This window comes from Aphelocoma coerulescens, chromosome 4A, assembly GCF_041296385.1.
Source record: "Aphelocoma coerulescens isolate FSJ_1873_10779 chromosome 4A, UR_Acoe_1.0, whole genome shotgun sequence".
In the NCBI taxonomy this organism is placed as follows: Eukaryota; Metazoa; Chordata; class Aves; order Passeriformes; family Corvidae; genus Aphelocoma; species Aphelocoma coerulescens.
This window is the reverse complement of record NC_091018.1, coordinates 20885734-21155628: the sequence shown is the minus strand read 5'-3', so window position 1 is coordinate 21155628 and position 269895 is coordinate 20885734. Positions and strand designations below refer to the sequence as shown.

General features: G+C 56.1%; 11 protein-coding genes across 26 annotated transcripts; 6 read left to right on the top strand and 5 right to left on the bottom strand.

The window, feature by feature from the left end:
• Positions 1 to 14155: 14155 nt before the first annotated feature.
• On the top strand, positions 14156 to 26238 carry SPRY3 (sprouty RTK signaling antagonist 3). 2 transcript variants are annotated; one of them, XM_069015752.1, is made up of 2 exons: positions 14156 to 14240; positions 19727 to 26238. In XM_069015752.1, exon 2 carries the CDS (start codon positions 19774 to 19776, stop codon positions 20689 to 20691), a length of 918 nt encoding a protein of 305 aa, XP_068871853.1. In that variant the 5' UTR covers positions 14156 to 14240; positions 19727 to 19773; the 3' UTR covers positions 20692 to 26238. The 2 variants fall into 2 exon arrangements, with proteins under 2 accessions (XP_068871853.1, XP_068871854.1); XM_069015753.1 differs by lacking the exon at positions 14156 to 14240 and adding an exon at positions 16058 to 16134.
• A 54019-nt stretch (positions 26239 to 80257) lies between these two features.
• Positions 80258 to 81820, top strand: LOC138110259 (brain-specific homeobox/POU domain protein 3). Its single transcript, XM_069014967.1, has 2 exons — positions 80258 to 80377; positions 80915 to 81820. The coding sequence occupies exons 1-2, from the start codon at positions 80258 to 80260 to the stop codon at positions 81818 to 81820; spliced, it is 1026 nt and encodes a 341-aa protein (XP_068871068.1).
• Positions 81821 to 143124: 61304 nt separating this feature from the next.
• LOC138110620 (endothelin receptor type B-like) lies at positions 143125 to 153665 on the top strand. Of its 2 annotated transcripts, none has more exons than XM_069015749.1 (8): positions 143125 to 143265; positions 147090 to 147593; positions 148375 to 148487; positions 148970 to 149174; positions 150243 to 150392; positions 151056 to 151189; positions 151780 to 151888; positions 152504 to 153665. In XM_069015749.1, exons 1-8 carry the CDS (start codon positions 143251 to 143253, stop codon positions 152651 to 152653), a joined length of 1380 nt encoding a protein of 459 aa, XP_068871850.1. In that variant the 5' UTR covers positions 143125 to 143250; the 3' UTR covers positions 152654 to 153665. The 2 variants fall into 2 exon arrangements, with proteins under 2 accessions (XP_068871850.1, XP_068871851.1); XM_069015750.1 differs by having other exon boundaries at positions 143125 to 143336.
• Positions 153666 to 153806: 141 nt separating this feature from the next.
• On the bottom strand, positions 153807 to 157350 carry LOC138110621 (DNA-directed RNA polymerases I and III subunit RPAC2-like). The gene is made up of 5 exons (XM_069015751.1): positions 157270 to 157350; positions 156132 to 156229; positions 155086 to 155162; positions 154682 to 154764; positions 153807 to 153991 (listed from the first exon to the last, which is right to left on the bottom strand). Exons 1-5 carry the CDS (start codon positions 157303 to 157305, stop codon positions 153944 to 153946), a joined length of 342 nt encoding a protein of 113 aa, XP_068871852.1. The 5' UTR covers positions 157306 to 157350; the 3' UTR covers positions 153807 to 153943.
• Positions 157351 to 157371: 21 nt separating this feature from the next.
• Positions 157372 to 170617, top strand: VAMP7 (vesicle associated membrane protein 7). Of its 3 annotated transcripts, none has more exons than XM_069015746.1 (9): positions 157372 to 157421; positions 159311 to 159414; positions 162328 to 162483; positions 163519 to 163576; positions 164110 to 164247; positions 166006 to 166096; positions 166376 to 166443; positions 167929 to 168021; positions 168899 to 170617. In XM_069015746.1, exons 3-9 carry the CDS (start codon positions 162338 to 162340, stop codon positions 168965 to 168967), a joined length of 663 nt encoding a protein of 220 aa, XP_068871847.1. In that variant the 5' UTR covers positions 157372 to 157421; positions 159311 to 159414; positions 162328 to 162337; the 3' UTR covers positions 168968 to 170617. The 3 variants fall into 3 exon arrangements, with proteins under 3 accessions (XP_068871847.1, XP_068871849.1, XP_068871848.1); XM_069015748.1 differs by having other exon boundaries at positions 162325 to 162483; XM_069015747.1 differs by lacking the exon at positions 157372 to 157421 and adding an exon at positions 158244 to 159063.
• Positions 170618 to 171992: 1375 nt separating this feature from the next.
• On the bottom strand, positions 171993 to 192270 carry LOC138110618 (SLAIN motif-containing protein-like). 2 transcript variants are annotated; one of them, XM_069015743.1, is made up of 9 exons: positions 192131 to 192270; positions 188712 to 189415; positions 180449 to 180582; positions 178214 to 178363; positions 175806 to 175946; positions 174947 to 175264; positions 174025 to 174162; positions 173622 to 173931; positions 171993 to 173014 (listed from the first exon to the last, which is right to left on the bottom strand). In XM_069015743.1, the coding sequence occupies exons 2-9, from the start codon at positions 189392 to 189394 to the stop codon at positions 172948 to 172950; spliced, it is 1941 nt and encodes a 646-aa protein (XP_068871844.1). In that variant the 5' UTR covers positions 189395 to 189415; positions 192131 to 192270; the 3' UTR covers positions 171993 to 172947. The 2 variants fall into 2 exon arrangements, with proteins under 2 accessions (XP_068871844.1, XP_068871845.1); XM_069015744.1 differs by lacking the exon at positions 178214 to 178363.
• Positions 192271 to 193006: 736 nt separating this feature from the next.
• Positions 193007 to 222733, bottom strand: ZNF185 (zinc finger protein 185 with LIM domain). Of its 7 annotated transcripts, none has more exons than XM_069015736.1 (29): positions 222666 to 222733; positions 216200 to 216273; positions 215753 to 215888; positions 215046 to 215105; positions 214145 to 214183; positions 213860 to 213934; positions 212852 to 212920; positions 212280 to 212360; positions 210854 to 210937; positions 209985 to 210023; positions 209360 to 209443; positions 208711 to 208791; positions 208351 to 208419; positions 207751 to 207834; positions 207506 to 207550; positions 207094 to 207183; positions 205897 to 205980; positions 205419 to 205502; positions 205083 to 205190; positions 204482 to 204562; positions 203490 to 203642; positions 202321 to 202431; positions 201987 to 202082; positions 200897 to 200974; positions 199531 to 199599; positions 197959 to 198039; positions 197039 to 197141; positions 196392 to 196490; positions 193007 to 195593 (listed from the first exon to the last, which is right to left on the bottom strand). In XM_069015736.1, exons 2-28 carry the CDS (start codon positions 216222 to 216224, stop codon positions 196392 to 196394), a joined length of 2208 nt encoding a protein of 735 aa, XP_068871837.1. In that variant the 5' UTR covers positions 216225 to 216273; positions 222666 to 222733; the 3' UTR covers positions 193007 to 195593. The 7 variants fall into 7 exon arrangements, with proteins under 7 accessions (XP_068871837.1, XP_068871838.1, XP_068871839.1 ...); XM_069015737.1 differs by having other exon boundaries at positions 202321 to 202428; XM_069015738.1 differs by having other exon boundaries at positions 203490 to 203639.
• A 6807-nt stretch (positions 222734 to 229540) lies between these two features.
• NSDHL (NAD(P) dependent steroid dehydrogenase-like) lies at positions 229541 to 240340 on the bottom strand. 4 transcript variants are annotated; one of them, XM_069015735.1, is made up of 9 exons: positions 240254 to 240340; positions 239624 to 239674; positions 239482 to 239544; positions 237283 to 237450; positions 235518 to 235664; positions 234382 to 234510; positions 232920 to 233062; positions 231749 to 231851; positions 229541 to 231174 (listed from the first exon to the last, which is right to left on the bottom strand). In XM_069015735.1, exons 2-9 carry the CDS (start codon positions 239642 to 239644, stop codon positions 230839 to 230841), a joined length of 1110 nt encoding a protein of 369 aa, XP_068871836.1. In that variant the 5' UTR covers positions 239645 to 239674; positions 240254 to 240340; the 3' UTR covers positions 229541 to 230838. The 4 variants fall into 4 exon arrangements, with proteins under 4 accessions (XP_068871836.1, XP_068871833.1, XP_068871834.1 ...); XM_069015732.1 differs by lacking the exon at positions 239482 to 239544; XM_069015733.1 differs by lacking the exons at positions 239482 to 239544; positions 240254 to 240340 and adding an exon at positions 240204 to 240226.
• Positions 240341 to 240568: 228 nt separating this feature from the next.
• LOC138110258 (centrin-2-like) lies at positions 240569 to 243461 on the top strand. The gene is made up of 5 exons (XM_069014966.1): positions 240569 to 240643; positions 240835 to 240993; positions 241949 to 242077; positions 242722 to 242859; positions 243259 to 243461. The coding sequence occupies exons 1-5, from the start codon at positions 240569 to 240571 to the stop codon at positions 243346 to 243348; spliced, it is 591 nt and encodes a 196-aa protein (XP_068871067.1). The 3' UTR covers positions 243349 to 243461.
• Positions 243462 to 244694: 1233 nt separating this feature from the next.
• Positions 244695 to 249114, bottom strand: LOC138110257 (putative glutamine amidotransferase-like class 1 domain-containing protein 3B, mitochondrial). 2 transcript variants are annotated; one of them, XM_069014964.1, is made up of 4 exons: positions 248975 to 249114; positions 247253 to 247424; positions 246428 to 246629; positions 244695 to 245451 (listed from the first exon to the last, which is right to left on the bottom strand). In XM_069014964.1, the coding sequence occupies exons 1-4, from the start codon at positions 249080 to 249082 to the stop codon at positions 245259 to 245261; spliced, it is 675 nt and encodes a 224-aa protein (XP_068871065.1). In that variant the 5' UTR covers positions 249083 to 249114; the 3' UTR covers positions 244695 to 245258. The 2 variants fall into 2 exon arrangements, with proteins under 2 accessions (XP_068871065.1, XP_068871066.1); XM_069014965.1 differs by having other exon boundaries at positions 247253 to 247420; positions 248975 to 248989.
• Positions 249115 to 252158: 3044 nt separating this feature from the next.
• LOC138110700 (uncharacterized) lies at positions 252159 to 261685 on the top strand. The gene is made up of 9 exons (XM_069015886.1): positions 252159 to 252239; positions 253131 to 253244; positions 254304 to 255989; positions 256577 to 256676; positions 257301 to 257449; positions 257617 to 257729; positions 258247 to 258336; positions 259382 to 259504; positions 260014 to 261685. Exons 1-9 carry the CDS (start codon positions 252179 to 252181, stop codon positions 260206 to 260208), a joined length of 2631 nt encoding a protein of 876 aa, XP_068871987.1. The 5' UTR covers positions 252159 to 252178; the 3' UTR covers positions 260209 to 261685.
• Positions 261686 to 269895: the final 8210 nt, after the last annotated feature.

The window sequence follows — 269895 nt, the reverse complement described above, 5'->3', positions numbered from 1 at the left end:
CAGACCGAAACAAGAGCGGGACGGGGCCGCGTCGGAGCGGGGCCGCCCCGGGAGGAGCAGGACGGAGCGCAGCAGGCGGCACAGAGATGGGGGAAAGGGCGGATAAAGCGCCGCGCAGCACCAGGGAGACGCGCGGGTGCCGGAGCGTGCGGACGGCGCCAGCGGTGACGGGCTCGGGGCATAGAGCGGTGCCTGCAGAGCTGCTGTCCCCTGGCGGACAGGCGGGGAGATGGACAGCGGGAGGGGAGCGGCGCTGCCCCGTTCCTGTCCCTGTCCCCGTCCCTGTCCCTGTCCCATCCCTGTCCCATCCCTGTCCCTGTCCCATCCCTGTCCCCGTCCCTCTCCCCGTCCCCGTCCCTGTCCAATCCCTGTCCCTGTCCCCATCCCTGTCCCATCCCAGTCCCCGTCCCTGTCTCTGTCTCCGTCCCCGTCCCTGTCCCCGTCCCTGTCCCTGTCACCACCTTGCTCCATCCCCGTTCCTGTTCCCGTCCCCGTCTCTGCCCTTGTCCCTGTCCCTGCCTTGCCCCCGCCCCGTCCCCGTCCCTGCCCCTTTCCCTGCTCCCATCCCTGTCCTGTCCCTGTCCCTGTCCCTGCCTACCCCTTCCCCGTCACTGTTCTCCGTTCTCCTGTCCCTGTCCCCGTCCTGCCCCGCTGCAGGTGCTGCGGTGCCGGGGGTACACACGCCACCTTTTGGGTTACAAACCGCTGATTTTCATCCAAACGCACCGGAACATCGGCGTGTGCGCCGGGCTGGCAGCGGGTCCCCGCTGGAGGGCTGCCTCGGCCCGGCGGTGGCGACCGCTGCCCCTCGCCCCCCTTCCACCACCCCCGGCCCTGTGCTCCCGCCGCCTCCCTGGAGAGCGTGCCCAGCCCCGGAGATGCCCCGGAGCATCCCGGGGAGCACCCGCCGAGACCCTCGGGGCGGTGGCTCCGGTCCCTGGTGCTCCAGGTTGTTCTGCAGCACGAAGCACCCGCAGGGATTGATTTGGTGGATCAGAAAGAGCTCCAGAGCCGAAAGTGGGAGCGGCAGGTGGCACTGGGGACACGGCGCTGGCGGCAGGGGGGAGAATAGATGACAGGTGGTGACACTGGAGCCCTTGGAGGGTTACCTGGGGATCAGGATCAACCTGTCAGGCACAGAGAATTCCAGAATGGTTTGGGTTGGAGGAGACCCTAAAGCTCATCCCGTTCCAACTCCCTACCATGGGCAGGGACACCTTCTACTATCCCAGGTTGCTCCAAGCCTCGTCCAACCTGGCACAGAACATTTCTAGGGACACCTTCCTCTGTGCTTAAACGTGATGGTGCCTCCCTGGGGTGGGAATGGGGCAGGATGAGACCTCAGCGGTGCCTCCCTGGGGTGGGAATGGGGCAGGATGAGATCCCAGCGGTGCCTCCCGGTACCTGTGCAGACAAACTGCCCCAGGGAAGCACTGGGAGCTACTCCCCAGGGCTGCGCCGGAATTTCCATGCCTGGTTTTCCAAAATCCAGGTGTTCTGAGTCTTTCCAGCTTCCCTGCCGTGGCACTCCCGGGTGTGTGGGCAGAGGAGCCGCTCGCTGTCATTGTCCTCGCAGCGAGGGGACGCGCTGGTGCCACCGCGGATTCCTGATTTCCGAGTGTTTTTCAGGAAAGGGGTGGGGGCGGCGCCTGGAACAGGCAGAGGAGCTGTCGGGGATCTGCTGCTTCCCAAAACCTCGGTGCAGCTCCCGCGGGAGATAAACAAGTTAGTCACTGGGTGAGCTCACGGCAGAGGCATCCCGGCCTCCATGAGAACTTGTCGCGGGCCCTTCCCGGGGTGCGATCGCGCCCCGGTACCGGCTCCCGGGAGGAGGCAGCGGATGCGATGAGCAGCTTCGTGCTCGGCCCTTCCTGGCAGGAAGCCCGGGTCCCTGTCCCTCCGTGCCCGGGCACAGCCCCTCAGACCAGCAGGGACTCACCGGGTGCCCGCGGGATCCAGACGCGTTCCCGACGGGAGCGACGGATGCGAGCAGACGGGATCAAGCAGTGCCTCAGCTGAAGGGCTGGGGGCCCTGGGGGGTCTGGGGAGGGGGGATCCCCCTCCCGTGGTGTCCCACTGGCTGCGTTTGGGATGGGCAGTGCAGCAGCGTTGGGGTGCCCCGTGGGTTGTGCTCATGGGGCTGTTTCTCTTCGGGGTGTGGAGCACGGTGGTCTCTGGAGCTCACTGGGATTTGTGGTCCCTCCTGTGCCCCACAGGGCCCCGTGGGACAGGGACAGGCAGTGCCAGGACCCTCCTGGAGGAGGCTGACGTGCCCCCCAGGAACGTGGTGCTCTGGGGATGCACCTGCTGCTTGGCCTCAGCACGTAGGAACGCATGTGCTGGGAAAGAGAGTGCCTGGGAACTTTCTGGGGATTTCCCAGGGAGAGCTGGGATCTGGGAATTTTCTGCCCTCCCCTTTCTCCCCTCCTTCCTCACTCACACACTGCTCCCGGGGTCACAAACGGCTTTAAAAAAAGCAACAGCCCACACAATGCTCTTCCCTTCTCCAGCGGGCGCTGGTGACGAGATCCCGCATCCGGTGCAGGGGATACGGAATTAGCCCTGTGCCTGGGAAAGGCCCTGCCAGGCCCTGCCAGTGGGTCCCACACCGTGGGGCTCCCGTGGCCACGCGCGGAGGAAAGGGACTCTGGATCCCGCAGGTGCATCCTCTGCTGGGCCTGCTCAGCTGAGTCGTGCCAGAAATCCATCCCCCTTCCCTGCCCCAGGGCTTCTTGGAGGTGGCCTTGGTGGTGCTGATGTCAAGCAGAGCTTTGGGTGACGTGCAGGGCACATGGAGGTTTCTCTCTGCACGTGGGGGACGTTTCTGGACAAGGTTAGGACAGGGAGTTCACATTTTCCATGAAATCTTGCGGCAATTTCCACGAGAACAGCAGGAACCAAGGGTGGCTGAGCCAAGGGGATGTTCCTGGAAATGGCTCATGGGACAAAAGTTCTGAAAAATGTCTCTGTGGGTGTCAGAACTGTTTAATGAATGAGCCACCTCAACCCTACTCAACGTGAATGATCCAACAAAACGCATCCCAACCATTCCAGCGGAATCCAACACGAATGAGTCAACCCCACACCAATGAGCCAACCCCACACCAATGAGCCAACCCCACACCAATGACCCACCTCAACCCAATGCGGATGACCCAGCATGACCCAACACAACATGGATGATCCAATGTAATCCAATGTGAAAACCCCACCTCAATCCAACCCAACAGGAGTGACCCAACCCAACTGACCCAACACAACCCAACATGAACGATCCACCCAACACAATCCAATGCAAATGATCAATGTAACCCAGCACGAATGACCCACCTTGACCTAACCCAACCCAACACGGTGGTGCATGGACTGGAGCTCCAGCTGGCTGCTCCTGACCCACCCTTGCTGTTGGAATGACATAGGAAGAGGAAAACAACCTCTCCCACCAGGGCTTCCCCTGCAAACAGGCTGTGAGTTCCTGGTGAGCCATGGCTGTGTGTCAGGGACCTGGGAATCCAGGGAGAATTTCTGGTGGCCCAAGGACTCTCGGAGCCAAGGGGCTTGTGCTGGTCCCTTGGACGCAGGGGTGGGCTGCACGTGGGGCCACTTGTGGCATCACTGCCTTTGCTGCTCCAGCATTGCTTTTCCCCCAGGCCAAGCTCCCACTCCCAGGAATGCATCATGTCCCCGTGGAAACACAAATGATTATTTATTTAACTTGTTTCAGTCTTTATAAATTTAATTGAATTCCCCATCTCTCTCTCTCTCTTTTTCTTTTTTTTTGGTTATTCGAAGGAAGGAAGGAAGCCCAAACTCGGATGTTTGTTTGTTCTGTCCTGGCTGATGTTCCCTTGGTCGCACTCCAGTGGCTGATAAACTGGCAGAGAAGTGGAGCGTGGAGCACGGCAGAGCCTGGGAAAGGCCAGGACCCCACTTCCCCCAGCCTTACGTCACGGTTTCTCTCCGATTATCTTGGCCTGGGGGCCGCCTCTGCCAGCTGCCTCTGCTCCCTCTGCTCCCGCCTTTGTCACCAGCTCACGGGACTGTGCTTGGTGGGACATCCACAAGGACAACATCTCCTTGCCACTCAGATTCCCTCTCCCTGCCCTGGTGTCACCTCCAAACTCCTGGCCCAGGGTTCACCCTGCCCATGGGACCATGGAGAGGGAGAACCTGCATGGATCCGAGCTCAGGTGTGGGCTGTTCCTCTCATGGAACCTCACCTTCTCCATCCAGGCAGGTTCCGCCTGTGATGGTCCCAGCCAGTGACATCTGAGGCTGTCACAGACCTCAGGCAGGGGAGGAGGGGGTGCTCACTGCTCTGAGCAATGCTGGGAGCTTATCCCATGGCTCCTGCCACAAGCCATTAGCTTGGAAAGTCTCTCTGTCCTCCAAGCTGGAATATGTCCCAGGAGAGAGAAATATTTATGGGGTGTGGAATATGTGCCACGGGTGGGGGAGCTGGGGGCTTTGTGATCCCACTCCCTGTCAGGGGACTGGGATGTGGTTCACGGCAAGGGTCGGTGGGGGCAGGATCAGCTCGGGAAGCTTCTGAAGCTCCTCTGGGAAGAGCATCTCCCTTGGGATACTGGGGTGACTCCGGGGAGGTGACACCCCCTGATTCCCTAGCATCCCTGAGCTGGGAGAAACATTTGAGTGGGCTCAGGAGAAGAGTCCCTGGGAGATCTGGAGGGTAAATGAGGATGCAGGAGGTAGCAGAGGGGAGGCATGGTGGGAAATGCTGCAGCAAGGAGGCAATGGGGCCGTCTGTCCATTGGAATGGAGCCTTTCACTCTCCGTGGTCTTCGCAGCAGTGAGGGGCCCTGGGGACCCGCTTCGGGTGTCCCCTCTTTAGGGGAGGACAGGAGGAATGTGGGTGTCCCCCTCACCCCTCAGGTGGTGGTCCTTGTGCAGGAGGCTCCAACTTCTCCCAGCCAAGACGAACGTAAGCGGCTCCCAAACCTCCTCCCTGGGGTCACCCAGCAACGCTTCTATCTGCCGCTCCTCTGCTCCTCTGCTCCAGGCCAGTTTGTTCCAGGGATCCCAGCAAATTCCCTCATCACTTCCAGCATCTCAGTGCTTTGGGAAAGGGAACTGCCTCAATGATGCAGAGCACAACCATGGGCGTCTGGGTCTGGTGAGGAGAGCGCAGGTGGCCGAGGAGGAAGGTGTCTCTGTGGCCATCCTTGGCACGAGGTCACTGTCCCTTGCCATGGTCCCAGAAACTGCTTGGGAGGCTCCTGGCTCTGGGTCCCTTCTCCCACCCCTGTGTGCTTGACAGCCCTGTGGAGGAGGGTGGTGGGCACGGGTGGGCACTGGTGGGCACTGGTGGCTTTCCTGAGGGTGAGCAGGGATGCTCTGGGGGGTCCCAGAGCTCAGTGCAGGGCCAGGTGCTCCCCAGCCCCTGCCCTGGCTCGCTGCCCACTGGCCCGGGACCCATTCCAGAGGATAAAATACGGCCCTGGTGCTGCTAATTGGAGCTCTTTCCCTACACTTCCTCCTCTCCCTCTCCCGCCCCCGGCTCCGCAGGGTCAATAAGTGATCCGCATTAGGCAGTCTCCGCGGGTTCCGTGCGGCTCCGGCAGCAGCCGGGGCTCTCCGAGGCGGGAGGAGAAGGGGGCTGCATCCTCAGGGGGAATCCTCCAGACCCCCCAAGGTGGGGGACAAATCCTTCAAAGTCTCCTCCATCCAAATCTTCTCCCACCACATGGTTCTGCTGCCTTTCCCCACGTCCCTGGGGTCCCCCTGCACCTTCTCCATCTCCTGCCCCGCCCCAGCCCCTCTCTCTCGGGCTGGCCACCGGCAGACAGCCGCTATCGATTTTCCTGGGTCAGCAAAACCCGGCCGTGGGGGGAGCCGGGCAGTGGTGACACGGGGATGGCACTCCAAGGGTCCTGAGGGAGCTGTCAGGAGAGCTGTCCCCATCCCCCAGGTCCCCACCAGCACTGTGTCCCGTTCCCTGCGGGACATGGGTGGCTCTTCCTCCCCTGCACCCCGAGCAGCCCCGGTTCGTGGGAGCCAGCGGTGGGGAAACGCAGCTCCTGCACAGGATCACTCTGGGAGCTGGGGAGTAGGAAACCCTCAGCCTTGCTCTGAGCATGAAGAGTGCTTTGCTCCCAGGAGGGTCAGGACGCGCTTTCCCCAAGGAGCGTGTGATTTTCTCAAGCCTTTTCCCAGCTGAAATCCCACCGTCCCCCCAAATTTCCTGGGACACCAGCAGTGGGGGAGGAGCTACATCCAACACTGAGGCTGGATCCTCACCCTCTTTCCAGCCTCCTGGAATGATCCCTGGTGAAGCTGCTTTAGCTCGTGGTGTCTTGGAAAGCAGTGGCCAATCTGCTCCTCTGGCCATGCCCTGGAGATCTTGCACATTTCTCACAGCATTTCCCGAATTACCACGGAATGAGGATGAGCCATGGCACCTGTCAGTGGGAAACTGAGTCAGGAACCATGAACCAACTTCATTTCCTGATTTCCATGGATGTGTGCTTGGTGATGTCCCTCAGAAAGGGAGGAGGTGAGCAGGACAGGCAAAGCCAAACCCCTTCCTTTGGGCCTCGTTTCCCGGGTATTTGTTGTGGAGCAGCCCGGCCTCTCCCAGGCTCTCACTCCCTCCATGTGTGAACAATCACAAACTGCCCAGAGGACACGTGGTCCCTCCTTGTGAGGTGTCCAGCTTCAGGGCTGTGGTCTCTGAGCCAGGCACACCCCGCTGCCCCCCACCCCGGGGCAGGGGACAGGGACGTGTCCCCCTTTGTGGCAGTTGCTGTGTTTCGGAGCAAGGACGGCTCTGCCTGCAGCAAGAGCAGTGTGACAGGAGGGCTCCATCCCTCCTGGAGCATCCCTGGGCTCACCCCCACCCCAGGGACCCCCTTCACCCCGGGGTCACCGCTCTGGCTGCCCCTTTCCCCATCCACCCCGTGTTTCCCACGGCCTGAGCTGAGCCGGGCCCTGCCCCAGCCTTTCCACAGCCCCTGGATCCTGATGCCTGCTCTGGAAGACGCTTTTCCTGGGAAGCATGAGCTGGGTGTGTGAGACCCTGGCACACGGGATCACCATGGTTTGACCCCCTCCTCTCCTCAGATCCATCTGGGAATCCTCTGCCCCTCTGGAAAGAGGAGCAGATTCCCCCCTCTGCCCTGGCCAGAGACCTTCAGCCTCCAGGGCATTGCCAGCACCTCAGGGAGCTTCTTCCATGCTTTGGGCATCTTCACGCCATGTGCAATGGGTGGAAGTTCCTGGGGGATTTGGGGGCTCCCAGGCACGCTCGGAGAGCTGGGAGATGTTGGGGAACAGTGAGGGATGGGGTGCCAGGGGGTCCTGGCTGCGGGGCAGAACCTCTGTGTCAGCAGAGGACGGTGAGGAGGTGAGAGAAGGCCAGAAAAGTTTTTGCCTGGCCCGAAAGCCTGAGGCAGGAGGGTCCGAGATAACCACGGTTATTTAATTTATTTTTTCTAAATAAAAAAAAGGAAGGAAGTTAATAAATAATGTAAAGTGGAGAATGCATTAATGAAAGGGAGAGCGAGGCAGAGAGAGGGAGAGAGAGGAAGGGACAGGGCAGAGTGAGAGCGCAGGGAGTGGGGGGAGATATTCCTGCCGGTATCGATTGGATATGATTACATTAGAGCTATCAAATATTCATACTACATTCCACAAGAGGTCATTGTGTGTGTTTTTCCAATTTAGCTCTGCCTTGGTGCAGGGAGCAGGCTCCGGGTGGGAAGAGGCTGAGCATGGCTCCAGCCCCCGGGTCTGGGCTGCCACTCCCATGGCCACAGGGATGTCACCCCCTGGAATGTGGCCAGCTCTGGGCGGGATAGGGGGCTGGGGTGGGTGGGGAGGGGTGCTGAGCTGGCTGCTGGCCCTGAGGGTCCTTCACAAAGCCCCTGAGGCTGTGGATGGTGTGTGGCTACAGAAGCGGGGGACACGCGTGTCCCAGCTCTGGCACCTTGCTCCTCCTTGGCAATCCCTCCTGCTCGCTCCCCAGCCACGCCAGGGCCCGTGGTCACCATTTACTGGCTGCTCCAGGCTGCTGCTTGTCCTTAATGGAGCATTTGTGCCAGCCGGGAAGGTCAGCCCAGGCCACGGAGCCAGGCGGGAGGGATGCGCTGCCGTGTGGATGAGGGCAGGGATGTGTGGCAGGTCTCCCGCTGGGGTGCCCATCTGCCAAGGCACCCCGGCTCCTCTCTTCCTGCCTCCATGCCTCCCTCCAGGCCGCCTGTGCTGCCGGGATCCTCCCCGAGGAGACAGCCACGAGGGACAAGGGCCCTCAGCATGAGTGCTCCCGAGTCGGGGCTTCAAGGACACGGCTCCGCGGTGTCTCGGGTGCAGACCTGGGCTGTCACCCTGAGCAGGCGGCTGGGGGCTGCTGCCCGATTTCACTTCCACACGAGGCACTTCCCTCTCTCGTGCCTCAGTTTCCCCGTTTGCCCACGCTCCCGCAGCATCACCGGGGCACCGCTGCCGTCCCCGCAGCCCCCGGCCCCGCCGGCCCCGCCGCGCCCCCCTGGCCTCCGCCCGCCGCGGCCCCGGGCGCTGGGAGCCAGCGCTGCCTTCTCTCCTTACATTAATAAAAATTTTACAGCACGGTGGCAGGAAATGCATTTTCAGTTCATCTGCTGCAGCTATTAGATTACCAGGAAATGGCTGGCTGGCCGGCGGCCAGGGCTCCGCAGGGCCGCGGCGCGGGGAGAAGGCGAGCGGAGCACTGGGATGAGCCGATGACACCTGTCCCCATCCCCCTGGATGTCCCCGTGGTGTGCCAGGCTGTGCCACCAGCCCTGCCTGGGTCCTGGGTGCGAGGCTCCCTGGGGATTGTCCGAGCTGGCGGGGATGGATCCGGTCCCTGCTGCTTTGGGATGAGCAGGGGAGGTGTCTCCTGATGAACCTCTGCTCCAGCCTGAGACCCGCGGAGCCCAGCTGGCCACAGCCTTTGCTGAGGCTGTGCTGGGTTGCAGGGAGAAGTGGAAGATTTGGGACTGGGACCAGGGAGAAATGGGAGACTTGAGGCTGGGACCAAGTAGAGATGGGAGATTTGGGGCTTGGATCAGGGAGAGGGTGAGATTTGGGGCTGGGACCAGGGAGGGGTGAGAGATTTGGGGCTGGGACCAGGGAGAGGTGGGAGATTTGAGGCTGTGACGGGGAGGATGCATTCACTGAGTGCAGCAGGTCTCTGCAGTGGCCGGCTATTCCAAGCTGTGGGAATTTTAAATCACCAGGCTGGGCTGGAGTCAGGCAGAGCCTGGGAAAGAGTTAAATGTGTGTTGTCTGTAGCAGAGCCGGAGGAGGGGGCAGGTGCTGGCTATAAATACCTGTACCTGCCTCGGAGGTGGCGGTGCTAATGAAGGGAGGGAATTGTGAGCAGCCCCTCGGGGAGGGGGCCAGCAGCAGCAGCAGCGGCTGCAGTGGCTCCGTGGGCCCTGGGGAGGGAGGGACAGACGGGGTAGGGTTTTAGGGACCTGGTTTTTAGGCTAGGCAGGGTTTTCAGGAGAGCCCTCTTAGAGGTGACTGTGGCCAAGTGCTGGAGCTGCTCTCTACAGGTGGGACAATTTCATGCTGGGACCCCCTGAGCGCAGCCCATTCCATTCAATCCTGGAATGATCCTGGGACCATCTCCACGTGAGCATCAGGCACCAAAGCGAAGCATCTTCCTGTGGTGGGGGTGATACCCTGGGGCAGCAGGTGGTCCCTCCCTGGAGCATCCTGGGCTCCAGAGGGATGCTCCAGAGGGATGCTCCAGAGGGATGCTCCAGAGGGATGCTCCTTGCCAGTTCCTGGCAGCATCTCGGGGGGCTCAAGCCCTCTCTGCCTGCCCGGCCTCCCAGAGCCCCTGAGCTGGCTGCAGGACGCTGCTTTAGGGAAGGAGGTGACCCCAGCCCTCGCCTCCCCAGCCCTGCCACGGTGACACCTCCATCCCCACTCTGGTACCGACGACTGGACCGGAGCAAAGAGGACACCTGGGAAATGAGCGGTGGAGAACAGGGAAGGCAAGGAGAGGAACGGAGAAAGGAACGGAGCAAAGTGTGGGGAGAAAGGAAGGTCTGAGCCTCACCGGGATTTGTTAAAGTTTGAAAGAACAGAAACCCTGGTTTGCGTGGAGGGGACCAGCTATTTTTAGCCGTGGGTAGGATGTCAGCTCTGAAAATAGCCTGCTACCAGATCCTAATGAAATCCTCTCTTTGGCTGTCACCCGGAGCGAGTTTGGAGGGGGAGGATCGCTGTCACACCCGCAGCCGAGGAGCTCCTGACATTCACAATGACTCGCCTGGTTTTTTCTTATTTATTTATTAATTTTTTTTTTTCCTTCCCCCTCCGGTTTCTCCTATTCTTTGCCGGCTCTGCCTTACGCCGAGTAGAGGAGTCACCAGCCAAAAAAGTGACTGCGGGGGCGGTGCTGCTTAGCTACGGCCAAATCCCAGCAGCATGTGACCAGCTTGGCAATTTAATACGGAGCCCTGCTCCCCGGCACACGCGCGCTCGAGTTAAAGTGACATTGAAACGGGGACTCCAAGTGCTGAAGGCACAGAATTTGGGGGGAGCTGCCTCCCCCCGGCGCCTCCCCTCCATCCCTGGGGAGCGGGGCTTGCTCCGTGGGGTGTGGGAGCGGGAAGGGTGGTGCCCAGGGGAAGGAGGATGCTCGGGACCGGTGTTGGGGCTTGGGGGGGAGCAAGGGTTGGGAGAGCTGCAGGGTGGGCGGGGCGGCTGCTCTGGGGGGAGCTGAGCAGCCTGGAGCAGCAGCAGGAGGGATCGCGGTGCACCCCGGTGTGCCCGGGATACCCTGGTGTACACGGGATACCTGGGACATGTGGGATACCCGGGACATTTGGGAGATGTAGGGCATGTGGTACATGAGGGATAGCTGGTGCACATGGGATACCTCACACATTTGGGACATTTGGGACATGTAGGGTGCCTGGTGTATATGGGATACCTGGGGCACATGGGATATCTGGTACCTGGAGTATGTGGGATACCTGGTACACATGGAACACCTGGTACGTGTGGGATCCCTGGTGGAGATGGCACATGTGGGACATTTGGGACTTTTAGGGTGCCTGGTACATGCGGGATACGTGGTGCACATGGGGTATCTGGTACGTGTGGGATCCCTGGTGTGTGTGGGATCCCTGGTACACGTGGTACCTGTAGTGCAGTTCAGTCTGGGATCACCGGAAAGCCTGAAGAAGAAGACTTGGAGCAGTGGGTGGTGACTGCTCCCAGCAATGACCCGGGACCGCCTGAGGAGCATCACAGGGAGCACAGGGCAGAGAATCCGGGGAGAGAGAGGGCCCTGAGGGCTTGGGGACAGAAAAGACACTATGGGAGCATCATGTCCCCATCAAGGCAGGGGTGAAGAGGCCACAAAGGCACAGCTTGGGTGAGAAATGTGTCTTGCAGAGGCAGGGTGTGACTTGGCAAAGGAACCAGTGCTCCAAGGGCTTTCTGGGGACATTCAGGGTCTGGAGGGTGCAGGCCCTTTGTCCCTTGATTCCCCAGTGGGAGTGTAGCAGTGGGTTTTGGGTGGGATCCAGCTCCAGAGCCGTACCACAGGCACAGCAGTGCCCAGATGCTTCCCAGGGAGCTGGAAGATGGAGTTAACAATCCCAGCAAGGCAATGCTTGTATCACCCATCCCTTTACATCTCAGTGTCTCCTCACCCACCCTGCTCAGGTTCCTCAGGAGCTCGGGGTCGGGGTCTCACCTTTGGATCCAACACTGCTTGAGCTGCATCTGCTTCCTCTGCTGGGAGGGGATGTGGCTCTGGGCAGGGCCTCGTCAGGACAAACCTGTTCTGTGGAAGAAGAGCTGCTGTGGAAGTGCGGGGAGCCCACAGACCATGGAATCACAGAACGATTTGGGTTGGCAGGCACATTAAAGATCCTCTAGTTCTGATCCCCTGCAGGGACACCTCCCGCTGTCCCAGGCTGCTCCAAGCCCCATCCAAGCTGTATCTCTTGGACACTGCCAGGGATCCAGGGGCAGCCACAGCTGCTCTGGGCACCCTGTGCCAGGGCCTGCCCACCCTCATGGTGACGATGCACAGGCACAGCCAGCACTGGGCGCTCGCTGTACACGGCGGGACCGGGAAATCACGCCATGGGAAATCATTTCCCTGTCCTACGGTCCCCCTCGGGCTGGGCTGAGGTGCCGGATCCCTGCTCACTGGAGAGCCCCTGGAGATGCTGCTCCTGCTCGGCGCGGGGCCGGAACCATCTGCATCAATGAGTCAGCAGGACCCACTTAACACTTCCCCAGCAGAATCTGCTCCTCTCTCCCGACAGAATGGGCAGCTCTGGCAGGCTCTGGCAGCGTGTTACAATCTCAGCTCATTAAGGGACGCATCCTGAGCGCTTTATTGATGTTTTATGCTGCCTGGCTCCATCTTCAGAGGGAAACTCTCATTGCAGTCAATGACTACACCTCCGGCTGCTGCAGGCTGAGCTCGCAGCTCCGGCTCCGGCTCCCGGAGGGGCAGGCTCAGCTCCCACGGCTGCACTGCAAACCGTGGGGGTTGACCCCAAAGCGGGCAAAGAACAGCTCAGGGCCAGCATCCCTGTTTTCTTCCCAGGGACAAGGGAACACTCAAAAGGAAAACACAAGGAAGGAGTTGTTTTTTTCCGCGCTTATCCCTCTTTCTGTGAGAAGGAGGTGCATGACAGGGAAGGGAAATGATGTTTCCTCTCCCCCAGCGCTGCCGTCTGTTCAGCCGAAGCCCAGCCGGGTGGGTGTACCTGGCCTCCTCCTCTCCCAGCGTGCTGGGAGCCACATGTCCCCACCTCGGGAGAATCACAGTCCTGTAATAAGTTCCCCAGTGCTGGCTGTTGCTTCTGAAAAGCTCGTGGCACTGTCTGGCTTCAAGTGGCTTTTACATAATACAGACTGTCAGGCTAGATGAGCATCACGGTCCCTTCTGGCCCTAAAATCTGTGAATCTCCAAATTAGAGGGCACCAGCACCTCCTTGTTTCTGGCTGATTGAATCAGGGGAATCGCGTGTTCTCTTTCTCCTCTCTCTTTTTTTTCTCCCTCCCCTGCATCATCTTTAACTGGAGGTGAATTACCCTCCCCCTGCGCCCAGGCTTGGCAAACAGCAGCAGGAGAGACCAGGAAGCTTCAGCCTTGCTCTGGGATGTCCTGCTCTCCTGCCCACTCCCGGGCTGATTCCCAGGGGTGAATTGGCTGTGGGCTCAGGCAGGGCTGGAGCTGGTCAGGCTCAGCGGTGGCTGGAAGATCTGTGAGGAAAATGGTGCTGAGCTCTCCTGATTGTTTTAAAATCCCAACTAAGTTCTCCGGGCTTCAGACCGAGCTCCTTCAGATTTGTGACCAAGGTGTGGATGTAGAGAAACACTTTTTGGGAAGGGAAATGAAAGTGAGTGACTCCCCATGCTTTTGGGGATGTTGGGGACGTGCAGGGAGAATGGGAAGAGCAGAGCGGGGAGGAATTGCTGATGATCTGTGGGGATTGGTGGGGATGGGACTTCTCCAAATGCAGGGGTCTGCAACAGGAGCTGGGGCCCTGCTGAGCAGGCTCAGCTGGAGCTGGGAACCCCGGGATGTCCATCCTGATGTCGGTGTCTCGGTGCTCTCAGCTGCCCAGGGAGGATGGGCACTGACAGCCTCAGACATAAATGGGACACCCAGGAGCTGCTTCTGCCCATCCCTTTGGGCAGGACCCCAGCGGCGTTCAAGGGCTGCAAGGTGGTGGATTTCCACTGGGATGAGGGGTGGGACCAATCCCAAAGGAGAGCTGAGGAGCTGGGGCGGGGTGCAGAGCGTGGGGCACAGCGGGCACAGCGTGGGCTGTGGGAGGGCTGTTCAGTCCCTGCTCCCACACACCCCACGAGGGGAGAGATGGCCAGAAACCTACAGAAGTCTCACACCTTCCTCTGCCACAGCTCCTCAGGAGGAACCACATCCCTCTCCCAGCAGCCAAAACCCCTCTGAAGCAGGGGGGCTCCATCCCAGGCCCTTCCCTTGGGGGAGGCTCTAAACTTTCCTGCTTTGCAAACGCACGCGGGTTCCCAGCCCTCCTCTCCAGCGGTGCCGTGGTCAATAACTCACCGGGAGGCTGCTATTCTCCCTGTGCTTCCCACCCTCCCACTCCTCCCGGGAGCTCTGCATTCATGCCTTTTTGGCCCTCCCTCGGCAGCGAGTGAGGAATAAAGCGGCGCCGGCTGAGCACGACGCAGGCTGCACTGGGATGCTGTGAGCCAGCGAGGGAAGCCTGAATCACCGGCACCTCAAGGTGGGAGTGAGAGATTTGGGCTGGGAGAAAGGGAGGACATCACACGTGCTCCCAGTAGTCAGGTGCTCCCAGCCAGCTGGCTGGGAATTGGGCAGCTCGGATCCTTTCTGTGCCTTTAAAGATGGAACTGAGAGCAATGGGGAGAAGAGGAGGGGGCGGTGGGAGCGCACAGGGATTCAGCCTGAAGGCTCTGAGCTGGAGCCGGGGCTAAGGGATGCTGTCAGGGACTCGTTCTTCTTGGAGAAACTCCTGGGGGAGCATCCCTGGTGGGATCCCATGGAGATGGGATCAGCCTAGAAATGCCTAAAAATCAGGCTGGAAAGGCTCAGCTGGGCACCATGTGGGACAGTGGACTCACTGGCCCCAGCTGGGGGGATTCCAGTGCTTCTGCTGGCATCAGCTGGGAGGGAGCCCCTGAGGTCTGTGGGATCATCCTGGTTTGTCCCATCTGTTACAGCCACAAGCGGCAGAGCTGGAATCATCCCTCTGATTCCAGGTCCTTCTCTTCCCCTCTGTCCCCATCCTGCTCTCAGACACTCAGACCCTGTGTTTGCCATCCAGCCTGGGGTCCTGCCTGCCCCAAGGGGGTCCTGTGCTGCTGGGGACCTGGCTGAGGGGCCTGAGGGTTCGGTGGTTTCATCTTCACCTGTCTGAGACAGGTTCTGAGCCCTCCCTGAGCTGGGGATATCTCTTTGCTCATCTGGTGAGCACTCCCAGGAAGGATGGGTGACCACCCTGGAAGAGGAATGGAGGGAGGGTGGGGGCTCTGGTGGGGTCTGCAGGTGACGTCCAGTGTCATCAGGGTGGCCTTGTGTCTTTGGGACTGTCAGACCAGGTCCACTTTACTTATAAACAGGGCTGAGGGGTGTCACAAGGATCCCTGGTGCTCCTGAGCCACGGTCAGGGAAAGTAGCAAGGAGGGAGCACGCAGCCACTCAGGAAAACCTCTGGGATGGAAGATCCAGGTCCTGCTTGGACCGTAAGCCCAAGCTTTTTGTTTCTGGGAGAGTGGGACGTGTGTGGGCTGATTCTGTGGGTCTCAGTGTGGAAAAGCTGCTTTCCAGCCTCTCTGCCCTGAGTGTCTCTTACAGGAGCTAATTCAGGTGCGGGCTCGGACTTCAGGGAAGTATCGGAGGTGGATGGCACCTGGGCTGTCCCTGGTGTCCCCTGGGAAGAGGTGAGCTGGCAGAAGGTTGGACTCGATGACCTCAGAGGTCTTTTCCCACCTTTTCCGTGATTCCCTGAGGTGACTGTGCCCGTTTCACGGTGATTTATGGATCAAACCCAAGGTGGCGGATCCCGAGCCGTTCCCGGCCCTTTGCGGCCCAACCCGACACGACCTGCCCACGGTGTCACACTGCCGCCAGCCCATCCCGTGTCTCTGCTGTGTCCCCAAGGGGGGCTGTCCCGGTGGCGCAGGGGAACCCCGGCCCGGGGCGCGGGAGGGCCATCCCGGAGGGCGCAGGGAGGGACACGGAGCCCGGGGCAGACGGAAGCGTTTAAATAGCGGCTGAGCATCCCGCGGCGGGGCTGGGCGGCAGCGGCGCCTGGGGAGCGCTGCGGGGCTCTGCGGGGCCGCTAATGGGCCGAGTCCATTTCAGCGGGATGACGCCACTTGGGTAAAGCGTTAAGAGCTCCGGGAAGGCAGCGCAGAGCGAGGGGGAGCGCGATGCTCCTGGGCAGCGCCAGGTCCCTCCCTCCTCCCTCCATCCCTCCTCCTCCTCCCTCCTCCCAGCCTCCCGTTCCCACCGAGCGCGGGGCCCCCCCCGCCGCTCCCGCTGCCCGCGGCGCGGGGCTCGGCTGCGGGGCCGGGGCTGCCCCGCTGCCCGCCCCGGGGCTGCCCCCGCCGCGCTCGGGCTCCGCGGGCGGATGGACCGGCGGCGGCGGCTGCGGGGTGAGTCCGCCCGGCGCGGACACGCGTGGGCTGCGGGACGGCGGCGGAACGCGGCGGGGGGGGACGCGAGTGGGCCGGGCGGGCGGGGGTCCCGGGCACGCGTGAGCAGCGGGGATGGGGGTCCTGGGCACGCGTGGGCTGTTCCTGAAGGGACGCGGGTCCCTGGATGCGCACGGGCTGTGCAAGGAAGCTGCGGCTCCGCGCGGTGGGGGTTGGGGTCCTGCACACGCGTGGGGTGCGCGTGGTGGGGCCGGGGCCGCGTGTGGGTCCGAGTCACGCGTGGGCTGTCCCGCACACGGGCGGGCCGCGGCGGGGCCCGGGGGTCCCGGGGACGCGGGGGCTGCGTGTGCGTGGAGGGGCTGCGGGACCGCGCCGGGTGCGAGCCCCGCGTGGGCTACGCGCTGAGTGGGGCCGGGGGCTCAGCCTCCCCCCGGCATCTCGCTCCACCCCGCAGCACCCAGACACGGTGAGGGGGTCCCTTTTCTCCCACCTGGCGCCCTGAGCCGCTTGCCCCCGGCTCGCAGCCACCTCCAGCCTGTAAATCATTTGCTTTTACGATCCCTCCTCTGGCCCATTATCGCACGAACTTTATATGTTTGGGGCTGGTGGTGGCCATAAAGCTGGCCCGGTTTCCGGGGCTGGCATGCCCGCCTGGCAGGCAGGGTATGAAGAGGAGGAGGCTGGGGGGACGCCCCAGGGCCGGGCAGGTAGGCAGGGAGGGGTGCAGCAGAGCCCCGGGGATGCTCAGCTCGGTGGGCTGGGATAAGGACCGACTGCAGCCCTGGAATCGAGCAGGGAGGGCTGGGAGGGAGCAGGGGGTACTGGGCTGTCCCAGGGTGGGGAGGAGGAAGAAGTGGGGTTCCAGCTCCGGTCATTCAGCCCCTCTGGAGGACCCACAGATGTTCTGCCCAGCTCCCCTTGGTTCCCACAGGGACATTTGCCTGTCCCCAGCCAGAGAGTCCAGGTCCTTGCCTGATCCCTGCACCCGGAATCACAGCTCTGGGGGCATTCGGGCCCCAGCCCAGTGCTGGGGATGCTCCCAACATCTGTCCTTCCCAAGATGCTGTGTCTGAGCCCTGCCCCCAGATCTGGAGTGTGCGGCACAGCCGATGGCCAGCTCCTCTCTGTCCATGTCCCCGGGGCTCGGTTCCTCCTCACGGTGTCCCTCCTGCCCCAGCCGGGCTCAGGGGTCTCCTTGTGCCTCCTGAGCTCCCGGTGTTCAGAGGATTGGGGTTCCCTGTACTGGGCCAGCCCTTTGTCTTCCCTTTATCTCCCAGCCCCATCCAGGGCAGTGGGACCCTCTGCAGGGTCTCTCCCTTTGGGGGTCCCCATGGGACCCTCACGGGGTTGGTCTCACTGGCCAAGTCCGAATGCCGAAGTACTGAGCCCAGGTGAGTGGGGATGGACACCCAGGTGTGAGCAACTGCTCCGGGCTGAAACCTGCATCGTCCCCTGAATGATCCCGTCCCGACAGGATCTGGGTCATGAGGGCTGTGGGAATGCATCGAGGCTGCTCCCTGCTCCCCTCTGCACAGCCCCAGCTGCAGGCTGGGATGGGTCATCCCTCTTCAGGGAGCGCTGGGGCTTCAGGTCCCCAGGCTGTGCTTTAGCAAGACCCTCCCAGGTGAGGAGCTTGGTGGCAGTAGGTGACAGCCGGGAGAGCTTTGCCTCTGGCCTGTACCCATCCCGGCAGGGTGCCCACAAACCTTCCCTGGGTCAGCCGTGCCCTCCGAATTCACCTTGGTATTGCTGTGACAGAAGAGGGTACCCAAATCACTTGTGGGTGTCCTGGGTGAGCGACTCCTCGCTGCCTGCATCCCCCCACATGGGGAATTGCACAGAGGGGGGAAAAACCCAAATCTGAGAGGATCAGTTGCCTTTTCTTTCCGGAGAGGGGGATGGGAGAGACGAAATCTTGCTTGAACAGTCAAAGTAAGTTGCCTTTGCTTTTGCCTGCTCCTCAAGGTCAGCCTAGCTAATGAAAATCAATCTTCCCTCTGCCTCTCTCTGCTGCATGAGCAGATTCTACCTGTGGCCCCTTCACCTACTTGAAAGTGGCGGCCGCCCCGTCCTGCTGAGCGTGGGCAACGCCGTAGGGAGCTTCCTCCTGGAGCAGCGTTTTCCTGCGGGCCCTGGCACCGCGACAATGTCCGTGTCACTGAGGGATCACTGCTGTGATCTGCCAGCAAAGAACGCCTCTGTCCCGGGGAAGCTGGCTGTGCACGGGAAGCACGTATCCCATATGGAAATCTGGGCTGGAAGTGCTGGGGGGAAGCTCGTGGCTGGGCTCTGGCGCACAGCGAGCGATGTCCGTCCTCTGGGCGCTCCTGGGCAGCTCCGTGTGCAGGTGGCGGAGCGGGAGCTGTGTGTCTCCCTCACTCCCAAGGCCAGGAGCTGTCCCGTGGCTCCCGAGCCCGCTGCTCCCTCTCCTCTCCCAGCCCCACCGAGGGGTCTCCCCGACGGGGTCTGGCAGAGCAGGGTTTGGAGATGGTGCCATGGGGTGAAGCCTGCCAGGACGAGGAGCGATGGGACATGGGGTCCTCCCTGCCCCATCCCACGGCCCTTGGTGGTGCTGATGTTCCTGGGCACGATGGGGCTCTGCTGCCAGCACGGCCACCCGGGAAGTGCCGTGTCCTGGAAACAACAGCAAAGGGCACGGCAGGGTGGTGTGAGGGGCACGATGGGGCTTGCCTGTGCCAAAGCTGCCTTCCCTCTTGTCTGTGCCAGGTTTGAAGGGAAACCTGCCCTTCTCAATGCTACTGATGGGGTAAATTGGCTCCTGGGCTGTGGATGGGGTAAAGGGATGCTGCAGTCCACCAGGACTCGGAGTCTGTGGGATAGTCCTGTCCTTGGCCAGACGTGGGGCTCATTACTTGCAATTTCATCCCTGGAAGTGTTTAAAAAAAAAGTTGATGTGGCACTCGAGGACATGGTTTAGTGGTGAACGTGGTGGTGGTGCTGGGTTGATGGTTGGAGCTGCTGATGTCAGAGGGCTCTTCCAACCTTAATGATTCCATGACTCTGATTTGTCACTGCTGCTGCCTAAAGTTAGCTGTGCTCAGGTTCCCCATCCCAGTGCTCCCAGTGCTCAGGGTGTGCTGGGAACACCCAAAGCAGAGAGAGCCCCTGCTCTGAGGGAGACGCCGTTCCCAGCGCTGCCATGCCTCTGGATAAGTCACCGCTTCCCATTTCCCCTCCTCTGGAGAGGGCCAGCACGTGTTCCTGGGGAAGGAGAAGGAGGTGCTGGTGAGGGGTGGGAAATCCTCTGGAAGGACACAAGAGGCTCTGAAGCACGGGGAGAGGCTGTGCCCGCCGGGGTCGAGGGGCAGATCCGACAGCCCTTCCCTTGGGATGCGTCCAGCCTAAGTATTCCCAGGCACAGAAACACTCCGGGTCTGATTGCTGGAAATCTTTTCATTTGGAGTTCTCCAGCCAGCCTTTGTGTCCTGCTTTGGTCCAGTGGAAGGTCCAGGAGGCTGGAATGAGATGAGCTTTAAGGTCCCTTCCATCCCAAACCAGTCTGTGATTCAGTGATTGGGATGGATGGATCCCATAACAGGAATATTTTCTCTCTTCCTGCCCCATCCTTTAGGATTTTTAGATGTGCCCTGATGCCGCAGGGTCTCCCAGCTCCTGGAAATGCAGCTCTCTTCCAGCGTGGCTGAACTCAGCTGTGACGAGACCATGGACCCACCCGCCGAGGACTTCCAGCAGGTCCTGTCCATCGACCAAATCCGCTCCATCCGTGCCAGCAACAACTACGTGGAGAGACCGGCGGCGTGCTTCCAGCAAGCCCGCTCCAACCCCTCGCTGTCCCAGCCCCCGCACAAGCAGGAGTGGTCCCAGGACCGCCTGGCGTCTTCCACCTTCCAGGACCTGCACCGCAGCCACAGCCAGCAGCACCAGATGCCACCTCTGCAGCCGCACCTGAGCCACTCCAGCACGGCCAGCTCGGTGTCGCAGGGCACCACGGCCTCCGAGCAGCGCCTGCTGAGCAGCCTGACGCCGTCGCACTCCGGGCACTCGCTGGTCCGGACGCAGCCCCGTTCCGGCGAGCTGAAGGCGGAGGAGTCGCCGCGGAAGGCGGGCGCGGAGCCGGCCCCGGCGCACGGGCACCTGCTGCTGTGCGAGGCGTGCGGGCGCTGCCGCTGCGCCCGGTGCACGGCGGCCCGCAGCCTCCCCTCCTGCTGGCTCTGCAACCAGCGCTGCCTCTGCTCCGCCGAGAGCCTCCTCGACTACGGGACCTGCCTCTGCTGCGTCAAGGGGCTCTTCTACCACTGCTCCACCGACGACGAGGACACCTGCGCCGACGACCCCTGCTCCTGCGGGCCGGGCTCCTGCTGCGCCCGCTGGGCTGCCATGAGCGTCCTGTCCCTCCTCATGCCCTGCCTCTGCTGCTACTTTCCCACCCTGGGGTGCCTCAAACTTTGCCAGCGGGGTTATGACGGCCTGAAACGCCCCGGCTGCCGCTGCCAGAGCCACACCAACACGGTCTGCAGAAAGATCTCCTCCTCCAGCGGCACGCCCTTCCCCAAAACGCTGGACAAGCCGGTATGACCCTCCCGAGGAGGAGAAGCGGGCTTTGCTCCTCTTCCTCCCCCTCCTCCTCCTCTTCTCTCCTTCGTGCCCCTCCTCCCTCGGCTTCCTCCGCTCCGCAGTGCCCCCCCTCCCCCCACCATCACCTTCCGGGATTGGGACGGGTGACCCGGGGGTCCCCCAGGCTTTGGGACACCCTGGCTGGGTGGCCGGGGGAGCTGGCACCGAGCTGGGGGGTGGCAGTGGTTTTGCACATGCGGGAGAGGGCCAGGAGAGGCAGAGCGAGCCGAGGGTGCCCTCCCTGGCTGTGTCCCCCAGGGAAAGGTCACCCGGAGGGTCCCTGGGGCTCTGCCCCCACGGCAAGGGTGACCTGAGGCTCCTCAGGACTCTGCTCTCCGCAGTTTTAGGAGCTGCCCCACAGCGTGGTCCTAATCCATGGGGGAGGAGACAGGTCAGTGCCTCCCTGCCCGAGAGCCCCTCGAGAGCCAGACCTCCTCCTCCTGCTCTTTCTCCCTCTGCAGCACTTTCCGTGGGTGGCCTTTCTCCTCTCAGGTGGCCATAGGCAGGGGCTGGGGTGCCCAGGGCTCTCACCAGTGGCAGTGGCTTCTCTCCAGGCTTGGAAGCCACTGGGAGAAGCGAGCGAGCTCCAAAATGAGGTGGCACCGTGTTTTTCTGTCTCAAAGAGGAAGAGAAGGTGTGGGAAGCTTTAGAAACCTTCTGGCAGGGGAAGGAGCTATCGGAGGCAGCCCAGCCCACTCGCTCCTGCCCGACTGCAGCAAGGGAAAGGTCCCCTCTGGGATTTGGCTGAGAACAAGGAGCTGCTTGGAAATTGCCATTCATTTCTCCCGGCCTTGGAGGGCTGCCTGAGGTGGGAGCTGCCACCCGGCTCCATCCCACCCCCCACCAGATGCCACAGGCACCGGCTCCATGCTCGAACCCCGATCTGGTACCTTCCACCAGCACTGAATTCACTTTAAAACAATATGGCAAAGCCAACTGTGAGCAGCCACTGCTCCGGGGACTCCCCAGCGGGGCCTTCTGTCACCCTGCGTGGAGCTGGAGGACACGGGGAGCAGGAGGGGGTGTCGAAGTTGGGGACCCCGACCTTGTCTCCCCGCCAGGTTTCCTTTGAGTCTTCGCCTCGCTGAGGGGGTTGTGCCCCCCATGGACAACCGGGAACGGGGCTGGAGCAAGCCCTGGGGCTGGGCCATCTGCAGAGCAGACGGACACTGGAATCCGGGTCAGGGCTCCGCGTTTCCTTGCTGGGATGAAATAACCCCGACTGGTTGCTGTGGCTGGGGGACTCCTGGTGGTCCTGGGCTCAGCCCCATCTCTGTGTAGTGCCAGCTGCTGGTTGTGACCCTGCTGGCATCATTTGGGGGGGTTTGACGCCGGGATGGTGTCCTGGAGCTCGGCTCTGCCTGCCTGTGCCCACTGCCAGGTGTGTGAGCACAGAGAGGAGGGAATGGTGCCCCTGGAGAAATATATGCAACACATCCCTTGGCTTCTCCAAGCCCCAGCTCCTGGGGCCCGGCCGTCGCCTCCTCCCAGCCGCCTCTTCCCGTAGAGTTCTGTGGATCTATTTTTGTATATATAAATATAACGTTAGGATGGGTAGGTCTATTACTAATAATATTCATGATACTGCTGTGAATGGTGCCAGGTACAAGGCTTGGCTTCCTGGTGCACTTGCACACGCTGGAAAAGATGATTTCCCAGTCAGTTCATTGCTAATCCCAGACCCTGGGTTCCCGGGGAAGGGGGGGAAAGGGAGGAGTAGGGAATGTCTGGGGGTCTGCTCTGCAGGGAGGGAGGATTCAGTGCTGGCTGAGGGGCGAGGCAGAAGTGGAATCTCACTGTGGGACTCCTCTTTCCATCCATTCGCTTTCTAAAAATCGTGGTGGATCCAAGCTCCCTCTGTTGCGGGGAAAAGCCATTCCAGGGAGTGATTCATCCCGCTTGGAACCATTATTCACTAATTCCTGTGCTGGCAGTGCCCGGCTCCCTTGACTCAAATGGCACCCAAACATTGAACTCGAGGCTCCCAGGGGAAGGGGGATGAGTCCCATCCCTGGTGGGAGGTTTGTGCTGGAGAGTGTTATGGACAGGAGTGAAATCTTCCCCCTGACGTCGCCCAGAGCCCAGGGGGGATGTGGGAAGATCCGTGGGTACCTCAGGATGATGCTCCGGGGTACAGAGGGACCTCCTGGCATCAGGGAGGGACAGAGCCCTGTCTGTGCATTGTACATCCCTGGGGCCAGCCTGGACTCTGGAATCATTTGGATTTTGAGGCCACAACCTCCTCAGAGGATGCCCTGTAGGTGTGTGAGCCCCTCTGAGACCATTCCTGTGGCAGCAAATACAAAATACATTGCAAATATATTTATCCTCATGCCAATAATTGTTTGGCTCCCTACTTCCAGGTGGTGTTGTGGGGAGACACTTCCTACAGGAGTCTCCTTCCTTTGGAAGGCTCAGTTCACTCTTCTATTGGTGCTGATTAAACTCCTTCTTCATGAAAACCAGAGAGCATTTTTTAGGGAGAAAAGGTCCCTTTTTCCCTGTGGGTTGGAGGAACTGTCTCCCTTGAATGAGAATGTGAAACAGTTCATTGAAACTTTTTAAAGAAAACTAATGAACAGAATTTTCCAACTTGCTCTACTTTGATTTTTTTTTCTTCCTCCTTTTTAAACGGATCCCACTTGTAAATTTAGTTACCACCTCTGTATCTTTGCAATTCATTGCTTCCTCTCCTGATGGTGGAATGACTCAACATGTGAAACTTCATCATTTTCACGGCCTCCCAAGTCATGCGAGCGCGGGGTGACCTCCCCCAGGTGCTGGAGCTGGGGGATGAGGGGAAGGCTGCCCAGAGCCAGCTCTGCTTGGCACGGCCACGGCAGCGCAGTTCCCTTCAGCAGCTGGGGGGAGGCCAGGACTGCCAGGAGCTCCCACCTAATGGGCTTTTTCTGGGTCAGTGCAGCAGCTCCCTTCCTACCGGAGCCCGGTGAGGGCTGAGGAGCACGGCCAGGGCTCAGGAATGGCTCCTCTCCGTGGAATGGCAAACCTGGGAGATCCATTTGATGGAATACTGGACATGTAGAAGGGGAGGGGTTTGAAAGCTGCAGAGTTGTGGCACTTGGGGGCATGGTTCAGCGGTGGCTCGGCAGTGCTGGGTTAATGTTTGGACTCAGAGGTCTTAGAGGGCTTTTCCAGCAGGAATGATTCCATGATTGTAGGAAGTGGAGAGGAGGAGAGCCCCGGCTGGGCGCTGAGGGCTGCTGGACCGGAGCAGGGCTTTGTGTTCACTGAGGGCGGACACGAAAGCCACGCGCAGGGCCGGCGGGGGCTGGAGGAGTTCAGCCTGCTGGGCTCTGCCCCGCTCCTGGGGGCAGGTGTTCACCTGGAATTCCTGCTGCCCGCCCCCTCTGGGGCTCCTCAGCACATTTCCCTTCCTCGCTCTCGGCACTCAGGAGAGCTTGGGAAGCACCAAAAGCTCTCCAAGGAGAAGCACCCGAAGCTCTGGTTCACCGGGCTCGGCCGTGGTGGGGAAGGCTGTGGGCAGCCTCAGATTCTTTCCCTGAGCTTTTCCCAGCATCCTCCGACCAGATCCATCCTGCTCCATCCCCACCTCCGGCAGTTTGCCTGTGGAGAGGGCCCCAGTTCTGGTTGGGGTTGGGAGCCCCTTTCCTGCCCCACCCTCCGTGAGTCAGATCCATCTGCTCGGGGTGTTTGTTTGCAGCTGCCTGTCCCAGCAGTTGGGTTTCTCTCTGTCCTGACGTGTCTTTTTTGGTTTCCTTTTGGGAGCGTCACATGGAGCCCTCTGCTCTCCCACAGGGACAGATCCCTGGGTTGTTGTCTTTCCTCTGCCAGGGAACTCGCAGGGCTGGGGGCAGACTGAGGCAGGGAAAGAGGTTCAGGTGCCAAAGGAGCAGGATGCAGGAGCTGCTGAGCAGGACCTGAGCTCCCCCTGCTCTGCTCCCCATCCAGAGCCTCCTTTTCCCACCCGGGAGTGCAAAGCTCCATCCAGGCAAGACCCTCTGATGTTTTTTGCTTCCTCCAAGGCTTCCCTTGGTCCCACTCCCCCTTTTTCCCCACTGGCAAATCAGTCCCAGAGGGGAAGGGTCGTAGGGACCAGGCTGGGTCCTCCCATCCCACCCCCACCCCTCCTGCTGGAAGGGCTGAAGAGGTCCTTGGGCTGCTCTGCACTCATCCTTGAGAAACATCAGTGCCTCAGAGAACAGGGGGGAGCTCTTTGTGACTCAGATTCCACTAAAATCCCACTGAGTTCTCTCCTGACCATGCCCAGGGGTGAACCCAAAGACTGGAGGGAAAATGCCATTGTCCCGAAGCCTGGAATCAGAGATGGGGCACAGCTCTGAAGTGTGGCACAGAGGGGTGAGCCGGGGCTGAGGGGAACTGCTGTGGGATTGGCAGGGGAAGGAGCTCACAGTGCCCCAAACCCCTGTGCCCAGCACCGCTGCTGCCGCTCTGTCTCCGGGTGTTCCGAGGAAGCTGGGAGGAGTTCAGAGCTGGGAGTGGAATGTCTGCGATAGGAATGTGATAAGGGCTGACCCCCACCCCAAAGCTCAGGCTTGGTCTTCAACAGGATCCAGCTCAGGCTTGGCTCCTCCGAGGAGCCCGTGGAGCCCATGGGATGCTCACTGATCCAGGGGGCCCAAACCTGAGCTGGGACTTCTTGGGGCTCAGTTTGCTGTGGGGTATTTCTCTGTGAGCACCAGGATCTCCTGCAAACCCTCTTGGAGCCACGCTGGGAGCTGGGATCTGTTCTCCTGCCTGGGGTGACATTGCAGAAGTGTCCCCTGAGGGCACAACCCCGCTGTTCCCTGGAGGGGCACGGCAGGCAGGAGGGGTTTTGGATGGGTGGGCAGTGGGAATGTGTGAGGGAGGCGGCGCTGGGCCCCTCTCCTGCTGCCCCCGAGGGGTTTTGTCACGAGCAGGACCAATCCCACCCCGCAGAGCTGGGTCTGGGCGAGGAGGTCCCACACCCTCTGTCCCAAGGTCACCCCAAGCCCCAGGCCTGTCCAGCCCCCACCTTGTCCCTTTGCCCCGTTCCATCGGGATGCTCTCCTGGCAGCGGCCCCCCATCCTCCTCCTCCCCTGGTGTCCTCAGCACAAAGCTCTCCTGGGAAGATCCCCCTGGGCTCCACAGGACAGCCCCAGGATCCCGAGGCTCTCATCCCGAGTTCCTGGGTACAAAACCCTTCTGTACAGCGTGTAAAGATCCCTCCCCAGCTCTCTCCGTTCCAGTCCCTTTCTATAAGGTATATGTTTATAACCTGATGGCTGTTTTTTTTGACAATACTCTTGTACCTTTAAAGGGAAAAAAAAATTAAAAAACCAAAGTATTTATTTGAAAAGTTTATTTTAAAGATAAGAAAAAAAAAACCTATTTATTTTACTGCACCCTCTTCTGTTTGGTTTTCCTCTCTTGCAAAGCTGATAACTGTTACAGAACCACTGCTGAGGTGAAAGAAGTGATTCTATGGGTGGCTTCACAAGCCCACTTAGAGCAACTATTCAATAAAAATATATATTAATTTTGAACGTGGTCTGGTTCTTGTCTCCTGGGGAAAGGCTGGCTCCGGTGGCAAAGGGTAGGAGCAAAAGGTGGGGGGACCTGGGTAAGAAATTCCTGAGTCCTTGGGGGCTTTCAGTCACCCCACAGAGATTCCGACATGCTCCCAAAGCCTCTCCTGCTGCCGGAAGAGAGGGGGTGATGCCACAGGGCCAGGGATGTCTTCTACAGGAGGAGCTGCAGCTGAGACCCAGCTCCCTCCCCACCCTGCTGCTGGCACTTTTGGAGGTGGGTTTGACCCAAACCAGGAGGACTTTGGGCCACACCCCAGCAGCTCCTGGGCCTGGCTGTGCCTCTGCTCCCTGTGCAGATCACAGAGCTGCGGATCCCAAAGCCCTGCCCGTACGGAGTCCAGACATCCTCATCCTGAGGGGCTCCCTGCTCACCGAAAGCTCTTCTCTCACACGGCTGGTGGAGCTTTATTCCAGCGCCTCCAGGGCACCAGGGCCTTGCCCACCGATTTGGTGGCTGATCACTCCCATGGCTGGTGGCCCCCCCTTATTCCTCTTTAATTTGTTGGCTTCAGCGTCTGCCCCTCAGCTTGGGCTGAACCTGTTTCCTCTCTCTGCAAGAGTCCTTCCTTTCCTGGGATGGTTTCCCCAGGCCACACTTGTGCTGAAGGGCCTTCCCAAGCCCTGTGCTGAATTGAAACCACGCACTGTCCACGTCTCCCACCATAAACCCTTTTCCCAGGCTGCTTCCCTGTTTTTCCCTGTCTCTGGTATTGGAGCGTGCTTTCCAAAATCGGTTCCAATGCCTCATCCCCAGCATCCAGGATGTGCCTGAGGGCTCTGGAGCACAGATGTGAGTCCAATCCCTGCTGTGACTCACTCTTCCCCTGCTTTTCAAACAAAAGATGGCTCCGGGCCATTTGTCACCCATTGGCTCCTTTCAGTGCCAAAGTCCCTCTTTTTGGACAGAGCCAAGCACTTTCATTCCCAGATGTGCAGCTTTCTGTTAACTGTGTTAGTGCCCTGTTGGTGCCCCTGGTGCCACCTTCCCAAGCCTTCCCTCTCCTCGTGCCAAACAAACCTCCTGGCATCTCTGGGTCTCTCTCCTGTGCTCCCGTGGAGGAAGGCTCAGGAGCTGAGCTGCAGCGTGGGACAGAGGTAGGTGAGCTACAGACCACGATAACCTGGAAAAGATGTCAGTTGCTCCCGTGAACATTTTCCTTCTGTGTAAAGAAAGTCCCGATGGTCCCAGGAACGACAGAAAAACTGCAAAAAATGTTTTTTTCCCCAAGATTAGCATGAGTCTTTGAACTGCACAGTCATTTTCTGTTCTGCGTCTGTGTGAGGACAAGGAGAGGCTCCCCAGGCTTGAGCATCCCATGGCACCTGCCCCAGGTGAGCCGGGGCTCGGAGCCACCCGGAGGGTTTAGCCTGGAATAAAGCCCCGGCTGTTCTTGGCTGACACAGGGGTTGTTCAGGGCTGAAATGTCCTGTCCTGTCCTGTCCCAGCACCAGCACAGCCCGAGCGAGCTCAGCTCCACGAAACCCTCCTTAGACACGGACGGTGTTTTCCAGAAGTGCATTCCCACCTTTTTGGTGTTGAAATCTTCCCTTGCCCAGAGCAAGAGAAGCCAGGCCAAGCTCTGGTCCCCCTGAGGACGCCCAGGTGTGATCCAGCCCCGTGCCTGGCGGAGCATCCCTCGCATCCCGGAAAGGAGCCTGGCGGGCTCAGGAGAGCCAGGGAAGGTGTTTGCAGTCGAGAGCTTGGCTGTCTAGACAGGAGAGAGAGAGAGGAGCCCTCAGAAGGAGTCATTCATCTCTCCCTAAGATGGCTAAATAGGTCAGATGACTCATGCCCCGAAAGTGCCGATTTCTCCGCGCTGACTACAAAGCGGGAGGGAGCTCCCGCCGTCCCCCCGCGCCGCAGACACCGGAGGGGAGCGGCTCCGAGCCCGGCTGCCGTGGCCGGTACCTGGGGCAGCAGGGAGTTCAGCCTCCCCCGGGCATCCTCGGTGCCGCTTCCTCAGTGGCGGGGATGAGGAGACGGAGGGTTCACTGCACGCGGGGGGGTTTGACTCGTGCTGGAGGTGGTGCCCGTAGGAACCTGGGTGTGCAGAGCCGGGTGGGAGCGGGCAGGGGGTCCCATCCAGTCCCTGCTGTCGCCCTCGGCTGTAGGGACCGTGGGACAGGAGCACAGGTTGGAGGGATTTGCAGAATGGCTTCTCCACCATCAGAAGCCCTTCCTTGCCTGGCCGTGGTCGTGCTCCGTGTAGGGCTGAGGGCACCTCGCTGCTCTCACACCTCTGGCCTCACAAAGCTCCAGGCAGAGACAAGAGACCATTCTTACGTTGCCCCGCCGCTGTTCAGAGCTGCTCAGTGAGGTTTAGGAATCCCTGGAGGCATCGCAAGGTTGAGAGGGCAGCTCTGAGGGCAGCCAGGAGCCTTTGGAATATACCAGACAAGAAATGACCGCCTCATAAGGGTGACCTGTGCTGTGATTGCAGCCCTGGGCATGTGGGGGATTTGCTCCCTGCAGGAAAGAGGGTCTCCAGCACCCCGACGTGTACAAAAAGGACAATTTGCACCCCCCAAAAACCCCAAAATGTCTGTGGGTCTCAGCACTGCCTGGGTAACACAGAGCCACACTCTGGCCCTGCAAAACATCACGAGATTGGCTTAAAAATCAAGATGCAGCTCACAGCAGATTCTTGTTTTTTGCTGCTGCTTTTGGAGGCTGACTGAGTCATGCTCACAAGCCTCCTTTGCCAGACACCAGGGCTGGCAGCTCGCTGGATCCTCCCGTGGGCCCGGAGCGGAGCCGGGGTGGCAGCCGGGGCTGGGGCCAGCCTGGGCACCCCTGGCACAACCAGGGTGTGCACGAAATGGCCAAGGACCTGAAACTGGGGGTGCTGCCCGAAACCCAGCAGGGGTGGGAGGTCCATCTTCTGATTTTAGCTCGGTCACTGAGAGGCTCCTTCCTCTGGCCACCTCACTCTGGCCTTGGCGGCTGCCGATGCCCCAAACCACGGGGCTGAGGGTCATCCTGGGCTCCAGCCACGTCCCAGCCCCTGGAGCAGCAGCTGCAGAACGTTGCACAGCTCTGCACTGGTGTCTGAGGCGGGGATGTTTTCCCCTGGCTGGAGACCCCCTCACTGGGGTGTTCCCTAGGCTCCTTCCTCTCCGGGTTCCGCTCCTGGGATGCGCCTGAGGTTGAGGATGTTTCTTCAAGGCACGTCTAGAACAAAACTGTTTTCCTGATGTGGAGCTCCAAATCCTCCTGGGGAGGTCCTAAAGGATTTATTTCCTGTATCCACTTCCCCTGTGCCTTGCTGCTCTCCGTGAGGACATTTGCATGGAACAGTAGGATCTCAGTCTTTTGATGTGCAATTATCATCTGCAGAAATGACTAATCAATTAAGGACAGTCACTCCCAGGCTTTCTATTTATTTCTTTCTCATTGAAACCAGAGCAAATGTGCCCTTTTTTTTTCACGGGGAAATTATGTTTTTTTCTAGACGTGGCTGCTGAAAACTTCCCAGCGGATCTGAAAATGACATCATGCCCTTCTTGGTCCCCACTGTTGTCACCGTCAGCGCTGAGCTGGCCCTGCTGCTGACAGCGAGCCCCTGTCACCAGCCCTGCCAGCTCAGCGGTGCCAGCAGGAGCGGGGACATGCCAGGAATGGCTCGGATCACACTTGGAGAGCAGCTCGGGCAGGTAAAAACGGCCCAAAGTGAAAGTGAGAGTGAAGACACTTCACCTTAGAGTGAGCCCCGAGGGGACAGAGGGACTCTTTATAAGGACATGCAACAGCAGGACAAAGGGAATGGGTTTAAGCTGCCAGAGGGCAGGGATGGCACGAGATGATCTTCAAGCTCCTTTCCAAATGGCCATTCCAAATGGCAAATGGACTTCAGAGCAGCGAGCCAAGGCACAGGGAGGTTCAGGTCCTTGTCACCTGCACATAATGACAGCCACATGCACTCGGGAAGGGGCTGTGCAGGAGACCTTCACAGGCGAGGGGCTGGGCACCACCTGTGCTTGTCACCATCGTGTCACCCCGCGGAGCAGAAGGAACCTCCCACCCAAACCCCTCTCTGCTCTGCCGGCTCACACCACTGCTCCCAGAGCCCCCGGCTGACCCTGAGCAGGGGCACGGAGCTGGGGGTGACCCGGAGGCTGAGCTGGAGCTGGAAGAGAAGCGGAGCTGTTTTGTAACAGCCTCCCCTGGGGACGGATCACACCACACCGGAGAGTGGCTCCGGAGACGCGCGGCAGGCACGGAGGTGACCAAATGAATTGACACCAGGCAACTCTCAGTGGAGCTCCGGAGACAAAGTAATTGAAAATAAATGAAGGAACATGACACCTGGCTGGCAGATCAGTTATCTATAGCGTCCCTTTCCTGAAATAACTGCCTCCCGAACGCCGTCCGCCCAGGCAAAACCAAGGAGATGCTCACGTAAAATAGGCCACTCCAGCAGGGACCTGCAGGCCCCTTTATTTTTAATGGAAGCTGCCAGAAGGGTTAATTGGCTGGTGCGTGGCAGCGCCCTCCGTCTGGGGATGGCTCGCCCTTGCCACCGCCACCAGGAGCACAGAGCATGAGGTGCCCCATCACTCCTGTCCTTGGGCAATGCGTGGGTCACGGACCAGTGCAAGAGGGCGTTTTCCTGGTTCTCCAGCCCCAGACACCCTGGGGACAGCCAGGCTGTGCTGCTCTCACCCCACAGGTTTTCAGTTGTTAGGATTAGGGGTGAGTCATCAGCACAACTACGCTCAGAAATGCCCCAAAATTCCTCTAAGAGGGTCCTGCAGAAGCCACTGACCCCAAACTGCAAGGGTTGTTCAAAAGTGCTCTTGTTCCTGATGGGACTGAGCTCCTGCAGAGCCTGGTCTGGGCAGGCCCTGCCCCTGTGGAGAGGTGGAAGCAAAGGTGAGGAGAAAGGAGCTTGTGGGAGGACTGGTGTGCACAGCCCTGCCAGCACAGCCCTGGGGCCAAACCCCTCAACAGCAGCCAAAGCTGCAGCAAATCCCAAATCACCCACCGGCCTTCCCACTGCCGAGCCAGGACCACACCTTCCCCCTGCAGACACCTGGGCAAGGGGACATCCTGGAATCACAGAATCATTGGATATCCTGAGTTGGAAGGGCCCATAGGGATCATCGATGGAACTCCTGGCCCTGCACAGACCCCAACAACCCCACCCAGTCCCTGAGAGCGTTGTCCAAACGCTCCTGGAGCTCTGGCAGCCTTGGGGCCGGGACCATTTCCTGGGTGAGGAGATTGGATGGGATTTGGCTGATGAGCTCAGAGCCCAGGGGCCCGGGCAAGCACAGGGATGGTGTGGCATGGCCACACTCTGTCCTGCACCCTCTGGCGGGCTGGGCTTGTGCTGGGGAGTGGATTTTTCCTGGCTGTGGATATTGGCACGAGGCAAGGCCTCTGCCCACAGGAAACAGCGTCTTCCCAAGGGAAGGGGTCACTGCCCATGGGAACCGTGTCCTCCCAAGGGCAGAGGTGTCCAGGTGACTTGCAGACAGGGACATTGGCACCATCGGCCTGGCCCTGCCACCCCGGCCCTGCCATTGCTCTGCCAGGACCATGGGGACGGGACCCACAGAAGAGATCCTGCGGACACCCAGTCCCTGCCCATTGCCAGGGGAATGGTTTGGCTGGGACCTTGCTGCTGGTTCTCCTCCCGGGCAGAGCAAAGCTGGGTTAAATCTCCCTTTGGGAGCAGCCCCATCAAAGCCCTTGTGTCCCAAGGAGACACCACCTGCTTTTCCCTTTCCCTCCGTTCTCCTTGTTCTGAAGATGAAAGCAGCTGGGCTTGAGAGCAGGTGCTGTACCTTTCGAACAGAGAAGAGGAGACAATAAATGACATGGGGATGGCCTAGGCCTGAAAGAAGAGCGGCCTTCAAACTGAGGGGCCTGGAGACGTCCCAGCTCCCACAGCCCTGGCACCGGGCTGAAGGTGGGCTGAAGGGTCCCCACCATTCCCTGCCACCTGGGCCAGGGCAGGGCTGCACCTCACTGGGGACCCCTTCCTCGGAATAAAACCTGGCCACGCAAGGGATTGGGCTTTGGGGGAAACCAGGTGCCCTGAGCACTCCTGCCAGGGCTCTTCTGGGGTTTTTGGTGGGTCCCTCCATTGCAGCCAGACTTCGCAGCCCCAAACATCCCTGCTGTCTGAAAGGGGCAGGCAGGAGCAATTCCTTTCTTACAGCAAGGTGTGCTCCTGAGTTTTCTCATTTACCTCATCAGTCACCCTGATTATTGGTGGTCCTGGCACTCGCTGTCATTAAATGAGGCAGAGGAGGGGACGGGCAGCCAGGAGTGTCCCAGCTGGGCCACGTCCATGAAAAGAAAGACAGAAAGAAAGTGAGAAAGAAAAGCTCTCCCTCCCCCTCCAGCAAAGCCCGTAATGAAAACATGGCCAGTGCTGGCTCTGCCCTCTGCCCTTTTCGGGGCGGGTTGCGAGGTCACAGGGACGTGGTTCCCCGGTATTGATCAGGACTCTTTGGGGCTGGCATATGGCACCAGGTTTCAAAGGCCGAGCAGCTCGAAAAGAATTAAGTGGGGGCAAAGAGTGGAACGTCCCAGATTGAACTCCTGACACGCGGGGGTCAAAGAGCGCCGGAGATAAAGCGGGGCTGGAATGGTCTGGGCAACGGCAAAAATAAATACACTGGCATTAAAAATCAACACCCCCCAGGCTGGGGATGAAATCCCACCGTGTTCCCAAGGGAGAGGAGTGGGCTGGATGGAGTTGGATGTGCTGGAGAATAACCAACAGGGAGAATGTCCTGTTTGTCCCAGGGGTGAGGGCAGGAGAGTGGCTCCATGGGCTCCACCAGCTGGAATTTTGTGGGGTTTCACCTTCCTCTTGGATGTCCTTCAGCTCCTCAAGGACAGAGGGGCCACCTTTGGAAAGGGGGAGAGAGAGGTGGAGAGTGAACCTCTGGCTGCATCCTTTCTCCTGCAGGAAAGTGGCTGGGAGACGAAGGAAGCAGCGTCAGCAGTCCGTGCTCCAGAGTGGGATGAGGTGGGAGAGGTGGAAGAGTCCAAGACTGAAATCTGAGCTTGTGTCAGAGGCCTTTTCCCTGAGCTGCTGTGTCCAAAGGGTCAGTCCTGTGGTCAAGGCACACGTGACAAGGCACCGAGGGAAGGCAACCAGGTTCTGCCCCTCCCATCAGCAGGTCCTTCTTGTGTCCAGGGGCTCCAGGTGGGAAATGTGGTGCACAGGGGTAAGAAAATCAACAGCTTCAGCCATAAAGCTCGTGGGACACCATGTCTGGGTCACGCCCTGGGGAGGGCCGTGGCTTTGGTACCACACTGAGCATCTCTCCCCAGAATCAGCCGTTTTTTCCAACTTTTCTCCTCACCTCACAACGCACTGCAAAGGGCAGCTCCTGAGCTGCGTTCCACACAGGAAGCTCCAGCACACTCCTGAGGGGCTGTGTGTCCCGCTCCTTATCCATCAGGGCGTTTCCTGGCTCCCATGCCCTGCCCTCCCCTGACTTTGGTCTTGTTTCTGCTGTGGGTCCTCAGCTCCAGGCCATGCTAGAGTTCCTGATGGAGCCCAGTTCCTTGGTGTCAGTGGAACGGGAGACTCTCAGGGATGCAGGGAAGGACACGGGAACCTGTGGAGCCTTTCCCTGCTGGATGGAGGTTGGTTTATAGCCGGCATTTGTCCTCCACACCAGACCCACCGCGGCCTTCCCCGGAGCCCTCAGCCCATCTGGGAGCTCTGGGGAGGGACACTGGGGACATCCAGTGTGTTTTGGGAAGCCAACCTCCCACAGCCTGGCTGGGCTGGGGGGGCTGCAGACACCTCAGGAATTGTCCCCCTCAGCGTGGGGATGCTTCAAGTCCAAGGCACAGGTAGATGAACTTAAGCCTGGTTTTCCAGCTCCCTCATCCTCTCCTCTCTGATCCCAGGGTCCTGCTGAGGGAAAGGCACACGGCCTGGGGGGAAAAGGCAGAAAAAAGAAGAAGCTTTCAGTTCATGGCCTTTCCTGCAGTTGTTTGGGTTCTTCCCAGCGCTGGGATGCTCTGTGGGAACCCACAGGCTGCATCCTCATCCCTCTCCTGTCTGGGCCTCTGCTCCAGCTTTACTGAACCCCCCAAATCTCTGCTGTTCGGTGCTGAGAGTCTTTGAACAGACCAAGGACCTTGTTTTCCTGTCTGATTTTTGTTGTCTCTTCCTCTCTTGTTCTCCCAGAGCCTTTCATGCCCAGCCAAGGTGCTCTATCTGCCTCCCCAGCTCTGCCTGCGGGGCCTCGCTCAGCTCTGCTGTGTCTCCTCTGTCTGGTTCCTGATCAAACAAACTGCTCAGCGGGGCTGGGTGAGCGTCCAAACACGGATCAGGCATCCAGAGCACTGCCACCAGAACACTTCCACCACAGCACCTGGCCACGGATGCCTCCAACAGCAATTTCCCAAAATTTGCCCTCAGAGCATTTCTAGTGTGTAAGAGAACAAGGATCTCCCTTCTGAGCACCTTGCCAAATGTTTAATTAAAAATTATATATATTTTTTTCTGAATTTTTTGAAGAAAATTTTGATGGGGTTGAGAGGTAGCTCAGTAGCCAAGGAGAACAGCTGGATACTTGGAGAAATGGGAAAATTTCTGGCTGTGAAGGCCAGTTGCACATCCAGAAGGTTGTGCTACGTCTGCCCTCTCCCTGACCGCTCAGGCGTGGCAGACAGGAGAGGCAGGGTGGCATTTGGTGCCCTCAGATGTTTCTCCTCCATCTGTGTAGGTGGAATCCTCTGAGTGACACATTATCCCTTCCACTCCGCACTTCCCCCTGGATTTCTCCTTCCCATGACTGCTCGAAAATGTGTTCTAGAGCTGCTGTACGATGAGCAGTCAGTGCTTAAAAACGCTGCCTGCTTTCCCCCCCGTTTCTCGTGGTGAATTCAGTAGCAGATGGCAGCCTCAGAGCCCTGAGAATGAAGCGCTCCAGAACTGACAGCACAACACGAAATCTTCCTCCCTCTTCCAGCGCCGCGGCTCTGATGGCGCAGAGTGAATAATTTAGCATCCATCTCTCATTCAGCAAATGCTGCCGGTGAGCTCTGCGAGGATGATTTTTATTAACTGGCCGGCTGGATGCAATTTTCCAGCAAAGCCTGTGTGCAAACAAATTGGAGCTGAGTGCTGGGTGAGCGCCAGTGCTTCTGGCTGTCTCCTGCTCCGGGGAGATGAGATGCCCACATCCTGTTACACCATCTCCGCTGCTCCTCCACTCTTTCCCAAGCCCACAAAGGAACTTTGCTGCTGGACAATCCTGGGTTCCTATCAGCCTGGCTGTTTGCAGCAAGACACATGTTCGTGATGGGTTCTCTTTTTTTTCTGTTGTTCCCTGGGAACACTTGAGCAGAATCCGGCTGCCCAGCCTGGTCTGGAAAAGCCATCGCGGATGTCGCTGATGGGGCTCGTGGGATCTGACCAAGAAAAACAGTTCTGAGCCCTTTTGTTCCTGCACCATTTGTCCCTTTCCGCCTCATTCCAGCATCAGGGTGACCGTGTCAGGAGGTGAGAGTGGCATCTGGGCTCACTGCGCCCCATGGCTCTCACCTGCCATCGGCAGGAGGGTTGGGGCCAGCCTGGAGCTGCAGCAGCAGCAGCCAAAGCCTGGCGGATCATGGAATCCCAGCGTGGTTTGGGTTGGGAGGGACCTTAAAGCCCACCTCGCTCTGTCCCCATGGACAGGGACACCTTCCACTACCCCAGGGTGCTCCAAGCCCCGTCCAGCCTGGCCTGGGACACTGCCAGGGACGGCAGTGCTGATTTGCAGATGAATTCCTGGTTCAGCTCTGCCTCTTCCCCACCAGTTGTTGTTTACAACGCTCTGCAGACCCCGAGGGGTGACACTGTGGAGGTGCCAGCTCCTCCAGCCGCTGTCCCTGCTGCACACAGGTGTGGCCCCAGCCCCCAGAGCCTGGCAGGGTGGCAGTGGCACCTCGAGATGCCTGTTGGGAAGCGTGATGGACACGAATCCTGCAGTGGGCAGGTAGGAGAGCTCTGTTGGACAGGTGCCTGGAACATTAGGCTATTATTGGAAACACCAGGCTTTTATGGTAAGTAATTGTGATGTTATTGGGCGTTTTCCCTAAATAATCCACCACACTCCCATCTGCCGGCAGCTGATGCTGAGGGGAGGGGGGGGTGAGTGCAAAAAACTGGGAAGGTGGAGTGGTTTTGCCCCAGTGGGATGTGAGTCGGGGCGGCCGCGGCCCTGAGGGTCTCTGTGGCTCTGTTCCCGAGCAGCGGCTCTGTGACCCTCTGCCCTGGAGCCCGGCCAGCCCCGAGAGCTCTTTCCCAGCTCTCTCCCAGTTCCTGTGTGCTCGAGGTGTTCTTCTGCTCTTCCTGCCCTGGGCTGGAGCAGGGAGGTGCTTGGGGAGGTGCAGGAGATGGTGGTGCTCCGGCGATGTGTGGTGGGCAGGAGCTTCCAGCAGGGCTGGGAAACTCCCGGGGGCTCAGCCAGGTCTGAGCCCGTCCGTGTGTCCGGCTGCACGGCCCCACACAGCCCCGGCTGGCGCAGACCTGGAGGTCACTGCTGCTCGGCCGTTCCTGCAGCTCTGTGAGTCCGGGCATTTATTGGGATGCAAGGCCCTGCTGGCTGGAACTTTGGAATTCCTGCTTCACCCTTCTCCACTCCCCCATGCCATGGGATATTCACCTTCTGCGGCGAAATACAGTGCACCAGGAATGCAAGCACGAGTCCTGGTTCCTATAGGAGGTTCTTTTCCATAGAAACCTGGAATTGCTGAGGTTGGAAAAGCCCTCTCAGGTCACAGAGTCAAACCATTCCCTCAGCACGCCAAGGCCACAGCGAACCATGTCCCCAGGCATCACATCCATGCGGCTTTAAATCCCTCCAGTGACAAATCCCTCCCTGCCCTGGGTTGCCACTTCCGTGCTGGGGGTATGTCAGAAGTGACTTTTTGGGCCACTTTTTCCCAAGTCCCAGCCAGAGGAAGCCTTTTTGGGAGCTTGGGAGGTGTGTATGGGCATCTGAGGGGCTTTGGCACCACGCTGTGGAGGCATCTGGGTCAGTCAGGGCTTGGAGCAGCATCAGTGCTGTGCCATGGTGAGATTCGTCCTCTCCTGAGCACCCGGGAAAGGATGAGAGCATCCCCAGAGCTGGAATCAGCAAGGACAGCTCTGGCAACTAGGCCACCCTGGCCTGAAATAGCCCATGGGGCAGGATTAGCATCGTTTTCCCCGAGGAGAATCCCGAAAGGCAAGAGATCTCCCTGGCAAATTCGGTCTTCTTTTTTCTCATACTCAGCCTAAAGGAGTCTCGCTGCTCTTCCCCACCCCCTTTCTGACTCCCTCGTTCACAAACCCCCGTCACTGTCACTCCGCAGGATCCTGGCTGGCCCTGGAATTACTCACCAGGAATGAGCCATTTCCATGTGCACATCGTCACCGTGCAGTGTCTGTGAGAGCTGGGCTGCCAACATCTGACAGCTATAAATAGCCCAGGGCTCGGAGGAGGCAGGAAAACACCTTTGAACTCCCCTGAAATCTGGTGGAACTGCAAAGGTCCCTGCAAAGGGACAGACCATAAATATTGGCCTAAAACTACATTTCATAGAATGGTGGAGCCCTAGAGCGGTTTGGGTTGGGAGGGAGCTTAAAGATCTTCTAATTTGTGCCCCCTGCCCTGGACAGGGACACCTTCCACTGTCCCAGGCTGCTCCAAGCCTGGCCTTGGTCATTCCCAGGGATCCAGGGGCAGCCACAGCTGCCCTGGGCACCCTGTGCCAGCGTTTTACCACTCTCATCATAAAAACCTTCTCTTTTTTGCCTGATTTAAACAGATCCAGCCGGGCTTGGAGCAATTCCGGGCTCAGCTTTGGCGTCTCCCTTCCCAGCAGTGCCTTGAAGGAGCCACAGAGCCTCCCTGGAGCCACTTTTTGGGATTCGCTTTTGCTCGCACCGTCCAGACCTTCCTGCTGCTGCCTCTCTGCTTCCTCCCCCTCAGCCACCCTCCTCCTCCTCCTCCTCCCGTTGTCCTGGCAACCAGAGGCCAGGACGCCTCTGCCCCGGGTGACAGCCCCGCAACAAAGGCGGCTTTGAGAGCGCCGGCGGGCCGGGGGCGTCCCCAGCGCCCCTCAATGCGGGCCGGCGAGTGCTGGGGGTGGCCCCGAGCCCCGGGGCATCCCCGGAGCCTCGGCGGGTCCGGCCGTCCCCCCTCCGTGTCCCTCAGGTCAGGGGACAGGGTTCACGGGCTCCTCTGGGCGACGGGGCGAGGGTGGCTGAAGGAGGGGGCACGGGCTCATTCTTGTCACTGTGGCGAGGTGGAGCCCGGGTCAGGCGTGCCCCCACCCCCTCACACAGCCTGGTGGGTCCCCAAGTGTCACTCAGCGTGAAGGAAGTTGTCCATCAAAGCCGCGGGGGCTGTGGGAATACCTGCGGGCAGGCCGGGACAGAGGGAGCAGCTCGGGAAGCAAACTTTCCCTTTTCCCTCTTCTCCCGAAAGAAGCTGCGCTTTCCCAGACCCACGAGACCAAAGGAATTCACTGGTGCAAATCTAGAAACGATTTCCCTGCAGCAAGACTCAGCATTTGCTTGGGTAAAGCCTGAGACTGGGCAGTTGCTCGAGGGAAGGCTCTGATCTGCAGGGAAAGCTGGAGCTGTTCTTGCCGAGACCAGCGGCAGTGGCGGGTTAACGGCTGGGCTGGACGAGGTACGGGTCTTTTCCAAGCTCAGTGATCCCACGATTCCCTAACTCTACCTCCAGGTTCCGGAGGTGTCAGGCACACAGCGCGTTGTTTTGGAGGCAGCCAGACCTGAGGCAAACAGGCTTTCCCAAAAATACGAGGCAAGGAAGAAGAAACCCTCCTGAAACGCAGACAGACCCCACGGGACGCCTGTTCCTGGGCAGGTGAGGCCAGGAATGCACAGCACTGGCCTGTCCCCTCACTGTCCCCTCACTGTCCCCTCACTGTCCCCTCACTGCCCCCTCACTGTCCCCTCTGCTCTGCGGGCACAGAGACCAGCTGAGGGCCCACATTTTTCACAGAATCATGGAATTATTTGGGTTCAAAGAGACCTTAAAATCATCCCATCTCACCCCTGCCATGGGTAGGGACACCTCCCACTGTCCCAGGCTGCTCCCAGCCCCAATGTCCAGCCTGGCCTCGGGCACTGCCAGGGATCCAGAGGCAGCCACAGCTGCTCTGGGCACCCTGTGCCAGGGCCTGCCCACCCTCCCAGGGAGGAATTCCTTCCCAATATCCCATATAAATCTTCCCTTCCTCATCTTAAAGCCATTTCCCCTGGTCCTGTCACTCCATGCCCTTGTAAAATGTCCCTCTTTGCCACCGAGGGGGGTGGGTGGGGCTGTGCCACGTCTCCTCTTGGGGACATCGCCCCCCTGGCACGAGGAGAACCTGCAGGTGACAGCCTGAGACCAGGCAGCCTCTCGGTCCCAGGGTTTAGTTTCCCTAAAGCCTGGGAACTGCCCGTTTAAACTTTCCTTGTTTCCCTCCTCATCTCTCGAGTTTCCCAGTGAAGGAGCTGCCCCCGGGCAGAGCAGAGCAGAGCTCTCAGTCCTGTCCCCAGGCTGGCAGCCCGGGCCACTGCTGCTGGGGCTGCAGTTTTAGGGCACCCAGGGAGGACGGGACCCCAAATCCCCCTCCAGCAGGGGACAGGGAGCATCCTCTGGGTCCACACCCTTTCCAGCCGGCTGCTTAGGCACACCGAGGGGCATCCTGCGTGTCCCGCTGCTGCGGGGCAGCTCAACCTCCCCAGCGGTCCCTTCCAGCCCCTGTCCGAGCCAACCCTCCTCCCCCTGCAGCCCCGACCTCCCACCGCTCCCAGCAGTGGCCGGGGGCAAAAGCCAAGTGACTTCTGTGGCTTCTGCGGGGACATCGCCCGGGGCTGGGGTCTCTGGGATGCTCGGGGGGCTCTGGAAGCTCCTCTCTTCCCACCGCCCCCCTGCCCTGCCCTGCCCTGCCCGGGGCCGCTCCGCGCTCCTCGCGTGCTCCGGGAGCGCTTCCCGGGGCGGCTCTTTCTGGGAAGCCGCGGCTGGGACAGAGGAAGGAGCCGCGGTGGCTGCAGGCAGGGAGGGCTCCCCGTACCCACCCTGCTGCTCCTTCCTGCCCTCCTAAGCGCCGCTTTCCTGCAGCCGGGCCCAAGCTCTTCTTGGCCCCCGCGGTGCCTAAAAATAACTCCCGTGCGCAGGTCGGGGGAAGAGCTTCTGGGCTGGAGCTCGGCCCTGGAAGGAACATGAAGTAAAGAAGAGGCCGTCGGTGCCCCTGGACGAGTGACCCGGGGGGTGCTGGGGCTGTGCCAGCCCCTGAGGACAAACGTGACCGCCCCGCGCCGGGACGGAGCGGTGCCGGGGTTTGGGGATCCCGTCTGCATCCGGAGGTGATCCCACCCGAGCTGCTCGGGGCTCAGCCCCACACAGATCCCAAGCTGGGCACAGCACGGGGGCGTCTCCGGGCTGGTAGAGCGATGGAGATTCACAGCTGGAAAATTCCTGGAGTCCCCTGTGGGACACCCTGGGCACTCCCGGGTCTCAGCCCCGCCTTCGGGATCCGCCTGGGTGCCTGGAGAGGGGTGGGGAGCGGGTCCAGCAGCACATCCACTGCCAGTCTAACGGTGACGAGCTTTTGGGGATGCGCTCTGTGCCGGCCCCCAGCCCAGGGTGCCGTGAGGGGCCGGGCACCACCAGCCCAGAGGTGCCACCTCTCCCCTCCATCGCTGCCTCTGTCCTCCCCCTCCCTCTGTGTCCCGGGAGTCTCCTGCCTTCCAGGAAATGGGATATTTAACGGTGTTAATGAGCCGCTCTGGCACAGCTTTCAACAAAAGGCTCTTCCCTGGGCTGCGGGATGGGAACGGATGGGTTCAGGGGAGGGGAAGGCGAGGGGGCACGGCTGGGCTGCTGAACCTCCTTCCTCGGCATCAATCAGCTGTCAGGGCACCGCAGAGGCTCCGAGCCTGCGTTCCCCGGGGACAGCGCAGCTCTGGAGTGGGGAGGGACCGGGCTGAGACCCCCTGGCGCTGCCAGGCTGGGTGGGGGACAGGAGAAGCAGTTTCTGGGTGCCGGCTGGGTCTGTTCACTGCACGGCACGGCCAGCATCCTGAGGGAACGGGCTGCCAGCAGGGAGGGTTGGACCCACAGAATCCCAGAGTGGTTTGGGTTGGAAGGGACTCTAAAGCCCATCCAGTGCCACCCCTGCCATGGGCAGGGACACCTTCCACCATCCCAGGCTGCTCCAAGCTCCATCCAGCCTGGCCTTGGACACTGCCAGGGATTCAGGAGCAGCCACAGCTGCTCTGGGCACCCTGTGCCAGGGCCTGTCCACGCTCCCAGCCAGGAATTCCCTCCCAATATCCCACTTAACCCTGCCCTCTGGCAGTGGGATACATCCCTTTCAGGGGTACCGTGCCCCTCTGCAGGCAGGGGTGCCCCAGGTGGGTGTCACATCCCGTGTCCTGCCCCTCGGGCTCCTGACGCAGCCCCAACCTTTATATAGCCCCAGCTTCCTGTTTGTGGGGTGTGCGGGGGCTCCTCGCTCCCTCGCTCGCTCCGGTCCCTCGTGGCTGAGGGCAGCAGGGAGGCAGTGTCCTGGGAAAAGTAAAACTTGAAAGCAAAGCTGGACTTTTCATTGTCAGGAGGCTTCTTTTTATTTTTTTTTTATGCGTTTCCTCTGGGTCGTTTCCTTTTCATTCGAATGCGGGATAAAAATATGCTTCCGCTGACATCAGCCCGCTGTCCCTTTTCGAAGGATCTGGTGCTGCTCTCCCTGAACACCCCAGGGCTTTGCATTCCTCTGACATCCATGAGAAACACGCCTGGAATGAGCAGCCAGGCCAGCTGGGGCAGCTGGGGGGGGACTGGGAAGGACCAGCCGGGACATGGGACTTTTTGGGGAGTTGCCCATGGGGTTTGTGATGCTGCTCTTGATGTGAGGGGAGATCGGCTTCCTTTGCTCCCCCGCAGGTGAGGAAATGGGGAAATTCATCTCTTGTGCCCTCCCAAGCAGCAGCTTCCCATGGAAGGAGAGGATGAGACCCTGCCCTGCCCTGCTGCCCTGGCACAGGGTGCTCAGGGAAGCTGTGGCTGCCCCCGGACCCCTGGCAGTGTCCAAGGCCAGGCTGGACAGGGCTTGGAGCACCCTGGGCTATGGAAGGTGTCCCTGTCCCTGACACGGCTGGGATGAGCTTGAAGGCCCCTCTCAACCCAAACCAGTCTGGGATTGGATGAGACGGCTCCTCTAGGCATGAGCCTGGACTTGAGCCCAGGTCTGGGGTAGAACCAGGTGATTTTAACCCAAGCCATTCCATGATCTTATGAACACAAGGGCTACTTGGAAAACCAAGGCTTTGCTGTGGCTCCATGGGAGGGGAACTGGAGCTGCTCCTCGGTGGGGATGGGGCCAGGCTGGAACTCTTCTCCCTCGGTCGCCACACGCACGCTGAGAGCTCCCAGGGCTGCTGCAGACCCAGATGTTTGTACAGCTGTGGCCTCACCCTGTTTGCTCTGTGCTGGGTGGCCCTGAACTCCCATGAAATATTTGGTGTGGGGGCGCAGGGTCCCTGCAGCCACGGCTGGGATGGGATGAGGGGAGCTGCTGGGCTGGCCTCTGATGGACGGAGCTGCTGGGAAAGGATTTCTCCCCAAGCTCTCTGAGTTTTCCCATCCTGATGGAAGCACTTGGGAAGAGAGAAGCTCCTCTGGAGCTGCTCTCCCCAAAGAGGAGAGAGCAGTTTTATTGTGCCAGTCAACTTCAGAGAGAGCTCCAGGAAGGAAAAGCTGTCCTAAGGAAAACGTGGCTGTGGAAAAATGGGTCGTTTCAACCTCTTCCAAACACGTTTTCAATGAGGAGGGATCTGGAGGCATGGAACAGCTCCAGTTCAAGGGACTCATCATTTTGGGATGGCAGTGGTTTATTTGGGAAGGTCCTGGCTGGGACAAGGACAGGAAGTCCCCAGGAACAGCCACAAGGAGCCCTTTTCCATGGCCAGACCACCAGTGAGATGCCCCCAGGCACTGCTCCACCTCTCCAGCTGGGCCATGCTCCTGGAAAAGGGGCATTTTCCCTGTTTTGTTTTATTTCATTTCACTTCCCAAGAAACCATCCCTTTGCTCACCTCCTCCATTGCTCCTCCACCTCTCCCAAGGGCAAATACATCCCCCTGCTTCCCTCCTGGCTGTGTTCCTCCTCCACCTTTCCCACCCTGTCCATGTCCTCCCTGCCCCGGTGCCTTCAGGGGCTCCATCAAACCTCCAGGGCGGCTCTTCCTCTGTCCACGATGCTCCTGGAGAGCTCCCAGGTGCAGCCACATCCCAAAAACAGGGCTGGGACCTGTGTGGCTCTCAGGGGGAGTTCTGCATCCCAGATGGGATCCTGGCAGGAAGATCCGAAGTGCTGCTGCACTGCAAAGGAATGCTCACCCCCAGGAGTTTTGATGAGACCCGAGTTCTGTGGACAGAGACATTTTAGGGTGCAGAGAGCCCCGTGGTGGGACAGAGTGAGGGACAGGCTGTAGGATGTGGCCGCAGGAGGCACAGGATGGTCCCAGTGCACCTTTTGCTCTCACGTTGCCCGTGCAGGGAATGAGGTAGCGCTGGGGGAATTTGAGGAGCAGGTTTGGGTTCAGGAATCCCCTGGGACAGGGACCTGGGGCCTGGGGAAAGGAAAACCCACTCGCCAGGGCGGCAAACCCGCCCCAAGACAGGCCGGGACCAGGCGGGAGTGAGGAATGGGGCAATTGCTCCATCTTGTGTCACCGCCCGCGAGTGCAGCGAAGTGCCGGGAATGAGATGGGAATCGGAATCACGGAATCGCAGGATATCCTGAGCTGGAAGGGACCCACAGGGATCATCCAGGCCAGCCCCTGGTCCTGCACAGAGCCCCCAACAACCCCACCCTGATTGTCCAAACGCTCCTGGAGCTCTGGCAGCCTCGGGGCCGTGCCCATTCCCTGGGGAGCCTGGGCAGTGCCCAGCACCCTCTGGGGGAAGAACCTTTCCCTGCTATCCAACCCAAACCCCCCGGCACAGCTTCTGCTGAGGGAATGACCGTCCCCATCAGGAGAGCTCCGTGTCCCACTCCTCCCCACTCCTCTGGAATCCGCCTCCATCCTCCCTGTGGTTCCCACCGAAGGCAGCACTTGCACTCCTGCTCTGGACTTCTTTTTTTCGCTCCTTCCTCCTGCCAGTGGGAAACAAAGAGGGAGAGGCAATTCTTGGGCACCAACTGCGCTGTCAGCCTCTGGCTCGGGCCTGGGAATGACCCTGACCAAGGAGCCTCCCTGGCTTTGCTTTAGGGCTGCACTGTAATGGGAAAGCAGAGGGGAAAAAAGGAGGAGAGATTCCAAGGGCTCTGGGGGAGAAGCGGAGCAGTTTGTGGGGTTATGGATCACTCTGGTCCCACTCCAAACGTAAAACCAACAATTAAAACCATTTATGAGCAAAGTCACTTCCTGGTGATTTCCAGCTCCTGACCCCAGAGCAGCTGGGCAGAGCACGGAGCAGAGGGATGGTGCTCCCTCCACCTCTCCTCCATCCTGCAGGATTTTAGTTTGGGAAAGGTGTTGCTGATCAGATCAGCCCCAAATTCCCATCACTCGCCTCACTGAGAGGAGACCTTCCTGCTGAAAGGCTGCAAGAGTAATTCAGTATTGTAAAGTCATGGAAGCTGGGGATCTTCTGGAAAACATGACTCTGTTTTTCAGTGTTTTTGGATAATTTACAGAGGTCAAGGATGGGAAGGAGGCACCAAATATATCCAGACCTTTTAGCTGAGACACAGGACAATACTTCTCTCCGCTTCATGGATGAAACCCCGGACTGGGGTTTGGAACATCTGCCCCCCATCCCAAATTTCCTACGTGATGCCACCCGTCCCCAAGCCCCAGCTGTGACCCGCGAGCTGACTTTGGTGGGGCTGCTCTGTGTCCCCTGGGCAGCTGGACAGGGGTGGCCCTTCCCTGTCCCCCAGACCATTCGGGAGCTGGGAGCACCGGGGACAGAACCCGGAGGGGAGGGAAGCAGAAAGTTCCGAGCAGCCATCGGCCCCTCAGGCACGTCGGCGGGCGGGCTCCGCTTTCCTTTCTTTCTGTGCAGCCAAGTGCAGACAGCGGCTGCTGTCCCCGGAACCCCGGCTGCCACCCGGCCCGTGTCACCCTGCAGTGACATCCCCCGCGGGAGAGGCAGCGGAGCAGAGCCCGGCGGTGTCACCGTGCCCAGCGCGGGGACCGGGCTCATGCATCACTGTCCGGGGTGACACGGCTCTCATGGAGATAAATGGGGAGGCGGCCCCGGCAGCGCTCCGGAGTCACTTCCACTTAGGAGATGGCGGGAGGAGACGGGCCCCGGACAGGGCAGCAGGAGACAAATCGCCCCGCGGGGTCACGGCTGAGCTGCTGCTGGCAGGGACGTGTCCCATCCCGTAACCCGGCTGTGCTGGCAGGGAAGGCACTCGGAGTGGATCCAAGCAGCCCTGTGAGGATGAATCACAGGATCAGGGAATGGTTTGGGGTTGGACGGGAGCTTAGGGAACATCGAATCCCAACGCGGGCATGGGCAGGGACACCTTCCACCAGCAGAGGTGACACGCAGGATGTGACACAGCAGAGAGGAGAGGTCCTGGCTCTGCTCAGCTCCAGGAAAACCATCTGGATGTCTCATGGAGCTCTCACATACGGGAAGTGTCTAAAGTTTGAACGCATCAGGATGAAAATCACAGAGCAGGGATGGGTGACAGCAGGTGGGAGCATCTGCAGGTGGATAACGCGGGGAAATGTGTCCCAGCAAGATGGGTGTGTGTGGGGGGAAGGACACGTCAAGGCATCGAGGGAATGCAGCAAAGGAGGATGGGGCTTTAACTGAAAACAAAGTGCCCAGGGGAATGTCCTGGCAGAGGGATGTGTCAGACCACGGAAGATTTCCCCAGAAAGCACTGGAATCCCATGGAGAGCCGATGAGGGGAACATGCTCTGGCACGCAGGACAGCCAGGAGCAGGGAGGAGGGAGGGAATGGGGACATTTCCAGGCTCAGCAGCCCCTGGTTGCCTCAGGGTTTCTGTCTGAGCAGCTTTATCACTATTTCAGGTTGGAAAGACCAAACTCTTTCTTCTCTGGGCCGAGCTCAGAGATTCTCCACTTCACGGAGCAACTCCTGCGCTGCGGAGCCACCTGTCCCCAAGGAGCTGGGCTCTGGAACACGGAGGAGAAGAGTCCAGCCTGGCAGGGGATCCCTGGGGAACAGGAGATGTCACCTCCCCCGCTCCTGGGGAGCGGAGCCATCCCTGGGCCCGAGCTGCGTTTGACACCTGCATTTCCATGTGCCTCCTTTGATTGCACTAATTGGCCGGAGAGCTGCAGGGAGACCCCGGCGCCAGGGTGGAAGGACGAGATGAAATGAGAGCGCAGAATAAATCATGAGCCAATTTCCAGCATTTTCTTGGCTGAGATGGAATGGCTAATCATTCTGATGGCAAAATTTGCATAATTACCCTGCCCACTGGCCCAGGCCGGGCTGAGCAAGGAGGAAAACAGGCTGCTGTCGTGGGACTCGGAGCTGGGAACGGACAGGCTTGGTCATGGGGCTGGACCTGGGGCTCCCCCCTGCTCTGTGCAGATGGTGCTCCTCACGCAGAACCCCACACACAGCATTCCCAGGCAGCATTCCCACCTTTCATGCACGAGATTCTCTGAGTGATGAGTGAAACCAGAAGGAATTTGGGAAAAAGAAGCGAAGCAGAGGGAATCTGGCAGTGCTGTGGTTCGTGGGGAGGTGCAGCAGGACCTTGGGAGTTCATTTCCTCCCACCCTGAGCACCCAAAGAAATCAAACCCAGAAATCCTGATGGACCCCACCTCCTCGGCTGCTCCAGCCTCCAGCTGCTCCCAGAAATGTCTAACTTGGGATTAGAAATGTCTGACTTGGAATTTGTGACATTTCACAGAGCAGCAGCATGGTTTGGGGGAGGAGGGATCTTAAACCTCATCCAGCCCAGGCCCTGCCATGGACAGGGACACCTTCCACTGCTCCAGGTTGCTCCAAGCCCCGTCCAAGCTGACTCTGAATGTTTTCCTCTCTTGTCTCATGTCATGCTCTTCTTCTCTCCTTTTCTGCCAACCCATCATGGACCCGTCACATACAACATGTCAATTATCATGAGGCTGTGGAAGATTCCTGTGGGAAGCACTGGAATCCCATGGAGAGCATTTTTGATGGTTTAAGACACTTCCCCATCCCTGGAAGTGTTCGCAGGATTTCCTTACTGCAGGACAGCTCCCAGGAACGGATCTGCTGCAGCCCTGACATCCTGTGCAGCCCCGGGTTTCTCTGATCCTACTGAAACATGTGACAGAAATCCTTCCATTGCTTGGAAAAATAAAATCAGATCAGCAAAGCCAAAACCTTTTAGTGCCAAGGTGAGTTCCTGTGGCAGCAGCGGCTCCAGCCTCGCGTGCCCTGAGAGGTTCTGGATTGTGGTTAACCTGTGTGGTGTTAACATCCTTCCCGAGCAGGACAATCCGTGTTTGAGTGTTTGCTTATCACTGGGAGGCTCCAGGGCCTTCCCACACGCACTCATTTGCATGTTGAGTCCAGTGGAACACAATAAAATATTCATATCATTAAAGGAGAGGGGGAAAACAGAGGGCCTGGGGCTGCTCCTGTGGTTGGGAGAGTGGGAGAGCTGCGTGTTCTCCAGCAAGGGAGGGTGGGGCAGGGTGGGCACTGATCTTGGGGTGTCACCTGGGGCTGCTGAGGGTGACACCGTCCTGCAGCACTTGCCCTGGCACACTGGGATAAAACAGGTGATGTCTGCCAAAGGTTCCCCTTCTCTGAGCCACTCATCGAGGCACCGGCTGTCAGGCACAGAGGGAAACATTTGAAAGCGGCTCTTTGGGGCCTTTTTGGTCCCTGTTCCTCTCCTCTCCTCTCCTCTCCTCTCCTCTCCTCTCCTCTCCTCTCCTCTCCTCTCCTCTCCTCTCCTCTCCTCTCCTCTCCTCTCCTCTCCTCTCCTCTCCTCTCCTCTCCTCTCCTCTCCTCTCCTCTCCTCTCCTCTCCTCTCCTCTCCTCTCCTCTCCTCTCCTCTCCTCTCCTCTCCTCTCCTCTCCTCTCCTCTCCTCTCCTCTCCTCTCCTCTCCTCTCCTCTCCTCTCCTCTCCTCTCCTCTCCTCTCCTCTCCTCTCCTCTCCTCTCCTCTCCTCTCCTCTCCTCTCCTCTCCTCTCCTCTCCTCTCCTCTCCTCTCCTCTCCTGGCTCTGGTCCCGTGGCCACCAGGCCGAGGTCCCTGGGCCCGTTCTGGCGTGAGGAGCAGCAGCACCCTGGCCTGGAGGAGCTGCAGTCACGGCTAATCAGGATGTATGGCCAGCCACCGAGGCCATGAATGTTTAATGAGGCCTGTTAAAGGATTTTTAGAAGTGCTCTCCCCACGGACACCACGATGACTTCTTTGTTTATAATTTTTTCCCCCTTTCCTGTTGCCACTAATCACCAACTCTCAGCTCCTTAATGGCACCTTGGGGGAGCTCTGGGGATGACTTATTTCTTTATTTATTTGCTTGCTCCGGAGCGAAGAGAAGCCCTGCCACTGCCACGGGCGGTTCCAGGTGTCGGGATCCCTCCTCACTGGAGCGGTGGTTCCTGGGGGATCTGGATCCATCCCCGCCGGGCTGAGAGCAGAGGGGGAAAGGAAGGGAGGGTCCCTGCCCTGGAACTAAAAGAGGGATGTTTACTGCAATGAGGGTGGGCAGACCCTGGCACAGGGTGCCCCGAGCAGCTGTGGCTGCCCCTGGATCCCTGGCAGTGTCCAGGGCCTCGCTGGCCTCTTTCTGAGATGTCCAAAAGCATCTTCCGTCTCTCACAACCCTGAACGGTGCCAGCTGGCCTTGGGAATATGTTCCAGGAGAAAATAGTGGGGGTTTTTAACCCAAATTTTTTTGGGATGATTTAAGACAGAAAACTCTGTCTGCTTTCAGAGGGAAGTGCTACATCTTTAATTTTGTGAAGCAGAACAAGAGCTGGAACTTGCTGATGCAGATTCCCAGACTTCCCCCTGGACATAGGAGAAGTGTCACTCAAAATCTTCTTCTTGAGAAGACGCCAACAGCTGAGGATGGGGCTCTGGGCCTGCCCTGGGCCCTGCCCGGCTCAGGGCATCTCCCCCAGCCTCATGTGGGGCAACGTAGAGGGGGCAGAGCTGGCCCAGCCCCGGCCCCTTCCCAGCTGAGGGTGCTCGGGATGCTGAGAGGCAGGAATTTGGGATACTGAGGGGCGGGAATTCGGGATGCTGAGTGGAAGGAGTTCCTCTTCCTCCCACATCAATTTACACCACGTTCTGCTGCTGGCTGGGTCTCCATGCCAAGCTTTAGTGCTTTTTAATTGCCTGGAGGGAGCTGCCTCAGCTCGGAGCTCTCCAGAGCCCTGGATTTGCCTCTGTAACTGTCTGAGCCACCAGGGCAGAGCAGCAGGAAGGCAGGACAGGGAATTGAGCTGGCTCTTCCCTGGGACTGTTCCCACACCTCTGTGGTTGGTTTTCCAGACCCTCTCTTCATCCTCTTACTGGAAGCGAGTCCTCCTTCCCCAGTGCTGCCGTGAGAGGTGTCACAGGACAGCCACTGCATTCCCAAATCCTGCTCCTTGCCAGGCTCCTGCACTTTGGTCCCTCCTGGACAACCTGTGGCCATCAGCTGAGCAAGACCTGCTCTCATTCCTGAACTTCCACCACCCTTCCACATCTCTGGTCCCAGACAAGCCCCTGGAGGATTTTGTCATCCTCTTCCTCTGCTCCCAGTCTGGCACAAGGCATCCCACATGCCACAGAACCATGGAAACCATGGTTTGGGCTGGAAGGGACCTTAAATCTCATCCCATTCCAACCCCCAATGGGCAGGGGCACCTTCCACTACCCCAGGCTGCTCGGAGCTCCATCCAGCCGGGCCTTGGATGATGAATAAAGGCCTGGCCAGGGTTTCCACGTGTGTTTACCCTGCAGGCAGCGTTCCCAACCCAAGGAACCTGGAGAAAGGGCTGCACCTGAGCCCCGACTCCCAAGACCTGCTCATGGCACGCCCGGGAAGTTCTGCAGGGATGTTAATGGCACGGAGAAAAGCCATTAAAGGAGGAAGAGTTGAGGTTACAACATTGTGCTGAAAAGTTTATTGCTGCCTGTAGAGACAGCAGGTCTGTACTTCCAGGATCACTCAGTGCTTAATGCCCAGTGCCTGCGCATTAGTTTTGCCGGGAAGCCCATTTGGGGTTCTTCCAAAACGGAAAAATTAAAGGGCTTCCCTAGTAAATGTGCTGTCCAAAAGCAAAAAGGAAAAAAAAGGCTCCAAACCCAGCCGAGGAACCCAACCTGAGGCAGCAGAGTGGGGCCAAGGGGGTCCTGCTCTCCGAGCCCTGGATGGGGCAGCGCTGGCCCCTGGAAGTTCTGGGAATGGACATCCACTGCTGCTCGGTTGCACTGCTGGCTTTTCCTGACACTCGGCTGCAGAAGGGAAAGATGCAAATTCACAAACGAGTTTGGGTGCCCAGCAGGTGAATTTCCCTGGGAAATCCTTCTCCCCATTTTACTGACAGAAGGAAACTGCAGAGCAGCGGCAACTTGCTTCTCACCTTGCTCTCCATCCATCCTCCGTGCCCAAGAGAACAGGCCTGTTCCTACACCCAGGCCCTCAGACCACCCTTTTCCCAGCATTTAACCTCCGTCTGGGAACAGAAGGAGTGCCTGGAATAGACGCAGACTGGCTGGGGAGGCAGCAGCGATTTGGGGAAGCGGCAGCGATTCAGCCCGAAGCCGGGAGGTTGGGCTCCCTCCTGCTCCGCTCCTGGCACCCAGCTCGGATCTGAAATCAATGTGAGTGAGGTGCCAGGACGTGAGTGAGACTCTGTGTCTCTTTGCAACCCATAGATCCCAGAACTTTGTGCGGGCACTGCCCAGAAATGGAGTCGGGTGTGGAGCAGCAGCTTCGTGCTGCTCTCAGGAGGTCCTTCACTGCCCCAGGGCTCCACCTTGGGTGGGCCAGGGGTGGTTTGTGTCCTCCGGCCATGACCATGGTGCTGGGGGGTGTGGGGTGTCTGTGTGTGCCCAGGGGAGGGTTTGGGTTGCTTGGCCGTGTCACTGGGAGCTGGGAAAGGCACCAGGGTCCCGTTTGCCTCAGGAGCGGGGGGTGGGAGCTCCCCAGCAGCCCCTGCTCCCGGGAACAGTGATTCCCTGGTGGATCAGCCTGGAGCAAAGGAGGCTCAGGGGGGACCTTGTGGCTCTGCACAAGTCCCTGACAGGAGGGGGCAGCCGGGGGGGCCGGGCTCTGCTCCCAGGGAACAGGGACAGGAGGAGAGGGAACGGCCTCAGGCTGGGCCAGGGGAGGCTCAGGGTGGACGGGAATTTCAGCAGGAGTTTCCCCGTGGAAAGAGTGGTCAGGCCTTGGCAGGGGCTGCCCAGGGAGGTTTCGAGTGCCCATCCCTGGAAGGATGTAAAAGCCATGTGCATGTGGCACTTGAGGACAGGGGTTAGTGATGGCCTTGGCAGTGCTGGGGAATGGTTGGATTGGGTGATCTGAGAGGGGTTTTGCTGTGTAAATGATTCCATGATTCCGTGGATTCACCAGGGGATGTTGCCTGCACAGGAGAATTGTCTCTTCAGGGGGTCTTACTGAGGGAATTTAAGGTTTGACTCCTTCGGTGAGCCCAGGGCTGGGCCGTTGTTCGGTTTTTGGCACAATCCCTGTGCCAGGGACACTGTGGGACTGGGAAGGTTACACGGCAGAGGGGTGTGAGGAGTTTTTTGGGAACAGCAAGGAAAAGCAAAGGAAGAAGAGGAAGGAGGAGAACAGTACAGGCCAAAAAGCCCCAGGCAGTGAGCACCAGACCTCCCGGAGCACGGGAAGGGCTCAGAGGCAGAGCCAGGCTGGGCAGGTGGATGCTCACCTTAAGCTGGGTCTGGATCTCTCCACGAGCTGAGTTCAGCATCCCTTAGTGAAATTAGAAGATCTGTGCCTAAAGTGAATCAAAAAGAGGTGGCGGGAGATGAGCGGATTGATTGGAGATTCCAGGGAAGCAGGGGAACTTGGGGAGGGGAAGAATGAGTGTTTTAACCTCAGGGGGAAAAAAGTCCGATCATTTTGGAATGTCAGCACATCCAAGTGTCCCTCCTGCAGTCCGGGTGCTCTCTGGATCTCACCCCACCGTGCCTCGCTCTTTAATGCCCGAGGCTGTGTTGTTCTCCAGTCGGGAATCCTGCTGAGGAAAGCCGGGATTGCAGACGCTCCCCCTCCCCCGGGCAGAGCCTTGGCACACGGATCCATCCCTGGGGCAATGCCAGCTTTTCCCCTCACCACAAACCCCTCTCCCGCCTTCCCGGGGGAGCGGCTCCGCTCGCTCCGAGGGTTCATTAGGGCTCATTAGTGCCCATTAACAGGTCTGTCCCAGAGCTCAGCCTGACACCAGGAGCTGGGAGCTCCAGGGAATATGTTCCGGTTCCTCTGCGCCTTCCTTCTCCGCAGCTCCTTCTCCGTGCCTCAGTTTCCCAGCCTGGGTAACCTCAGGGTTCCTGGCTCCTCTTTGGATCCAGGATTTCTCCTTCTGCCCTCCGAGGGCTGTTTCTCTCTCTGTGCAGGAGCACCTTGCCTGTGCCCCATCCCTGGCAGTGTCCAAGGCCAGGTTGGGCAGGGCTTGGAGCAGCCTGGGGTAGTGGAAGGTGTCCCTGCCCATGGGAGGTAGGGATGATTTTAGGGGTCTTTAAGGTCTTTTCCAACCCCAACCATTCCACAGTTCTCTGATTTAAGCACACAATGTGTCTCCTCTCTGCTCGTCTCTTTTGCCCACACCATTTCTTTTTCCTAGGTATTTTTTCTTTATCTCCTGACTTTTTCCAGCTTATATTTCTTACTAGCTATTTATACATTTCTTACCAACGAGAAGCAAGGATTTTAAGTTTCTATTTCTTACTAAACACGAAACTTTCTTGTTTTTACGCTCGTGGCTGGCGGTTCCTCGGGGGGTGACAGCTCCGGCAGAGCAGCAAGGCAGGGACTGCGTACCCGGGTTCAGTCAGTGACAAACGGCCCGGGGAGGGGCTTGCATTGATCGCATCCCTGGGACTGCTGAGGGGCCGTTCTGAGGGAGATGATGGGGCAGGAGATGGAGTTAAACTCGGCTTAGTGAGCTGGGAGAGAACAGGAGCGGGAGAGGCTGCTGCAGGACCTCCCAGCACTGGAAAATTTGGGAGTGTGGAGCAGAGGGTGCTGAGGGGGACAGGGACAAGGATCTTTCTCCTCTGCACCAGCTGAGGAAAAACTTTGGAGAATTAGAGCTGAACACTGTTTGTGCTTCTCGGGAGGTGATGTGGGAGATGAGTGAGAGGGTTCCGGGACAACAGCCTCGAGTGAAGAAGCCTCTGCACCATTTCCCACCGGGATCTGCTCCCTGCAGCGGCTCCTCCCGTTCCTTCCCCCGCCACACGGCAAAAGCAGGAGGGTTCCAGCTGCAGCCAGGCTCTGGCCCGGAGCAGGGAGGTGCAGTGCAGAATTCCCCTGTTCCCGGAGTCTCGCCTGCATCCTCGATCCCTTCCTGCCTGTTCCCGGTGGAGGAGCAGGGACGGTGCCTGCTGGCAGCCCGGGGCCCCCCAGGAGTTGTGCAGTGTGTTATCAATTCCGCAGGGGAAGATAATGTCGTCTTTCACAGCTCCTGTGTCAGCTCTGCCGATTAGTCCGATGCAAATGAGCTTTTAGCCTTGACACGGAGCCCGAGATCCTGGAGCAGAGGAGGAAGGATCCAGCACAGTCCCGGAGAGCTGGGTCACTCCTGGCAGTCACAGCACCATCCTGAGAGAAGGAGCAGGACTTGGGCTCGTCTCTTCTGGTGTTTCTCCACCATTTTCACTTCAAAAGTTTCCCTTTGGTCTGGGAATGAAGCTCTGCTGCTCTTCTCCTGCTTCTGTCCGTGTCCTGCTCTGCTGGCCAGTGCAGAGGATTTGCACCAGGGCCCAGGAACTCCCAACCATCCCCGTGGCTCTTCCCCAGCCTCCTGCCCTTGGTGCTGCTCTGGGACACGATCCTGGCGGCCTTCTGGACAAAGAGCCCTCTGTACCTGCACAGCAAGGGCGAGGGGGGAGACACCTGAGGAAGGTCCCATTTGTGCTGCTGCTGTCCTAACTGCAGCTGCACCTCGAAGCCAGGCCTTCCCTTCCCGTCCCCAACACCTGCTTCTGCTAGAAAGCCACCCAGCACCAGCCTCCCTGCCTGCAGAGCTTGGTGTTTTATTTAGGGCTGATCCATTTTTCTTTTAATTCAGATCAATGCAGGTTAATTGAGAGCAGCTTATTTTTACTTCTGCTGGTCTCTGCCTGCCAGGATCAATACCAGTCATTTCCACTTAAACCGTTGTACCTTTACTGGAACCAGCAGAGCCCCCGGCTCTCCACGCAGCCCCATCCATGTGGTTCCTGGTGTAATAATTCCAACCAGGCTCTCGTCAGTCTGGCTGCTGCGGCATCCTCGTCATGCTGGGAGGAAATGGAGCCGCGCTCAGCCCCGAGCGGGGGAGATGGATTACAGCTTGCAACATTTGCACACTAAAAATACCCAGCGAGGGGCAGCCGTTCATTGATCCCTGCGCCTTAATGGGCCGCAGAAGGTCCCTCCGGCCGCCCACTGCCACTAGATGGGGCGATGCGGCAGCGCTGCGGCCCCGGAGCCGCCGCTCCCCTCCCCGGCACAGAGGGGCTGCGCTCAGCCCCGGACGTGTTTCCACACGCGGGACTCTTTCGGTGAGGATACAAACCCCACCGTGGCATTCCCGGGAAGTGCTGGAGGGAACACGGGTGTTCTGCTGCTGGCTGTGTCTCCAGAGGGAAATCCTCATGGACAGGGTGGGTTTGGGACCAGGCTGTTGCATCCCAGGGTTTGTGCTTGGCCAGTGGTAAAATCATGGGATGTGTTGAGTTGGGAGGGACCTTAAAGCTCATCCCATCCCATCCCATCCCATCCCATCCCATCCCATCCCATCCCATCCCATCCCATCCCATCCCATCCCATCCCATCCCTGCCATGGCTCCACCACCTTCCACCATCCCAGGTTGTTCCAAGCCCCATCCAGCCTGGCCTTGGGCACTTCCTGGGATGGGAAAAATCTCTCCCCCTGGATCCTGGATGGCTCAGAAATGTCTTGGTGCAACTGCGCTGTTTGTGGTGCAGAGTTCCGTGTTTAAAACTTAGGATTTACATCAAACCCAGTGGGCAGCGTGGTGGCCAAGGGTGCCGCTGTCCCCTTGATCTGCCTGTTCCCACCTTCCCTGGCCGTCATCCCCATGCACCCAGCTCTTCCCTCTCTGTTCTCACAGCTGAGCACCCGTCCTCTTCCATCACCTGCCGTGGGCAGCCTGTGGAAGCATTGTAGGAATTCTTTCTGGAATGTCGTCAGCTGATCTGTTAATGGAGAGCCAAGGCACGTGGGCACAGAGAGGGAGATCCTCTGCAGGGCACCAATTCAGTGTTTGAAGGACTTTTCCTCCCCATCGTTGGGCAGAGGTTGGCTTTAGCTGGAATCCTTCTGGAGCAGTTTCCTGCTCCCATGGCTCTGTGGCCACCTGGGCAGGTGAGGACCAGCTCTGGGGGCTGCTGGGTCTTGTCCATGGGAAGGAAAAGCAGAGCAATGGGAAAAGGAGCCATCAAAGCAATGCCAAAGTCACTCCCTCCCTCCGTCCCTCCCTTTCCCTGATCCCTGTGTTTGCTGCCCTTTCCAGACCCGGCAGACTGAGATCTCCCAACCCAGCTGATGTTTGGGGAAGAGAGGAATTACCAGTTTCCTGATGGGTAAAACCAGGGATGGAGCAGCCGGCGAGTTCTGGTCATAAATGTCAGGGAATAATGGCTCTGGGCCCTAGCCCTGGAGCAGCACTGGTTTAAAGGGTCGTTAAAAAGGATTGGTGTCCATAAGGGTGGGACACGAGGTCTCCAGCCCAGCTCCTTCATTCCCCCTGGCTGGATCAGCCAGGGCCGTGGCTTTGGAGAAGCCATATGTCAGCTAAATGTGTCTCTAATTGATTTTTGGACCTGCACGGAGTGTAAACATTTTACCAGTCAGAGAGCAGCTGATCGGGAGAGGAGGTGGGAGGGGAAAGGGCAGGAGAAAGTCTGGTGTGGAGCTGAGGGGAGCCTTGGAAGGCGACTTTTGTCTGGCCCCATCAAACCCCAATTCACCGCGGCCCCTCCGCGGGGTTCCCTGGTAATGGAGTCGCTCCCAGGGCAAAAGTTAACTCCAATTAGGGGCTTTCAGGGAGGGGTTTCACTCCCACGTCTCCCCGCAGGAGCCGTGTCAGCTCCCGTTACGGAGATGGGCTGGGCAGCAGCTGGGAACAGCGTGTGGACAATGAGGGGTGTCCTGGGAATCCTCCCTGCAAGGACACAGCCCGGCCCCGCCGCTCCTCCTCATCCTCCTCCTCCTCCTCTCTCCCAGCCATGAGAACTCGCACCTTTGGAACCATCCAACCTCTGCAAGGGCGTGACCCCACCAAAATTGTTCCTTCAGGACGTTCCCCAAATGCCCCCGAAGCCACCCCTGTTTCCTCGTCCCTCCACACAGCCCTTGCGTTAACCCCTCATTTGCCCACAGGCGAGCCCCTGTCCCCAGACCCCTGGGGACACTGTGTGAAGCTTGATGGGACCGAAGAGGGACAATCAATGCCAAGGCTGATGCCGCCCTGCAGAGATGATGGTCAAGAACCAAAACCCCAAGTACAAGCAGGTGGGAAAGGCAGGTGAGTGTGGGAGCAGTGTCACTTGTGTCCCTGGGACTGCTCTCGAGAGGCGGCCACGAGTGGCGAGGAGGGGGACCAAAGCCACAGTGTCACCCCATGTGGGACCCCTCCGGAAAATCCCCCCCACTGTCCCCAGCCCCACCAGGGTGGTCCCCAGGACCCCACTCTGGGTGTATTTTCTTTCTCACCTCAGCCTTTGCTGTCACCTGCCGAGGACGAGCTGTCCAGGTGGTAAACAGAGATGGAAACCAGAGATCCTTCCTCCCTTAGAAGCCTTCAATTCGACTTCCAAGATTTTATTCCAGAGCCGCAAAGAGCAGGGAGGATTTGGAGTTTTTCCTTCTGAGCAGGAAAAATAAAATCCATTAGAAATCTCCTTCTACTCAATAAATAATCAGCTTTACTGAGCCTTTTGATTAAAGAGCGACACTGAAGAGAACTACTTAATTTGCAAAATATTGTGGAGCTTTTATTGGAATAAAACACAACAAATCCTGTTTCAAGCCACGTTTTTCTTTTTTTTTTTTTTCCTCTCTCGAAGCTTGTGTCATGCAAAGCTTTCACTCAGCTTGGATTTCACCAGCCAGCTCACCTGAACAGAACTGAAACCTGTTCAATAAACCCAAGGCAAAAGAGAGGAAAAAGTGGGGAATTATTAGAAAATGTTGGAGAGTATTGATTTAGAGGGAGTTGGAGTTTTTTGGGCTTCAAAATGGTGATTTTGTTCTTAAACAGTCCTGAAATGAGCAATGACAAGTGAAAACAGGTCAAAGCTGACGTCCAAATAGCTGCTGAACGGAATGTTTAGGGAAGAAATAGTGTAAAGCATCGGGGTGTGTGTGTGGTTTACATTTTTTTGTATTTTTTTCCCTCCAGATGGAGAAAAAGAAACCCGACCAACCGAGCCTTGCTGTGTGCCCAAACGGAATTCCCTGTGACTCAGTGGGACTCGCTGTTGGCGCAGGCTGGGGCAGGAGCTGCGGTTTGTCCGCCTCCCACCCATCCCCGCAGCCGCGCTCTCACCCCCTCGCTGTGCCCGGCCCCGCCGTCTGCGTGTGCCCCGCGGCCACCAGCAGCCAGGGTGGCTCTTTGTGCCTGTGCCTGACAGCTGACGCCGGCTCCGGTGACCCCGCGGGCCGAGCCCCCCGAGCCCCCCGAGCCCCCGCGCCGCGTCTGGCGGCTCCCGGGCCGGGCCGTGGGCGCTGGGAGCGGCCAACCCGCCCCACCACGGCTTTTCAAGCCCGGGCCGGGCCGTCCCAGCTGCCGGCTGTCGGCTTTGCGGGGGGAGGAATAGCTCTACACCGGGATTACTCTGAGGTGGAAACCGCCGGCAGCAGCGCTGCAGCCCCGAGCCAGCGGCAGATGGAAATCCGTGCGGCTGGAGCCTCCAGATGCGCTGGGTCCGGCCCCGGCTTTCCCTGCACGGGTTCCTGGGTGAAAGTGGTCAGATCCAGCTTTCCCTGCACGGGTTCCTGGGTGAAAGTGCTGGCAGAAGGATCCGAGGCTCGGTCGGGATTCAGAGTGAGGGGGCAGCGGCAGGAGCAGTGACCACTGTGGCTGAACCCCTTCCCAGCTCTCCCCCAGCTCCCGGGGGAGATGACCCCTCTCTTCGCCTCCCAGCCACCCGCACTGATTTTTATTCCAACCTCACCTCACCTCGCTCCCGGTGGGCTTGGAGGTGAGCTGTGAGCAGCATTCGGGGCCAGGCAGGGACGTGCACGGCCACTGCTGCCCCGTCACCAGGGTCACCGGGATGGGGGACAATCCCACAGCAGGGTTCGTTCCATCATTATTCCATCCATCCCGCACATTTCTTGCTGTGCTGATATAATGCCACCCCTGCCAGGTTTGAGAGCACCTCAGGCTGGCCTGGAGCCCTTTCTGTGCACGGTGCCTGGAGCAGTTCTGTGCCCAGAGTCACTCTGTGACCCTGCCGTGGTGGCACAGAGCCAGAGGGGGAATGAGGCCTCTGCAACATGGGGAAAGGCAGAGGGGGAGCAAAGTCCCAGGTGTCTGCATGGAAGGTGAGATTCCCAAAGAAATGGAAACGTGGAGACTTTTTTGCTGTGTACCTTGGCACCAGGGAATTCCTTGCTGGCTGCAGAGGAGCTGTGCCTGCTTTTCTGAGGGAAAGCCCGAACGATGCGGCTGAAGGCCGTGAGCCTTGGAAAGGAGCTGGTGTTTGTGGCAAGCTCCTTGAAGGGACAGGACACGGCGATGCCAGACAGGCCATGGATAATGCAACGCTCCCCCAGGGGCAAGGTGGGGGTGGAGGTTTGGGTGCCTAATTCCCTGCGGGATGCTGAGGACAGCGGGAAAGCCCAGCGCCCTCCAGCTGGAGAGCGAGGGGAGCGCGGCCGGGGGCCGGGAAGGGCGGGGTGGCAGCGGGTGGCTCCGGCAGCATCTGCCCTTCGCCCAGCGCGCCGGGAGAGCCGCCGGGGGGGAGCGGGTGTCAGCCGGTCCCCAAGAAGCCGGGCTCTCATTTCCTCCCCGCAGACATCCATTGGCCGGGCACCAGCCCGTGCTCGAGGGACGCGGATCGGGTGGCCGCGGCTCGCATTATCGGGCGGCTTCCCCGCTGCGGCTGTGTCCATGTGTCCCTGCGCTGCAGATCGGGTTACGGCACCCTCACAAAGCCCCGGCCATGCATTATTCAGCCGCTGTGCTACCGTAGATGTCGGGGTGAGGAGCTGAGCCCTGCGCCTGCCGGGGCGAGCCGGGCCCAGGCAGCGCCTGCGCCGGGGCCGAGGCTGTAAATCAGCCCGGGGATGAGCAGGATGCGAGCGGGAGCTGGCGGAAACCACCCGGAGGTACCTGGCTCCAGGAATGCTTTATTTAGCACTAGTGAAACCCACGCTGCGAATTCCCGTCAGAGGGAACCGGCGGCTTCCCGCCCGCGCCGCCGGGACGTGGGGAACCTCTCCGTGGGTCAGACTGCGGGACGTGGCTCTGACCTCCCCGACCGCCGGCTGAACTGGAGGCAAAAAGCCGATCGGTGGCAAAAACCTCATCCCCGGGAGGCTCCGTGTCCGGGAGAGCCGCGAGCAGGGAGCAGCCGAGGGGTCTCGGCCGTGGCTCTTTGTTCCGAGCACCGTTCCCGGCTCCGGCTGTCAGCGCCGGGCACCCGGAGACGTTCCATGAACGAGAAACAGCCGGGACAGAGCGAAAGGAAATATTCCTGCACTGTTCCCCGGCGGCGAAAACATTCCCCCTGGGTTGAGTCTGTTGTGGGGAAACGCTGTTTTGCTGACACTTGGGGTTGGTGGGAGAAATCCGTTCCGATGGAATTTCAGCTGGGGAACCAGCAGACAAATGGAAGTGAGCAGAGTTGGTGGCAGTGAAGTTGGGGTTTATTACAGTCACAGCCGAGTATTTTATTTTGGTTCCACATCAACTTCATTCTAATTCATTAAACTCACTTTGCGTTTGCAGTTTCCTTTCTTTTGACAAATAATCCGGTGAAAACAATAAAATTGGAATATCCCATTCAGCACAAGCCAGGCTCCCATACTGCCTTTCTCCAAATACCATCTTTCCCAATAAAACCCAATCTCAATCTGTTCCATCAGAGTTCCAAGTTCCCGCATTGCTCTGTGTTTCTTGCCAATGCACCTGGAAATTAAATGTCCCAAGCAGCAAAAACATGAACCCCATCGGAGTTCTGAGCAGGGGGGGGATGTCCAGCAGCCCCATCTGTGGAATAACCTCTCATGAATTCCCAGTTTGTGCCATCCAAGTTTTGGGCTGGATCAGTGCATCTTTCATGTTCCGTTTTCCTCCATCTCCTTCTGTTGGCAGTTGGGATGTGGAGCAGGAGAAGGTGATGGGAACACCAGCACGAGTCCAGCTTTGACTGGTTTTAAACCCGAAATCCTGGGGAGACCAGGAATCTCTGGATCAGCAAGTCCATGGAGAAATTCCCACTTTTGGCATCACAGGTGGTTCCCCAAGGATCTAACAACACCCGAGCTCCTGCTCTCCTCTCCCTGCCTTCCCTGGTGAGGTTTGTAGGCTCTGTCCCCATCCAGCTCCCCTTTCCCAGCCTCCTGCTCCCAGAACTGCTTCCCGCAGGGATCCGTGCTGGCAGAGGGACGAGTCTCCCACTCCATGTTGTGCTCTGCAACTTCCCTGGCCGAGCCTCGCCGGCCGTGCCTTTTATTTCTCAATGGACAAGCTTAACAGAGATGTCTTGGGTTTTTAAAAATAGTTAATATTTAAATATTAATTGAGCCATTAATTACATCTGAGCCCCAGAACAAAACAGCTGTGAATAATTAATGAGAGGGCCTATGGTAAATGCCTCTAATAATTCACAAAGCGACCGAACCAGGTATTTCCAGAGCATTCAGAGGGAGGAGAAGCAGGGAATGGGGAGGGAAGGAAATGCAGGAATGTCGAGGGAAGTGGCTAGAAGGCAAGATGGAGTATTATGGCCTGTCTGGTGCTGCTCCCCCAAGGCTTTCTCAGCACCGTTTGAGCTCCCTGGTCTAGCAGGAGGATGGCAGGGACTGGGACTGGGAGGGTTCGAGGGCCCTTCCACCCCAGACCATTCTGGGGTTCTCTGACTGTTCATCTCCATAACATCCATCTGCTGGGATGGGATTTCCTCTGGGATTTGTAGAGGGGAAGCTGAGCCCCAGGGGTGCTGGGTGTCACTCAAAAGCAGCTTCGGAAGGCTGCCAGGACTCCTGACTCCCTCTCCCAGATGTTTTGGACCACTCCTCTCTGAAACACCAGGATTTCTGGATCCCACGGAGATGGCTGCTGTCTGACCAACCTGCCCTGCAAGAGCGACCAGTCCATGAACAAAAGGTTTTTATTCCCACCCTCCACTCCCCCTCCTTCCAGATGTTTCCAGCTCTCCCTCCGGAGCTGCAGAGGAGAAGGTGATGCTCTGTAAATCCATGCTCACACTTCAGATGGCCTGGGAAAGGACTCATTTAGGATATTTACATTCAATAAATGTAATTCTTAATTACAGGTGGTTTGAGCTTCAGGTAAGGCCCAGGACTTCAGCGCTGAGCACACGGAGCAGGACAGGGATCCTCCCTGAGCCGCCTGGAGCTGGGCACTTAACGGTGCCTTTGTGCTTTGTTTGTGCAGGGGGCTGTGACTGATGACCCCATTCAGGAGCAGCTTCTCCCGGGGCTGGAGAGGGCCTGGAGGCACTGAGATTCCAGCTCCTGGTGCTGCCTGCAAGGAACAAGGCTGGAGGTGATTGCTGGGTGCCCCTCTGTGGCTCCTGGAGAGGGGATCGTGCAGGGCAAGGCTCGAGTCAGAGATTCGTGGAATGGTTTGGGTTGGGAGGGACCCTAAAGCCCATCCATGGGCAGGGACACCTTCCACTGTCCCAGGCTGCTCCCAGCCCCAATGTCCAGCCTGGCCTGGGACACTGCCAGGGATCCAGGGGCAGCCCCAGCTGCTCTGGGCACCCTGTGCCAGAGCCTGCCCACCCTCCCAGGGAACAATTCCTTCCCAAGATCCCATCCATCCCTGCCCTCTGGCACTGGGAAGCCATTCCCTGTGTCCTGTCCCTCCAGGCCTTGTCCCCAGTCCCTCTCCAGCTCTCCTGGAGCCCCTTCAGGCCCTGCAAGGGGCTCTGAGCTCTCCCTGGAGCCTTCCCTTCTCCAGTGAACATTCCCAGCTCTCCCAGCCTGGCTCCAGAGGGGCTCCAGCCTCTCCAGCTCCGTGGCTTCCTCTGGACTCGCTCCAGCAGGTCCAAGTCCGTTTTACACTGGGATCCTCAACACAAATCCTGCTCCGGCACCGCCACTCTCACTCCACAGCCAAAGCCCAGGCAGCCAGTTTGGAATCATCTCCAGGCACTGGTGCTATGGAAGGGGAATCCCAGCTCCGACTCCACAACAGGCAGCCCAGGGACACTTTCCCTGCTTGCAGCGGGCAGTGATTGTGTCCCAGCCGGAGAGCAGCCCCTCAGGGATGTGTCCCGATCCCGTTCTCCAGCCTGTGCTGCGGAGGGATCACCCCGTCCTGGCTCCGCGCTGATTGACAACCATTAAATGCGCGCGGGCTGTGTCCCGTGTGCCCCGCGGAAAGGGGACACGCTCCCCACCGCCACCGCGGCAGCCTCTCCTTGCGAGGGGTGAAAACGATCCGAGCCAGCCTGTGCTGGGGAGCTGTGACCCTCTCGAGAGGCTTAACGAGCGTGTAATCAGCGGCCATCAGGGCCCGGCTGATGAAGCGGTGCCACTCCCCCCCTGCCACAGAAAGTGCTCACTAAATGTGGCTTTGTGCCTCTTCGGAGACCCAAAATTCGCTCGCCTTCCTCAGCTTCTTGACCTCCTCCAAATCCAGGAGAGAAGGGCACGGAGCCCTTTCTGCCTCTGATATCCACAGCTTTGAGTTCTACAGAGAGTAGCAAAACGGATCAGAGTAATTATTGTCAGCGTCTCCTGCTCCGTCCATGCGGATGCAGCATTTATAAATTAACCAAAAACACTTGCAAATCTGCATAACCAGTTCCCCGTGTTCCTAATGCTTTCAATTTATCCTAATAGATATTTAATGAATACTTTATAAAGCCTTAGATGGGCAGTTTTAAAATCAATGGTGCTATTTTATTGCTGTTTGTATTATCTTTATTTGGACCGACTCTCAGCCCTCTGCTGCCCATCGATTTCAGGCCCGGATCGATGAAACCAGGTTTCAGCTTAAATACCTTGGGATGAAGGTGGATCTGGGGGTAAAGGGCTCTTTGGCTGAACTCACACCCCGAGGGTGGCACAGGTAACCCAAGATATTGTCCTGGCTCTGCTCTCCTCTTACCTGCAGCTTCTGGGGTGATGCCAATTCCTCATCCTGGAAGCAGCTCCGCTCCTAGGGGCACTCAGCACATCCAGATCCCTCCTTTTGCCCGAGCTCTGTCCCAGGTGACGGGGTTTTATCCCCATTCAAATCACGGATATTCCCCCAAATACCTCTGGAATCCTTGAGCAAGTCTCCAAAGGTGGTTGGCCACTCTGCCCAGAGCTGATGGATAAATATGGAGCTTGACAGGTTTTCCCAGCGGTATCAGGCTCGCCCAGTTCCAAATCCATTGTTCCACCTCTGGTTGTCTCCAGCTTCTTGGGTGTGGGTGGATCCTGCCCTGATATAGATGAGGGCCACAGGAACACTGAGGTTTTTTGGGATGGGTTTTGGGGAAGACACAGTGGTTTTTCTTTGGATTTGAAATCAAAATCGACTGGAAAGGCAATGTGGAATTCTTTCCCCCCCTTCCTGGAGGTGGCTGCAAATTTCAGTGAATTGGTCGAACTGATGAGGGAATCACAGAATGGTTTTGGGTTGGAAGGGACCTCTAAAGGCCATCTAGTGCAACCCCCTGGGGCTGGATCAGGTTGTCCAGAGGTCCATCCAACTCCATCTGAACTCTTCCTGGGATGGGACATCCTCCGCCTGAGGATGCTGTGTGAAATGTGAGTGAAGGGGACTGGATAAGCCAGCTGGGGAGCAGGGAAAGGAACCACTCTGGGGAGAAGTGGCACCAAACCGAATAGGAAGTGGTGGGTCCCTTTCCACTGGGACAGGTAAGGGCTCTCACTCCGGCCTGCTGGGCCCTGCACCCTCACTGCCCTGACACTGGAGGTCACCGCGATGCACTTCCCTGAGAGCCACTCCATTTTCCATCAATGCCTTGAATATTCACAAGGAAAAGGACTGAGGCTGAGAGATCTCCACCACCAGACTTGAGCCACGATTGCACACAGCCCCGCGTGGACATGGAATTGTCTCCAGCCCGTTAAAGAGCTTTCACAGGAATGAAGAGCTCGAGTCCCTGAATAGCCCGAGGTCAGGATTTAGCTCTGGCAGCAGTGACCTGACTCTGAATCCCTTCAGGAAGTGATGGGAATCATGCTCAAGGCTTCCCCTGGGATCCTGGAGCTTTCCTTCAGGGAAAGATCATCTCCTCTCATTGCTGCCCTTGCGAGCAGCACATATCCGAGTCCTGCCACCCTCCTCTGCTCTCCTGGCACTCCCGTGCTTGGCCTGGCCAGGCTGCTCTTACATCACTTGGGAGGTTTGCAGGTTTAGGAAAGAAAATCCCAAATCAAATCGCTCCCGGAATCTCCCTTCTTGAAACCTTCCCATGGTTCCTTCACTCCCCGCCGCAGCTGCTGCTGGTGGAGCCCTGCTCTGGTGGCAGGGCCGTGGCTCAGCTGCACCCCGGTGTTAATGCATCGCTCAGGCACACATTAGGGCTCCCAGGAATGGGTCATGGAGGGTTCAGCCCCTCACACGTCTGCTGGGCATGGCCAGACTCACACACGGCTTGGGATGAGCCCTTGCTGTCCCCCACCTCGGCCAGGCTGGCCTGGGCAGCTCCAGGTTTGTCCCCAAAGTCCCATCCCAAAGATTTCTGCATCCTCGTGGGGACCTTCCTGCTCTGGAGTTGCTGCTGCCCTTGGGGACACCGGAGCTCCGGGGGCTGCAGCTCTGGTCCCCGAGCAGAGCTGGTTAATCCTTCCCTTTTCCCTTCCAGCCCTCTGGACCGATTCCCCCTCCAGCCCTTCTCTGGCTCCTGAACTGACTCCCAGCATTTCGGAATTCAAGGATCAGCCTCTCTGTCCTCTGCCCTTCAGAGCCCAGGGTAATCTGCTGGTGGCTGATGTCCCCAGGGACAGCAGATAAGAAAGGGGACAATATGGGAAGGTCTGTGGGTCAGCCCACGGCCTGGAGGGTTCTTAACCCTTTCGCCCCCAGGTCCTGCCTGGAAGAACCCTGCTTGTTAGAAAGGACAGTGAAGATTTATGCAGGAAGGTCAAATAAAGCACCCCACCCTGATGATGAGATATTCCCTCATCCTGTCCCTGAAAAACCGGGGAAACCTCTCCTGGAGGGCTTGTTGCATGCTCTCCTATCAGACACTCTCCTCTCCTCTGGCTGCAGGTGCATCCAAAGGGATTTGGAACTTACTGTTCTCGCTGTTTCTGTGGGAAGCTCGAAATCCGCCTTGTGTCCGAGTCCAGGGGCAGCAGAACTGGCTGTGCCCTTCTGCCTGGACAGACCCTCCTGTGGCGTGAGCCTCGTGGTTCCAGCACGTGGCTGCCCAAGGGGACAGACGGGAAGTCACGTCAGGAGTGAGCACTGAGCCCATCTCAGGGCGTTTCTCCCAAGCTTTGATTGCTTTTCCCCAGACCAAGCTGCCCTCGGGTGGGTGCTGTCGTGGGGCCACCCAGGGCTGGGCAGTGACCTGACTGCTCCGAGGGAAGGAGAAGCCCTGACCACCAGCTCTGAGTGACCACAACACCAAGGAGGGCACTGGGAGGCGAGGCCGGGGAAAATGGGGTTCGAAATAACCTGAGACGCGGGGTGGCTCTGATCCCGTTCCCGGGAGATGCGGGACACAGGCGCCGGGAGGGCTCAGCTTTGTCTGCTCTGAAAGCACAGAAACCGCTGTCGGGATAAACTTCCCCCGCTTTGGCTGCCCGGCGCAGCCCTGCCCGAGTGCCCCTGGGGCTCAGCCCTTTGTCCCCAGAACAAAACCAGGTTTTGTCACCCGCGGAGGTGCTTGGGGCTGGAATCGCCCCCCGTGTCCCACCCGCGGGTGTCGGGGCTGTCCCTGTGCCTCTGGATCGTCTCCACTGCTCGGCCTGCCTGGCAGAGCAGCAGGACAGGCTTTTCCTGCTCTGTGCCCTCCGCTGGTGTGTGAGGGGAGCTGGGAATGGCACCGAGGGTGGCAGAAGTGTCTGGGACAGCGGTGACAGCGCGTCCATGTCCCAGGTATATCCACAGCTTCCAGTGATCTATCTGAGACTGGTGGGTGAGACTCATTTATTCAGGCAAGCTCTTCTGCCTGCGGGGGTCCCAGAAGCAAAACAATTTCATCAAGTGGCTTTGACACTTGGAATTATTCCTTGATTTGCTTTTTGCTGATTTCCCTTCCCTGCTCCAGGAGGGTCAGGATTGAAGATGTTGCTGCTCTTCTGCGTGGCTGTCTCAGGTCAGAGAGAGCCTCTGCTCCCAGCCCAGCCCCTCCAGATTTTATGGGGACAAATCTTTTGGTAGGACATGGGTGAATGGCTTTAAACTGAAGTGGGGTCAATTTAGGTTGGACATTGGGAAGGAATTCCTGGCTGTGAGGGAGGTGAGGCCCTGGCACAGGGTGCCCAGAGAAGCTGTGGCTGCCCCTGGGTCCCTGGCAGTGTCCAAGGCCAGGTTGGATGGGGCTTGGAGCAACCTGGGACAGTGGGAGGTGTCCCTGGAAGGGGTGGAAGGTGAAACCAGATGACCTTTAAAGGTCTCTTCCAACCCAACCCATTCCATGGATCCCTGCACTGGGTCAGCAGAGGAATCCAGGTCCAGCCCATGCTGGTGATGCTCCCTGGGGACATCACTGGAGTCACAGCTCCTCTGTCCAGGTGAAAACAAAAACTGGGCCTAGGAAGGAATTCCCTTTCCAGGGGTCTCAGTGGGGCTGGAGGGGGTTTGGGGCTGGTCAGGAGCTCTGGGTTGTGGCCGAGGGGTCCAGGGAAGAGCTGGAGAGGGACAGGATTTGCAGGTGGGGAAACAGATCCATGTACAAGGGCTCAGGACCCAGCCCAGACACCTTCTCTTTACACCACGTTGGTGAGACGGCCTCTTTCTCCAGGGATTTCCACCTTGGGAACATCAAGGCACAGCTGCCTCTGCAGAAAATGGGGGGTTTTGCCCAGATTCTGCCAGGGCTGTGGACCTGAGGGAGATACAGAGCAGCAAGGTCACACCAAGCACGAGCAGAATCCTCTTGGTTGATGTTTTTCTCCTCAGCACACCTTGATGCTTTTCACTTCACGATGATTGAAATGAATCCCCCTCTTTCTGGCCATAAAAATATTTCCTGTAGCTGGATAAAGTTGAAATGAAGGCGGTGAGCTCCAGAATCACCCGATGAACTTCACGTCAATCCTTGATGATTTCATGCACCTTTTTTTTTCATGCACTTTTGGGCTTTTCCTTTATTTTTATTCTGTTTAGAGACTTACAGAAAATGAAAAAAAAACCCAAAACCGAACCCCAAACCCTACCAGTTCTCCTAAGGAATAGAGACTCTGATTCCAGTTCAAAGGAACAAAACTCCTGTGGAAGGCTGAGATATTTTGGCAGGAAAAGGACCAGGGTGATCTGTCTAATGAGCACCAGAGCAACAAGTACTGCTCATGTAAAGATTTTTCCTCTGGTTGTGAGGTTTGGGGAAGAACACAAATAAAACCTTCTCAGAAACAGCCTGTTATTAGAGATATCAGGAATAATCCGGCATTAGAACTCAGGAAAACCAAACCATTTTTGCTTCCATCAGATATTCACAAACTGGCACTCCTCGAGTCATTAAAAACACAAGCACAGATTATTTCAGCAAAAAGCTAAAAGGAGGTAAGGAAATGAAAAGAAAACGTGGGTTGGAGGTTTTAGGTTTCAGTTTCTTGGTTTTCCAGCAGAGAAAAAAAATTGTTCAAGCAGCTGGAATGTTTTCCGTGGACACTTCTGTGCAATTGTGAGGCCTTTTTGGTGAAAATAAAAGCTGTAGTGAAAATTTTTTGTTTCCCACTTACACCATTCTTTAGGGGGCTCAATTTGGGAAGAACCAGCTTTCTGGAGAGAGGACTTGGTGTATTTTGACCCTCCTTAGGGCTGGGAATGGATCCCTCATGCCAGGAGCTGCATCCTGAGTCCTGGCTTGGAGATTTAGGAGCCAGACCCTCCCCCAAAAAGGTGCAGAGGAGCTCCCAGCCCTGATGGGGTTGTTAAAACAGGGATGGTCCTGGACATGAGGGATGGTCCCGGACACCAGGGACACTCCTGGACACCAGGGACACTCCCAGACACCAGGGATGCTCCCAGACACGAGGGACACTCCTGGACACCAGGGACGCTCCTGGACACCAGGGACACTCCCGGACACCAGGGATGCTCCCGGACACCAGGGATGCTCCCAGACACGAGGGACACTCCCAGACACCAGGGACACTCCCGGACACGAGGGACACTCCCGGACACCAGGGATGCTCCGCGACACAAAGCCGTGTGTGGGAGCACCAGGGGTGTCCCCCAGGCAGCGAAGTGGCTCTGATTTAAACCCTTCCATCCTGCTCCGGTTTTTGGCAGCCCCGGCGTGGCCTCGCTCCCCCCGCGGGCCCCTCGTGGCGCTCCCAGGGGCTGAGCAAGCCGCGGCTCTGCGCGGGGTAATTGAAGCAGCACGCAGAGCATATGGCCAGGCAGGGCTCCCTGCTGCTGCACCAGCTGGGAGCTGGGTGCTGGGGGCAGCGGGCGGGGACCGGCCCCGTCCCCCTGTCTGGCTGCTCCCCCTGCCCCGGCGGTCTCCAAATGACTCCTCCTGGGGAGGGCTCAGCTCGGGGCTCTCGCTCCGGGCTGGGTGCGGCTGCGGGGGGATGCGGGTTTCTGCTGGGCACTGCTCCCTCCTCCTCGCCCCCGGCTCCCCCGGACAGTGTTGGCCCCCCCGCCTCCCAGCCCGGCTGCTCTGCCCCCTCCTCCTGCCAGGTGCCAGCTCTGCTGCGGGATTTGGGGTGCCAGGTATGGGTTTGGGTTGGATGGGCCCCTGCCAGCAGCCGGCCAGCAGAGGGTCCCCCGTTTCCCACCAGAAGACACTTTGCAAGTGAACTCGAGCAGCTGTGGACCCTCAGAACTGTCTGTGTGCCCCCCAAAGCTGTTCCTCCCTCCCTCTGGGGATCCCTGTGGGGTGCAGGAGCTGGGGGGACACTCCTCTGCAGAGGGACACGTGTCCCTTCCAGGGCGGTCCTGCCGCTGCAGCTCCGGTCCGTGCCGGGGGCAGAGCGGGGCAGGGAGCAGCAGGATGCAGGTGGGGCTGGGAATGCACCTCAGGTGCACCACGGGGAGCCCTGGCACTGCCCAGGCACCCGGACACATCTGGATGCTGAAGGCAGATCCTCCACAAGCTGAGGCACCACCATGCCCAGCTCCACATGTGACCACGTCCCACCTCAGGACCCTGTCCGGGGGGATCTGCTGGGCACTGACCCCCCCTCACCTCCTGTCTGTGCCTGAATGGGGAAGCACCGAGTGCTCGTGTGTCCCTCAGGGAGTGACAGGCCCTTCCCAGGCTGGCACAGCAGGTCCCTGCTCCCAGCTGGCATCCCAGTTTCCCGGGGTTGGAACCATTCAGCCCCCAGGTGTTTCCGAGCCATCCTCAGAGATGCTCCCGGCCTGAGGAGCTGTTTGGGATGGATGTGGGCAGCTGAAGTCCCCTCCATCCCTGCCTTCAGAAACTGCATGAAGAGGAAGGTCTGTGTGAGAGCTGGGGTAGGAAGGTGGGAGCTTCTCTCCAAATCCTCCAAAGATTGGGAATTGGACTGACCAGGGCAGAGAGCAAATCTTCCCTCACTCGCTGCCCTGGAACCAGACATGGCCCCAGTGCCTCTCCCCATCCTGCGCTGGGTGTGTGGTCAGTGCTGGTTCTGGTGGAGGGGCTCCCCATTCCTCCTGATCCCAGGGATACCAGGGAACGGCTCTGGCTCCCTGCTCGTGTCTGGTTCACCCAGGAGGAGGAGGTGTTCCTCTTCCAGCTCTTCCCACTGGCTGGTGGAGCCATGGCCCTCAGGATATGAGCTGGAGGTGAGTGGTCCACGCCATCCAGGAGCCAGGCCTGAGCCACCAGGCTCCCACCATGGCTGGGATTCACTCCGAGCTGGAAATATTCGGGATAAGACCCCTCTAAGTCTTCAGGATCACATCTCCATATCCTGGCAAAAGCTGAGGAGGTGACAGAGGCTCCAGTTCCTCCAGCACCTGCTGGGCTCATCCTCGAGGATGATCCCAGAGCTTTTCCCTCTGGGTGTAGGGACAATATCACAGCCACCTGTGCTGGGCTGCCGGCTGGATCCCCATGGAGGGAGGGGTAGGGGGGACTTCATGGCAAGGAAAGGGCCTTCATTTGGGCCAATTATTCTCAAACTGAGGCAGAGGAAGCCGTCACTCCAGCGTTTCCTTTTTTTCCCCCCTCTTTTTCCATTTGTTGTGTGTGTTTTTTTCACACTCTGGCAATGGCTGAATATCACACAAGTGCCCTGTCAAGAGATATATTCGATAAACACTTGACACCCAAGCTCAGGAATACATGGCCCGTGGCAAACATGAATTATTCAAATGGAAATCAAGATAATTTTGCTTCTAACTCAGAAAACCAAGACTCTCTCTTTCCTTCCTTATTTTTCCTCTTTTTCTCTCCTCATTTTCTTCCTGTTCTTTCTTTCTTTTTATTTTCTTAACATTTCTTTCTTGTTCTTTCTTTCACCTTCCTCCTCTTGCTGGAAACCCTCCCTGCATTCATTTCCAGGGAACTCCCTTTGCTGAATGGTGAAGGTGAGGACCTGGAGGAACCTCCTTGGATGAGGAGATCCTCTGCCTGTTTGTCCCCTGGAGCTGCTGGATCCCTTTGGAAAGGGCTCGGGATGGTGGGACCAGGTACCCTGGGGGTGCTGTGGCAGTGACATTTGGGATCATCCAGCCAAAAACTCATCCCTCAGTCCTACCCGACTCGTTTGGGAGAAGTTGATGCCACAGCTGCTCTTTGGGATGTCTTTCCTGCCTGCCTGGGCCTCTCCTTTGCCCAGGTCAGTGGTGGGAGCTGGTCGGGATGGGCTGGGCTGGTGGCAGGAGGTGGTTGGGATGCTAGGAGCTGCCTGGGGATGTCTCCTCGAGGAGGACCTGAGCTGGGCTGGAGAGCTGGGGTTAGCAGTGGACTGGAGAGCTGAAAGGATGCAGGACAGGGCCACAAAGTGGAGATGATGGCGATGGGCGAGGCTGGAGGAAAGCCAGGGACCTCTCTTCCCTTCTGCCCCCTCTCTCATTTTGTACCAATCCCGTCTCGAGCCATCAGCTCCAAGTGGGACCAATTTGGCTCCTGGAGGCTCTTCCTGAGCCTGGGACTCGACAAGAATGAGAAGAGCCAGAGGTGACCCTCAGGAAGGCTTTAGGAGAGGGCTGCCTTGGCCAGAGCTGTGGGCAGCACAGGGGACATTGTCCTGTCTCCTGCCCCTGTTTGGAAGGTCTCTTTCCTGCTGCTCGTGGACTTCTCTTCCATAAACTGATGAAGTTTTGGCCTCTGCACTGACTCAGACGTGGACTGAGGTTCTTCACTGAATCCAAACCAGAACTGAAAGGGTTTTCCTCTGGGCAGAAATTCACCGGCTTTTGACACAGAGCTTTGAGGCCTCCAGGAGCAAGAGGAGCTGCTCAGAGCAGCACTTCAGGGCCCTGCAGGCTTTGAGACGGGCACACACAGTGACACACGTGTCACAGTGCTGGTCCCACCCAGCGTCACAGTGCTGGTCCCACCGAGAGTCTTCAGCGCTTTAGGGCTCACAGGGGCTGCAGGATGGGTCAGAGGAAAAGCAGTCCCACCACCAGGCCATGGCATCCCAACCCCACCAGCAGTGCAGGGTGGCCTCAGTCCCACAGGCAGTCCATGGTGTCCTATTTCCACCAACAGTCCATGGGATCTCAACCCCACCAGCATTTCATGGTGCCTCAATCCCACAGGCAGTCCATGGTGTCCTATTTCCACCAACAGTCCATGGGATCTCAACCCCACCAGCATTCCATGGTGTCCCAGTCCCACCAGCCAGTCCTGGCAGAGAGCAGGCAGGACAGGGAAGACACTTCCCAAGGTTGCTTCCCTCCCTCAAAGCTGTCCATTACTTGGCAGCTCCGCTTCCTCCCTTCCCTGGTGACACCCGTGGGCAGGAGGAGCCTCCAGCCAGCTCCATCCTTCCTTCCTCTCCCGTTCTCCAACGCTGTTGGCAAGGCTGGAGCTTCCCTCTCCCGGTGAATGGCCGTGGTTACTTGTGAGGTCGGGACTGGCTGTCAGCCAGTCCCAGCCCAGCAGAGGGATCTAATGGCCCCGGCGCCAGGCACTTCAGAGGCAGGAGAATGTGGGTCATCAGTGACGTCATCTCTCGGAAAGGTGGGGGTGGAGAAGACAGGGGGAAGCGATCATTTAAATTTGGAGAGGAGCTAACTGGAAATTTGGGCCATCAGGAGAGTAATGGGCCGAGAGGAAGAGCTGGGATATTAATAGAACTGGTTTCTGTAAGAGCTGGAGCAAGCAAGGCATGGAGAACCATGGAGAGGCTCCTGGCAGGAGCAGGCTGGGACCCTCTCAGGGCACCAGGAGCACCCGCTTGGATTTCCATGTAAAATCTCCCTCTGCATCCCAGGACCCCAGCAGGCCTCTCATCCTGCTCCACACCTCCATCCTGACTGCTCCTGCCTCCCAGCCGTGGCTATGATCCCAAGAAACGCTCAGAGATGCCCCAGTGGGTTCATGGGGACCTCTGTGGATCTTGGTGTGGGTCCCACTTGTCCCTCCCTGCCCAGCTGCCGGTGCCATCCGAGCCCAGTTCCCTCCATCCACAGCCCGGAGGTGTTTCCGTGCTGAACCAGGTGGGTGCAGCATCCCCACCCAACTTTTGGTTGCCTTTGTAGATGAAGATCTTGGGCGGCCTCTCCCTGCTCAGCTCTCCAGGAGCCCATGGACACTTTGGTGTCTCCATCCTTGGAGAGGTTCAAACACCACTGTGGAGACCTGCTCTGACCGGCCCTGCTCCAAACAGGGAATTGGGCTGGAGGCCTCTGTGTATCCCTTCAAATGACAGAATCCATGGATGATTTGGTTTGGAAGGGACCTCACAGATCATTGACTTCCAATCCCCAAATCTGGAGCTCCAAACCCCTTCAGACACAGCCCCTCAATGAATTCCCTCTTCCCAGGGGTCTCAGTGCTTCCTGCAGGGCTGGAAGAGCTGCAGGAGCTGAATATGGATGAGGAGGGCAGGGAGCAAGGCAGGGGGAGTTCCCCTTGTTAAATATTTACCGTCCCAGGTGGGTGATGTGACATTTCCTACCCTCCAGGAATTCCTATGGACTGGCAAGGCTGCCCAGAGAGGAGCAGGGGCTCTGTCCCAGCCTCGTCTGAGCAGCAGAACCTTGTCCCCAGGTCACAGGGGCCATTTCTGGGGCACTGAGTGTGCCCATCTTGACACGGAATTCCAGAATCCCAGAGGTTGGAAAAGGCCTCCAGGATCATCGAGTCCAAGCTGTGCCCGATGCCCACCTTGTCCCCAGCCCAGAGCTCTGAGTGCCACCTCCAGGCCTTCCTTGGACACCTCCAGGGATGGGCACTCCAAACCTCCCTGGGCAGCCCCTGCCAATCCCTGACCACCCTTTCCATGGGGAAATTCCCCCTGGTGTCCAACCCAAACCCCTCCTGGTGCTGCTTGAAGCACTAAAAATGGAAAAGCCGTGAGAGGCTGCATGAGCTGGGACTGGGTTTTCTGCAGACACCTCTGCTGCTGGAGCCCCTCTGTGTCCTTCCCAACCCCTGCATCCCCATCCCGCTCACCACCCTCAGCCAAGCTCCAACCCTCGTGTGACTGAGGGACCATCCCTGTGAGCTGGAGCCCGGATCCACTACCTCCAAGCCATGGAAACATCTCTGACAAGAGTAAAAGCTGCTTTTCCTGCTGAAAAGCTGAAGAAAACACTCCCTTCGAGGCACAGACAGAGAGATTTGGGCTTCTTATATAAAACAAACCCACGGCACGGGGACAAGCCCGTTTTCCAGCAGAAAGTGCACGTTCCCAGCCTGAAAGTGGGCTAAAGCCAGGCCCAGTTACACAATGGGAAGGGCTCAGGTAGAGCCTGGCTGCAGCTGCATTTGATACCCTGTGAGGGCTGCGGGAGCATCAGCCCCAGTTCCTTCCCTCGCTCAGGCAGCCCATCAAATATTTACCAGGCTGCCATAGGCAATTACATTAGAGGAGATAGTTAAACACCCCCTACCCCAGGGCACCCCCCTGCAATGTAAATCAAACAAATTGGACTCTTTTCACAATTGACACACACGATTTTACTTACTGTAAATAATTTAGCATTAAAAAGTCGAGCTACACTTTGCCCCATCTGGGTTTTCTCTTCTCCCGCTCTGCGGAGCGGAGCCGCGCGGGCTCCGGGTTCCTAATGCGGGAGATGGAGTGCAGGAATTTTGCTGCCTGGGTGAGCTGTTAGAAGATTCCCATTTCCTAATGGAAGAAACCACACTCAGGAAAGCTGTGAAGTTGCCCATTTAAAACCGGCTGAGATGTTCCAGCTAACAAAGGACGGGAAGGGTCCCTCCCTCCGGAAGGAGTGGAGTCTATTGCTGGTTGGCATCTCCTGGGGTCGCAGCAATCTCCTATAAAAGTTGGCTGAATGGTTGCACTTTTTAATTAAAAGCCATCTTTCCCAATTAGGCTCAGTGGGGTTTTAATAAGGATTTTTACAAGCTGGATCTGTTGGCCAGCATGGATCGTCTTTCTCTTACACCTCGAGTGCGAGGCCTGCATTAAACACCCGGCTCTGCTGGCTGGGAAGGGATCTCGTCCTCATCAGCAGCTGTTCCTGCATTTTCCTCCAGAAACAGGCATTTTGGAAGCATGGTGTTTCAAACCATGCCATGGCACCGTGCCTGGAGGGGTTCAGGGGCTGTGTGGATGCGGCACCTGGGGCCACGGGTCAGTGGTGGCCTTGCTGGGGAGTGGTTGGACTCAGGGATCTGAGAGGATTTCTCCCACCTAAATGATGCCGTGGTCCTGTGATGTCTGTTCCTAATTCCAGCACAGAGCCTGGCCTCCGTTGAGTCTTCCACAGTGCCACCATCTGCCACCTGAGGGGTCACTTCAGCCTGTTGAGGTCCTGCTCTAGGCCTCACACCAAGTTTAATTCAGTGTGGGAGGAATGTTCTTCCCAATGCCACAGGCCTCTCTCAGGAGCGAGCCAGACTTTAATTGAGCTAGAAAGCTCCTGGGCCTGGATTTTCCATTCCATTCCTGCCCTCCATCAGCCGGCTCCGACCATCCCCGGTCCCAGCGCACGGGCCCCTGGCAGGTAGCGCCACTTACACGTTTCCTGACAGAACCAATTTTCGTCAGAAAACGCCACTTCCGATGAGATCGAAGCATTTAATCCCCCAACATCTTAATTTTGACGGACGGCTCCTCCCCGGGGTTCCCACAGATGGCTGTGGGTGGTGTGGGATGGGATGCGCTCATTGGAGCTGTGGCGCTGGGAAGGCCGGGATGATCCTGGCAGAGCGGCTGCCAGGGGCTGGGATGGCTCCTGGAGTCAGAACCTGGGGCTGAAAAACCCAAGTGCACCAGAAATTCACCGGTTTTGGCCACTTCCACCTGCTCAGGCCCTGCGCAGGACCAGAAGGAAAAGGGAGGGGAGGGAAGGACCAAGTGGGGCAAGGCCGTCCACGCCCTGATGTCCTGACCTCTGCATCACCCCACATGACGATTTCCAGGAGCAGCCCTGACAGCCAGGGCAGGTGGGGAGGTGTTCTCAATGTCTCTACCCCCACTTTGGGGTCACACCCACCCCCGGCCACCCACCAGCATCATCCCCCACTGCAGGAAAATGTGTCTGTGCGAGGCTGGGACGGCTGAGCCGAACCTCCCCTGACGAGAAGGAAGTGGCAGCGGTCACCTGGGGACAGAGCCATTTCCAGCCAGCCCAGCTGTCTGCTCGGGATGCACAAAGTCGTGTCCCTTTTGCAGGATCCTCTCCCGGAGCCCTGGAAAGCCGCGTCCCCTCTGCTCCGCGCCGGAGTTGCTGGAAGCTGTTAATCGCTGCCCGTGGGTTTAATTGGGAGCGAGAACACACAGACCCCATTAGAGCCCACGAGGGTGCCAAGGGCTCTCGTTCAGGCACAAATGAAGGAGCAATCAAACCCACTTAGGTAATAAAAACAGCTGGAGTCTGCAGGCAACTGCCTGAGGCACCAAAGCACATGGCAGGCAGGCCGGCCCTCTGGAAGGTCTGCACCCAGCCCTCCGTGATGGAAAACACCGGGATCAGGAGCAGGCGGAGTGTGCAGGGTTTTATCGGTTATAGGCAGGGAGCCAGGCAGGGAAATTACGGGTCACCCTCAAAAAGGAACGGAGAGCTGGAGCTTCTTGAGCGCAGACCTTGCTGGAGAGCGTGTCCAGGGCTGCCTTTCCAGTGGGAACGACCAGCCAGAGCCCCAGTGCGCTGGCTGTGGGGGTCACAATTCCCACAATATTCCTGCCCCGTTGGATCATTTGCCGTTCCATGGCAGAAAACCACAGCACACAACGTGAGGACGTTCCAGGCTCTTCATTTCTGCACAGGGATTTCTTTCAGAAAGGGTCCCCCCAAAGCTGCTGACCAGGTTGGGGTGCCGGCTCTTAGCCTGGAAGCTGGAATTGCCCTGGAAGGAATTTGTTTTCCAAACACTCACATCATGAGGGTCTTTGCTCAGTGCTTTTATTTGTTGGTTGTTTTTTTTTTTTAATAGGAAAGATCCCGACTTTCCTCCTTTTAATTCTGATTCCAGTGAAGCACTTCCTGCTTCAGGGGGGTTGCTGACATGGATGGGTGGGAGAGTTGGGTCTGGACTATTCCAGTTTTTGGAGGAAAACTGGAACAGTCATGGAAAGGCTACAAGGAGAGCTGCAGAGCTGTTCCATCTTACCCTAGAAAGCCAGAGCGGAGCACTGGCAATCCCCTGGAAGTTCATCCCGCTCCTTGGAAGTGCCAATATTCAGAACCACCCAGGACTAAAGCAATAACTGTGGAAGTGTTTGAGATGTCCGTGATTCCCACTGCTGTAGAAACTCCTCCTTGTCTGGTGCTCCCACACCTTTGCACATCCTGGCTGGAAGACAGGAGAGTTTTCCCTGTTTTTCCCTGTCCAGGAGGAGCCTGATAACTCCTGACTCAATCCAGAGATTTGATAGGGAGGGCACTGCTCTCTTCCCCTCTGGGACCAGCCCACAAATCCGTGTAGGAGGTGGCAGGAGGATGAGTTCATCCACGGAATGGGGCTGGGAGGGGGTTCTTGATGTCCCTGTGGTGCCCCCGTGTTTCAGTGTCAGTGCTAGGGCGTCCAGAGGTGCATTTGGGGATCCTCCCTGGGTGTCTCTTGCTCAAAAAGTTCATTGTCAGGGTAAAGCCCAGGGCAGGAGGCTCAGGGGTGCAACAGGGAAAGAGCAAAGGCTTGGTGGTTTGGAAAAGGCTGCTGGCACACAGAGGAACAGGAAGGAGGGAATGCCCTTTACTTCATCTGCTCTGATTTTCCTGCATGAACAGCAGCAAAATGCAGCTTGGCACAGGTTTGTTCCCTGGGGAGAGTGAAATCCAGGGCCGGGAGCTGAACTGCTCTGTCCAACCTCCTCTGAGCTGCTGAAATGCAGAAAATGAGGAAAAGGAGGGCAGGGGGGCCAGCAGGAAGAGCCCAGCAAAAGGAATTGTGGAATACCCTGTGACAAAAGCTCCCGGAGTCATGAGAGTTTTAACAAACCCAGCGGGAGGGGATAGATCCCTCCACAGAGCACCTGGAAGGGACAATTCCCCTTCTGAGGAATTCTGCTGGAGTCTCAGTGGAGCTTTCCAGCATCCACTCTCCTCTGTCCATCACCTGATCCTGCAGCTGAGTGGAGATGGTGGCTCAGAGCTGTGCTGGCAGCGGGGAGAAGGGAAGAGGCTCCCAAGCTCCTGCCTGCGCTCGCCTCCAGAGGGTCGGAGCACCCTGGCAGGACCTGGTGGCCTCTGGCACCTGTGGGATTCTGCAGTGCTCAGGAAGGGCTGACAGTGCCTCGGGCCACCAGGGACAGGGCCTTCCTGGCTGCACTTGGTGCTGGGGCAGTTTTCCCCAGGAGGATTTCTCTGGAGTCAGGGTTCAGCCCTGCGGACTCTTCCCCCACCCCTCTGCTTGAGCCAGGTGCTGCTCAGGGCTGGTTTGGGGGACTTCTGTGGTGGATTTGGTGGCCGTGCCCGAGCCTGGGCTGTGCCAGACATGGTGGTTGGGGCTTTCAGTTTCCTGTCACTGGATCTGAGCTTTCCCTGGGCAGGTTTGGCATCAAGGAAACATCTCTGGTGGTTCCCCCGTGTCCCTGCCCACGGCAGGGGGCTGGAACTGGATGATCTTTAAGGTGCCTCCCAACCCAACCAATTCTATGATCTTTTGGGGAATGGTTCAGCCTCTCAGGTAGGGTGGGGGTCAGGCCATGGGGTCAGGTCAGGATTTCCCTTTCCCTGTGAGACTCGCTGACCCTGTCTGTCCCAAGACACCTGGCGGATCCCCAGGAGAGGGGACCCAGAGGATGCTGAAGGGACCAGGAAACAGATCCTCCCCCTGACTCCTGGAACACCTGCACCACGTCCCAAAGCCACTCCTGAGGCTGGACGCTGGGGCTGGACAAGCACACCGTGTTCCCTTGAGAAGTTTGCCCTGAGCATAACCAAGGACCCCCCTGCCCTCCATCACCCCTAGGCACTGGGGTTCCTCCTTGTCAGCCCCCCTGCTCTGGGCTGCCAGGGCTGTCATACTCCTCATGCACCTTTTGGGAGCATCTGGGGGGCTGCAAACCGCCCCCCACTCCCCCCCCGATCCAGCAGTGCAACCAAACGCCGCTTCGGCGGTGGCAGGAGCTGGCCTTGGTGGCAGGGAGGGAGAGAGGGAAGGAGCTGTGGGGAAATTCACACGGACGGGTGAGTGCAGAGGCAGCGGTGGGATGGAGAGGGGAGCATGGAGAGGCTGCACGGGCAGACGTGGAGCCCGCGGGACCCTGCACGGGAGGATTTGGGGAACGAGCCAGGGAGATCCATTGAAAAAGGGGAAAAAAAAAGTTGGTGAAACTTTTCTTGATTTCGTTGTTTTTATGATTTTTGACCCACGGATCTTCCCTTCAAAGGGAGAAGGGGAACGGCTCCTCTTCAGCCCCGCGTTCGGGGCTGTTCTGCTCCCCAAACGCCCCCGGGGGAAGCAGCCCGGAGCCGCGGGCAGGGGGCGGCCGGGGCTGGACGGGAGGTGGGTGGTGCCCCCGGACCCGACGCGACGAGGGGGGGACAGGGAGAGGGGCGCACCTGCGGGAACGCCGGGATGGGCAGAGAGGGGCGGAGGTGGGGGTTGAGCCCCGGTTTGGGGGGTTTCACCGACAGGTGGGAAGCTCTGGTTTTCGGGGGGAGGGTTACAACCGGAGCAGGGGGAGGCGCGATCTGGGGAGGGGGTACCACGGGCGGCGGGGGTGTGAGCCCCGGTTTGAGGGGGGCTGAGCTCACTGCCCGGGGGCGGGCGGTGGGAGGGACCTCCGCGGCCCCTCCCGGTGGGCGGGGGGCGGGGGGGCCGGGCTATAATGCCATTGATGCCGGGCGGCGGAGCCAGACAATACCGCGCCCCCGAGCCGGGTGCCCGGAGCGCCCTGCCCTGCCCTGCCCTGCCCTGCCCCGGCCGGCCCCGCTCCGCTCCCACCATGATGTCCATGAACAGCAAGCAGGCGTTCAGCATGCACCCCATCCTGCACGAGCCCAAGTACCCGCACCTGCACACCAGCTCCGAAGCCATCCGCAGAGCCTGCCTGCCCGCCCCCCAGGTAAGCCCCGGCACGGGCTTCGGGAGCTTCCGTACGCACCAACTTACTCTGGTTTCCCTTTGCCTTTGGGTTCCGTTGGGGTTTGGGGGGTCCGCCCTTCCCTTCCTCCCTCCTCCGGGGCGCCGGGCCCGGCGGGCGGGGGGCTGTCCCCGCGGGGAGGGGTCCGGGGCAGCCGGGGGGCGCGGGGGTCGGTCCCGCTCGGGGAGGTTCGGCCGTCCCGCCCCGCTCCGTGCGAGCGCTGGACAGAGCGGGGCTGCGGGACCCCCGACGGCTCCGGCCTCTCCGCCGCTGCCTCTCTTTTGGGGAGGTCGCCCCGGAGGGCAGAGTGGGTGCCCGACTTGGAGGGAGAGCGCTCGGCGTCTGGCACCCCGCTGCTTTTATTCGGGGGGCGCGGGTGGCGCTCGGTTCGCGTTACCTGTCCCCGGCAGTGCCGATGGGGCCGAGCGGGATCTCCGTCACGCTGCTTCCCTTTAATCCTCTCCCGCTCTCTCGGTTTGTTTTCGCTCCCGCTTTTTTCCCCCCCGGCCCTCCGTGCAGATCCAGGGGAACATCTTTGCGGGCTTTGACGAGACGCTGCTGCGAGGGGCCGAGGCTCTGGCCGCCGTGGACATCGTGTCGCAGAAAACCCATCCCTTCAAGCCGGACGCCACCTACCACACCATGAGCAGCGTGTCCTGCACTCCTACCTCGTCCTCCGTCCACCTGCACCACCCGTCCGTGCTGACCACGCACCACCCCCACCACCACCACCACCAGCCCTCGCAGGGCCTGGACGGGGAGCTGCTGGACCACCTCAACTCCGCCCTCCCGCTCGGAGGGGTGCCGGGCCCCGACGTGGGCTCCACGCCTTCGCACCCTCACTCCCACATGTCGGCCATCAACCACATGGCCCACCACTCGCAGCCCATGAACATGTCCCACCCCCACGGCCTCGCTTCCCACGCCGTCATCTCCGGCCCCGAGACGGAGACGGACCCGCGGGAGCTCGAGTCCTTCGCCGAGCGCTTCAAGCAGCGGAGGATCAAGCTGGGGGTCACCCAGGCGGACGTGGGCTCCGCGCTGGCCAACCTGAAGATCCCGGGGGTGGGCTGCCTTAGCCAAAGCACCATCTGCAGGTTCGAGTCCCTCACCTTGTCCCACAACAACATGGTGGCCCTCAAGCCCATCCTGGAAGCGTGGCTGGAGGAGGCGGAGAGGGCGCAGAGGGAGAAAATGACCAAACCCGAGATCTACACGGGGGGGGACAAGAAACGCAAGCGCACGTCCATCGCCGCCCCCGAGAAGCGCTCGCTCGAGGCCTATTTCGCTGTCCAGCCCCGGCCCTCCTCCGAGAAAATCGCTGCCATCGCCGAGAAGTTAGACTTGAAGAAGAACGTGGTGCGGGTCTGGTTTTGCAATCAGAGACAGAAGCAGAAAAGGATGAAATTTTCTGCCACCTACTGAAGAAGGGGCTGGGGAGGCAGCGGTGTGGGGGGGGTGCTGCCCTCCTGACCACCCCCCCAGCCCTTCCCAAACAGGGCTTGGGGTTGTCGGCTTTTTTTTTTTTTTTTTGGGTTAAAAAATTTGGAAAAAAACGAACAAAAAAAAAAAGGAAAAAATAAACCTTAAAATAAAGGGAAACGCGCCCAAAGCAAAGTGAACAGTTTGGTGCCTGCTCCTCACCCCTGGGCGAAGTGGCCCCGCTGTTCTGACTGGTACAGACTGCTTTTGTAGATAAAACTGGAGAAAAAAAAAAAACCAAAAAAAAGGTGGAGAAAAAAGAAAAAGACAAAATGAAAAGGCCAAGGGGGAAGTTTGGGGGTGCCTGGAGTCGGGGCAGCAGCAGCAGCGAGAGCCCGGTGGGTCTCTGTCACAGCCCCTCCCGGCTTGGGGGCCGTGGCACCGCTCGCTCCTCTGTGTCCACTCCTCTTCTTTCAAAAAAAATCTTAAAAAAAGGAAAAGAAATGAGAAAGGAAACGAGCTGGAAGCCAGCTGTAAACCCGGGGTGCTCCCCGCTGCCAGGGTCCCCGCACACCCACGCACACACACGCACCTGCATGGTTTTGTTCTCTCCCCTGCCCCCCGCAAACCCATCGCGTTTTTGCAGTACCATTTCTGTTTCTACCTCATCGGCTAAATTGAAAAAAAAAAAAATTAAAAAGGATAAAAAAAAAGGAGAAAAGATTAAAAAAGGGAAAAAAAAAAAAAAATTGGCCCGTCCCTGGAGTCGCGGTTTGTTCGGGGAAATGGAGATTTATTTTGCGTTGGTTTCACTCAAACCGTTCGATTTCCGTATGGTTTCACTGTATAAAATCCTGCGCTTCGACAATCACGTCCTTGGGGCTCAGCGGAGCGGCGGGAGCGGCCCGAGGCAGCGGGGACGGAGCCCGGCCCGGCCTCGGGGCGGCTGCCTCTGCGCATAGGGAACTCTGCACTTTCGAAGGCAAGAAAACTCTTATTTTCCCCCCTTTCCTTTGCATATTTAATAGAGAAATTTGCCTCCTTTTCTTTTCTTTTTCTTTTTAATTTTTTTTTTTTTGAATTAAAGGAGATTTCGTTCCGCTGTGTGTGTGCTGAATGAAATTTTGGTGTCTGTGTACGCTGCAGCATTTCAAATAAATCATGCACGTTTTACCTCACCCTCCTGCCTCCTGCAGTTACTGCGGCTCCGGGGAGCCCCTGGCCCGGCCAGCCCTTGCCCGGGACTCCCGGGCAGCTCCTCCAGCCATCACCGCGGGGATGGAGGCCGGCTCCGTCCCCCTCCGCGGGGACAGACGCGACCCGCCGGGAAGGGCAGCGGCGGGGGCAGAGCCGCCCGTGCCCACGCGGGACGGGGCGGGGGTGGCCCGAGGGGACCGGGGGGTCCTGGCTCCCCTCCGGCCCATCGCGGGGGGGGGGGGGTTTTGCCTCTTCCCCGCCCGGTGCCGTGCGGAGGTGCGGGGGGATCTCGCCCGCAGCCCGGGGGTCGCTCCCGCAGCCGGGGGTCGGTGGCGGGGCCGGGGAGCGCTCCCGGGAACGGCGGCGGGGCCGCGCTGCGACCCTGACCCCGCAGCCCGCGCTGCCCGGGGGGGGGGGACACCCCCAGGTGCCCCCTGCCACCCCCAGGTGCCCCCTGCCACCCCCCGCCTGCCCAGGCTGCGGCGTCAGGGGCTCCGAAGGGGACATTCCCCCTCTCCCGGCTCCGCGCACCCGCTGCCGACCGCACCGAACCCCCCCAAACGCGCTTCGGTCGCTCGGCGGGCGGGACGGGGCGGCAGAACCGGGGCCCTAAAGCCGGGGGAGTCCCCTCTGTCCTGGGGGATCAGAACCTGGGGGTCCGCTCGGTTCCGGGGAGACGCGGAAAAAAGGGATAAAAACAAGGGATTTTTGTTGGTTTTGTTTGTTTGGGGTGTTTTTGTTTTTGTTTGGTTTTTTTTGTTTGAGGGGTTTTTGTTTGTTTGGGTTTTTGTTTGTGTGGTTTTTTTTTTCGTTGTTGTTGTTTTGTTTTGTCTTATTTTGTTTTATAACTTATTTGGGGAAAAAAAATAACCAAAGTCACGTCATGGTGTTGAAGTCCGACAGCCGGGACCCTGCAGCTTTTACGGGGCAAAACCAAAATAAAACAAGGAAAAATAAAGTAGAATAAAATGAAATAAAATACAATAATGTGAAAGAAAATACGATAAAGTGAAATAAAATAAAATGAAGTAAACTGAATGAAAATAAACGAAAGAAATGAAGTCAAATAAAATAAAACCAAAACCAAACAAGCAAAAAACCTAAAGCAAACCAAACAAAAAAATCCAAGCAAACAAGACCCTAAAGCTCCACAAAGAAACAAGAAAAAAAATAAAAAGAAAAAAAAAGAAAAAAAAAAGGAAAGAGAAATTAGGGAAAATTGTGCGGCTCCCGAAACAGCTTTCGGAGGAGCTGCTCCACCTGGGCGAGCGGGGCCAGCTCGGCGGTGACCGGCAGAGCCCAGCCTGCCCTGCCCGCACCGTGGGACCCCCCCACCCCCTCCGCACCCCGTTCCGCACCTCTCCCTTTATTCCCGGGCGCTTCCCAAACCCCATCCCTTTGTTCTTGCGCTCCGTCCCTGTTTTCTCCACGCATTTTCATAAATAGACCTTGGCCGAGCGCTGCCGATGAAACTTTAATGAGGCGGGATGCTGAGTGCTGCCCGGGGGGGCCCCGGACCGGCTCCGCGCAGCATTAGCGGGGCCCGGCCCCCCCTTTCCGCGGCTCCCCCTCGCAGCCGGAGCCGCTCCCGGCGGCTCCCCCGCCCCGGGGCCCCCGCGCCCCTCCCCGGCCCGTGCCCGGTGCCGGGGCCGGTGCCGCGGTGCCCCCGCTCCGCCAAGTTCACGGGCGATGCAATATTTATCAGGCGCGCTCATAAAACGCCGGGTGGGTATTTCCCAGGCACAAACGCAAAGCGCTGCGCTGGGGAGCCGGAGCGGGGCCGCCCCGGGACCCCCCGGCCCCCGCGGCCGCCAGGTAAGGGGGGATCCGAGCGAAGGATGGGGCAGCTCCGGGCGAGGAGAAGCGGGGCTGGGCCGGGAGGGGCGGGCGGAGAGACTCTGGGAGCGGTGATGAGGCCTGGAGAACTCATCACAGCCGGGGCGCTGGGCAGGAGCCGGCCCGGGCACTGATCCTGCTGCTGCTGCTGTGGTCCCTGCTCCTGTTTCTGCTCCTCCTCCTTTTCTTGTTCCTGCTGTTACTCCTACTCCTTTCTGCTCCTGCTCCAGCTCCTACTCCTGTTTCTGCTCCTGTTCCCACCTTGGTTCCTGCTCCTCCTCCTTCTCCTGCTCCTATTCCTGCCTTGCTCCTGCCCCTGCTTCTGCTCCTGCTCTTCCTGCTCCTGCTCCACCAGTTCCCACTATGCCCAGGCCAGCGCGAGCCTCCAGGATCCTCAGGGAAAAGCCTGGAAGGAGGTGGAGAAGGGCCCCTTGTGCTTCCCCCGCCCCCTGCTCCCGAACAGCCACTCCTGGTCCACAACAGGTCAGGGAGAAGCTGCTGCTCCTTCCTGGTGCAGCTCTGGCAGCCAGGACAGACTGGGAGCAGGTCCCAGCCATGGTCTGGTGTCTCAGGTTCTGTGTCCAGCTCCTCTTCTGAGGGTCTCCTCCTGCACCAGGACCCTGGCTGGGTACCCAAAAAAGATCCGAATCCCTCCAAATCCAGGCTCTCTGCAGATCACCTGGCACAGGGTGAGGTGGGAAAAGCCCAGAGTGAGGAGAGCAGGTGAGGGAAGGAAAACAGACAGACACAGGGGTGTCACAGGCACTCCCTGCTCCTGGGGCACAAAGGACACCGCTGAGCCTGACACTGCACCCAAAACAGCATTAAAGGAAGGGAATATTGACAGGAACGGACACTCCACTCTCACCCTGGGTTTTCATCTGAGCTTTGATGTATGAGCAAGGTTGGAGGTTTTTCAGCTCTTGCTCTGGCAGCAGTTCCACCTTTACAGGCGCCTGATAATCCAGCCTGGCCCAGAGCGCCTTCAGGATGAGCTCAGCTTCAGCCACCTTTGAGGACCCGATTCCTCATCTACCTCCAGGCTGGTGGGATTGAGGGCAGGGTCTTATCCCTTCCCCAGGGCCCTGGGCGGGAGATGGGGCACCCTGAGAACTCAAAACATCAACACCAGCCACTCACCAGGGACTGGATGGAGATGCTTTGGGGACCGTCGGAGCAGAGATGCACGGATGAGAGGAGAGCTCTGGGCTCCAGTGAGGGTCACTGGAGAGGGACCAAGGGGCCTCTGCTGCAGTTCAGCTCTGATATCAACCTCTGATATCAGCCCTCAACTCAGGACTTGGAGGCACCTTCATCACCTTAGAGCCTGTAACGGTGCTGAAGGACCAGCTCGGGTGGAGACACCAATGAACGGGGGTGAATCCCACCCCTGGTGCTGCAGAGGCTTCCCGAGGAAAGCTGCCCACCAGTTCTGGGCTGCTGGAGCTGGCAGACACCAGTTCCTGGAGCTCTCCCCAGCTGCTGGTGCTGCAGCCAGGATCTCTCTTGCAATCCAGCCCTTCCTCCAAGTTTCCCTCCATGCCAAGCTCTTTTGTGTTACTTCTTGCTGTAGAAGCCAAGACCCCCCCCAAGAATTTGGGCACCTGAATCCCTTGTGCTCAGATGTGACAGAGGCGTGATCCAGGCCAGTGTGGCTGTGCCACCACCACCACCGTGTGCAGGGATGCGTTTAAAGAGCTCCATCCATGCCCTGCTGAGCTGAGGCTGGTGACTGCAGGCAAGTGCAGATGTGTTTGAAGGAATCCCCGGAGAAGCCCTGCCCCTCTTTTATCTTTTAGGATAATTCAGGATGGTGCATTCTTTAGGCTGTAGAGCTGCTCCAGATCCCTTCACCCCGCTTTGTTTCACAGGCACAGGGCCCATCTGTGCTTCCCAAGCAGCAGGGTGACAGCAAACGGTGCCACCTCAGCCCCCGTGTCCCGCTAAATCCCACGCCCAAGGGGCTGATTTCTCCACTGGGAAATGAGGGCAGGAATATCCAGCCTGTCTGGGGACCATCAGTGGGTCCCATCTGTCCATCCATGGAGCTCAGAGTGCTCACAGAGAGCTTTCAAAGATGTGGGGAATCTGCTCCACCAGCAGCAATCCCAGTGACAGCAACGGCACTGCCTCACCCCAGAGGGACCCAGGCTGAGGGGAGGGATACCCGGACCCCTGCTCAGATATTGCTGGCACATCCCACCCCTGGGTCAGGAGCAGAGAAAACGCTCCGTGTTCTTTAAAGGATCCTTCCTTTGAAAGCTGGGCAGGTCCGGGGTGCGCCCACTCCCGGCTTTCTTCTATTATTCCATGTGTTTCAGTGCAGGGCAGAGCAGATGTATTTTTAAAGATGCTCGGGGTAGGCTCTGTTCCACTGCAGGGAAAAAAGGAGTGAGGCCATAATTAGAGGCTCCCTCGGCACCTGAGCAGCGGGGAGGACAGCCAGGGTGAGGGGAGCTCAGGGAAAAGGCTTGGGAAGGAGTTTGGGAAATGGAGCGGGGCATTCCATGGGGCAAACCTGGCAGCTGGCTGCATGGTAGGACAAGAGGAAATGGCCTCAAGGGAGGTTTGGGTGAGATATTGGGAAAATTCCTTCATGAAAAGGGTGGTCCAGCCCTGGAACAGCTGCCCAGGGCAGTGGTGGAGATGCCATCCCCGGGGGGATTTCAAATCCGTGTGGACGTGGCACGTGGGGACACGGGTCAGTGGTGGCCTTGGCAGTGCTGAGGGAACAGCTAAACCATTCAGGGATTCTTTGATCCCAGGGAAAAGGAACAGGAATTATCCCCTTCTCCAATGGATCGGTTGCCCTTCACCAGGACCAAGTCCCGGGTCAGGGGCAGCTGCCTGTGGTAGGAGCAGCTTTAACCCTTGGCTGAGCAAAACCAGAGCTCCCTGCTCATCCCAGTGTCAGCAAGGAATGAGAGATCCTAACAGATTTACAAATTTGCGGGTTTAAAAAATTTATTTCATTTCGGTTTTGTTTGTTTGTTTGTTTGTTGGGGGTTGTTTATTTGTTTGGTTTTTTTTATTTGGTTTGTTTCCATCTGTATTAAAGAAATACTTCCAGAAATTTAATCTTGTGCTTTTCCCGAGGTCTTTATCTCCCCAACCTTCACCTACAGGAACAGCCTCCTGCCCCCATCAGCCCTCCCAGAGCCCTGCAGGAACAGCCCCATGTTTTTAGCCAGAAACCCCAAGGAAGTGCTGTAGGATTTGCCTTCAGATCTTTGGGGAAATCGAGAGTAAGGAAGCTCACAGGCAATTCCAGGAGCTTTGGGATCCTGGAGATGGAGAGATCAGAGATAAAATCTACATTTCATCTGCAGCACCTCACCAGCACCTCCAGCAGCTGTAGGAGAATTGGAGCTCTCTGAGTGATGTGGAAGTGTCAGCTGAGGACCGTGTTTTATTTATGGCAGGCATGGAAGGGTTTGGGTTCACACAAGGAAAAATCCGTGTGTTTGTATAAAATCCTGCTCCACCACTCTGCGACTTCCCAGCTGCTGCCTGGGGGTCCCAGGGAGCTGTTCCAGAGGTGTTCCAGGGAAACAGCCCCGAGCTCAGGGAACACTGCCTCATCCCTCTCCAGCTCCTGGAAGCACTTCCAGCCTCGCTGCTGGATAAATTGTGGAGCAGGGCCACGTTCGTCTCTTTACAAACCAGAGGAAATACCTGCTGGCCTTGAAACAGGATGGGGGAGAATTCACCACACGGGGATCTGGGATCTGTCCGGGCTTTGAACAAATTCCAAACTCCGACATGAATGTTCAGGGCAGAATTTTCCCGTTGTTTATCAATATTTGCAGCATGTCCAAGGGGAACAGCATTCCAGATCCTCAGATTAGGAAGGGCAAACTCATCGTGTCCATTTTAGCCACTAAAACGAAAGCAGGGCTGGCTCAGGGTGCCACTGGTGGCAGTGGGGGTTCAGGGCAGGGATGCTGCGTTCATGGCATCACCCAAATCAGTCAATGTTATTTGGAGGGCCCCTTCCCTCACCCTGAGTCACACCAGGAGTGAGTCTGTTCCCTCTCCTACCTTCCCCCTTCCCCTTCTCCCTCCAGCCCCTCCACCATCTCTCCTGCTCTTCCCTCCTCCCTCTTTCCCAGGGAGGTCTGTCTGTCTGTCTGTGCAGTCTGTCCGCACCCTGTGCATCTGCTCCCACCCAGCTGCTCAAGGACCCTCTCACAACTGGTCCAGCCCAGCTCCTCCAGCACCGGGGCTCTCCACCAGCCCGTCCCATGGGAAGCGGTGGCTCCTTTTGTTCTCCCCTCTCTCCCGGCCTCCCTGGCACCGGGCACTGTCTCGCGTGGGGATTCCTTCCTGCTGGAAGGACCAGAGGGACCCTCCCGGCGGAGCTGCTCCCGAGGGAGCGGGTGCTGGATGTGGCCGGGCCCGGCTCTGGCAGGGACGAACCGGGACCGAGCCGCGGCAGAGCGGCACCGAGGGAGCCCCAGGCTCCAGCCTCTCCCCGCGGAGCCCCGCTGCCCGCAGGGAGCCGGAGGAGCGCAGCCTCCCGCACACGGGCTAATGGCTCCTGATGGCTCCTGATGGCTCCTGATGGCTCCTGATGGCTCTTCCCGGAGCTGCTCCGATTGCCTCGCCCGGCTCTCTCCTGCTGCAGTTCCCCGGCTCTCTCCTCAGCCCACGGAGCGCTGACTTCCTCCGGCTCCTCGCATGGATTTTTTCCCACCCTGGCTGTGCTCTTTAGCTCAGATCTAAGCGAGCTTTCCGAGCGCGCTGCCTGGATGTCTTTATTAAAACACACAGTTTAGGGAGGGGGCTGAGGGAGAGGGGGGTGGCTCAGCCCTGGATTCAGGCTGCAGCCAAAACCATGGGAATCTTCTGCTCCACAACTGTTCCCAGCCGCCGACAGCTGCGCAGTGCAGCCAGCAGGACACGGGGTCACCCCCCTGGCCATGACTAATTCATCGCGGAGGGCAGCCCCTCTGCTCGTTCCCCTGGGGCCGGGTCTCCTCGGGTGTGAGGGCAGGTGGGCAGACAGGGACATGTCCCCGAGGGCCGCGGGCCAGCCGGGGGAAGGGGCTGGTGGCCGGGCTGGTGGCCGGGCTGGTGGCCAGGCTGTGCTGCCATTCCCTGCGGCTCCCGGAGCAGCCCAGCTCTGTGTGAGGGATGCAGAGCCGTCGGGCCGCTCGAGAGAGCGGCTCCTGAGGAGGAGCCTTCCCTCGGGAAACTTGGAGCCCTGGGTCAAATTTTGTTCTCGGATAGCCGGAGGCTGAGAACATCACTGCAGGCAGGACAGGCACTGCCGGACTCGGAGCCTCTGGGACTGCCAGTCCCCGGGAGCAGGGAGCGAGCGGGATCCCGAGGTCTGGCATGGACCTCCGGCCTCGCCTTCCAGCACAAGCTGCCAGGAGCTGCAGTGCTGAGGAAAGCAGCTTTTCCTTCCACCAGGAGCTGTTTTCCCATCACAGCAACCCCACCGACGACCTGGAGGCCTCAGACACAACTCCGAACTTCTCCTCGTGGTGTGCCAACCCCGGCCAAAGCTTCCCGACCTCCTGGCACCCCGAGTCCGCCCCGCAGCCGGGTGCAGCCATCCTGCTTTCCCGGCTCCGTGCCTGCAGGAGCGCGGAGGAGCAGCTGCCTGCCCTGCCCAGCAGCAGCTGCACCAAGCCCTGCTCCTGCCGGGGAAGTGCTGATTTCTGCCGTGCTGGCTGCGCATCCCCCTGTGAGCGACTGGCTGCTGGAAGGCCCTGCCCGAGCCAGCCACATGCTTCATGATGTCAATCGCAGTTCAGAGTTAATTATTCATGAGAAAACTTCATAATGTGCTGTTAAGTGGGCTGCAGGATATTTTGGTTAAATTAAGGGAACCTGAAAGCTCCCTCTGTAGGGTGTTGCTCCTCGGGCCTCGCTGAGAGCAAAGGTTCAATTAGAGCTCAGGCGCTGTGGCCTCTGCCATGGCCTCCGATTACTGGAGCCACGGGAGTGTGGAGATCAATCCAACGCCCCAGCTTCGTGTTTCCAACAGGAAAATTCCAAGTGAAGCGTTTCCCAAGAAGACTTGGGGTGGTGGAAGGTGTCCCTGCCCATGGCAGGGGGGTGGAACCAGATGAGCTTTGAGTTCCCTCCCGACCCAAAGCCGTCCGTGACTCTGTGACTTCAGAGCGGGTTCTGCAGAGTCCCCCTGAGCCTGCAGAGAGCCTGGCACGGGCTGTGCCCACCATGGAGCCACAGGAGCATTCAGGTGGGACAGGCCTCCAGGATCACTGGACTCATCTGTTAACAGGCCAGTTCACTCCCAGACTCTTCCTCATTCATGGAATCATCTGGGTTGGAAAAGACCTTTAGGGTCATCAAATCCAACCCATCTCTAAAGAAACCTCTTTCATCGGGTCACTCTCACTCCTTCAAATGTTTCATACCTTGGAGCCTCTCCAGCCTTGGGGGAAGGAGTGGAGGGGCAGCTCCCACATCTGTCCTCCCTTGGTGCTGGGGCTGGGACCTTCCTCAGGCGTCCTGCTGGCCCAGGTCTGCAATCTCAGAGCACTTTGGGTCCTCTCTTGTTGTTCGGAAGGACCGAATCCGGTTGGTGAAGCAGAACCACCCCCTCCTGCACAGCTTTTCCTGGGATGGCTGCAGGGATCTCGGGATGCTCTGGATTCTTTTTGAAGCCTCGTTAGAGGAGCCGACTGGCAGAGCTCTGACAGGTTCTGAAGCCTTTCCCGAGCATCCCCCTTGGCCACGCTGCCTCTTCCCCTTCTCCCACTGTTTATTACTAATGGATCATGTTGCCTTGGCTCTCTGGGCTGCTCATGAATGAGGGAACATCTCCGTCCCCTGCCTGCTGGATCAATGGCCTTCCAGACCAACTTTCCCTCCTACATGTTTTGCCAGCCTTGCTGTTTCCCTGCCCCTTCTGCTGCCAGGAGAACCTCGACCAGGAGAAGTTTGGGTCTCCACAGTGAGATGAGGTGACCCCTGTGCAGGTGGGAACATCTGCAGGACACTCAGGGCATGGACTGGGAGGTGGGATGGACTTGTCCATGGATCGGGTGTCCCCATCCCACAGTTGTGCCCCCATGCCCACCTTCCCCCCTGTGCCCTTTGTTACTGGCACAAGTGTCTGACACAGCTGAGCACTCAACTGCCTGAGCACCAAAGTTTCTGGGAATAACAACCCCTGGAAGCATGGCCAGGGTCATCCCAGTGGTGAGACCTCAGGCTTTAAACAGACAGAGGGTACGTACAAGGAAGGATCAGATTTGGGATTAGACATATGGAAAAAATCCTTCCCTGTGAGGATGGGGAGGCCCTGGCACAGGGTGCCCAAAGCAGCTGTGGCTGCCCCTGGATCGCTGGCAGTGTCCAAGGATGGATGGGGCTTGGAGCAGCCTGGGACAGTGGGAGGTGTCCCCTAGCTCTAGCTGGAATTAGATGGGCTTTAAGGTCTCTTCCACCCCAAACCATTCTGGGATTTTATGGAAGGAGAGGGGGTGATGCCGTGATACCACCCTGGGACAGTGCCAGGGGCTGCAACAGGGAGAGAGGGGAAGTCACCCTGTAAGGGACACTGATGGAAAGGAAGCCTCTGGCCGGCCTTTTCCTGGGCTCTGTCACCCCCAGGGGCTGGGCACAGGCCATGCTGTGTCCCTCTCGTTCTGCTGGATGAGCTGGAGCCAGGCAGCCACGCGGACACCGGGTCACCAGCAGAGAGGATCCCACACCAGCCTGCCCCTGGGCATCTTCCCAAAGGTGTGTGTGTGTGGAGGAGAGGGAACCTGCCCTGCCCAGGAGCCACGTCCTGCTCCTCCAGGTAAAACCAGCGAGCACCTGGAAAGCGAGCCCAGACACGGAGCACGAGGATGCACTCAGAGCAGGAGGGAGCCCTGAAGGAGTGACTGGGCACTTGGCAGGGAATGAAATGCAGTTTGCAGGGAATGAAAGGCAGCTCGCCTCCACGCCAAGCCTTGATGGCTTCATTCTGCTTCCTCAGGCTCTCAGCTCCTGCAGCCTGGAGCCGGCTCCTCGCAGGGCTGGGAGGGAGGGGTGGAGGCAGGGCAGGAGAAGGCCTCCTGAGAGCCTCTCCAAATCTTTAACTCGGTGAAAGCTCTGCCCTTCAGAGGTCTCAGCCCTGCTGTGGGGTATCCTGGCGATGGATGTCACCTGCCCTTGGTGCCCCAGCCCTGCTGCACGGTCACAGCACGGCCTCCACAATAAATTTTCATGGAAATAAGAAAGCATCCAGCAGTTGTTTCCACCCAGAGACCTTCTGCCTTTGCTAAAATCCTCATTAGGTGGCCAAGAATCCTAGAACCTGGAAGACCCTGGGTTGGAAGGGACCCCCAAGGACCATCCCGTCCAACCCCTGGCCCTGCACAGAGCCCCCAACAGCCCCACCCTGGGCATCCCTGGCAGCGCTGCCCAAACACTCCTGGAGCTCTGGCAGCCTCGGGGCCGGGACCATTCCCTGGGGAGCCTGGGCAGTGCCCAGCAGCCTCTGGGGGAAGAACCTTTCCCTGATATCCAACCTAAACCCCCCCTGGCCTAGCTCCAGCCATTCCCTGGGGCCTGCCCCTGCTCACAGGGAGAAAAGAGCAGCAGTTTTCCCTGGTGGCCATAATTCATCCCGTGAATGAAGGGAGATCTTCAGGACTGTGATGCCAGGGGAAGGGAGCTGGGATGGGGAGTGCTGGGAATCGGAGCTGCTGGGTTTGTTTGCTGTCCCATATCAGGGCATTTGCTGGTCCCAGGCAGTCTGGGGGTGAAAGCAGCTCCCAAAGTCACCCTGCTCTTCCAGGGTAGTGGAGGCTGTCCCGGGGGTGGCTGTGAATGAGCTCTGGTGAATGAGCTCTGTCCCCTCCCTTTATGGCAGGATGCTCCTGGTTTACCCCTCTGAATGATGAACCTAAAAAAAAATACGGATAACTGGGGAAGGCAAGGCCAAAAGCATCCTCAGCCCACAGCAAATGAGGGTTCCTGTCATCCCCCTTGCCTGGAAGAGAGGGAGGACCTGGCCATGTCCCCAGCTCTGCTTCCATGGATGAATCTCATCCTCACCCTGCCTTGGTGCAGGAGGATCCAGTCCTGGCGATATTTGGGCAGCTCCAAGGACAGCCCAACCCTGCCCAACACCTTCTCCTCTTACCACATCCAGCTCCACACCTCTCCTGGCTCCTTCCTGTGAGGATTTGGCCCTCTGGAAGAAGAGCTTGGATCACAGGCAGAGACAGAGCAGAAACTGCCCCATTTTGGGTTTGGTTGAGAGCAGCAAATTGCAGCTGCTCCAGCACAGCCCCTGACCAGTTCCTACCCCAGCCATGGAAGGGATCCCATTCCCACTTCCAGCCTCAGCTCAGAGGGGTCGGCCCCTTCTCATTTTGGAGGGCTCTTGACTTTCTTTCTCTCTTGCCTTTCCCCCCCTTTCTCCTCCAGCTTTTCTCTTCCTCCTTTTTTCTTTTTCTCTCTTTTTTTTTTCCTTCCCCCCCCCTCCCACCTCCCTTTTCAGCCTCTGTTCTTCATCCATTATTTAGGCTTTTCTGACTGTAACAGCAACATTCGCCTTGTATACCTTGTGTGGGGTTTAAAATATAGATAAAAGCAGAAGGTCAGACTTGAAACACAGATTCTGACGGTTGCTGCTGACTTTGTCTGGGAGCTACAAAATCTGGAGCTGTCTGTGCCCAGCAATGGTTTTGGTACAATTGGGTTTTTGGGGGTTTAGGGGTTTTTTTGTTGTCTGGTTGATATTCCTGCCAACTGTCTTAGTGTTTGATGCTTTCATCCAGCCTTTCAGTTTCTAAAAGTTCTGGGGCCTGGCTGGCTTCAGGACAGGGGAGTTGGAGCCATGGAATTCCTGCTTGGAGGTCTAATCTTGACCCAGCACAGCAAATACCTGCTGCTCCCCTGTCCGGGACGAGGCGGGGAGGGCTGGAGGTGCCTCCATCCACATCCAGCAGCCTCTAATTGGCACCTCTGGTCGGAGATTCAGCAGAGCCAAGGACTTTCCCTTCCAATTATAAATGTCCTGCTTCTTTCATGTTGCTTTCTTCAGCCATCAGAGCGATTGGATTCTGAGGACAAATGTTTGTGGGAGATAAATTTCGAAGTCAATGTGGGAGCAGTCCCAGAAAACATAAAACACTTCATTGTCCATTTGAACGGGCAGCGGGGCAGGGAGGGCGTCCTTCCAGCCAGGAGACAAACAGGACAGGGGTGGAATCCCCGTTGCTGGAGGGATTTCAAAGCCCCGTGGATGTGGCACTTGGGAACGCGGGGCAGTGTGGCCTTGGCAGCACTGGGGGAATGGTTGGACTCGATGCTCTTCAAGGTTCCTCCGACCCAAACTGTTCCGTGATTCCCTGAGAAGGGGCAGCAGGGGATGCTGATACTCAAAGCTCCTTTTTCCTGTCCCTGAGATCCATGTGGGCAGAGAAAGGCACTGCAGGAGAAAGAGCTGGGAATGCTCCAAGGAACGGCTGAAGGGCCATTCCAAGCAGAGACACCAAGTGCCAGCCTTGCCAGGCAGCGCTCACCAGGAGCAGGGCAGGACAGTGATATCCCGGGTTTTTCCTGCTGGGAGGTTACTGGGAATGTTCTATCTCTGCACAGAATATTTCCAGAGTACAGAGACTTGGCCCACTTAAAACCAGACCCAAGAGCTGTCTCCAAAACTGAGACCTGCACATTTCATCATCAGAGAATCCCAGGCTGGTTCGTGTTGGAAGGGTCCTTAAAGACCCCCTGGTTCCAATCCCCTGCCGTGGACAGGGACACCACTGTCCCCATCACGGTCAGGTGGCTTCAGCAGCCAGCTGGGATCTGCAGCTCCACCCTGCTGGGTGCCAGCAGCCACCTAATCCAGGTGGATATTCCAGTGGCAGGTGTTGTTCAGGAGGCTCCATAGCCCAGCTGGCACTCCCCAAATAACCTTTCTTCACTCCAGCCCAAGGGAAAATGCATCTGCCAGGTGAAGAATAGGAAGAGAGGAGGAAATTCTTCCCTGGGAGGGTGGGCAGGCCCTGGCACAGGGTGCCCAGAGCAGCTGGGGCTGCCCCTGGATCCCTGGCAGTGCCCAAGGCCAGGCTGGACATTGGGGCTGGGAGCAGCCTGGGACAGTGGGAGGTGTCCCTGCCCCTGGCAGGGGTGGGATGAGAGGAGTTTTAAAGTCCTTCCCACCCAAACCATTCCATCATTCCATGATTCTATTCCAGTTTCCTTGTAGGCACTGCCCTTGCCCAAACAGGATTTGGGAGCACACAGGGAAAGGCTGCAGTGCTCCTGTCTCACATCCATCTCGCAGCTCTCCCTAAAAGCCAAACTGGGCAGCAGATCCGGGCATGGATCCATCGGTGCTCAGTGGTTACGGCAGCCCTGGCAATGGCCGGGGTGGCTCACAAACGATTCCTTGGCCAAGGAATCGAACTCTTCCTCCCAGATTTCCCAACATGGAGCACTTCCTTCCCTGTGCCTACAGCTGCAGGTCATGTGCCAGAGGTGTCACATGGAGCACGAGGACAGGATGCACCATCATTTCCAGGAGAAATAGGAAAAAAGTCACACTGTGAAGGGAATCCCCAAGACCAGCAGCTCCTGGTGCTCCGGCATCTCTGGGTTAGGGGATCCCAGCAGTGTGTATGGATCGAAATTGGCCTGTTGGGGTTTATGGGGCCTTGAGGAAGAACATTTCCAGGGAGGTTTGGAGTCCCCATCCCTGGAGGTGGCACTCGGAGCTCTGGGCTGGTGACAAGGCAGGGATCAGGCACAGGTCGGACTCGATGATCCTGGAGGGCTTTTCCAACCTCTGGGATTCTGGGATTCTGTGACTGAGGAGCATCTCTAAAGTCCTTGAGGTGACATCTTTGTATCCACCCCCAGGCTTGCCAAGCCAGGTCCACATCCTGCCCTTCCCAGGATGTTAAACATCCAAAGGAAAGAAAGAAAAAGGGCTTCCAGTAAATGCAGGAATCATGACACTGCTGATCACAACTGCTTAAGCTGACATCATTAAACTCAGGAAGTTTCGAGGTAGGAGTGTGGGACTCTTTACATAAATGTCTCCCTTCCAACCCTACTGATTCCTGGCCTCGGTGGCAGGCTGGCACGGGATAATTATCCATTTTTGCAGTGTCTCTTTCCACCGATGTTCAGCACGTTTGGGAATCCCTTTCCATTGTGATTCTCGGAGCGTTCTCCCTCTGCCACCTGCAGCTCAGTGACATCCCCCTGCTTAAACACCAAAATGTGAAAATTCCTGAATATCCTACTGCTCCCCGTGAGGTGGATGGCACCTGCAAGTCCTTGGTGCCATGGGAAGGCAACTTGGAATTTTTACTGAGAGGAATTTCCTCTGGGTTTTGGTGGCAAAAGCCCAGTGTCCCAAGCCCGGCTCCTGAATCCCCACTGCTCCTGGTCCCGACAGATCCCCATGCTCCGTGCTGCTGCTGATGGGGGGCTGAGGCCACCCCAGTTTTCTGCGATCCTGTGCCTGCAATAATCCCTCCGAAGCCCGAGAGTTACTTTTGTTTTCTTCCACCAACTCTGTCCATTTCGCCTTTGGCAAACATCGATTTTCCACAATTCCCCGCAGCCCTCATAAAGCAGCTGCCAAAACGGCTCCCTCGTGGGCCACTTCTTTTATTTGTCGAACAAAAGAATCATCAGCATTGTCTCCAGAGCGCTCCGGCGAGGGCAGCCTGGGATTAGGATGCCGAGCTCCCTCTCCTGGCTGCCGGATCAAAAGGAATCGCTGAGAAGTCCTGCGCACCTGAAAATCGGGATCGCCGGACTCCGGCCGAAGGAGGAAGAGTCCTTCCAGCTGTTTTGCAGATTTTCAGATTCCATCAGTTTCCCTCTCCATGAAATATGCTGGAAAAAAAATGTTCGGGTGCAACGATTGTGGGAGGAAGATGAGTTTGTCTGTGGGCTGAACTTGCTTTTGCTCCTCTCCCTTTTTTCTCGTCTGTCACTGTCAGGGAGCAGATCCCAGTGGGAAAATCACTCGGAGGGTCTCTGCAGGAAATCCACAGGTATCTCCCACCAGTTACCCACGAATTGTTCCTCCAGGGGAAGGGAGAGGGTGGAAAGGACGTGCACAGGGAAGGGCAGCAGGGAACAGGTTGGGATGAAGGGTTGGGATCGCTGGACCACGGGAAGGCCGATCAACAGGATCCTGGTGGAGGCTGAAGGGCTGCTCTGGAGACAGGAGGCAGCAGGAGCAGCAGGATCTGCTGGGAGGCAACAAGCAGCTCTCAGCAGGAAAACTGGGAGCTCAAATATTCCAAATCTTCACCTCAGGGTCTCAGCGTGGGTGGCAAACACGGCTTAATTCCAAAAAAGCCATCAAATCTCTCCAAAAAGTGACGCTTTCCATTTTCAGATCAAGGCTCCCTTCCTGTCTCCTCAGCATGATGTGCTGGCCCAGCAGCCGCTGCAGGCTGGGAATTCTGGTTGTGGTCTCCAGCTGGGATCCTGTGGGAATTTGGATTGAAAAGCTCAGAGCTCTGCACATGGAGGGTGAAAGCAGCGATGGATTTTGCAATGGAATCCTGAGCCGTGTGTGTGTCCTCTCGCACACTTTGGGAGCAAATGGGTACCACAAATCCAATTTGGAGGAGTCAAGAAGCCCTGGAAAACTTTTAGTCTCCCCACAATGCAATTACATGCGTCTCTGAGCTGTTCCAGGTCTAGGGAGCGGAACGGTGCTGGCTGTCCTTAGGAATTATGGAATCAATGAATCAGGGAATGCTTCGGGTTGGGAGGAACCCTAAGGACCATCTCATTCCACCCCCTGCCATGGGCAGGGACATCTTCCACTATCCCAGGTTGCTCCCAGGCCCGTCCAACCTGGGATGCTGATCCCATGGAAACACAGAATATCCGGAGCTGGGAGGAATCAGGGATTGTGGAGTCCAGTCCCTGACCCTGCAGAGCCCCACCCCAAAGAAAGGAGCTCCAAGAGCCTCTCACAGGTGCCTTTCATGGCCGGGTCCTTCCTGAATGAGCCTTGTTGTGACAAGATGGAAAAGGAGCTTCAGAGCGCGGCTCCGGCGGCTCAAAGGAGGGAGAAGTTTCCGTGTAAAAGGGAAACGAAAGCTCGGCAACAAGGTCACCTCCACTGCCTCAGGCGATCCGAGGGATGACAAAAGTTTCCGTGTAGCACAGCAGCAGAAGACAAAAGCCATCCCTGGAGGGAAGGAAGAGAGAGGGAGCGCAGAGCAGACAAGAAATTTAATGCAGGGAAAGCCACAAGGTTTGCTGGCAAGGACACGCTCCTGGGTGGATCAGAGGATCATGGAATAGCTGGGGTTTGATGGGACCTTCAGAGGCCATCGAGTCCATCCCCAAGGTGCAGGATAAGTGGGTAATGGCTCCCAGGAGCCTTGAGCAGGATTCCTCAGAGCCATCGATGCTCCAGGCCTGGCTCTGAGTCTCCCAAGTGCTGGTGGTGGGCGTGGGGCCAAGGGGCACCCGGGAACACCAATAACTGCTGGAATTTGGATCTGGGCGTCAGGTCTACAAGGCCTTCCCTCTCTCCCCGCACCATCTGAGTCCATTAAGGAGGGCTGGGAATTGGTACTGAACCAAGATGCCAGGCCCAGTGAGCCGTTCCCAGCATCTGAGCAGCACCAGCAGCCCCGCAGGGAAAGGGTTTGGCCTTGTCTGGGAATTCTTCCTCTTTGCTGACGACTTGTGCTCGTCCCTTTCCACAGATCCAACAGTCCCTAAGACCAGCAGGGTCAGGACAACTGCTGGTTTGTGATTCCTGGGAGAAGTGCAAATGTCTTTAAAGCCAACAGCCAGGACACAGATGGCTCTAATGCGGGAGAACAGCTGGGATGTGCACAGGTTTTCCAGAGGCACGAGGGAAAGCACAATGGAAGGTGTCTGGGTCCCTGCTGCAAGTTTTAGCAGAGCAGAAAATTGGACATTCCTCTGTGCAAAGTGCCTGGCACAGGCAGAGGAATCGGGAATACGTTTAGGGCAGCGCTGCAGACTGCCCAGGGTGGCGGGGCCGGAGTCGGAGTCCTGGGCACGCAGCATCCAGCCCCATCCGACCTCGGCCCCACAAGGAGCCCTGGGGCTGCTGATCCCGTGTTGCACAGCTGGGAGAGCTCTGAGGGCGGAGGGAGAGAGAGGAGAAGCCCGAATCCCACAGGACCCCAGTCCTCCATCCCTCAGTGGGTGCTGGTGCCTCCTCCAGCCCCCGGGGCTCACTCACAGCACCCCGGGACCCTCCCGGGAGCCCGGGGTGGGCGCAGGGTCAGCACATCTGTGTCTGCAGGGAAAGGGAGCTCTGTGTTTCCTCTGGGAAATGCAGAATGGGGGAGTTCACCTCCCAGGCGCCCGAGGACAGCGGGAAAGGCAGGAGTTGCCCGGGGGAGCTGGATCCTGAACAGATGAATTCACTCGGGCACCTGGATGTCTAAGGAGCACTAAAACCTCCCCATCTTCTCCTATCCCCCACATTCATCTGAAATCCCTCTCCTGGGTGCCTGATTCTCCTGGGATCCCTGAGGATCCCAGCGCGGAAGGAAAGTGTCTCAGCTCCCAGGCAGAGTTAGAGTGATGTGTGGGCAGGCTGGGAGCTGGAGCCACTGCAATCCTTTCAGCCAGGCAGCTGCACTTCCCCTTTCTATCACACGCATTTAAAAGCTTTTAAGGGAACGATCCATCCCCTCTGCTGGCAAAGCCAGAGCTGGGCTGGTCCTTGGGATCTTAAATCATTTTAAAATACGGAGCAATATTGGTTTAAAAGCCTTTGCTGCAGGAAACCTCAGCAGAGCTCGACAGCAGCTCGGGGCTTCCTGGGGATCCATCACTCGCCAGGAAAGGGCTGGGCACTGCCTGACAGGGACAACGCTCTGGGACAAACCAGGAGTTTCTCCCTACGTCATTCCCAGACACCCCCAGGGCTGCACATGAGCCCAGGGAATTTTTTGTCGTTTAATATCTCAGATCTCCGTGGTCGGGGCAGTGTTTGTGTTCGCTGAGCTGCTTAAGGATAGGGATGGATGGCTCAGCTGGCAAATCCCCCTCAGGGAGGGAACGTGCCCACATTCCTGGTTTCCAGGCAGGGCTTGGCTGCAGTGCCCCTCATCCTGCCATTCCCACCCAGGCTTTGGGTTGGAGCCCAGGCATTCCCATTCTCCCACTTTGCTGTGTGCCCTCGGAGAGAGGAGCAGGGGTGGTGAACTGGGAATGTTGGGAAGACCCAAGGGCAGTTCCCTCTATCCAGGGACGAGAGTGTGTCCTCTATGTCACCTTCCCTTTGCCAACACCTGAAACTCTTGGCTGTTGACAGAGAGAGCTGGGAATGTCCAGCCTGGAGGAGAGAAGATTCCAGTGGGAGCTAAAAGGGCTCCAAGAGACTTGGGAAAGAGGGGGTGGAACAGGATGAGCTTTAAGGTCCCTTCCAACCCAGCCCATTCTGGGATTTTATGGTCTGTTTTACTTGTGTTACTGTTTTGCTCTGTTCCTGCTGGGTTTGTGTTTTGATTTCCCAGGACAAACCTGCTTGGCTGCTGCTTCCCGAGGAGTCAGGATGAGTTAGTGCAACGAGTGACCCTGGGAGCAGGACCAGGGCGCTGGCTCAGCCCTGCTTTTCCTCAGGATTCAGGGAGTTACGGAGATTTCACTGCGCTGCGAGGCTGGAGAGGCAGAGAATCCCATTTCCACTTCATTTCCCACAGTGCAGCTTCCTTGGCTCACAGTGGGCAGCGTGGCAAGAAATCCACCACAGAACCAGGCCAGCTGGGGCTGGAAAGGAGGATCCCTGGAGTCTGGGGAGGGAGACGAGGACAAGGACATTTATGCCCCTCTCACAGACCCTGCAGAGGATCTCTCCTGCTCAGCCCAGAGCTTCCCACCCCCCGTTTGCTGGAGGAATCAGGGGATCCCTCCCTTCCTGCCCCACTCCAAAGGGCTCCGAGATGCTCCATCTCCACCTGAGCCCATCCCAGAGTCGCTGAACTTCCCCTGAGCTGCTGCCAGGGATCCTCCCTCTCATTTATCTGCAGGATCAGTTGTAGCTGTATTGATTTTCCCTCCCTGCCTCTCCTCTCTGTGTTTGCTTTCTGAATTATGCAGCTGGGCAGTTTTTCCTCCTCGCGAGGAGCGGGAGAGTTGCGGAGGATCAATTGAGCCCTGCCATAGTTTAATCAGGAATCCCCAATAGGAACCAGCAGAGAAAAAGGAGAAGGGAAGACAATGAAGACGGGGTCGATCAATCCAGTCCTGGTGCAAAGGAAAGAAAGGGAAAGAGGAGAGGAAGGGGTGGAATAATCAGTCCGTTTTCCTCCTGCAGCCCTCAGATCCCCCAGCCTCAATCAATAACCAACTTTGACAGTCATTGCTTCAGAAAGAAACTTCCAAAATCCCGCTGAACTCAAAGAATGTTGGTGCTTTATAGCATGAAAATGGCCAGTAAAGCCTTGCTAAAGACAGGGAGAGGGGTAGGACTCCTTCCCCTTCTTCCTCTTCCCTTTAAAATCCACATTAGGAGGGCTGAGCCGAGATGAAAGCGCAGCAAATAAGGCTTTTAGTCCTCGTTCTGTTGTTGCAATTACTTTGCCAATAGTAATGATCTCAGGACTGGATGGAGCATCCCTGATGCTGTGCTGGGGACGTGGAGGGGGGGGGGGGGACAGAGCTGCTGGGATTTTTCCAGCATCACAAATCCAGGAGATGGAACCGCACGGATACAACAGAGGTTGGTTTGGAGCATGGAAGTAAAACCAAACAGCACCCACAGGGCACAGGGACCACAGGGACCACCTGGGTGTTGTGACAGCATGTGACAAGAGAGATTTTTGTGGCAAAAATGGTGTGGCCACAGGCCCAGGGCAGGGGCTGTCCCCTGTGCTGGCACTGCTGGGACACCTCGAGTGCTGGGGGCACTCTGAGTTCTCCAGGCTTTGGAAATTAAACCTCCCCAAAGTCCTGTCAGATGTCCCATGGAGGAGCACCAGTCTCAGGGCTGCCTGATTTCCAGAAGGTTGGGCTGGCTCTGGGTTTGAATTTCGAACAGCTCAGGTCAAGTTCAGTTCCTAAAGAAAACATTTAGATTTGGAAACTCCAGAGCTGAAGGTACCAGATCATCATCCGTGGAAAAGCTTGGAGGACCACCAGGACAGACATCCCTGCAGCTCCACTCTGGGGCTGCAGTCCCAACGAGAGCAGCATTCCAGGCTGGATCCGGGTGTGCAGGCCAGAGCAGCTGGCTGGAGCCCACAGTGGCATCAAAACACGGGAAACCATGGCAGGATGGGAAGTTTGGATTATCGGCCACGGATGAACCACGGCTGCATCACGGCAAGGGGCAGCTGAATTTCCTACGCTGCAGTGCTTGAGTTCAGGACAAACCTTTCTTTCCCCAAATTCACTTTAGACAAAAAAATCTCTATTTTTGGGGACAGAAATGCCTGGAAGAAATCCTTGTGCAAATTTCAGAAGAATAATTGACAGAGGTAATGAATCCTTCATTGTCATCCCTGGCAAGGACAACCAGGAGCTGCCTTAATCCCATTCCGCAGCTCCCACAAAACAGGTGCTGATTCAGTCGCTCTCTTCTGTATTCATCTTCATTCCCGAGGGACATCATAATCCCTGAGATTCCTCACCCAAGAGCCTGACTTCAGCCAACAGGTCCAGAAGTTCCTGATGAGAAGGGCAGAGCCTGCCAGGCACGAGGTCAAAAGCGATTGATGGGAGGCCAGGACTGGAAGGAGAGCGAAGCCAGCAGAAAAACAGTTCAAATTCAATGTTTGCCCTGATCAGACTCAGTTTGGTCTAAAAAAAGTCAGTTTTGAGAGCTGTGCTTCCACCACGGTTTGTCCCATAATCTCATGGAGGGATCAGCACAGCAATCAGCCAGTTGTCATAATTAACACTTTGGTTAATGGGAACAGAGAGGGAGTTCCAGCAGGTAGGGATGGAAGTAAAGCTCAGCCTGGCAGGGATGGAGGCACAGCTCAGCCTGGCAGGGATGGAAGAACAGCTCAATCAGGAATGGATGGAGGCACAGCCCATGGAAAGGTTGGAGGTGCAGCTCACCCCTGACAGTTAAGGTGGTTCAGTCTTTGCTTCCATGGGCTTCTCCGAGCCAAGCTTCCCCCCCAGCTCCTTGCCCAGCCCCTCCACCAAGGGCAGGTCACCCCCAGCCACGCCAGGAGTGTTGATTGCTGGTTTCCAGCTGCCTGAGGAAGCAGGACCAGGCTGCTCCTCCAGCAGCCTCACGGAAGGAGCTCCTCGCTTGCCTCCTCCCAGAATTTGTTCCACATTTTCTGCTAATAAGGGCACAGGGAGAGAGAGAGACAGAGAGAGAAGAGGAGAAAAACTGCTCTAAATTATTCATGGACAATATCATTATGTGTCATAACAGTGTGTCTGTGATGGGAAAGAGTGAGTGTGGCAGGGGCTGGGGTAGCACAGGCCGGGCTGCACAATAGCGAGAGCTGATTAATTATTGATGTGCACTAATTGGCTACAGGGTTTCAGGACAGCTTGGGCTTTGTTGGGATCATTTGTATTCTTGCTTTGGAAATGGACCCCCCCCACACACACAAACCCAACATTTTCGTGTGCAAGTCTTCTCCCTCCTCCTCCTCCTCCTCTTTTCCCCCTCCCTCCCTCTCTGCCTCCCCTGCTTCCAGTGCTCCCGATCCCCCTGTGTGTGTACAAATTAACATGATCTTAACCTCTGCTGATTTTCTGCGGCGCTGACACGCTGCCAACACCTCGGTGCAGTTGGGCTCGGCCTGCAGCGCTGCTTTTTGGTGCGGAAAACCGGCCCTGCCCTCTGCACCGGCTTCTCTTTGCATCCCGGGCCAGCCTCTTCTCTCAGCCCGTCCCTGCCTTTGCCCCCAGAGCAGCTGGAAAGTCCTTCCCGGGCAGTTTTTCCTTCCGGAATGGTCCAGACCTTGCCTTGGAGCCTGCTGTGGTTGCACCCCAAGACCTGAGTGCCGGCCTGGGAGGTGCCAGCAAGGTGAGGGGAGAGGTCGGAGCTCGGGGCACTTGGTGGTTGAACTTCGACACCACAAAAGTCCCACTGCTGGGGCTGCTCCTCCCATGGCTCCTGAGCTCCCAGCGTGTCCACTCAGGTGAGCCCCCACCTGCAGAGCTGCCCCAGCCCTGGGACCCAGCACAGGGAGGAGCTGGAGCTGCTGCAGAGAGCCCAGAGCTGATCAGAGGGATGGAGCAGCTCTGCTGGGATGAAAGGCTGGGGTTGTTCAGCCTGGTTCTGGGGAGACCTCAGAGTCCTTCGGGGGCCTGAAGGGGCTTCAGGAGAGCTGGAGAGGGACTGGGGACAAGGCATGGAGGGACAGGACACAGGGAATGGCTTCCCAGTGCCAGAGGGCAGGGCTGGATGGGAGATTGGGAAGGAATTGTTCCCTGGGAGGGTGGGCAGGCCCTGGCACAGGGTGCCCAGAGCAGCTGTGGCTGCCCCTGGATCCCTGGCAGTGCCCAAGGCCAGGCTGGACATTGGGGCTGGGAGCAGCCTGGGACAGTGGGAGGTGTCCCTGCCCATGGCAGGGGTAGATCAAGATGAGTTTAAGGTCTCTTCCAACCCAAACCATTCCATGATTCCATGACCAACCACCAGTCCAACAGCTCCCTCTGCCCTTGCCCCCCCATGGAATCAGCAGATTGCCACATTCTCGTTCCACGGGCTGTCCCAAGCCAAGAACTCCCCCACAAACATCGGCTTTTCACCCTCTCAGGATGCCCCTATGAGTCTCAGGACTGACCCAGGCTCCCTTCAGCCCCTGATATCCCAATAAAGGCCAGGCTGAGCTGCCTGGAGCCAGGAGCTGCTCCCAGCAGAGCAGTGTCAGAGCAAGGGAAACTTCCCGCAGTACCTCATGCTCTGCTAAATCCCTTCCTCCTGCCCTCTGGCATTTTAAGGATGCTGTTTGCAGAGAAGAACACCCAAGTGAACATCCCAAGGATGGCACCAGGACCTTGCTCAAGCATTAACTGGGGCTGGTGACATTTTTTTTCGGTTCTCCAAGCTTCTGTTTCCTGATAGCCGTGATTAAAGTTTTAAGGGCAGGATGACACGCATGGGCTGAGGCATCTTTCAGCTGAATGCCTGAGAGGTGCAGTTTGGGGTCAGGTGTTTGCTAAAGATATTTCCCAAGCTGCCTTTAAATAAATCACAGGACCTGGAGCGAGGTGAGGCCTGGCTGAGGAACCCTTGGGTTGTCTCCACTCCCACCCTGTGGAGTTCCAGTGAAAGCAGCCAGGATTCCCGAGGGATTGGTTGATCCAGCAGGGCAAGGACAAGACAGATGTTGACCAGAGGGTGGCACAGCTGCAGAAATCAATGTGTAGGGTCAGATCTTGGGGTCCATGAGGGGTTTCTCTGATCCCAATGAATGAGCCGCTCACTTGGACAAGGCACGTTGGAATAGGACTGGGGGGATGTGGGCCCAGTGCTTCCCTTTGCCATGGACTTGCTGGGTGACCTGGACATGGCTCTGCATTCCTTACTTCCCCATGGATTTATCTTCCTTCAGAACCTGGGATATCTGGGGGCCAAAGCAAACCTGCATCTGCTGGGCTGAGGAGTTGGAACCACTCAGACAGACGGGGAGCACGGCCTTAAGCTGGAGGAGAAATTCCTCCCTGCAAGAGTGGTGAGGCCCTGGAATGGATTTCCCATCCCTGGCAGTGTCCCAGGCCAGGCTGGACAAGGCTTGGAGCAGCCTGGGACAGTGGAAGGTGTCCCTGCCCATGGCAGGGGTGGAACAGGATGAGCTTTGGGGTCCCTTCCAACCCAAACCATTCCATGATTCTGTGATTCCCTGTGTTTTATTTTGGAATCCATTCCTCATGACTCCTAAGGAATTTATTGAAATCTCTCTCTATTCCACAGAAACCACACAAAAATCATATTAATACCGATCCTGCTTCCCCCTGGAACCTGCACAACTGTCCGTGCACGAGACGCCCCAAAATCCGGGGGATTTCTGTGTCTGCGCTCTTGGGATGGAGCTGGGACCCTTTGTTCTCTTTGCTCCTTCTCCCTCGTCTTTGAAACCCTTTGCATTATTCCTTACAGGAATAAAACAAAGAAAGAATTTAATTTATTTGTTTATTTATTTAGGACAAACCCTTCCCTTCCACTTCAAAAGAGGCCATGTGCAGGAGCCTCTGGTGGATCCCAGGGAACCCTTGATTGATTATCCGAAAGGAGCCAAGTGAGATGAAAAACAGAGGGATGGGAATCATTCTAAGGGGAACAGACACTAAAATATCATCAATTTTTTATTAAACAGAATCTTTTCAATAGACAAAATGAGCTTTCCTCTCCTCACTCATGTTTTCTCTTTCTTTCCCCCAAATTTCGTTTTCCTTAGACATGGGAAGATTCTCTTTTGCCTCTTTTCCCTCTTTTTTTCTGTTCCCAGGACTGGGAAGAGGTGTGGGGTTGGACCTGGGCCACCAAGCAGGACTTAGTGCCTAAAGCTTCCCATCAAAAGCCCTCTCTTTTCCACCAGCAGGGGACAAGGGACAGAGGGAATAAGATGAAACGAGAGAAGTTCAGACTGGGCCCAAGGTTTAGACTGGATATTACCAGCAAACTCTTCACCAAAAAGGTTTTCCAGCCCTGGCACAGACTGCCCAGGGCAGTGGTGGAGTCACCATCGCTGCAAGTGTTCGAAAAACGTGTGGATGTGGCACGTGGGGACATGGGGCAGTGGTGGGGCTGGCACTGCTGGGAGTGGTCGGACTCGGCGATCTCAGAGGGCTTGTCCAGCCTCAGTGGTTCCATGATTCTGTAAAAATCACCTTAGGGCTCCCCAGAAAAGTTGAACTCAACACTGCCTGGATGAAGCCCTGAGGGTCTTTGCTGACCTCTTTTGAACAGGAGTTTGGACTGGAGGCCTCTGGATGTGGAAACCATGCTTTTACTAGAAAATGGACATAACATGAACCAGCCATGAAATAGAAGAATCAGAGCACGTAAGACAGAAGGACTTGAGCACCTACACAGGGGAAGAGTCCATGGGGAGGCTGTGAGAAAGGAACAAGCAGCACTGGGGAGGATGTGAAGGAGGAACAAGCAAAGGAAGAAAAGGATAAGGAAATGCCAACTGAAGGACAGCTGTGACATACCCGACGGACAATGTGACACACAGACAAGAGTCAATCATAGAGCATAAAGCAGCTTTGTGTGAAAACAGCCCTTAACCAATAATAATTATGCATGATTGTGTGTAGGGAAAGCAAGAATTGTGTATTAGGGACAGTAGTTCATCAATAAAATGGCTTCTGCCTGATTCACACCAAATCGTGTAGAGTCCATTGTTTCTCTCCGCGTCTGGATGCTCCTTCCAGCCCGAATTATTCCCTGATCCTGGGGAGCAAAGGCTGGGAGCCCTCGGGAAGGCAGTGGCAGTGAGGTGGGGACATGGCTGAGCTCAGGCTGCGCGTGGAGAGCTGTTGGGTACATCCTGGGCGTGCTCAGCTCACTGCTGAGTGCTGCTCAGCAAGGATTTAATGCGAGAGCATCAGCAGCTCGTGTTACAGTCGCCAAAGTGCGAGGAGAGCTGCGTGGTGGCAGGCACACGGCTTCAAACTGACAAGGAACTGCTTTAGGCTGGATATTAGGGAGAAATTGTCCCCTCTGAGGGTGGGGAAGCCCTGAGGTTGAGAGCAGCTGTGGCTGCCCCATCCCTGGAAGTGTCCAAGGCCAGGCTGGAGCAATGTGGGAGAGTGGCAGGGGTGTCCCTGCCCGTGGCAGGGGTGGAACTGGGTGATCTTTAAGGTCCATTCCAACCCAGAGCAGTGTCTGACTCTATGACAGGACGTGTGGGGCCGAGCTGGAGTTCCTCTGGCAGAGGGTCTGGGCACAGGGTTTGGAATCCTTTATGCATGAGGGCTGTGTGAGTGTGTGCAGGGGGCTGTGTGTGTCCTGCAGGGACGCAGGCACACGGCCAGTTTTAGCTGTGCGTGGTATTTTTGGGTGTGTGGCAGTGCTGGGTGCCTGTGCCCGTGGCTGGGTGTGCACTGTGGGTGTTTATGGCTGTGCAAGAGCTGTGGTGAACAAGGACCCTGCTGCTTATTGCAGGGGTTGCCTCGTTTCCTTCCTTACAGCTTTATCCGGGAGCCCCTGGCCTGGAAACCTTGCTCTGACTCCAGAATGTACCACAGAAAAGAAAAAAAAACAACTCCACCACCAACAATGCGTGTTTAGGATCCACTTACCAGGGGGGTTTTTCCCCCCTTCCCCTAATCCCTCCCGAGCCGAGCGAACGCGAGCACCAGAATAAAAACCACACACAAAAAAAGAAAGGGCGAGAGCGAGGGAGAAAGAGGATTTCCTTCAAATCTGCTCTGTCTGCGCGTGATGGAGACTCATTCCCATAATCATTTTGACAGGTGTGCAATGCTTGAAAAGTTGGGGGGTACGGGGGCGAGGCGGGGAGGGGGAGCGGCAGCATCGCCCTTTGGCGGCGCGGGCGCGCCGTGCGCCGGGCGCGCTGATTAGACATGACAAGCACACCTGCCAGCGCCGCAGCCCGGCAATTAAAGCCTCTTTGAGGTCCCAGGAAGTGACCGCATTAGAAAAGCCCTTCGCAGGCAGCTCCTTAGCATATTCCCAGTGTCATTAGCGCGGCGGCAAAGGCGAGGCACAGCGGCGGAGGGCTCTGACATGACCCGTGCTCCCTTCCCGCTCGGGGAGGGGATGCAAAGTGACTTTTAAAGAGGAGTCTTTTTTTTTTTTTTTTTTCTTTTTTTTTTTATTTCCCCTTTAAATTTGATTTCCAAGCCCCTCTCGCCGCTGCCTCCCTCCTGCTCTTGGAAATGTTCCATCTTCGCCGGGGTCAGCAGGGGGAAGGGAGCCAGAATTCATTATAGACGGAAAAGGACTTTGCTAAAATCTGGGCAGCTTCTGGGGCAAAAAAAATCAGTTCTGGATTCCAGTGTGGATCCTCGCTCTGCTCCCTGCTTTCCCTTCTTCCTCCACTTTTCTGCATCCTCTTCCTCTCCTCCATCACCTCCCTGTCCCTCTTTCCTCTCCCACATCCTGCTCTTGATATTCCCCCTCCCCTTGTCCCTGGAGGCTGCCTGGTGCACTGTGGGAGACCCTGGCAGGGTCACTGACCTTGGCAGCACCCCATGAGGTTGGTGCCATGGGCATTCATCCCTCCCTCATCCATCTGTTCATCCATCCATCCATCCATCCATCCATCATCCATCATCCATCCATCCATCCATCCATCATCCATCATCCATCATCCATCCATCCATCCATCATCCCTCCATCCATCCATCCCTCCATCCATCCATCCATCCATCCATCCATCCATCCATCCATCCATCCCTCCATCCATCATCCATCCATCCATCCATCCATCCATCCATCCATCCATCCATCCATCCATCCCTCCATCCATCATCCATCCATCCATCCATCCCCCATCCATCCATCCATGGATCCATCCATGGATCCATCCATCCATCCATCCATCCATCCATCATCCATCCCTCCATCCATCCATCCATCCATCATCCACCCATCCATCCATCCATCCATCCATCCATCCATCCATCCATCCATCCATCCATCCCTCCATCCACACATCCATCCACTGTTCTCCAAGAGCAGCTCAGCCTTGCAGCTTCTCTCCATGAACAAGGTCCCCAGGGCCAGACCCCTTCCCTCTGACCAGGGAGGCTGGCAGCACTTTTCCTGTGCATTCCACGGCTCTGCAGAAGCTCTGTGAGCTCGCTGTGTCCCTCAGCCCTGCTTCTCCATGAGCTCGGAGGTCCCAGAAGGATCCTGCCATTGCTCCTCAATGTTCATAGTGCTCCTGGGGACGGAGGCTGTGTCCCTTGGAATTCCTCTGTCTTCATCCCAAGTGAAGCCCTAAATCCATCTCCATTCTTATTCCCTTCATTCCTGCACCTTCCAAGGTTATATCACAGAATCCCAAAATGGAAGGTCCCCTCACAGCAGGTGAACTCTGCCGACACCTGTGTGATCACACTTGGCTCCTCAGAGCCACCCACAAATCCACAAATCTGTGCATTTCAGGCTTACAGCGGAACCTGGTTCCCATTCCAGGCCCTCCCTGGAGCCGGGCAGTGCCCAGGTGCTCCAGACCCTGCTGGGTGAGGGGAAGCCACCCCAGCAGGTGCCCAGCGTGAGTTACCTCCCTCCTGTGGCCAACGGTGAGGGCTCCGGGGTGGCTGCTTCCCTCCTCATCCAGGGAGAAACAGCTCCACGGAGCTCCCCAGGGAGCCCCCTCGGGATGTCCCTGCAGTGACTGCTTTCTCAGATGATGCCAAAAAAGGCAGGTTTTACTTCCTACACACCTCCGGAGGAGAGGAGGCAACCCCCACCCCACAGCCCCAGGGTGCGGCCGCCTCTTGTCACCGCTGTGGGCCGAGAGCTTCTGCAGGAGAGCTCCCTGAGGAGCACCCCCGTGCCTGTGAGGGATGCAGGGGTGCTCCTCAGGCAGGAGGTGTCTGATGGAGTGTGGCGGCACGTTAGGGGATGTTCGGGGCTGGGACAGCTGGGACATTCCTCACCTGCTCCTGAGCAGCGGCCAGAAAACTCCACGGGAGGGGGAGGTGGAACACGGGATGAGCAAGGGATGAGGAAAGGAAAAAGAAGAGGTAAAGGAGGGCCGGATCCTGCAGGAGGAGAGAAACAGAGCCGGGGGATGAGCTCTGAGGCCGCCCCGTCACTGCAGGCCCCCAGGGCCAGGGATGCAGCGAGGAGCAGGAGCGCTGTTCCCGGGCATGGTGAAATCCGCCTGTTTACGGATGGTGACACGAGAGTGACACACAGCGGAGGAGCCTCATGAAAAAATAAACAGGCGATAATCACACTGCCGTGTGCGCGCTCCACTCCTCGTTATTCCAGGGGAAAAGCCCACCAGGGCCGAGGGCTTCCGGAGATTAACCATTGCCTCGCTGGACGGCACCTGCCCTGGGGTGCTGCTGCTCAGGGGGTCCCCAATTTCTGTCCCCCCATCACAGAGGGGGTGCAGCAGTGCCTGGGGGTGCTGAGACATCGCTGAGCACAAGGTGAGGGTGGGAGAGCGTGAGGGAGAGGCTCCAGCTCTTTCCAGCCCCAGGAACAGCTTGTTGGTGTCTCACGAGCAGCTTCCAGGGCTGTTTTGGCACAACCCAGCTGCTGCCGTGGGCACTGCCGACCCCCACAGGTCCCCAAGGCCTGTTTTGGTGGCCACGGCTTCCCACGCACACAGCCAAGCCCCAGGGACCTGCTCTCACACGGCTCAGCCCGAGCACGGAGCTCTGAGGTGATTTCTCAGACCCTGCTCTCCGCCCCAGATCCCCCAAAGGCACAGAGAGTCCCTGGCCAAGGACAATGTGTAAAAATCAAGCAAATGAGTAAAAAACGCAGTAAAAATCAACTTTTTCAATGTATTATTTCATTTCCAGATGACTCAAGGAGCAACATTTAAGGAGGAAATGAATACCAGCACCTGTCTGAGTCCATGGGAGCAGTGACTCTCCTGAGGGATCCTGGAGGCAGCTGGGGGGTCCTGCAGGGCTCTGGGAGACCTCCACCACCCTGACAGGACCTCTCCATAAAGGAGTGGTCAATCCAGACCACTCCTCACCCAGCCCTGTCCCTGTGGCCGGGGACAGGAGCAGGAGGGTTGAATTGGGATTGTGCAATGATCCCCGCAGAAAACAGAGAGGGAAAAGCCCCTTCAGACAGTGGGTGTTTAACAAGTTCTGGGGAAGGCCCCACCTCTCCTAGAGCTGCTGTGAGGGAGCCAAACTCTTCTTTGCTGTGAGTTTTCATTTCCTGACGCGCTGCATCCATCCCCTGTTCCACTGCAGCACCTCCCTTCAGTGCCAGCAGGAGATGGGTGAAGTGGATCCAAGATTATAAAGAGCCCTATAAGGAAGTGTGAAGTCAGCTTGATGCTGGAAAATATCCCTGTGCAGACTGAAGGAATCTTTTCCCTCTCTTGCACCAGGAAAGTTTGAAAGGAACCTCCTCTCCTTTTCTCTGTCGGTGGGGTGGCTGGGGAGAGTGCCAGGAGGTGACAGCAGGTGGTGACACCGCGGGCGGGGACAGGAGTGAGGAGGGGAAGGGGCTTTCTCTGAGCGTCTTGGTCTGTCCTGGCATTTGACCTTTTGAGAAAGAGCAGAGAGGGCTCCAGGGGTGGTGCCACCCCTCAAGTGCTGTCTCCAGATGTGTCCTCTGCCCACAGAGCAGCTTTCCAAAGGGACATGTGGAGCTTGGGGACAGCACGGGATGGATGGATGGATGGGTGGATGGATGGATGGGTGGATGGATGGATGATGGATGGAGAAAGAGCTGAGCTGTGTCTCCAGCTGGCAGTGTGTGGGTGGTGAGGAGAAGGAGGATGAACTACAGCTCCTTGGTGGTTCATCCAAGAAGACCTGTGTCTGTTTGCTCTGCAAACTGGGGTCCAAGAAGAAGTCCAAAGGCCATCGTGGTGTGGCAGGGCTTGGCATCCACCCAAGGGTCCATGCACAAGCCAGCTGGAACTTCCTCCTGCCAGGAAAAAATGCAGCTGTGTGTCCTCAGCTCTCTTGGCCCCGGGCTCTGGCACCTCCCCCACCTGTTGGCCTTGTCCAAATTCTCAAGTCAGGCAAGTTTTATCCCAAATCATGGATTTTTTTCCACTGCCAGGAAGCAGAGCTGGTTCTGGAAGGCAGCAGGAAAGCACTTTACATGGGCAGTTTGGATCTTGCCCTAAACCTGCTCTGAGGGCCACGTGGGCTGTGCTGGGTGTGGTGATGCCACTGAGGACACCAAGGGTTGCCCAGCTCTGATCTCACTGAGGGTTGATCTCACTGCCCAGAATTCCCACTGTCCCACACTTGGGCACGGTGTGGAAGCCCCAAAGCCAATGGAGGGGCTGATGAGCCACTGGAACACCACTGAAATCCAAGCACATCCTGCCCTGGAGCATCCATGTAAGCTCCTTTTGGGAAGGATTTTCCTAAAGCAGGGGGATCATGGCAGGAGATCTCCTCTGCGGCACTGCTTAGCTCGGGATGTTGGACAAGCAAATCAATCAGCCTCAATCCAGCCCGAGGAAGGATAAATGTTCCTTGCCTTTATCATGGAGACCGGGAAACTGAGGAACAGAGGGATTTAAGCGGTTTTAAAAGGAAAAAAGGGGAAATCAAGAAGATAATCCCAGAGCAAGGCAGGAGCAGGGAGAGGGAGGGAATGCTGAGCTCCCAGTTCTCAGCCATCGGCTCCCACGGTGTTCCTGTGGTGGAGGAGGTCCCTGGTTCTGCCACTGCTGCAGAGCTCGGCTCAGCTGTGGGACGAGAGCAGGGCCCAGGCTCCGCATCCCCTCGGCAATGGGCTGAGTCAGAGGGCTCCTGGACAAGGACACCGGGATGGGAATGACAGACAGACGGACAGAGCCGAGCTCCAGGCAGGGATGGGAAAGGGGGGCCGAAGACGAGGTTTTGTTAAGACAGTGGCTGCACCCTCAGGACTGAGAGCTCATCCATATTTCAAACACCAGTTAGACAAACAAAACAAGAACCAGAGAGCCAAGCAAGGAGCCCGTTTGTCATATCAAAAGGGGTTTCAGTGGTACCTTCCTTGCCCTCCTGTCCCCTTGAAGTTTGTAGCTGGGGGGGAGAAGGGACAGCTCCCTCTCCAGCCGAACGGCTCCGTGCCACAGCCGGAGCCGGGCTGTGTGTAATTAACCCCGGAGCCAATCCCCCAGTGGGGGCTGCCAGGCAGATCAAAGAACTCACATATCTTTGTCTGCGAGCGGCAGCCAAGGGGAGCTGGGAGGAAAGCAGAGCAGGGGTGGGAGAGAGCCAGGGAGCCGCGTGTGTGCTCCTAATTGATAAAAAGGGAAGAGCATCTTCCTCCGAGAGATCTCCAGCCCCATCAAAATGCAGCAGGAGAAGAAGAAGGGGAAAGAAAAAAGCTTTGCTTTCCCTTGCAGGAGCCGGCCAAAATCCAGCTGCTTCCAGCAGGAGAGCTGGTCCCGGGCAGGGCTGGGGGGACAGGACACCTCCGGGGTGGGGGGCACATGCCCAGGGTCAGGGGCTCTCCGGGGTTGGCCATGGGAGCCCTTGGCAAGGTGAGGGATTCCAGGAGCACCCAGAGGGCTCAGGTGAAGCCTCTGCCGCACCTTGTCCTGCGGCACCAAGAGAAAAAAGGGCGAAACCAGCACATCCCACACCTTCTCCAAGCCAGCACAACCCACAGCTGCCCTCCACCATGGGCCCTGGTCCATCTGTTTGCCACCAGCCTGTGCTTTTTGGAGAGTGGCCCAGGCAGGTGACAGGACTATGGATGAGCACCTGGCTGGAGCTCAGACTGCTGGTCTGGATAGAAGGAGTCACCAGATGTGCCAGATGTGCCAGGAGATGATGGAGGGAAAGCATGGTGAGGGGTGGGGGAGTTCCGCTGGTGGTTAAAGGGCGTTGATGGGACAAATGGCCAAACTCCACAGACAACCAAAGGGAAGGAAGTGCTGGGACCTTCTGGGTCCGAACGACCCCAGCCTCATGTGCTGACCATGGCACAGGTGTCTCAGCAGCTTCTCAGGATGACCAGGTGGCTTCACCTGCTGGGGCAGGTCAGAACCCTGGTGTCACCAGGCATCTTCCCAATCAATTCCAACACTGAGGCTGCAGGACAGAGCCCTTCCCTAGGCCCTCCCACAGCTCCATCCACCCAAAAATGAGGCAGCTGAGCCTAAGCATCCCTTTGTCCCATGGAGAGGGACAACAGTGCTGCCCAGAGCTGGTTCACTCACCCCAGACTGAAGTGTGGGACAGGTGGAAAAAACACCTGCCAAAGGGGTTGTTCTTCCAGGAACTGCAACAAAAGCCTGGATTTCCCAGGAACTGGGAGATACCCTGGTCTTTTCTGCCCCACAGACCACGGGGTTGCCCCTGGGCTGAGTCCCACAGTTTGTGCTTGGCTGTAGCACAGTTTGAACACATTGCACATTCCCTGGTCCACAGGATTCAGTGCCAAAGGCTCTGTCCACACCCGGGCGTGGGGGCAAAAATGCAGGAATCTCCTCGTGGCCCCTCCTCACGTTCTGCAGCCACCCTGGGGCAGAGCACATCTTCCCCCCAGTAACCCCTCACATCGTTATTTACACTTGGTTCTTTCGCTGCACACAACACCTCCCTGGTTTGGTTCATTTTTAAGTTGTTCTTTTTAAAAATGCACGAAATAAAAGAGTAGGAGCAAAAATTTAAATTGTTTACCGGAATGCAAATTGGGGTGAGCACCATCCCAGCATCAGCCGGCTCCAAGCAAAGGGGAATTCATGGTTTTGGTTTCCAGGGCAGGAGGCTCCTTGCAGGAACCTCTCGGCTTGCTTTCAGTGCAAGAAGACACAAATGGAAAGGGAGCCTTGCTGGGGATGAGGTGATGGAACATTTGGATTGTCAGCGTGGGTGTGAGGGAGAAGGGGGAAAGTGGCAATTGTTTGTAGGTATTGGGCTCTAGAAATAACCAAAGGGACTTCAAAGGGAGGGGGTGGCCTCCTAAAAGAGCTGATTAAACTGGGCAAAGGGTTAGTAGGAAATTCCCACTGCTGGACCGTCCTAGCCAATAGTGAGGAATGGGATGCCAAGACACCTCAACCCAGAAGCTGTGGGCTGGAGGTCACGCAGCCTTTGCCACTTGGGTCTGAAAAGAAATGGAAAAGAAATAATTGAAACCCCAACAGAATCCCACAGTGGTCGGGTTGGAAGGGACCTTACAGCTCACCCCCTTCCACCCCTGCCGTGGGCAGGGACACCTTCCACTGCCCCAGGCTGCTCCAAGCCCGGTCCAGGCTGGCCCTGGGCACTGCCAGGGGTGGGGAATGGCGCAGAGTGGTTTGGTGGCATCCAGGAACTCACGTCAGCTGGTTGGTATCTGACAGGATTGAACTCCCAGCCTGGTCTAGAAGAAAAGGCATTTCCTGGATCAAAGCCTGGGCTTGGGGGTAGTGCAGCTTTTCCAGTGTCATCCCTGTCCCAGCCGAGGGAAAACCAGGAAAGAGCATCCATTTCTTGGTTAAAATAAGAAATTTATTCCTTCATGTTTCCAGACAGAAATCACTGGGATAACAAAACTGAAAAGAGCTTGGCTGGGGTTTTTTTGTGACTCCCCAAGCCCTGACAGGGAATAGTCAGATTCCCAGGAGGAAAAGGCAGAGCAGTGGGAAATTTCACATCCTTTTCACAACTTAGACTCAAAAAGGCCACTCAGTTTTAGCAGCTCAGGTCCTGAGGTCTCACAAAAATGAAATCCTTGCCCAGGAGCAGAGGAACTCCCCAGACCGATCCCATGGGGATATACCTCACCTGCACCACGGATGGCACTCAAGGGTTGGACAAGGGATTGGGGATCCAGGACCTGGTGTGGACAGTGCGGTTCAGCCACTTTTCCAACACCTGGAAGAGCCCCAACGGGTAAGAGGGATAACAGACACAGTGAGTAGGAACTGCTTCCAGCCCTAAGTTTTCCATGGGAAAGATCTCCTTGGGCTCATTCCAGTTTGGGTTAAGCTCATCCTCCCGTTCACTCCGGCCCAGAGCAGATAACGAGGTTGTGTCCGGCTGCTTTTCCCTCTGCCCTGTTGGGATCCCAGCCCCTCCTCAGTTACACTGCAGCAAAATCAGCCTCTCCCAGCCCTGACCTTCCCCCCACAGGATTTGCAGGGAATCCACTTAAAATGATACTAATGAAACAACTTTGACATAATTAAAGCAAATTATTGACAAACCCATGTCCTCACTCGCTGAGCAGTGTCAAATGGTCGGGTTTCCTCTCTCACCACCTTGACGCCGAGCACGGGTTGCAGATATTTCCTGGATTTCTGGAAATCACTGCGCTGCTCATGGCAGGCAGCCAGGCTTGTGAAGAGCCAGAGGCTCCATGGCTCCTGTCAGGGTGGAATTCCTTCCTGGGAGGGCAGTGAAGCCCTGGCACAGATTCCCAGAGCAGCTGTGGCTGCCCCTGGATCCCTGGCAGTGCCCAAGGCCAGGTTGGACATTGGGGCTTGGAGCAGCCTGGGACAGTGGGAGGTGTCCCTGCCCATGGCAAGGAAGGAGATGAGCTTTGAAGTCTCTTCCAAGCCAACTCTTCTGTAATTCCACAATCTGTGATTCCATGGACGAGATCAAAACCTGCTCCTCTTCCTCCCTTCAGAGACGTTGCTTGTTGCTCCCTCAGGAGAAACCACAGGGCCGAACCATGAAACCACCACTGAATTGCAAAGCCGGCAGAATTCCTGGTGGGAAAACGAAAATGTCCCAGTTCAGCAGCAGTCTGGGAGCGCGGGAGGGCCGTCACTGGAGCAGATGAGGAGGGAGCTCCGTGCGGCCCTGCCAGCGGTGAGGAAGCATCACTATCAAAATCAATAGCTCCTGTTCTCAGGGACGGGAATGATCCGAGCAGGGAGGGAGCTTCCCTCGCAGCTGGGAATGGTTGGGGTAATCCATTATTGATGCTTGACTGCAGGCCCGGCACCCGGAGGTTGCGTTGGTGTGGGAGCACATCCGTTGTTTCCAAACATTGCACCGTGGCCGTGGCCAGGGAAGTTAAGTTGGGGATTTCTGTCAGGCTTTGCCTGTGGCTTCTCTCAGGGAAGGTCTCCAAGAAGCTGATTCGATGTGTCCTGAGAAAATCTTAGCATGAGGGCAAACACCAGGACCCACCCGACCCCTTTGGGGCTGCAGCTCAGCCCTGGCAGAACCCCGTGAGCAGAATTTTGTCTTCTTTTCCACAGGCGCTGAAGGGTCTCCAAGGGAATGGATGGCATTATAAGCAATGAACCAGAACAAAAGATCTCAGGATGCAATCAAAAGGAAGGATGAGGAATTTGGGTGAGGTCATGGTTGAGCTGAGGAGCTTTGATGCTGTTTAGACCCAGCTCACCTGCCCTGACACCAAATAATCCTGTGGCTTTGAGGCAGGTGGGTGAAACTCTCTCACATCATTCATTCCATCAGATTTCCTCTGCACATCTCCAAAGAACATCTCCAGTTTTCCAGGAACAGCTGTATGGACATGGAGCATGGGACAGCTCCAGACTGAAATCCCAAACCCAGATCCCACCTCAGACCAGAGCCTGCAGCTCAAACTTGTCTTTGCTATTGAGCAGCCCAAATAAACCTGAGCTCCAAGAAAAGGTCTCTCAATCCGAGTTCAGAAAGGGAAGAAAGAACCTCAGAAAGGGTCTTGACTAATCAATAAATCAGTGGAATCAGTCAATAGTCTAAGGAATTCTTCAGACTCAAGCCTTTGCAGGGTCTTATGTTGGTATCCAGCTTGGACACCAGCCAGCACTGAACCGAACTGGCCACAGATGGTGGGGAAGGTGGGAGATCCTAAAGAACAGATTTTTAGCTGGATTTGGTTAGGTTTGATCCAGCTTCACAGCAAAGGATGAATTTCCTGAGGTCATCAGCATCACTTGCCAGAATTTTATTGACTTAGGGAATCCTCTCTCCACAAAAGCTGTGGACAAATCCCATCTCCACCAGTGTTTCAGGATTTATGCTGAACCCTCTCCCTTCGGAAGAGCTCTGATCCAGGAACTCTGCCTATGGAATCCGTATGGGGTGGGGAGGGACAATCTGAAGGGAGAAACTGCCAAAGCCCCCAGTTTCCATGGAGAAGTGGAGAACAGAGAGGAGAGTAAATTGCAGCCGGCTCTGAGCACGGAGTGTCCCTTTCCAGAGGAGCTGGTCACTGCCCCTATGGCTGCGCTCGGAAATCTGCTCTTATCAATAGCTGAATATGCTCAGGGCAGCATTGAAATGCCTCACATCGGTGTCCCTGTCCCCTGCACCATGGCACCAGGTCACCTCCTGCACATGTTCATGACCCCCAGGGTGAGGGGGTGCTTTCTGCTGGCTCACCCACACTCCTCTTTATTCAGTCCCTGTGCGTGCCCCAGGTTTGCGCCCTTGTCACTTATTTTATTCTGAATCCAAACACTGCCACACAATGCACTTGACCTTTGCCCTGCAGGGAACACTCTTGGGACGAAGGAAGAATTCACTCTTTATTCCTTTCTAAGTCGAGTTGTTCCTCCACCAGCCCGGACAAATCCCCACTTGCACAGTAGGAATCCAGGCGTCTGTTCTCCCTGGGACTGGAGCCAGGCTTCCTCCTCCCGCCACAGGCAGTCCTGCCTTTGCCCCTGTCCGGGTTCCACACGCTGTCCCTGCCCCGATTAACTCTGGTCATGGCAGCGCAACAGCTCCAGAAGGGGTGGCTGGGCTGGGCTGGGCTTTGTGCCCCTGCCAGACTGGATGGGTACAACAAGAATCCGCCACGGGCAGGGAGAATCCCAGAGTCATGGAATGGTTTGGGCTGGAAGGACCTTAAAGCCCATCCAGTCCCACTCCCTGCCATGGGAAGGGACACCTCCCACTGTCCCAGGCTGCTCCCAGCCCCAATGTCCAGCCTGGCCTTGGGCACTGCCAGGGATCCAGGGGCAGCCCCAGCTGCTCTGGGCACCCTGTGCCAGGGCCTGCCCACCCTCCCAGGGAACAATTCCCTCCCAATATCCCATCCAGCCCTGCCCTCTGGCACTGGGAAGCCATTCCCTGGGTCCTGTCCCTCCATCCCTTGTAAAAAGTCTCTCTCCATCTTTCTTGGAGCTCCTTCAGGTCCTGAAAGGCCATGATAAGGTCACCCCAAAGCTTCATGTTTGCAAGAGGTCAAGGGCTGAGCTACTCTGAGGATGTTTATAGGAAGCTCCTCCATCTGCTGGGGCTCACCTGTCTCCACATTGGATGGGTGGAAATGTCCCAAACACCACACCCTGGGCCATTCCACCTGCACCAAACCAGCTGGGGAAGAGCCTCATATTCCCTGACTTCTTAACTGCCCATCCTCTACATGGGACACCCCATGGGAGACTCATCCAGAGCCAAAACACTTAACCCCTTGAAAGACCAGGCCCCCTTTTCCCAGAGAACCCAGAACAGCCTTCCTCAGCTCCAAGCATTTATTCATCCCCCTTTTTTGTTTCCTTTCCTGTTGTGTTAACAGAGCATCTAATGTGACTAAATAGGACAACCTGCTCTCCCATCCCCATAAAAAATAAATTATGTGCGTTCCCTCGACTCCCTTCCCCCTCCTCCTGGTGCTTTTCCCACCAAGCAACTCTGGGACCGGGTGTCCCTTGGGCAGAGCTCATGGAGGGGCCGGGGAACCTCTCCCAGCCATGGTGGGAGCCGTCAGCTGGAGCCAGGGAAGTGGTGGAGGCAGAGTTTGGGGGAGCCGGAGGAGGGTGGGGGGTGTGCATGTGGGGGTGGAATGTGTGTGCAGAAAGCAGCCAAGTGGCAGCTTACCCTGTGAAATATTAATCATCTCTGCTTCTGCAATTTCGGCAATGCGTTCAGGCCCACCACTGCTGAATATTTCATTAACACCACTCACTTCCCAGTGCACTTCTCCCACTTTTCTCTCTCCCATGGACCCCTCTCCCATCGCTGCCCCCCAGTCCTCACCCGGCTGCCACCGGCACCAGCCACAGCCATGAGCTCCACCCTCCATCCCTGTCCTGGACATCTCAGCGGTGAGACCAGCCCAGCCCTGCCTCGGCCACAGTCCCCCAGTGGTGGGGAGAGAGCAGAGAAGCCATTCCAAGGAAGGAAGATCATCAACTCCACTGGGAGCAAAATATAAGTGCGCATCAACAAGTCCCGTGCTGAATAATCCATGAGGCAGGGCAGGGCAGAAATGCTGACTCTGGGCTGGGAGCTTTTTAAACCACAGAGTCTCTGTTTCTTCATCCCTGACTTGCTCAGCGGGAGCACTTTGGGAGAGCAATCAAACGTGCCAGGGTGAGCTTTGTTGGGGCTGAGCAATTTTCACCTCAGGCTCCCAACTGCAGCTTTCCCTGCCTGCTTCCAGCCAGGACGGAAGGAGCCACGTGGAGTGGGGGGTGTTGGGTGGCTGGAAGCAGCCGGGGCAGGAGCTGGGGCTGGAGAAGGACCATGAAGGACACGAGGATCTGCCAGGAGACCAAAGCAAGGCGAGGTCTTGGTGCTCCAATCCGCACCTGGGCGGGTTTAACCCTCTGCTCTCCCCAGGCGTTGTTAACGCCCACCGTGAATCTCCACCTCTCTCATCCCGAGCCCTTTTCCATCCATCCTCTCCTTCTGTTCCACTCTTCCTCTCGCCTCCATTCCCAGCCTTACTCTTTCTCCTGTCCATCCAAACTTACAGCAAGTCAAGGACCGAGGAAGCTCAGGCTGACCTATGAGCGCTGCACTTTTGAGCACTCAGATCCAGGATTAAATGTTTGTGTGATCCCAGTGGATTGTGAGGAGGTGGCGGAAACAAACCAGGCTGCCCTGGGATCGCATTCTCTCTCCTCATGGTGCATCTGACTCACTGGTGGAGATTTCTTGTGCTGATGGGGAGACCTGGAGAGCTGCGGGCTCACAACCTGTTGCTCCAAGAGGAGATGAACATGGAGGGAAAGAATCCTACGGGAAAGCTGGAGAGAGCATGGAGTGACAGGACCAGGGAGAATGGCTGGAAGAGGGCAGGGTTAGCTGGGAGCTCAGCTCCGTGCTGGGAGTCCTGACATCGCCACTGGGTCTCTCCAGCCTGGAGAACGACACGCAGGCTCCTCTTCCCACACACAAAGTGCAGATCCCAGGCAGGCCTTAGCTGAGAACGAGGAATTGGGATTTTGATCAGCAGCAGAGGGAACGCCTCCAGCCAAGGGCCCGCTTGGAGCAAGGCAGGCTTTGCTCTGCAAGTCTCACCGGAGGACCAAGACGTTCCTTTTGTGCAATATATGAAATAAAATGTGCACTGGAGAAGCCACTGGAAAATATTGAATGAGATAACTTGGTCTGATTAATGTAGCGTGCTTCCTTCCCCCTTTTTATTAAAAATTCACAAGGCTTCCCAGCCCTTCTCTCAATTAAGCGACTTGTTTGTCAGGATTATTTGTTACGCATTTTCATAAACATTTGATGAATTATATGCAAACATCTCACTAATGTATTAACAAGGCTGAGGTTTTAATTACACAACACCCAAGGAAAGTGGGCTTAAGGCTCCTCCAGTGGAGTTAATTGTGCTTTCTGCTGTGTCTGGGCATTGCAGGGGGAATTTTCCTCTGTGGGAAATCCCATTTACAGTGTCAACGTCCCCGCCCAGGCTCCCTGCGAGCCCCAGCTGGAGCCCCATGGAATTCAACCACTTCAGAGCTTCCCTTCCCTCTGCTGGAAGGCTGTGGCTTCACCCAGACTTTGGTAATGAGGAGTTGGGGGTTGATGAGATCGGTTTTCCGTCGGTCCTTGCTCATGGTTTGTCACAGGGAGATGGGATTTTTAAGGGACTTCTGACAAAACAGAAGGGCTGTGCTTGATCCCCGCTCTTGGCGTTTTCAGTTTAGGAGGACGTGGAAAGTTTCATGGAATGGTTTGGGTTGGGAGGGACCTTAAAACCCATCCAAGTTTTTAGAATACTTCACTTCCCAAAAAAAAGTTGGAAATCCCTGAAAGTCCACCTTATTATTAATGAAATATTAGCTGTGGTCCAATATTTGCAGTGGAATAATTTGTTCAATATAATTTTTTATGGTTTGGTCAGAGCTGTACATACTCACTACCTGTGACCCCTGGTGACACGTCCTGATGTATTCTGGTAGGATAGAAGGGACAGCTGTATGAAAGATTCCTTTTGTAACTTTATTTTCAAGCCTCTGATTTTGTTTTCCGTTCTTTTCATTCCCAAATTGGGAGATTTGCAGTGTTTGATACCCTTATTTTAGCCAGGCAAGAATTTAAGACGTTTCTTCTAAAATCAGCTTCTCCCCTAATTAGTCCTGAGCCCTTTTCTTTTTTCCCTTTTTCAGAAATAATAAAACATCAAACTCTTTCATTAGGCCAGTGAATGATGTGGTCTTTGAATAATAAAATAATTAATAAGTGAACTGCTAATTAGCCATTTATTATTGGGCCATTTGCTTTGTGACATGGGATCAGTAAAGGGTCTTGTAGGTGGCATCTTGTGGATGCCACTTGTCCCTCCCACAGATTTATCACTGGAGCACAGGTGCTCGATTCAAGGACAACTGGAGGAGCAGGAGCTGAGTGGCTCTTTGGACAAAATTAAAAAGAAATTAATTGTTTCGAGACTCGTATTCCATGGACAAGGAATTCACAGAATCATGGAATCACCCAGTGGTTTGGGTTGGGAGGATGTTAAAGCTGACCCAGTGCCACCCCTGCCCTGGGCAGGGACACCTCCCACTGTCCCAGGCTGCTCCAAGCCCCAATGTCCAGCCTGGCCTTGGACACTGCCAGGGATGCAGGGGCAGCCACAGCTGCTCTGGGAATTCTATCCCAGCACCTCACCATCCTCCCAGGAAGGAATTCCTTCCCAATGTCCCATCTAACCCCCCTTGAATTCCTAACTACCACCTAATCTAAACCTGGCTCCATCTCGCCTTGGATGAACCCATAACGCTGCTTTGAAATGCCTGAACTTCCCTGGGAAGGCAACTGAGTTTTAGCCATGCTGGTGCTGACACCTCCCGTTCCACCAGCACGGGGATGGCTTTGGGTGCTCCCATCCCATTCCTGTGGGATGGAGGGGGCAGAGCTGGTGCCTCCATCTCCCACACCCCGGCTGACAGCTCCAGCCAGGAGTGAGCTGTGTTTCCCTTCCCCGCTCGCCAGCCCGGCTGGGGCAGCCGGTGAATACAAATCAAGGCAGCAGCGTTAATATTCTCATTACATTGAAATCCAACGGCCTTTTTGAATATTCAGAATCAAAGGCACTTCACCACCAGTAGATTCTTTTATATATTTTTTTTTTTAAATGGAGCCCTGCATCTCATTCCCCACTTCCTCCTCCTCCTCTAATATATATATATTTTAATTTATTTTTTTATTATTATTATTTTAAGCCAGGCTAAACCACCAGGGAGGGGCCATGGCTATAAACAGATGCCACTCACAGAGGGGCTGGGAGGCCTTCCCATCATTAGATGATGCTGAACTTTGAACTTGTGATTTGGAAGCTGCTTTTTCCGGAGAGGAGGAGGAGGAGGAGGCAGCCGGGATGAGGCCGGGGTGGAGGGAGCTTGACGGGGCCTCTCTGGTGAATTGCTGCTCTGCCCAGCCCAGGAACGCTCAGCACTTCAAATCCTCTCCAGTCACTTTGAAGCTCCTCTCTCTTAATCTCTCTCTCTCTTTCTCTCCCTCTCTCCTCCTTTTTCCCCCCTCACATCGATGAATCATTCATGCATTTTTTTTCTCCCCCCCCACGCCCCACCACCTCAGAGGTTCCTTTAGGAAAAAAAAAAAAGGGAAAAGAAGAAAAAAAAAGGGGGGAAAAAAAAATTTCTCCACACAAAGCCCTGCCTGTGTTTATGTTCTTATTGCTTATTATCACCAATGTAGAACAAATTACTGACATGATGCTGCCGAGGCTCCGGCGGCCCTCGGAGCGAGGCTCCTGACGGAGCTTCCCCGCTTGTTTTAAATGGAAATGCTCCGTGGGGCACCGCATTCCGTGGAAACGCGCCAGGAAGAGTTTGCACGGAGCGGGGAAGGAGCCTGGACCCAGCGCTGGAGCTGCCAGGGGAGCAGCGGGATCCGCACACGCGGGTTGGCAGAGCTGGTGGCTGGTGCGACCACGGGCGGGTGGGAGAGGGGATTCCTGGTGGGATCGCAGAGCGTTTCAGGTTGGAAAAGCCCCCGAAGACCATGGAGTCCAACTGTGCTCCCAGCGCTGCCAAAGCCACCACGAACCCGTGTCCCCAAGTGCCACATCCACGTGTCTTGTATTCCCCCAGGGACGGGGAATCCACTGTGCCAGGGCAGGACAGCTCTTTCCACAAAAACCTCTTCCCTAATACCCTAAATCCAATCCAAACCTTCCCCGGGACAACCTGAGGCCGTTTTCTCTTGTCCTACAGGAAGGGTTTGACAGACTTTGGGAAAGCTCTCGAGTTTCTCCAACGATGCACTACCTCATCCTGAAAATGGGATATTTGGGCTTTTGGAACAGGTTCCTGCTCCCGAACCGACCCAGGAATGGGTTGATCCCATGTTTGTGGTTGCACCCACGTCCACTCCTGCTCTTTGCTGAAGAGGATGGTTGGACCAGGGCCTCCCCACCCCGCCAGGGAGGAATTCCTTCCCAATCCTTGTACGGGTGCCTCGACTGCCCCAGCTCGTGGGGAAGGGCAGAGCCTGGTGCTGTGTCCCACATCGAGGTCAGGAATTAGGGGCTACACTGCACTTGGAAGGAAAATCCATGGGGATACCCAGCTTTTCCCAGCTCCTGGGAGGTCTGGGGAGATTGATGTGGGGTTAATGCCATTGGAAGGGGGTTGAAATGCCGGGGGGTTGTGAAACACTCGTTTCCCCCCCGACACCTGGACTTGGCAGCAATTAAGTCCTGATGCACTTAAGCATCCAGCAAACTTCAGGAACTCCGGCTCTGGAGCTCAGGAAGCTTCGTAGATATTTGCTTAATGATGTCTCAGAAGGGGGAAAAGAGCTTTTGCTGTCACCGTGTGCCTCCCAGACACTCCGGGGATCCCAAAGGGCCGCTTGGCGTGATCCCATTTCCAGACTCCAGCCCAGTCTAGGGTTTAAGTGGTTTATCCATCCTGACACAGGGAGTCCCTGGATGGGCTGAGGCTGGACCTGCATCCCCACCTCTTGGTCACATTTCTAGACCATGTCCTGGGAGATGCCAGGAGCAGCCAGGCAGTTACCCGGGAAGGAACCTTCCCGCCCTCCTGCAAATCCAAAGGCTGGAACTTTGGATATGATCCCAGCTTGCCCAGCCCAAGCAGGAGCTCCTGCATTCCCTCTTTCTGCTCACACCACAACAGCGAAATCTTCTCCAGGCGAGCAGAGCCAGCCCTGAGGTTTTATTAGATGAGATATGACCTATTTAATATGTAAAAAATAAACAGCTTTGCTATTAATAATAAATATTTCGGGCTCATTCCAGCTGTTCTTGTGGAGCTCTGTGATGGAGTGTTTACCACGGATTTGGGTTCCCAGGAAAATGTTTTTCCTGATGCGATGCTCTGCAAACCCCCTGGGTCTCTATTATTATTAATAATATCATTAATATCATTGTTATTATGATTGTTGCTGTTGTTGTCATTGTCATTATTTTTACATATAACCCAATCACCTTCCCAATAAATTCAGGGCAAGAAGGGCTATCAGGAAGCACAGGAAGGGCACCCACCTCCCCTTCCAGGCATGCTGGGTCATTTCTCTCCATCCCTGTCCGATTTTAACCCCAAATTCCAAGTACAAGCTCCAAGTCCAGCACCCAGGGAAGCTGATACGGGATGGAAGGGGATGACTTGCCTGGCAGCAGGTGTAATTAAACCTGGTCTAATTAGACACTGCTTTCCCACTCCATAAGGGTGCTGGATTGCCGTGGGATGTGAGGATCGCAAGAAAAGGACACACGTTTGGGACAGAGACCCAGAATTCCCACTGCTGGGGCTGTAAAACCATGGAAGCATTTTCCCTAAGCACTTTTCTTTCACTTCTCCACACAGCTGCAATCCACAGCGAGACTGGGAGACTTCCATGTCCATCAGGGACATCCAGCAGGGATGCAGCAGGAGCGGGGACAGGCTGCTCGCCCTGCCTGGGGACAGGAAGGGAGAGCCTGGCTGAGCCAGCAGGGCTTGGTCCATGCCTCTGGTGAATCCCACCTTGGCAGAGGAAACTGGGCTGGAGGGGGAAACACACAAGGGTTAAACACCAGGCTTTAGGGGAGGCTCCTAAAACTTCCCTGCTCTCTGCACGGAGCTGGGAAATACATGAAGGGCTCGTGGAAAAGCATCAGATCTTCCCAGGCTATTGATTCCTGACCTTCGTTCTGCGGCCCTCGCCTGGCTCGTTAGCCCCGGAGCAGGCAGCCTAATCTGAGCTGGTTCTGTGATCTTCACTGACCAGGCCGAGGGAAATTCCCCTTCCCAGCCCTAAAACCGAGCCTAATGGGCCACCTGCCCCGCTCCAGGGACTGCTGGAGCACCGGGAGCTCATTAGGGCCTGGGAAGGGCATCAGCATCCGAGGGTTCCTCAGGCTGGGGAGCAGCATCTGCAGCCAGGCACGAGTTTGGGTCGAGGTTAAAGAAGGGCTTTGGGGATTAAACTCCAAGTTCAGGTGCAGAAGGGGCTCTGTGAGGGTGCTCTGCTTGCCAGATGCCACAGGCTGGTGCCAAACCCCACAAACACCCAGGAACACCGGTGATCCCAGGCTCCGGCATCAGCTGGAAGAGGAGCAGGAGCCACAAACCTGCATTTATTTTCAGGTAGAACCAGACCAGACTGGTGGATTTTTTGGCAATTTGGTCAAAAAAGGAGAGAAGGAATTAGGCTGAAAGGAGCTGTGGAGTATGAAAGTGGAACAACCTGGCTTTAGATCAAGTTCGAGCTGCATATCCCAGCTTGAACTTTCAGGAAAATAACACAACCCCCCCTGCCCTTTTCCCAGGAGGTTCATTTCCACCTTTCACGCCTCAGTTTCCCCACCTGCCCCACAGAATTTGCCCCCATGGGGTTTTCTTTTGCTCTGAGGCCTTGACAAACACTGTGAGGCTCTTACTGGGAGTTTTCAGTCGGTGGCTTTGGGCCCCCAGCTCTGTCCTGTCCACACCCCCGAGGGCTCCAGCCTTCCTCACCCCACTGACTGTCGATGGCCAGGCTGGAAAATTGCCTTTATTGCTTGGAGTGTGCCGGAGGCAGGGAGTGGGGAAGAGGAGAAAGGAGGGGAGGGGAGTGGTCGGTGTGGCCAAGGCAGGCACGTCCCACCAGAACATCGGGGGCAGAGGGTCCCCTGTCCCACTCGGGTCACACCCTTCTCCCCCACTGGCCAGCTGGGGCATCCCTGGAAAATCCCTGGGGCATCCATCAATCCCTGGGGCATCCATCAGTCCCTGGAGCGTGTCCTGACCCTGCGTGGACAAGAGGAAGGTTTTCCTCAGTCCTTGTGTTTTAAACCTGCACCCATGTGGCCGACGCGGGTGAACTGAAACACTTCTGGACCGGGAGAAACTCTGGCCCTCTCCCTCCACCCAGGGCTCTCTCCTTCCCTTCCCCACAGCTTTCAATTATTTAATTTCCCCTCCCCCTGGCAGCATCTGAAAGCCGAGCGCCTTAAATACAAATCACCTCCAAATCATTACGAGCAGGACCTTTCGGCCCCGTTCAGAGCGGTGGGCCCGGAGTAATGAGCTCTGCTGAGAGTTTGCTGCATTCCACATCCAACAGATGTAAAGGATGGGATTGGGGAAGGGGGAGGGAAGCGGGAAGAAGGCCAGACCCAGCTGGGGAGGTGAAATATCCGCCACTCACCTTTTCCTCCCTCTGCAGGGGCTGGAGGAGGTCCAGGTCCTCCTGAGCCTCGGGCTCCTGAGCTGGGATCAGGTGGACAAACGGGGAGGTTGCTGCTGGAAGTGGAAGCCCTGAGGTGCTCAAGCATCCCTCCAGGGCTGGGTACCTCGCTCCCAGCAGACCAGGAACAATCCCTCATTCCCAAGAGCTGTCCTCCCCTTCCTTCAGTCGAATCCATCCCTGGAAGGGACTGTCAGGGACCCCTGGGTGCCTCTCCCACGTCTCCATCCCCAGTCCCTCTGGTGCAGGTACCAGCCCACCCCATCCCACCCTGCCTTCCCCAGGGCATCTGTGCCCACCTTGGAATGCCCTTTGCAAGTGAGTGCCACTCCCTGCAGGACCTCATGGCCCCGAGGGGCCGGACACCCTGGCCTGGGGGTCACCAAGGCCTTGCACCCAGGTTTAGGATGCTGCAGGCTCAGGTCCTGGGGGTATCAAATGATTCCTGCAGAGCCTGGAAAGAGCAGCACAGGAAAAGCAGCGTGGACCTGCCTGCCACGAAAATGCTGCCCTCATCTCCTGGGGGCTCCCAGGGCACAGCAGGACCAGGGGAAGGCCTTCACTGCCCTTTCTCCTTTAGCATCCACATCCAGGCAGCTGCTGAGCTCTCTCCAAGGTCTCTCCTGGTCCCTGGAATCAGCACTCAGAGTTTCCCTCCTGCTCCAGCAGTGCCAGCGAGCTCCCACACGAGGACCAGCACACCCTCCACACCCTCAGGCAAGACTCCATCCCCTGGGACAGCCGGGCTGGCCAGGACTGCCCTGCCCTCCCTCCCTGCCTGCGAAAAGGTGTGGAAGGAGGGGATGGAGCAGGGAGGAAACGAGAGCAAACCCTTGCGCCCCAGACTTCAAAGTCCTCGTCAGCAGGAGCCTTCGGAACAGTTTAAGTACAAAATGAATTGTTTTAATATTTAATCAGCCTATAATAGGCCCGGGGATCCCAGCGGAGATGGTTTGCAGCTGAAAGGATGTCCAGAGCGAGTATCCCCCCTCCAGAAGGGACAGCGGTGCTGCAGGAGCCCTGGGACACGGGGAGGGACAGTCCCCTCCCTGCCGGCTGCCCTGGATGTCACACAGCACCTGGGACCGGCTGCCACCCACTCACCTGCGAGTGCTGAGGGCTTGGAGAGCCACAGCCGCCAATCCTCACCCTGCAGCGGGATGATTTCATTCTCTGGCGAGCTCAGAATAAATTCCAGCCGGCTCCCCCCGCTCCGTAATGCCCATCCCGAAGGGTCAGTGCCCCTCAGCCCCTGCTCTCCCCCTTCCCAGTGGGGCTGTGGGGGCACCCAGCCACGGAAAGGGCACAGTCCCAAACGCTGGCACTACCCAGGCTGGGGAGAAGCCCTCGGCCCTTGGGAATTGGGGTTCTTGGATGTGCAGGGATACAAACCAGAAGTGGCTCAGCTCAGCCCTTCCCCTCCAGCATCGCTGCTCGGCTCCACAGGCTGGGAGCTGGAGCTGGGATCCCAGAGCTGCTTCCCCACAATCCTGGGGCACATCCCAGCCCCAGCCCCATTCCCCCCTCGGACATGGGGTGATGATTTTAAACTAAAAGAGGGTCGGATTATATTAAATATGAGGAAGAAGTATTTTTACAATGAAGGTGGGGAGGCCCAGGCATGGAGGTTTCCCAGAGCAGCTGCGGCCACCCCTGGAAGTTTCCAAGGCCAGGCTGGACGGGGTTTGGAGCAGCCTGGGACAGTGGAAGGTGTCCCTGCCCATGGAATGAGATGATCCTGAATGTCATTCCCAACCCAACGCATTCCATGATTCCCTGACGCCGGGCTCCTGCCCAGCGCACGCAGGTGGATGTTGGGAGGAGGGAAGGAGCCTGCCCTGGCATCAGCTTTGGTGCCTTTGTCCTTGGCACAGGGGCAGGCTATGCCCCTACGCTGCCAACGGGGATCCCTGTGGGACTGCAGACACCGCAGGCAGGGGAATCAGGGAGCGGCCGAGGGCAGCAGCAGCTCCAGAGGCAGCGGAGACGCCCCTGTGACCCCACAGCGGGCATGGCTCCAGTGGGGATTCCCCCCAGAAGGACACAGAGTGCCCAAACTGCAGCAGAACAAACCAACCCCAGCCTTTCCCAGCCTTCGCCAGGGGGACACCCCAAAAAAGCCCTTCCCCGGGGTGGGGTGTCCCCCCCATGCTGCTTTTGGGGGGAAATCCCCGGAGTTACCCCACTGTGGGGCAGCCGGGCTCGGCCCAGCCAGTCCGGAGGATGTTCTGAGAAGGATCCTGGGGAAAAATAAATCAGCTTAAGCCCATTATCCATCAGGGCTGTGCTTCCATTAGAGAGCCCTCTGCCCAGAAGCTGCCGGAGCCTCCGGGCTCTCGGGTTACTGCAGCTGAGCTCCCGGGACCCCGCTGGATGCAATAAATAACCCGGTGGGTGCTGCGGCGTGGGACTGCCACCATTAAGCGTGCCCAGTTATTTTTACAGGGACTCTTGGAGGAAGGAGGAGGGGGAAGAAAAGGAAAGGCCTGAGCCGTCCTCTCAGCAGAGGAGTGGAGCGAGGGCTCCATCACCTTCCTACCAGCACCATCTTCTGGCCAACGCCAGCCCCGGGCCACGGCTGCGCCCGTGGAATCCCCGCAGGTTTTATTGGGAAAGAACTTCAGGGGTCATCGAGTCCAACGGGTCCCGCAGCACTGCCGAAGCCACCCCTGCCCCGTGTCCCCAAGAGCAGCACAGGAAAAGCAGCGTGGATCTCCCTCCCTGCCACGAAAATGCTGCCCTCAGCTCCTGGGGGCTCCCAGGGCACAGCAGGACCAGGGGAAGGCCTTCACTGCCCCTTCTCCTTTAGCATCCACATCCAGGCAGCTGCTGAGCTCTCTCCAAGGTCCCTCCTGACCACATCCACAGAGCTTTTAACTCCCTCCAGGGCACACCTGGCTTTATCCACGGCAGGGGCAGGGCTGCGATTGACTCTTCCCCTTGGAGCCCCTGCTCTGGCTCTGGGACAGGACTGCAGCATTCCTGTCTCTGCAGCCCTGCTCGTGCCTGGTCCTGCTTTGGAGAGTCCAAGGAAAGGTCTTTGCACTCCAACAGAAATGAAGGAAGGGGTGTGATCCATCCCCCCCTGAGGCTGCAGGGCACCGGGAATGAGCTGCAGTGGGATTGGATGTCCCACCCTGGCACGAGTGCAAGGAAAGGAAGGAATTCCTCCCTGGGAGGGTGGGCAGGCCCTGGCACAGGGTGCCCAGAGCAGCTGTGGCTGCCCCTGGATCCCGGGAAGTGTCCAAGGCCAGGCTGGACACTGGGGCTGGGAGCAGCCTGGGACAGTGGAACGGGATGAGCTTTAAGGTCCCTTCCAATCCAAACCATGGTGAAAATCCCCAATGCCTAAAGAAAGGGAAAGCCCGGACACAAATGATGTACAAAGCCTGGTGGTGTGTGCTGGTTTGGCCCGTTTGGGAGGGGCCCTACCCCCACCTCCCCAAAAGGCCACCCCAGAGGGCTGTTAGACCATCCTGCAGCCTCGCTGGCCCCTCCAGTCCGGTGCCACCACCGCCAGCAGTTGGCCCGAGGAGTGGCTTTCTCCTTGTGCAGGAGCAGCAATCCCAACGTTTCCAAGGAGGGAGAGAGGAGGAAGGCAGGAGGAGCTGGAGCTGCTGCCTCACCCTCCCCACGGAGCCCGTGTGGGCCCCGGCCAGCACACACAGGGCCACGGGGAGCTGCGGCCAGGCCGTGCCAATGGCCCCGTGTCCCTGCTGATGGACGGCAGGATGCGAGCGGCCGGCGCCTGGGGCACGAGTTAAACGTCCTGGAGAGTGAATTCCACACGGCCCTTCCTTCCACGCAGTTCAGTGACACATCAAAGCCCAGATAAGCCTTGCAGACTGTTGCCCTCTTCAGGGGGCTCGGGCTGATTTATGGCCCTCCAGCTCTGGCCTCTGCATTTCTGGCCCATCATGTGGCCAAGGCCCATGGGGAGGCTCCTGCTCCTGCTCCTTCTCTTTCTGCTGCCCACCCTTCACCCCAGTTCTTCCATGGATGCCCAGCTGCTCCTAGAAGCGGACCAAGATGTTCAGCATTGCCACTGGACACTGTGGCCATGGCATCCATGCTCCTCATCCACACTTGGCCCTCATGTGGACTTGTTCCAGGCTGTGACACCAAGAAATAAACTGCAATTCCTGTCATAAATTCCAAACCTGCTCCATCTGGTCTCGTGTTGGTGGCTCAGCTCTCCCAGGTGACAGAGCTGTCCCCTCTCAGAGGCAGGGCCAGGTCCCACCAAGCAATGGCAGCTCCCACCAGCTCTGCTGGAAGTGTGGGTCATGGAATATGGAATGGTTTGGGTTGGAAGGGACCTTAAAGCTCATCCAGTCCCACCCCTGCCATGGGCAGGGACACCTCCCACTGTCCCAGGCTGCTCCAAGCCCCAATGTCCAGCCTGGCCTTGGGCACTGCCAGGGATCCAGGGGCAGCCCCAGCTGCTCTGGGCACCCTGTGCCAGGGCCTGCCCACCCTCCCAGCCAGGAATTCCTTCCGAATATCCCATCTATCCCTGCCCTCCTTCAGTTTAAGGCTGTTCTCCCTCATCACTCCATGCCATCAGGGGAAATCCCTCTCCAGCCTTCTGGAGGTGAAATCAAGGGAAAAGTCCTTAATTTCACCTTCACCAACCTTTGAGGTAAGAGGGAAAACACGAGCTGATCCAGCAAAGACAACAGGTAACAGTTTTTTCCCCCTAACTGGGACAACTGGCAGATTCCTGTTCAGTACAGGACAATCCCAAGTGATATTCTAGATGCTGACCCTGCTTGAGCAGGGAGGTTGGACCACAGGACCCGCTGTGGTCCCTTCCAAGCTGACCCATTCCGTGATGCTGTGGCAGCTGCCCGGAGGGTGCAGGGGCAGCTTTCCAGGTCTGTCCTCCCACAGCCCCTTCCTGACCCTCACACAGCCCTGGAGCAGCCTTGCCACGAGCAGCTGGAGTCTCCCCTGTCCCACTGGAAGCCTGGTGCCAGCTCTGCTCCCATGCCATTGGGATGATGGGCAAACAGATTCCCAGCATCCAGCCCCACAGACCCATCCCAGCACTGCCCTTCTCTGTGTCACAGGAATTATCTGGAATCCAGGCAGGATTTGAGCCTGGCATTGCTGGAGATGTCTCCTTTAACCCCGGGGGCTGCTGGCAGAGGGGGTTCCTGGGCAGGGAGCTCTTTCTCAGCCTCTCTGTGCTTCAGGGCAGGAGGTTAATTAGGTAGCAGGGTAATGAGGAGTCATTAAATCTGCCTGCACCGTGCTGTCAGCATAACAAGGGCAGCCCAGGAAGGTTAAAGCTGGGATTCTCCTTTTCCCTTTGCCTTCAATTAACCTTTCCATGTTTTTGCAACACTCCGGGCCCCAGAGATGGGGTCTGGGTGTTCTGGCAATTAGCAGAACACAGAAACAAACTTTTCTTTGAAGTCACCGGCAGGAGCCTCTTGGCTTCCAGCTTAAAATAAACAGGAGGACCCAGCGTTCCCTTCAAACACCGCCACTGTCCCACCCGAGCTTGGGGGGGAATGGGGTTTATTTGGAATTGTTACTCTACTTTTGCTTTCCCCTCCTCAAGTGGGAAGTGCTGGGGGCTCATCTCAGCCCCCCACCAGTGAGACCCCTTTACTGGAGTGTCACGGCTGGGACAGAGATCCCTAAAACCGGAGGGGAATTATCCCACCACCTTCTCCTGCACCCCTGGAAATGCTGGTCAATCCAGCTGCCAGAGTTGTGGGGTCTCCACGGGGCAACTCGGGGCCAGGAGATTCAGAGCTCCCACTAATTAGCAAGCGGAGTCGGGATCCTAATTTAGGTCTCTAAATAAAGATGTGCATGATGAATGTATCCCTGGGATATTCGGGGATAGCAGGCACATCCCGGGAGGCCGGACACGAATGCTCTGAGCGATCTGAGGAGGATTCTGGTCAGCCCAGCATGGCTGGGATGGTGGCTGAAGTGGAACCAGCCTGCACAGGGCTGGGAACCAGCCCCTGGCTGCAGGATTCGCTTCCTCTCCTGCTGGATTTTGCCTGACCTGGAGCAGAGAGCACCTCCCTGCGGGATCTTCCAGCCTCCAAGGACTGCAGGAGGTTCTCGCTTCGGAGCAAACTGCCCCAGGGCAGACAAACCTCACGCCCACCTTTGTCAGGCTGCACCTGCCGCGGGAAAAACTTGGAATGTGAAGGTTTATGGAGCAGCTGGATGCAGCCTCTGGAGGCTGGGACATCTCCAGCCCAGTGGGGATAGGAAGGAGATGGAGAAATCCCTGCTGGAGGGTTTGGTAGAGCTGGGGGTGGGGAGAGGCGATGGAGTAGGAGCCTTCCGGGATTCCCTGGTGTAGGATTTCCTACAGGTGAGGAGGAGCAGAGCTGACTGATGGGGAAGGACACAGCAGAGTCGGGAAAGCTCCCGGGGTTTTCCTCCCTGTGCCGAAGCTCCTGGCTCAGTGAGGGAAGCGTTTGCTCCGGCAGATCTTTTCCAGAGCACCAAGACATCTCCTTCCACTTCCCTGCTCTCTGCTGGCGCTCCTTCCTTCCCTCGTTTTGCCCCTCTGACAGACGGGTGGTGAGACTCTCAGGACATCCCAGCTCTCTGAACGAGGTCTTTCCTTCCAGGGCTGCCCCACGAGTGTTTTCAGGGTGCTTTCATTGGTGGAGAGACACCTCAGCATGGAGGAACCTCCCACGGCAGGTGGGTGGCATCCCATGGTGGGGGGATGGAACTGGATGACCCTTAAGGTTCCTTCCAACCCCAACCATCCCGTGATGTGTTCAGCAGGTAACAGAGGACATCAGGTCCTGCCCACGTGCTGCTTTCCCATCCTAAATCCCAAAGGAGCTCTGTGGGTGACAAATGAGGAATCTCCACAAGGAAATCCTTGTCCTCGTCCGTCTGTGGCAGCAGAACCACCTTCCAGAGATGCTGTATGCAGGAGCCCACAAAGCTCCCCAGAAACCAACATTTAATAAAATGGGATATTGGGAGCATTTTTATGACAAAACCCTCTAAACCTCTCCTGCTTAATTAGTGGAGCAGGGAGAGGCTTCCCAAACCCCTGTCCTTAACTCCCCATCCCGAGGGATTGGCCGTGGTGGGGTGGCAGTGTCCAGTCACATGTGGTGCTTGTGACCCAGCGGCTCTGCAGGGACGTGCAGCCCTCACAGAGGGCCCAGTGTCCCCTCACAGAGCCCCTTTGAGGCTCCTCACATGGCCCAGTCAGCCCTAACACGCGTGACTGCCTCTGTCCCCAGGCCATCCTTGATTTACAAGGCAACTCCTCTTTTCCGTGTTTTTTTCTTCCCTCCGTCAGTGTCACTGCAGCTCCACTCCAGCGGGATGCAGACCCCCCCTGAGCCCCTCTGTCCCCCCGTGTCACCTGACCCTCCCTGGGCTCTGGGAGCTAGCTCCACACTGTCCCCCAGCACATCCCCTCCAGCAGGGAATCCTGGAATATCCTGAGTTGGGAGGGACCCCAAAGATCATGGATTCAACTCGTGGCCCTGCACAGAGCCCCCAACAGCCCCAGCCTGGGCATCCCTGGCAGCGCTGTCCCAACGCTCCTGGAGCTCTGGCAGCCTCGGGGCCGTGCCCATTCCCTGGGGAGCCTGGGCAGTGCCCAGCACCCTCTGGGGAAGAACCTTTCCCTGATATCCAACCTAACCCTGCCCTGACACAGCTCCAGCCGTTCCTGGGGCCTGTCCTGCTCACAGGGAGCAGAGATTGGAGCTGCCCCTCAGGAGGAGGTTCCAGGCCCTGATGAGCTCTGCCCTCTTCTCCAGTCGCCTCAGCCACCGCTCATTTGGCTTCCCCTCCATCCCTCACCATCTCTTAGGCCTCCTTTGGATGCTCTCCAACAGATTTATGGCGGAGGATTTGCCCCCCATTCCAGGTGGAATCCCCCTCCCCATCAGGAGTGGGACACACAGGGTCACTCGGGAGGCCTGGAGGTTCATGGCATTAAACCCAGGGCTGGAGCTGCTGAGGGCATGAAGGTCCCCTGGGGCACTGAGATGGGATGGTTCCCGTGGATGGATGGGCTTTTAGCTGACGGTTCCTTTCTAAGCCAGCTCTGCACACGTGCTCTAAGTGCTCTTCCCACCTCTCGGGATTCCCTTGGAGCAGCCAGGGAATTAAAGATGGGACAATTCTTGTCTTCCTCAAACTTTTCTGGGGACACTGAACTCAAGACCCAATGCCTGTCCCAGAGACTGTCCCAGGCTCTGGTGGGGCTGCCAACCTTCAGGGCTCTCACCATCAGTTAGGGACATCCCCTGCCACAATTCCATTGCTCCTAAAGCATTTTCCATCCTTCATTTAATTGTCTTGGGGATGGCCCCCATGGGCAGAGCTCTAAAACTCATCTGGTTCATTCCAAGCCTCCTCCTTATCCCTGCTGGAGGTGCCACTGCAAAACTCATCAAAAAAGGCTCAGATCCTCTTTAGGCGCTGGGGACTTGCAGGGACAGGGATTCCTCCGTTTTCTTGGATGGCATCCATGATTTCCTCTTCCCGCAGGGCCCAGGCTCAGGAGTGAGTTTGAACTCAGCAGTGCCCAGTTGTGATTAAATTCTGGTTTCTCCTGGCTCGTCCCTGAGCCGGACACCAAATTATGGAAGTGATCTGGCAAATCCCTGAGAGAAGGCAGCCTGGAGTTCCTTGCTGGGCCTTTGGGAGCCTCCTTCCCCAGGGACGACCAAAGCCCAGGCCACGGGAAGGACAGGTCCTCTCCCAGGTGCCAGGGAGGTGATCCCCATGGGTGTTTTCCTCTGCTGTCATTCCCCTTTTCCCGCTGCCAAGGAGGCATTTTCCGCTTTCCCCATTCCCAGCCATCTCTGGTGAGCAGCGAGGGGGTGCCATGGGTGAATATGGGGAATCTCAGCAGTCCTGCCCTGCCCAGAACTTTGAAGACTCTAAATTCCACACAGTTTATCCAACCCGTCTCCCGCTGTCTTTCCTCATTCCCATTTCCTGGAAAGGTCAGTGGCACTTGAAGCCGTCGGTGGCTCTTGGAGGAGAGGCCATTAATCTCTCCATAATTATCTGCAATCGTTTCAGGAGCAATAACCCGTTTGTCCAGGCTTTTCTCAGAAGCTTGTTAAGCAGAAGGAGGGAATGGAAGGTGGGAGACACTGGGAAATAATCCAGGGGAGTCTTCTGGGCCCTGTGGCTGTGGGAGCTCTGGCGCTGGCGCGGTCCTGCCAAAGCCACCGAGGATCTGCCCCAGCTCATCCTCTGCTCTCCACTTCCCACACTGGAAAGGTTTGGAGATCTCCCCAGATCTTTGTGGGTTTCACATGAAGTGTCTGGATCTACTCCTGTACTCACAGCGCTTGGATTCACTTCAATTCCCTTTTTTTAGGAAGTTTGGCCCTGAATTCAAAATATTCACAGTTCTGGAGCTGAGCTACTTCATGTAAAGTAGATTTCCCAAAAGAAACGAAGGTAATAATCAGCATTCAGACATTAAAAACCCCAAATCCACTCCCATTTTCTATCAGTTAGTAACAATATTTTTTACATACACAAGTGTGTATAAGCAAAGGATTAATTAAATGTTGTAACAATTACACAGGCCAGGGGAGTTTGCTCAGCTCTAGCAAGGTCAGGTTCAAACCCCACTGATGCCTTAGGTCTTTTCCACCTTAACAATCCTGTGAGCCCATGATTTCAACGCTGTTCCCGCCAAGGCCGGGATCAACATCCTCCCATTGCACTGGTTTCGACATCTCTGGAACGCGGAGATGCCCTCGGTCCCTGTGACATCCTTATGGCTCCTGCACTCCCAGGGACACGGCCGGCCCAGCCTCTGATGTTTTGCCATCGGGGCCATCCGAAGGCAACGAGAGGCTCATCACAAGCCCCAGTTTATCCGACACCCAGCAGGAACCCCAGGCACGGCCACGGGACAGAACGTGCGAGTTCCGGGCAGCAGCAGCAGCAGCTGTCCCCTGTCCCCTGTCCCTGTCCCTGTCCCTGTCCCTGTCCCCTGTCCCTGTCCCTGTCCCTGTCCCCTGTCCCTGTCCTTGTCCCCTGTCCTTGTCCCTGTCCCTGTCCCCTGTCCCCTGTCCCTGTCCCCTGTCCCTGTCCCTGTCCCTGTCCCTGTCCCTGTCCCTGTCCCTGTCCCCTGTCCCTGTCCCTGTCCCTGTCCCCTGTCCCTGTCCTTGTCCCCTGTCCCTTGTCCCTGTCCCTGTCCCCTGTCCTTGTCCCCTGTCCCTGTCCCTTGTCCCTGTCCCTGTCCCTGTCCCTGTCCCTGTCCCTGTCCCTGTCCCCTGTCCCTGTCCCCTGTCCCTGTCCCTGTCCCTGTCCCTGTCCCCTGTCCCTGTCCCTGTCCCCTGTCCCTGTCCCCTGTCCCTGTCCCTGTCCCCTGTCCCTGTCCCTGTCCCTGTCCCCTGTCCCTGTCCCCTGTCCCCTGTCACTGTCCCCTGTCCCTGTCCCTGTCCCCTGTCCCTCCCGCTGGCCCGGAGCTCTCCGTGCAGCCCAGGAGGAGCCGTGAACGCCCCGTCCCTCTCCAAACAACTCCGGAGAGCTCCAAGGAACTTGACTTCACTCGGCCCCGGCTGATAAGAAAGTTATCAGCAGAAAAACTTCAAGTGCGGGGTCAGCGCGGGCTCGTGGGAACAGCAGGGATCTGGCTCCGCTTCCCGAGGCACCCGCTCCTCCAGGGAAGGGAAAGTCCCGTGCGCCCGAACAATCCCGTTCCTGCGCTCACCCGTCCCGGCTGGAGGGAGGGGATGTGGCTGCAGGCACTGAAATAATCCCCATTTCCCAGCTCCTTGCGTAGGAGAGCATTCACGGCTTGGTGGGATCCAGCCTGGAGCTGCTGGAGGTTTCACAGTGGGGGATCCAGGCAGTTTACCTGGAATTCCTCTTGGCCTGACACAGGGCAGGGTGGGGATGAGGGGCAGCCAAATGGGAGGGATGGGGGTTTTCATCCCACTGCCTCCAAGTTTTCCCAAGCCACTGGGGCGTTTCTCCTGACTCGTCTGAAGGGCATCTCTGAGTCTTCAGACTCAGTTCTCCATGAGGAAGGAAAGGAGCAGAGGGCAGGGTATGAGCTGGCACCACCTCTGGCTCTCTTCACTCCCCATTGCTGCTCTACTGGGTTGCTCCAGGAGTTAAAACCGGGGAATATCAGCCTGGAGGGGGGAAAGGAGAAGCTCAGAGATCAGAGCTTGATGTGAATGAAAATATTTGCAGCAGAAAAGCACAGCTGGAAAGATGCCAGAGCTGTTCTCCAGCACTCCAGACCCTCTGGCATAAGGGGCAGGGCGAAGGGAATGCTGGCAGCAGGATTTAAGGAATATGACCAGAAATGCAGGCACAATCTTCTATTTATTTATTTTAAGTGATGCCAGCGGAGGTGTCAGGCTGGGAGGCAGTTTCGGAACGTTCCACATCAGCATTCCCAGTGCCCCAGAACTAAATCCAAGCCTTCCCAGAGGATGCCTGAACAGAAATACACCCAGCCCTTAAGTCAGAGGACACCCGGCCTCCCAAAAGCAGCAGGGTTTGCCAGCTGGCAACCCTGGAAAAAACATCTTCCCAAAGGATCTGTCCCTGCAGGTCCCTCGCTTCTCCGTAACGTTTCACCTGTTTGAATTCCCGAGGGACCATCTCCGAGTTTTCCTGTTCAGGTGCCAGAGGAGAGGCTCTGTCCGTGATGCTCCCAGGAATATTCCCTCCTCCCGGGCATCCCTGCTGTCCCACAGCCCCCTCCCTGCATTTGGGATAACACAGACTCACACCTGCAGACCGGGACTCCTCCGGCTGAACTGAAGCGGGGTCTGGGGCTGGGTTGGGTGTCCAAGGCCATAAAGACCAATTAGTGCCCTAATTAGTGCCATAATTAGGCCAATTAGTGGGGGGGCTGGGAGATACCTCCATCCCCTCCTGGGCACACACGGCTGCGTTCCCTCTGCCATGGGGTGAGCGCCCAGATGTTGGGGGGGTAGGGTGAACCTCCCAAATTCTTCCAGAGGTTGCTCTGCTCCGTGACCACACCTGTAAATCGGATTCCTCTCGATCCCCACACCCCAAAGTGGAGCCCAGCTGAGCCTCTGTGGGGCAGACCCACACTTGTCCCACACCTGCAGGTTCAGCCCTGTGACTCTGGCTGGGACCAGCAGCGATTTTCCATCACCAATCCTTGTCTGGCAAAGCTGTTCCAGTGGCTTGGACTACAAATCTATCAGCGTGTTCCCACAGCGGGCAGGGCCATGAGGGATGGATTCCCGGAGCTGTGGCTCTCTCCAGACCTCAGGGATCTCTGAGCTCCCCTGGAAGCTGCTTTCCTGCTGTGACACAAATCACGGGATTTGGCATCACTTTGGGGTCTCATTCTCATCGCTGGAGCGGCTCAACACCAGCCTTGCACCCCAATGTGTGTCAGGGCCCCTCTGGCTGGACAAGGTTGGGTTTTCCTGGGGGTCTCTGAGGGGTTGGAGCCATCCTTTGTCTCCGGCAGAACAGAGAGGGCCATTCATGCCCTGTCCCGTGCAGAAACGTGACTGGCCCAGAATAGGCTGCAGGACCCTGCCAGGGGTCCGGGAGGGGGGCCTGGCAGGCCCCAAACTCCTCTATTTTGGGACGAGAGCCAAGGAAAGGCTGCAGCCCCTCCCAGAGGGGTTAAAGGGTGGCTAAAGCCATGCCATGGATTCTGCCCTGGGCAGAGGAGCCCTTTGAGGGGCTGCTTCCTGCTCTGCCCGGGCATGGACTGAGCCGAGGGGACGGGGCCAGGGCACCTCCTGGGGCCCCTCAAGGCCTCCAGCCGGGAATGGACTTGTTTGCTCCCACCTGAGCCAGAGCAGGAGTCCAGCCCCAGAGTCCCAGGAATGCACCAAGGGGCAGAAATGATCCACTGAGCTCCAGAGTCAACTCTGGGACACAGATTTCAAGGTGGAGACACCTCTGAGTGTCACTGGCCATAAAGGGGGCACCAGCTGAGTGCTCCAAGCATGGCCAGGGATGGGCGGTGTCCCTCCAGCCCAGCCCACCAAACCTGGCTTTTCCTGAGTGTCCTTCCCACCAAACCTGGCTTTTCCTGAGTGTCCTTCCCCACAGGCTCCTGTGGGCTCCACACTCCAAAGTGAGATGGGCAAGGATGACTGAGCTGGAGAACGGAAAGCAGAATATCTGAGCCTAAAACGTATCCAAAGAGAAGGAGAAATGTGATCCTCAGGACCTCATAAAAATCCTTCTGCTCCAAAGAAGCCTAAAGTGACTGTTTGAATAAAATATTCAGCTTTAAAATGAGAACAACAAAATCACCTCCCTCAGCACCTGGGTTGGTTCTGGCACCTTGGCTGGAGGAAGGAGCTGCTGGGGCCGTGTCTGATCCCAACCTGATCTACAGGGCCAAGGCTGGGAAACCACGGAGAGACAGGAGGGTGGCAGATCCCTGAGATGCCTCCACTTCGGGATGAAGAGGGAAGAGCCTGAATGAGGTTTTGTTCTCCGCTCGGCTCTGATCAACAAGGGCAGGAGTAAATGGAGACATAATTTTCCATGGATTGCCCCCAGCTCTAATTCACCAAATCTTCACGGAATCATGGAAATGACTCAGAGGAGAGACACAGATCTTCTGCTCTCACACAAAGAAGGAAGAAAGCACCCAAACAACCAATACAGATGATTTCTACCCTATTTCCAAACCTTGACCTCTGAGGAAAGCCAGGCTGCTCCAGTTCTCATCAGCAACTTTGAATAAATCTTGAGATGAGAGGATCCCGTCACTCACGCAGCAGACGGTGCCACCCCCTGTCCAGCTCTATTTGTTTATTATTTTCACTCCTTCCCAGAGCTATCCCGTGTTCCTCCTGCTTTTCCCTCCTCCATCCCCATCCCACCCTCAGCCATTGGTCGCAGGAGCTGTGCTGGGGGAGCCCTGGGGTGTTCTATAAAACCTCCCACTGCGGGAGGCACGGGAGGAAGGAGCATTCCCCGCAGCCCCAGCCCCCACACAAAAGCCACCTCCAGGATCCAAACCTCTGCAGATTTCCCAGGACATGCCCAGCATCCCGGAGCTGTGAGGGGGAAGGAACAGCCCCCAGGAGCACCCGAATTCCATGGTCACCAGGAAGGTAACGACTCCAGCAGAAGGCTCTGCTGTCCTGTGCATTCATCTGCAAACAAAACGATTTCTTGTGCCAGGGTGAGTTTTTTGCAGGGTTTACAGCCCCCTCTGGGGAAGGCCTTGAAGGGACCACGGTGCCTGGACAAGGTCCAGGATGTGGGCAGGGAGAGGAGAAATCCAGCACAGCTCTGGTGGAAGCTCCTTCTTCTCCTGGAGCAGGCTGGGCTGAGGGCAGGGAGCAGCGGGAGGTGCTGCTGTCACCTCTCGCCCTCCTCTCCTCCGTCCGCAGAGATTTTGCTGCAATGTTTATCCACAGAAAAGCTGTGTTTGGTGTCTGGAGAGATGAGTGTGGCAAGGTGGAGCTGCTCTGGAAGGGAGGGAGAGGAGGAGGAGGTGAAGGATGGAGGGAGAGGCTGCCAGAGGTGAGGGTGCTGCCCTGGGCTCTCCTGGGCTCCCAGGGAAGAGGGATCCCCAGCCCACACACGGCACCTTTTGGGCAGGATCAGGCTCTGTAGGGTTGTGGTGACAGTTTTCAGTCTTGTTTTCTCTCTGGGAGTCACTCCCCGATGTCTGTGTCAGGATTCCAGCGGGCTCAGCTGCGATTTGGGCTCGGCACAGTTAAAATCCCTGCTGGGATGGGTGAGAGCAATTCTCCAACAGCAGCAGCTCGGCCAGGCAGGTGGGATGGGGATGGTCCCTCCAGGCACAAGGTCACCTCCCGGAAGGATCAGCGACATGAGCAGAACTCAGAGGACCTGGGGTTAAGCCGTGCTGGGACTGGTTTCCCATCTCAGCAAGTTCTTGATGCTCCCGTGCCTCAGTTTCCCTCAGCTGAGGAAGGGCTGTGCTTCCAACACTCCAAGATGGGAAGAGCAAGGAGTAAATGGGCAGCTGGACAGGAGAAAATTGTGTTTCTCTTTTCCTAAATTTCGGACTTAGTAAGAGATTTGATGAAGTTTAAGGCAAGATGAGGAGAAAGGCGAGATGGGGTTTTGCTTCTCTGGTGCTTCGCAGCTGCTCCGCGGAGCGGCCGAGCAGGAGTCGTGTCCTGTGATCCTCCCTCACATGAGCTCCTCTGCCAAGCCCCAGGGCTTTGATGCTTCTGCATTTGTCTTTCCCAGAGCTCTGAGGTCAGGCTGGGCAGATAAAACAGCCCAGGGCTGTGGGAGGCTCTGGGCGCCCCTGACGGGGGTGCTCTGGCAGCCTCTGCCAGTGCCACCGCTGTCCTCCAGCCACAGCTGGTCCCTGTGAGCCCCCAGGGACCTCAGGCAGGAATTCTGAGCTGGGTCTGGCCTCTCCTGAGAGCTGCAGCCCTGTGGGCACGGCGGGGAGGAGAGGTCAGGACAGCCCCGGGGACACCTGTCCCTGCTGCGGCTGGGGGGGACAAGGAGCTGGGGAGTTGAGCGAGGCTGAAATCCCCGGAACGGGTCGGAGCAGGGATTTGTGTCCAGCTTTGTGATCCTTTGGGGTATTTATCCATTCTCTCCCTCCCTTTCTTCCCCCCTTCCCAGCCCAGCCCAGGCACTTCCCCCGAGCCCGAGCGCCGGGGGAGGCAGCGCTGTGTCCGCAGGAGCTGCGGGCGGAGCTGGGGGCTCCTGGCTGGCCTGGCCACCTCTCCCCGGGCTGGGAGCAGTGCTGGGCCCGGGTTTCCCCTTGCCATGGGCAGGGAGAACCCTTCTACAGCCCGGGGTGGATGGTCCTGGGATCAGATCCCGGGATGCAGCGGGTTTGGGATCAGATCCCGGGATGCAGCAGATCTGGGATCAGATCCCGGGATGCAGCAGATTTGGGATCAGATCCCGGGATGCAGCGGGTTTGGGATCAGATCCCGGGATGCAGCGGGTGTGGGATCAGATCCCAGCTCTGCCTGGAGGAGTCAGAGCAGAGCTCGAGTCCCCAGTCCCGATCAGGCTCCCCGATCCCTGCCTCACTTGCTCCTCTGGAGCGGGGAAACCCCCGGGACTCTCACAAAGGCTCCGCTTCCCAGTCCAGCCACAGCAGTTGCTTCTGCCTTCAGAGCTGGGAAGTTTCACAGTTTGACAAAAGCGCTCCCCACTCACTCCAGCCGGGAGCCCCCAGACTTATCCGTGTCTGAGGAACAGACTGGAGCTCGCTTCCCTCTCCCACTCCTTCTCCGGGCTCATTTCCAAGCCTGGATCATCCAGAAACCTCTTCCTCAAACCCGTACCCCCCAGGCCGGTGGCACCGCCACCCTCGGCCTTCTCCAGGCTCCTCCTGCCTGGAAGCGCCGTCAGAGCCGAGCCAAGCAAACCCACCCCGGGCATATTTATTGGTGTTCCAGCCCTGGAGAGCTTTTCCTGTGCCAGCAGCCAGGGCTGGAAAGAGCCCAGGGAGATATATACCCCTGAGCACGGAGCCGAGCGGGCACGGGGGATGTGGGGAGGAAGGGGTGCAGTTAGTGGGGATGGAGATGGGGATGGGGATGGGGATGGGGATGGGGATGGGGATGGGGAAGGAGGGGCTGAGCTGCTGCGCATAAATCGGGGTGAGATGTCGGGTATCAATACGGCATTGCTGGAAAAGCCCTGCAGTGTTTTCCCATCAGGGCTCCCTGCAGGGCTGTGCTGAGTCTTCCCTCGGCGGGGGCCGTGGGACCGGCTGGGGAGGGCGATGCTGGCGAGGCTCCAGTTTCCCCATGGAACGAACTGGAAAAGTCCTGGTGGTTCTGTGGACCCCGAGGTGGGACTGCACAACTGCCCAGATGTGCCCCAAAACTGCATCCTCAACCTGCCAGGAACGAAATGACCCAAAACGAAACCCTACAAGTCCCTGACAGGAGGGGGCAGCCGGGGGGGTCGGGCTCTGCTGCCAGGGAACAGGGACAGGAGGAGAGGGAACGGCCTCAGGCTGGGCCAGGGGAGGCTCAGGGTGGACAGCAGCAGGAATTTCCTCATGGAAAGGGAGGTCAGGGATTGGCAGGGGCTGCCCAGGGAGATGTGGAGTCCCCACCCCTGGAGGTGTCCGAGGAGGTGGCACTCAGAGCTCTGGGCTGGTGACAAGGTGGGCATCGGGCACAGCTTGGACTCGACGAGCCTGGAAGGCTTTTCCAATGTTAAAGATTCTGGGATTCTGGGATTCTAAGTGAGGAGTGGGATGGGCAGAGGAGGAGATTGGGATTGGCCAGAGGAGCAGGAGGTGCAGTCACCGTCCCACACTCTCCGAGCACAGGCAGGTGCCCTCAGGGGCAGGGCCTGTCAGAGGCACAAGGGGCCGTTTGTTCTCCTTCCAGTTTGTTCCGCTGAACTGTTTAAATTTAGCAGCACTAATTCCCCCCTCCGGGTCAGCAGCTCTGACCTGCTGGGATCCGATCTGGCATCGTTTCTGTGTGCTGGGATGATGGAGCTCTCCAGCAGCTCAGAAGTAGAATTGAACCATAACACAGAGTACCCCAGGTTGGAAGGGACCCACAGGATCACCCAGCCCAGCTCCTGGCCCTGCACAGACACCCCAACAACCCCACCCTGGGCATCCCTGGCAGCGCTGTCCCAGCGCTCCTGGAGCTCTGGCAGCCTCGGGGCCGTGCCCATTCCCTGGGGAGCCTGGGCAGTGCCCAGCAGCCTCTGGGAGAAGAACCTTTCCCTGATATCCAACCTAAACCCCCCCGGCACAGCTCCAGCCGTTCCCTGGGGCCTGTCCCTGCTCACAGGGAGCAGAGATCGGAGCTGCCTCTTGTGAGGAGGTTCCAGGCCCCAGTGAGGTCTGCCCTCAGCCTCCTCCTTTCCCAGCTGAACAACTTTTCTACTCTCTGATATCCCATCCCTCCTTCTCTGCTAAACAATGTCTCTCCCTGCTCCCTTTCTCCCCTGGCAGATCCCTGCAAGGCCCCAGGGACATTCCACAAGCACCATGAGGACTCCTGCCTCAGCGGGACCAATCCCAGCTCCCACCGCTCTGGCCGTTTTCCTGATCTGCCTCTTCTCGGGGACACACAGCCAGACCCCGCGGGCCTTCCAGGAGAGCCCCGTGCCCCTCGAGGTGCTCAGCCAGGAGCAGGCCTACAGCCTGGTCCAGCCCGGCCTCTTCCGGGGCGTCCCGCTGTCCAACCTCTCGGAGAGCAGCCCCGGGAGCGTCCCCTCGGAGCCGCCGCTGCTGCCCGTGTGCGCCAAGCCCGCGGACATCCGCCACGTCTTCAAGTACATCAACACCATCGTGTCCTGCACCATCTTCGTCGTGGGCATCATCGGCAACTCCACGCTGCTGCGCATCATCTACAAGAACAAGTGCATGAGGAACGGGCCCAACGTCCTCATCGCCAGCCTGGCCCTGGGCGACCTGCTCTACATCCTCATCGCGCTGCCCATCAACGTCTACAAGGTGGGGTCCGCGTGGCACGGCTGGGGTGGGGCTCTTGGATGAGCTGTGGCCGCCCCTGGATCCCTGGAAGTGTCTGAGGCCGGGCTGGATGGGGCTGGGAGCAGCCTGGGGCAGTGGAAGGTGTCCCTGTGAAACCCCTCCTGGCATTCCATGATTTGCGCTGCTGCTGAGGCTGAAGGAAAGAGCTGGAAAGGTTCTGGGGTAACCTCAGGAAGGGCCCCAGGGGTCAGGGGACAGAAAGGGACAGAATTCAGGCTCATTTTTGTCCTCATGAATGAGTGGCCTGGATCTCTCCAGCCTTCAGGACATGTTGTCCCCACTTCTGCTTGTCACAGCTGAGCGTGGGGCTGCAGAGCTTGGGGTCTGTCAGGAACGTGAGCGTGCTCAGGCTCTGGAAAAGGCTCAGGACACACGGCTTTGGGGCTGTCCAGGCTGGATTTTGGCTGTGTCAGAGCATGACTTTCATTCTCCCTTTGAAAACAACTCAAAGTAGCCCCGTGTGGAGTTTAGGACTCAGATCCATTCCAAACCCCCCAGGGTCTGGAGTCAGGAGCTGGTGTCTGGACCATCCTTCATCTCTGTGTCCAATCAGGGAAGCCAAAGTTTCCCAGTGCCAACAAACCACGGGAGAGCACCCACAGCACATTCCCAGCACTGGGAACCTCTGAGAGCTCCCCCTGCTCTCCGTGGGCTCCCCACACCCCGTGGGTGACCCCCTGCTATCACGGGGAGTTGGAAGCACATTCCCAAAGCAGCCTGGTAACCTGTGGTTCCTCCCCAGCTCCTGGCCAAGGACTGGCCCTTCGGAGTGCAGGTCTGCAAGCTGGTGCCCTTCATCCAGAAAGCCTCCGTGGGCATCACGGTGCTCAGCCTCTGTGCCCTCAGCATCGACAGGTGAGACACGACAGCCACGCCTGCCCTGCCCAGCCTGCCCCGTCCCTTCGCTGCCACCCAAGGCAGAGCCAGGAGCTCGTTTCCAGGCCAGTGCCAAGATGGGGACAGGCTGCTCTCATGTGGAGCTGAAATCCAGCAGGAGCCCTCCAGTGACAGAGTTGAAATCCTGCTGGGAAAGGCTGAGGGGAGGATAGTGGTGTGGGTGGGGTGCTGGGAAGGGTGGCAAGGCTGGCCAAGGACAGCCCCCATCCCATCCCATCCCATCCCATCCCATCCCATCCCATCCCATCCCATCCCATCCCATCCCATCCCATCCCATCCCATCCCATCCCATCCCATCCATCGAGCCCCTGTTCCTCTCAAGAAGGTCCAGAGGTGGAGGAGGAAGGTGTGAGGGAAAGGACCTTTGGGGACAACGCTAATCTGCTCCTTCTCCTCCCCTCCCTGGCTGCTCTTCCCATCCCATTCCCACCCTCGGGCAGGTACCGGGCAGTGGCGTCCTGGAGCCGGATCCAGGGCATTGGGATCCCCATGTGGAAGGCCGTGGAGGTGCTGCTGATCTGGGCAGTGGCCATTGTGCTGGCAGTGCCCGAGGCCATCGCCTTCGACATGGTGGAGCTGAGCTACTGGGAGCAGCACCTGTGGGTGTGCATGCTGGCCTCGGAGCAGAAATCCCGCTTCATGAGGGTACGTGCGCATCCCAATCCCAACTCCAATCCCAACCCCAATCCCAACCCCAATCCTGCTTCATGAGGGTACGTGTGATCCCAATCCCAACCCCAATCCTGCTTCATGAGGGTACGTGTGATCCCAATCCCAACCCCAACCCCAACCCCAACCCCAATCCCAATCCCAATCCCAATCCCAATCCCAATCCCAATCCCGCTTCATGAGGGTACGTGTGCATCCCAATCCCAACCCCAATCCCAACCCCAATCCTGCTTCATGAGGGTATGTGCCTTTCCCAATCCCCCTTCCTGAGGGTATGTGCCCTTCCCAATCCCCCTTCCTGAGGGTATGTGTCCTTCCCAATCCCGCTCCAAGAGGGTACATGCACATCCCACCCCACAGCCATGCAGGGAACAGGGATCCCACCAGCCAGGGGATCGTCCCTGCTTGGTTACAGGGATAAATCCTTCTGGAGAGGGCTCTGGCCTCGGGAGAGCAGAGTCAGGCCAAGCCCAGCATTGTGGTGACGCGGGGCGGAATCGTGCTGAACGTGGGGCCAGGGAACAGGAAACTCTGCCATGCTCCACCACCCACCTCAGGTCATGAGGCATCTCAGGAGGCTTCAGAACCTCCCACGCTGTCCCAGCAGGCCAAAGAGCGGCACCTTTTACTGGGGTGTCAGTTTTCATTGTGAGCAAGGGAGTGAAGACCTTTATCCATCGGGATTATCCCACTGTGCCAAACCAAGGAGCTCCTCCAAGAGTGATGATGGGACAGAGGTTCCATGGGCGCAGTGGTGCTTGGGCAAAGGTTGAACTGGATGGTCTTGGAGGTCTTTTCCAGCCTTGATGATTCCATGATTGTATAATTCTGTAATTTTATAATTCTCCATAAACCAGCCTTTACATCTTTAGGTCAGACCCGTGCACCGGCCTTGGGGGAGGACAATCCCCAGAGCTCTTAGGGCAGGAGTGTGACACTGCCACACATCCCGAGTGTCTGTACAGGCAGCACCAGCCCCAGCTCATGCCCCAGTTCCCCCTCATGCCCTTTCCCCCTTTCCAGCTGCTCTCCCTTTCCCTGCAGTTCTACCGGGATGTGAAGGACTGGTGGCTTTTTGGCTTCTATTTCTGCCTGCCCTTGGTGTGCACAGGCATCTTCTACACCCTCATGTCCTGTGAGATGCTGAGCAAGAGGAATGGGATGAGGATCGCTCTGAACGACCACATGAAACGGGTGAGAGAACCAGGGAGGAATCCCGGGATGCCCAAAGAGGAGGGAGAGCTGCTGGAGGGGGGTCACTCCCATCCCAGCGAAGGACGAGCTGGCAAAGCCTCGCAGAGGATCTTGGCATGTTGGTGCAGGGATTAAACCAGGGAGAAGGGCCTTCAGCTCCGTGATCTCCAGCCTTGGGGATGACCCCAAACCCTTCTGGCCACAGCCCAGCTCTGTTAAAGCTCTCCTGGTCATTATGTCTGCCCACACCAAACTGGACCGAAGGCTGGATGTGCCAAATCCCAGACAAGGGGTGCAGGGAAGAGTTCATTGTCCCCTCCCACGCTTTGGGAATGATTCCCTGAGGAACAGCAGCCGCTTGCCACCGTAACAGTGCGAGGGGTGGAGGGAGGAGGCCCCGTGTCCCAGGGAACACCATCCCAGCTGAGCCCCCAGCAGCGATGGTGGGGAGGGGTCCGGCCCACGTGGAGCTGCTGCTGCCCTGCCCCTCTCTGCAGCCTGGACCCGATGATGCCGGGCTCCAGGAGCAGCCCGGGCTGGTGGAAGATGTCCCTGCCCATGGCGGGAGGAGATGAGCTTTGAGGTCCCTTCGAACCCAAACCATGATTCCATGATTTGGGACCTGCTCCCCAGTGCTCATCTTCCCCCTCCCCTGTCTGGCAGCGCCGGGAGGTGGCCAAGACCGTGTTCTGCCTGGTGGTGATCTTCGCGCTCTGCTGGCTGCCCCTGCACCTCAGCCGCATCCTCAAGAAGACCATCTATGACCAGATGGACCCCAACCGCTGTGAGCTGCTCAGGTAGAGGCCCCACAGCTGACCCCGGCCTGGGGGAGCCCCAGTGGGACCAGCACAGGCTCTGCTGGGCTCAGAGCAGGTGGGGGAGCCACCTTCCAACTCCTGCTTTCAGTAATTCCTTATCCAGATGGCATCGCCCTCCTGACGGGCACAGAGAGGGTGGGGGGACATGAGAAGGGTTAAATTGAAGTTTGAAATGTCTCTGTGAAGCTGGAGGTTCAGGAGGTCTCCTGGGCACAGGAACATTCCCAGCAGGGCCGAGGGCTCCAGACTTTGTGCCAGGAGGGAGGTGTCCATCTCCCTCCCCTCCCACCCTTCCAGCCAAAATCCAGCCCAGGCCAGGGGCTGCTGCTGTGCTGGGGTTTGGGAACATCGGGAGCACCAGGAGAAATCAGAGTTAGTGTTCTTGGCTTCCTCAGGGAATGCTCCTCACAAGGAAAAGTGGTTTTTATTAGGCAAGGATGGATTTGTGCTCAGCTCTGCTCGCAGTCACTGCTCCTCCACAGACGCAGGATCCCAGGCCGGGCAGCTTGGAAATTCCCTCTGTTCTCTGTGAACTTCTCACACATCTGTTCTCTCCCTTCCCGCCTCAGTTTCCTCCTGGTGATGGATTATTTCGGGATCAACATGGCCTCCCTCAACTCCTGCATCAACCCCGTGGCTCTGTACTTCGTCAGCCGGAAATTCAAGAACTGCTTCCAGGTAGGAATGACCCCTCCAGAGCTCCTGGCTGCGGTCACCAGGCCCAGGGGGACAAGCTGATCTTAGTCCTCATCCCAAATTTTCCCCCTGTTAGGTACCTCTCTTCCCAGCTCCGAGTACACCAGAGCTCAGTGCCCTGCTAGGGGGAGGCTTTTGCCAGAGCGGATTTAGGACAAGCCAAAAATTCCCTGTCATTCTGGAATGGGAACACCCCCACAAAACATCAGACCAGGGGCTGCTCCAAACTTTGAGCCCAAGGTGTTGGGAGATAATTTCCAGGAGTAGTGAAGCCCTGAGAAAGAAAGGGAAGGAGATGGGATGGTTTGGGATGGGATGGAGTGGGAGTTGAGCCCAGCTAAGCACCACCTGTATTTTCTGTCCCCCAATAATGAGAACACACAACTACAAAAAATGCCCCAAATTTCAGTATCCTCATTTCCCATCCACACCAGCCCTATCCTGGAAAACCCACTCCCAGCAGAGCTGCAGGCCAGCAAGGCTCAGCAATTCCCAGCCTGGCACTGTGCGGGGACAGCTGCCGGCACGAATATGGGAATATTTCCTCCTCTTTCCCCGTATCCCACGTGTGACCTGTCCCCCCTCGTGTCTCCCCAGTCGTGCCTGTGCTGCTGGTGCCAGCGGCCGGCCCTGAGCATCACCCCCACCGATGAGAAGGGATCTGTCGGGAAGTGGAAAGCCACGGGGCAGGAGCTGGGGCTGGACCGGAGCAGCTCCCGCCTGAGCAACAAGTACAGCTCTTCCTAAATCCCTGTCGCTGTGGAGGACAAGGCACAGGGCCAGGACAGCAGGACCCCTCCGATCCCACCCCAGGCTTTTCCTGGCTGGGCCTGAATCAGCTTTGCCTTCGTGTCCTAACCCACCTGGAAGGAGCTGGAGCATTTCCCCGGGCCCAGCTCCGACCCCAGCCCCTGATCCCAGCGACTGCCTCTGCAGGAGAGGGAAGGGGATTCAGATCCTCACAGGATTCTTCATTTCCTTGCAGGAAAACCAAGGGACTTCTGGCCATTTGCCTCGGGGTGGAACGTGGGGATGTGTGTGGGAAGGGAAGGAAGGCTGGTGTGGTCACTTCGAGATGGGTGTGGGGTGAGGAGGAGAGGGAGAGCGACAATTCCCAGCTGTAAAAGCCAACCAAAGCTTGGATAAATCCCTGTGAGGGACAGAGACGTGCTCGTGGTCACGGGGAGGTGGGAAAGGCAGTGGAGAAGGTCCAATCTCAGCTGGAAGAGCCACTAGATCCAACCAAAATATGAGAAAGAGCTTCCTCAGGTTTATTATTGGCAATAATTCATCCCCCAGGTGATTTTCCAGCAATTTTCAAGGCCAGGTTGGACAAAGCTTGGAGCAACCTGGGATAGTGGAAGGTGTCCCTGCCCACGGCAGGGGTGCCATGAGAGGGAGTGAAGGTCCCTCCCAACCCAAACCAGTCTGTGACTCCAATCCATGTGATTCCATGTGACTGTGAATCCATGTGGTTCCATTCCAACAGTCATTCTTGCCAAAACTTTCAGAAAAACTACAGAAAAAGTTGTATTTACCAAGTTTTTGATCATTTTTTGTTGTTTTTCCAGCTCTCTTTTCCCTCTCTCTTTTCCTTCTTTCCCCCTCCTACCTTGTTATGGAAAAAAACGGAGAGAGGAAAAGGGGAGAAGAGACAAGACCTGCAATTAAAACATTTTCCAGGTGTCGGGGTGGATTTTTTAGCTTAACTTTCACTGAAATGTAAATGTTTTGCAAATAAATCATAAAGACAAATGGGTTTCAAGGAAAACAGAGACTGAGGAATATCAAGACCAGCCCATTTTCCATAAATTTCCCAATCTGTGGAGCAATCTGTGTCCATGTTCTATGACCTTCCATCCCTGTGCTGAGCAGGACACAGTGTCAGCTCTGCAGCATCTAAATTAATAAACTTTATTATTAAAGAAAATACATTTTGCATCAAAGTCATAAAAAAAAACCAACCAAAAAAAAATCTTCCCTTGGACACAGGGAATTCAACACACAGAGGTTACACATCCATGGACATCCCAAAGGTTACTGCATCTCCTCCTCCTTCTGTGCCCTGAACTCCTTCATGCTCCTCTGAAACAAGAGCAAAGGACAAATGTCACCAACATGTCCCTGAGTGACTTGTGGAGCACAGAGCCACTCCCCTGCTGTGCTGGGACTCCTCTGCCCGGAGCCTGGGAAGCTCTGACAGAGCTCCAGGTGCCTTTGGAAGTGACTGAGGGAAAGGGAGCCAGGCCACACCATGGATCAGGCAGAGCCTGTCCCAAAAAACTCCCGGGCTCTCCTGCCAAAGGTGTCTCCAACACAGGCTCAGCCTCCCCTCTCTGGGATCAAGGGCCAGAACAGACCTGGAGCTCCCCAGGAATGGCCCAGGGGCCAGAACAGACCTGGAGTCCCCCAGGAATGGCCCAAGGGCCAGAACAGACCCGGAGCCCCCCAGGAATGGCCCAGGGGCCAGAACAGACCTGGAGCCCCCCAGGAATGGCCCAAGGGCCAGAACAGACCCGGAGCCCCCCAGGAATGGCCCAGGGGCCAGAACAGACCCGGAGCCCCCCAGGAATGGCCCAGGGGCCAGAACAGACCCAGAGCCCCCCAGGAATGGCCCAGGGGCCAGAACAGACCTGGAGCTCCCCAGGAATGGTCCAGGGGCCAGAACAGACCTGGAGCCCCCCAGGAATGGTCCAAGGGCCAGAACAGACCTGGAGCTCCCCAGGAATGGCCCAGGGGCCAGAACAGACCTGGAGCTCCCCAGGAATGTCTCACCTCAAAGGTGTTGAGCACGTGTTGGCAAACTCCCATCAGGTCGTTCAGCCCTTTCCGGAACGGCTCCACAGCAGGAAGGGCCCCTTTGGGAAAAGGCAGGAAAAGATGGATTAGGGACATGGGAGGTGGCTTCCCAAGGGCAGTCCTCACCTCCCCAGGTGTGTGCCCCCTCCCCAGCCCCACAGCTCGGGGTGCCAGGGCTGCTCCCAGCCAGCCCAGGTGCCTGGAGGCAGGGCTGCTGGAGCAGAACTCTGTGAGCAGCCTGTGAGGCTCAGCACAGGGGCTCAGCACTGCAGCGCCTGGCAGAGGGCAGGGGAAAGGGCTCTTCTTTATTTAATGGACTCCTGGTAGGAAGCTGCCCTGAGAACAGGGCCCCAGACATGGAGGGACAGCCCCAGGCTCACCTCTGGTCTGGATCCTGAAGTTGATCTTGCTTTCTGAGGGGTGGGTGATGCAGTAGCCACAGAACTCCACGTCAGGGCTGTGGGAGGGCAGAGAGGAGAGGGAGCGGTGAAACCCAGGCAATCCACAGCAAATCCCAGGGAAATCAGAGGCTTAGGGCACCCCACAACTGCTGGGGCTCTGGATATTTCTAGAATGACTGAGGGGAGATGTGCTGAGGGGAAACTGACTGTGTGAGGGGAAACTCCCTGTGTGACCTTATTCCCTCACACCCATCTCGCCTGAACTGAGCTGGAGCTCTGCAGGGCAAAGACACAGCTGGCACCGTGCTGGCACCACAGCAGAGCAGTGCCAGCCCTGCAGATCCAAACGTGGGATCCTGGGTGCTTGGGATTCTCCCTGTCACCCAACCTGCTGCTGCTCTGCTGGGTGGAAGAGGCTGAGTGGTCCAGGGCACTGGAGGAGTTCCCAAGGCGTTGCAGGGCCTCTCCCTCCAGCTGAGCTGGGTGCTGGAGCTTTGGCCCCCAGCAGGAAGAGCCCCTTCCTGGCCAGCAGCTTCTTTTGTGTTGTCACAGTGATTTATCAGAGGGACCTTAAAGCCCATCTCATTCCACCCCTGCCATGGGCAGGGACACCTTCCACTGTCCCAGGCTGCTCCAAGCCCTGTCCAAACCCGGCCTGGGACACTGGCAGGGATGGGGAATCCACAGCAAGCGGAGTCCATGACCCAGTTACTCCTCCAGCAGCTCAGGAAGGACTGAAAGCCCTGGGCTGAGCTTTACTGGGGCTCTTGGGCAGGGGAGGGTGTGGGTGGAAGCTCAGGAGAGGCTGGTCAGGCCCTTTAGGGGCTGCTGGTGCTCTCAAGGTCCTGACACAGCACAAAGAAAAGGAGGAGCAGCAGGTGGGTTCCATGTCTGACACAAAGGCTCGAAGGGCGTGCACAGAGGGGATTTGGGATTGTCTGCCTCATCCCAGCGACAGCTGAGGCGTGGATCAGGAAGGAGAAGGTCAGAGCAGGGCATGGAGGTCCCTCAGAGGCCACACTCACTTCTTCATGACCATGTAGCGCAGGGAGTTGCCCAGGGTGTGATCCTCGTCGTGCAGCACAAACGTGACACAATTCCCGTCCGTCCCATCCGCCTGGATCTGTCACCAGCGGGAAGAGAAGAGCAGCTGTAACCTCCCTGAGGTCAGGGACACCTGAAGGGTGAGGATCTGCTCCTGTGCTCAGCTTCCCAGAGTAACTGGGAAGTCTGGCTGGGCCACCTCTGGGGCTGCTGTGGGACCAAAACACCTTCAGACAGGAGGGAAAGCTCCAGAATTCCACCTAGTTTTAAACCAGCTTAGTCCTGACCTCCACCTGCTGTTGCTCCCCACAGGATGACCTCGAAACCCTGAACTCCATTAAACTGACCTAAAAGGTTCCTTGCTGTCCCTCCAGTTTCAGGTGACCCCACTTGCTGTCCTCAGCCTCATTCCCTGCAGACCACGGACACCGTGGCCACTCCATGCCAGGGAAAGCCTCGTGGTGTCCCGGGGTGGGCTGGGGGCCTCTGGGGTGGCACCTGAGGGGTTTAGATGCAGCAACGGAGGGAAAGGCCGGTGGGATGGAGCACCAGGGTGGGAGCACAGGGATCCGGGCTGTTTCCCACTGCCGGCAGTGGGAAGTGGCCAAGGGCGACCTGCAGAGCGGGCTGTCCCTTGGAGCCATCCTGGCACGGTTTGTGCTGATGCTGATGCCACCCCACCCCGCGGGACGGTGCCCGACCGCTACGCCAGGCTTGGGAGTGACGGAATCACGGAATCATTTAGGCTGGAAAAGCCCCCCAAGACCACCGAGTCCAACCATTCCCCAGCACTGCGGGGGCCACCCTAACCCCTGTCCCCAGGGGCCACATCCACGCGGCTTTTAAACCCCTCCAGGGGTGGGCACTCCGCCCCTGCCCCGGGCAGCTGTGCCAGGGCTGGACAGCCCTTCCCACGAAGGAATTTTCCCTGATACCCCCTCTCACCCTCCCGGGGCACAACGTGAGGCTGCTTCTCCCCGGGAGCAGAGCCCGGGCCCTCCGCTCCACCTCCTGTCAGGGAGCGAGCGGGGTCCCCCCGTTCCCGCTCCCGCTCCCGCTCCCGTTCCCGCTCCCGATCCCATTCCCAGTCCCGCTCCCCCGGCCCCCGTGCCCCCTCACGGTTTCCAGCGCGGGCCCGCCGCCGGTGCCGGCCATGGCGGCGCTCGGGCCCCGCCGCTCCGGGGCTCCCGGCGGCCCCGCGGCCGGAAACGCGTCGGGGCCGGGCCGGGCCGGGCGGGGCCGCAGCGGGGCCGGGGGGCCCGGGAGCGCCGGTGAGCGCGGGGGGCTCGGGGGGTCCCGGGGCGGCCGCGGGGCCCGGGCTGGGCGGTGCCGGTGCCGGTGGGTGTGGGGGTCTGGCCGGGCACAGCTCCAGCTCCAGTCCCGGCCCCCGGAGGCGCTGCCGGCGGGAGGAGGCCGCGCTCGGCACCGGGAGCGGGCGTGGAGAGCGGGGGACGGGCCCGGGGGACACAGCAGGGCTGCTGGGGGTTACTGGGGTGCTACTGGGGGGTTACTGGGGTGTTACTGGGGGGTTACTGGGGTGCTACTGGGGGGTTACTGGGGTGTTACTGGGGTGTTACTGGCGTGTTATTAATGTCTTACTGTGATGTTACTGCCGTGTTACTGGTTTGTTATTAGTGCGTTACTGGTGTGTTATTAGTGTGTTATTGCTATGTTACTGATGTGTTTTTGCCGTGTTACTGGTGTGTTAGTGCGTTACTGGTTTGTTATTAGTGTGTTACTGGTGTGTTACTGGTGTGTTACTGCCGCGTTACTGGTGTGTTATTAGTGTGTTACTGGTGTGTTATTAGTGTGTTACTGGTGTGTTATTAGTGTGTTACTGGCCTATTTACTGGGGTGTTACCGATGTATTCCCGCCGTGTTATTGAGGTGCTACTGGTGTGTTACTGGTGTGTTACTGGCGTGTCTGGGAGTGGACGGTGTCGGGGAGGATGTAGCACTGCGTGGTTTAATTAGTTAATGGATTCTTTCATCACGGGGGTGCGGGGAGGCTGTAGGGGGATGGGCTCTGCTCCCAGCGAGCAGCGACAGGATGGCAGGATGTGGCTGTGCCAGGGAGGTTTAGGGGGGATATTGGGAACATTCTGGCCTGGGAAGGGCTGTCCAGCCCTGGCACCGCTGCCCCGGGCAGGGGTGGAGTCCCCGTCCCTGGAGGGGTTTAAAAGCCGCGTGGATGTGGCACGTGGGGACAGGGGTTAGGGTGGCCCCGGCAGTGCTGGGGGATGGTTGGACTCGGTGGTCTTGGGGGGCTTTTTCAGCCTTCACAATTCCCTGATTCCATGCTTTGGGGTGCATGTGTTCCCTCTCTAGGGAGCTGCTGACCTAATCACCGTCGTGTTCTGTGTCCTTGCCCCCCTCCAAACCCTGTAATGCTGCTTCCAGGAAGGGTGATGGGTCTGGAAGACCACGTGGATTAATTTCCTTGGTGATGCACTGGGGGAGCCTGAAGTAAACTCTGTGATCTTGAAGCTGAACTTGGGATGAGCTGGAGCACGAATGTCACAATTCTCAGGCTCAAAATGAACAGGAGAACCCCAGGGCTTCACGTTGGAATATTCTGTAATGAAATAATGATTTTTCCAGCTGCCCAGCAGAGGTTAAAGGGAAGCCTGGGCTGCTTTCTGCTGAGCTCACCCTGCTCAAACGATCTCTTTATTGCAGCAGTTTGCAACTCGCTGGGTTGCAACACCTCCCCTTGTTGGGTGCTTAAACAGCAGCGTGGTGCCCTTGGCTTTCTGTAAGGATTTCTGGAAGCACAGGCAGGGACCTCCTCCGTGGCACTGAGCTGTGAATCTTCTGGGCCGCAAGAGCCACTGGAAAACAGTAAATCGTCCTTACAGGAGTTTTAAACATCGTGTTGGAGACTGAGCCTGTGTTTCTGGTGTTGCTTAAGAGGTTTTTCTGTGCCTTTTTTCTGTGCCCTAGTATTGGGAAGGAATTGTTCCCTGGGAGGGTGGGCAGGCCCTGGCACAGGGTGCCCAGAGCAGCTGTGGCTGCCCCTGGATCCCTGGCAGTGCCCAAGGCCAGGCTGGACATTGGGGCTTGGAGCAACCTGGGACAGTGGGAGGTGTCCCTGCCATGGCAGGGGTGGGAATGGATGGGCTTTAGGGTCCCTCTAACCCAAACCCTTCTGTGTTTCCAGGATCCTTCAGTTAAATCCCCAGAGGGACTTCAGACAGAAGCTCGTGCATCTCGCAGTGTCTTTTTGGAAGGTTTGATCTTGGCTACTTCCAGCTGTGTAATATTGTAAGTTTAGATAGCAAACAGCTCTGCAAAGGGGTTGATTTAAGTGGGTTTCACTCCTGACTCCTGTAACTGCTGAGGAGGGACGTTCTCCAGCAGTTTAACAGCTTTGTGTTACTAACACGACTGGTACGGGGCTGCTCAGGGACAAAAATGCTCCTTGCTAATCTCTTTTACTTCCTTTAACCCGCTCTGCTCAGAGCTGGGGCTGGTGTTCCTGCAGAGCACGGGGCTCCTGTGTCCTGACTACAGCGAGGGCCAGGAATGTGGGGAGTTAGGAGTGTGAACCTGGGGAGCAGAGGGCTGTGAATGTGGGGAGTTGAGGTCTGAATTTGGGGAGACGAGGGCTGTGAATCCAGGGAGGTGAGAGCCGTGAACTCAGGGAGCTGAGGACTGTGGGATCCTGCAGTGCCAGCGAGTGTCACCTCGGTGCTGCTGCTGAAGCATCCCCTGGGGTGGGGGCTCTGTGAATATCCGGCATTGAAAGCACAGAGACTTGAGGGAATGGTCTAAAGCACTTCCCAATGCTCGGTGTGAGGCTGCCATTGTTCTGCTCGATTGTTCTGCTCGGGGAACCAGCCCTGAGGTTAGCTGGTCCTTGCAGGGCAGGGGGAAGCTTTGGGGAGGTGTTTTCTGGTACAGCTGCTCCTTTCTGTTGCTGCTGGGTGACTGCAGGAGCAGGCACTGGATTGCTCAAGAGGCTTGGTGGTGTTTGTGATTCCAGGCCGTGCCCTGGTGTTGCTCCACAGGCCTGGGGCAGCCCTGGGCTGGCCAAAGCCTCTGTGTCCAGTGGATCTGGAGGGCCAGGAGGGTGCAGGGAATTCCCTGGGGATAGTTAGCTTATGATATTATTTAAGACAGGAGCATTTCGACCTGAAAATGATCCAAAGGGGAGATTACTCAGAGCTGAAACATGAGGGAATAAGCAATTCCTTGGAAGCTTCCTGCAGGAGCCACCACCTCCACCTGAAGAGCAGCCAAGGCAGAAACCAGACCCAGCAAGTTTATGAGGATGAAAGAAAACTAAACTGTGGATAAGTCCCACTAAATGCTGCTCACAGAAGGTCAACCCCAACAGCCAGAGCAGCTGTGGCTGCCCCTGGATCCCTGGAAGTGTCCAGGGTGGGGTTGGACAGGGCTTGGAGCAGCCTGGGACAGTGGAAGGTGTCCCTGCCATGGGGATGGTCTTGAGGGCCCTCCCAACCCAAACCATTCCATGGTTCTGTTCCCTTGGCAGTGCTCCGTGCTGCCAGCTGAGTGTGTGGAGTCTGTCCTGTGGATAAATCTGTGGCTTTCTCCTTTTCCCCTCCAATGCCAGGCTCAGACCTGTGGGAGGTTTGGAGGTGCCCTGGTTGGTGCTGGCCGAGCCTGGGTCTGTGGAGCTCAGAGTGCCCAGGTGAGCCCTGCTGGGACCTCCCTTCACATTAATCCAGGAGAGATCCCTAATTCCCATCAGGCAGTGCCAGGGGGATGGAAAGTCTGGCTGGGCACGGCCTGTGCTCAGACCCAGAAGCTCAGCAAGCGCTCCTGCTCTGTGGCTGTTCCCAGAGGTGTCCTGGGGCATTTGAGACAGGTCTGTGATCTTTCCAGATGTTTCGAGGCACAGAACAGAGCAGGCGGTAAACAGGGCCTAAGTGCAAAGTGAAAAATGAGATTTTTGGGTTTTGCAGGGTCCAAAGTCGTCCTAAGCCCTTCCTAAGCAGAAAAGAGGCTTATGGATGTGTGGGATGAGCGGGGCAGCTGTTGCAGCTGGGCTCTGGCATGTGCTCCATGTGTTAGATCTGGCTCTGGCAGTAGATTAATGTGCTGATACTGGAGCTGATTAAGAGTGTCCCTGTCTGTGGCAGCAGGGATGTTCCTCCGGCTCTGGAGACTGATGGAGTCCCACAGTTTGGGTTTGGGTTGGAAGGGAGCTTAGAGCTCATCCAGTTCCAGCCCCGACACCTTCCACTGTCCCAGGCTGCTCCAAGCCCTGTCCAGCCTGGCCTTGGACACTGTCAGGGATCCAGGGGCAGCCACAGCTTCTCTGGGCACCCTCTGTGCTTCACCACCCTCCCAGGGAACAATTTCTTCCGTATATCCAACCTGAATTTCCTCCTTTCAGTTGGAAGCTGTTCTGCCTTGTCCTGTCACTGCAGTTCCTGATGCAGAGTCCATCTCCTGCTTCCTTGTCCGCCCCTCCAGGCACTGGAAGGGGCTCTGAGGTGTCCACCCAATCCTCTCTCGTCCTTCCCAGCTCTCTGTGCCCTGGCCAGGTGGATCCACGTGCAGCTGAGGATAAAGGATCCGTTTGCAGAGGTTCTGCCTGCTTTGAGCTGGGCAGATCGTGAGCTTTTACAGCAATCCCGAGGGAACGCACCCTGGGAGCGTCTGGATCATGGAAGGGAATGTTCTGGTGGGACTGAGCTCGGGGCAGTGATTTTGGGGCAGTCTGGGAGCAGTCAGAGCCCTGGGCTGTGTCACAGCTGTGTCACCAGCACTTCCTTTGTGCTCCAGAGCTGGGCATGGGCAGCTTTGCCAGGAATGAGCAAGGAAAAACTTAAAGGTCAGCTGAAGAGCAAAACAGAAGGGCACTACCAGGTAGAAGTCCAGGTGGGAACAAGGCAGGGGGAGTTCTTGGTGGGATCACCGAGTGCAGGGCACGGTGGTGATAAAAACCCCTCTTTCTAGAGGGTTTTGTGTCGTCCTGAGCAGAACCTAAAAGGGGAAATGAGAGAACTTTGTGGTCATGAAGTCCTGTCTGAGTCCTGGCCACGTCCTGGTCCTTGTGCCAATGGCCACCCTGCAGGTCCCTTTGCCACCCTGCAGGTCCTGGTGCCACCCTGCAGGTCCTGGTGCCACCCTGCAGGTCCCGGTGCCACCCTGCAGGTCCCTGTGCCCAGCCCCTGAGCTGAGCCCTGTTGTGTCCCCCAGCAGGAGAGGAGCCATGGCCATCCTGTTCGCTCTCGTGGCCAGGGGCACCACCATCCTGGCCAAGCACGCCTGGTGTGGAGGGAACTTTCTGGAGGTGACGGAGCAGATCCTGGCCAAAATCCCGTCCGAGAACAACAAACTGACCTATTCCCACGGCAAGTGAGTGAGCCTCTCCTTTGGGTCTGGGGGACGCTGCTGGGGATGCACGAGGACAGGAATAACCTGAGTGTGTCTGGGCTTTTTTCTGTAGTTCGGGATTTTTTTTCCATCCAGATTCCCATTTGATGGAATGTGCCACCAGCTCAGTAGGTGCTTTTGTCCCCCAGAGCTTTGCACATCACCAGGATTTGAGTTCAGCTCCAGCAGTAGCACAAGGCAGTTGGTACAAAATCCACTTCCCTCTTTTTATGCAATTCCAAAGTGAGCTGGAGGGTGCCCAGCTGTGGAATCTTTGGAGTTTGGCTCATGGAAGCTTTCCCTGGATTTTCTGAGGTGTGAACGTGGCTTTAGGTAAAACTGTCACCAAGCTTGGGCTGGATCCCAGGGCCTCTGAGACAAGCTGTGCTCACAGAACACGTGGGGTCATCCTGAGCTGCCCCAAAGCCAGTCTGCAGGACAGAGGGGTTTTTCCTGGGATTTTTCCAGCTCTCTGAGCCCTTGGTCAGTGTTGGTAGGAAAACTCCCTGGATTCCATCCAAGGTCGTTTACCCTGTTCTGAAACAGGAAAAACTTGAGTTACTTTGAGCTCCTGAAATTCATTTGAGGAGTTCTTTTTGTTTTTAAGAAGAACCTCTGTGTCTTTTGTATAAATCTCCAGAGAAAAGGAGCTCTCTGGCACCAGGAATTCTTGGGGTTGCTCTCTCTCTGCTGTTGGGATCCTTCTTGGACTCTCTGAGGAGTCCCCAAGGTGGTACCAGACCAGTTTCACCTCCCTCCTTCCAGGAGACTTGTAGGATTTTGGAACTTTTTTATGGGAACAGACCTTCAGGGCAGAAACCTGTGCCAGGGTAGGTGGCACAGGGTAGATCCACACCTGGACATTTACCTGGCACATGTTGGCACCTGTGCCAGCTCCGTAGGAAAACTGGGATTTTCTCTTCCCAGCCCCCAAAGGCCCCAGAGGCAGCAGTGGCTCCTGGAAAATGAGTCCTGTGGCAGCTTGCACTGACCTTTTGTTCCTTCAATTCCCTGCAGTTACCTGTTCCACTACATCTGCCAGGACAGGATCATTTACCTGTGCATCACAGATGATGTGAGTATTTGGGGCACAGCTGGGCCCGAGCAGGCCCTGGGGAGTTTGGGAATTTTGGGATCTATTGAGGGCTGATCTGAGGTGCCTTTTGTCCCACTGGAGCTGCTCTAACCTCAGTGACAGCTTTGAACTCAGCCTGGAGCTCCAGTCGGAGCCGTGGCATGGTTTGGGTTGGGAGGGACCTTAAAAATCATCCCATTCCAACCCCAGCCGCGGGCAGGGACCTTCCCCTGCTGTGGATGGTGAGTTTTGGGGTGAAGCCCTTGGCTTTGCCCAGTTTCTCTCGCAGTGTGGTGGGTTGGTGGTGCAGAGAACATTGCAGCTGCCAGTGGAATTTGCCTGGTGCTCCTGAACTCCGGGGGTGCTGAAGGAGAAGCTCCGCTGGGAGCAGCAGTGGAGCTGGGCCAGCCCCGGGGCCGCCCTGGCTGGGCAGGGCAGTGCCAGTGTCACAGCCAGCCAGGCCGGCCAGAGCTGGCAGCTGCAGCCCCTCCAGCCCTGTGGGACTCCTGGCATTCCCTGCTCTCCGTTCCCAGGACTTCGAGCGCTCCAGAGCCTTCACGTTCCTGAACGAGATCAAGAAGCGGTTCCAGACCACGTACGGCTCCCGAGCGCAGACCGCCCTGCCCTACGCCATGAACAGCGAGTTCTCCTCCGTGCTGGCTGCACAGCTGGTGAGGCCCCGGGCCGCTCCCTGCCAGCCCAGCTTCCCCCAGCAATCCTCCTGGCGTCGGCTGGGGGGGTTTGGGATGAGATTAAAGCCAGAATGTCCTGGGAAGGGTGGGGCCTGTCCCTGCCCTGTGCCTGTGGGGTGGGAGGCTCTCAGTGCTCTGCTGTTCTCCAGGGAGGGCTTGGCTGTTTTCCTGCTGATCCCACGGGAAGGGCCAGGTTTGGGGGTGTCACAGCTGCAGGAGGGGGACAGCCAAGGAGTTCTGGGAGACTCCCAGCTGTCCCAGTTGTGTGGTGGGTGCAGGGTGAGGCCAGGGCTCTGAGGGAGGATTTGCACCTGCACTGCTGCTGCCTGGAGTTTGCACTGGAATTTGGGACTGTGAAGGGGGTTTGAAGCAGGGAGAGTCATGGGAGTTCATTCCAGGAGCTGCTCCTTGGCTTCCACAGCAGAGGGAGAGCGAGGAACAGTAATGCCAGTGTGTAAGGAATGGGATTAACTTCCTGTGTGAGGGGAAGGAGCTTTTCCTCTCCAGCCTTTGATACGTGGGGACTGAAACTACCCGCAGTGCTGACTCAGCACTTGATAAGCTGTTCAGGGCTGGAATAAGCTGGAATTGCCTTATCAGAAAAGCCAGGCTGTCTTTGGAGCCATGGGGCTGATATTCCTCTAAAATCCCAGCCTTTCCATCCCCCCCAGCACAGCAGGAGCTGCCTGCCCGAGCTTTTCCACATTTCATGGATCCCAGTGTCAGTTGGGTGCTGGCAGAGCCCTTCCCTCCCTGATTCCAGGGGATGTGAGGGCTGACATTCCCGGGGGGGCAGGAGCAGGGATGTTCTCCAGGAACATCCTGTGTGAAGCTGAGGGGGAGGCAGAGATCCAGCCCCAGCTCGGGTGCAGCACTCGGATAATCCTGCAAAGGGAGGCTGTGCTTCCAGTAAAACCAGTGCCCAGCTTTGGCAGTGGCCAGTCTGAAACCTCCTGGGAATCTCCCCCTGAGGAGAAGGAGGAGGGCCCGCTGGATTTGGTGCTGTCACCATGAGTGTGAGTGCCCAGCTGGGGGTGGCAGTGTCAGACTGGCTGCCTGTGCTGTCAGGGATGCAAACTGAGCCTTATCCAGGAGAAAATCAGGATTTCAGCAGCCCTGTGGGTGATCATGGAGCAGTGACTTAAAATCCATGCAGGAATAGCAGAGCTCAGCTCCCTGATGCTGCCTGGGCCTTGGATTCTGCCAGTGCTGAGGCTCCTCTAAGCTGGCATTGGCTCGTGCTGCTGTCGCCCACCCCGAGCTGTGCAGTCACCAAAGGATCCCCGGGATCCCCAGACTGGGGGGAACAGTCTGAGAGAGATCCCTGTCCCTTGTGAAGGGAGTTGAGGGGGAGAGATGACAGGAGCAGTGCTCGGGATGACACCAGAGGGGCTGGGAGCAGCAGAGCTGTCAGTGGGTGCTCAGCTGTACCCAGGAGGTGGCAGGGGAGATCTCTGGGATGGCTCCAGGACGGGGGATGGCTCCTGGCTGCTCCATTCCTTTGGGGAGGGCAGTCAGGCCACTCACACTGGCCACCTGCAGCGTCTGGTGTGGCATTCCCAAACTGTTGGTTTGCTGAGGGTCCTGTCTTCCCTGGCTCCTGGTTTGTTGAGGGTCTTTTCACTGGATCCTGTTGTTGAGGTCCTCTTTTCACTGATGCTTGGTTTTTGAGGATCCCCTTTTCCCTGACTCCTGGTTTTTGAGGATCCTGTTTTCTCTGCCCCTTCTCTGTTGCAGAAATACCACTCAGAGAGCAGAGGCCCAGACCAGGTGGCAGAGACACAAGCCCAGATCGACGAACTCAAAGGGATCATGGTCCGGAACATCGGTACTGCTTCCCTTGGGAAATGCTCTCTGCTGCTTCCTTTATTTTGGGTTTGGCTGTTGACAAGTCTGACCACTCAAAATAGAGAATTAGATCTGGAATTGACCGAAATTCAGCCCCAGATGCAGCCTGTGGGATGTGAGGCTGTTCCCTAAGTCCCAGCTTATCCTGGGAAGTCTGGGAACTGCAGCCAGGAGCTCCTGGCTTGGGGTTGGGTGTTGAGAGCAGCTTTTGGCACTGGGATTTCACCTTCAGAGCTGGATCTTTGTCTCTTTTCTCCAGACCTCGTGGCACAAAGAGGAGAGAAGCTGGAGCTGCTGATTGATAAAACAGAGAATCTTGTGGATTCGGTGAGTCTGGGGAGATCCTGGAAGTTGTGTTACTGTTCCACAGGGAGCAGGGAGGTGGGGACAGCACCTGGAGACACTTACAGGGACACAGAAGCATCGAGACCTGCAGGGAATCCTTCCACCCTCCTTTGAGCTGTTTCCCAGCTGCATCCATCCCAGTTTGGAGAAGATCCAGCTCCCCCTTGCTCCTGGTGCCACAGCCAGCCCAGGGTGACACATTCCTGTCCTCATCCTGTGTGCCCACGGTGGGGAAAACCCACTCATTATCTGCAGTGATAGGAGAGATAAAACCACAGTTGCACTTCCCTGGCAGCCTGGCCTGGAGGCAGCTGGGTGCACATAAACTGGAAAATGTGCATCTGTGGAGCTGTTCTGATCCCAGCAGGGAAAGTGTGGCTGATTTAAAATTTAAAAAGCTGAGTTGTTGCATCTAAATAATCTTTAAAGACTCTGGAGCTTCTTGGAGTGTTTCTGCGGAAGTGCAGACTTAAAAAAAACCCCAAATTAATGTAATTCTGCAGCACTGTTATCTGGTAAAGTGCTGTGCACTCTGGAAGCTTTTTGTCTTTCCTTTGGGAATCCCCTACCCTGGCTCAGCATCCCCTCTGCAGCATCCTGGCCTGGTGCCCAGCTCCTGTGGCATCCAATCCTCAGGCTGGGAGAGTGCCAGGAGCTCCTGTGTGGGGATCCAAACATCTCACAGCTGTCAGGAAGCCCTCCTGCTTTGGAGGGGCAGCAGAGATGCCTGGAGTTACCCAGCAGGAACAGTCCTGCAGCCCCCAGGTGTTGAAACCTTCCCCCATCCTCAGGTGGTGGCAGGAGTGAAAGCTCAGGGAAAGCTTTAGGGGAAGGGACCGGAATTCCTTCAGCAGCTGGGCTGAGTTCCTGGAGGAGCTGTCCCAGGGAGTGCTGGCTTTTGGAAACCACAGGGAAAGGAAGGATGGAATATCCTGCAGTGGGAATGTCCCACAGCCCAGGAGGGAGCGACCCAGGAGACCCAGGGCTGACGTTGCCCACTTTGGGAATGGGCTCCAGGGCAGAACTGCAGCTCACAGGGATGTGGTTCCTGCCTGCTGCAGCCTCGTGGAGGGAGGTTTGTAGGAGAACTGGCAGATCCCAGCTGGGATGGCTGCTTCCATGGGTAGTGCCTCCTGCCCTGAGCTGTGTGGGGAACGTGTGTGGGAATGGCTGCACGGACCCAGCCTCGAGGGCATTTGGGGCCATTCAGTGCCCAAAGCCTGATTTGAATGAGTGGAATTGCAGGGAACAGAGAGGAGGCACGGAATGGGACCAGCACAAGCTTTCCATAACAGGGTGCCCAGAGCAGCTGTGGCTGCCCCTGAATCCCAAGGCCAGGTTGGACAAGGCTTGGAACACCCTGGAACGGTGGGAGGTGTCCCTGTCCACGGCAGGGGTGGCACTGGATGGGCTTTAGGTCCCTTCCAACCCAACCCATCCTGGGATTTTCCTTGTTTTCTCTTGCAGTCAGTCACTTTCAAAACCACCAGCAGGAACCTTGCCCGAGCCATGTGTATGAAGAACCTCAAGCTCACCATCGTCATCATCATCGTGTCCATTGTAAGTGTGGAGCACAGGAGCCTGGAGCTGCTGAGCCCCTGGGAACACCAGGCCCACGCTGTTATCCTGGGATCTGGGGGGGCAGAACCAGGGCAAGGAGTGTCCTGATGGGCCTGTGTGAGGAGAGGGGGAAGGCTCTGGGAAATCAGTACTGCAGTACTGAGGGGCTGGGGGGCTCGGCCTGGAGGAGAGGAGGCTCAGGGGGGACCTTCTCGCTCTCCAAGCACCTCGAGGAGGTCGTGGTGAGGTGGGGTTGGCCTCTTCTCACAGGCAACTGCAGAAATGGGCTCAGATTGCATCAGGGGGGTTCAGGTTGGATATTAGGAAAAATTCCCTGACAGAGAGGTTAAACCCAGCTGGGGTCACCGTGGAGGTGTTCAGAACACGAGTGGCTGTGGCACTTTGGGACGTGGTGGGATTTGATCAAAGGTTGGGCTCGGTGATCCTGGAGGTCTTTTCCAACCTTTGTGACCCTCTGAGAGGAGATGGGAGCACTGAGTCCATGAGCTGCCCTTGCTCGCCCCAGCAGCAGCTGAGGTGCCCTGCTCGAGCTGGGGTGGCTTCTTAGCCCTCAGTCCTGGTGGGATCTCATTCTGTGACTCGGAAGTGGCTTTTTTGGTGTGACAGTTCCCCTCCAGCTGTAAGGACTGTGGATGGAGCACGGGGAGGGGGCTGGAGGGCAACTGCAGGGTCAGGGTGGGAAGCACTTTGTCACCTCCTGCATGGGGACAGTTCTCAGCTGCAGCGATGTGGAGGGACAGGAGGGTGTTACTTTCCTCGAGGCTCTGACAATCCGGGGTTTCCAGGCGTGTGCTGCGGGCAGCTGGTGAATGCTGGAATCCCTAATTCCCTCCGGCATTCCCGTTCTCCCTGCCAGGTGATCCTGTACATCATCCTGTCGGCCGTGTGTGGTGGGCTGGCCTGGCCCAGCTGTGTGCAGAAGTAACTGGAGCTGGTACTGGGCACTTGGAGATGAGGCAGAGTGAGAAGAAGGAACCTCCAGAGAAACTCCCGCCTGTCACCACCTCCCACCTCCCACCCCTCCAGGACTTGAGACTTTTTGCCTTATCACCCAGACAGCCCCAGCCGGTCGCTGCTCCTGCAGCTGTGACCTCAAGAGTGGGCTGGGTGAATTACTTGAAAGGATTTTTGTGTTCCTTTTGCTGTCCCAATGCCACCCCTTCCAGAGGGTTCCGTGCATGCCGGCCCCGCGTCCGTGTGGCTTCGCACCTGGATGGGGACAGGAGTGGCTGCAGCTGTCCCACCTGGGATGGAGCTGTCCCACAGAGGTGGTTCGGGGTGGGCTGAGCCAAACTAATGGGGACAGGCGGGTTTGGGGTGCCACATCTGGCCACGTGTGGCTCTCAGTGCTGCTCCACGGGGCGGTCACGGTGTCACCCTGGTACAACAAATGGGGTCTGGGCTTTGTGCACTCACAGGTGGAGGTGCTGCTGCTGGGGACGTCTCCCTGTTCCTGGAGGTGATCCTGCAGGCAGGAGGAGGCTGTGGGGTCACCTCAGTGTGTGCAATGGCTGCCTCTTCATCCTCACTTCTTCCTCATCTCCCCCCTGATGGCTGAGCGGACACAGGAAAGGAGACGGTTGCACAGTTCAGGATCTGCTTTCTCACAGATGATTTCTCCTGCTCCTCTTTGGAGGGTGGACTGCAATGAATAGAATTCTGTCACTGGCTATGGTGAATTTGGGGCCAGTCTGGCTTGCTGAGGTGTCAGGGAGCTGCTGCTTGTGCTTCTCCTGGAAGGTGTGCACTGGAACTGGAGGGCAGTGGTGGCTGGTGACTTTCTCCAGGGTCTGAGGGAGAAGGGCTCTGCCAGAGGATGTGGTAACGTTCTCCTCTGGAAGGATTTCAAACCAAACCCAAGGCTGGTAACCAAATGCAGGCTCAGGGGCTCTGTTTCTGTCCCAGCTGCACATCTCCATCCCCAGCCTGGCCTGGCTGAGGGAGCTGGAGCTGCTGGGGCCTGGGCAAGGGCTGGTGGCACTTCTGTGCTGGAGCTGAGGGCTCCTTCCCAGGGAAGAAATGGAAACACCCTTCAGGTGGGAAGGAATCTGCTTTTGGCCCAGGGAGGTCGAGGGGTGGAAGGGGAGGCTTCTTCTGGTGCCTGAGCTGGAGCACGAGGTCAGTGCTGTGGAGTCCTGGTGACACTGGCAGGGTGGGGATGTGGCTCCGCTGCTCCTCCCTGTGTGACACTGACCATGGAGCTTCCCAGCAGGGCCCAGGGGAAGAGTTCTCCTGTGAACAGTGGCTCCTGTGGATTGGTCTCCTGCTGGGCTGAAGTCTCACCAAGGGTGATTGGATCTTGATACCCACAAAGTGCCAGTGGCCACTGACACCTGCTTCTCTTTCTGTTCTGAATGTAAAGCTTGGAGAGCCCTCCCTGCAGCTCCTGCTCCTGCAGCCCCGGGTCCAGCTGTGCATGTTTTAGGGATCGTGCTGTTACCATGTTCATTTGGATGATTTCTTGTCTTACGTACAAATAATTTTTAAAGAAAATCCTTCCTTTCCTTCTCGAGGATGCACTGAGGCATTAGTGTAAAAACATGACCTTGATTTCAATAAAATTCCTGTACAGAGAGCAGAGTTCCTTAGTTCTGTGGGAAACCTACCTCGGGACTGCCCAGTGCTGTTGCAGGGGTACTTTTGGAAGCAGGCTCATGCATCGGGGTAAGGGAGTTGGATTTCCTCCTGGACTTGCAGGAACTGTTGGAGTTGTTGATTTCTCAGTTTGAGGAAAAGCTGCATTCTAATGGTATCAGCCAGGGCTGGGGGCAATAGAGAATATTTGGAGCTGAAGGGAGATCACTTGGTGTGAGACCAGCTTAGAAAAATGAAAGGGTAAAGTTGAATTACAGCTCCCGAGATTGATGGTTCTGACAGAGCTGTGCTCAGGGCTCCCTCCTGAGGTGGGACAGCCTCTCCCAAGTGCCCGTCAGCACCAGGTTTGTACTGAAAGCGCTGGGAATCAGAATCCAACCCCAGCACCTTCCTGCTGCTCTGCTCAGCCTGGAACTGGATCCAGGTCTGCCATCTCCACAGCCATCCAGGCTGGGAAACGATGGAAACAACCCCACCCGCCTGAGAGGCTTTAACTGAGACATAACCTTCAACTATTCAACATTTTACTCTTTCAGGAAGTTCCTGTTCTTTACCTGCTGTTAAATGCCCACAAAAGAGCAGCAGCTCTTGACTCAGGTGACCACAGAGAAAGGCCTACCTGGAAAATCCCCTCTGGAATGCAGAGCACAGGAAAGGCAACAGGAGAACCCTCCATGCAGAAATCAAACTGATGGTGCTGGTGTTTCACCCTTCAGTGCCCTGGGAAGATCAGTGTGAGCATGCTCCAGCTGTGGCAGCAGGGAGAAGTCTCAGAAAAGAATGTTCTGCATGAGGGAAGAGCCTCAACAGGGCAGGGCTGGGACCCCACTGAGCTTTATCAGGGTGGGAGAAGCCTCTCTGTAAACTCCGCTGTGTCTGACCCTGTGGAGGGCAGAGGTTACAGCCAGGGACTGAGCAGCAGCTCCAGCTGAGGCTCCTGGGCCCCTTCTGTGCCCTGGGACTGCTGCTGGTGCCAGCCCTGCCCTGGCACTGTCCTGGGAGGGGCTGTGGTGACACAGGGACACTCCAGCACTGTGGTCCCAACTGTCTCTTCCCCGTTTCCTGGATCACAAGTGATCTCTGCAGTGCAGGAACTTCCCCTGTGCTGCTTCCTGGCTTTGGTCCTGCCCAGGCCGTGTGTGGATGGTTCAGAAATGGCACACACCGAGTGCTGTGTGTTTTTAATTTACTAGCACCCACCTTGTCCTCTGATCTCTGAGGAATTAAAGGTGACTCTCACTCCTTGCTTCCTACCAGGCTTTATTGGAGCCCTGTTTACCCTTGCAGAGCTCTTTTCTGTCAAGAAAAGCCTCGTTCACAGCACAAAACTCACCGCTGGAATAAAGCAGATCTACTTCAGCACCATAACATTTTATTAAACTACACTATCAAAGTCACATTGATGGCAGGGAGAACATTGCTATCAGTGCATGTTTCCTGGACTAAGACTGTACTTGTAGCATCCAGCACTTGCTGAGGAAAAGGACACTGGAACAGAATCCTTAAGAGACAGTAGAAAACTTCTACAAAAGTCAGGGCAGTTGGGAACCAGCTGAGAGCTCCAACACTTCAAGACAAAGCTGTCAGGGAGGGTGATTTTTAAAAAGTTACTCTTAAGAGGTGTTGACCTCGCTCAGCTGAGGTAAGAAGGTGCTGGTGCCCAGCAGTTTGTAACTGGCATCCCTGTCCCTGCCTGTTCACACCCCACACAAATATTGTGTACTGCTCCCTGTGACCTGTGCTGACACCTGGCTACAACTGCTCAAAGTGTTCTACAGTTATAAAAACCTGCTGCAGCTCTAGACCAAACAATAAAAAGTAGCAGAAATACATTCTATACAGAAGTAAAAAAAAAAAAACAAAACCAAACCAAACCCAGTCGAGTTCCAGACAAATATTAGAGTACATCAGGTCGGGTTTAAAAAGTCTCAATTCTAACACCTATGTCACTATTTCTACTCTCCACGAGCTCTGCCACAGCACCAGCTCAGAGCTGCTTCTGGCACAGAGGACACCCCCAGCCTGTGCAGCACCCGGGAGGGGATGGTGGCAGACCTTCCCCAGGGCTGCAGGCGGGGTGTGGATGAAATAAGGCTTCTTCTGTCTTCCTGGGAAGACTCAGGGTTCAGCAGAGTGAGGAGCTGTCTGTCCCAGCCCTGGCTCCTGGCAGAGCAGAGGGGAGGTGCTTGGTGTGGAGAGCACAGGATGAGGGATATGTACAGCAGTCTGCAGGGACAGGGGCTCAGGGCCCTTCCCAGTGAGGTCATGCCCAGCCAGCTGGGATCTGCTCCACCGAGGTGTTTTGGGGTGTCAGTAGCACCCATCCTTCCAGGAGTCGTCCTCGGGGGCCTGGGGGGTCTGTGCTGCCTGGAGGAACCTGGGGGAGACAAAACAACACATCAGGGACAGCTCCAGGCAAAGCCCTGTGGTGCACACAGGTTTGGGGTTTGGGTCACCAACATCTCCCTGCCCTGGGTGAAGTGTTGCTGTCACACCCTGAGCACCAGCAGCACCAATGTGAGGCACTTTAGGGAAATTCAGTGACTGTTAGAGGATGCTTAAACACTAATATCTGCCAAATTAACGCTGTTGTGACCTCAGCCCATGACTGAGTCCAAGAGAAATATTTTTCCATGCAAAAATAACTGAGCACATGAAAAATAATCAGGTATGTAGAGAACTGATATAAATTAAGAGATTAAAAATTCCCTTTTTCACGTTTTTAAAGTAAGTAGATACATTTCACTGTAAGGCTCCAATGGGACATTAAAGATCAACAAGCACTGGTTGCTTCTCAGTCTGATATCAGTCGTATCATAATAATAAGTCTGAATCAATTTAATTTCTCTCCCTCCTGAAAGTCTGAATTGTAGCATAACAGCTGTAAAAAACCAGCAGCAAGAAAAACAAATTTCAGTTCACTCCCCCTGCTCTGCTTTCACCCTGCTGGACGGAGTTACTGAAGGACAAAGAGCCGCACTCACCTCCTGGATGGGGGCGTTGCCTTTCCCTTGGGCGCGGCCACCCCTCCCGCGGCCGGCCGAGCTTTCAGGGCAGAGGCTTTGGCCACAGTGACCATGGTGGTGCTTCTGGAAGTGCAACTGCTGCTGGGAGAGCCCGTGTGGAGCTGTGGCTTCCGGACCCCGGGCACAGGAGCCGTGTAGCTGCAGGGCTTCCCCACCTGCCTGCCGGACAGCAGGGAGCTGCTTCCCGAGGCCGCCTTCCCGGGCTGGCGCCCCGTGAGCGGGGACTGCCCGGCCCCCGAGGAATACCTGAGCTTGCTGGGAGTCAGACCTGCAGGGAACGCCACAGCGCTGTCAGCAGCCTGCAGGCCCTCGGAGGCTGGTTAAGGGGATGAATGGAGCTTGTGGCCGGCGTGGCACTGACCTGCTGACCGCTGCTGAGTCCTGGGAATGCGGCTGCTGGGCACCTGCAGGTCGGACTCCAGGCTGCGGCTGCTCCGCACGGCCTCGAGCGCGCGCAGGCTGCTCCGCGCCAGGTTGGGCATGCTGTGCCTCAGCTCCTCTGAAAGCAAACACAGCCTCAGCCTCCTGCTGCTCTAAGGCTCTCTTGAAACACTCAGCACTTAACAGCAGAGCGGTCTGGACCTAGTTCTTAGCTTCCAGGAAACAGCAGTGCTTTTGAAATCACAGGATATGGAGGTTGGAAGAGACCTTCAAGATCATCCCATCAACCCAGCGCCACCATAATCACCCCCAAGCCACATCCCCAGGTGCCACATCCAGAGATGGTGACTCCACCACCTCCCAACTCATTCCAAGGCCTGACCACTTCTGTAGGGAAACAATTGCTTCTAACAGCTAACCTGGACCTGCCCTGGTGCAACTTGAGGACATTTCCTCTTGTTCCTTCACCTGGGACATGGCAGAAGAGATCAACCCCCACGTGGCTCCAACCTCCTGTCAGGAGATGTAGAGACAAGTAAGGTCTGCTCTGAGCCTGCTCTTCTCCTGACTAAACAATTCGAGCTCCCTCAGCGTGGTGCTCCAGCCCCTTCCCTGGACACGCTCCAGCCTTTAATGTCCTTTTTGTAGCGAGGAGCCCAGAACTGGACCCAGCACTTGGGCTGTGCCCAGCACAGGGGACAATCCCTGCCCTAGTCCTGCGGCCACACTGTTCTCGATCCAGGCCCTTGGCCTTGCCCACCTGGGCCCGTGCTGGCTCATACCCAGCACCGCCAGGTCCCTTCCTGCCGAGCAGCACTCCAGGCACTCTGCCCGCAGCCCGGAGCCCTGCGGGGGGATCCGTGCGTGCCAGACCCCCTTCCCTGGCTCAGCCCGGCCCTCACCTTCGCTGTTGGCGTACTTGAGGCGCTCCTGCATGGGGCTCTGCACGGCCCTGCGCGGGGCGCGCAGCCGCGACGCCGAGGCCCGGCCGAGATCCGCGGCCGACGAGGGGGACTGGCAGCGCGGGGAGCTCAGCGGGGACGGCGAGTAGCGGTGGGCGCTGCGGAAGGACAGCGAGCAGTCGCAGTCGTCCTCGTCCTCCAGGCTGTAGGTGTCGAACTCCTGGTCGCTGTAGGTGCCGCGGCGCAGCGAGTGCAGGGACGCGCTGGAGCTGCGCCGGGACACCGAGGCCGAGCTGGAGGCGCAGTCCTGGCGCAGGCCTGGGGACACGGGGGGCACGGGCAGCACGAATCCCAACAGCACATTCCAAATCCCAAAGCAGGGCTTTGACAGTGATTTGTTTCGCATTGGAAGGAGAGTCAGGTTAACACCTGTCCTCCCTGGAACCCATCAGCTGGGACAGCGTCGCCTGCGTCAGCACCGGTTAATTACGGCACAATTAACATTCGGGGGACCTGCAGTGCTCCCTAATCCCACCTGAGACTGAGAACCACACACTGCCATCGAGCTCCAGCAGCTTAAGTAGCAATGGGAGTCTCATTTACAGGGTAAACCTTTTAATTAATTCTGCACCCACCAGCATTTCAAAGGTGGAAACAAAGATTTAAGTCTGCCTCCCATGAACACGCACCTGCCTTGCACTGGCACCTGGGTTATTTACAGCTCCTCCCCAGCCTATGCTTTTATTGAAGCTTCCCTGCCTGACAAAATACAAGCAACTTAAAGAAAAAAAAAACCAAACCAAATAAAACCACCCAAAAATCTCCCACCCTCCAAAACAAACAAAAAACCAGAACTTACTCTCTTCCTGCAGCCGTGCCATGACCTGGACGTCGGTGAGGTCCTGCAGTTTGTACCCCATGGAGATGGAGTCGTCCGAGGTGCTCAGCTCACTGTCCACTGAGGACTGGGAGCTCAGGGCCGAGTGCATGCTCAGGTACCCTGGGGGAGAGGAACACAAAGCCAGTCAGGCTCCCACAAACCACCAGGAGCAGCGGGGATCTCTCCCGGGAATTCAGCAGTGTGGCTGGGAGCTCCAGGGATAGCTGTGAGAGACATGGAAGAATTTAGAAATGAAAGAGCTCAGTTTTTAACCCACAGCTTTCAGGTACTTTTCAAACAAGGAAGTTGAGGCTGACAGGCAGGAAGCAGCTTGGTCAGGGCCCGTGTAAGAAATTCAGTTTACACCTGGACTTCACACCTGTGTTTTCCATGTCAGCAGTTGCTTCTCTTCCAAGCTGGTTGAAGAAATAATGTTGGGAACCTGCTGCTGTTTCCTGCCTGGCTGGATTTGATCACAGTTTGAAAGGGCTGCTCAGTTTTGCTGGGAATTGGTTTATTTTAACATTGCTGTTGAGTATTCAGGAGGTGCCCTGCCTTCAAACCTCCTCAGAACAGGGCAGGAAAACTGTGAGCTTCAGGATGCTTAAATAACACAGTGACAGAAGTGTGGCTGTAATTAAAGGTGCATCTGTCTGTGTGTTGCACAAATACACACTCAAAATCAAGATATTCCACAATAAAATCCCATTTCTTTCCTCCTGGTGTCAGGAAAAGACTGCAAGAGTTGAAATAAATCCATCCTGAGTAGGGCTTGCACCTGTAGGATGTGGTGTAATGAACAAGAACAGATTTCCTGCTGTAATTACACCGCCTTCAATATCAATTAAAAATCCAGCTGGACCTTGAGATCAGCTTTTTGAAAGGCAAAACCCCCAATCCAACTGTTTTTTAGTTTGGTTGTTGCATTTCAAATTGCAGGTCTAGTTAAAAATAGCTGAGGAGGGGAAAAAACTGCTCCTTCTTCCATCAGTAGAGCTGAGCTGATGATGGTTTCTGAACAGAAACCACATCTGGGTTTTGTCAAAAGGGGTTGGTTTGGTTTTCAAGGGAAATCACTGTTTAACATTTTCCATTTGAAGGGTAGGAGAGCTGTTTTTTCTTAGAAATAAAGTAAGTTTTGAGTCAGTCAGATTGACAGGAAACTTTAAACTCGTGTTAGCACTTGCACAAGTCACAAGAAGAGGCACCTGAGATGAAGTGAACTCTCCTGGCCCTGTCCTGGCCCTGCCCTTGCACCCAGCACATTTTCACAGTGAACCTTCCAGAAGCCACAGGCACTTTAGTTTGACTCAGCAGGAGGTGTTTCTGGGTGAAGAGATGCTCAGACACCTGGACTTCCCCCCAACCTCATATGAAAAACAAGAAATTGCCTTAGAGATGTCTCCCTGCAGAGCTCAGCTTGCAAAAATCCTCAGTCCTACGTGCATCCTTTTGTTTGCAAAACAGAGATAAGTGTTAATTCCTATTAATAGCAGAAAATCAGACCTCAAAAACAAACATGCACCTGTGAAAACATCCACAGGCAACCCTTTTTTCTTTTTTTAGAAGGGAAAAAAAGTTCATTTTACATCAAGTTTGAAGGCAGAGACTGTTAAACGTGCTTTGTGTTTTGAAACATGCAAAGCAGGGTTTAGCAATTTCCACACAAAACAAACAAGTAAGGAAGAGTCCTTTGATAGCAGAGCCAGGAGGCAAAGCATTTATGCTGGGAAACAGCAGGAACTGCACCAAGGATAACAAATGAAGCTCTGGGAAGGGTGTTCCTGGCTCCTGAGGCAGCAGGGAGGCTGCAGGCCAAAGCGTTTTGGAGGAGCTTCATTATCAGGCTGTAACAAGAGTTGTGGCTGAGCTGCCTCTAAGGTAGGGAATCTTAATCTTCCTCCAAGCACAATTAAGGCTAAATGAAAACTTTTGTTATTTTGTCCTAGCTGCCCACTCAGGCAATTGCAGGTTTTGCCCTGGAGATTTTGGCAGCTTTCTGTTACCTACATTAATCAATGTTCCCAAGAGAAGCCTTCCCCAAAAACCTGAATCCAAATAACTTTATAAAGATCACATCTACACATACAACATTATTTGCCAACAATATATTTTTGCCCCAACAGCTGCTTTCTATTTTAAGCCACTTAAAATTAGTACAATTTATAAATATATAGAGAGAGAAAGTAGAGAAACCCAAACCAAGAAGTAACTACAGGACATTTAGAATGCAAGGAGGTTTTCTCCCACACAAACGAAACCTGGCTGAGCAAGGGAGCAAACCAAAAGGGGAAAACACCACGAATGGCCATGCCAACCTTTTCCTCTGCCAATTCCTAACCCTCCTTGCATTTTAAACACCCCACTGCTGCAGTGCCATGCCATACCTGAGCTGCCACAGGTTAGTAGTGCTTTGTTAGTCGATTTGAGGTGCCCAGGAGAGTTTAGTGCATTGCTACAGGAGCCTGCCTCGGAATTCAAGTTATGTGCGCTGGGAGATGCCAGGGGGCTGCAATACAGGTTTTTCCATCTACTGGCTAGAAGGAAAAATACAAAAAAGCCACAAAGGTTAGCAAATTATTTTGGAAACAGAGAGCAAGATAAAGAACAAGATACAGAGGTATCAAACAGGATTAAATGCTGTAGCAGAGGTACTTCTGGGTGGTGCCAGTGCCACGCTGCAGGGAGCAAAGCAGTGCCCAGTCCCCCACTCGTGTCCTTTCAACTGCTTTTGTCCCTTCTGAAGAATTCCAAGAGTAACTCCTGACAAACCTGGCTTTAAAAAAGCCATAAATTTCACAGAGTTCCATCTGGGATTCCCAGAGGACTGTTTTCATCAGTATCTACCACTTCTACACCCCTTCACTTTAAAGAGCTCACCGAACTTTATGCTACATGTGTGTCATTCTGAATTTTTATGATGGAATCAAGACAGTATTAAACCTCAGAAACTCTGCCATTAGATTAAAGGAAACCAATCTAATATAAAAGCCAACTCTTTGAGTTAAATTCCTTCAGCTCACACACTCACATGTTCATCAAGCAACCAAAATAAGGCAGGTGGCAAAGCCATCCCTAGTGGAGGTGGAACGAGCAGCTACAACACTGAGGAAATTACTCACACCGTGATCTGGAGATACTCAAGGGGCTGCTGAACTGCCCCCAGAACTCAGTTCTCCCTACTGTGGGAATATCAGCTAAGAAAATAACAAAGATTCACCAAATCAGTAAGTTTTCTTTTTTTATTTCTCCCACAAATTTTACCAGGTCAGACTAAGTACAACTAAAGCCTGATACACTTCAGAGAGAAAAGAGGCAATCAAAGAGACTTCATTCAAAATTTTAAGCACAGATGGTTTATGAAAGCAAATGAAGTTTGTTCTCAAAGTATATTCAGTTATCTCCAATCAGGAATGCCAAGGTTAAACTCAAGAGAAGCCTGAGATCTCAAGCAGTGCCAAACACTGTTAGAATGAAAACTAAAAAACCCGAAACCAACCCCCAGAGCAGTGACCTCAGACTCCAAACCACAGGGGTCAAACTGCTGGCTGAACTGAAACCAGAATCCCTGCATTCCCATGGAGACAAACCCAGGCACCACAAACCCTCCGACAGCAACGTGGGGACCCAGCTGGGGCTGGATTTCCAGCAGTTCAAGGATATCCCTGAGCTTCCAAACACTGATTCTCTCAGAAGTGTCACTTTTTCAAACACAGCTGTTGTGTCTGGAGGTTCCTGAGTCTAGCTGGACAGAGGAGACTGCAGCAGATCTCTGCAAGAAACCTGCAGCAAATCCTGACCAGGAGAGCTGGATGACAGGGAATCTAGAGAAGGTAAAAATGAATTACTGATTCATTTCCCACCCCTCGGTGTCCTGGCTGTCAGGATTCCAGCCCATTTTCCACAAACCTGGAAGCCATTTGAACTGACAAAGGCAGGATATGCACCAGGTGCTCTGCAGGTGATGCAGGACAGAGGGAGGAACAGAATAAACTCATTTTTGTCCTGCGAACTGCATCTGTTCTGAGAGCTCTCCCACACTGAAAGCCAAGGTGGAAAAGCAAACCCCCAAATCCAGGCCCCAGAACAGTGCCTGTGATCAGAGATGCCACCACAGCATGCACAGCACTCCAGGTTTTCACTTCAGGCAGATGACACCAGGGATTTCCCCCCTCAGGATTAACGCACCCACAGCCACCAGGAAGTGCTTCTAGGGGATGATAAACTGGAAGAAAAACCTGGTTTCCAAGTGACACCATTTCTTTAAGTTTAGTGTTTCATTGTTGTAAGCTTTGAGCAGCAGACAACTTTTTCACCCAGGCAATAGCAGCTGGTAAGATTCAGGAGGAATATCCATAAGGATATCCAGAGGAGCAAGGATCACCACTGGAACACTCAGCACCAGGAGTTCTGATCTAGAAAGCTGCAGTAACAGTTTTCCATGGTTCTCTCCCCGCTCCCCAGCAGCACATTTTTTCCCTCTACATATTTCCTACATTAAAAAATGTTTAAATATTAACAAAAGTTAAAAATTCAAGAGCCTGACAACACTAAGCTGGATTTCCCTGCTTCGACTGAGGTTTGAAAGGGACCCCACAGCAGTGAGGCTGCAGCTGCCCTACCTTGGTCCAGCCTGTTGATGAGGGTCCTGCAGGCAGCCTCAATCTCGGGGCTGGGATTATCCAGCACCTGCCGGCACCATTTCAGAGGAGAGGCTGTTTTCTCATCCATGGATTTCCTTGGAGACACATAGAGCCTTTGGAAGGATTCAAAGGAGACAGGAAGAAATGCTCATTAATTCAAAGCATACAGCTACAGAAGTAGCATTTGCCAGAGTGTAGCCATCAGTAACCAACAGTTACCCAAATTAAAAAATTCAAGTTTAAATTGCATATTATGGCTCGGAAAGAAAACGCAGGAAAATTCAATGGCTTCACAGAGAAACCCACAGGCTCTGCAAGGCAAGCTTCCAGCCTGGGCTGCTGCACTACTGCTGGAAATGAAGTTGTTGGAATCCTCACCTGTCTCTCCCTCCACTCCCCTCCTCCAGAACACCCCACCCTCAGAGGCAGGGACGGTGTGAGCTGCTCCCAACTGGAGCTGCAAGGTGATCTCCTTCCAGGAGCTGCAGGTTTTGTATAAAACCCTCTGTTCCACCTGTTCAGCACTGCAGGCACAGCTGTGTCCTCACAGCAGCTCTGAGCCACCCAAAGGTGCGTTCCCAGATTCCAGCAATAAACCCCTTCCTTGGAGGATTTAGACATTCCCAGGCAGGTAGGAAGTGTGGCTGTATCTTATCTTTCTTGGAATGCCAGATAAGGTCTCCTCCAGCCTGAGTGTTTGGCAGATCTCTGACACCTCCATTGCTCTGCATGGACACCCAGGATTAGCCTTATGGATAGACAGAGTTAATCATCTTAAACCCCTGGATTATTTACAAGGGATTGGGTGTAAAGCAGCATCTTCACCCTATTTCCAAAGCAGAACATTTCTCTGAAGAAAGGTCACAGCTGGAAGAGCCTTTGCTATAAAAGCACCTCGAGTATTTTATTGACACATCCCACATCTGTATTTTTTATTTTTAAAAGCAAAAAGCAGTTCCCTATTTTTTAACGTTTTTGCTGTTCAGCAACACATTCAAAACTTGTAAGGGGAAAGAAAAATCAGTCCTTTGTACGTCCAAAAGTGAAACTGTTTTTAATTCTTGCACATCACCTGGAGAACACCCTGGTGCAGAGGGCAGTGAGACCTCGACCTAGACCTGGAACTTGATGGTCTTTAAGCCCAAATCCTTCTGGGATTCTGTGATCTGTGGACATCAAGTTTTCCTCTCGGGTCCCCCCCTCTCCTGAGGCTCTGCTGAGCTGCTGGCACAGCCTTCAGCTGCTCCCTCTGCACCAAAAAAATGCCCAGCAGCAGCTCCAGGAGCTCCTGGGCCAGCCAGGGGCTCTTCCATGCACACGATCACACAAGTGCTGCTTTCCCACCAGCATCTTCCCCCTCCTGGTGCTCCTTCACCTCATGAACTGCTGGTGGGTGACAGAACCCTCCTGGGCACCAGCAAACCACTACAGCCACAGCTGAGCATTTATGGTGTTCCCAAAGCTGACCTCGCTGATGTATCCAGAGGATTGCATCTCCATCAGGCCACAATCCAGTATTTAGGCACAAAGTGACAATGAGGATGGAGTTAAGATTTCAAGGAATGTCTTCCCATGCTTCAGTTGCCTCCTCCTCTCTCTCCCAACTTTTGCCACTCCTGCAGCAAGGTACTCCGAGCCCTTCTGCTCCAGTTACTCCTTCACTCCCTGCCAGCTCATATCCAACCCATAAAATACTGATTTCCACAACAAAGCTGATGTAAATCAGCAGGAATGTCGGTCATTATCCCATTCATTCCTGAAAACCCAGGTTTAAAACATACAGAAACACACTGTGGGACTCTCAGCTGTCAGGTGTCCTGTCTGGAACAGCAACATCTGGCCAAGACAGAACACAAACAGCTGGGATATTTAAAATATTGTACAGGTCTGCCTGACCTACTGCCCTGGCTCTTGTCCTGGCTCCAGGCAGGGAGAGTATGGAATGCAGAAAGCAAGTCTCCCCAGATATGGCAATTTTGGGGCTATGAGAGGGAGCATCTCTGCATGCACCAGCTCTCAAAGTACTGTTTGTCATCCGGGGAAGGACATTATTCCCTATTTTTTGCCTCCTGACTTCCCAGCCCTGCCTCTGGCCAGAGCCATATTCGCAGGGAACAGACTCAGCCTCTTTAATCACATCTCATACAGATGCTTTTCCACACCAAGCTTTACACAAATCCACATGCAAATAAAAAAACAAATCCAAAGGCTAATTTGTTATTGAGAAAATAAATGCTGAGGAATGAAAGCAAATATTCCTGGCTCTCCAAAGGCACCTTTTAGGGAAGGCCCCCCCAGCGAATCTTGCTGCGTTTCTGCATGGATAAATGAGCATTGCAAGCACTCAGATCCAATCAGACACAGGAAGCAAAGTGCTCCCTCTCCCTGGGTCTATTTTACAGTTCAGACCACAAAAGGAGCAGTAAAAGCATCACACAAAAAAGAGGCCAACAGCCTCCTTAGGGCAGGTCAGGCTGCTCCTCACATATTCCAGGTTCAGGGAGAGAATCCTGCTCTGCTCCAGCAGTTGTTCTGCCCAGCTCCTTCCATGCTCCTCACCCTGCTTCCACCCAGGACTATCCCAGCTGAGAGAGGCAACACTTGTTTGCTTGCCAGAACCATTCCCACATGGAGCAGAGCTGTGGAGCCCTCTGGACTCTGCCAGAGGACTCTGATTTTTTCTGCTGACAAGTCCATCGGCAAGAGAAGCTCTCACAATTTCCCCAAACCCAATTAAGTGAACACAACTCAATTCTTCAGAGCACTGACAGGCAACTAATTAAAAAAAAGGAATTGTGGTTTGATTGCACAGCATCAGGGCTCCCATTTTCCTTGTGCAGGAGCCTGGGGAAGGGCTCAGCACCCTGACTTCCCCAAAGGCACTGGCACAGCATTGACTACTGAACTAAAAGCACCACACACAAATATGTGGATGTGAATATTTCTCTGGACATGACATTAAGAGCCAGAAGTCACCTTTTCCTAGACTCAGGAAAGCCCAGTGACCAGTGTCACCCACCAGAGGCTGAGTTAACCCAGCCTCACATCCAGGAAGCTGAAACAGCCTTTCCTCAGAAAAATGGGGATGTGAAAAGCTAAAAACTCTTGGCTTTGTTTAAAAACACACAGAATTTTTCTTTCTGGTAGTTTCAGCCTCCAAGGCTGTTTGATTTGCCAGGTTAACTGAATCCCATAAGCACTGGAAAAGCAGGACCCATCCCAGAGTCAGGCAAAGCTGAACAAAGCCTGATCAAGACCAAGCCTTACCCTGCAGTTTGTTCCACCAGCTCAGCAGTTTGGGTGCTCTCTTTAAATGTCTCTGAATGTTTCCTTTTGTCAAATTGCAAATGAAAATGGGTTATTTAGATAGTTACAAGGCCTCATACAAAATGCACAAAGTAAACATTTGGGCAAATATTCCCAGTTTGATGTATTGGGGGTTTGTTGTATAAATTATTAAATACGAATGAGATTTTCTTCAGCTTCTGAGGGGAAACCCTTAGATAAAGTATCTTTAGTTTCTGCTTACTAATGTTTGTGTTTACTCTGTAAAACAGAGTATTTTGTGACAAACATCTCTGGTAAATACCCAGTGCCATGAGCACAATAGGAGATTTTTCTTTCATTAAGTTGTAGCCATTCACAAATAAATCTGTGACACTCTCTGCACTTTATTCTGACATAATCCAGTGCACTAAGAACAGGGATTCTTCCACAGATACTGTTTTCCTTTTGGAATCAATGCCACAGAAGGATTTACAGGAGTTAATGGCCACTGTTGGTGGATTTTGAAATTCCGGCTTTTAACAAACCCAAACCCCGAGAACGTAGGAAATACAGCAACTTTCTCAACTTGCACAGTGCACTGAGAAAAAGCATCCTCACAGCTGAATAACAGATCAGAGCAGCTCTAAGAGCACAAGCCTGAGAATTTTAGATCCTGCTCCTGCAGAGTATTTGCAGCAGACATCTGTAAATCGTAGGAGCAGAATTCAGGCTGCAGAAGGCTCCAGAACCAGTGCATTAGGAAATTAAACTGAGCGTAAAGCGAAGCCCATTTCTGAAGACACAGGCTTGGTTTATTATCCATCTTCCAAAGCACTTGGCACCAGTGTCTGCAGCAGCTCCAAAAATGGCAAACACTGCACTGATTTTCAGGGCTTTGAATTATACACAACAGGGCAAGGAGAAGGAGACCTCAAGTAGCTGAAAGTGTTTAGAACAATTCAGGTTTATAAGATACACCTCCTTCAAGTGCTAAAAGGCAGCTGAATTCCTCTCTAAAGCATGTATTTCAAACAGGGAATACATTAATTTTCCTTTCCCTTACACATCAGACTTCAGAGAGCTGATTTTCAGATTTAGTACTCTGCTTCTGCTGGGCTAATCTCAAATCTAAACACTCCTGCTGAACAGAAATCCCAACACAGACAAGACTGGGGTAGAAAGCCACAGTGAAACAATATTATCCAGCTTCTGAAATGATAGAAACAGAAAAGGAAAAAATGGGGAAAATCCTGTGGAGAATACTCCCCACAAAAACATTCTGCTGTTAGCCCAAGTAGAGGCCTGAGCTTTATTCCTAAGAAATTGCAAAGAGAGGAAGAAAAATGACACTGCAAAGACACTTTCTCATGTCTATTTAGGGACTAATCCTGCTGAACAAACACCAAAACCAGTCCCCCAGTCAGAGCAGCTCTAAAGCTCACATGAAGTTAATCTCCTGACCCGGCCAAGAGCCCATACAAGGATCAAAAGGCACCTGGGGGACCAGCTCCAGAGCGGTGCTGTGCTCACAGCATCTGCAGCAATCCTGCAGGAGCAGGCTGCTCCCCACCTCTGGCACTGACCCTGAGCAATTGCCCTGCCCACCCCTCATTTTACCGAAATGTGACCAAATGTGTACCAAATGTGACCAGGAGCCGCAGCCTGGAGCGCTGCCCGAGGCCTCGGCCCCTCCAGGCTCTGCCATCAGAAGCAATTCCCCCTCACAGGCTGTGCCCTGCACGCAGTGTCACCACCAGGCAGGCTCTGCCTTTGGGATGGCTCTGCCACGGAGGGGGGAGCTGGTGACACTCGTGCAGAGCTGCACTGGGGTTCTGAAGGAGCTCCTGCACCCAGAGTTGTCCCAGCATGGCAGATGCCACCCAGCCCGTGGCCATGGCCATCTGCAGCCAGCACAAACAGGTAACGCGCTCCTCAAAGCAGTCAGGAAAGGTTTGGAGAAAAAAAGTTTTGTGGTAAAAACCTCACCAAATGACCAGTCTGAGAAAATAAGACTCTGCAAATTGCTGTTTCTAAGTCATGCAGATCTTGTCAGCAGCATCCTGTCACAAGGAGAGATCACAGGGGAAACTATGCCATGGCCTGTGAAGGGTATAAATTGATTACACAGAGACAGTCTGTAAGTAAAGTTCTGCCCCAAATTAGAGGCACGAGGTGCTGCACTGGTATGGTTCCTGGATTTTGTGCAGCATCACATCCTCACTTGGTGGAACTTCTCCAGAATTTCTTTACCCATCTCTGACAGCACAAGCAGCAATGATATCCTCCAGCATGTGGAATTAAAAGTCTCAAACATGAAAACAGAAGGTCACTGGACACAGAGCTAAGGCTGAAAAATCACACTGCCAGGAAGCTCCTACACTGTCATTCCTTAGAGCAAACCACGCTCCTTCTCCCCACAGACACTAATCCAAGGGCACCCCACTTGCTGTGCTGAGCACGGATTCAGGAGACAACAACGCTGAGGTGAAGACAGCATGACCCAGTTTCAGCTGAGAGAGAAACTTTTGGGAATGAGAGTAGCAACACAGGGATTCACCTGAGTGCCAGGGATTCCTTCTCCTCCTCACCCCATGGAACAACACAAGAATGACAAACACTGGGGAACACAACCAATGTGATGCTAGCAGGTTTGTTCCCTGGATAAGAGGGAATTTGGGTAACAGCCTTCCCAAAACAGCTCAGGAGCTGCCCTGTGCTGGAGTCCAAGGTGAGCATCACTGAGCTCCTCAGTGCCAGAGCCCAGTTCCACGTGATTGGTCTCCAGGATATTTACAATTTTGAGCAGCTATTTGAGAAAGGGACCTGAGGGAGCAGGCAGAGGCCAGGCAGCCCAGGGCAGAGTTACAGCTGCTGTGAGTGGGCACTGCCTCGGGTTTCACACAGCTCGGTCACTACAAACAACTCCAAAACACAACTTCAGAGCTGCTGAACCAGGGGGAGCTGCACAGAGACTTCTGCAAGTTCCAGCTGAATAAAGCCAGGAGTTTCAAAATACAGCAGGAATTGAGACTCCACCTGCAGAGAACAGCAAGAAACCCTCTGCCCACTCCACCCTTCTTCCAGGGAAGGAGGATGTACAATATTTTAAAAAGGATTGCAAATACACAATTCAGTCAGCTATTCACTTTGGATTTGCTCAATCCCGGCAGGACAAAAATTCCCCCCATCAGCAAAGCCACCTTATTAGAGCTGATCCTAAATTCAGAGAGAATTAAGGGGGTGTTGTTGGCTTTTTTGGATTGTTTTAAGAAAACTCTCCCTCCCCTCCAAGCAGTTTCCTGGTTCTTGCTGTGGGAATGCACAAACACCTGCAGGGGCTGCATGTGGGATGTGTTTATGCAGACAGTTTGGGATATTTGGCAATAAGCACAGGCAGGCACTATTGACTGTACACCGGATTCATTCCCCACTTTCAGAACAAGCTCTAGAACAAGAAGCCACCACTAAAAACAGCTTCCTGTTTCAGCAGGTTTGTTTGACAAGAGGAAAAGGGAACAGATGGAAGTGATGCAGCACAATCAAAGATAATTTACGGTAATAGCACTTGCACAAGTGCTCTGGACCACCACCCTCTCATCCAGCTCCTCAGGGGCCTGTCATAGGTTACCCTGTTCCAACCAAATCTGGCAGGAAAACAGAGGAAACAAATCCACAAGGATCCTACAAGGTGTAGAGTGAAGGGTGCCTGGGAAAGAAGGACCTTACCAGCCACCAGCTGAGGGAAAGGTTAAAGAACAGAACTCCAGGGCACAGAATCTCTCCTGATTTCACTGGGCAGCATCCCCTGCCCAGGTAAATCTCAGCCTCTGAGACTCAACAGAATTTGAAGAATCTCCCCTGTCACAGGCTGTATAAATGTGAATATAAACCTGGCTGCTTCCATTAACATAGAAATAATAAAGCCAGTCTTCCATATGCAACTTGTTAAATATATTCCTTTATTTGTAAGAAATCTGCTCAAAATGCTGTTTAGGTATATTGAACAGTTCCAGTGATCCAGTTAGAACCAGGATTTGGGTTTTAAAAGTACACTTGCAAAAAAAAAAAAAAATCATGTTTTAAATATAACCTCAAATTCAGGCTGGAGCTGATGCCATGACCTCATTGAGCTCCACTCCATTAACAAAAACTTTACCTTCCCTTCTAACAGCTAATGAATGTTTGGAGCTGAAGGTTTGGTTTGTGTTCAGCAGCCCTGTCCTTGCTGCCAGATTAATCTGCCTACACAAATTTGAAACCCAATTTGCAGAGCCCTGAGGCTTTTCCTCCCAAGTCTTACAAATTAACAACTCTGGCTAAAATCTCAAGTCTCAGTTATTGCAGGAGCTGGAATCAGCCTCAAACTTTACATCTCCCTTGCCCTTCCAAAGGTTGTTAATCTGTTGATTTATAAAACAAGTTTTAAACAAGGCTGGTGGTGGAGGGGAGAGTTCCAGAGAGTCGGGTCAGTTAAGGATTACATCATTGATCTGGTTCAGTTCATGTCTGAACAAAAGAGGTGCTTAACTGGAAAGAAACAGCCTTCAGGAACTGGGAATGGTTTGTCTCCTCAGGTCCTAGCAAAAGCCACAAATTCCAGACGGTCTGGGGATTCTTATGGACAAAATTCTAATTTAAATATGGTATTTGACAGTTGTGTGCAAGGTTTAAAAGCTCCATTATTCATTCATCTGCATGTGCTATATATAACTGAACTTAGGGGGAAAGGAAGCTCCTGTGCTTGCTGCAGCAGTGGCTGGAAGGAAGGGGGAAAAACAGGGCCTACAGGTAAACTTATTTTTTAAAACATAATGGTCTGGCACAATGGATATAAAAATAAGAACAGTCACTAACTAGAACTGCATTCTTGCTGCTAAAAATCAAAGTCCTGTACAGAACTCAGTTTACAGCTTTAACAGGAATTGCTCAGCTAAGCACAGGAAGTCCCTCTCCCCCCGAGCCTGGGGATACCTACCAGCAATCCTCCTCTTCGGGGCAATTTTCCAGTTCTAACACTTTGACTTCATCCAGATCCGCGTTACTCGGCAGCCCCTCTAGCTCTGCACGCTTTTCACTGGGATTCTGTTCATGGATTCCAGCGGGGCCGTGCATCCCTGCCATGAGCAGGCTGCCCAGCAGCTCCGAGCTGTCACTTGTATCCACAGGTGAGGGACACCGGCCCTTGCCAGGGCCCTGCCCGCCGGCGGGACACCCCTCCTCGGGGGCACTCTTGCAGCTGTATTGCACCTGGGCATCGAGGGCTCTTCTGAAGCAGTTGTTCTCTCCTTCCTCCTGCCTCATTTTGCTCAGCTGGCTGTGCAGGTCTGCCATGATCTGCAGCTCCTGCTTGTCGGCGATGGCGTTGATGCTGTTGTTGATCTCCGTCCCGTTGAGGCCGGGCTCGTGGTTATCCACCCCGGCATGGATGTCCCCTGGCACGCTTGTCCCCAGCACGCTCCTGCTGCTCCTGCTCCTGGCATGCTGATTGTCCAGCTCCAGCCTCCGGACCAGCTCCCGCAGCTTCAGCACCTCCGGGCCCACGTCCTCCTCGGGCTCCGTGCCAGGGCCCATGGCCGAGTGCTCGGGGGCGTCCCTGCCTAGGGCAGGCTCCAGAGCGGGATCCTGCTGGATGAGCGGGGCATTCCCGGGCACCACCATCCTCCGCAGCGCCCGCTTCCACTGCAAGGCATGCAAAACACAGCAAAGACCCACAAGGGTGCGTAAGATTTTTAGGCAAATGGAATCAAGACACCAAAAATTCTGGCCTTTATAAGCATCAGCTAATTACATTGGAGTGGAAGGTGAGTGAATTTCATCCAAATCCAAAAGGAACAACTGAAATTAGGACTAGACATTGCAAAGCCCACAAATTCCTCTTTCTGAACGGCAAGGATGCGCACCTGTTCTGCTATAAATGAGTGCAATAAAAGGAAGCTGATTTAATCCCCCACAATAGTTTGGTTTCCATCTGTTTACCAACAAAATACTCGAGAAAAGCACTGACTGAGCGAAGTCAGGAAACATCATTAACGAGGTGCTGACGTCAGACAACAACAGCGTCAAGAAAATGGTGAAAACATCCTTTGTTCATTACCAGGTTTATCCTGGAAAAGCAGAAAAAACTTGGAAAAATTTCTGTATCACCTTATACCAAAGTAACAACAGGAACTGCAGTTACTGTGGTACCTGAAAATAAGCTTAAACAATGTTTTTACTGGTGTATTTTCCTGTTACAACTGAAAGGAGAGGGGTGCAAACAGCAAAAAAGAAAAAAATTTAAAAATATATCCCAACGTAAGATTACATATTCCATTAAGTTTTAAAAAATGAAGCCATACCTCTGCTTTTTCCTTAGCTGAGCAAGGAAGAGCTTGCAGCTCACTGTCACTCAGGCAGCTCTGAACTGCACAAGGCACTCAGGCTTCCCAAAAAACCATAAAGTGCATTTCACACCAGTTTTACAACATGAGCAAACACTGCTTTTCCCATCCACTTGATTTACCCGAGTTTTCAGTTTCATTGGGCATGTTCATTTCCAAACCGACTCGTCACTGAAAACCCCTAATACTGAAAATCCCCTAATTAATGGTCCATGGAGCAGTAAAATGGATTAAAAGTCAGAAATCCTCTCTATTTTGCAGAAGGAGGGGAAGTAGACTGAGGGAAGAGGGAGTGAGTCAACACAGCCAACTGAAGGTTTAAAAATTGATGCACTTGTTACAACTGCAATCAAACCCTGACTTTTTGTGGCCGTGGATGTTCTTCCCCCTCCCTTTGCTGCCTAAAAATGTCATCTGTTTTTAAGTGCCAGTGGGCAAAGGAAACCACAAAAATTAAGTGTCACACAAATCAAGTTACAAACAGACACCCCCACAGGTACCTCAGCATATCCCTATTATTTAGGCACTTGTCACAGCAATAGCTGGGTATGTTTCTTTAAAAAGACAGTTTTGTTGGGGTTTTTTTACCATTTTGGTCCTCCATCTGCAAGATATAAATTTTCAACTTCCCCTTGAGTTAGTAGGAAATACAAACAGCCCTTAAGAAGAGCTGTGACTGAACAGAGCACACTTTCCACTCATATTCCAAAGCTGTGCCTGTAAGCAGCACTGCTGAAGGCATTTTGCCTTGGGAAAAGGAAATGTAGAGTGGAGTTACCAAGCAATGTCATTCCCACCCATGTGCCCGCTTCAAAAAGCTCCTTGCATGGATTCCCACTCCGACAAACCCATACGATCCTCGTCGGGTAATGGCACAGTGCGATTCCCAAAGAGATCTCGGAGTAAGGGAACAGTGATTTCCAGAGGTATCCCAAAGCTCAGGAACTCTCAGGATGCACCAGCGGGCAGTTCTAGGCATTCCACTGTCCAAGCAAAACCATGGCTCAAGGAAGGGAATTAAGGAGACGGATCACCCAAAAACTGGTTCCTTTCCAAGGGTGAGGAGCTGGGAAAAAACCTCACGTGAGGGGGAAGAGCAGCTGAACAGCGCTCCGTCTTTCCCCACAACCACCAAGTCTAAAAACCACCCCAAAAAAAACCTCCAGCAAAGACGTGCGGGGGAAGAGACACAAACCCGCAAAAGTTAATTTCATTGTGCAACGGGGGAAGAAATAAAACACGTTTGGAAGAAGGCAAAAAGGCGGCAGCCGTGAGCGGGCCGGAGACAATAATTCGGAGTTTGCCGAGCAGACATCCGGGTGTCTCACGGAGGGTAACGGTCCCGCTCAGCCCGCGGGCCGCACGGGCCGCGGGGCTTTGAGAGCCGGGGGGCTGCCAAGGCTCTGCCGGGGGCGTGGGGGGCTCTGAGAGCTGGAGGCGCTGTGAAGGATGGGGAAAGCGACTGCAAAGAGGCTGGAGGGGCTGCGATGGGGTTGGGGGGTGTCTGAGGGGCAGTGATGGCCATGGGGCTGTGAGGGGCTTGTGCGGGTGGAGGCTCTGGGGAGGCTTTGAGGGGCTGTGGGGGGGCTCTGGGAACCAGGAGGGAGGCTGTGGGGGGCTGTGATGGCCATGGGGCTGCGACGGCCAGGGTGAGGCTATGGGGGGAGGTGGTTCTGAGCGGCAATGATGGCCATGGGGCTGTGAGAGAGATGCGGGGGCTGTGATGGCCATGGGGCTGCGAGAGGGCTCTCAGAGGCCGGGGGGCTGTGATGGCCGGGGGGCTGTGGGCGCTCTGAGGAGCCCCGAGAGCCGGGGGGGGTGCGCGGCGTGAGGCGAGGGACGGGCTGAGGGTCTGTGGGGGGCTCTGCGGGGGCTGTGACGGCCACGATGGAGGTGCGCGCTGTGCGGCACCGGCGGACGCGACCCCCGCGGGGGGCACGGGCGCGGCCGGTCCGCACCGAGCGCGGCAGCGCCGAGCGCGGCGGGCACCACCCCCCCCCCCCCCGGACGGTACCTGGATGGATGGATGGATAGATGGATGGATGGATGGACGGACAGGCGGATGGCGGTCGGTCGGAGGGCGGGCGCCCGCCCGGTCGGTGCCGGTGCCGCCTTTCTCCGGCGGCTCAGCCCGGCCCGCGAACGGCGGGAGGCGCCGCCCCCGCCCCTGTGTGGGGAACGGGGGATGGGGGCGCTGCGCCTGCGCGGGCCGGGCGCGGGCGGCGGCGGGCGGGGGGCGGCCCGGGGAGGCGCCGGGGGAGCCCCGCGTGAGGGGAGATGGGCGTGAGGGGAAAAGGGGTGAGTGCGGGGAAGGGGGAGACAGGGGATGAATGAGGGGAAAACGGGGGGGGGGGGTGGAAAGGAGGTGAGTGAGGAGGAAAAGGGGTGAATGAGGGGAGTGGGGATCAATGCGGGGGAAGAGGGGTGAGTGGTGGGAAAAGGTTTAAAAGGGGGAAAAGGGAGTGAGAGGGAATGGGGAAAGTGATGGCACAAAGGAGGTAAGTGAGGGGGAAAGGGGCAAGTGAAGGGGACAGGCCAAGGTGGGGCGAAAGGGGCGAATGAGGAGGAAGGAGGGGAGTTAGAGGGGAGTGGGATGGGCAATGGAGGAAAGAGAGAATTAGAGGGAAATGGAGCAGGTGAGAGGGAAAGGGGTGAGTGAGAGGGTGTAAGAGGGAGGAAAGGGAAGGAGGGAGAAGGGAGAGAGGGAGAAGGGCAAATGAGGGGAAAAGGGCTGAGTAGGGAAGAGATGAGTGAAGGGGAAAGGGTCTCTCCCTGTGCATGTGATCTGGAAAAATGCACAAAATACGGCTTATCTGGGATCTCCTAAAGCACCGGCGAGTGTTAGGTCTCTTCAGGACAGTTTTATCAGGCAACAATAGAACTAGCACCGTTCTTTGACATCCTCCCCCCAGATGTGCGTGTTGGACCCGAACACCCTCTGGCACCTCCTGATAAGAAGCGGTGGATGTTTGGCAGTCACCAAGGCCACGTGCTATGAGCAGAATCTCCTTTTTGTACCTGTTGGCCTGAACAGCACGTCCAGCACTGACCCTCCTCAAGGTCTGCCCTGGTTTCAGCTGGGCTAGAGTTGATTTTGTCGCTCTGTTGTTCATTTTCAGGCGCTCTGGGAAGGTCTGGTCTGTGTAGGAGACGGGCTTTCCAAAAGCAGAGTTCCTTGTGCCACCATGGGAGCTGCAGTGCCTCCACCTCTGCTCAGTCACCACCAGCACATTTCGTAGCCTTTATATATACGTATATTTATTTAATTAATTTCACATGAAATAACCTGGTCAAGATTTGTCCCCACAAGCAGCAGAATCCCAAGAGAAATAAGATCTTTCTGTGAAAGAAAAGGCATGACCTCATCCATCATGTAGGAGAAAATCTGTGTGCAGGTGACCCTTCTCCACAAATACCAGGAAGATTCATCTCTTTGAATAATTCATTTGGCTTTTTTTCGTGGGGGGTAGGTCAGCAATTCCTCAAAGCTCAGGCCAGTACAAATTATAAAGCATAACATTTTTATAATAGCTGCAGGTTCCTTTTGGGTGATACATGTCTTCAAGGGGGAAAAACCCCTCCTGTCAGGGAGCTGTGCAGAGCCAGGAGGTCGCCGCTGAGCTGCTCTCAAACACGGCCCAGGGGGGATCAGGACTCCCTTTTCCCCAGGTAATCACAGGAGTTTAGGACAAGCAGACTGAAATCTCTGCAGAATGTCAGCCTGTGGCTTTGCCAAGCCCCTTTGCTGAGCCCACCCCTGCTTTGAGCACACCCTGCCTGCGTGGTCCTGCTGCTCCTCTCCCTCATTGCCTCGTCCTCCAGCTGAGCCTTTAGAGACTTCACGGATGGGCCACGGATGGAGGAGCACAGGTGACACAGCCCCTGAGCTCAGAGGGCACGACAGGAGCGGCTGCTGCAGGTGGGGGAGGGACACACAAGCTGAGGCTGTTCATTAGAGCTGTTACCGAGGTGGGACAGTTCCTGCAGGACAGCCAGAGCTGAGGGACACAGTGCAGGACCCAGACAAATCCAGCTCCCCATGAGGCCATGGACACTTCAGGAGCTCTGCAATCGGGGAATACATCATTGCTGCAGAAGATCTTCTCAAAGTGCGCTGTGGCACAGCCCCTTCTGCTTTGGCACTTGAAACCATCCCCCTTTGACCGTGGTGGAACAAGCCCTGGCTGTACCAGTCCTTCCTACTGCTGGAACTGGTCCTAGTAAGGAACTTGTGGATGTGGTTTTCATCAGTTCTTGGCTGTGAGGGTGGTCAGGCCCTGGCACAGGGTGCCCAGAGCAGCTGTGGCTGCCCCTGGATCCCTGGCAGTGCCCAAGGCCAGGCTGGACGGAGCTTGGAGCAGCCTGGGACAGTGGGAGGTGTCCCTGCCCATGAACTTTAGAATACATGAATTTTTAACTCCTTCCAGCCCAAAGCATTCAGGGAGTCTATGGTTCTATGATTCCTAATGCTTCCCATGAGGAAACAGTAAGTCTGGACACTTTTGAGGCACCTGACTTTCAGGTTTCAGTATTCAGCATTCCCAACCTGTCAGCTCTGAGTTAAGGGCTAAAATGATACAATTCTGATTTTACTGAGTGCAGTATCTGCTGGAAGTTCAATGCTGTTGGTGAGCATTTGGGCTGTGAATAATTCACAGCAATGAGAGGTCTGGGCAAAGCCCTGGTGAGGGGGGAATTGGGATTTCAGCTGAGCAGAGCTCTTTGTCAGGAGAGGGAATGGAGATGTCCCTGCTCTGGCACAGGACACCTGCCCTCAGAGCCCGAGCTAAACACCAGGTGAAGGACACTGTTATCTCCCCAAACAGGCAGCAGCCACAAGTGCTGCTGCAGCATCCTCAGGGAAGAGGCAGGAAGGGGAATTAAAGCTGACACACAATTAGAATAGAGCTTGCAAGTGCTCCTGGAATCCTGGGGAAAGCAAATGGAAATCAGGCAGAAGCTATTTCTAGGCTGAATTTGGGGGTGAAAGAAGCAGAAATAGGCTTTCGCTAAGGACTAAATTCAAACCCTCCCAAGAATCCAGATTTAGTGCTTAAGGCTCCCAGTGCCTGTGTGCCAGCTCACACAGCCTGGCTGCACAAGGGAAAGAAATACAAACAGCATCAGGAGAGCCTCGTGGCAATGAGCTGGGGTAAACCTGAGGAGCTGTGCCTGACTCCCAGCTCCGGGAGCACTCGGAATCTTCATGCAGCTCAGGCCAGGCTGGGGGGCTCAGCACCTCTGGAAAAGGTTATCTTTGAGGACGAGGCCGCCTTATCGCCTTCCCATCGCGCTTGTCTGGTGCAGGTGACAGCACCGAGCAGCGGGTGCTGAACTCATTCACGGCCACGGGGCAGCGGGAGGGAAAAGAACTCGAGGGAAGCGGGAGCAGGAATTCTGCGATCTTAGCCGGGCAGGAGCTGCTGCATTCGCAGGCGTGCTGCCGGCACGGGCTGCCTCCCCAGCTCCGCAGGACCCTGCAAGCAACAAAGAGCGGCTGAGCAGGGCTGGTCCCACCTGGAATGCGGCGCTGGAGGTCGGTGGAGCCGGCAGCGTGCGGGGCTGGGCACAGCCTCACCAGTCACATCGCATCACCAGGTACAGGGAGCAGCGAGGCAGGAGCGCCGTTCCCTGCTCCTGCTGCTCCTCTGTGCCGGGAGCAGCGGCGGGACACGAGGGCTCCCAGCCCCAGCACAGCAGCTCTGCTGGCTGCCATGGCGCCTCCCGCTCTTCCCAGATAATCAGACAGAACCAAACCGCGTCCAACCCGCTCCTGTCGATCTGTTGGAATGTACAACCCTCCTCTTCCCAAAGGTTTTCACCTCAAAGGATCTTTAGGTAAAGGAGTAGCTGCAGCTGCCGCCGAGGAGCTGCCCCGTGTCAGGGGAATGTCACCGCTCCAAAGCGGCCGCAGTCCCTGCCGGGGTCAGCCCAGGACACAGGGAGGAACCTTCAGCTGCCTTCCATGAGGCCTCTCCACCTCTGAGGGACATTTCTGTGATCACTCAAGCCAGCCTCTGCCTGCCAGCCCCGGGAAGCCACCACAGCCTGTTTGTCACCGAGATTGTGGCTCCAACCAACACCTCTGGGACAGCTCGAGCGAGTTTCCAGCTAATGCTGCAACGACGTCGCTGCTTCCCACTGAACACCCCAGGAAGATCCCTGCCCGGTCACCCAGGAAACGTGAGGGTTAAATGCCCTTCACCAGTGGAGTCTGAGCTCTCACCCAGCTATCCCCCTGGGAACAGCTTCGGAAAGGGGCCCTGGACACCCACCTAGAAGAGCTTCTCGTAGCACTTGTCACAGTGGACAATGTCCCGGTGGATGAATATTTTATCCAGGAGATCTCCCATTGCTTTGTGGCAAATTCCGCACTGCCAAAGGGAAAACAAGGAGGTTGGACAGTGACAAAAGCCCCACACGGTGACAAGAGAAGGGAGGGGGCAGAGGAACAGTCTCTGCATCGTTTTATTAAGGGGCGAGGATGTGACCTTTGAGGCTGCACTTTCCTACAACAGACAAATGTCCCTGCAGGCCTCTTCCTCCCACACTTGCCATCCCTCCTCCTCCCACCTTCCTCACATCCCCACTGACATTCCTTGGAAACCCTGTGGGGTTTGAGGATTCAGCCACCTCCGCTAGAGCACAAAGACCACAAAGCAGCAAGTCTGCCCCAAGGACAGTGGGGCAAGGACACGAGGGTGTTCTGAGGGTGCTGCCAATAATAAAGAATTCTCCTTGGTCTAATATTTATTCAAGGACCTGGAAACCTTCTGAGGACACCTGTGACTGCCTGACTGTTTTTGTCCTGCTGTGAGGCAAGGATTCGGCACAGCCCACATATATCACTCTGAAAGCCTGAGGATGGAATTTGCAGGAAGGTCCCTGCAGTTCCCCGCAGCACAGCAGCACTGGGGCTTACCCTGAAGCAGTACTCGTGGCAGTGGATGTTCAGGTGCTCGATGATGATCTTGGGGCAGTCCCGGATCTCCCGGCTGCAGTAACTGCACAGGGGCTCACTGGACCTGGGAAGAGCAGGGGAGGGATTCCTCTGTGATGCTCTGGTTCCAGTCCCAGCACTGGTGCCACGGGTTTTTCCCAGCCATCAGCGCTGCTCTCCATGAGCAACCTGCTCCCACACGTGTGACTGTGCAGTGACAGAGCGGAGGCACTGTGCTGTCCCAGGGATGCAGGGACCCCAGCAGTGGGGCAGGACAGATCTCAGAATCTTACAGTCATGGAATCGTGGAATGGTTTGGGCTGGAAGGGACCTTAAAGCTCATCCAGTCTCACTCCTGCCATGGGGCACCTTCCACTGTCCCAGGCTGCTCCCAGCCCCAGTGTCCAGCCTGGCCTTGGGCACTGCCAGGGACCCAGGGGCAGCCCCAGCTGCTCTGGGCACCCTGTGCCAGGGCCTGCCCACCCTCCCAGGGAACAATTCCTTCCCAATATCCCATCTAATCCTTCCCTCGGGCAGTGAGAAGCCATTCCCTGGGTCCTGTCACTCCAGGCCCTTGGAAATAATCCCTTTCTATTTTTCTTGCAGGCTCCCTTCAGGCACTGGAAGGCCACAGTTAGGTCACCCCAAAGGTTCTCAGCTCCAGGCTGAACAACCCCAATTCTCTCAGCCTTTCCTCATAGGAGAGGGGCTCCATCCCTCTGATCACCTTGGTGGCCTGCTCTGGACTCTGACTTGGAGTCAATGTCACTGTATTTGCATTTATTGTGCTGCTGTTCCACCACACACACACATACACCAGTGTCCTCAAAAAGCAAACCCTTAAAATCATTTCAGATTAAGAATTTGATGAACCCCCCCAAGGCAGCCCCACCCTGTCCTACCTGTGCAGGGGAGCACTGGACAGGTAACTGTGGTGGCTGTAGCTGCTTCTCTGCTGGTCACTCAAATCCATAAGGCTGCCACTGTGGAAGGAAGGAGGTATCAGCACTGGACAGTGATATGTGGGAAGAGAATCTCGGATGGGATCATTAACCCAGTGATTTGGAATATCCCAGCTACCTGTTCCTCGGGGAGAAGGTCCTCAAAGTGCCTCCCCAGAGAGGACTCTCCCAGTAAAACTCCCCTGGCCTCACCAGGGCCCTCATGTTTACACCTGGCCCCTACAAACAGCAGCTTTTCACTGCTAGAACTCTGAATCCTGCACAATTATGCAGGAAAAGGCATGGAGCACATCCCTGGCCTCACCCAGCTGAGTGTTCCCTCTCTGCCCGGGTTTCCTGGATATTTGGCTTATCTTTGGCTGCTGACAGCAGCTCTGCTGAGCTCTGGGACAGGCTGGAGATTTACAGTGTGTAATCAGCTCCCCCAGGGATGCCAGCACAGCGCTGAGGGAGGATAGTGCCAGCACGGAGCATCAAACTGGTGTGAACTGGTGCCACATCACTGTGAGGATGATGTGCACGGGGCCAAATTCTGCTCTTGTCACACTGGGGCCAGTCTGGAGCAGCTTCACTTGAGCAGAACACAAAGGACTGGAGATTTAAGCTTGAAAAGGGTGTAATTTAAGACTCACATAATGAAGTTTTTCCAGAGAGAGCCCTCACCCCCTCATTTTCCTCACGCATTCCAGTCATGCCAAACCTGCAGAGACCAAGCCACTCCAGGAGGAGCTTCCCTGTCCCCTGGGAGCAGGGGGACACGGGTCCTCCTGTCACCAGCACAGCGGCAGGAGCCGGCAGGACCCCACAGAGCAAACTCTGCCCTCCCGATAACCCCCCGGGGCTGAGGAGCTCCAGCTGCTCCATCCTGGTGGGATGTGTGAGGTGGCTCGGGCTGGGCTCTGCACGCGTGTGTGACACCGGGCTGTGACACCCGGCTGTGACACCGGGCTGTGACACCGGGCTGTGCCCCCCCCTGTGACACCCGGCTGTGACACCGGGCTGTGACACCCGGCTGTGACACCCGGCTGTGACACCCGGCTGTGACACCGGGCTGTGACACCGGGCTGTGACACAGGGCTGTGACACCGGGCTGTGACACCCGGCTGTGACACCCGGCTGTGACACCGGGCTGTGACACCGGGCTGTGACACAGGGCTGTGACACGGGGCTGTGACACCCGGCTGTGACACCCGGCTGTGACACCGGGCTGTGACACCGGGCTGTGACACCGGGCTGTGACACCCGGCTGTGACACCGGGCTGTGACACCCAGCTGTGACACAGGGCTGTGACACCGGGCTGTGACACCCGGCTGTGACACAGGGCTGTGACACCGGGCTGTGACACCCGGCTGTGACACCCGGCTGTGACACCCGGCTGTGACACCGGGCTGTGACACCGGGCTGTGACACCCGGCTGTGACACCCGGCTGTGACACCGGGCTGTGACACCCGGCTGTGACACCGGGCTGTGACACCCGGCTGTGACACAGGGTGTCCCCAACGCTCCGTACCTGCCGTAGCGTGGGGAGGCTGCAAAGCCGCCGGTGTTCACGTACTCCTTCACAAAGAGGATTCCTCTCCTAGGAAAACAGGGAGCATTTCCATGAGAAAAGAGCGGCTGGGGCTCGGGAGAGCCGGGCAGGGACCGCGTGTGCCCCCGGACACGGAACGCGTGCGGGAGAGGCTCGGAGCGGGATGCTGTTGTTCCGAATAAATCCTGGATATCGAGCATTGTTGCTAAATAACAACTCCTCTAATTACCCCACCAAAACAAATCGAGTTAATTGGAAAGAATGGGATGGATAATGTAACCTTTCATCCAGTTATGCGCTGGTTGGAAGGATAAGTCTGTCGCAGCTCCCGTCAGGATTAGGCGCACAATGGGCACGGAGAGAGCTCCCGGCACCACCAAGCCCTGTGGCACAGCGCTGCTTCCAGGGGCTGTTCTGCCACTGGAATGTCTCCAGCGTTTCCAGCCAGTGCAAACTGCCGCTGGTGTGCCTGGGGATGTTTTTACCTCCCTTGCATATTCCTGCCTCTTGACAAGCCCAGCTCAGAATTCCATGTCCCACCCGGGTGCAGCTCTGGGCAGGCCGAGGGGAGCCCTGTGCCCGCAGCCCTGACAGGAACTAATCAGCCTTTTTCCATGGTGCATTTCCACTGCTGCCTAAAAGCTGGGATTAATCCTCCCTTCTTACACTAAGCCCTGTCATGGCTGAGGAAAGAAACCTCTCTTTTTTTCCTTAAACTGAGCATGGGCTCTTTTTATGTCATGGAATCACAGAAACATTAATGTTGAAAAAGACCTTTAAGATCATCAAATCCAACCATCAATTAACACCACCACCATGGTCGCCACCAAAGCACGTTCCCAAGTGTCACATCCACACGTTTTCTGAACACTTCCAGGGATGGTGACTCCACCACCAGCCTCAACTTCCCCTGGCCCAGCCTGAGGCCGTTCCCTCTCCTCCTGTCCCTGTTCCCTGGGAGCAGAGCCCGACCCCCCCGGCTGCCCCCTCCTGTCAGGGACTTGTGCAGAGCCACAAGGTCCCCCCTGAGCCTCCTTTGCTCCAGGCTGAGCCCCTTTCCCAGCTCCCTCGGGAACTCTCCAGCCCCTTCCCAGCTCCGTTCCCTTTCCTGGACACGCTCCAGCCCCTCAGGGTCTGCCTTGTCCTGAGGGGCCCAGAACTGACCCCAGGATTCCATGTGGGACCTCACCAGTGCCCAGCACAGGGGGACAATCCCTGCCCTGACCCTGCTGGCCACACTGGGTGGCACCAGGCAGGTGCCAAAGCTGGAATTCCTCACCAAGCAGGATGGCCCCGTGCCAGCCCCATCCTGCAGCGAGGGGATTGTGCCCGCTTGGATCTTTACCCGGCAGTGCTGGAGTCAGGCTGGTACCCAGAGCTGTGCTGGGAGCTGGAGAGCCTCTCACTGGAACTGGAGAGGAGCCTGTGGAGAGAAGGAGAAGTCTGTGAGCCACGGCAGGATCCAAACTGGCAGCCAGGGGAAGAGCAGCTGCCGCTGCTGGGAGGGCAGATGGATAGCAGAGCCATTTGCCAGACCTTCTCATGGACCAAACCAATCTCTTTGTCCTTCTACACCTGCCACAGGACAGGACTGCTTCCCTGGAGAAGGGATTTGGGAAAGTCTCACTTGTAGGGCCATGAGAGGGAAGATCCAACGAGATCTTCCAATGAGGATGGGGTGAGTGAGCCACAGAGGCCGAATGGGAGCAGCCACGGGGAGAAATGGCACAGGAGGAATTGCAGGAGATGGGGATGGGGACGTTCCCAAAGCAAATGGAACTGGCCCCAGCTGATTTGAAGGAAGAATGCAACAAAACTACAGAAAACAGCTCTGTCCATCTGCTCTGCAATGAGGCTGACCTTTCCTGGAGCCAGTCCAAGGCTACCCAAGGACCTTGTGCCTCCTCTTCACCCCTGCAGCCTACCCCTTGTTACAGAGCCAGCCCTGCACTGGTGGCTCCATGGAGCGTCAGACTGCACTTGGATGGGCTGGCACTGCCAGGAGGGACTGCAGGGAGCCCAGGATAGTGGCATTCCATACTGGATACCTCCTGCCCCTTCCAGCAGCCTTGTTCTGGGAGCAGATCCGTCATTTAACCATTGATCTTCTGGGGACATTCTCTTTTTGCTGTGATCTCTGTTTTTCCTGTAGCAAAGGCCAATTCCTGGCCAGGAACCAGATCCCCATTCTCCTGTCCCTCTCTTCTGGCCTCCCACACAGTGAAAAATCTCCAGAGGTTTTCCTGGATGTTTCCCAGAGCCTGTGCTAGGCAGCTTTAGCTGGGAATGGTTGAAGAGTTGCTCTGTGCCTCTGGATCATGCATCCACTCCCTGGAAACCAACGCTCCCTCTGTCAGCTCTTGGCTCTGCCTGCTGGCTTCTCTTCCATAGATTCTGGGCAGTTTCCCTCAGAGCCCTCGTGCCTCCCCGTTTACCTGGAGCTGTTATGGTTTAAGCTGTCCATGTAGAACGGCACCCTGTGGCTTCTCTGGGACATGGGCATGGTGGGATCTCTGGGAAGGGACTCGTGGCTGGGGAGAGGAAGTGGAACAGTCTCAAGCTCGAAGTCTGGGCACGTGAGGGATCCTCAGACAGGATGGGAATCTCGGCTGGGATCTCCCTGCTGGGCACTGACCCCTCCCACTCCACGGCCATGGAGTGCTCCCATCCAGGGAATCAGCAAACGGATCAGGACATCTGCATCCCGAGTAAATGTGGCAGCGGGGAGCTCCTTGGTTTGGCAAGTTGGGATCCCAGCCCTGGACTCACCGTGCTGCTGGGGGGCTGAAGTCCCCGTGTCCCCTGGCACTGTCGTACCAGCTGCTCCTGGGGCTGCTGCTCCCGGAATAAACGCTCCCTTTGGGATCCGGGCTGGGCCTGCTGAGGAAGACAAAGCCCTGAGCGTGTGGCAGCAGGAGCCCCTGGAGTGCCCACACTGGGCTCACAGGGAAGCAGGAGCCTCCAGAGTGCCCACACTGGGCTCACAGGGCAGCAGGAGCCTCCGGAGTGCCCACACTGGGCTCACAGGGCAGCAGGAGCCTCCGGAGTGCCCACACTGGGCTCACAGGGCAGCAGGAGCCTCTGGAGTGCCCACACTGGGCTCACAGGGCAGCAGGAGCCTCCAGAGTGCCCACACTGGGCTCACAGTCACTGCCGTGCTTCTGTCACCACCAAGCCCCAGCACAGCTGCCCAGGGCAGCAGTGGAATCCCTGGCCCTGGAAGTGTCCAGAAAATGCGTGGATGTGGCACTTGAGGCTTGGTGGTGACCTTGTGACAGCACTGGATTGACAGCAGGTGATCACAGAGGCCTTTCCCAGCCGTGAGGACTCCATGATTCCATGGTGCATCCCCCCAGTGCTCTGCCCATTTTCCCTGTGCCCATTTTGTACTCCAAAGCCAGGAGAGCAGGCTCCAAACCCAACATTGAGCAAAGCCAAACCATTCCCAAACAGATTGCCCAGAGCAGCTGTGGCTGCCCCTGGATCCCTGGCAGTGCCCAAGGCCAGGATAGACATTGGGGCTGGGAGCAGCCTGGGACAGTGGGAGGTGTCCCTGCCCGTGGCAGGGGTGGCATTGGATGGACTTTAAGATCCCTTCCACCCAAACCAGTCCAGGACTCCATGATTCTAAGAAATGGCCAAGGAGGATCCCAAGGCTCCCAGGAGGATGGTGTAAATCCCGAGGCCTAGAGCTGCTCCTGGTGATGTAGGAATGCCTTCCCCAAAGTTACTCATATTGTACTTAGTCCAGGTACTCCATCCTGGGACAGGCCTGGTTCTATGATTTAATCCTCTTGTCCCCTCTGGGAACAAAATCCTGCTCTCACTCCTTTTCCCAGTGATTGTACAACCTGGAGTGGGGTTTCTAGCAGGTATTTCCATGCCATGACAGCTTTCCCTGTCTCTGCATCCTAAACCCCTCATCCCCAAATCCTGACCTCCTGGTGCTGAACACCTGGCTGTCCACGTAGGCCGGAATCCTGTGGCTGGGCACGGAGCCTCCGAAGGATTGGCGGTCCTGGAACAGGGACACGGGGGGCTGGGACTCCTGGGCACTGGGGACACTCTCCTGGGAGCTGAAGTCAGACCTGCTGAAGAATTAAAACCAGTTTGACCATAAAGCCAATGGGTGTCTTTGCTCTGAGCAGCTCACACGAGGGTTCAGGGTCTGCCGAGGGTGGGTCCTGCCTCTTCCTACAGGGAACAGGGAGAACTGGGACACCCTGTTGTTAATAGAACCATAGGATCATGGAATCGTGGAATCCCAGAATGGTTTGGGTTGGGAGGGACCTTAAAGCTCATCCCATCCCACCCCTGCCCTGGGCAGGGACACCTCCCACTGTCCCAGGCTGCTCCAAGCCCCAATGTCCAGCCTGGCCTTGGGCACTGCCAGGGATCCAGGGGCAGCCACAGCTGCTCTGGGCACCCTGTGCCAGGGCCTGCCCACCCTCCCAGGGAGCAATTCCTTCCCAATCTCCCATCCATCCCTTCCCTCTGGCACTGGGAAGCCATTCCCTGGGTCCTGGCCCTGAATCCCTTGTCCCCAGTCCCTCTCCAGCTCTCCTGGAGCCCCTTTAGGCCCTGCCAGGGGCTCTGAGCTCTCCCTGGAGCCTTCCCTTCTCCAGGTGAGCACCCCCAGCTCTCCCAGCCTGGCTCCAGAGCAGAGGAGCACCTCCCAGCCCTCAGAGCAGCTCTGTGGCCTCTTCTGGACTCGCCCCAGCAGCTCTACATCCTTCTGATGCTGAGCTGCAGAAATCCCTGGGGGAAATCCTTGCAGTGCTGTGCTCCAGGGGGAAAGGTGGCACTGGCAGAGCCTGTATTGGTTTCTGAATTCCTTGGGCCCAGAAATGAGCATTTGGATGCCTTTGGACAGGCCAGGAAGGAGAACTGGAGGTGTGTGAGGGAGTGTCCTGGTGCCCCGGCTCCACACCTGGCCCCACGTGGGTCAGACTCGTTTGCCTGTGGAATGTCTGGAGCTGGGATGCTGCTTCCTCCAGGAACAGAGCTGGACCTGCCAAGACATGAGACCTTTACAGTTTGTCTCTCCCTAGAGACCCTCTGCTCCCAAGTTTAAAGTCTAGGAAGCGACTCCTGGCAGCCCAGCTGGACAGGGTTGGATGGCTCCAGCTAAGGAGGATCATTTCTCCCAGGTTTTCCTATAAAACCATGGTAAAAGGTTCATCCAGGAGAAGCAGCACTAGAATCAGGCCCAAAAAGGCCTCAGGTTACACTGGAGGAGGTTTAGGTTGGATATTGGGAAAACTTTCTTCATGGAAAGGGTTGTCAAGGCCTGGCAATGTTCAGGGAATGTGTGGATGCAGCGCCTGAGGACAGGGATTAGTGCTGAACATGGTGGTGGTGCTGGCTGATGCTTGGACTTGATCCGAGAGGTCTTTTCCAACCTTAACAACTCCATGATTCTATGAGAAGGAGAACCTGGGAGAATATTTCATCAACAGGGGGGAAGATGCCCAAGGAATGACCCCTCATGCCACAGGAGAAGGCGGGGGGGGGATTGCCCCATTCCTTACCCGGCCCTGCTGGGCTCAGAGGGATCCTCCAGCCTGGGGGGCTCCGGGTGGGTGTCATGGCCAGGGGGTCCTTGGCCCCTCTCAGTGAGGCTGGCTGAGTCCAAAAACCTAAACCAGACATCCACAATCGGGAAAACCCATGCTGGGATGGGCAGACACCCATTCCCTGAAGAGGAGCAGGCCGGGAGCAGGAGCCAGTGTGGCCAGAGCCATTCCAAACCTCCCAGACCATCAACCCCCAAACCTCCCAGACCATCAACCCCAAACCTCCCAGACCACCAACGCCAAACCTCCCAGACCACCAACCCCAAACCTCCCAGACCCCCCAGTCCTCACCTTGTGTCATGCCAGTAGGGCTGGTGCTGGGCTGGGCCCTCAGGATTTGTGGAGCTGCTCCTCTCCTCATAGCCCAGGACAGACCTGGCAAGCAGAGCAAGGCCCATCACATCCCTAAAAACTGGCACCTGGATCCTGGCACCGCTCTGCTCACCAGGCCAGGCTGGTGCCAGCCTGCCCTGGGACTTTTCTCTAGAACATGACACAGTCCCTGTATTCCAGCTGCTTCCAGCTCCCTGCTGCTGCTCCAGCATCCCTGGATTTTCAGGGGATTAAAAGGGAGTGACTGAACCCCACTGAGAACACAAGAGGAGGAAAAATCTGGAGTGCTTGGCTGGTCTCAAAGGAGATGGAGAGGGATACAACACAAAGATCCTGATAAAAGCTGGAGAAGGAGCCTCTTTCTGTGCCTGCCCATTCAGGTTTCCCTTGATCCTCAGGATTATTCCTACACCCACTAAATTCACCCTATTCTTACCTTTTAAAGGAATATTCTGTGTCCTCGATGTGCACAGGGCTTCTCTCAGTGGGAGGAAAGGGGACATCGGGCTGCAAGTGAGACCTGGCAAAAAAGGGGGAATTCAGAGCTTCCAAAGGCTTCCAGGGGATTTATATGGAGCAGCAGCACTGCACTTTGTATCAGCCCAGGAAACACGAAGGAATTGTCTCAGAGAACTGATTTTCCTTCAGAAAAACCCATTTTCCATCTCTAACCGAGAGGAGGAGAGGCTGCTGGTAGAACTGAGGAGGTTACTGGGACCCAATTCCCACACATCTCTGTGCAGGAATTCCCTGTCCTGTGCCAGGGTGGAGCACCTGGACAAAGCACAACATGAGTAACTTCGGAGAAGACATTCCTTCATTGCCAGCAGCAGCTCCAGGCCTCTGGATCCTCCTCACCTCAGCACAGAGGGCTGAATTCATTCCATAGAATCCAGGAATCATGGAATGGTTTGGCTTGGAAGCACCTTGAAGCCCATCCAGTCCCACCCCCTGCCACAGGCAGGGACACCTCCCACCACTCCAGGTTGCTCCAGGCCCTGTCCAACCTGGCCCTGAAATCTGCTCGCCTCAAGGCCTTTGATGGACCAATGCATGGAAATGAATCCCAAAACAATGGACAAGGGAGGGGAGCAGCTCCAGGGAGATCCCAGTGTTTGCTGCCAGCAGCAGCAATTCCCTCCCGACCCTGCACCTCTGGCAATGTCACGGGAGAAAAGGCTCTAAACTCCTGTGGGGTGGAGGCACTGAAGGCAATGCTGAAGCTGCTGGGTCTGCTCCCAGAACCCCAGAGGTTGGAAAAGGCCTCCGGGATCGAGTCCAGGCTCTGCCCGATGCCCACCTTGTCCCCAGCCCAGAGCTCTGAGTGCCACCTCCAGTTCTTCCTTGGACACCTCCAGGGATGGACACTCCAAACCTCCCTGGGCAGCCCCTGCCAGGGCCTGCCACCCTTTTTTTCCATGGAGAAATTCCTCCTGAATTCCCAGGCTGCTTGTCTGGGATGAAGTTGTGTAACAGTGAACAGAAGGATGCCATTCCCCCTTTCACCCACGCAGGATTTTCCATTTCCAGTTGTTGCCCGGTTTGAATTCTAATCCCAGCCCTACTCTGGACAAGTTGCTTATTCCCAGTGGAAGCAGAAGGTGCCAGCCCCAGGCCCTGAGCAGGGTCCCACCTGGTGTCACCCTGGCAGGGAGAGGGCTCGGGCTGGCGGAGCAGCTCCTCCGGAGCATCCCCAGGTCTGTCCCAGGAACCAGAGCCGGACCTGCAGGGAGAAGGGGGATGGTCCCAGCAGGAAGCTCAGCAGGTGGAGAACACCAAGAAGCATAAACATCAACCACGAGGTTGTCCTGGCTCCAATGGAACATCTTTTCCTCCCTCCTGCTTAGCTCCGGAAATTTCCTGAAGGGCTGAGCTCCAAATCCAACCAACTCGTCCTTGTGTGAGGAAAGCAGCTGGGAGATCCCAGGCCTTTTGAGCCCACCCCCCTTTTCAAGGGCTGCTCCCAGAACTCGTCTGCAGGGCAGTGCCAGGTCAGAACACCCCCCACTCTAAAATGAAGAGGAAAAAGGGAATTTTCCACTTACTCTGGTGGGCAAAACCCATTCTTGGCTTCTGTGTGCTCAGGAAAACTGGAAAAGAGAGACACAGCTTGAGGAATGCTCTGCAGTGACTTTCCCATGCATCTCACAAAGAACAGAGCAGTTCTACAAAGCCCAGATGCAATGGGTTTTTCTGTCAGGAGACATCCATTCCCAGATTCCAGCCAGCTCCAGAGCAGCATTTCATGGACTGTGCAGTGCCCAGGTCAGGAACCCCACAGGGACTCTACCTTCCATTCGTGGAAGCCCCGGTGGCCCTGGGGGCCTGTTCATCCCATGGCAACGCCTCAGGCTTTTCCTTCAGAGCTTTGTCCCTAGAATAAGGGAAATCCCAGTGAAAATGGGGCCCGTCAGCATTTGTAGGGTATCATCCCAGAAAATCTGCTGATATTTAGTTGGGTGGGGAACAAAACTGGGTTAATCTCTCTATGAAGCCAGGCAGGGCCACATTCCCGAGCCCAGTGGGCCTGGCTGCAGATCAGGGATCATGGAACCATGGACCAACATCAGCAGGAGCCACCACCTGCCAAGGGCCAGCACAGCCCCTGGAGGTGGGACACTTGCAGGGAATGGCAGTGGGAGGCAAATGGAGCAGCAAAATGAAGTGAAATGCGGGGAGTGGAGTGTTCAGGGAGCGGGGCAGGGAGGAGAATCCCAGGGGAGTGAGGGAAGAGAGGAGAGCTCTGCCAGGCTGCAGCTCTGCCAGCAGATGATGCTCTGGGAGTGCAGCCCAGCCCGGGGCTGGGGCGCACCAGGAGCTGCTGCTCCCGAGAGAATCCAGGGTCGGGCCTCGGTGCAGCAGCACGGATCAGCCCCTGCCCGTTCCTTACCCATCCCCAGGCTGGGACACCGCTTCCAAGGAGAATTTCCCATTCGGGGCCTGTCTGTCCTCACCATTCCTGCAGGGAAAACAGTGGGAGCATGAAGGAGGGGGAGGAGGAGCTGGGAGCTGCACAGGAAGGTGTTGGAAGTGAGCTACGAACAGGGCAGGAATGGGGGAGAATCATCGGAGGAGCCCATGCAAAGGGCTGGATTCGGATTCCCAGCACAGAATGTTCCCTCCCAGATGCTTTTGCCCCTTCCCTGGATTCCCTGTGTGGTGTTTGCTGTTCTGTGCTGCTCCGTGTCCTGGAGGATTTTGTGTCTCCAGGGAATCCCCCCAGGCAGAGCTGCTGCTGCTCCAGACCCACCTGATTTCAGCAGGAGTAGAGATTTCCCCCGAGGTTTCACTCAGGGATGGGGATGTTTGGCTCCTGCTGCCTGGTTTGGGGCTGCGAGAGAGGACAAAGGACAAAGCTGTCATTCCTGGTCAAACCAGCTCCAACTGCCTTGAATGGGACTGGAGAAGGTGGGAATGAATCATCACTCTTCTCAATCCATTCACTGACAAAATCCTCTTATCAGAAGCAAGTTTTAAATTAAAAGCACTGATTTTGCCAGGAATTGCCACTTTCTGCAGTGACACACCAACAGAAGCACCAGGACAAGGGCAGCAGCCAAAGTGCTGTTTGCAGTGAGAACTATTCCACCTTTTTTATACTCCAGGCATGGACTTAGTCAAAAAAATCGGAAAACAACTGAAAATTATTCCCTTGCACCTGTTTGGCAAGAAAGAGTTCAGCTGGATGGGGCTTGGAGCAACCTGGGATAGTGGAAGGTGTCCCTGCCCACAGAGGGTGGCACTGGATGGGCTTTAAATCCAAGGCCAGCCACAGCTTCTCTGGGAAGTCTCCTCTGCCAACCCTCCATGTGTGGCTGTGTTTGGACAGCTGATAAAGGCACTTATCCCCAAGCTGGTGAAGCCCTGGAACCAGGCATCCCACCCCAAGGAACGGATACCTGCTGCTGTCCGCTGAAATCCTGGATGAACCCGGCACAGCTGGACTCCTCCTCTGCTGTCCTTCCTCCTCTTCTATCTCAATTCTTTCCACAGCGAAAAAGAGATAAATGTCACATGGTTTCCTCTTTTCTGTAGCTTTCCAGGCAATTTATCCCTGTTTTCCCCCACCCTGTTTCCCCTGAAGCAGGAATTTCCTGCTCCTCCTGCTCCCTGTGCTCCTGCTGAGCATCCCGAGGGACTGAACACAGCCAGGCATTTTTGCTCACACAGCATCAGGTGAGTTCTTGGATTCCAGAGGGAGCCCTGGGCTCCTTTCCCCATCCCACTGACAGCCTGAGGAGGGAGATGCCTGAGGAGCATCCTCCTGGAGCAGCTTCCCGGGAAACAGGATGGCTGTGACTGAGTCTCTGCAGTTTCAGCTTGCCCATAACCCAAAGCACCATCAGGATTGTATTCCCAGTGTTTCCAACACTGCTTCTCCCAGAACAGCCCCAGCGGGATCCAACCCCCAGCATCCTTTTTTGAGGAATTGTTCTTCCTCTGCTGTGAAACTCCCAGGATCTGCTGTCCCAGCCTGGCACAGGCACCCAGCCCCAGCAGTGCTTCCCGAGCTCCAGCTCCTACCTCTTGGCAAACAGGGGTGGGAATTCCTGGGTCGGGCTGCTGTGGAGGAAGGATTAAGGAGCAGTTAAAGGATCGGAGGGAAGGACTCACCTTGGGCAGGGGCAGAGCAAGGTCCCATCACCCTGTGGGCTGAGCTGAGACCGGGGTGTCACACCTGGGCAAATTCCCAATGAAATAACACAACAAAACTGCAGAGAGCAGCTTAAGAGCTGAGGCTGAAAACTGGGCTCTTCATCGCCTCAGGGAATTAGGGACTCCCACAGTTTTTCTTTTCTGGAAATTCCATCCCTCTCAATAAGGAAGGCTTGGAGGATTTCCCCAGCTCTGCAGACACCTGCAGGTATCATGGAATGGTTTGGGTTGGAAGGACCTTAAAGATCTTCCTGCCCCACCCCCTGCCATGGCAGGGACACCTCCCACTCTCCCAGGCTGCTCCCAGCCCCAATGTCCAGCCTGGCCTTGGGCACTGCCAGGGATCCAGGGGCAGCCCCAGCTGCTCTGGGCACCCTGTGCCAGGGCCTGCCCATCCTCCCAGGGAACAATTCCTTCCCAGTCTCCCATCCATCCCTGCCCTCTAGCACTGGGAAGCCATTCCCTGGGTCCTGTCCCTCCATGCCTTGTCCCCAGTCCCTCTGCAGCTCTCCTGGAGCCCCTTTAGGCTCTGGAAGGGGCTCTGAGCTCTCCCTGGAGCCTTTTCCAGGTGAGCACCCGCAGCTCTCCCAACCTTTCCTTGTAGGGGAGGAGCTCCAGCCCTGGGAGCATCTTTGTGGCCTATCCTCGGCTGCTGTGTTGGAGAGGTTCCCTTCCCCTGTGCCACCTCGAGCAGCCCTTCCCTGGCCCTGTGCCATCCCCACCCCCTGGACACTCACCCGTTGCTCTTCTTGGCTGCGGACAGGACGTAGGCGCGCTCCCGGCCGGCCGAGCGCCGCAGGACGCTGTTGGCAGCCTCCGTCCTGGAAGGGAGGGAGGGAAGGGGTCACATCCTGCTCATCCCAATACTCCCTGCTGGCTGAAGCCTTGGACAGGCAAGGAACAACCCACTGGAGGCTGGGGCTAACCCTGACAGAGCTCCTCCACTCTGGGGAGCAGATTTCATGGAATGGTTGAGGCTGGAAAAGACCTTTGAGGTCATCCAGTCCAGCCATCAACCAGCACCATGGTCACCACTGAGCCATGGCCTCAAGTGCCACAGCCACAGGATGGGGACTCCACCACCGCCCTGGGCAGCTGTGCCAGGGCTGGACAATCCATTGCAGACCTGGACTGGCGCAATATTGGGTTCCATGCACAGAAAAACGGGACATGTGGCTGACACACTCCATGGAGTGTCTGCACCAGCCTTGGTACCACCCACTGTCCCAGGGGAGAGGGCAAATCCCTGAAAGGGCCTGGGACACTGCCAGGGATCCAGGGGCAGCCACAGCTGCTCTGGGCACCCTGTGCCAGGGCCTGCCCACCCTCCCAGGGAACAGTTCCTTCCCAATCTCCCATCCAGCCCTGCCCTCCGGCACTGGGAAGCCATTCCCTGGGTCTTGTCCCTCCAGCCCATGTCCCAAATCCCTCTCCAGCTCTTTAGTGGTTGGACCCCATGGGACAGTGACCAAGTTTTCCTTTGTACAAATCTTGTGGCTGAGGAAAAGGGTCCTCAGAAACTCCATGAGATGCAACGAGGCTGCAGCCAGAGAGACCAGACCCATTGCTGTCCCTGTCCTGTGCCCCATCCCTGGCAGTGCCCAAGGCCAGGTTGGACACTGGGGCTTGGAGCACCCTGGGATAGTGGGAGGTGTCTCTGTCCATGGCAGGGGTGGGGCTGGATGAGCTTTGAGGTCTCTTCCACCCAACCATTCCAGGATGATTCCCTGCTTCTATTCCCAATAGGAGAAGGACAGCCCTGCCTGGATCTGGCATCGGGTGCCAGTCCTGGAGTGATCCCGGCTCCGAGGGCACCCGCAGTGGGGGGAGCTGGGCTCCTCCCTCCCGGCTGTTTGTGCATCTCCGTGCTTCCCCATGGACACGGGGCAGCCCCTGGATTCCACGGCCCTTCCCAGCTGCCGGGTTAATTGGGCCAGGCTGTCAGGCTGCATCACGTCAGGATTTTAATGACGCTTTGTCGGCAGCGCGGTGGCCCGTGGGCAGAGCCAGGCTCGGAGCAGCGAGAGCTGTGATTGTCCTTGGACTGCCACCAGCCCTGCTCCATGCCCGGATCCACCGACCCCCCAGGACGGAGCAGCCTGGCTGGGGCGAGGCCCCTTGTGACTGTCCCTGCAGCAGCACGGAGCCACCTCCAGGCCTCACCTCTTCTTATGCTCATCCGGGGAAAAAGGCACATCCTCCTCATCGCCATCCACGGATTTCTGCCGGACGTTGTACGGAGCTCTGCGATGGGGAGGGAGGGAAGGGAGAGCCAGGGTCAGGGAATTGCTGCTGTGGCTGGGGCAGAGGCAGCAGGAACACAAGTGAATCCAAGGGAATGGTTCAGACCCTGGAAAACACCTGCATTTCCCATTGGGGTGCATGTGTCCCTGTAGGATTTTTTTCCTTAGTCCAGGGTTAAGCCCAGAGACCCCAACCCCATTTTGGATCAGAGCCACAGGCTGGGACACGAAAAGCTGGGCAGGGAATGCCCACAGTGCTGTTCTGCCACAGGATCCCCCTTTCCCCAGGCTTCAGGAATGCTCCAAACCCAGTTCTCAGGCTGCACCCTCCATTCCTGGCTGGTGATAAAATCCCCTCCCTACAAAGGTCACTATCAGTTCCAGGAGCACCTCCTGGCCCACAGAGCCCTGGGAACCACTGGAGTTTCTGTTGGAAGCTCTGGAAGCTCCACGGAGCAGGGACAGGAGGAGCCGCTCCCTTCGCACACTCACAGCTTCTTGTAGTCCTCTGTGGTCATCCTGTATCCGGAGGGGGAGCGGCTCTGTCCCTTCAGGGCCGTGCTGAGGGGACACAAGCCACACCTGGGAATGTGACCTTCCATCCCTCCCCTCCTCCTGCCCCGGGGGAGCTCCGCAGGAAGGGGGAAAACAGGGTCACCCCAAATATCCCCACGGTGATTGCAGGGAATGCTGTCCAATTCGAGGGCAGCATTTGCCTCCTTTTTAGGATTTAGGACTGGGATTTGGGGTCTGCTTTGCTTCCCCACGGCCACTGGGAGTTGTTGGAGCCAATATGGACACACCCTTCTGTGGGATGGAGCTGCTCCATCCCGGGATCAGCGAGGGGGAAGGAAGGAGACACCTTGGGGCATCATCCTTCTTCCCAGGGGGAAAATGGGGTTACAAAGGGTTTCACTTGAGATGCTACAGAGCCCCTACAGAATCCCAGGAGGGTTTGGGTGGGAAGGGGCCTTAAAGGTCACCCCATCCCACCCCCTGCCATGGGCAGGGACACCTTCCACGATCCCAGGGTGCTCCAACCTGTCCTGGAACACTCCTAGGGATGGGGCACAACTTCTCTGGGCCCCTGCTCAGATCAGAGCCACGCTTAGACCTGACTTGTTAGAATGGTTAGAATCAAATGTAAGTGCCTTGCACAAGACAGGTTGAAAAACCCCCACAAAAATCCCACTAAAACCATCAAAATTTAGCATTCCAGCTTTGCAAGGTTTCCCTGGGATTTTCCCTCCCAAATTAACCCCAAGCCCGTGAGTGCTTTCAGAGCCAACTGTGGAGAGGAAAACACGGAGTTTGATGCCTGGTCTTTTCCTGTGTCTGTAAAATGGACAGCAACATCTTCCAGCATTTTGTAAGGATTTAGGGGAGCTCTGGAAGCCCATGAGCACCAGCCAAAGCAAGAGGAGGGCTGGAAATGAGAGTTTGAAATCTCCTTTCATGAAGGGGGAGGAGGAGGAGCAGGAGGAGGAGGCACACACGTACTTTTTCTGTGCTTGATTGGGAGGTGAGGAATCCGTCACGGATGAGCTCTTATCGATGGTCCTGGTGAACACCCCCCTGGGGAGGGAAGGGGCATCTTAAATTTTGGGTTGGAAAACGTTTGGAGCAAAGTTCAAACCACTGGTGAAACAACAGGACTGGCTCTTCACCCTGAGCATCGGGATGTTCCCAGCCAGTAGAACCTGAGAGGGAATCTTTGTCCTGCTCGTTGTTCCTGATCCAGTTCTCCTCCCCCTGCAGCCCAAATCTCTCCCATTCCACACCCACCTGATGAGGTATCCGGACTGGGGCTTGGAGGCAGAGGACCTGTGCCAAGAACAGACATCAGTAAATTAAAAACCATGGGAAAAACAACAGCAGCAGCACCAGGACTGAAGGGGAATGTCCACGTGGACGTCAAATCAAAAATCCAGCTAAGCAGGCCTGGAGGGATCCCACAGCTGGAGGGATGTTTTAAAATCAATAATCGTCAGAACAAGCTCTATGAAGGTTTTTTATAGGAAAAATGAATTTTAGAGAGAGCCAATTAAAATTAGCCCTGCTGGCAGTGTTCTCTGGCTCCAGACTAACTCCCCAGGTTGGTGGCATGGAAGGGGGAAATCAGAGGTGATAGAGATCCCGATTATTTTATCACTGGAGAACAGCAGCTCCACTCCAACTCCTCCAAGGGAGCATTCCCAGGGAGGGAGCACAGCGTGGCTCCTCTGGAGAGCACTGTCTGACAAGCAGTGGGAAGAGCTGGCACAGGGAAAGGGAAGCAGGGAAGTGCTCACAGGAGAGGACAGAGCTCTCACACAGGGCCAGGCCCTTCCCAAGAGTTTGATATTTCAGGATATTCCTACAAACTCCTGAGTTCCTGGAGACCCCTCGTGCTCTGAACCAAATTCAGCCCCACCCAGGGCTCCCCCTGCCCCGAGCTTGGAGCACTGAGGGGTTGCACCAGCACAGGAGCTCGTGCCCCGTCCCAGCCTTGTGGGATCATGGGCTCATCATTCCCCTGGATTAAAGACACCCCTCCATCCCGCTGCACCCCTCAGGAGCCAATCCATGCTCTCCCCAAGGTGAGACATTGTTGTGAGCAGGGCTGAGGAGGGGACACACCGAGAGCTTGCACCGACCCCGGGAGCCAGCACAGCAGGGAAGGAGCGGGATGGGCCCCTGGAATTACCTGTCCTGCTGGGGAGCAGCGGGTTTGGGGGCCGGGGATCCCCCAGAGGCCTGTCCAGAGCTGAGGGAACAGGAAACACAAGGACCTGGTTAACTGAGGAACTTGCTGAACATGGCTACGATGGGTTTGGAGAGAGTGGGAAGAGAAGATGGATTTGGGATTGGCTTTGTTTCCAAGGAAAGAGGAGCTGGAGCAGACTGTGCTCCCTGGCACAGGGCCCCGTGTGACATCCAGGAGCTGTTTGATCTCCTGCCTCTTCCACCCTGAACTCCCTCCCACCCAGGCCTGCCCTGAGTTTGTCACTCTGAGATGCTGAAGCACAATCTGGCTCCACAAAACTTTGGAGCTCTCCTGACACTTCCAACCTGTCGGTGCTGCTGAATTCCCAGCTCCAGGAGAAGACATTTGCCCAAGCCTCTTCCCACCCTGCATTTATCAGAAACAAACAGGAGCAGCAGTTCCTTTGGCAGTGGCACCACGGGGACCCCAAAACCTGTCCCAGCACATCTTGTGCAGCTGGAGACCAGAGTGCCCAGAGAACCCAGAGCTCCAGGAGCGTTTGGACAATGCCCTCGGGCACAGGGTGGGATTGCTGGGGTGTCTGTGCAGGGCCAGGGGTTGGATCAGTGATCCAGGTCCCTTCCAGCTCAGGGAATTCTGATGAGGGAAAGGGAAGGAGAAGGGAATGTTCCTGTGGCCACACTTACCGGGGGCTGCTCTTCTCCTCGTCCGAGTCAGAGTTGTGGTGCTGGATCCAGCTCTTGTCCCCTCGCAGCGTGGTGCGAACCTTCATCTGCCGGATGATCCTGCGGCGATCCTCGTCCGTGGGCGGGATCAGCCCTCCTGGGAGAACAGGGAGAGGGAGGGAAGGATGCACAGGATCAGCGGGGCAGATGGGATCTATCCCAGCATGGAGCTCTCTCCTCTCTGTCAGAGACCCCGACAATGGGTGAGACTTTCACCAGCTCTGATGGAGGATGGAGATGTGGCCATCCAGACCTCAGGATCAGCTTATCCCACTGGATCACAGAGGCTCAGGCAGTGTTTTCACACCTCAGTGAAACACCTCCCTGGTGGCCTGTCCCAGCAGGGACATTCCAGCACATCCAGCTGGGCAGAGGAAACAGAGGAAAACCGGAAGAGGAAGGAATTACCTTTGGTGACACCCAGGGACATCATGGTCTCAGCAGCACCTTCCCCTTCTGCGACTGCTCCAAGCCAAGAAGCCCTGGAAGAAATGGAAAAGGGGATAAGCAAAATATGAGTTGTGGTATAAAACCTTGGCAGGTGTGTGGGGAGGAGAGCACAGCCACAGTGGCACAGCCACAGTGGCACAGCCACGGTGCCCAGAGGATGGGGAGACTCTGTCCTTGTACCACAGCTGGGATTGCACCCCAACCATAAACCTGCAGCATCAAGGACCGGGAAAATCAAATCCAGCCATGCCAGAGGTGATTTTCCAGCTCGAGGAGGAAAGTGGTGCAGGAGATCTTGCAAAAGTGCCCATAACTACTCAGGTGGGCCAGACCTTCTGGAGTCTGCAGAACTCTGGGGTTCCTGGAACATCCTTGGGATTTGTGTGAGGTGGGATGAGAAGGACCCAGGTTAATTCAGCAACTGGATATGTTTGTCAGAAATGGTTCTGTTCTGTTTTCACTCCTAATTTTTTCGTGGAAGCTGCAGGATGAGCTTTTGTTTTGGAGGAGAAAATCAGGCACTGAACCCCAGAATGGTTTGGGTTGGATGGGACCTTAAATCTCATCCAGTTCCAAACCCTTCCACGACAGGGACACCTTCCAGCTTTTACCACCCGCAGTCTTCCCTTGCCAAAACTCTCTCCTGGATTCTGGAATGACTCTGCCAGCCAGTAATGAAAGGCCCAACCCTATTTGGGAGAACCTAAAATTAGGTTGTTCTTTCCTGCTGGTGGGCCTGTCCCTGCAGTATTCCCGGGAAGCCACACGCCCGGGAGGAATGCTGGGTGCTGATCTCACAGCATTGCTGCTTGGCAAAGCCTTCTCCCCTGCCTTGTCTCAGCCAGGGATCTGCCCACTGCTCATCCCCTCCTCTTCCCATCCGATCCCAAACAATTCCCCAAGGCTCCCCTCCCTCTGCAAGCATTCCCAAGCATTGCACCCATCCCTGTGCAATCCAAACACACAACAGCCAGCTGGTATTCCAATATTCCTTCTGATATTTGGAACCATCTGTGATTCATGGTCCAGCTCATGTCTCTGGTACAACAAACCCCTCATCCTGCGTGCTGGATAAATGCAACTGGTGCTCAGCTTCGGATACCGGCCTCTGGGATGGAGCACTGGGATCAGGCAGCAGGAGATCCGTAAAAATGGTTCATTCCCACTGACAAAGCATCCATCATGAGCCACCCAGCACGAGAAATAAACATCCTGTCTGCACAGGAGCAAAATCCTGTCAGAGCATATCCTGAGGCTGCACCCTTCCAATGGAGCTGCTGCCTGAATCCATGTAACTAACCCCAAATCCCTGTTTGCAAAGGCATGGAGCACCAGCCAGACAACACACACAGGCTGTTCCCACCTCGGGGAAGCCCTGGGGCTCATGGGCAGCTTTGCTGAGAGCCAGAGATGCCCTGGTTTGGGGTCAAGCCTGGCTGCAGCAGGAAGGGCACGGTGCTCCCACTGAGGACACTCCGGAGCTCCTCGTCCCTGAGGAAAGCCATTCCAAGCTATTTAATGAGGAAAGCGATTCCAGGCTATTTAATGAGGAAAAGGGAGCTGGAACCTTGTTTGGATGCCAATGTTCAGGTGCTCTGGGGCAGAGCCCAGCTCAGCTCTCCTCCGCACGCTCTGGGCTCCGTGGGGTCCCTGCCCTGCCTCGGCCTTTCCGTGCCCTGGAGTTTTAAAGCAGCTCCAACACCACAAACTTCTCTCTTGTCCCCAGCAGGGAGCGATCCCTAAGGATCACAGCCCGTGGGATGAACGAGGGAGCACCCACAGCTGTGCCCAAGGTTACGGAGCTGCCCTGGCCCTGGAGGGGGTGAGCTGTCCCTGCCCTCTCATCCCATCCCCTGAGGAGAGCAGGCACAGCCACACCAGCCCTTCCCTAATAAATTCTTCAAGTGCCTGAAATCAGCAGCCCATTCCTTAATTGGGAAGGATCCTGCTTTCCATGGAAAGCGCTTAAGAAGCTGTAATTACCCTGCAGGAGATGAAACACTCGCTGTTCCTTTAAAGCTGACGGGAGCTCCTCTTCCCTGCCAGCCACCCTCCTTTTTGATGGCTCAACTGGGACTTTTAAATGTTAATAACAAGCTTTCAGCCTGCTGTTTGTAGGGCACTCGGGGTAATGGCCCCTTTGTGCCTAATAGCACCTTGCTCTCTGTGTGTTTTGGGGATGAGCTGGATCCCACGTTGGACCCAGTTCTGAGGACTGAAGGAATGCCCCGGGAAAGGGAAGCGGAGCTGCTTTGATCCCATAAATCCAGCATTCCTGGGAGCACCGCGGGTGGCTTCAGACTCCTGAACTGTCCCCGCAGCCAGGCCAACCACCAAGTCCAGCTTCCAGCTCTCCTGCTCCCAGGGTTTTGCTCCCTGGCCCTGGGATGGGCTGTCCCAAGCTCCACAGCTCCACTCTCCCTTTTCCCTGCTGATCCCTCGTCCTGCACAGCGATGCTCTGCACCTGCAAAGGCTCTCCCAGCGGGGCCCTTTTGGGACAGGAACCCCCAGGTCCCACTGCTGCCGTCCCTGTCCGTGCAAGGCCTTGGTGGCACTGGATGACCTTGAAGGTCCCTTCCAACCTCAGTGACTCTGTGATTCCTGGACAAGGAGTAAAACTCTGGGTGCCTCACACAAAGGTCATCCACAGATACCAACCTGTGCCCTCACCAGGGTTATTTCCCTCAGCCCAAAGCCCATGTGGGATCTGAAGGGATCCCGTCCTGCTTGTGATGATCCAGGCCCTGTGGGGATCCTGTCCTGCCCACGGTGATCCCGTCCTGCCCACGGTGATCCAGGCCCCGTGGGGATCCTGTCCTGCCCACGGTGATCCTGTCCTGCCCATGGTGATCCCGTCCTGCCCACGGTGATCCAGGCCCCATGGGGATCCTGTCCTGCCCATGGTGATCCCGTCCTGCCCACGGTGATCCAGGCCCCATGGGGATCCTGTCCTGCCCATGGTGATCCCGTCCTGCCCACGGTGATCCCATTCTGCCGTGATCCAAGTCCCACCCGAGGCGATCCAGCAGCAGCTCCAGGCTCTGCTCCCGCTGGCTGAGCCCGTGCCAGAGCTCTCCATGGAGCTCTCCGTGCTCCCCCTGCCCCTGGCCACCAGCACAGAACTCGTTTCCCCCAGGAGCTGGGCACTAATGGGGGACTTGGCCGGTGACCCGAAGGGCCTCGACTGCAAACAGGACCCAGGGCAGTCATGCGGAAAAATCTCCTGGTTTGAGGATAATTGATGCCTGTTCTGACCTTCACAAGCCTCAAATTAAAATGTATTTAAAGCTTGCAAGAGGTTTGAACCTCCTTCCTTGGAGCCTCCTAAAGCCTGCTGAGAGTTTTGGCCTCCAGCCCTCCCTCCAGGCCAGGTCCCCGCTCCCGTGTGGAAGGTGGGGATTTGCTGTGACACCCAGCAGCTCGAGCCCAGCTTCTGGAAACACACGGGAAGGAGAGCAGGGGAAAGGCTTTTCCTTTTTCCTTTAGCACACGTTTCCTGCCCCAGCAGCAGTTTCCCAGCTGCGGGATGGCTGATCCAGACCACAGCTCTGCCTCCCGGCAGGGCACAGAGTCGAATTTCTCTGCACCAGCCAGAGCACACAATGCAAACCTTGTCCCTGCTCTGCTGTCACCCGACACCTGATCTGCTGAGAAGGGACAGCACCGAGCTGGAACAAACCCTGCCAGACCCACGCTAACCCCTGCCACCATCCCAGCTCCAGGCAGCTCCTGCTGGAGCAGCACCTGGGCCCGGTGCTGTGACATTTTTAAGCCAGCGTTCTTAAAACTGGATTTAGTTCACCTTTGAGCTCTGACTTAAAGCCCATCCCGTTCCTGGGAAGGGTGGGCACTCCTCTCCCGCTGCCTGCCCTTGGGGACACAAGGGGCAGTGGGAATTTCACCTCAGGTTCCACACTGGGGACTCACAGCCTGCACCTGAGGGTCTCATCCCAGCTCCTGCACACAGGAGGCTCCGTGCTGGGAGGGGGAGGTTCTGAGGGAGCCTCTGGAAGTCCAGACCCACAGCCTGGAGCCCTGGCACAGGGTGTCCCTGCATCCCTGGCAGTGTCCGAGGCCAGGCTGGACAGAGCTTGGAGCACCCTGGGACAGTGGAAGGTGTCCTTGCCATGGCAGGGGTGGCACTGGATGGGCTTTAAGGTCCTTCCAACCCAAACCATTCCAGGATTCCATGGTTTTAGACAGTGCTCAGCTGTTCTGAAGGACAGGGCAGGATTTTTATTCCTGCCTTTCCCTTTTTCCAAGCAGTGACTACTGAACGCTGATGCACACTTGGGGATATTTAAGAAGCACCAGGAGATTTCTAAAGTCAAGCTGTGAACAGTCAGGAATTCAATAACTGAAACAGTCCAGGCAAACCTTAAATCCACCCTTCTGGACTTGTCCAACACAGCAGCTCATGGCTGCCTGGTTCACGAGCCACAGAAGCACTCACAATCCCAGAATCCCTGAGGCTAGAAAAACCCTCCAGGATTGAGTCCAAGCCGTGCCCGATGCCCACCTTGTCCCCAGCCCAGAGCTCTGAGTGCCACCTCCAGGCCTTCCTTGGACACCTCCAGGGATGGGCACTCCAAACCTCCCTGGGCAGCCCCTGCCAAGGCCTGCCACCCTTTCCATGGAGAAATTCCTGCTGGTGTCCATCCTGAAGCTCTGTCCTGAGCCTGTGTCCCATGACCCCATTTGTGGCTGCAGCAGAGCCTGAGGGCTGTGCAGGAGCTCTGAGGAGCCTCATTGCAGCACCACATTCCCTTGGGATCTCGTCTCCATGACCTGAGGACACTGAACATCTCTTTTTCCCTGAACAGGGGGCAAAGGGATGAAATCCTGCAGCTGGAGTGGGGAATCCTGCCCAAACCTCACAAACAGGGGCAACACAGACACGTTCCAGCCGTGCTCCAGACAACGCCTGAAAAGCTGCAACTGCACAATTAGAATTTCCTTTCATTCGCTCCCAACCACACATCCCACAATAAAAAAAAATCAAATCCAGATGGAGCTGGCACAACCTTGTGCCACTGAAGTCAGGGAAGTGTGGCATAAACTTCATGAGAGCAGCGCACAGACCTGCCCATCCCAAGGGATCATCCTGGGGCTCTGCCGTGCTGGGAGCTGCCAGCAGGACCACCCCCAGCACAAAAACTCACCCCTGCTACTGCCAAAAACTCGAAATGAATTTTCACCATCCTGGGCGTGCAGTTTCATTGCTCTAATTACATGGAATTAATTCCTAATTGCTCAGCTAATTTCTGGGTTTGAAAGGAAGGATGTGCAGGACGTTCACCACACCCACACACCGCTGACCTTGAGCCTTGATGTCCCAAAGATGAAAGGAAAAAGGAAGGAAAAATGGGGTTTGTGTCAAAGGTGGAGCTCTGTGTTTGTGTCACTGACCCTCAGACAGAGCAGGACAAAAGCTCACTGAAGCCTCATGACATCACAGAGACACCACAAGGTTTTGCCAAGAAAACACAACTTTTTGTAAAGGAAAACTAAAATCAGCCACTTGTAGAAATTGGGACTTCCACTTAAGTCCTGATCATTTTTTGGGACGAGATGTACTGAATCGTTGGCTGGATGGATAAAATAAACCAGGTTTATAACAAAACAAATAAAATATCCTAAATAAAACATCCTGATCCAGCTGAGGAGGGAGGACATCCCTGCTTGCCAACCTGCCCAGGTGAACCCAGCTCATCCTCCTGCGAGGGGCCTGTCCTGGAGCAGAGGGTGGGACAGGGAAAGGGGATGACATTCCCTTGGCTCGGATGAAGCAAGGACAGGGAGGTGCTCGCTCCTCTGTGCCAGCTTTGCCACTCCTTCCCAGGGTGCTGATTTCACACTAATTCAGGGAGAAACAAAACAAGGCAGAGCAGGAGAGGGAGAAATCTCTGCCTGCACCCCCCGTGTCCCACAGTAGTCCTGGGAAGGAGGGGCTGGAGAGGCAAAAAGAGCTGAACCTCTCCCGAGGTTGTCAAGGGTCACAGGCTTGAATTTTTCCTGGTCTCTGCCCACACCCAGACCTGTCCCAGGCAGGTCACTGCCGTGCCCCGTGGAAATCCAGAGGGGAAAGGATTTTAGGAGGACGTGGGGCCGCGGGCAGGGAGGGAATTTGAGATCAGACAGGTGCAGAGAAGCCCCAGAGCCAAACCTCAGCCTCACTCCCGTTCCTGTAGGAACCCCATCCCATCCCTGCAGCACCCACCGCACGCCAGATCCACCGCACTTGGATCCAAGGCACCCCCGCCAAGCTCCACTCCCCCTTGCAGGAGGAGGATTTAGGTGTCCCTCGGGGTGTCCCCCCTCAGGACAGCACAGCCCTCCTCTTCCTCGCCCTGCCGGGCAGGGGAGCGGGTGCAGCACCCCCAGCTCCGGTGCCAGGCTCGGGGCTGCCCAGCCCGGCCCTACCTGCGGCGGCTCCCCGGGCGCGGGTCCCGATGCGCAGCTCTCCCGGCGCGGCTGTGGCACACCTGAGCCCTTACCTGCCGAGAGGGCTGGCTCCGGGAAGCCAAGCCTTGTTTTGAGGAGGAGACTTGGGTGTGTTTCGCCCTTCAGGGGAATCAAACAGGTTTCTCCATTCGGCGGCACGGGCTCCCCTCCCTGTAGGCTCTGCTCTGCATTCCTGGCATTCTCCAGCGGATGCCACGGTCCCCGGCCCTGTGGGCCACTGGCACAGCCCAGAGCAGCCCCCCAGCTCTCACCCCATGGAGTTTCTCCTCAGGGCAAGCACTGCCCGGGCTTGGCTGCCGGGAAGGGGCAGCAGGGCCCGCGCTGCTGCTCGGGTGCTCCGGAGGCTCGGAGCCGCTGAAGGGCCGTGGTACCCAGGGAGCATCAGGGAGCGGGGCTGTAATTAGCGCTCGACACTGATTGTCTGCTTCGAACTCATTAACGGGGCCCACAGATGCCATAATCACCCAGGAAATTGCCGGGCATTCCGCTCTTCCTCAGTTTATTTCCCTTTCTAATTGCGCCGGTCACCGAACGGCCCCCGAGGCCCGGCTGTGGTGACAGCCTGGCACAGCCAGACCCTGGGACACGCTTTTTGCCACTTCCTAAAGACTGGCAGCTGGGGATGTGTGTTTAGAGCTGTCCTGAGGAGCCAGGGCTTCAGCCTGGCACTGCCACAGGAGGGTGACAACCAGATAATCGTGGAATGGTTTGGGTTGGGAGGACCTTAAAGCCCATCCAGTGCCACCCCTGCCATGGCAGGGACACCTCCCACTGTCCCAGGCTGCTCCCAGCCCCAATGTCCAGCCTGGCCTTGGGCACTGCCAGGGATCCAGGGGCAGCCCCAGCTGCTCTGGGCACCCTGTGCCAGGGCCTGCCCACCCTCCCAGGGAACAATTCCTGCCCAATCTCCCATCCAGCCCTGCCCTCTGGCACTGGGAAGCCATTCCCTGGGTCCTGTCCCTCCATGCCTTGTCCCCAGTCCCTCTGCAGCTCTCCTGGAGCCCCTTTAGGCCCTGCCAGGGGCTCTGAGCTCTCCCTGTGTCCTTCCCTTCTCCAGCTGAGCACCCCCAGCTCTCCCAGCCCAGCTCCAGAGGGGCTCCAGCCCTGGAGCAGCTCCGGGGCCTCCTCCAGCCCTGGAGGTGACAAAGCCCCAACCAAGCACCTGCCAGGACCCCCTCCCCTCCTCTGCACCCACTGGGACCCCCTTTCTCCTGCTCCATGATCCAGGCACAGGTAACGCTGACACTTTAGCAGCTGGAAAGAAAAGCTCCTGCAGTCTCCCCCCGGATCTGCTGGGCAAATACCCCATCCCATCCCATCCCATCCCATCCCATCCCATCCCATCCCATCCCATCCCATCCCATCCCATCCCAGCCCAGCCCAGCCCAGCCCATCCCCTCCCCTCCCCTCCCGAGCGGGATGTGCTCGAACAGGGCCGATAACCCAGCCCTGGCTCCCAGCAGCACAGCGGGGATGACATCAGGGATTTTCAGGCATTAACGCGTTCCTCCAGCCCCAGATCTCCCTCTCCGATCTCCTCAGGCTCAGCAGCAGCAGCAGCCGGGCTCAGCTGAGCTTTGCTCCGCGGCTGCCGCTGATCCCGGCCGAGATAAGCCGGGATATTCAGAGCCGCGCCCTGAGCTCCCGGCGGCTCGGGGTGTCCAGCTCAGGGAAACCGGAGTTGTTTAAAGCCGGCTGTAAGAACGCAGCCCAGACCCTTCCTCAGAGAGCATCCTCTGCTCCAGGGCTCCAGCTGACAGTGCAGCTTTATTTTCAGTAAGCCCTGAGTCATCCCAGGCTTTGCTGAAGGTTTGTCCGGGTTCTTCCCCGAAACAGCAGTGACTAACAACCCGGCCTGGCCAGCCCTGCAGGTACAAGAGGTCCTCGAGCACGAGAGGGCCACCCAGGGACTCGGGGCTCTGTTTTTCCCCAGTGGGAACGCACTGCTCCACGCTGAAGGGTCAAAAAAAGGATCTGCTATGAACACTTTGATATCAAACACTGAGAGAAATGGATGAGGAGCTCCCGCAGCAACACCCCCGGGTCGGTGGTGGCTTAGGAGATGAATCCCCACAGCGTGGGCAGCAGGAAAAGGGGGGATTCTGCCCCTGTGCCCCTGTGCTCAGGTGAGACCCCCCCTGCAGAGCTGCCCCAGCCCTGGGGCCCAGCACAGGGAGGAGCTGGAGCTGCTGGAGCCAGGCCAGGGGAGGCACCAGGATGAGCAGAGGGATGGAGCAGCTCTGCTGGGAGGAAAGGCTGGGAGAGCTGGGGTTGTTCAGCCTGGAGAGGAGAAGCTCTGGGGTGAGCTCAGTGTGGCCTCGCAGGGCCTGAAGGAGCTGACAGCTTCTACCAGAGGCTCGGGATAAAGACTCTGGATTTCTGTTCACAGTGGGAGTAAAATACTGAACCAGTTAAATACTGACAAACTCAGGGTGCTCCAGGAAAAGGCCCCAGCCTCGGTCTCCCTGGCAGGAGCAGCCTCACCTGGAGCAGCACAGGTGCCCTGCACACCTTTGGGGCAAACAAAAGTTGAAGTCTTTGTGCGGAAGTCAACAAAAGAAGTCTTTTATATTCATCTGACCTGAGCAGAATCCAGAATTTTTCCATTTTCCCACTAAATTTGGTTAAAACCAAGTGGTTCTGGCTTGAAGCCCCACCCTGCAGGCCTGGCCCCATCCTGAGCCATGAGCCAAGGTTCAGGTAAAGCTGTGCCTGAGCCCAGCCCCGAGCAGGAGCGAGGTCCTGTCTGCCATCCCAACCCCACAGCTTCTCCAGGGGCACTCACACATTCCTGCAGCACGGGAGAGCAGGAAAAACGAGCCTTTTCCCCCTGCTCCAGGTAAAAACACTATTGTTATAAAATAAATTTCAGCCTGGAGTATCTGACTTTACCAGGGGATGGATTTTCGTGGAATCCCCTCTCCAAGGAAAGCACACAGGCCCCTTTCTCGTGAAGCTGGCACTGACTAATCCTTGTTCTGCTGCTGTTCTGCCTCCCTTCCCTCCTCAGTGCTGCAGAGCGGAGCAGCTGGGATCAGTGAGACGTGGGAATGCCATCCCACGAGGATGCTGCAGCCACAGAAACTGCTCCCTGGCTGCAGGGAATGCCTGCCAGGGACGGGCTCGCAGGACCTGGAGCACTGGTGTTAAAAAAATCATTTCAAAGAAGCAGCAGAAGTGCCCTGGGTAGCGCCTCGCTGCCATTTCCAGCACAGCCGGGTGCAAGGAACCTGCTCCACCCTGGAAATCCAAGCAGACAATTTTATGGGACGGGGATTTCACCAAATCGTTCCTGTGGCGGCGGTGACTCCAGCAGAGACACCCTCAGCAGCCCCGCCTGTGTTTGAACAGCTCCTGCAACATCCTTTAACATTTTTTTAGTGTTTTCTAGTGGTGAGAAATCCACCAACCCCACTCCAGAGCACGGGGCTGCTCTGGAACATTTCCTGCTTTCCCGATACCACTTTCTCCAGCCCCTCCCTGGTGCTGAAGGGGGAGGGCAGGTGAGTAACCCGTCAGTCCCGTGGGCTTTGCAGAGGTGCCACCACCCCCAAGCCCAGCTGAGCCCCAGCAGAGCTGTGGTGAGTAGCAGGGTGTAAAACCACTACACCCACCTGTTACGAGGGAATCAAACTGGTTTTTCATGAGGTGTCATTCCAGAGCTCTGCCAGAACGCCAGACCTCACCTTCCTAATAGCAGGTAGCAGCTCAGAATTGTCTATCCCAAACTATTCCCTGCTGGAATACAACGATCTCCCCGTGGCCACGGACACACCTGCACACTCCTGGAGCTCAGGAGTGCCAGCACTGACACGAAAGGTTGTTGTCAGCAGAGGCCGTGGCCGAGTGCCAGCCGAGGCAGGGACACCGCGGTGCCACCAGGAACACCCCAAACGCGCTCTGGCGCAAGCAGGGAGATGCTGATTTCTCCTCAGCAGCTCTGCGAGCTCCCTGCAGGCTCTGAGGCAAACAAGCTGCTCTTCCCCCTGCCCTGACAGGGCCCAGGTTGCACCACTCTCCCCCCCCCGTGGGCCTGGCACCGGCCCGGGGCTCTTGCACAAGCGGCAGCGAAACTCGGGAGAGAATTCTCCCGGGAAGCAGAGGCCGGCCTGTCCTGCCGTGGTTGGGAGGTGTGGGAATGTCCTGGTGCTCCCTGGCATCAGCACATTTGGGTAACAGCAAGCACTGGGGTAGGAGCCACCCCTTCCACAGCTTCCCAAAACGCTGGTTTGAGCCCTGCAGCATGTCCTGGATCCCTGTGTCTGGAGACCCCACAGCAGGGTGCAGATGTTACACTCCTCCCAAACCTCACCAAATCTCGGAATGGTTTGGGTTGGAAGGGACCTTAAAGTCCATCTTGTTCCACCCCATGGGCAGGGACACCTCCCGCTATCCCAGGTTGCTGCCAGCCCTGTCCAGCCTGGTCTGGGACACCTCCTGCACGCCCAGTTCGGGCTGGACTGCAGTGCCCTCTGTGCCTTTTCTCTCCCTGGACGTGCAGGGTCACTTCTGACCTGCTTTTATCCATTTTTTCTCTTACCTATTTCTGGTAATTACACACAAGCCACCCTTTTTCCTCTCTGGAGGTGTGTCTGGACCAGAGCTTCCCCCACACTCCAAGGGCAAGACTGAAAGGAATTCCTTGGACAATTCCCTTTGCAGTCTCTGTAAGAGGGGAAATGGGGGTTTGGTTAACTCCCCCTAGAAAAGCACTTTTAATCCTCTCTTGCTTCCCTCCCTCTCCTTTCTCCAGGATAAGCAGCAGAAGATCTCTCTTCATCTCTCCCACTGCCAAAACCAGTCTCAGGTCAGCAAAATCAGGAGCTGCAGCAAGGAAAAGCCAGGAAAGCAGAGAGGGAGATAAGGAGTTTGATGAGAGTGCTCCAGGGAACTCTTTGAAGTCCTGGGGAGCTCCTGTGGAGTGTTACTGACAAGGACAGGCTGCACCTGCATTTGATCCTGGATGCTTGGAAGGAAAGTTTGATAGTGGCAATTCTGCTTCACAGCCTCTGCTCGCTGAGACACACAGAATGCAGACTGGGGGCACAAAAATCCCAGACTGGTTTGGGTGGGAAGGGACCTTAAAGCCCATCCAGTTCCACCCCTGCCATGGGCAGGGACACCTCCCACTGTCCCAGGCTGCTCCCAGCCCCAGTGTCCAGCCTGGCCTTGGGCACTGCCAGGGATCCAGGGGCAGCCACAGCTGCTCTGGGCACCCTGTGCCAGGGCCTGCCCACCCTCACAGGGAACAATTCCTTCCCAATATCCCATCCGACCCCTCCCTGTGTCCTGCCTCTCCATCCCTTGTGAATCGTCTCTCTCCATGTTTCCAGTTTGTTCCTTCAGGCCCTGCAAGGCCACACTGAGGTCACCCAGAGCTTCTCCTCTCCAGGCTGAACAACCCCAGTTCCCTCAGCCTTTCCTCCCAGCAGAGCTGCTCCATCCCTCTGCTCATCCTGGTGCCTCCCCTGGCCTGGCTCCAGCAGCTCCAGCTCCTCCCTGTGCTGAAGAGGTGGCACAACAAAAATATCCAGGCAGAACACAACAGAAGGATCTCCTCAGCTGCCCCAAACCACCCAGGATGGGATTTCTGCTTATTAGAACTGGGAAATGAGTTGAGAGGAGGAGGCTGGAGCAGGGCTGGAAGGGGCCGTGGATCCAGCAAGGTCCCTGCTGTGTTGTGGCCGGGGACGGAGGCACAGCAACACTCCCTGGTTACCTGTGCTCGGGAAACAGCAACGCTCAGAGCCACAGGAGCGCTGGCAGCTCCCTGATCCACCGGGAGAGCCGGCCCGGGCCCGGGGGTGACACAGCCCTTCCCTCAGTGCCAGCCGGGGAATTGGGAATTGTCCCCATCCCAGTGTGACACAGCCCTTCCCTCAGTGCCACCCGGGGAATTGGGAATTGTCCCCATCCCAGTGTGACACAGCCCTTCCCTCAGTGCCAGCCGGGGAATTGGGAATTGTCCCCATCCCAGTGTGACACAGCCCTTCCCTCAGTGCCACCTCGGGAATTGGGAATTGTCCCCATCCCAGTGTGACACAGCCCTTCCCTCAGTGCCACCCGGGGAATTGGGGACTGTCCTCATCCCAGTGTGACACAGCCCTTCCCTCAGTGCCACCTTGGGAATTGGGGACTGTCCCCATCCCGGGTGTGACACAGCCCTTCCCTTAGTGCCAGCCGGGGAATTGGGGACTGTCCCCATCCCAGTGTGACACAGCCCTTCCCTCAGTGCCACCCGGGGAATTGGGGACTGTCCTCATCCCAGTGTGACACAGCCCTTCCCTCAGTGCCACCTCGGGAACTGGGGACTGCTCCCCATCCCAGCAAACCTCTGGATCCCTTCCCGTGTGAGGGAACCCCACTGCCCTGCTGTGATCCTGCTGACTGCAGCTTCCAGAGCCTCCTGCTCCGGGAGCACCTTCACCCCTCACCCTGCCAGGCTCCAAGGACAGGGAGAGGAGTGACCCTGCCCTGGAGCTGTGTCCGAGCACAGACAGGGCCCTTTTGGGGCGGATCGGAGCTGCCAGGCGGGTCCAGCTGCGAAATGCCATCGAGAGGGCAAAAGGCATTCAGTGATTTACCTCCTGCTCGGCTTCGGGTAATCCTGAACCCTTCCACTTCCACCCGACCCTATTCCCTCCCTGTGGGAGGCAGTGCAATCCCTGCTCCCAGCAGGCCGGGGCACCGACCAGTGCCAACCAGCATGGCCCGGCCAGCATTCACTTCAAGATCAAGCAAGGCCGAGGTTGGTAAAAACAGCTGTTAACCAGCAGATAAAAATTCCCAGGAAAAGAAGCCCAACATAAAACTTCCCAGAAAACAGACAGAAGTTAAAATAAAACCCATTTAATGGGACTCAAGCAGCACACTGAGCTCGCAGGTGAGGTTAAGGCTCGTTGTGGTTGAGGTTGTGGCTGGCCCTGGATCCCTGGAAGTGTCCCAGGCCAGGTTGGACGGGGCTTGGAGCAGCCTGGGACAGTGGAAGGTGTCCCTGGGGGTGGAATGGGATGAGCTTTAAGGTCCCTCCCAACCCACACCATCCCAGGATTCCCTAATTCTGCGACTGAGGCACTTCCCATCCTTCTGAAATCTGGAACACCAGAAGTCCCAGGGAGCCAGGAATTTGCATGGGGGGAAACTCCAGCTCGAACCCAAACTCCTCATCTGAAACCAAACCAGAACTGCAGCGCTTAGAAAGATTAGAGGGCAAAGAACATTTAACAGACATGCCACAGGAAACAGCTCGGGGACCATCGCTTTGTACCCATTTCCTCGTGGGAAAGAGGCTTTTTCACGGACTAAATGGTCAAAGAAATCCCCATGAGCAGCACGAACAGGGCAGGGAGGAGGAGCTCAGTGCAGATCTTGTGGGAAGGGGGTTGTGGTGAGACAGTGCTGGGGCTGCTGTCAGGCAGCTCCCAAAGATCTCTGCCCCCAACAGGGAATCACGAAAATCCTGTTTGTGCTGAGAGTGGGATCTGCCCTTTCAGAGATGGGACACAAGGCTGGGAAGTCATCTCTGTGGGATTTATTTGGGTTCTTTTGGGACAGAAATAAACCCTGCATGGCCAAAGGAACCCGCTCCTCATGGGTTCCTTCTGCTGCCTCAGTGAGAAGCCCTAATCACAGAACACCCCCTAATCACAGAAGGAAAACCAAAGGAGCTGCAATGAGTTAAGAGATGGTGGCAGAACTCCTTTTTGGCACGGGGCTCTCTTGTGGAGAGCAAAGCCAAAGCCCAGAGGGGAGCCAGCCATGGGAAGTGTTTGTTACCCAGCCCGCAGCTCTGGGAAGGGGTGGCTGCTGTCACCAGAGCAACAAAACACGGGACAAGGGTGGGGAGAGGAGAGCAGGAATGCTGGTGTGCCTGCCTGGGATTGAAGAGGGCACAGCAGGGTGTTTATTCACAGCCCAGAGAGTTCAGCAGCTGTTTCCAAACAAAAGTCACATCCAAGAAACAAACTCTTAGCACAGCTCCCACACGAGGGAATGGCGAGAAGGAGGAGGAGGAGGAGGAGGGAGAGAAATTTCAGGACAACTCCAAATTCCTGGGGATTGGTGACATTTGCTCCACGTTGAGCTGTCAGTAGTGATGGGAATGAAGCAGGAGAAGCTCCAGGCAGGGCTGTCAGGCCCGGGCCCGGCGCAGGCCGGGGTAGCTCTGCACTGTCCTGGCGATGGCCTCGTCCAGGCTCACCACGGGGCTGTAGCCCATGGCCCTCTTGGCCCTCTCACAGCTGTAGTAGTGGAAGGTCCCAGCCAGGGCCACCCTCATGGGCGTGAAGGTGGCCTTGATGGTCACCAGGGGCCTGAGCAGGGCCAGCAGCAGGGACAGCAGCAGGGACAGGTAATAGGCCAGCCAGTAGGGGATGTGGTACTTGGGAGGGTCGTAGTCCAGGCCGGTCAGGATCCGGGACATGAACGTCCAGAAGGGAATTGGTTCATCATTGGTGATGTGAAAGGCCTGGAAGAGAGGGAGAGGAGAAGCCAGGAGTTAAAGCCATGGTGGATTTCCCAGGTCTGGCTCTGTGATGGCCTATCTCCTGCTCCTGCACAGGACATGACCCCCACTGTCCTGACAAACTGCTTTGCACTGCCCACCTCTGTGTGAAGAGGAGGGAATCCCTGCTTTTCCAAGCAAACCAGCTACTTCCAGCACTTCAGAGGCCAGGATTCCTCAGAAGTGTCAACCAAACTGATGGCACAGCACAGACCCAACAGGTTAAAACACCTCAGAGTGCCCAGAGCACGGCGGGACCACGAAAAGCTGGAAAAGTTCCTCCTGTTCAGAAGTGCACCCTAAAGGCTCCTGTGTTTCCACGTGTACCTCGTGGCTCCCCCAGTTCTGCCTGGATTGCCCCTCACAAGGAGTTTCACAGCAGGAAATTAAGGATATCCATTAAGGATATCCAGCTCAGCCCAGGTGGCCACCACAGAACCTGGAGCTCCCCTCCCCTGCAGGACGGATGCCTGGGACACTCAGGAATCAGGAGAGGCTGGGGATCCCTTCCCTTCCCTCCCCTCCCCTCCCCTCTCACCTTGCCACACAGGGCAGAGCCTTTGTGCAGCTTCTCTGCAGCCAGGATGTGCCCATGGACCACGTTCTCCACGTAGGTGAAATCCACCAGGTTCTTCCCATCCCTGCACACAGAAAAGGAAGTTCAGCCCCAAGACAAGCCGGGCTGAAAATGTGCTCGTGGCAAAAGGGAGGACTTTCACCCGGGATAAACTTATCCCAAGTGTCCCTTTCCTTCTCCCTGGTGCTGCCATTCCAGGCCATACCCTGGCAGAGGGTGGGACTACCCTCAGGTATTTTGGAGAAGGGAGGGTTGCTGTTGTCCCAGCTCCCAGCAGAGCTGCCATTCCTGCAGCAGCACCGTTTTTAAACCTCCCAAGCTGCCAAAAGCCTGGGAGCTGCAGACCCTGCAGGTCTGGGGATCAGCAGTGATCCACAGAAGCAGAACAGAGGCAGAGGGGTGACAAGCACAGAGAGTGTCACTTAAGGACAAACTTCCAATCAGGAATTGCTCGGCTCAAGGAATTCTGACTCCCCCAAGAAGCCACCTTCAGCCTCAGCTGGATCAGGTTTAACTCACTGTGTGAGATCTGTTTCTACACAGGCCCCGAAAATTAATCTGCTTATCACTTTCCAGAGTCCAGCCAATCAGAGAATCAGGGAATGGTTTGGGCTGGAAAGGAGCTTAGAGCTCATCTTGTTCCACCACTGGGATTTCAGAGCAAGGAAGAGTTTCAGTTGCTGTGCTCTGAAATTCCAGGGCTCCACTAGAAGCTCTAAGGCTCAATAAGAAGGCAAATGCCTCTGATCTGGTAATCAGAAATGTTACAATACTTTTAGCATTTCATACTTCATAGGGATTTTAATTGCCAGAACCTCAAGTACCACAAGTGCGTATTAATTAAATTAACAGCAAGTTAATTATGATAAAATCTGAGCTTCCTCATATTAGCAGCACAGCTCTTCAGACAGCTCAAGGCATGCCAGCCTTCCTCATGGATATTCCTTTGGCATTATGGGCACTCATCATGGCAGGGAATGAGCCCCTAACACAGGATTTTTAAGGAAAGAAAAGGGGATCAAAAGTGACAAATAAAAGAAACACAAGTGATTTCCTTTTGTTCCCTTCCAGAAGGGCTTTGTGATCCAGCACTGATTCTGCCCCAGCTCTGCAATGCCTGGGCCCTGCTCACCCAATGATGAACTTCATTTTGCCACTCTGAGCTGCCTGGACGAGGATGGGAACCAGCTGAGGGTCTCTGGGACCGAATATTCCGTGGGGACGGATTGCAGTGGTGAAGAAATTGTTGTCTGGGTCATTGGCACTGAGCACCTCCTGCAGGGAAAGAGGAGGACAAAGTCAGGAAGGAAAAAGGAGCTCAGCAACGCGTCCCAAGATGATCCTTAAAGGGGCTGGGGGGTCCCCATCTCCTTGGGAAGGAACCCATGGAAGGATTATTATCCCCTCCTGTCTTTCCAGGTGATCCTTCCTTCCTTCCCATCTCTGCCACTTCTCCTTGAGAAGAAAACCAGACAAAAATCAGTTTTTATGGCTGAGCACTCAACGAATTGACAAAGGAAGGGAAGGCTTTGCCAGAGGAGCTGTCCAAGCTCCTTCACCCCATGAACTCCTTGTGCACAGCTGGAGCAAAGGAGGACACTCAGGAATTCCATCTCTGTCCCTCCCAGCAGCCATTCCCAGCCCAGCCCCCCTGGATCTGCCTCAGGAGGGGGTGATCCCATCTCCCTGGCAGCTCCAGCAGCACATTCAGCAACTCTGGAGGAGATTTCATTCTCCTGGGAGCTCCTAAACAACATGTTCTGCTCATTTCCAACAGCTGCTGGAATTTCTGTGGAGGAGGCACAGACAAAAGCCCTCGGAATCCTTTCAGTTTCCCCCAAAACAAAGCCATAATCACCAGCATTCGGGCTACCCTTGATTGCTGCTCCTCAGCTTCCCCTTTACCAGTTCCTGCAAAGTGCTGGTGAAGGAACAGATGTTTTCACAATTAAAATTAATTAAGCTCTTTTGGAGGAAAATCCTTCAAGGCTCTCACACCGTCAGCAGCAGCGTGGAAGGGACTCTCAATTCTGCTGGCACAAAAAGCACGGATTCTTCCCACAACTGAAATGCAAGCCATGGGAGAAGGATCCCAAAAAGCTCTGCTCCTTTGATTGAAAGCACTGCTATCCCACATTTGACCCACAGATGCTGCAGCAGTAAGAACAGGAGCCAGAGCAGGTGCTGCTGCTGTGCAAGTGTCCAAGGCTGTGAGCTCTCAGATGTCTGGAGATCTTTTTGAACATTAATATTTTCAGGAACGGCCTGTGCCCCTCTCAGCTCAGGCCACGCTCCCACCTCATCTCCTTGTTCACATTCCCAACTCTAAACTCAGGCTGCAAATCAAGGAAAGAAGCAGAGAAGACAAAAAACTCCCCCCAACTGCTCTTAAACCAAAGCTGTGGCAGGTGAGGACTGGGATTATCCCACAGCTCTTCCATGGCAGTGACACCTCTGGCAGTCCTGGAACCACCTCTGCGGTGTCACACCGGATTGCCTTCAGCCTCTCTGGCAATTCGTGCCACAGCTTGATTTTATTCTCTTTTTATTAAGTGACTACATCAAAAAGTAACAATTTAACCATTGCCAAATACCTTCTCCTGCAGGATCTTGGTTTCTGTGTAGTAATCAATAGGTTTTTGTGCATAGGGGAGGTCTTCTGAGCCATTTTTTATGTCTGTGCCCTCAAAAACTACACTGGCACTGCTGGTTAACACCAATTTCTGCAGGAGACAGGGGAGAAAACCGGTGGTTAAAGCCTAAAATAAAAGGGTCGTTATTTACAAAGGGTGAGTAAAGATAATAATGATAATAATGATATTTAAGCAACTGATCTTACAGAAAATAAGCTGAGTCTAGCAGAAGATGAACAGAAACTGCAGGTGAGAGAATTCCCCTTTTAAATTCATTCTGTCCCACCATTTAGTGCTACCTGAAGGAGATTAAAACATTCCAACAAACACCCAAGGCACTCAATCCAGGGGCAACTTCTCCAGGAAAACCAGAGGCTTGGAGCACCCAACACCCAGTGTTTTTAACAAAGATTTGCTCATCTTGACAGTAATAGGTCACAGTAGGTTAACCCAAAAAAAGAAACCTTGGGTGTTTTTGTGGGATGATTTAGATGAAATGAATCTAATAGATGAATCAATAAATTTAAAAGAAATGAAATAAATGAATTTAAACGAAAATTTATGGGATATCCAAATAACCTAATTTATGGGATATCCAAATAACCTAAGGAGAAAATGTAACCTTCAATTCCAGGCTGCTGGACAGCAGCCTGGCTTCCTCAGGCTCTTTCTTTTGTGGGCAATTCACTTCCTAAACCAAACGACACCGAGATTATGGCACAAGGGTGTTCCTCCTCATTCCACAGCAAGGAACATTCCCACTGCTGGAACAGCCATCTCCAGGCCTATCCCCTTAGGAAAGCAGGAAAAAGCCACTTGTGAGGTGCTCCTCTCGCAGGGTGACTCCCAGCTAGGGGGACATTTTAATGGCTTTTTAATGGACATCCCAGTGTGGCTTCCTGTGGCAAACAGGGATTGAGTTCACGCTAAGCAGGAGACCACAGAGTCTCTCCTGCACTGGTTTTGATGGAATAAGTGGGAATTCATTATCTCAGAGCCCTCTGTCCCCTCCCAAACGAGGCTGGCACCAGCCTGTGATGGTGACAAAGTCCACCAGCCTCTCCCAGCCTCCCTGGGCCGTTCCAGCCTCGCCTCACCTGCACTCCAGCTTCTCTGCAGGCCTCAATGACTGCCTTGGTTCCCATGAAGTTCACCCTGTAGAAGAGCTCCCTGTTGTCACTGGCGGGCGCTGGCGATGCACAGTGGAACACCACGGCCACGCCTCGCAGGGCTGGCAGCAGGGCCTGCAGGAGAGCAGCGGGGACTCGGCACTGGGGCAAAGCCACTGGCAGGGGGAAAGTCACTGCGGGGACCCCGAGGGCCGAGAGGATTCCTCTGCCTGCTTTGAGGGGTTCTTACCCCCCTGGACAGCACTGGTTTAGCTTCAAACCTTGGAAAAAATTACCAACGGTCAGACAAGAATCAGGAAATGCAGTGGTGGGAATGAGGTGATGGACGACGAGGTGAGATTGGCACAGGGTGAAAAATGTAGAGGTTTTGGGCTTCTCTGTGTAGTAAATAGGTAAGAGTAAAAAATATCAACATGGAGGATTGTTGTTGTTCTCTAAACCTTCTTCTCCTTCTTCTACCACTCCATGTTCTGCAGGAAAAGTAGTTTGGAATAACTGGATAGAAAATTCCGCAGTTCCTGCCCGTGTTACTGAATAATTGGTAGGAAAGTGAAAATAATGTACGTTTTTAGTAACTACTGGTTAAAATATCTTTAAAAGGCTGTGTAAATCTTGACAATTAGACTCACTCCTACTTTTCTTCCTTCTATGCTGTACCTGGGTCACGTTAGTGGCTCTGTTTCTCTGGTAAGACTTAATAAACAACTATCTGGAAGCATTGAAACTCAAGGAAAAGTCTGGGTTTATCTTTGAAACTCCTTGCAAGGACTTTCAGTAAATTCTCTCCCATCCAGAGGGACTTGATTTACAGCACAGTAAAGTGTCAATCACCAGGAGGGAAAGAAACCAGCTCTTCTCTTCATGGGAACAGCTGCATTTCAAGTCCTGGTCCCTCTGTAAAGGTGGGCAGCTGGGATGGGGTTGGCAGCCAGGATCTCCACAATGTCCTGGCCTCACTGCACGCCACATCCTGTCTTCCTTCCAGAGAGATCCTGGGAGCTTCCCCAGAGCTGGAGGCTGTCCAGGCTGAGCTCCCTGCAATTCCCAAGTGCAGGCACGAGGCTCAGGACTACCTGGAGTTGGGGCACTGAGGAAGCAGCAGGCTCCAAGTTCCCCGTGGCACGGGCTGAGTGCAGGGGACTGTCCCAGAGTCATCTCCCACATGGCTCACGCAGGCCTTGGCCAAGGCTCCCACTCCTCCTGCCCTGGCTGTTGGGAATATGAGCTGTGCCTTTCTCATGGAGCTGAGAGAGCCCCTGCAATTAGCGCAGGGGCTGTAATTACCCTGTGAATCTCAGCTAACAGCAATGCACAGCATTAGCATGAACCAGTCCCGTTCTTTCCAGCTCCCAGCAGAAGCCAGACATCTGACACCAGATCTGCTCCCTTCAGAGGCTTCCAAGGAAAAGTGCTGGGGATACACCACAGGGAAGGGTTGGGGGGACACATCTGCACCCCCTCTGACAACCTGGGCAGGGCCTCCGGGGGTTCCAGTGCTTCAGGCAAGGCTCAGTGCTTGCACAAACACCCTCCCCAACCTCTCAGCAAAGCTCCTCCCAACGCCCCCCAGGATCCCCCTGTCCTTCGTGCCCCCAGGCCACACTGCTGGCTCATGGAGAGGTTGTTGTCCACCAGGACCCCAGCTCCTTCTCCAGCAGGTCATCCCCAGCCTGTCCTGGTGCCCAGGGTTGTTCCTCCCCAGGTGCAAGACCTGCCTGTGCCCTTCCCTCACCTCCTTGTCACACAGGTCTCCCTGGAAGAAGGTCACCTGGTCACTCTCAAACCTCTTGTGCATGTCGAAGACGTTGACGCTGTAGCCCTTGGCCAGCAGCTGCTCCACCATGTGCTGCCCCAGGAACCCCGAGCCCCCGATCACGGTGCAGCTCCTGCCAGCTCCAGCCTGCAGGGACAGGGGACAGCTCCTCAACAGGCAGGGACACACCAGCAAACTGACCTGAGCCTCCCTGGATCTCAACGAGCTGGAATTCTGCTCAACTACTCAGCAGCTGCACTGGAGGAGTTTGAATTGGGCCATCAAAGCTCGGTGCTGTCACAGGGAGTCCTGAGTGCAGACACTCTGGTTGGATTTTGGAAGGGGAAATCCTCATCCTCACAACCAAGAGGCTCAGGGAGGAGGGAAGGGAAAGAGGATTGGCCTCCACAAACTCGGCCTGGATGGTGAAGCAAAGAGAATTTGAAGGGAGTCGGCAAGAAAGATGGAGAGAGGCTGTTTACAACAGCATGCAGGGACAGGACACAGGGAATGGCTTGCACTGCCCAAGGGCAAGGTTAGGTGGGATATTGGGATGGAATTCCCCCCTGTGAGGGTGGGCAGGCCCTGGCACAGGGTGCCCAGAGAGGCTGTGGCTGCCCCTGGATCCCTGGAAGTGCCCAAGGCCAGGCTGGAGCAGCCTGGGACAGTGGGAGGTGTCCCTGCCATGGCAGGGGTGGCACTGGATGAGTTTTAAGGTCCCTCCCAACCCAGACCACTCTGGGATGATTCTGGGATGTGTTTCAGCCTCCTGGCACCACTAATGCAGAGTGTTAAAACCATCACCACTCTCAGAGCCTGTGACACTCAGAGCCAAGAAAGCAACCAGGTAAAGGCAGGGACTAATTCTCAGTCATTAGTTCTTCCTTCCTTTTTCCTTAAGCTCTGTAAATCAATGATTGCAGTCACTAATTAACAGACTTCAGCCTGGCCACTCATCTGACTAGACTGAGACCAAAGGCCTCACTGCCAGCACAGAACAGCCAGGCCCTGAGTGTGAGGGAGCTTTTACACAAAGAATGCTCTGTGCTGGCTGGGAACAGTTTCACTCCTGGCTGTAACACAGCCCCCACCTCTGCAGGGGTCCCTGAGGGAGCCTGCACCCCCGAGCCACACAAAGACAGCCACTGTTCACAAGCTTTGCAGGGCACATCCTCAAGCAAAGGTTCTGCTGCCAAGTGCTGGGTTATGCACAGGAGAAATCCGAGCAGTTCCCTGAGCTACATCAAAGCACAACCTTTTATTCAGGATGGGCCACGCAAAGGGGAGTCTGATCGGGGTCTGGAGCATAAATCCTGTGAGGAGCAGCTGGGAAAGGGCTCAGCCTGGAGCAAAGGAGCTCAGGGGGGACCTTGTGGCTCTGCACAAGTCCCTGACAGGAGGGGGCAGCCGGGGGGGTCGGGCTCTGCTGCCAGGGAACAGGGACAGGAGGAGAGGGAACGGCCTCAGGCTGGGCCAGGGGAGGCTCAGGGTGGATATTGGGAACATTTCTTCACTGGAAGAGTGGCCAAGCCCTGGCAGGGGCTGCCCAGGGAGCTCTGGAGGCCCCATCCCTGGAAGTGTTCCGAAAACGAGCGGACATGGCCCTTTGGGATGCGGTGTGGTGAGGATGGAGGGATTCAGTCTGAGGGGGGACAGCTGCTGAGGGGACAGAAACTGTTCCAGCTTCTCCTCAAAAGGCACTCACTCCCTTCCACTGCCCTTTTCCCTTGCCTTCCCCTGTACCCTTTCCCACCGGGTCCCTTCCACCCCAAAGGTGGAATTCCCTGGCATTCCCTGATCCCAGGGCACTCTCCACGAACCAGGAGCACCCAAACTGCTCCGAGATGTGCCTGAAGTGAAGTTTTACAGCAGCAGAATGCTGCCCTCTGCCTCTGAACCTCAGAGCACTGCCGAGGCTTCAGAGGAATCACAGAACCCCTGGTTTGGGTTGGGAGGGACCTTAAAGCTCATTTTATTCCACCCCCTCCAGCCCAGGTTGCTCCAAGCCCCGTCCAACCTGGCCTTGGACACTCGCAGGGATGGAGCAGCCACAACTATAAATAACTTTATAATAAACTCTCCATGATTCGACATTGCACAGGATAATATTCATAGCAAGCCAAGCTACGCACGCCCACATTGATTTTAAAGTAGGAGTGCAACCTATCCAAATTATACCTTGGAAAAATCAGGTTTTCTCCCCAGAATGTTCATTAATGCGGGGTCAGCCTCGTGTCTTCCCTAGTGATGTGCAGAACGTTTATGAATTTGTTTCTGCAAGACAAATCTTCCCAAAGCACCGCGTCAGGCCCCAACTCACCGCTCTGAGGCGCGTGGCCATGGCTCGGGTGAGGCACTATCCGCCAGAATCCTTGAAAAAAAGGGAGAATATTGTTTTATTCCCGATGAAATAACACATTTCCAGTTCGAGAAATCAAGGCTTGAAGCCATTATGCTAAAGAAGGATGAGGAGAGGGAGTGAATTCTCCCTGTTCCTCCAAACCAAATCAGCACCTGCAGGTGTTGGCCTGGCTCTCTTTATTGTTCTGAAAGCCCTCTGAAATTCCAAGGAAAAAGCCAAGAAGAGGCAGGATTGGCGCCTGTCCACCTGGAACACGGAGCTGGTTTGAAAGCAGGGGCACAGGGCGATCCCCCCCCCAGCTGTTCCCTCTTCCACCCCCCTATCCCTTAACACCTCATCCCTCTCCCAAATGCAGTTTACGAACTGCTGCATCTCCAGCTCCCCCCCAGCTCTTTCAGCCCCATCCCAGAGCCCCCCACGGCCTTTAGGACCTCACCCATAGTCCCCAGGACCCTCCCCACGGCCCCAGGACCTCCACCACTGCTTCCAGCTCCTTCCCAGTGCCTTTCCACATTCCCCCAGGACCTCGCCCACGGACCCTAGGCCTCCTCCCACAGCCCAGAGACCGCTCCCCGCTGCTCCCAGCACCTTTGCGCAGCTGCCAGGACCCTCCCGGACCCCTCTCGCCGCCGCCGCTGCCCTCAGTGAGCGCCGCCCCCGGCCACGCCCCCTGGCTGCTCTCCACCAATCAGCGCCGCGCCTCCCGCCAGACCCCGCCCACTCCCCCCCATTCCCGCCTCTTTCCCTGGGGCGAGCATCGCGCCAGCCCGCTCCCGCTCGCTGATTGGCCCAACGCCTCCTCCCTCCCGCCAATCGCGTTGAAGGAAGGAGGAGATTTTTCCCCACGCGGTCATTCACCCCTTGGCTCCGCCCTCGCGGCAGCCAATAGGAGCGCGCGTTGCCATGGCAGCGGCGTGGGGGCGGCAGCCAATGGGAGGGCGCGATATTGAGGCCGGCCGGAGTGAAGGCGGCGGGATGGTGAGAGCGCTGAGGGCGGGCCTGAGGGGCTCGGGAGCGGGGAGGGGCGGTGGAAGGGCTGTCAGGGGACGGCGAGGGCGCTGAGGGCACTCAGAAGCTCCGAGGGGACTGCGAGGGGGCTCGGAAACTCTGGGGTTGTGAGGGGGCTGAGCCGGTGCCGCCGCCCTGACCCCCCCTTGTACCGTGCCGAGGCCTCCGGCTTTAAGAAGTCGTCGCTGGGAGCTGCGTCCCAGAGGAAGAAGGCGAGTCCCAAGCTGGAGCTGCCGGAGGAGCAGCAGCGGGAGATCCGCGAGGCCTTCGAGCTCTTCGACACCGACGGCAGCGGCAGCATCGATGTCAAGGAGCTGAAGGTCGGGGTTTCCCTGGAAGCCCAGAGTGACCGAGGTTGTAAGAGAACAGGGCCGTGAATGCCAAAATAACCTTAAACAGCACAGGAGTCTCCTGGGTTTCTCCCCTCCTCCCTCCAGCATAAAACCTGGTGGGCAAAAAGCACATTTTTCTCTTGATTTGCAGCTCTTTACTGCTCTTATCCAGAGTGTTTGAGGCCAGGCTGCCCCAAAATTCATGAGTGATTCTGTGCTTTCAGTCCCAACTCCTTCTCTGTTCATAAAACATCAAAAAAAGGGGTTGTGCACATTAAAAAAGTGTGGGGGGGGGGTTTCCCCTCTTGTCTTGGAGAGGATTTAATGCTTCTTTATTCTTATTATTCCTGTTGTTGCTGTTGTTATTATTGTTGTTATTAAAATTATCCCGGCTGTGGAATCCACCAATGTTCCTCATTTTCATCCTTTTGTTCATTGCCAAACCCTTCTGATCCCTCCCCAGCCCAGCCCTTGGGGAAGAACAGTCATCAATAAATTAGGACTGACTTTGCTGCCAGAATTTGTCCTTCCCATTCTTCACGTGGATGTCCCAGATGCTCCCCGAGGCCCCAGGGAGGAGATCTGGTTTCAAACCTGCTGCTTGGCCCTTTACCAAAGGAGGAAAACATTTCCCCACCGAGATTTTATCACCAGAATGAAAAATAAACCTCTTCAAATTCCCTGTGCTTGACCAGCTTGAGGTGGTGAGAGTGTGTGTAGGGAATTCCTGGGTTAGCTGGAGGACAATTCCGGAATGGGAATGTTTAGATCCCTGTTTCCTGTGTCCCTTGAGTGCAGAGCAGCCCCGCTCTCAGCCTGCCCCTGTTTTCCTGGAGCCACGGAACGTTTGGCCACGATGTGGCAGGAAGTTCACCGCTTCCCCCCTCTCCCGTGGTTCTGTTGATGGTTTTTGTAGGGTTTATAACTCATTTTGTCCTTCCAGGTGGCCATGAGGGCCCTGGGGTTTGAACCTAAGAAAGAAGAGATCAAGAAAATGATCTCAGACATGGATAAGGAAGGGACAGGAAAAATCGGCTTCCATGACTTCCTGGCAGTGATGACACAGAGAATGGTATGGATGTTTTACAGGTCCAAACAAAGGGAATTCTGAAGTGGCTGAGGGCCTTTTATCTCATTAAAGGGAGATTAAAGCACTGCTTTAATCCTAACAATTAAACATGTCAAAGTTGGGGTAGTCCCTGTCCTGGGCTCTCTCGTTTTTCAGGGGAAAATTAAAATCACGATCTCATGAACAAGTTTCTTTGACAACCAGAGGGGATTTTTGTGTTTGAAAAAAGGGGAAAAGGTTCTGCTCCCAGATGGAAACCAGCTCTGAGCTGCAGGAAGCTGTTGGAGTGTTGATGTCTGGCACGGGGGTGTTTCCTTTCCTTGAATTCTAATTTACAGAATAAATCTCTGCTTTGAAAAATATTTTAAAAAACCCAGATATTTAATAGCAGAACATCCTGATAGTGAAATCCCAAAGACATCTGGATAGCCAGGATGGAAAAAAATCCCTGAAAGCCTGAAATTCTGGAATTATGGCTGTGTCTCTGTTTCCTCTCAGCTTTTATGTGTAATTCCTGCTGGCTGGGCTCCTCTGGGTTTGTTCCCAAGGGTTTCTCAGTCCATCAAATCAGTTATAACTTTATTTTCAGTGCCACCTACAACACAACCACTCCTCTCTTACCTTAAACTCATTCCTTCTTCCTTAAGGCTGAAAAAGATTCCAAAGAGGAGATTCTCAAAGCTTTCAAACTCTTTGATGATGATGAAACTGGAAAAATCTCTTTCAAAAACCTCAAACATGTGGCCAAAGAATTGGGGGAGAACCTCACAGATGAAGAGCTGCAGGTTTGGACCTGGTGTTTGGGGGATCTTTATGCTGGAGCTGGGAGGGAAATCCTCCCTGTGCTGGTAGGAAGGGAGGAATTTCTGGCAGTCTGGGGGTTTTGAGGTCAGGGATGGGATGAGGCCACGTGGATGTAGGAATGGGATCCTCAGGTTGCAGTTTTGTGGAGCTGCAGGGATGTGAAAGGAATGACTCTGCTCCAAGCCCTTTGTTTCCCCCAGGACATTTCCTGGAGTATTTCCTGCTCAGGGTTCTGTGTAAATACACCCAGCAAAGCAGATTCTAGGAAATATTTTGTCTGAGGTTGAGCCACCACTGTCCCCTCCAGCACAGCTCAAGAGTGGCTCTAACTCTGAATGAACCCAAACCCCTCCTAACTGCTGCCCCCAAATCTCTTGCAGGAGATGATTGATGAGGCAGATCGGGATGGGGATGGGGAAGTGAGCGAGCAGGAATTCCTGAGGATCATGAAGAAAACCAGCCTTTACTGAAGCCCAGTGGGATTCATTCCTTTGCACTTGTGTGCATTCCTTGGGTGGGGGCCTCACTTTTGTAGTGTCTTGGTTTCTTTGGAGGCAGCAGAAAATGCAGGTCAGTTCTGTTTGAAGCTTTTTGTTTAGAAGTTTTAAAGGTGTTTGGGAGCAGTTTGCACCACCCTGTTTGCAGGCAGCAGGTGGCTGCTGGTTGTGATGTTTACACTCCTTTAAATACACAAATCACATTCGTGTGACCAAATCCAGACCCTTTTCTGACTGACAAAATAGGTCAGAATGGTTCTAGTTTGGTCAAGAGATGACTCAAAACCAGACAGTGTAAATCTCTTGTGCAATGTAAACCTGTTTGGGGTTTATGTCTTGGTTTGGGCCCTACAGTGAACTCTTTTTATGACATATTTGCAGGGACCAGCTTTTTAGAACCTGTTTTATGGGGATTATCCCTTCCCTCCCTTTTTTAGGGCATTCTTTAAACTCAAACAAAAAATAAACTGCTGTAACTTTCCTTGTGTTCAGTTCACATGGCTGGAGGAATCTTTGCAGAAGGACATTCCCAGTGCTGTGCTGGGAGCTCTGTGTGCTCGCAGGGAGGCTCAGAGGCTGCACATGGGGTTGGATTTTAAATAAAGTGTCTTATTTTAAGCCATCAGAGTTGTGGAAAGAGTTTAGATCCCCACTCTGCCAAAAGAAAGATGTGGCCAGGCTGGAGAGGATCTAGAGAAAGGCCACAGAGATGAGCCAAAGCCTGGGGAGCTCCCAGGTGAGGAAAGGCTGAGAGAAGTGAGGTTGTTCAGCCTTGGGAAAATGAGAATTAGGGGAGACCTTGTCATCATGTTTGGTATTTGAAGGGTGGCTACAAAGGAGGTGGAAACTCCCTTTTCATGAGGAATCATGGAAAAGACAAGGGATAATGGGTACAGGGTATTCCTGGGGAGGTTCTGAATGGGCACCAGAGGACTTTGTACAGTGAGAAAAGTGTTGGAAGGGGTGGATTCCCCACGCTGGGGCACTTGAGGGCTCATCAGGACAGGCTGCTGGGCCACCTTGTCCAGACAGCATTTTTACCAGGAAAGGTTGGACCAGGTGAGCCTTGAGGTCCTTCCAACCTGGAATTCCCTGGTTCTATTCATGCAGGAGAACAGTGTCACCTCTTCCCACCAGAGCTGGCTGGGGACACGGGGTTGGTCCTGCTGCTCTCACGGATGTCACATTCCTGCTCCAGTCTGGGTCCTGACAGATCCCAGCAAAACAGGGGGGTTGGTGCTGGGGGTTTCTTCCTGTGTCATTTTCCCAGCTGACCCGGAGGGAAAGGCAGAGACAGAAGCACAATTCAGGATCCAGTAGAAGCATCAGGTTTTATTTGGTAGCAGAACTGGGTTCCTTCCTTTGGCCACAATTCAGTGCTCTGAGGGAGGGGCGTGGGGAGCAGCTGAATCTGAGCCCTGTGCAAGCCTGGCTCCTGCCTGGCCTAAAGCTGAGGGAGGGCAGGCATGGATGGGATATTGGGATGGAATTCCTTCCCTGGGAGGGTGGGCAGGCCCTGGCACAGGGTGCCCAGAGCAGCTGTGGCTGCCCCTGGATCCCTGGCAGTGCCCAAGGCCAGGCTGGACATTGGGGCTGGGAGCAGCCTGGGACAGTGGGAGGTGTCCCTGCCCGTGGGCAGAGATTGGAACTGGATGGGCTTTAAGGTCCTTCCAACCCAAACCATTCCACGATTCCATGGCAGCTCCCAGCCCAGCTCCCGCCAGTTTGAGACGTGTCCTTGGCAGAACACAACAGCTCCAGGATTCCCCCTCCTCAGCAGCCAGCAGAGGTCTGGGGGCAGAGCTGCTGAGTGCCATTTTCCTGCTGCTGTGTGAAAGGAGAAGGACAATCCGTGCAAGGGGAGCTGGGTGCCTTTGGGCCGTTCAGGCCAGCCGGAGCACTTCCCGGACCATTTTCCCGACGCCGTCGTGGATGGCGTGGATGGGGGCGTTGCACATGAAGGCGCTGGTGGTCACCAGCCGGTTCCTGGCGTCCACGTGCACCTCGGTGACCTGGCTGTTCACGTGTCTGCAGCCCAGCTCCTTCATGGCCTCAGCAGTCTTGGCATAGGGCCACCTGCAAGGGAGCAGGGAATAAAAGCCTGGAGTGGGGAACGTGTCCCACACACGGTGGTTTGGTGAGAGCCTGGAGTGCAAAGTCTGTGGTCACTGCACAAAATCTGTTCAGTAGGAGCCCAATCTTTTCCTGCCCGAGGAGTTTCTCCAGGACTATCCAACAGGAAAACCTCCTGCTCAAACGAGTTAAAAATCTGAAGTAAAGCCAAAATAAAACCTGAAGTTCCACTACGGGTGTTTTTCTACCCAATTCTGCCCACTCCAGTGTTCCTGTTTATAGAATCCCAGGATGGTTTGGGTGAAAAGAGACCTTAAAGCTCATCCCATTCCACCCCTGCCATGGGCAGGGACACCTTCCACTATCCCAGGTTGGTCCAAGCCCTGTCCAACCTGGCCTTGGACACTGCCAGGGATGCAGGGGCAGCCACAGCTTCCCTGGACAACAATTAGATTTAGGTTTGGGGTGGGGATTTTTTCGCCTGCCCATTCCTTGGAGGATGGAAGAGTTTCACTCCCTCCCTCTCTTAACACCCCAAGCCTTGTGCAGCCACCCTGCTCCTGCCTTGGATCTGCTTAACTTGGAGTCAGCAAAGGTTCATCCTACCCTGGGTCAGTGAGGCATCAGGGAGGCAAATATTTAACTCAAAATAATAAATTCCATTTAAATTAGTTTAAAATAAAGTTTCTTATCTGGAGCCATCAGAGCTGTGGAAACAAGTCACAAAAATGCAAACAGATCTGGTGTTGGACCATTCCTTCTGCTCTGCTGAGAAATGATTAAATGAGGCTTCCAGAGTTTCTGCTTTTCCCTCCTAAGTCCCCAAAGGGGCCGGAGTTCCTGAAGGCCTCACTGGAGGCAGCAGAGCCGAGTTCTCAGAGCTAATGTTCAGCCAACAGAGAGGCCAGGAGCCCTGGCCAGGCTGCTGGGGACTTTGGGGGGCCCTGATGGGATTGGCATCAAGCCCCGGGTCACTCACTGCTCGCACTCCGTGTCGTGCCCCACGGTCACCTCGCAGCCCGGGAAGATTTTGGCTGCCAGCACTGGGGAGATGCAGCACAGCCCGATGGGTTTGTGGGCAGCGTGGAAGGCCCGCAGGACGTCCTCCACCTCCTTGGAGATGCTGCAGTTCTTGCCCTGGGTGGCCCAAGTGCTCAGGTTTTTTGCCACCCCGAAGCCACCTGAGGAAAGAGAAGCAGTTTAGGCTGGAGATTATAGCCAGGGCGGGATTTTTGCTGGGTGGAATGTCAAGGTGGGTTGGATGGATGGCAGCATTTGTCCAGGGTCAATAAAAGAACTAAAACCTGAGATCCTGAACCTTTGGGAGCTGAGACATCCAAGCCCCTCCCTTGCTTCCACAGCGAACAGAAGCAGCACGGCCTCGATACTCCAGTGGGAGCTGTGCTCCACCCACAGTTCTCTCCTGGATTGTTGTGGAACACAGACACATTTTCCTTTGCCTCAATCCTTGCTCCAGGCCTCATCCATCCCCACTGGAATCCCCCAGCAGCTGAGCTTTCCACTCCTGAGCCCCAGGCTCTCCCAGAGAGGAGGAAGGGTGCTGCTGAGGGAAGGGATGGTTTTCCATCCAGTGAAAACACAGCTCTGGACAACTCGGTTTGCAGCCCTGTCCTCCTGGGATCAGCTTGGCTTTGCCACGTCCTCATCTAACTCCAAACTGGCGTGGCAGTGCCAGCAGGGATGGAACACAGCTCTGCTTCCGAGCCCGGCTTCCAGCCAGTCCCTCTCATTCCAGATTTATGGAATATCTAAGCTGTGGACAGGCAGACCCCACACATCCTACCTGGAATGATGAGGGCATCCAGCCCCTTGACATCCAGCGTAGCCAGGTCCTTGATGTTGCCTCTGGCTATCCTGGCACTTTCCACCAGGACATTGCGCTGCTCCGGTGTCGGCTGCCCCTTCGCGTGGTCCACCACGTGCATCTGGGGGATGTTGGGAGCATAAACCTCTGCCTGGAGTGAGGGGATAGGGCTGTTATCCTTCAGGAATGATGGACAAACGTGGGAAGGGCACAGGGAGTGAGTGGGAATGCTGAGGGGCTTTCTTGGGAGAGAGCTGGGAGGGAGGGAAGGAAACCTTTAGTAGTTTGTGCCCAGAACTGCTTGTTTGGGGTCTGAAGATTCCATCCATATCCCAACCAATCCCGCTTGCCAGGTGACCACCCAGAGAGCTGCTGTCCCACCACACATCCCACAGGGACAGGACTTGGGCTTTCCTCTCCCCACCTACTGTTTTCCCAAAGCCAGAGTGGTTTTTCTCTGGAAAACGCTTCCCCTTCCTTCAGCACTTTGAAGCTCACGTGTGGAAATTATGAGGGGAGGGTGAGATTTTGGGACTGTGCCACCTGTGCAGTTCTGGGCCCCACGACTGAAGAGGGATCTCAGGAACACCGAGATGTCCCGAGGAGGGGAACAGGACAGGAAGGAATGTCCCGTGAGAGCAGCCGAGGGCTCTGGAATTATCTACGTGGGAGAAAAGGAGGCTGAAGCGCAACCTGGTGGCAGCTTCCTGTGGAGAGGGAGGTGCTGAGCTCTCCCCCCTTCCAGCTGAAATATCCCGTTCCGTGCTGCTCTGTTTGCTTGGAAAAGGAGGGATTGGGATGATGCCCGAGGTGCCTCCACTAGAGGCCCCTGCCGCTCCAGGGATGAGAGCGGGATGGGCTCCGAGCCTGCTGCACTGGGACACGGCAGGAGGGACGCGGCTGCAGCAGCTCCGGGAGAGGAAGAGGCAAAATTACGCACAGTGGAAGAAAACCTCTGGACAAGGCTCATCCCGGAGCCCGACAGAGAGGGAAGGGCTGGAATGGTTTGGAACTGGGCGGGCTGGCACATGCGGGTCACCCCTGTGCCTCTGCGTTCCACAGAGCAATTCCCACTCCCAGGGGAACGGCTCCGACCCAGACACGCGGGCGGTTCACAGCTGAGTGTGATATTCCAGAGGTTTCCCTCTTTCCTTCCCCAGTCTCGCTGACTCTCCGGGCAGCTGCACCTTTTTTACCCCTCCTCAAGTTCAACTCACGAACCCCTTTCTGTTCTCTCATCCCTGGCAGTGCCCAAGGCCAGGCTGGATGGGGCTTGGAGCACCCTGGGATAGTGGAAGGTGTCCGTGCCCGTGGCAGGGGTGGAGTGGAGGAGCTTTCAAGTCCTTCCCAACCCAAACCGTTCTGGGATTCTCCGATTCTATTTTCACTCCTACCCTCTGAGGTTTTGAAAAGATGAATTTCAAGCAGCCCAAGCTGTCCTTTAAACAGAAACAGCAGGAGCGAGAAGAGGATGTGCAAGGCAAAAGCGGAGAGAGAGAAAGCATTCAGGAAAGTCTCTTGGAGAGCTTGGATGCAGAGCCCCACGCCAATCCAACAGCACAGCTGAGCAGGGATTTCCCCACACCATTCCCAACACTCCAGGCACCGCTGCTTGGCTTTTGAGGAGTTTGTCTGAGAGACGAGGAGGGGAGAGGCTGAGGAGCAGAGCCGTCAAAAGGCGCCGGAGCAGGATCCTCTTACCTGTGCCCCCTCCCGGCTCAGGTGCACCAGCACCGCCGAAGCCTCGTGGACCTCGCTGCCATCGAACACCCCGCAGCCGGCCAGCACCACGGCCACCCTCTTGGCCATGGTGCCCCGGGAGCAGCGGGGTTCCCTGGAGAGCCCCGCGCCGCTGTGAGCTCCGCTCGCCGCCTGCAGCCCTTTATAGCCGCAGCCCTCCCCCAGGAGCAGGTGGGGCCGGCAGGCTTGGGCTGGGTTTCTTGCTGGCAAGGAGGTTTTATTTCCAGTTCCACAGGCAGGGCGTGTAAATATTATTTGTTTCCTCAACTGGCTGCTCCCTTACAGATCTCCGTCCCAGCACGCTGTCTCCAGAGCAGCCCCAGCTGACGTGCTCTGCCCAACAGGGCAGCTGTGTTTTCCCTCCTCAGCTGTTGATTTTCCATTCTAGCTCAGACTAAAGCACCGAAACCTTTGCACAGGAGATGGTGTTGAAGGGAGCCTGCCCGGAGCCAGGATTCCAGCCAGTGCGTTCCCCCTGCTTTAAACCCTGCACTGCACAGGCTGCTTCAGACTTTTAACACCAACACTTCCCTTTCTGATCCTGAGTGTTCCTTCCATCAGATCCCATCTCCCAAAAGTGGATATTTCACACTTTGCTGTAGTTGTTTGCACCCTGAGTTTAGAAATTAATAAAGTCATGCAGTTGGAAGGGACCCACAAGGATCCACAAAGTCCAACTCCTGGCCCCGCACAGGGCACCCCAACAACCCCACCCTGTGCCTGTGAGAGTGCCCAAACACTTCTTGGTCTCTGGCATAACGGCATTCCTCATCAACAGCACCACCTCTCCATTTATTTAATTCCAGGGAAGTGGTGCCAGGAGTTGGTGGAGCCCTGAGCTCTGGAGGGGCCCCTGGCAGTCGGATTCAGTGTCTGGAGCTCGTTCCTCCCGCCCCGGCTCTGCTCACACGGAGATGATCCTGTACCTCTCTGTTTCAGCCCGGCCTTGGTGGAGGCTGAGAGAACAGAAAACTCCCACAACATGGCCGAGGGGTGTTTTTCAGGGGTTATTTATAAGACATGCTCCTTGGGGCTCTGTCATTTTTGGGAGAGCCATGAAGCACATCCTGTGGGTAATGGACTCGTGGCTTGGCAGGGTGGTCAGTCAGGGCAGGCCTGAGGAGGAGGCTCACTGCTGCTGCTGCTTGTGACTTCATTTATGGCATGTTTCTCCCCAAATGAGGGATTTCAGGCACCCAGCTGCTACCTGGACAAGCAGGAACAAGAAACACGTGAGCGGCCTTGCAGTCCCACTAATCCAACCCAGGCTGTGCCCCTCGGTTATTTTCACTGCCCAGAACAGGAATTAAACTGAGATATGCATGAAAAACACCCAAAGCTTTTCTCCTGCTGTTTGTTTCGCTATCTAAGGAACCCTAGCTATGCTTTAGGGCTGTATAATTTCCTCTTGCATTCAAGAACAGCTGGCTGATGTTGCAACCTGGGCAGGTAATTTCTCCTTCCTGCAGCTGCTCCGGGACCAGTCCCATCAGCGATGGGACAAAGTAGCCAGAGGCTGAGGATTTCCACAGCCTGCCTGCTGCCAACCACATCAGTTACCCCTGCCTGTCGTAAACTGGCTGGGCTGGTTCCCCTTCCTGGGATAATTGGTACAGCTGGACCAGCCAGGCTTGTTTCCTCCCCCTGGAAAAGCATCTGTCTGCATAGACACGGGAGCCCTAAAGGACCCTCTGCCCTGAAGATACGAGTGATAAATGACATTTCTCAGCTGGGTTGTTCCAGCCTGGGGGGCCGTGTCTGCCCACATCTGTAACCTGCACCAAGGTTCTAGTGAGGAGGGCAGGGAAGGGACCCTCTTCCTGAAGGGTGAGCACAGTTAAAGATAACAGGAAAGTTTGGGAGCAGTGGTAGGGATCCAGCTGGATCCAGCTGCCATCGTGCTGCAGCTGGTTTGGGGAGCTGGAGGAGCAGGGTCCTTTGGCAGCTCTGGGGTTGTTCTGGATGCTGTCACAGCTCCAACATGTCTTGGATGACCCCACAGGCCCGACTTGGAGCTCCAGCCAGTGCAGCTCCAAACCCCATTCCCAGCAGCTTTCCCGTCCTCCAGCCCTGGCTGTGGAACAGGATTTATGGGGGAGCACAGAGCAGGATCTGCTGAGGGGAACATCAGAGCTGGCTGCTGGAGGAGCTCTGCAGAGCCATCCCTGGCCAGCCCAGCAATGTCAGGGCAAAGCTCTGCTCACTGTTCTGCACCTTTTATCTGGTCAGGAGAGTGGGAATTGCTTTACCTGGAGCTGGGTCCCTCACAGGAACCGTCCCTACGCTGATCCTTCACCACAAACACAACAACAGGGGGATCAAAGCTCTGTCAGCTCTCAGAGCAGTTCTCTGACAACTCCCACCTGACCCATGGCCCAGCATGAGCCCAAGGCCGGTGTCCACTGCCTTCTGCAGCCTCCCCTCCATCCATAAACACCTTTATGCCCTGACCACAGGTTCCCGGTGGGCAGCAGCAGGAAGCTGTCCCAGCTCCTTCATGTCCCCTGGATACAATCCTGGCAGTGTCTGACGCTCTCTCCTGACCTGGAAAGCCAGCAAGGCTCCTCTGTGCGGGCTGAGCTGGATGTGGAGTGACAAATGGACAGAAGCCACCTTGAAGGGAATGGCACTGAGTCTGCCCTGCGTTTGCCCAGCTCAGGGGGCTGGTGCCAGGCATTCAGAGCTGTGACAGGGACAAACAGCGGGCCTGTGGCCAGTGTGAGGAGAAACAACTGGTCCCCAAGGAGCTGCTGGGCTTGCAGAGCACTTGTTTGCTCCAGCAAGGTGGATGCTTGCAAAAACCTTCGTTTTAACCGGTGTGATTTCCTCACTGGCAGCAGCAAAAAAGGCAGCAACAGCAATAAACCCTCAGCCTTATTTTTTCAAGTGTCTTTTTTAACAAGGGTTAATCAACAGTAAAATTAAGAGGCCCCTGGAGGGAGCTACCAGCAGCCCACGCTGACTCACAGCCCCGAATTTACGGCAGCCAGAGCTTCATTTGCATTTCCTCCCGCATGCAGAGAGCAGCGGGAACAGAAGAGGTTTGTAGGGAAAAGGGGTGGAGAGCAGGGAGGACCGGCGGCAGCGGCGATGGTTTGGTTATAAAGAGCATGGGAGGAAGGAGCGGCAGCAGTGCAGCCCTGGCCGGGGCTCCAGCGCGCAGGGATGGGCGACAGCGGGGCTGAGTCACTGCATTCCTGCATCGGGCTCCTGGGCATTTCCGCAGGTAGGGATCCCTCCTGGCACGGGACACGGGCTCGGGAAGAGCTTTCCGGGACACCCCCCTTTTCCAGGGGGGCTAAAGACGCTGTTTATCCGCAGGCTTCCCTGCCTGGGTAAAGCTTTTCGGTCCAGAGATCCCTGCGCCGGCTTCAGGAGCCAACAAAATATTTGTGTTGGCTTCCAAGGGCTGGCCTGAAGTTCTGTACTCGTTCCACGCTGGGTGGGAAGCAAATCCAAACTTTTCATAGTCACTGTAGTAAATCATCTCGATTTGGATGCGGTTTCCTGCCCTTTCCTTTTCCAGCCCTTCTCCCCGCAGCTCCGGTTTCTGCGTTCACTCCCTTTCACTTGCTCCTTCTCTGTGTTCCGTCTTCCCGGATTTTTCGGCCGGTTTTCCGTCGGCACAGGGCTGGAGGGATCATCTGCAGGGTGTGTGTGTCTGTCTGCCTTTTGTGTAGCTGGAGCCGTGGATTTTTACCTTTATCTGGCAACAGGGGAGCACTTCCAAACTCTTCCACACAATCCCAGAACGGTTTGTGTTGGAAGGGACCTTAAAGATGATCCCGTTCCACCCCCTGCCATGGGCAGGGCCACCTTCCCCTCGAGCTGGCTGCTCCAAGCCCCGTCCAACCTGACCTTGGTGGGATGGGGCATCCACAACCTCTCTGGGCAACCTCAGATGATTAATTCCAAGTTTTTTCAAACGAGGCACCCAGAACGAAGCGAGACTCTGGGCACAAACTGAGTTCCACTCCACCAGCCCCTTAGGCTTTCCTGTTTGCAGATCTTGCACTGTTATTTTTCCTCTGTCCCCTGCTCTGTCCACGCTGATTCTCTCCTGGGTTTTGGGCCGAGTTTACCAGCTCTTTGTGCTTCCCCCCTCCGTGTCCCACAGGATCTCTCTTGCTGGCCGTGCATTTCTACAGCTCCTGCAGAGCCGCCCCTCTGATCCCCAGCACCGCTCTCGGGGTCCTGCTGCTGATTTTGTCGGCTCTTCTGGCCTATGCAGGTAAGATCTGGGGCTGGCCAGGCCCAAGGCCTCCCTGCCACAGCTTTGCACGTCCAGGTCTGCTTTGCCAATGGGACACAGACCATGGCAGCCTCGCTGGACCACTCATCCCTTCTCCCAGAGGAATGTGCTGTCCAGAGCAGCTGGGGCTGCCCCTGCATCCCTGGAAGTGCCCAAAGCCAGGCTGGACATTGGGGCTTGGAGCAGCCTGGGACAGTGGAAGGTGTCCCTGCCCATGGCAGGGGTGCTGCTGGATGGGCTTTGAGGTCTCTCCCAACCCATTCCATGGCACAGCAAATTTTTCCTCTGTAGGCAAGAAAAGAAATCAATGTTTGTTTCAAACAAATGCTCTACCAGGATCTCGGAGTTTTAACACACTGAGTACACGATTTCTCTCCCAGGCTTTCTGAGAGTGCTTCCAGCATCCATGGTTGAAATGCCTGTGGGTAAATGCCAAGAGACAATGACTGCTTATCTGAGAGAAAATAATCACTGCCTAGAGCAAAATCCATACTTCCTAGAATGAATGTTGAATTATTTATCCTTTATAACTCGTAGCAATGAGAACATCAAATCCCAGAATCATCAAATCACAGCAGTGTTCAGGCTGGAAAAGACCTTAAAGATCCTCAAGTCCAACCATCAGCCAGCGCTGCCACCACGGTCCCCACTAAGCCACGTCCTCCAGTGCCACATCCACGTGTTTCCTGAACACGTCCAGGGATGGGGACTCTGCCACTGCCCTGGGCAGCTGTGCCAGGGCTGGACAACTCTTTCCATGAAGAATTTTTCCCTGATACTCAATCTAAACCTCCCCTGGCACAACTTGAGGCCATTTCCTCTTGTCCTGTTGTTTGTTCCCTGGGAGAAGAGCCTGACCCCTCCCTACAACCTCCTTCCAGGTAGTTGCAGAGTGTGGTTTTCTCCAGGATTAATCCATCATCAGGCAGGACCTGTGCTGATCCTGGCTCTGTAGTGATCCTGCTTCCCACTTTCCTGACTCCTGCTTCCCACATGCCGCTGTCTGAAATCACAGCCCTGTCTCCGTTTGCTCCCCAGGGATCCGGAGAAGCCTCAGGAATGCCTCCCTGCTGGTGTCCCTGTGCCTGACCCTCTCTGCGTTCTGGTGTGGCTACGGAGTGATCCTCGTCCTGGCAGGGCAGGGAGCGCTGGCCGAGCCGGGGGATTCCCGCGACGCCCTGCTGCCAGGCCTGGCCACCTTCACCCTGGCACTGCTCCTGGTGGCCGTGGTGGGCTTCCTCTGCGGAGAGCCCGTCCTGGCCCTGCTGGCTGCCGCCGTGTCCCTGGCCAGTGCCCATGAGGTGGCCCTGCACTACAGCTCCTCGCTCGGCCCCTCGGCCGTGGCTTGCGGTCACCTCATTGTCTGCTTGGTCGGAGGCTACTTTGCTCTGGGGAGGATCCTCTACCTCCTGACCAAAGGGAAAGTTGCCCTCCCTGGCACGGATCTCACCAAGAAAAAGGCCCAGGAGCAGAGCCAGGGCAGCGCTGGTGGCAGCAATCCCTTTGCAGCCCCCGGGCTGCTCCTGAACATGCTGTCAGCCAGTGTCTTCTGCTGCAGGCTCCTGGGGGTCACCCACAGACTCTTCCTGGGCCACGTGCCCTGGCTATGGGCAGCTGGCACTTACCAGATTGGCATCTGTGTGTTGTCCTACCGTGTAATGGACGTTCTCATGGCCACAGCCTTTGGCTTCACTTCCATCCTCCAGTTCGCTGCAGGTTACTGCCTCCTGTACCCCACCTGGCAGCCAGAGGAGCCATCTTTCCCTACCCCGTTCCTGGTGGTTTTCTCCATTCTTTTTGCTGTCTTGGCTCTTTTTCTCTCCCTTCGGAGCCCTGTGGATGGCCTGTACTTGCTGGTTTTTGTCACCTACTGCATTGCCTTGGCTTGCAGCCCCAGGGGTTTTTTTGCAGGTGGCCCCCAAGGCGTGGCAGTGGCCATTTTTGTGGCCTCAGCCTTGGTGGCTCTGATTCACCTGTACAATGTGAGGGCGAGGGCCAAGATCCCCACAGGGAAGGGCGCTGTGAAGGCCCTCCTTGCTCGCAGCAGCCTCCTGAAGCTCCGGGAAGGGCCGGACCTTCACGCTCCCTACCTGGGCTATTCCAAGTATGCAGATGCAGAAGTCCTTGCCTATGCCTGCAGTGTCCTGGCTTCTTTTGCTCTAACAACCCCAGGAGACCCCCAGGCTCCCCTTGCCACTGTTGTCATTCCATGGGTGGTGGTAGCTGGTGGGATCCTGAAGCTTCTTGGCGGCTCCGTGGCCTTTGCCCGGGGTAAAACCCTGGAGAGCAGCGCCTTCATCCTCTACGCTGTCATGTGGATCATCTGGGGCCTGACAAGGTGTGGTGGCCTCTACGGCACCACCAGAAGCTTCCACGCAGCCGTGGGCATCGTTGCCTTCATGCTCTTCAACAGCTTCGTTGTCTTCTGCTCGCTCTTCTTAAACATGGCCTGGTTCTTCTACTCCCTCACGTTCATGCTCATCGCTGTCAGCTTCCTGCTGGATGCCATCCACGCTCTTCCCACTGGATACGACATCGCTGCCACCCTCATCTTCGGGCTGGTCAGCTTTTACTGCTTCCTGGCTGCCCTTTCCAGCAGCACCTTTGAGGGCTGCTGCTTGCCCATGGGGGGGCCCGTGGTGCAGCTCAGCGGTGTCGGGGCAGGAGCGACCAAGTGCCTTCACCTGCCTGCCAGGAAAGCCTCCTCAGTCAAGAGAATTGCAGGTAAGGGAAAAACAGAGGGCAGGACGTGGGGATGGAGGGGAAATTCTGGGAGCTTTTGTAGCAGAACACTCTTAAAAGGACGTTATCCCAATCAGAGGATCACAGAATGGTTTGGGTGGGAAAGGACCTTAAAGCCCATCTTGTTCCGTGGGCAGGGACACCTTCCACTAGACCATGTTGCTCCAAGCCCTGTCCAACCTGGCCTTGATGTGGAAACCAGGATAACATGGTGACATTTTGGTGAAGTGGGCCAAGTCACAGGGGTCAGGAGCTGAGTGAAGCAGAGAATTCCCTGCTGTGTCTCCTGCACCATTTCCTTGTGTCCTCATCCGGTCTGAGATCCAGGAATCCTCCAAGCTGGGGCTGCCACCCAGAGCTTTGTACAGAGAAAGCAGAGCCAATGCTTGGTCCTTGCTCTCTCCACCTCTGGCCCAGAACCCCCCTAAATTCCAGATGTCCCCTTGGAGGAAAGCTGGGAAAATGGGAAAAGGAGAGAAGAGCACCAAATTGGCTGTGACAGCTCTGCCATGGGAATTACAGCCCTCACCTGTCACTCAGGGGCTCGTGCCCTGTTCCCATGCCAACAGATATCCTGAGGAACGGCGGGACCTGTGGCATCCCCACGGACACCGTGTACGTGCTGGTGGCCGCCTGCAACCGGCCTGACGCCGTGGAGAAGGCTCACCGGTGAGTCCTGGCACCTGGGCTGGCCTCAGGAACGTTCTAGAACTCAGAGCTGGTACTGAGTGCCGGCTACAGCACCTGCTGAGAGCAAGGCAGCTCAGCCTCGGTGGGAGCAGCAAGGTGGGGAGAAGATCCAGGTGAGGAAAGGAGGGAATTGAGCTGTGGTTGTGTTCTGGGATACTGAAGGCTGATGGAGCTGGGTAACTTGGACACCACAAGAAACCCAAACCCGTGGCAAGTGGGGTGGGGGGTTATTGTTCTTGCTTGCAGGTCCATGTTGTCACAGCAAAGCCCCTCTGGTGACAGCAGACTCTTGCTGTGAGCTGCTACCCCTCGTGTTGGTGGGGTTTCCTCAGAACTTGGGCCATTGGGATTTTTACCCACCATTCCACGAGAAGTTAAAGCCTTGATTTGGAATAGACTGATTCCATTCCTGACTGGGAATAGTCATTAATGTCCCTTCCCATCCAGTCAGTTGTTGAACAGTCCTACTTTTACTCCAGACTGGTGACCTGGGGCAGAGCCTGCACACCTTGTCTTAGCTCTACACCTCACCAAGAGTTTCTTTTCCTGGAAATTAAACCCCCATCTTACTTCCAGCCTCATCTTTTCTTCCCTCTTTTCCAGGTCCAAGCGCCAGGCTCAGGATCGCCCCATGTCCCTCTGGATTTCCAGCCTAAAGCAACTGGAACCTGCCAGGCATTTGTTCACTCCCCTCCTCTGGGACTTCATGGAGGCTGCCTGGCCATCTCCCATTAGCTTGGTCATTCCCAGAGGTGAGGAAATGCTGTTAATTCCAAGGTCTTTGGAGAGCTTTGGGTTCGAAATTCCTAAAACTGTGAACCCCTGCAACACCACGTGTTCCACGGGGATATTCCTGGTAAGATCATCGTGTTTGGACTGATGGACATCTCTAAGTGCTGTGTGACTCTGCTTGGTGCAGGTGAATGGGTGGATTTCCTGGGAATGAAGGACTCCGCCAAATACGTTGGAACCCCTCAGAGTGTGGCCATCCGCATCCCCGACTGCTCTGTCACCACACACCTCATCGACCTGGTGAGTCAGAGCACCTCAGCCCTGGTGACCAGTCCCCTTCTGTGAGAACAGGGAAGTCTGCAGGCAGCTGGGAGGAATTTTATGGCAGCAAAGAGGGAAAAAGGAGCAACCACCAGGTCAGGAAACCAGGAAAATCTCATTAACAGACACAGTTTCATTTCCAGCGTAGGACACTGTTGGAAGCACAGGCTTCTCTGAGGCTGGACTAGCTTCAGAAGGTGCAGGAAGTAGCCAGAGGAACTGTGACACCCTGAATGTTCTAGGACAGACATTGTGGGTCTTTGGCAAGTGCTGTTGCTGGAAAACAAGATGTCATTTCATGGCCATCATCACTAAACCCAAATTTGTCAGTGCTGGTCACTCAATCGCAGCTTAGTGGGACTGTAGTAGCTTGCAAAGTAGGTGCCTCACCTGGGTGAGCTCTCTTCAGAGTCACAGATGAAGTTCAGAGCTCGAGTCACCTGTTTTATCCCCAAAATCCTGCTCAGGGCTTTGATTCCCGTTTTTCTGTCACCAGGTTGGCCCCATTGTGGTCACGTCAGCCAACCCAACGGGAGAGGCCGACACGACCCACCACAACCAAGTGTATGCCAAGCTGGGAGATAAGGTAACCACGAGATGTGGGCATGGAAAAATGGAACCACTTTGTTCCCAGAAGGCAAATCAGTAGATGGTATCAGGAACCTGGGAAAGCCTCTAATTTAAGAAATCTCATGGACGCTCCTCATGCTGTTATCAAAGAGAAGGAAAATTTTAAAGCCTAGAACTTGGTGGGAAACCAAACCTCTCCTGCTTTACACAGTGTGGTTATGGCTTGGCAGTGTGAGTTGGTTCATATTCCAGCACGGGAGGATGGGAGCAATAAAAAGTTCCTTCTTGCTTACAAGCAGTCAAATCCTGGTGCCGGAATGTGCCAAGGCTCCAGCTGGAATTGGGCTGTGAGAACTCAGGGATTCCCATCTGAAGCTGGAGCTGGGCAAAAACTGGTGCCAAGCTCCAAAACATTCCTGGTTTTTAGAGCTTTCATGGAAGTGCCATGGTCGTGTCCTTTCATTGTCTTACATTGGTTTAGGTTGGAGAGCAGGGAAAGGTTCTGCCCCCCGAGGGTGCTGGGCACTGCCCAGGCTCCCCAGGGAATGGGCACGGCCCCGAGGCTGCCAGAGCTCCAGGAGCGTTTGGAAGGGTGGAACTGTTGGGGTGTCTGTGCAGGGCCAGGGGTCAGATTGATGGTCCTTGTGGATCCTTCCAGCTCAGGAGGATTCCACGATTCCACGGTTTCATTACTGAATTCTCGGGGTTTTACACTCTGTATCTTCACGGCAGCTTTATGCGAGGGCAGCTTTAAACAGGAGCTGGTGCAAATCTTCCCCCTCTAACTCCTCAGAAAGCAGAAATTCATGCACATTTTCTCTGTGGATGGGACTTTTCCAGAGCTGCTCAGCTGCTGTAAACCTGTCTGTGCTGTGCCCCTGACCTGCACCCACAGAGCTCTCCCTGTCCTCTGAAGTTCATTCCTTCCAAATCCAGCGCTGGTGCCGCTGCAGTGGGGCAGGAAGGAGCAGCACTGCCTTTGATGAGAATCATTTGCTGTGTTGAGAGGGGAAACTCTCCTTTTCCAAGGGGAATTTGGTGTGCAAATCTGTTGGTTTTAGGTGGATGCAGTTCTTTGTGGTGGCCCTTCTCCAGAGAACATTGCCTCCACCGTGGTGGACTGCACCAAGATCGACAGTGGCAACATTGGATTCTTCCGAGTCGGCATCATCCCCAAGTCTCAGGTGAAATTCAGCTGGATTTAATTTCCATTCCCTTTCTCCATCAAATGAGTTTCAACCTGGGGGTTCCTAATTCAATAAGGAAGCAGAGAAATCTGTGATAGCACGAGGAGTTATCCCAGAGTGGTGTGAGGGACAAGAGCAGAGCTCCCCGTGTCTGTCCTGATCCTGCTCCGGAGCACCTCTGTGGAGCTGGGGACTGGGCAAGGTGGGGCTGATTCATCCATGGAAAGGGCTCTGAGATCCAAGGTCATGGACCTCTGTGGGGCAGGCTCTCCATGTTCACCCATCCCAGAGACCTCTGAGTGCAGAACTGATTTGTGTCATCCCAAAACCGAGCCAGAGACTCGAAAGAGAAGATCTTGTGGAAGGTGTCCCTGCCCGTAGGGGACCTTTAAAGGTCCCTTCCAACCCATTATCTTATGATTATTTGATTATTTCAACAGCTGGAGAAGAAATCAATGCTCCCCCCTAATTCCTAACCCACTCCCAGCTGTGTTTACTCATTCCAGGTGCTGCAGATCCTGGAGCAGGTGCAGAAGAAACACCTGGTGGTCCCTACCAGTGGCACTTGCCCCACAAAAGGCTGGGAAGAGCTCCAGAGTGGTGGCCCTGCTGTGCACAACGGGGTGGGCAGAGCTGCCTTGGCGGAGCCGGGGCCGGATCCCACTCCCGATTCCAGCTGCGAGCGCCACACCCGCTTCTGACTCCGGCAGCTCCGGCAGCGCCGCGCGCGCCGGGACGTCGTCTGCTGGAAAACGCCTTTTTGGCCAAATTGGGGAATGGGAGAGGCTTCCCAGCTGCAGGGCTGATTCATTCGTCTTTCTATGGACACTGCTCAGATATCCCAGTGCGGCGCTGCCCTACAAACCACAGGCAGCCAGCAGGAACATTTTCCCTTAGGGACACTGCCAGCTTTCCCTGGAGATCAGTCACGACCAAAGCGAGCGTTCCTTCGGCGACAGGCTGGCCCCAGAGCTACAGAGCTTTATCCCTGTCACTGGGAGGGAATTCCTTGGATTTGGGGCGTGGAGTGGTGCAGAATTATGTGGCGGGGGAAAAACACTGCATGAAACTTGAATCCCACAGAATCATTTAGGTGGGAAAAGACCTTTCAAGTCCTGGAGTCCAGCTGTCCCCCCGGCACTGCCAAGGCCACCGCTGACCCATGTCCCGTGGGAGAGGAGGAGGGGAGATGTGTCCAGGTGCTGTGCTGGTGGATCCAATGGACTTGGCAAAGTGTGGGCTCGGGAGCTGGGGGTGTCTCCCGCTGTGTTTTCCTCAGAATGGAGGTCACCCATTTTTGACCCCACCTGGGAGGTCCTTCCTCTGTTGGGAGAACCCAACTCTCCAAAGAAATGCCATGGCCTGAGATGCCATTTCTGTATTTCACAGTCAGAGTCAGGGCGGAATTCCTGTTTGGATGACTCCAACAATTTATCCTTAGAGGTGCTGGAGCTTTAGGGAAGACCCTCCCTTCCCGTGTTATGAATTTCAGGAGAGCAATCTCCATGTGTTTGAGCATGCCAGGAGCTGGTCTCTTGCCTCACAGCCCAACTCTTCCCATTTCACGGCACGTTTCCTCCAGAGTGCAAATTCCATAGGATCAGAGGAAGGAATTCCAGCCACTCCAGGCAGCCATTTGTCTTCTCCAGGGGCCCAACTTCCCTGCAAACTCCTGAAAGACAGGGAAGGAGCTGGAGACCTGCTCACCTATGACCTTGCTGGCATCACTGGGACATGGTGGGATGGCTCCTGGAGTGTAGGAATGGAAGGACCTGGACTTTTTGGGAAGTACAGGCAGTGTGGAGTGGTGGCTGCTGACCAGGAGGAGTTGGGAAGGAGTCTCAAACCTTTGTGAGGTGTTTTCCTTGGCAAACACTGCAGTTATGGCTTGTTCCGCCTCCAAAAACTGCTGATCTTATTCTTACCTGACTCAGGTGCAAGGTGCTGATCAAACTCCAGCTGAAACCAAATCATTGATTTCACCTGAAGTTGTGCTGGAATTTAAGGATAAAAGTGGTGCAGTCGGAGGAGCTCAACCTCCCCGAATTCTGGCAAAGTGGGGTCTCCTCAGCTTGGCCTCACAGAGCTGGCTCTCTTCCTGCAGAGAAAATTCCGGAGAATTCAGCGTGTTCAACAGTTTTGCTGGTCTAATTCCTGTATCTCCTTGGAGTTTATTCGTACTGGTTTTTAGAAAGCAATAAAATATTTTCAACAAACAGATCTCACCCAGGGCTGTGCAATTGTGACAAAACCTTGTGGGGTAACACCTTCTGGATGTTGGGGTTCCTGGCCACACAGAATCCAAGCAGGATCTTAAGAGGGACTCAAATTGTGACACTTGCAGGGTGGGGAAGAGGAGGGAGGGAGAAGATAACGCCTCACACCAGCTTAAAAACGCCAGGGCTGAATTTCACCCCTTAATCACTAAAAAAAAAACCCTATAAACACCAAAATCCAAGGGAATGTGGTAAGAAGTGGGAATTTGGAGAGGTGCTGAGACATCACAAAGCTTTGTGGTGAGGGAAAACTGCCCTGGCTTAAACATACGAGAGGTGCTGCTGCCCTCTGCAAATAATGATTTTTTTAGTGTGGCACAAATTAAAAGAGGCTCAAAAAATGGTGTTATTCACTTGATGCTTCATCCGGATCCATTTTTCCTCTTTGTCTCCATATTTTCTGGTTTTTACTCACAGGAAATGTTGGTTCCAGCCTCAGGACGCTGGGGGAAGCATTTCTCACTTTGCTGAAGTGAGACAAGGAGAGGTTTCATTTCAGGCTTGATTTTACCCTCACTCAGCTCTCCCGAGTACCAGCAAACCGGAAAGGGACGGTTTAGGGAAAAGGAGATTTAAATGGGATCTTTCACTTAAATCAAGGCAAAAAATATTCCTATTTCCACAGTGTTGAGTTTCCCAGCATTTAAGGGAAAGCAAAACAATTTTGAAGAGAAGTGGAGAGAGGAAAAAGTTGCTGTTTTAAGTGGCAAATCCAAAACACTTCAGTCAGAAAGGGCTGAGATAAACATTTGAATATTTGGGTACTTTTGTTGAAAAATCACAGATCAAATCTATTTCGGGGTATCAACGAGAGTATTTTCATCACTAAAAGTGGAGGTTGTGGTCAAAAAGGTTGTCCAGGCCTCCTCAAGGGAGACCCTCACTGAGCCCCTCTGGTGCTGCTGAACAGGAAGGAGCTGCTCCATTCCCTGTTCCGGATTAGAGGGACACAAGGGGGTGTGGGGTCCTCAGACCTCCACCACAGGAGGAGGAAAACCACAAGAGATTTCTGTGGAACCAATTTTGGTTGCATTGTCAATGTCTCGGAGATCTTCAGGCCTGAAAGGTCACCCTGGGAGACAAAACAACCTCATGAATGGGGCTCTTTGTGAACCAGCCAACTCTCCAATCCCACTGGGGTTGGAAACAACCCGGGAAGAAGGGCTGTCCCACCTTCCTTCTGCCCTTTGTGGAGTCTAGACATCCGTGTCAATGGAAAAAAAAATTTAAAAGGATGTAAAAGAAGTGTATTTTCCAGTGGCAGGAAAAAGCCAGCTCACTCTTCGAGAATAGAGCGGTGCCATAGGGACAGGAACTGACTCAGTGCCATCACCCGGGACGTGTTGGTGGAGTGGGTGCGCCTGACTCGGGGTGGGCACAACGCTTCCGAGGAGAAGGGCGGCTTCCCAAGCACGGCTGGGGCCAAACCAGCCCAGCAGAAGCCCTGGGACATGGGCAGGAGTGTCCCTTGGCCACTTCCAACTTATGGAAACGCCAGGAACGGTGGGCTCTGGGAGGATGGGAACATCGGAATCGATGATCTTGGAGGTCTTTTCCAACCTAAGCAGTTCTATGGTTCTGTGATTCTCCTCCTGGGTTCTTTCTCCTGAAGAGTCAAAGTCTGCCTGTGGCTTGGGATGGAGTATGGGGTGGAGGAAAAGGCAGGAATAAAGTCCTGCTTAATGGGGTGATCTTCAGTCCAAGCCCAGCCCCGTGATCTTGGCAGGGTTGAGGGCGCAGCTTCTGCAGGCACTGCCACAGAGGGTTCATGTCACACTCACCTCGTTGCACTCTTCCTGCTGCTCCTCCCTTTCCCAACAACAGCCTGGGGTTATTTCTGCAAAATCACCAGATAATCAGCTCTGTCAGCAACAAAGAAACACCGTCATTCAAAATCCTGGGCCAGATCTTCAGCTGCTCCACAAAACAGATGGGATTTAACACCTGAGAGTGGCTGAGTTGTGGTGCCCAGCTGGACAACCTGCTCCAGAGCCACCCTGGAGTCCCCATATTCCTGCCAGAGGTAACACTGGATTTAGGGATGTCTGGGTGAGAGCAACTGGGCCCTGAACCAAAGCAGAAAATAACTCTGTTAAATCCCAGAATCCCAGATTGTTTGGGGTTGGAAAGGACCTCAAATCTCATCTCGTTCCCCCCCTGCCATGGGCAGGAACGCATGCCACTATCCCAGGCTTCTCCAAGCCCCGTCCAGCCTGGCCTTGGACACTTTGTCATTTGCCACACATCTCCCTCAGGATTCCTGGTGCTCCTGGAGCAGCAGCAGAGAACTTATCTCCCTGGGGAATAGATGGATTATGAACAAAATCTTGGAGGAAAAAGAAGCTTTCTGGAAATCGAATTTCTTGAGACTTAACAGCAATTAATGGGATTAATTAAATCCAGTTGTGACTCCATCGTGTTCTTCCTTTCTGCTTCCCCTCTGACTAGGAGACTTCCATCCCCTCTTTTTGCAGGACACTGCCAGCTGGGCCGGAGGGAGGAAAGGGTCTGTGGGAGCTGCATCCTTGGGCAGACACCAGTGGGTTTATGGGATCACTGGATTCCCCTGCTCCGTTCCCATGGGTGCTGTCACCTCAGCACCAGTGGGTCCCAGGAGATAACAGAGCAGTCAGGGCAGGGGGTCGTGTGGGACTGGATGGGGAGGTCTGCCCTGAACATCCAGTTCAGCAGCTCCAGTAAATACCTTGAGTGAAAATCTCATGTTAAAGGGTCAGCATTGTCAGTTCTTGTGAGAACTTTTCAGTCCTTCCTGGAAAACAGAGATCTCACTCATCTGATTATCTCTTTCTAGATAGCAAAACCCAGGAATTTCAGCAAATTGTTCTGCTCAGGCCATGAGGTGGATGTCAGGGTTGGGATAGGTGTCCTGAGAGAGGTTCAGCTGTGGAACAGTCACTGAGGTCCCTCCAGGGCCCAGGCACCTCTGAGGAACCTCGTTCTCACATCCGGCTGCAGAAGAAGATTCTTTGACCATCTCTCTGCCTTGGCTCTCGGCAGTTCTCAGGGGAACAGGGGGTTATGGTCCCATCCCAAATTTAGAGACGTCCACTGGCTTCCCTTGCTCACCCAGGTGATCGCCTTGTCGTGGGACATTTTCCACCTGAGCACTCCCATTCTCACACCCCATTTTTCATGTGACCCACCCAGCAGGAAGTAACATGGGCCTTTTATGAGGCGTTTTTGTTCTGTGAGGAGTTTCAGTAATACTCAGCTCCAGATTCCTCCCCTGACACGGCCCCAATTACTGGAAGAGCTGCAGCCTCTTCCTCATTTGACCTCCTGGGTATCCCTGCTGGTTTACTCCACAAAGTTGGTCTCTCATCTGCTGAGTTAATGTGGACTCAGGTGATCATTCCCACTGTTGTGGGCTCCAGCATGACCCTGTGCACTCAGTGAAAACTCCCTACAGGAGCAGGATGTGCCCAGGTTTCCTTTCAGGAATTATTTCGAACCCGGAGGGTGGCGGGCGGGTACCAGCAGCACCCTGACCACGCTCACCTTATCGCCTCAAAATTCCCAAAAGTCCCCAAACCACCTCTGGCATCTTGTGCCTGCAGCCTTCCCAAGGTCCCTGTTGTCCCAGCCTGGGTTATCAGATCCTACATGACCCAAGAGGTGCCACAGACCCCCATCCCCTTCCTTCCCAACCCTACAATCGCTCCAGGCCCTTCTTCCCTTGTGAAACCAACCTAGTCCTGACTGGAAGCACAGGAGTCTCTTGTGGGAATTAGAAATGGTGAAAGAAGTGAGGAATAAGGAAGGGATAAGGAAGGAGCAGACATGGAGGCTTGCTGTTGTTTTGGGAGTGAAGAAGAAACCAAGTCCAGGTGTTTGGACCGATGATCATTCCAACCTCAATGAGTCCGTGATTCTGTGGCTGCTGGGACGTGGGGCACAGGCTCCTTGGCCACCGAAACAGCTGAGCTGGGCTTTCCACAGACGTTTAATGGTGATCCTGTTCTCCATCTCACTTCCAAGACCTCGCTCCCGAAGACCTGAGGTGTGAGTCAAGGGAAGGTGGAGGCCTTGTCCAGGTCTCTTCTTTGCTAAACCTCATTATGAAACAGCAGCTTTGGGGGGTTCAGACCTGAGGAGCCTGCTCCAGTGGAACTGTTGCTGCCCATGAGAGTGGAATGGGATGGGCTTTAAGGTCCCTCCCAGTCCAAACCAGTCTGGAGTTTTGGGATTACTGAAATGGGTTTTGCACAGCAGTGGGTGGATCCTTCGAGGTTGCCTTGTCTGTGGTGCTGCAGATTCTGGAGGGTTTTGAACTTTCTGGATGTGCTTTGCCCAGAACAATTCCTCCTGTTCCTTGAGGAAGTGAGTCCCACCAGATCCCTGGTGGGAGGGTAGGAGGTGGTTGTGTACGTGTCTTCACAGGTTGCTTTTTCCTGCTACTCTGCCCGAAATTATGTTCAAATTGATAAAATGCAAATTCACGGAGCTGTGACCTCACTGCCTCCAGGAAGATGCATTTTCCTGCCCCATGAAATTATCTCAAACAGAATTCTTTGATCAATTGGTGAAAACAACACAAGAAGAAGGAAGGAGAAAGGTATGGGCAGGGCAGAACCGAAACCAGACAGCATGGCCCTGATGTGGGGCAGCACCAGGAAGGGCTCCTGGCCTAGGGAGGATTTTAATATTTTTAAACTAAATCATGAATTGGTGAAAGCTGCCACCAGAGAGTCCAGGCAAGAGGATGAGTTGGTTCTTTGTGCTGAGACAGAAGTGGAAATCCCGTTCTCTGGGAAGCTGAGCTGACCAAATCCTGCTTTCCTGAGAAAGGAGCCACCTCAGAGGCATCGGAGCTCTGGTGGTGCCCGGCTGTGCTGTCACCCTCCAGGCTTTGGTCCCTTGGTCCCAGAACGGGCCTGGCCATGGAGGGCTGGATGGTCACTCCTCAGTGCTCCCTTCCCAGGCTCCAGCAATCTCCTGGAGCACAGATGGAGTGTCCCACACCACCACTGACGTTGGTGCGATTTAATCCCTTCAGGCTGGGAATGCTCAGTTTTGCACCAGCTTTTTTTCACCGTTTTTTACATTTCATTTAATGAAATAATTAATGAAATAATGTCCTATTACTTAAAGCCTCCTCTCCCATCTCTGCCTGTGCTCCTCCTTCCCTCTCCCTGCACACACAAGGAGCTGCTCCTCTCTGCCAGGCCTGGTCTCCATCCAGGGGAAACGTTGAAAATTATTTCATTGGAGCTCAGCTCACTTTGGAGCAAACACCAAGATGAGAAGGGGGCTGGAAATCAGTAAAACCATCTGCAGGAGAGGTTCAAGGACAAACATGGCAAGGTTTGCATCCTTTACCCCTAACTCTGGTTCAGTTGCTGCTCCCCACTGGGCAATGAGCCTTCCCCATTGGGAATGAGCCTTCTCCAAGGTGTAGCAGAACAGAAAACACAACAAGAGGCACTAAAAATGAGCAGTAGCTCTGATGAAAGGCCCCTGTGTTTAAAGAGCCTGACTAAAGGAGCTGAAGGCTCCTGTTGTTGATCTAAGGGAGGTGTGTTTGTTTCTCTCTGGGCTTGCAGAGGCTGTGGAGAGCTGGGGAATTTGCTTTGGAAGAATTGTGGGAATGTGACAATGGAGACGTTGCTCCAGCTCCCAACTTTCTTGTGCTGGGTTGATGTGTCAGAGCCTCGGCACGGTGCTGCTCACTCCTGTGGGGGATGGGGTCTGAGCCGTTTTCCAGCCTGGTTTGTCCTGGGAACTGCTCGGTAACGAATTCCATCATATATTTGGCTAAAGTGCCAGAACCAACAACGTAATCAAAGAACCCCAGAATTATCTGGGCTGAAAGAGAACTTAAAGATCATCTCCTGCCACAGGCAAGAACACCTCCCACTATCCCAGGCTGCTCCAAGCTCCATCCCGCCTGGCCTTGGACACTTCCAGGGCTGGGGCATCTCTGGTATATCCCTACCATGAAAAAGGCTTTTTGTTAACATGCTGGGAATTACATTTCACAAGAACATCAGTTCTTTGCCGTTTATCTGAGACTTATCACGGCCTCTCAACCAGCAGATCTTTGCTCCACAGCCTGCAGTGGTGTTGGTTAGGAATTCCCAGCTCTGTGTGTGAGACACAAATAACCTGGTCCTGTGGAAGGTGTCCCATGGCAGGGATTGGGAAAAGGGCCCCTTCAAGGTCCCTCCTCACCCAAACCATTTAGGGCTCTCAGATTCCCCTAAATACGTTTTTTTTAAAGGAAATACTCCCCTTTATTTTGTGGCAATACTGAAAAATCAAATTTATTTCCTTTACTGCAAAGAGAGGTGGGAGGTTGTTCCCAGCACAAACTGATTGTGCAGTTTATTGTGGTAAATAAAACCCCCTATTTTTCCTTTTTATCACCTGATGGTGGAAAACAGGTGCAGAGCAAACACATCTGACCCATAATTACTCCTGAGTCACCAGAACACTCCCGAGTGCCAAAGTGAGCAGGCCAGACTATGGGGGATGTTTGGTTTTTTTTTTTCCTCTAACATAATTTGTTTGTTTTCTTATTCAGTAAATCATAAAAACTCAATTAGTGCATTAAATTTTACACCGCTGGCTCTCAGCTGCCCATAAGAACAAGCAGTTTATTGATTTCATTGTGCTCTGCTGGGCGGGGACTCTTTACAGAAATTGTACAAGGAAATGCTGATCCCAGTTCTCCCTGAAACAAAGCCGTAAACTCCTGTCATTTTCTGATCTTGCCCCAGTTTTAACATAAATTCTGGATTTTTCATAGCTCTGGTTGGAATCTGTTTCTATTTTCACCCCCTATTTCCCATCACAGGGCACTCCAGTGCTTTCCTCGAGGAAAGCTGGAACATCCCAGGCTCCCTTTACCTGCTGCAGAGCTCCAGAGGTAACTTCGCCATCCTTGCCTGGATTCCCCAAATCCTGGCTGTTTGGTGTGAGCAGTGAAGGGGCAGCTGGGGAGCTCCACATCCTTCCCTGGAGCTGCCACATCCCATGGCACCAACGGGGAGATGGTCTAACACGGTCCCAGATCACAAGTCAAGAAGGGACCTTCTCCTTTTCTGTTTTCTTGGGGGTTTTTTTATGCTCTTCCAGCAGTTCATAGCCAATATTAACAAACCTCACTTGCTCAGGAAGTTCAAGTCGTTTTTCAAGCATTAAGGTCTTTAAACATGAGAGGACTCCCGTGTTGTGGGACTTCACCACATGCCTTAAAGTCAAGCCTCTGCTGGGCGGTGATGAACCTCAGCTGGCACTTAAATACATTTCTGGAGTGAGTGTTTATCACACAGCCGTGGGACGGTTTGGCTTGGAAGGGACCTGGAAGCTCATCCACGGGCAGGGACACCTTCCACCAGCCCAGGTTGTTTAGCTCTCCTAAGGTATGTGCAGGGAGGAGAGCCTGACTAAATTCCACTTCCAGCTGCTGGCACGGGCTGGGAAACCACGGGAGGCTGGGAATGCCCAGCTGTGCCCGAGGGGGTTTGCAGGGTCAGGAGGCTGCGGGGTGAAGGGGAGCCTGTGTTCCATCCCAGGAACGGCTGCCAGGGATCTTTAACTGGGACTTTGGGGAGCTGCTCGAATGGAACAACATCCGTGACCTGGAGAAAGAGGAAAAGCTGCTGTTTTTGGTGACTTCTGAGTGCAAATGGAATGGCAGCACCAGCTGGACAACAACAACAGCAGCTCCAAAGCAAGTGGAGCACGCTCAGGGCTGGAGTTGGTGTTGACATGTGAGCAACGAGGCGTGCGAGGAATCCTGCCCCAGGGCTCCCAGGTTTTCCTGCCCAGCTCCCACAGCAGTACCGGGTGAGCAGGTGGGATGTGGCTCGAGGGAGAATTCCATGAGCAAGATTCTCCAAAACAGTGATAAGAAGGAAGAGAAAGGAAGGGCGGTGGGAGGTGGGACTGTGGCTTGCCAGGGGAAAAATCTCCCTGCCCAGAGCAGGAGGGAGGAGAGGGAACAACGGTAGGGACTGGCAGACATCCCCACTCGGACACTGCCGCCAGGATGGGAAAAACATTACAGAAAACCTCCCATCTGTCACGCACCTCGCAGTGTTTTGAAACCCTCGGGTCTCACTCGTTTCCTTTTGTTGAGGTTTGTCT

Bases quoted from the DNA above. Each gene is read 5' to 3' on its own strand.
- SPRY3 (XM_069015752.1), top strand. From the start codon at position 19,774: ATGCAGCTCTCTTCCAGCGTGGCTGAACTCAGCTGTGACGAGACCATG.
- LOC138110259 (XM_069014967.1), top strand. From the start codon at position 80,258: ATGATGTCCATGAACAGCAAGCAGGCGTTCAGCATGCACCCCATCCTG. The intron at 80,378-80,914 runs GTAAGCCCCGGC...CCCTCCGTGCAG, and splicing joins CCTGCCTGCCCGCCCCCCAG to ATCCAGGGGAACATCTTTGC.
- LOC138110620 (XM_069015749.1), top strand. The intron at 147,594-148,374 runs GTGGGGTCCGCG...GTTCCTCCCCAG, and splicing joins TGCCCATCAACGTCTACAAG to CTCCTGGCCAAGGACTGGCC. The intron at 148,488-148,969 runs GTGAGACACGAC...ACCCTCGGGCAG, and splicing joins TGTGCCCTCAGCATCGACAG to GTACCGGGCAGTGGCGTCCT.
- LOC138110621 (XM_069015751.1), bottom strand. From the start codon at position 157,305: ATGGCCGGCACCGGCGGCGGGCCCGCGCTGGAAACC. The intron at 155,163-156,131 runs GTGAGTGTGGCC...GCCCTCCCACAG, and splicing joins CGCTACATGGTCATGAAGAA to CCCTGACGTGGAGTTCTGTG. The intron at 153,992-154,681 runs GTGAGACATTCC...CTCTTGTTTCAG, and splicing joins ACGTGCTCAACACCTTTGAG to AGGAGCATGAAGGAGTTCAG.
- VAMP7 (XM_069015746.1), top strand. From the start codon at position 162,338: ATGGCCATCCTGTTCGCTCTCGTGGCCAGGGGCACCACCATCCTGGCC. The intron at 162,484-163,518 runs GTGAGTGAGCCT...AATTCCCTGCAG, and splicing joins CTGACCTATTCCCACGGCAA to TTACCTGTTCCACTACATCT. The intron at 168,022-168,898 runs GTAAGTGTGGAG...TCTCCCTGCCAG, and splicing joins TCATCATCATCGTGTCCATT to GTGATCCTGTACATCATCCT.
- LOC138110618 (XM_069015743.1), bottom strand. From the start codon at position 189,394: ATGGTGGTGCCCGGGAATGCCCCGCTCATCCAGCAGGATCCCGCTCTG. The intron at 173,932-174,024 runs GTCAGTGCCACG...CGTTCCCTGCAG, and splicing joins GACTCAGCAGCGGTCAGCAG to GTCTGACTCCCAGCAAGCTC. The intron at 173,015-173,621 runs GTGAGTGCGGCT...TGTCTCCCCCAG, and splicing joins GCAACGCCCCCATCCAGGAG to GTTCCTCCAGGCAGCACAGA.
- ZNF185 (XM_069015736.1), bottom strand. From the start codon at position 216,224: ATGATGTCCCTGGGTGTCACCAAAG. The intron at 212,921-213,859 runs GTACGTGTGTGC...GTGTCCCCTCAG, and splicing joins CCCAATCAAGCACAGAAAAA to CACGGCCCTGAAGGGACAGA. The intron at 210,024-210,853 runs GTGAGTGTCCAG...CTTCCTCCACAG, and splicing joins GCAGCCAAGAAGAGCAACGG to CAGCCCGACCCAGGAATTCC.
- NSDHL (XM_069015735.1), bottom strand. From the start codon at position 239,644: ATGGCCACGCGCCTCAGAGCG. The intron at 239,545-239,623 runs GTGAGTTGGGGC...GCACATCACTAG, and splicing joins TGGCCACGCGCCTCAGAGCG to GGAAGACACGAGGCTGACCC. The intron at 237,451-239,481 runs GTATAATTTGGA...CTGTCCCTGCAG, and splicing joins GAAAACCTGATTTTTCCAAG to GCTGGAGCTGGCAGGAGCTG.
- LOC138110258 (XM_069014966.1), top strand. From the start codon at position 240,569: ATGGCAGCGGCGTGGGGGCGGCAGCCAATGGGAGGGCGCGATATTGAG. The intron at 242,078-242,721 runs GTATGGATGTTT...TTCTTCCTTAAG, and splicing joins CAGTGATGACACAGAGAATG to GCTGAAAAAGATTCCAAAGA. The intron at 242,860-243,258 runs GTTTGGACCTGG...AATCTCTTGCAG, and splicing joins TCACAGATGAAGAGCTGCAG to GAGATGATTGATGAGGCAGA.
- LOC138110257 (XM_069014964.1), bottom strand. From the start codon at position 249,082: ATGGCCAAGAGGGTGGCCGTGGTGCTGGCCGGCTGCGGGGTGTTCGAT. The intron at 247,425-248,974 runs GTAAGAGGATCC...CCCTCACTCCAG, and splicing joins TGAGCCGGGAGGGGGCACAG to GCAGAGGTTTATGCTCCCAA. The intron at 246,630-247,252 runs GTAGGATGTGTG...CTCTTTCCTCAG, and splicing joins GGATGCCCTCATCATTCCAG to GTGGCTTCGGGGTGGCAAAA.
- LOC138110700 (XM_069015886.1), top strand. From the start codon at position 252,179: ATGGGCGACAGCGGGGCTGAGTCACTGCATTCCTGCATCGGGCTCCTG. The intron at 257,730-258,246 runs GTGAGTCAGAGC...TTCTGTCACCAG, and splicing joins CCACACACCTCATCGACCTG to GTTGGCCCCATTGTGGTCAC. The intron at 259,505-260,013 runs GTGAAATTCAGC...TACTCATTCCAG, and splicing joins GCATCATCCCCAAGTCTCAG to GTGCTGCAGATCCTGGAGCA.